A 288,358-nucleotide genomic window follows, 5' to 3' on the forward strand; every position below is an offset into this window, starting at 1 on the left:
GGGTAGAGAAAAAAGCCCACCAAGTAGCAGCGAGTTCAAAGCATTTATTCAATAGCTACTGCAGTAGGGCAAAACACATACATTTCACAGCAAAGGGTGAAACATGGGTCGCGCCCCCCCTTTCTGCTTTCCCCTTTTATATGGTTTTCTTTGCAGATCACAAAGGCTTACACAGAGAAAAGACTTATCTTGGCCAGGCAGGAATGTACACTATCAGCAGACATAGTGACATATGCGGGCAGTGGGTATAGCTTTCTAACGCAGGCGTTTGCAAGTTGTCCAGGGGTACGACCTTGATCTACATTTCTGTTTTTACTACAGTCTATAAATAATTCCCTTAATTCAATCAAGTAATTATTTCTCCAAGGGTTCTGTAGTACTCTTTATCTGTGGGGCAGCCTTTGGATTTCTGCTTGTGGTCTATGGACCTGGTAGGTGGATGGCCCTGTCCCATCTCCATAATTTTATTTATTTGTTTATTTATTATTTGATTTATATCCCGCCCTTCCTCCCAGCAGGTTCTGTTCTGGCCAATCCTCATGTGAAGAGCCGATATACACATATTTGAATGGGAGTAAGTCCCATGTAACTCGGTGGCACTTTGAGTCAACATGGATTGGATTGCATCTCCACGTCTGCTTGTATTAAGGAAAAGTCAATGCACTTCATTCTCATTTTTTTAAAAAAATGTATTGATTTGTAAACGCAAGGGGTTTGGGTTGTGCAACAGAACTTCCTGTCCCCCTTCCTCTTCTCTCCCTGAGTGCCCCCTAAATCCCAACCCTCCGGAGCAGATTTGGGGAGGGGGGGGAGAGTTCCATTGGGAAAATAGAAATCTGTGCGCTAACGGAACGAGTGCGTTGGATGCCACCCAAATTCTCCTTATTTTACAGCTTTCAGGGATGATGATTAACAGGCTTTTTACAAAGGCGATTTACAAGCAGTATAAAACATGCAAAAAATGTAAAACACGCTAGTAACAAAGAAGCATTCAAAAGAACAATACTAAATAAAACCAGACCCTCCGAAATTTAATAATAATCCAGATCCTTAAAACGAGCAAGCTGGAAAGAACCCTGCATTCAAAGACTACAAACCCCAGCGGGCAACGTGCTCATGACAGATGCAAGTCCCAAAATGCCCTGCAGGAACAAAAAGAGCGAGTTTACCGACTACAAATCCCAGCATGCAAAAGGAAAAGGAAGTTGATGGATCTGCCCCTCTGTCTCGCAACTTGCAAGGCGCTCTGGATAAACCAGAAGCCACGACCCCCTTGAATAGGGGGTGGGAGCCGAGCCCAGGAGTAATGGGGGTCCCCTCACCTAGGCCCTTCTTGAGGAGGTAAGAGTGGACTCGATCCTGACATTAGGATTCTCCTCCTGTCTCTCATCCTTGGGGAGGAAAGCAGCATATGAATGGAAACTCACTAGTGTCTGTCGCTTTGGCTTGGTTTGCTCTTGTGGGTACAGTTCTGAAGTTGTAGAATAGATATACCACTACTAAGGTGGGAGATATAACTTTGGAATGCTCCCTTATTTATTTTTTAAAGCTCCCTGCAAATAGAAAACTAGTACAGCAGGGGACAGGCTGAGTGTAACCATTGCTCCCTGATGTGCTACTTTTCTACTTTGTAGGGAACTCCTTTTTTATTTTGTTTTAATGTAGGATTGCATTCTGGAGGGGACCTCTCACTCTGCGGCATCTGTAGATCACACTTCACATTTGGAGGTTTAGTGGATGCATGAATGTAAAGGATGGAGATGTTTTAAAGCCCTGATCTGCAGATTATCCTGGGATGAATCTTTAACTAATATTCGCTGACTCTTTCAAAGGCTGTAATCTGGTTCATATTTAAACATAGTTTATTTGTAGTATTTTCCATTCCTTCATTGAGCTAGCATATGTTAACCACCTAGAGGGTTTGATGGTTAAGCAGTATATAAATCCTGTTAAATAAATAAAAAAGGTATTCAAGCAGGTATCACTGGTGCCCATTCCCCACCCCATTTTTTGCACACAACATCATCATCAAAATGCCAGCCTCTGCTTTTCTTTTTTACATTTAATCTAGATTTCCTACAGCAGAAAATCTGCTATGTGAAAAATAACCATAATCTAGATCTGCAGCAGCTGTTGGTGTGGAAGCTTCTTAGTGCAATAGTTTTGGTAGACGGTTTGTCACTTGTCTGGCAGTGTTTTGGTGGGTGGCCTGTATCACTTCCATTTGCTCCTCATGTGAGCACAACACCGCCGTTTTTGTTTCTGGCAGCCTGAAGGATATACACATCCCTATTTCCACTGATTGCCACATGGTGAAGGCATGCTCAGATTTCAGCAACCCAGTTCAGAGGAGCTGTTTTCTCAAGATCTCCATACATGAGGGGGATTATCTCAAGAGACTGTAATCACAGTACATGCATAGAGCATTTAAAAAAAATATCCAAGTATTTTTAAATACTTCAATATTTTAAAAAATGGAAATGAATATTAAGACTATAAGAAAATCTTGCTGGATCAGGCCAATGATCCATGTAGTCCAGCATCGTGTGCTCAGAGTGGCCAACCGGGAAGCCCACAAGCGGGTCATGAGCCAAGAGCGCCCTCCCCTCCTCCGGTTTCTGGGAATTGGTATTCAGAAACATACTGCCTCTTTCTGTGGAGGCAGAGCATAGCCATCATGGCTAGTAGCCATTTGATAGCCTTATCCTCTATATATTTGTTTGTTCCTCTTTTAAAGGCATCCAAGATGGTGGGCATCACTGCCTCCTGTGGGTGTGAATTTAAAGTTTAACTCTGCTCTGCATGAAGAGGTCCTTTCTTTTGTCGGTCCTGAATCCTCCAGCATTCAATATTGTGTGTTTTCCCCCCACCCTCGCCACCCAAGTACAAGCCTCCATTTTGTCCGTTGTAAAACATGATAACTAAGGCTGGTGACTTTTGCTTTTGTGTAAGTTTTTTCTTTACAAAGTGTGGGCACGCAGGTACAGAAATAGCTGTGCAGATGCCCAGAATGGAACAAGCTAGTGGAGGGTTAAGAAGAAGTGTTTGAGGGGAGGGGCAAAATAACACACCCACACATCGCCAAGCTCCGCCCACTGGCGTGAAAGGCAAGTGGAGAAATGACTGTTAAAACAGGGATGTGTGGAAGTTAACATGCCAAAAGTGCTTACACAAAGAAATCAGATCTGAATGACCCATTTGCAATATAAGGAACCACCTTTTGCCCCCAGATCTTTATAAAGTAATTCAGTCGTTTTTAATGTGCTGGGGAGACTTAGATTTCCAGCCTTTCAAAAGTAGGTGCAATTAGGTGGCCAGGGCTATAAAGGAATATTATATCCTACAGAAAAAGGACACCTTTTTGTAGATATATTCCTCTCTTGAGGTATGAGCCAGAAACAGTGCAGGAGATTTGCGATCAGATCTCCTGACACTAACAAAAAAAATGTTTTACATGTGTGTCGTTAATTAAGATTATGTTAACCTCCCCACTTATATGCATTGCCATTTTCTGGGTTTAAATTCCCATCCCCTTACTGCTGTTAGCCCCTCAGGAAAAATATACGGGTGCCTACATCATTTGGGCTTGTTTGTCATTGCTCTTTTGCTGCAGGGTTCATAGCAGCTGGGAGGTGAAGCACCCAGAAAAAGTGTATCAGAAAAGAGTTAAGCTCCCCCCCCCCCCCGGTGTGGCTGCTCTGATTAAAATCTGACCTCCCCCTGGCGGCTTTGAACTATTTATACAACAAAAATGTTGTTGAGATCTGATCACATTGCCAGCATTGCGCCTGCTGCAGCTCTGAGTTACACATTAGATAGTCCTTCCAATATTCACCAATTGATCAACAACCTGAAAAGTGGCTTGTTTGTGCTGACTGGTCTTGTGGCTTGAGAAATTTTTAAATTATTATGTATTTTCTTCCTTTAAAACTCAGGACACCTGTTGGGACCCAGAGAAACTGCAATGCAAGTTTCAAATCTCCAGTAAGTGTCTGACCATGCAGAAGCCTCTTTCCTGCCATTTCTTCTACAGAACAATACTCCTTCAGCCTAAGCATCAGCAGATAGCAGGTATAAGGAACCTTTGGCCCTCCTGCTGGACTACAGTTCCCATCCCCCCTGGCCATTGGCCATGCCTACTGGGACTGATGGGAGTTGTAGTTCAGCAACATCTGGAGGGCCAAAGGTTCTCCACTCCTGGCATATAGCAACTTGACACCTGGCCTTTAACACTGGAGAGATTTATATTTTAGGACCCTCTGTAGCTGTGGCTCTAATTTGTTTTAAACTGTTTTTAATGTTGCATTTTATATTCTTGTGGTGTGCCCTGGGACCTTTTGGGTTGAAGGCCAGGCAATACATTTAATAATAACAACAAAAACAGTAGGGGGAGGTTCTTCTGGGTGACCTACAGTCCGACTTTGGATGGAGTCCAAACATCACTTTGAGCTGCAGAGGTATCCAAAACCCAATGCTTATTCCGGCTGCAATCCTATGCACCCTTACCTGGGAGTAAGTCCCATTGAACTCTGTGAGTTTTCTTCCAAGTATGCATGAAACAATATAGGAGATGGCTTGAGTGCAGATGGAGGCGGACTCCTGACGAATGCAACTCTGCACTGGTGAGTGCCTATAATAAGACGTATTTTGGGGCAGTGCAGGCAGCAAAGAAACAACACATCACTGCCTCTATTCAATCTTCTATCTCTCGTCCAGCGGAGCTTTTTCAAACTGTCAAGGGGCTTTTACACTCTGCCCCTAAGGACGTGATTGAACCTTCTAAAGCATGCTGCGACAAATTTTCCAAGCACTTCCAGAATAAAATCTCTTGCATCCGTCAGGACTTAGACTCTAATGTTACAGCAATTGAACCAAATGAGGTCTCCAGAGCACAGTCTGGTCATGTTTTGTTGGATGAGTTTCAATCGGTGCAGCTTGAGGATGTGGACAAGGTGCTTGGACAGGTGCGTGCAACCACCTCTGTATTAGATCCTTGCCCCTCTTGGCTAATAAAAGCTAGCAGGGATGGCACTGCCGGCTGGGTCAGGGAAGTGATTAATGCCTCTCTATGTGAGGGGGTGGTCCCGAACTGTCTTAAGGCGGCGGTGGTGAGACCACTTTTTGAAGAAATCTTCCCTGGACCCTGAAAATTTGAATAACTACAGGCCGGTAGCAAATGTGCCATTCCTGGGCAAGGTTCTGGAAAGGGTGGTTGCATCCCAGCTCCAGGCTCTCTTGGATGAGACCGATTATCTGGATCCATTTCAATCGGGTTTCCAGCCCGGTTTTGGCATGGAGACAGCCTTGGTCGCCCTGTATGATGACCTTTGTCGGGAGAAAGACAGAGGGAGTGTAACCCCGTTGATTCTCCTTGATCTCTCAGCGGCTTTTGATACCATCGACCATGGTATCCTTCTGGAGAGGCTTGTGGATTTGGGAGTTGGAGGTACTGCTTGGCAGTGGTTCCGCTTCTATCTAGCAGGTCGCCTCCAGAAAGTAGTGCTTGGGGAGCACTACTTGACGCCCTGAGCGCTCCAATATGGAGTTCCGCAGGGATCATGCTCTTTAACATCTATATGAAGCCGCTGGGTGCTGTCATCAGGAGTTTTGGAGTGCGTTCGCATCAGTACGCTGATGATACGCAGCTCTACTTCTCCTTTTCATCTTCTTCAGGTGAGGCCGTCAAGGTGCTAAACCGATGCTTGGCTGCGATAATGGACTGCATGAGAGCGAACAAATTGAAGCTCAATCCAGACAAGACTGAGATGCTGTTAGTGAATGGATCCCCTGACCAGATGATGGATGTTCGACCTGTTCTGGATGAGGTTACACTCCCCCTGAAGGAGCAGGTGCGCAGCTTGGGAGTCCTTTTGGACCCGTCCTTGTCACTTGAGGCGCAGGTGGCCTCGGTGGCACGGAGTGCTTTTTACCAACTTAGGCTGGTGGCCCAGCTACGCCCATATCTGGACAGGGAACGTCTTACTTCAGTTGTTCATGCTCTGGTAACCTCGAAATTGGACTATTGCAATGCACTATACGTGGGGCTGCCCTTGAAGACGGTTCGAAAACTGCAGCTCATGCAGAATGCAGCGGCCAGATTAATAACTGGGACCAAGTGGTCAGAGCATATAACACTGATTCTGGCCCACTTGCGCTGACTGCCTATATGTTTCTGGGCCCGATTCAAAGTGCTGGTTTTAACCTATAAAGCCTTACACGGCACGGGCCCGCAATACATGATGAAACGTCTCTCCCGATATGAACCTACCCGTACACTGCGCTCAACAGCGAAGGCCCTCCTCCGAGTGCCTACTTATAGAGACACCCAGAAGGCGATTACAAGAAAGAGGGCCTTCTCGGTGGTGGCCCCCGAACTTTGGAACACCCTTCCTGACAAGGTTCGCCTGGCACCTACAATACTATCCTTTCGGCGCCAGGTGAAAACCTTCCTCTTTGCCCAGGCATTTTAACATGTTAACATTTTTTTTAACATTTTTAATATTTTAGTATTTTGTACTTAATGTTCTAACAGACAGTTAAATTGTAATCTGATGACCAGGTTGTTTTAAATTGTATTTGCTGTGTTTTTACTTGATGTGCACCGCCCAGAGCTTGCTATGGGCGGTATAGAAATTGAATTAAATAAATAAATAAATAAATGTTCAGGGTCAGCCTGCCAGGCTGTATCGCCACCTCTAAATTGAATATGAAACTTTGAATCTATTTCAGTCTTATTTTCAGCTGGAAAATTGACTTGGGGCCTTGTGGTGGTAGGCTTTTGTTTCTGGGATAAATGAACCCAAGTAAGCACTTCCAGAGTCATCATTCTTTGTTTTCATATGCCCAGTGATTCCTCTTCTTGCTTCCATTTTCTGTACCATCACTTATGTCAGTAGTGGGACCACCTGTGGATGGGGAATCTGGGATCCTCTAGATACTTATTTTTATTCTATTTATTTAAATGTATATATCATTTAATTACTAATGTACAAGGAATGCAACACAATGAAAATAACAATCAGTTAAAACTATAACATTAGAAATTAAAATGCCTGCTGGTATTCAGAAAGTCTTCAGTAGGCGCCGGACGTTCAACAGGGGGAGGGCCTGTCTGACCTCAATTGGAAAGGAGCTCCATAAAATTGGGCCCACAATACTGAACACATGGCTCCTGGTGGATACGAGCCGTGCATCCGAGCTACGGAGGACCACCAACATGATCAGGGATGATGGGTGTTGTAGTCCAATAACATCTGGAGGGCCATAGGTTCCCCAGATTACATCATTACACTGTGTTATATGACCATAATTTGTGAAATAGCAGTGTGCCTTTTCTTTTGAACCAGGGACTCTGTCGGGAGTTTGTGATGTGTGTGTCAGACTTGAGGAAGGAGACACCGGGAGTTGATGATCTGGGAAGTCTGAAAGTGTAGAACCCTCTCTAAAAGTTAATGACCAGAATATGATAAGAGGAGCCGTGCAGCTGAATCAGGCTAAAGGCCTGATCAGTGGCCAATCGGTTGCTTATAGGAAGCCCACAAGCAAGACAAGAGCGCAAAAGCTCTCTCATTCATGATCCTCAACAACTGGTATCCAGAGGGATACTGCCTCTGATTCTGGAGGTAATACAGCCATCATGACCAGCAGCCACTGATGGCCTTATCCTCCATGAATTTGTCTAACTGTAGTTTTAACTCATGTGAGTGCTATATAACACATTGCTTAATACAATGTATCTGTATTACTTTTTATCCTTAAAATTAGACCGTTACTGGTTTTATACTATATATAGTTGCTTTATATATGCTTTTATTGTACTGTAAATCACTTCAGGATGCCTCGTAGGAAGTGGTTCATCAATCAGAGGAACAATAATAAACTTGTTTAAGTTGAATTTAAACCAGCATTTCTGAAACTCTTAAACTAGCTCTCCTAGAAAATGCCAAACTTGTAAATATACTCAGAGCATTAGTGGTCAGATGAGATTTGCAGGGTGGTGTTGACATCCAAAGTGGCCTATTCCACAGTTTATGACATTTTAAAGACATCTCTGTGTGAGGACTTGGGAGATCAAAACTCATCGCTTTTTACAGAATAAAAGCTAGGATTGCTAGGATTCTGATATAGTCAAGAAAACTGGAGAGACTGAACTCCTGCAGCTCCTGGATTAGACTTCCTTGGCAGAAGTTATATGCCACACAGGGCTGGCCGATTTGGTTATATGCCACTTTTGTGGTGTGATCTTCTCCCCATCACAGAAATTGACAGGTTACATTCATGAAGTCCTTTTTACTGAAGGCTCTCGGCATCTTGACCAGTGCTAGGAGAGTGAAAGGTTAATCGCTCTCTTTGCTCAACAGGTTCCGTCTCCGACAGCCTGCCAGCCAGCCAATAAGGACACTCTGCAGCGTGAAATTGAGGTGCTGAAACGCAAAGACCTTGCTCTGGATCAGGAAATAGCGCAGTTATCAGCTGAGTATGTGTTTGGCCAGTTCTGATGGGGCAGCGTAACATCTGCATTTAAAAGTGCTCCAGCATCTGGAGAAGCGGAACTTGCCCTCTGACGTGGGTGGCTGCTGTTTTTACCAAAACTTCTTTTAGGAGGGGACAAAATTAACTTAGGTTGCAGTCCAATACACACTCACCTGGGAGTAAGTCCCAGTGAACCCAATGGAGCTTACTTCTGAGTAGCCAGTATTGGAGTTACGAGGGCAGAAGGATCATTAAAGGCTAGGGAGTGGAGCGGAAGGTGTGTGTGTTTTATTACTGATCCTGCTCAGGTAGCCTGTTTGTATAAAATAATAACAGTGATGATGATGATGATGCCCTGTGCCACTTTGACCTTTCTGAATTTGCTCTTACAGGGGATACAGCTTGGAAGAATTAGAAGACCACATTTCTCTGCTCCATGAATACAATGAGATAAAAGACAGTGGACAAATGCTTTTAGGCAGGCTGGGTAAGATCAGGCTGAGGAATCTTGCATGCTGGGCAGATGCACACCTCTCTCTTCAAACGCCCCTCTTTCGAGGGAGTCCTGACACAACTTTGCCATTTAGAGAGGCTTCCTTGTTAGATTTTGTTGCTCTTGTCCAGGGATGGGGAATCTGTTGCTAGACTGCAGCTCCCGTCCTCCCTGACCATTGGGCATATTGGCTGGGGCTGATGGGATAATATCTGGAGGAGGGCCACAGGTGCTCCATCTCTGCTTTAGCCCCACTCTGCTAACATGGCTGAATGCAGTGTTGTGATTCAGCAGGAATCCTGTCTGTAGTCTCCATGCACCTTTGCATTTTGGCTGGGGTAGAGTGTTGGACTGGGACCTGGAGGCTAGGGTTCACTCCGTACTCAGCCAGGAAGCTCATTGGATAGGGTTGCCAGGTCCATGGCCTGAGACTGATCCTGTATCTTTAGGAGAAGAGAAAGTCAACCATGTAATGGGAAAAACCACAAGGTGGAATTCTCCCTTCCCCCTGCACAACTTTTAAGGATACAGAAGACCTCTTGGTTGCCAGGCTCAGCTTCCAAGAGGTCTTCCGTATCTTTAAAAGTTGTGCAGGGGGAAGGGAGAATTCTACCTTGTGGTTTTTCCCATTACAGTGTTGCAAGAACACCTGCACTTGGCTGACTTTTTCTTCTCCTAAAGATACAGAATCAGTCTCAGGCCATGAACCTGGCAACCCTATCATTGGATGACTTTGGAATGGTCGCCACCTCTCAGCCTATCCCAGGGGTCGCCAAGCTTTTTGGACCAGAGGACATGTCTCAAATTGCTGTGGGTGTCGTGGCATAACACAACATGGCTGCCATGAGGGGCATGGCATAATTCAAATTTAGAGAGAGTACAGTCATTGCTGCTTGTCCTCCCCCCCCCCCCCGCCCAACCTTGTGTTTACCATGGGAAGTCAGCTATGTCCTGCTGGTTCTGATCGCGGACATTCAGTTTTCCCCAATGCCAATCCTAAACTAAAACCTAGGCTGCCATCCTGTACCCACTTTCCTGGAAGTAAATCTCACTAAACACAAGAGACTTACTTCTGAAGTAGACACATGTACCGTTGTACTACAAGTTGAATACAGTAAATTCTTAAGGAGTGCCTGGACATCAGCTCCTGACCACCCAGGACACATGCCTAACTGAGCCACGTTCCAAAGATTTCACATTTTGCATTTGCCATTGGGGGGGGGTGTGATTCTTTAACCCACAAAAGCAGGAAAAGAGCACTAAAGGGGAGGGGAAAACAAGCTGTTTAGGACCCCAAGGATTCCTACTGCCTGGTGTTCAGACAACTCACTTATCAATCACAGCTCTAACTTCACTCATTAGCTGACACATTGACAGGTGGGAGCAGCTAGGCTGGCTCATTTAATAGAAATACTGTAGGTTAGATGGGTACTTGCACAGTTTGCTTCAACTGTCTTTCTAGGAGGGCTAGAGACTTTTTAAACTGAAGCCCAGAGTCAGGCCCTGCCTGGGGATGCCATTTTATCCTCCCAGGGTTGTTGTGAGGATAAAATGGGGAGGGGGGGGCATGTATGCTGTTTTGAGTTTCTTGGAGGCATTGCTGTGCTCAAGAGAAGCTCCTTTTGCAGCACATTTTGAAACGGAAGCCCATCCCTTTCTCCTTCTGGATCTGCAGCCGGGTCTACACAAGGCAACAGGGCCTTGCATGCAAAGGGTCCTAGGCTCAGTCCCTGGCAGCATCTCCAGGCAGAGCTGGGAAGTGTCCCCTCTCTGAAACCCGGGAGAAACAACAACGGGGACTGGAAAGTTAAAGTTGACCTTAACAAAAAACACACAATGCTCAAAGAGGAGTTAAGGTGCATGTATGAAACATAAAATAAGATATAAACATATAATGGACATATATTATAAAAACACATATACATACATATAGTACACATAAAAAGAATTCTGCATGTGGTATTGAATCAATGCCCACATAAGGTGAAATACAAAAAAACAACAGAGCCATAAAATTCTGCAGATGGTAATAAATCAATGCCTATGCAAGATGAAGTACAATATAGGTGTATTAAATGCCACTCCCGACTTCTTGAAAGATTCCACCAATGCTTCCTCCGGAAAATTCTGCAAATTACTTGGGATGACAGACGGATTAATGTTAGCGTTTTGGAAGAAGCAAAGACTACCAGTGTTGAAACAATGATCCTTCAACATCAACTTCGCTGGACCGGCCATGTTCAAATGCCTAATCACCGTCTTCCAAAGCAGCTTCTTTACTCCCAACTTAAGGATGGAAAACGGAATATCGGTGGACAGCAAAAGAGGTTTAAAGATGTTCTCAAAGCAAATCTAAAAACAGGTAACATGAACCTCGACAACTGGGAAGTCTTGGCCCATGAACGTTCCAAATGGAGGTCGGCTATTATCAAAGGTGCTATGGAGTTTGAAGAAGCACGAGTACAGGGCGAAAGGGACAAACGAGCTAAGCGGAAGGCACGTCAAGCAAATCCTCATCGCGACCATCTTCCATCTGGAAACCTGTGTCCTCACTGTGGGAGGCTGTGTGGGTCCAGAATTGGCCTCCACAGTCACTTACGGACCCACCGTTAAAGACGTTCTCTTGGAAGACAATCTTACTCGGCCACAAGTGGCCGCCAATGAAAATGAAATGTTTATATTTTATTTTGTGTTTTATACATGCACCTTAACTCCTCTTGGAGCATTGTGAAATCCTGGAGAGCCCTTGCCAGTCAGTGTAGACAGTACTGAGCTAGATGGACCAGGAGTCTGTCTCAGCATAAGGTGGCCTCCAATGTTCCTAGGTGGTAGAATTCACTCTTCCACTGCAGACAGCAGATGCGTGATCGCATGTTGAAAATGCCCTAGTAATGGAATACTAGCGCAGCAGGCACAAGGCAGGGATAGAACCTCTCTCTGGTGGTGCTTTGTTTTGTATTTTTGGGGAGTTTTTCGTGGGGGGGAGCTTTCAACCCTGCATTCTGCAGTTTGTAAGTCAAGAATGAGAAGGAGATCATCTGAGATGATCTCACTGGGATGGAGAACTATTCCTCTTCTGACAGCGATACAAACAGTAACCAGAGCCAGTGCAATGATTTATGGGAGACAGTTATGGGAGCAACAGGAGTTGTAATGTTGGACATATCCTCAGCCATTGCCTTATCTGTGGTTCCCCCCCCCTCCCCAAATCTTCTAGCGGTGATCAGAGGAGTCACCACAAGGGAGCTGTATCCTGAATTCGACTTGGATGTGAACGACTAGAAGAGAAGTGGGACACTGCAGCCTCTAGACTATCGAAGTCCCAAATGGTGAGAACACAAGTACTGCAAGTTTGGGATTTTCCAGGAAGCACTTGATGGAGCAATGGTTTAACCCTTTTCTTATATAATGGATGGAGAAGCTGTTGAGCTCAATTATTTACTGCGTGTTGGGAAAAGGCTGTTCCCTGCATTAACTATTCAAGTTGTGACTCTCTTGCAGGAGTCTGCACTGGATTCCCTGGCTCTCTGTTACAGTCTGGTGGTTCATGGAAGCAGGCTCGGGTATTTGAGTCCCAGTGCAGTATCCAATCTGTTTCTGTGTGCCAAGTGTGCACCTGAATGGGCTAAACAGAAGCTTCTGCAGTTCAAAAGTTGAGTAAAGAGAGTATGTTTGAGGGTGGTGCTCTCTGTTCGTACATTTTAGCAATCCCTTTCCTGTTGCTGCCTCTGTCACAGTATGTTGAAATTAGAGCTTTTTGCAGTAATGGGGTGGGGGAGATAGCATGGGTTGTGTCCAGTGCTACTCCTAGTCAGAGTAGATCCCTTGAAAATAATGGACATGACTAACTTTGTTCCATTAATTTCAGTGGGTCTACTTAGTTGGGTGCAACCGCATGTGCACAGAGGAAGTAGATGCGACTGAGAAACTGAACTTGAACATGTTACCAGTAAATGGGGGGCTAGAGGAAGGAAGCTGACTAGGGATTGTAGCCAATGCTAATCATACTCATAGCAGACCCATTGAAATTAATGGGCATGACTAACAGGCACATTAATTTCAGTGGGTCTACTCTGTTTAGAACTGAAGTTGGATACAATCCTAGAAGACCAACTTGTCTGTGAAAGCTTTATATATCTAGTATGTTGGTGAGTAGATTGTTGTAACAAAGCTAGATATAGCCTCAGTTGTTTGGAAATAAATGTTAAAAGCACTGGTCTGTACTAATTTGTGCCTTCCGCCATTATTGAGATGAAGTCAGTATGTAACAGTATTCTGTTAAAATGATCACACTCTTGCAAGACTGAAACCTTTGCATATTGATCTCTAGGGCAGTCTTCCCTAACCTAGTGGGCTCCAGATGTTGCTAGATTCCAATTCCTGTAAGCCTCAGCCAGTGTGCCGAATGGTTAGGGATGATGGGAGCTATAGGCCAAGCCATTTGAGGGAAGAATAGCAGTGGGCTTGTAAACTGAAGGAGTTGCTCTTTCCTACAAGGGGGTAGAGTCCCAGTACAGTCCTTGTTGACAACTGTGGTTTTAAATTGCACTGGTTGCCACTTCTATCAAACAATGCAAGCAATTTAGGGCTTTCAGCACAAATGTCCAGGAACAAAGAATGCATAGGGTATAATGATTAGATTGCAGATTTCCATTTTTAATCCCAGGGGTTCTCAGGCTGAATGGGATTATAGTATTTTTTTCTATTTTTCTACGTAACCAGAGTTACTCTTAAAATGACTTCCACACGCCAGTTTTGGCACTTATTTATTATTACTTGAATTTTCACTGTGCTTCCTTCAAATATCCAACCCATCAATCGCTTCAAGCAGCAACTGCCCAGGCTGCAACCCGGAAGGATAAAAAAAAAGTGACTAAGGAGAGAAATGATGCAGCGGAAACTTCCAGACGTACAAAATCTCAGTTTGTACCAACTAAGTTTTAGAACCTGTAGCTTAGAACTGCTTGTCTGCTTTCACTTTGCCCTTGCAGTTTTTATGGGCGCGGCAGCCTCCAAAGGTAGAGCCATGGCAGTAACTTTGCTTTGCCAATTCAGGCATCACACCAAACCACAGTTAGCAGAAATCATGGTTTGGAAACCAAGCTATGATTTCTGATCCTAGATTGCAGGCTTATTGCAAACCATGGTTTTGTAAATTCAGCCATCATTACCAAGGCATTCCCTTAACTGTGAGTGATGTCAGAATTTTGTGACTTTTTCTTGCTCTCACTTATGCACACACACACACAGAGCACAAATCAAGCATTCAGGCTTGCATTTAATAATAAACGTATAATAAAATGAGTTTCAGAAATGTTATCATGGTGATAGGAATAATAAAGCATCGTATCTCAGTGGGAATTCACAGATGGGTGTTTTGTTTTTTGAGATGCATCTAAGTAACAACCAGGCTGTTGCTTTATGCCGCGAACTAACTGGCTCCACATATCCTCTTGCTGAAACATTCAAGCTTCAACAGAAAACCTTGAACTGCACCTGAAGCTGGGCATGTTTTGTCAGTCTTCCTTAAAGCAGTTTTATCGAATAGCACATGACAGGGCAGCAAGCTTCAAGTGCAAAGCAGTTAAGGTGGAGAGTTCCAGGGCGCTTTCCTTGCCTGCACTTCACCACTTTCCAAGTGCTACAAGATACTCACCATTTTACCACTGAGCTTGCAGGCAAGGCATCTTCCCTCTCCCTCACCTGCGTGCTGTCTACAACTGAGCCTGCTCTAGTCTCTTTCTCTCTCTCATAATCAGTGCTGGCTTCCTCATGAACCAGGTTATTTTGGATCTCAGTTTCTACTTTATGCCTGGACTTCAGGATTGCATTCCGGATGTTCTGTAGGTTCCATTGTGTTCTTAAGAGGACATCGTCCACCGTGAAAACACCATCTCGTATCCGTCTCACTTGTGTGCAGACAGCAACTGACTTCATCTCCAAACCAATCTCGTGAACTATCTTCCGGAGGTATTGTTGAGTCTCATGCAAACAGTGGATTTCTAAGGAGACAGAAACAATTGTCAGTTGGTGGAGGCAGTGATGGGGGTTTCCTGGAAAATTTTCTGGAGAATTGTCCATGTAATTTCCATAGGGTAATTTGCACTAGAAAATTTTCTGATGCCCTAGATGCTAGAGAGTAATCTAACATAGCATACTAATTTTACTTGCATTTTGTAAACAAAAATAAATACTTGGAGTTATAGCCAACTCATTTCTGCTCAGAGTAGAACCACTGAAATGAACACATGACTAACATAGGTCCTTTCATTTCAGTGAGTAGAACTGAGTTGGATGCAACCCTTTGAAATTGCCAAGCTTGCCTTACGTATTTGCAGTTGGCATCCATTAATTGTTACTTATGTCCTTATGAGATAAAACCTTTCCCACAGACAAAGCCCTGGAAAACTTTCTGCCCCACATCACTGGGTGGGGGCTGTGTGCTGAATCAAAGCCAAAACATAACTTAGAAGTTGAAATTACTGCTCTCTGAAATGATATGTTACATTTTTATCTCACTTTTCCCCTAAGGATCTCAGAGCAGCACACCTGAATACATACACACACACATGTACCACTCCCCGGTATATCAGCTTCACAATAACCCTGGGGTGATAGCTTGGGCTAGGCTAGGCTGAGAGTGAATGACCAGCCCAAGGGAGTTTAACCACTAAATGGAGATTTGAACCTGTGTCTCTTCACCCAACCTGACACTACCCATTGCACTTACTCTCAAAATAGAGGTGACTGAAGACCTTGAGTTTACCGGGGAGACAGCAAATGCTTCCACTGCAATTGCCACTAGAAATCCCGATTAAAATCCATTCTGGTCTCCAGCTGCTAGGAATTGGACTGGGGGCAAGGATTGAAATTCTATCTTGTAAATGTAACATATCGTGTCCTTGGCCCAGTTGTCCGACACTGGACTTCCATCTGTGGTAGAACCTCATCAGCTGACTCCCTACCTGAAAAGAACTTAAGTCAGAAGTTCTTTTGTTGCTTTCCTCATCTTGAGGTTGAGGCATTGGCAAATTGGGTGTTTGAATTTTGTTGTCCTCTAGATTGAAATCTTAGGGATTTCCAAGGTGGTCTGTAGGGACAGAAGTTGTGTGCTCCGCTCCTGAAGCGTGAAGGATGAAAGGTACGCTACAGTTGAGAATGCCCAAAGGGACACATCCTTTTTTTTCTGGGTTGTAGTCGGCATTGCATTTTTCTTGTCCTTGGCCTCCGCTAGTATGTCCTTCAATGCTTCTTCCCCTTCTTCCCATCAAAGGGTTTGGTTGCTAAAACTAGTTGTGAATTGGGATCAGTGTCCCAGATGGCATAGCCATACAATCCTCCTTGCTACTATCTCCACTGCTAGGACTGGAGAAGAAAACTGGGTTGCATCCACTGATGCACCTGCCACAAAAGCTACTACTCTTGAAATCTTGAGAGCTGTCTTTTGGAGACGATCCGGGTCTTAGTTAAGTTCCATGAGTATGCCATCTGTCCACAGCATAGATGCTCTGGAGAAAATGGAAGCTGTACAGGACGCCCTGAGTGCAAGTGCCACCGCTTCATGCACTCATTTAAGCATGAAGTCCAACTTGTGTTCCATAATGTCACAGAGTTGACTTTCCCATTCTTTGAAAGGAAACGTTTAGACACCAACACTGAAATAGGTGCATCAACGACTGGGAACTTCAGGGTTCCATCGTTTCTGAATAGAACATGTAATATTATTTATTGCATTTGTATACCATCCCATAGCCAAAGCTCTCTGGGCTGTTTACAACAAATACTTGTTGGTACATGATAATGATTTGTTAGATTGCAAGAGAGCCTGCCATTCCGTCTTGACCAGCTTCTTTATTAGGTTGGGCACCCAAGCTACTTTCTTCATTAGTGTGGGAGCAAGTAGGGCCATTTCCACGCTGGATGACATAGTAAGTGTAGGTTCAGAAGAGGGCTCTTTTCATTCTAGCACCGTTATAGCCTTCATAAGTAATGGCATAAAATGACTGTTGTGGAATAGTAATGCGGAAACCTAGAATCAGAGTTGGAAGGGGACTATAAGGCCATCGAGTTCAACCCCCTGCACAATGCAGGAATCCAACTTAAAGCATACCTGACAGGTGGCTGTCCAGTTGCCTCTTGAAGGCCACCAGTGTTGGAGAGCCCACCACCTCCCTAGGTCATTGGTTCCATTGCTGTACCACTCTAACAGTCAGGACATTTTTCCTGATGTTCAGCCGAAATCTGGCTTCCTGTAACTTGAGCCCATTATTCTGTGTCCTGCACTCTGGGATGATTGAGAAGAGATCCCGGCCCTTCTCTGTGTGGCAACATTTCATGTACTTGAACTAGTGCTATCATATCTCCCCTCAGTCTTCTCTTCTCAAGGCTAAACATGCAGAGTTCTTTCAGTCTCTCCTCATAGGGCTTTGTTTCCAGTCCCCTGATCATCCTCGTTGCCCTCCTCTGAACCTGTTCCAGTTTGTCTGCATCCTTTTGAAAGTGTGGTGTCCAGTGTGGTGTACGCAGCACTCAAGATGAGGCCTAACTAGTGTTGAATAGAGGGAAACCAATGTTTCACGCAATTTGGAAACTATACTTCTGTTAATGCAGCCTAAAATAGCATTTGCCTTTTTTGCAGCCACATTACACTCATATTCAGTTTGTGATCAACAACAATCCCAAGATCCTTCTTGCATGTAGTATTGCTGAGCCAAGTATCCCTCGTCTTATAACTGTGCATTTGGGGTTTTTTTCCTAGGTGCAGAACTTTGCACTTATCCCTGTTAAATTTCATTCTGTTGTGTTCAGCCCAATGCTCCAGCCTATCAAGATCCCTTGAATTTTGTTTCTGTCATATTAGCTGCTCCTCCCAATTTTGTATCATCTGCAAATTTGATAAGCATTCCCTGCACTTCCTCGTCCAAGTCATTAATAAAAATGTTGAAGAGCACTGGGCCCAGGATCGAGCCCTGCAGTATCCCGCTCATTACCTCCCCCCAGTTTGAGAAGGAATCATTGATAAGCACTCGTTGAGTACGATTCTGAAGCCAACTTGCTCCTCCACATCAGAATCCTCGCTCCATTCCACTTCTTCAGTAACTGGAATACTACCACAATACTTCAATAATCTATCTTCCAGTAGTGGATGAACAGATCTAGATACTGTTGAGTTTGACCTCACCTGATCCCTAAGGATATTGTGGGTATCTGAGGAGAAATGTGGTTGTACCAGTACAAAGCCATTGTAAAAGATTGCACATTATTGGATACATTCTGCAGATCAATAGGCATATTTGGCACTGGCATGTTATTGGATAACAATTCAGCTGACAACTCAGCCATTAAAGCCTCTTTTAGGTGTCTGATCAATGTAGATGTGAAAAAAAACCCTCATTGTTGTACTATGTTTTGACCAGAGGTGGCAGCAGAGGAAACAGTCATCAGTGGTAAATCAGGAAGCATAGGGTTATGCTTAGGGTTATTGGTGGTGGTGTAGTACCCCCTGTTGATGAGAGGTGGCAGCTGTTGTTGCAATATCTGGCCAGAAGGGGCAGCAACCTCCACACCATTTAACCCAGTTTTAACTGAATGGCTAGGGGGAGCAGACTGAATATCCAGTGTCTTCCTCAGGGGAAAAATTAAATTGTCATGTGGGTCTGGGACTGGCCTCCCCTTGTGATCTAGACAGCTTCTCTAGTGGAGTCTGTTCCTTGTCTGCTGCCATTTTTTGTTTAGCACTCATCCCCGCTACTGTGGGATAACTTTGGATCCATTCCGCTTTCTCGCGCACTGCCACTACCACAGACCTGTTCTGGCCTTGCACAAACACTTGCCTCCGCTACCGTGGGATCATTCAACACATGTTGCGCTGCTATCGCCAGGTAACTCCAAAATGGTGGGCACTACTGACTTTGGCGTGCTTTATGATTTCCTTCTCCCCATCCCCTCCGGGCACCTGCCTGGTCATGGATGAGGACCCTGGCTGCCATTTTCTTTGCATTCTTAGGCATATTGGGGCTTTAAATTTGAAGGTCTGCTTTCAAATGATTTTGGTGTTGCTTAAAGCCAAGGGCTCCAATTAATTAGTAATCAAATGGGGAACTTAATTCTTGAAGTGAGATCAGATAGGTAATTAATTAGAACTTGATTGATTAGTGGGGTAGACAATCGGTGTGGGAAATTGATTCTTAGGCTCAAATAAAATCAATTAAATAGTATTTGATTAAGGGAAACAATTCAAAAAGTTTCTTAACAGTAGTAGTGGGAAAGTAACAGTTAAACTAGCAGTTGAAATAGTTTCCTATGTAGCCAGACACACACTCCTCCAAGAAAAAACTCTCAGCTCACACACACACACTTTTCCAGACCAGGTTCAGAAGATTCAAAGGCCAGAAGAGCATCTGCAAAAAACAGGTCCTGTTCAAGCAAGACAGGAAAAATGAACTGAGGCTCCAAGGGAGGGGGTACCCAGAAGCATCTTGGAGCAATTATGTTTTTCCTGCCCTCAAGCGACTGCAGGGTAACAACCCACTTGGTGGTTTCCTAGTGCCCGCTCAAGAAAATGCTTTATACTCTGGTGTAGTGAAGCAGGAATGCGGAACAGCAATTTTTCTCCATGGCAGGAGCAATGCAATCATCTGCAGGAGTGGTATTTGGCTGTGTTGTAAGCTTTGACGGGGGGCAGGTACAGGACATGTTGTGCTCATTCATTAATTTACCCTCTGAAAACCAGTTGCTGACAACCACAGGAGGCGAAAGTGCTCTTGAGCTCAGGTCTGTCTTGCGGGGTTCCCACAGAAGAAATCCTGGGAATTGTAGGCTCCCCTCACAAAGCTACAAATTCTCAGCACCCTTAATAAACTACCGTTCCCATGATTCTTTGGGGGAAGTCGCGTGTTAAATGTGCATTAGATGTGCTTTAAATGTATGGTGTGGACCTCTAGCTTAGTATTCTCTGCTGTGAATAGGGAGGCACTCTCTGGACTCTTGGGCAAAGGTCTCTCTTAGCTACCTGACCCGTTAAAAACCAAAACAAAACTGGAAATGTCAGGAATTGAGGGGCAAACCCAGCTAACTCACGGCATGAACAGAACAACTTCTATTTGAGCAGAACCTCGCCCCCCTCCCCTCCCCATGCATATCTTCTGCACTGCCCGTAAATCTCCTCTTGAGAATTGGGGGAACCCCACCATCGCCACCAATAGCAAATTTGGGTGGGTTCATGGGAGGGGAAAGTGTGTTGAGTGAGTGAAGGGGTTCCATTCGCACAGAGACTTTGCTGGATAAAACCGGGCAGCTGGCAAGGCATGTGCAAACCTCATGTTCCACCACTGAGCTGTGGTTCCTCTTCCATCCCATTATTTTAAGACAATGTCATATTGGGACTGGGGAGATCCAGGCTGTTAATAATAATAGGAGCTAGAAACTTGATTTAAAAAAACCACACCTGGAAATCTGCTTTGATATTTGAAACATGGCCCTAGCCATACCTAGCTGGAATTCAGGAGGTGCAAACTGGATACATCGCACTGCTGTGATCAAAGGGGGGGTTTTCTCCATGGGACGAATTAACCCTCTCACAGCCAGCTCGTAGGCCTCTTGAGTTTTCAAGTCAATGTTAGCATACCTGGAAGGAGGCAAAGGGAGACAATGGATCAGAGAAGTGGAACGTCCCTGCTACTGGATTTGCAGGGCTAATTTTTCACTCATTCACACAATACATTTTGCCAACCCAAGCAGATCCTGCTATCTCACAGATGGCTCTCCTATAGGCAAAACGCAGCATTTGTGAACTACAATCAACAGCCATTCACCAAAATTGTAGAAGTCAGGAGGAATGTCACAGAGCTCATGAGCACTGCTGGTGACTGCATTTATGACTGCCCAGTACGCAAAATGTTTTTACACCCTGGGGTGATCAGAAATGCTTGCAAAAAATTGTGTGAGCTGACCCTTAGTATCATGACCCAGAGATGAAATTGCCAGGTTCTGACATAAATAATGGTTTTAGTCATTCAGTTTTTAAGGCCTCGTGATCACTTGGGTGGTCTGAGCCCTTGTGCCTCTGGAACTGGGGGCTCACATGACTGAATGCTGTTTCATACAAAACAAAAATCCCTGCAGATAGAAAACTAGCTTGTCAAAGGAAATAGTCTAGGCTTTGTCTGCTAGTTTTCTATGTACAAAATTTTTAGGGTTTTTTGCATGAAGGAACATTCAGTCACATCAGCCCTCAGCTACAGTGTGGTACATTCAGAGGGTGACAACCTTAATAACTTAGACCAAGACTCACATGATTTTTGTAAATGAGCTATCAAAATAGCTACTTTCCTGCTGCATCTCTTTTTTTGATCGGGTCACTAGCTTAGTAGATGGTGGAAATGCTGTAGATGTCATCTATCTAGATTTCAGCAAAGTGTTTGACAAAGTCCCCCACGACCTTTTGATTAGCAAACTAGTCAAATGCGGACTACATGGAAATACTGTCAGGTGGATTCACAACTGGTTGGAAAACTGTACTCAAAGAGTGGTCGTCGGTGGCTCTGCTTTGGACTGGAAGGAGGTTTCGAGTGGAGTGCCACAGGGTTCTGTCCTGGGGCCGATACTCTTCAACATTTTTATCAATGACTTAGATGATGGGGTGGAGGGAAGCCTTATGAAGTTTGCGGATGATACGAAACTGGGAGGGATAGCTAACACAATGGAAGACAGGAATAAAATCCAAAGGGACCTAGATAGACTAGAAAATTGGGCTGAAATTAATAAAATGACATTCAATAAAGACAAATGCAGGATTCTGCATTTAGGCCACAAAAACAAAATGCACAGGTACAGGATGGGAAATACTCGGCTTAGCAGTAGTGCGTGTGAGAAGGACCTTGGAATTGTAGTGGATCGCAAGTTGAACATGACCCAGCAGTGTGATGCTGCGGCAAAAAAGGCAAACACGGTTTTGGGCTGCATAAACAGAGCTATAGTTTCCAGGTCGAGGGAAGTAATAGTCCCACTATATTCTGCATTAGTCAGGCCTCATCTGGAATACTGCGTTCAGTTCTGGGCGCCTCATTTTAAGAAAGATATAGACAAGTTAGAGCGGGTTCAGAAGAGGGTGACGAGGATGATAGCCGGTATGGAGAACAAGTCTTATGAGGAAAGGTTGAAGGAACTTGGCATGTTCAGTCTGGTGAAGAGAAGGCTGAGGGGTGACATGATTGCACTCTTTAAGTACCTGAAGGGCTGTCACATAGAGGAGGGTACAGATTTGTTCTTTGCTGCCCCAGAGGGTAGGACTAGGTCTAATGGTTTTAAGTTGCAGGAGCGTAGATTCAGATTGGACATTAGAAGGAACTTCTTGACAGTACGGGCACTTCGGCAATGGAACCGACTGCCTAGGGAGGTGGTGGGATCCCCTTCGCTGGATGTCTTCAAGCAGAGGCTTGACATCTATCTGCGGGAGATGCTCTAGCTGTGGATTTCCTGCTGTGAGCAGGGGGTTGGACTTGATGGCCTACAAGGCCCCTTCCAACTCTATGATTCTATGATTCTCTGTACCCTCTTGCAGCAGCCTGCTGTATATGTACTCTGGGTTCAACCCACTAGTTTCTATAGTGGATGCTAAGGACGGATGGAGCATTCTGTCTCTCCTCCATCAGCCAGCTCACTTGCCTGCATGGAATTCCTGGTCACCTATGCCTACCAGGCCAGTGCTTTAACACAAGGCTCAGTTTTCTATACCACACACTCTTCCATGGAAAGTTGAAGCGCAGACGTTTGCCCTTGAAGTTTCCAGCTGGACATAGCTACTGCCTCCCAAATGTTTTCCATGGAGAAATCAGAACTTGATTAGGTTGTTACAGATGTCTCCAACTAGCCTGACATTAATATCCTCCCTGCCCCCACCCACCCCAAATATCTACAGGACCTCTTCCATAGAAAGGATATCCTCACCCAAGCTGATCCTTCACACAAACCACCAAATGATTATTTATCCTTCAAATCCAAAATGTACAGTACAGGTATGTGCCTAAAGGCTGTCTACCTCCCTTGTTTCAACCCATGTTTACACAGTTTCCATTTTAATAAAACCTTAATATATAAAATTAGAGAGAGCAAGGGCAGAGCTCCCAACTTTTTACCAGTTTTCTTCATAATCACTTTGCTAAAGCAATATTAGTTTTTCTCAGAGCAATATTCTGTCATATTCTAAAGCTACAAGCAAGTAAGTCTAGCTGCAGAAGCATCAGGCTAGTTCTCAATGAGGTGGCAAGCCTCCATTTGGACTATACCATTTCAGGCTATAGGTGGGGACTTACATGATGGAGTAAGCAAAAACAATATTCAAGCAAGCCTAGCCTTCTCCATGACATACTAATTTTCTATATGCAGGGATCAGAGCTTGGAAGTAACTAGTTACAAGTAACAAATTACTTGTAATTACTCAAAAAGGTGATGAATCACCTTTTTGAGTAACGAGTGGGTAATTCCTTTACATTTTGATTGTAATAGAACTAGGAGTAATTTACTACTTTTGTGGAGCAATTGTAACGTTTCCAAAATTACTTTTGGGCATTACTTGGGGGGGGCAGGGGTAAGTGTTCTGCTTCTCTGATTTGTGGATGAAAATCATATGCCTCAAACTGGGCTTCTGTACAGCGTCGCTCTTCCCTCATGCTCTGTGGGTGGATAGGAGGCGATGAGGCAGGAGGCAGAGAGTGAGATGGGGTGGAGTGGAAAAAACAATTATTTTTAAAAAAAACGGATAGTGGTGGTGAAGAATGGAGTGGAGGGAAAAAGGGTCCGGAGGTCAAGAACATGGATAAAGGAGGAGAAGGAGGCAACAGCAGAATGGAGATAAAGAACTGTGGAGGTGAAAGATGACAACATGTTTTGCCACACAAAGTGGCCTCCACCACCCTCTCTGGCTACTGTGCTGCATTTGCAGTATTTTAACTATTTTGCATCTAGGGAAAATGTTTGCTTGAGTGAGTGTCCCTTAGTTGGTGGCAGGGCAGGGTCCAGGAGGTGGTTATGTGAGAGACATTATGCTTGCTGGCTGAGGGGGGGGGTTGCACTTGGTTTGACATGCAGAGATCTGAGTAGTGGCCTCAGCCTCCCTCCCCACCACCCTTACCAGTGAAGAGACCACCATTGCTATCTTATGAATAAAAATAATTATTCTACTGCCTCTGTATGTGTTTGTTTATTTTTAATGTTGTTTTAGGCTACTTAGATGTGCAGCAGCCAAAGCCAGCACCTTGTAGGCGTTTTTTTAAAGTAACTGAAATGTAACTGTAGTGATTACTTTGGAGGAAAAGTAAAGTAATCAGTTACTTTCAAAGCAATTGTAACTGTAATGGTAATTACTACTTTTTTGGGCCATGTAACTGTAATTTATTACTTTTTAAAAGTAATCTTCCAAGCTCTGCCAGGGATTCATTCATTCATATTCATTTATGCAGCAAGGAGCATTCAATTATGTGAGCCCCCACCTTCAGTCTGAAGTGGTGCAACCCAAATCAAAAGTTACCACCTTAGTGAGTAGTAGTCCCAGGTACACATTTTAACATTGATGGATAGTCCAAAGAGCCCGGGTGCTGCAAAGCCATCATTTATTTCAGTGGAGATTGTACAATGGCCAATGTAACCACTGAGTAATTTTTAAAAAACTTATTTGTGTGGTGTTCTTGTGTGAATTTGCACAAGTAAATACTTAGCTAAAATACTAAAGATATACATTTGGAAGTGTACACAAGACATTTTGGAACACGCAAGTCTCTTCTCAGTCAATTCGCAGCATCCCATTGTCCAGATCCTGATTGAAACTTGTAGCGTGCTAAATATGAATTGAATAATTTATTTTCTGCTAAAGCTGAATTTGCACTAAAATGTGTGCCAGAAGAATTTAGAAAGTGGGGAGAGAACAGGTAAGATCTTGGATTTTCATTTTTTTAAAAAGTCAGAATTATATTCCACTTATTAAAGGAGAATACAATACGGTATATACAACACCAAAAAAAAAAAAACAATCAGAATTTCAGATGTATTCTAAAATATATAGGAAGAATGACCCTATGGACTGCAGATCTGAATCTTTTTTTCTCGCAGTTGATTCTCTCACAGCTAGATATGCAGCAAAAGGAAATTCTTTCAAAATAATTACAGATGGAAGAAATTAACAGTGTTATTCATAAAATAAAGACCAGGAAAGCACTGGAGCCAGACAGTTTTCCTATACAATGGCTCACGATATATTTAGATTTTTTGGCCCCCATGCTTTGCACTCTTTTTTTAAAAGGCCTTTGAACTGGGTACCCTGTCGACTTCAATGTATGATGCATACATTTCTATGATACCTAAGCCCAGCAAAAATCATACTAATTGTGCAAATTATAAGCCAGTTTCTTTAATTAACATAGATATTAAAATACTAACAGTTATTTTGGCTAATAGAGTTCAGGCAACTGTAGTTGGAAGCTGATCGTTTAAAAATGTGGCCTTAAATGTCATAGAATGGATCCGGCTGCACTTATTTCCTTGGATGCTGAAAAGGCTGTATATTGGCACTTTATGTTTGTTACTTCTGTGAAGCTTGGATTTCCTCAAGAATTTACAAAATGGATTAAAATTTTATACCACTCTCCCAAATTGCAAGTAAGGAAAAATGGAATTATTTCAAATTCATTTGGTTTAGAGAGAGATACAAGACAGAGCTGCCCTCTATTGAATTGATATTTGATCTATGCTTGGAACCATTGGCACGTACAATCAAGACACGGATTTGTTCACAAACAAGTAGAATTTAAATTAGCTTTATACGTGGATGAATTATTACCATTTATTACTAGACCTGAAACATTTATACCAGAATTAATTTAAAAAATCAATAGTTTTGGTAGAATTTCAGGGTACACAATTCATTAGTCAAAATCTGAATTAATACTGGTGGGCAACTGTAGATCATCTACCTTGTATACTAAATGGTGATTTTGTTGGTGCCCAGAGGTCTTAACATACTGAGGTATTTTGCTTCTGACAGATACTTCTCAAATTATTAAACTGAATTTGAATAAGTTGATAAAGGAGGAATCCAGTGATTTGGATAGATGGGTATCATTTAAATGTAGTATTGGGGGTAAGGTTAATGCATTTTAAAAAATATTCTGTCACATTTTCAAATGATTAATGGGATACTCTGGAAGTTTATTTGGGATAATTCTCCACCTGACTTTTCATTTAAGAGAATGAAGCTGCTAGTATCGGAAGGTGGTTTTAGTTTTCCGGAAATTAGCAGGCATATTTGCGAGCATGTACAAATGATTGGCAAGTTTCTCCTTCTATGAGTATCCCAGCTTGGGTAATTTTAGAGATAGCTTATTTAACACCCCTTTTTGGATGTTGGGGTCTGTGTACAATAAAAAGGACCAATGCTACCTTTAGGGTTAGCAGCTAGGGAGACATGGTGTACAGTGACTCATCAGTTATGATTTGACCCATATGTCCACCCTAAATTAACTTTATGCAGTATTCCAGCTTTTTGTGTGTGGAAGAAATGGGCTAAACGTGAGATATATAGATTAGATCTAGATAGGCTTAAATGGAGATTTTTTTTAAAAATTCCTATTTTACAGCTTAAATAGCAATTACCGATGGCTGTGGAAGGGAAATATTTTCAATTACAACATTCACTAGTATCTTTTTATGGCCCATGTACTCTGAGGGCTTCGGCATCTCTTAAACTGTTGGAGGGCATTATCGAATCCTTGCAGAAAGCTAAACCCATAACAGTTATTTATAAATTTTACTGTATCTTTGTATCTATGACCCTCTGTGGCGCAGAGTGGTAAGCGGCGGTAATGCAGCCGAAGCTCTGCTCACGGCCGGAATTTGATTCCAATGGAAGGAGGAAGTTGAATCTCTGGTAAAAGGGGTCGAGGTCCACTCAGCCTTCCATCCATCCGTGGTCGGTAAAATGAGTACCCGGCATACGCTGGGGGGTAAAGAAAGGCCAGGGAAGGAACTGGCAATCCCACCCCATTTATACGGTCCGCCTAGTAAACGTCACGTCACCCTAAGAGTCGGAAACGACTCGCACTATAAGTGCGGGGACACCTTTACCTTTACCGTATCTTTGTAAGGTAGAAGTTCAGGATCTTGAGGTATGGAATAGTGAGTCAGAATGTATTATACTGCCTAAACAATGGGAAATGGCTTAGGAATCCATATGGAATGTTTCCTTAGACCTGAAATTGAGATTGATTCAGTAAAAATTAATATTTTGATTGTATTGGACTCCACTATGTTTATATAGGAAGGCACTGTCCTACACAGAGAGATGCTAGAGGCACTGGTAAAGCGGTAGAGGCAACAGCGACGGGCGATGGAGCCCCACCGCCGATGGCTTTTATAGGGTAATAATCTTCCCTTGGTTGATGGTTACAAAGCATGGGAATGCACAGAAAACAGGGGAACCCCCCTCCCTTTTATTATGCTGCCTCCCTTGTTATTTGACTGGGACTTGGATGCCAGTTATTGATGTGACCCAGGGACCTACATACATCAGGCCGCCGCCGCCGCCGCCGCCACTGCCTCTTGTGGTGGAAAGCGCCGAGCCCGCTGGAGCCGGAGCTGGGGAGGAACTGCGGCCTCTCGGCGGGCCGTTGTTGTGGCCTATCCTGGAGGACGTCGGTTCCTGTGATGATCTTTTGGCATTTTCAGAGGCGGTTTGGAGGCCCGGGAAGCGCCCCTGCAGCGGCTGCCACCCTTCCATACAACCTTCATCCACTTGCCTGATATCGGTGGCGTTTACTCTCTGGCCCCTCTGCTGAGGCTTCTCTAAGAACTGCTGTTAGTTTCATTTTTGAGAGGCTGGTTGTTCCGCTCCTCTCCTCGCTGGAACTGCTGGATGCTGGGGTTGGGGGAGATGCCTGGTTTTGATCTTGTAAATGGACTATCTCCCACACTGGTTTTATGCCAGGGTGGGAAGACTTACACCAGGAACTCCTATCTCTAGCTACACCTCGGACCATACAGGCGAGAAGCCTATTATTGAAACTGAGAGTTGCCTCTACCTTGTTGTTTAGTTATCATGTATTGTTACAGTTTTTATTGTTTACTTTCTGATATTCTGTTGTTTTATATGTTTTGTTATGTACATCGCTCAGAGTGACTGGTAAATCCAGGCAAATGGGCAATTAATAAATCGAATAAAATAATATAAAATAAATAAAATGATGTGGGCTTGTCCAATGATATAATCTTTCTGGTCTGAAGTTATCCATCTTAATTTTGTACTGGTGAAATCCTTGATATTTACAGATGTTCATGCACTTTTAAATTATATTCCTTTAGTATGGGGGTTAATAACAGGACAACACAAGTGGACTTTGTAAGCCCTTTTTATACTTCAAGCCTGTAAAGATAAATATCCATTGCATAATAATGGACTGAGGACCTCACTGCCCTGGCTACACTGAAACATATTTCGTATAGATGACAATTTCGAGTGGATACCTATTCAGACATCTGGAGGGCTTTATTAACTTACATGCTTGACTCAAGATGCATGTACTGATGGCTATTGTACCCGTAATATAAATTGATGGTGGTTTATTGCTGTTACTATTTGTATTCATATATTAATTTTTTAATTTTTGTACTTTCAATATTTTTATTTATTTGATTTCATTCTTTTTCTTTTCTTTCATTGTTAGATTTGCAAATAAAAAAATTAATAAAACACACAGGTGGGACTTGTATCCTTATATACCTAAGTGTGGATTTTAATAGGCCATTCACTTCTATCCATTGTTCCTATTCTTCCAAAACCATCAATGCTCCAACACAGGACTTATCCCAAAAGCACACTAAGTTTACAAAGAAATGTTTGTCCAATGCGCCTTCCATTCTTGTTATAAGCAGAGAGTGTCAGCCTCTGCATGCCTGCCTGATCTGCTCACTTGGCTTCCCAAGTATTCCTGAGAAAGTCAGGCTTTGTTTGAAAAAGAAGGTTTCTAACCCTCATGATTCTGGAGGAGAAACTGCAAACAAAATGGAAGTTTATGCTCAAGAGATTTATCAATGACAAAACTGGGAAGGCTTCCTGGAACAATGGGTTGTTATGCTCAGGACATAATTTGATTCTCTGGTCCCAAATGTATTTTGCTCCCCAGCTAATGTTCTAGGAATCCTAAAATTTTACTCCAAAAATAATTTCAAGAGAAACCAAAAGCACACTCAAATTCCTTGAAGTCTGTTTTACCAGTCTGGGGAGGGCCTTGTATGAAGAGAGTCCCAGGTTTGATCACCAGCATCGCCAAGCAGGGCTGGGAAAGACCCCGTCCGAGGCTTTGCCAGTCAGCATTGACAATACTGAGCTAGATGGACCATTGGTTGGACTTGGCATAAGGTGGCTTCTCAGAAGGTCTCAACAGCCGAAGCACCAGAATTCAAGATATAATCATTGCAACCCCCGAAGACATGTATTCAGAAACCTTCAAAACAACGAATCCATGAAAATGCAGCAAACACAATGATATAATCAAATGGAGGGGGAGGTAACCAGTGGGGTACCACAGGGCTTGGTCCTGGGCCAGGGCTCTTCAACATTTTTATTGATGACTTGGTGCAGGGAATGTTTTATCAAATTTGCAGATGATATTGGAAGGGATAGCTAGTACGTTGGAAGACAGAAACAAAATTCAAAGGGATCTTGATAGGCTGGAGCACTGGGCTAAAGACAACAGAATGAAATTTAACAGGGATAAGTGCAAGGTTCTATACCTAGGAAAAAGAAACCAAAGGCACAGTTATAAGACGGGGAATACTTGGCTCAGCAATATTACATGCGAGAAGGACCTTGGGATTGTTGTTGATCACAAGCTGAATATGAGCCAACAATGCGATGTGGCTGCAAAAAAGGCAAATGGTATTTTAGGCTGCATTAACAGAAGTATAGTTTCCAAATCATGTGAAGTACTAGTTCCCTCTATTTGGAAATGGTTAGGCCTCATTTTTAGTAGTGTTTCCAGTTCTGGACACCGAACTTTAAGAAGGAGGCAGACGAATTGGATCCAGTTCAGAGGAGGGCAACAAGGATGATCAGGGGACTGGAAACAAAGCCCTGTGAGGAGAGACTGAAAGAAGTGGGCATGTTTCACTTTGAGAAGACCGAGGGGAGACATGATAGTACTCTTCAAGTACTTGGAAGATTGTCACACAGAGGAGGCCCGGGATCTCTTCTCAATCATCCCAGTGTGCAGGAATAAGGGGCTCAACTTACAAGAAGCCAGATTTTGACTGGACATCAGGAAAAACTTCCTAACTGTTAGAGCCATGCAACAATGGAACCAATGACCTAGGGAGGCGGTGGGCTCTCTAACACTGGAGGCCTTCAAGACGCAGCTGGACAGCCACTTGTCGGGGATGCTTCAACTTGGGATTCCTGCATTGAGCAGGGGGTTGGACTCAGTGGCTTTACAGGCTCCTTCCAACTCTGCTATTCCATGCCTTATGAAGGAGTGAGTAAAAGACACGTGACAGGAATTTGCTGCTCTTCAGAATTCCAGCCAGTTATGACAATTCTTCACCAAAATTTTCAAAGGCCACATTTTGTCTTTGTCCACATACAAAGCAGGGCATGCTCCGTCCAGGGACGGAGAACCTGTAGTCCTCCAGATGTTATTGAGCCTCCTGGTTCTCATCTGCCCATGCCAGTATTCAAGGATGGTGGGAGCTGGAGTTCAACAACATTGCCCATCCTTGCTGTAATATCTCTCTCTGTTGGTCTAAGTTCACTTCTGATATCCAAGCAAAGCTGAGTTGGGAAAAAACGCTTTAGGCCTTTTTCAGTGGCAACACTGAATCAGGCTGTTTGAGTTTCAGGAGACCGAAGCTTCCACTTTAAACTCAAGACTTCCCTATGATGTCTGAACTCAGGAAACCGTGGTTAGTTCAAACAAGCTGGGGTAAAACTATAGTTTACGATCCCGGCTTGTTTGCTAACTAAAGCAAGGGTGGTATAGCTCTTCAAGGTATTTGCTGGACTCCACTTCCCATCGTCCCTGAACACAGGCCATAGTGGCTGGGGCTGATGGGAGTTGGAGTCCAGCAACACAGGCTCCTCACCTGTGAACTAACTGACCTGAGTTTCCCACGTCTGGATACAAATGAGGGAACAGTTAATTTAAAACAAAGTGGATGCCTCCATTAGCACAGCTCTGCCAGAGGAGGAGAGGGTGAGACAGCATGCGAGCCTAAGTCTCAAGCAGGGTCAGTGATGCATTATTAAGCCATGGTCGCATACAAACTAGACCATTTATGTGACAAATCTTTGGGAAGTATGAGGAGGAAGAGTTCAGGATCTCCTCTGATGTTAACAGAACCACTAGCCAATTTCACACATGAAGAACAAATTCTGCCCTTGCAGTTTGGCCCTCGTATGGTGGCCAGAATCTGTTGCACCTCGGCATGTGAGGCTGTTGTTAACCCAAGTTATAAACAGCAAACCTAGAAGGAGAGTAATTTGGGTAGCTGGAAAGAGGTGTTTTTAAAAACAGAAGCACGAGATAGAGTGCTCTTCAGCGTTGAATGTACACTAATTATTTTATTTCCCCCCCCACACTGATGCACCTACAAGCAGAGCTACCCTGCAGCAAATGACTTCAACTCCAGCTCAACCACCCTCTAAAAATCAATGTACAAGGATCGGATTGCTGAACTGCAAATTCGTTGAGCTCTGTTTTTGCAAACGGGACAAATTTCCTTTCCGCCCCCCCAAAAGGGAGTGTGCTCGCAAGACAGAATGAAGTCCATGTGAAGAACTGATCTCCATCTCAGACTTGAGGACAGTTCGCCTTGCGTTGAGAAAAAACTTTTCTGCATTGCTCCCAGCCGCAAAGAGAACCCTGTTAGGACAAGTTGTGTTTGTCCAGGCATCCAGTCCTGGGGAAATCCAGAGTCTTGCCTAGTCAGAGTGGCACAAGGACCCTACCCTCCATGCCTGAGTCAAGGCTTCTCCTGGTCAGATGGTGGGGTTTGGGACTTCTGCTCTGGCAAGCCCTCTTGCAGTGAAGCCTCTATTAACCGGTCAATGTCAGTCTCAGGACGCAGGGCACACCACAACAGAAAAAGCATCGCCGTCAGGCTGATCAGCGCTACCCGCCACACCGGCTGCTGATAGTCGCTACCCATGGACTGCCTTACGCTCCACTTCTGGGGATTGGCGGGACTGTTGCGGAAGCTCAGCGGCCGGGAGCTCTCTGGCTCCTCCCGCTCTTTGGGCAGGCAGTAATGACGCAGTGGAAGGAAGGAAAGGGATGGAGGCAGCCTGAGGGAGAGAAGGAAAGAGGTGGGGTGAGGAGGACAGCAGGGCTCCAGACTGACTGCCCTCCCATCCCACCCCCACTAACCCTCCAGGGCGGGCCCTTGGGTTCCCAATGGCCCAAGAAGTTCTGAAAGCAGCAGTGGGCCGCAAGGTACAAATTTCACACGCACCAGATTGTGTTCACCTCTCAACTCTAGAATTGTTCATCTAAAAAGCATGTGCCCCTGAGCATGTGCAAAATTCTCTTCCCTTGCTAGTTACTGACTTGCAAGGGTGGCAGTGTTGGTTGTAGGCAAGCTTCAGTCCAGGAAAAGCACACACAAACACACCCTCTCTCTATATGATTAACCACAGGCTAAAATTAACCAACATGGTATATTTCCATCCTCCTCCTCTAGAATCACAGCCTCCGTTTTGGGAAACCCCAGAAAGCTTCAGCTGTTGGACAGGACAGACACCAACCAGTGCCATAAACCAACCAAACTGCCCTGGCGCGAACCATATATTGTGCACACACCCCCTGCCCCATGTTATTTGTATAAACAAACAAAAAACTATACAGTATAGGACCAGGATACCTGAAAGACCGTCTTACCCCTTAAATACCCAGTTGAGCACTGCGCTCTGCAGGTGAGGGCCTCCTGCATATACCGTCTTATCAGGAGGTGCATTCTGCACAACATAGGAAACAGACCTTTCGTGTAGTGTTTGTTCTCCCCTCAACCACCCTCAACAGTCTGCCAGCTCCTGAGCAAGCTCAGTCCTCATTGGGTGGTTTTGGGGCTCCCAGCATCCACCTGCAGGGGGTTTTCCTCCCTAAAAAATATTTGTATTTCTGCAAGCCTCGACGGTCCTGCCAACCCTGCTGAGAACCTCACTCTCACACACAGGTGGTGCCGTTTTGTCTACATAAGCGACGGCACTCACGGCCTGAACTTCAGAAACTGAAGGAAAGGTAAGGAGAAGAGGTAGAACAGCGGACAGAGCACTTCCTTATTTGCCTTCCAAGTTCCTGACATGTAGAACAGCCTTTCCCACCCTTTGGGTTCCCAGGTGTTGCTGGACTACAATTCCCATCATTTCTGACCCTTGGCCATGCTGGCTGGGGCTGATGGGAATTGTAGGTCCAACAACCTCCGGGGACCAAAGGTTGGAAAACGCTGTTGTAGGAAGATGCCTCATTTGCTGCAAAAGCGACAAACATCTCTCACTGGTCCTCAAGCAGCAGCAGAAGCATAGCCTGAAACCTTGAGATTTAGGAATACAGGGAGCTGCCTTATTATACTAGGGCAGGCTATCCCCCCCCAGCCATCTACTGGCAGCTCTGACTGGCAGCAGCTCTGCAGAGAACAGCCCTTCCTGTCCCTTGCTACCTGAACATCCATATAATTGCAGATGCCCAAGACCGAGCCTGGGACCTTCGGCACGCAAAGCAGGTGCTCAGCCACTGCACCGTGGTCCCTGCGCTTGGATACGTACTGCAGCAAAGCCTTGTGATTGGACCCCTGGATGACAGAAACGATCCGTTCCAGCTGCTCCCTGGTGATGTGGTCTGCAGACAAAGAAAGGAAAAAACAATGGTGAGAAGGACAGAGTAGGAGATCCAGCAGTCTTGGGATTACGCCTGCTCCTGAAGAGACACCTGGTTTGGCAGCCATTCCCCTGCACTGGAAAGTCTGGCTTTATTAGCTGGCTCGTTTGTGACTGTTTTAACCGTCATGTTTCAAACTGGTTTGTTTCGATGTATATTTCAATGAAGGATGTTTTGATGTTCTGACCGAATTGTAATCGAGTATTTGAATTATGTATGCATTTTATAATTGCTTTTACGCCATAAACTGCTTAGAAGCCATTTTGGCATATAAAAGGTATATCAATCAATCAAGCCAGCAGCCTGGAGGTACAAAAATAGAATCAGAGAAACAGAGGCAACTACGTTGCCAGCTCACAATCAAACTCACCAGTAAAAATGGTCTGAAAAGAGACATTGGAGCGGCAGGGGAGGAGGTGTGTCAGTGCACAGTAACATACAAAACAAACCCAACATACCCATGTGATGTTTTAAAACTCCACAGTTTCTTCTCTGAGGGCTGGTTCACATTTTACCCTCTGAGTATGGGAAATGTAGAATCCAACTTAATCTGCTAAACAGGTTCAAAGGAGGGCAACAAGGACAATCAGGGGACTGGAAACAAAGCCCTATGAGGAGGGACTGAAAGAACTGGGCATGTTTAGCCCGGAGAAGAGAAGACTGCGGGGAGATATGGTAGCACTCTTCAAGTACATGAAAGGTTGTCACACAGAGGAGGGCCGGGATCTCTTCTCGATCATCCCAGAGTGCAGGACACGGAATAATGGGCTCAAGTTACAGGAAGTCAGATTTTGGCTGACCATTAGGAAAAACATCCTTGCTGTTACAGCAGTACGACAATGGAACCAATGACCTAGGGAGGTGTTGGGCTCTCTAACATCGGAGGCATTCAAGAGGCACTGGACAGCCACCTGTTGGGGGTGCTTTAATGTGGATTCCTGCACTGAGCAGGGGGTTGGACTCGATGGCCTTACAGGCCCCTTCCAACTCTACTGTTCTACAATTCTGTGTTTATGAACGCTGGAGAAGGAAGCAAATTCTCTTCTGCAGCAGGCAGAGCTGGAGGGTCTTGCAGGACTGCCTTGCCCTGTGCTGCGCTTCAGAGAGGCAGAGGAGAAGGGCCACCGTGCTCTCAGAAACAGCAGGACTCATCGCTCATTCAGTGCACCTGGTTCACAGCACCTCCTAGCACACAGAATGATTTTAAAATGATCTGTAGCAGGAGCGAGGAACATCATGCTCAGGGCCAAATGTGGCCCTTCAGACCTCCCTAGGTGCATGAGTGTGCGTAGGAACTAGCCTACTGTAAACTTGACACGAATTGCTCCACCCATTTTTTATCTCTGGCCCCTCCCCCCCAGCACGTGGACCTCAGAAGGCTGCCCAGAAAGCAATGCGGCCCTCAGGCTCAAAAAGGTTCCCCGCCTCCAATTTATAGCATTTTTTTTTCTCCAACCAGGAATGGCTGGGAGACCCACAAGAGATGTAGTCCAATGCAAGAGAGTGCTAGCAAGGTCTAGTGCAGGACTGGAGAACCTGGGGTGCTCCGGATGTTCTGTGACTTCAGTTTCCATCAGCCCCAGCCAGCACAGCCAATGGTCAGGGATGATGGTAGTCCACCAACAGCTGGAGTGCCACAGGTGCCCCGCACCCAGCCTAGTGGATAGTCTCACCAAATGTCGCCTTCTCAATCAGTTTGCCTGTATCCGAGAAGTCGTCAGTGGCTTTGCCAAACAAGCCGCGAACCGTGTAGGTCTTTGAAAGGGAGAAAGAAAGACATGGCATGATGAATTTGGAAACATTTTACAAGAAAACCAGACAGCAACACTCCCCCCCCAACTGTGTAGTTATTGTCTGATACAACAGAAAGACACAGTAGTCACTGTATATTTAACCAACTTCTTAAATCCTATGGAACTTCCCACCGTGAGATTTAGTGACAGCCCATCGACTTGGGAGGGCTTTAAAAGAGGACTGGACCTATTTATGGAGGAGGGTAAGGCTATCAGTGGCTACCAGTCCTGATGGCTATACGCTATCTCAAGGATCGGAGGCCTCTGAATACCAATTGAACAGCAGCGGTGTGATACTCTGCTGATGCCCTGCTTGGGGTCTTCCCTGAGACATCTGGCTGTCCAAAGTGAGAACAGGGAGATGGGCTAGATGGGCCTCTGGACTGATCAAGCAGAGCTCACTCTGATGTTCTGGCAAGTATTCTCTTTTGGCACAAACAATCAACACTTCTGGCAAGCTGCTGAGTTGTAGAATGAAACAAATGCAGCCTGAAAGGCAAACTACAGGCCACCTAGTTTAGGGGCAAGTAGCAGGTAGATTGGGATTCACTGGTACATCTCAGGAGTGATTTGCAGTAGATCACATTCTGATTCCCAACTGTTTAACAGCAGCAACAAAAAGGCTTCACCTCCACCCCGAAATTACGTTTTTGAGGAGGAGGAGGAGGAGGAGGAGAAGGGGGAGAAGAAGAAGAAGGGGGAGACCAGGCATGAAGTTTTTGAGTGCTAGGATGGTGAACTCTGTCATGTTTCATGAGTTCTGTATTGTTATATGCTGCAAATAAGGTAATGTATATGTGCAAAGACTGTATTAGAGGTAATACAGTAAGCAGAGTGTGAGGCGGAGTCAGTGAGTAGAATGTTGAGGTGTGGTGGATGCTGATTGGCTGAATGAATGGGGGTGGTGTGCTTACGGAGGTATGCATGCAGGTTTTGACAGCTGAACAGTGTTAGCGTAGGAAGAAGAGTTGATATAGTGTTGGGGTGATAGATAAGATTAGGGAAGAGAGGAGGCAGGTTCGAGAGTGAGCGGGTTGGTACAGCAGGCAGGTTGGAAGTATAATTCCCCGAGGATAATTTGCTGAGTAACATATAACGTTTAAAAACTGTATTGAAACCATAAGCGTATGGGAAAAACAATGCATCTAGTAAACTTGTTTATATAGTTTAATGTCATCTTTGAATAAATTCCATTGATTTGTACACGCGCCTGGTTCATAGCTATTCTATAAAGAAGGTACAAAGCGGATACCCAGTAGTGAGAAACAGCACAGGTTATAAGAGTTCAGCCCATAGATGGGTTCTTTAAAGTATCCACGGGTCCACGGTGTGTGGAGGGTGAGGCTTTCCTGTTGCCTGGGCACTGGCTGTGGGGGAATAGATCAAAATCCCTATAAACAGCATTGCTATATTGTGGTGTGAAAAAGAAATACACAGAGCGCGTGAGGGGAGACACAACAAACTCCAACTAAAAACAAATTCCTGGGCTGAGCACATGCTCACAGGCAAACTGGCCCTAAGCTTGCGTGTGTGACACTGCACCACTATTTTGCACCTGGCTCCAGTGGGTGCACTCAGGGTTCTAGTAAACAAAGCAGATCCCATCATCCTGAAGTCCTCCTGCTCCTGTCCTAGTTGAACACAAACACACATCTATAATCCTAAATTAGGAAAGGGGTTCCATGAATACTTCTATTTTAAGATAAATTATTTTTACATTTTCAAAGCAGCAAAAATAACTGTTGCTGAAGGAGTAAAACTGCAACCCTATACACACTTACCTGTAAGTTCAAAACTCAAATAGCTTACTTCTACGTAGACATACATAAGGTTGCATACTTGAAATGCAATCCTACGCATATTTATCTGGGAGTAAGTCCATTTAGCCCAGTGAGACTTACTTCCAAGTGAAAGAATTGAACTACACAAGAGTAACCTATGGATCAGGAAGTCCCCATTAGAATCTTGACCCTGCTGTGAACTTACAGGGTGTCCTTGGGTGAAACTACTTTCTCTCGGCTTAGTGCAAATGTGCAAGCATGTGGGCTCCTAGAGAGGAGACTGTGGCCACTTTGCTTTTCCTCCAGTCCCGGTGCTGCTTCAATGTAAGCCATGGTTTGGCTTAGCACATCATCCAAATCTGGGGTAATGCTTTGTCTTGCTCCAGACGAATTATGAGCTGTAATCAAGTTTTGTTCTTGGGTTTACAGCTTGTGATTTGTCTGTAGGAAACAAACCATGAGCTTGCGTTTGGACAAAACATTAAGCTAAGCAGCACAGCAGCAGGAGGATCCAGAGAGAAAGGCGGTGGCCACAATATTCTCTCTGGGAATCTGCACGTTCACTGTAAGTCATGGATTAGCTTAGCATTATGTGCAAACCAGCACAGTCTCATCTCTCCATCTGCTATATGTGGGCTGACATACCTTGCAGGGCTGTTGTAAGGATTATGCCATGTTATGCATTTTGAAACACTATATAGGATGCACACCTTGACGTGGTGAGGGGGGTTTCAGAGTGTCAAAGAAGCTGAGAGCAATGCCATCAGGAGTCTAGTCCAAGAGGCTAGACTCCTAGCAGGGGCACCCAAGGCAGAATGGTCAAAGCTGAGACACCAGACAAAGGTGCATCCAAACTCAGAGGAAGGCAATGGTAAACCACCTCTGAATATTTCTTACCATGAAAACCCTATGAACAGAGTATACAAAATGCAACACGAGAAAGTGCTGGAAGATAAGACCCCCAGGTCAGATGGCGCTCAGTGAGCTACTGGGGAAGAACAACGGACGAGTAGTGCTGTGACTAATGACTCAACTGGAACAAAGCCGAATGGAAATAAAGCCAATAATTTGTTTCTTGCAAATGCATTTTTTGAGCAACCGAAAAGACATGTGGACATCACCAAATGGTGAATGTAGGAATCAAACTGATTATATAATTGATAGCAGAAGACAGAGAAGTTCCATACTTTCTGCGAAAACAAGACCACTAAGGACAGAATATGAAGAAACCAACTGATTTCCCATTGGAAAGGGTGTGCCACAGGGGTGTATTTTATCACCCTATTTGTTTAATCTATATGCAGAACATATACCGAAAGCAGGATTGGACCAAGATGAAGGAGGTGTGAAAATTGGAGGGAGAAATATCAATAATTTAAGATATGCAGACGATACCGTACTACTAGCAGAAACCAGTAATGATTTGAAATGAATGCTGATGAAAGTTAAAGAGGAAAACACAAAAGCAGGACTACAAATGAACATCAAGAACACTAAAGTAATAACAGAAGATTTATGTAACTTTAAAGTTGACAATGAGTACATTAAACTTGTCAAGGATTATCAATACTTTGGCACAGTCATTAACCAAAATGGAGACCACAGTTAAGAAACAGAAGAAGGCTAGGACTAGGGAGGGGAGCTACGAAAGAACACTCCGGTGTTGATAGATCTACACTGGCTACCAGTTGTTTACTGGGCCCAATTCAAGGTGTTGGTATTGACCTTTAAAGCCCTATACGGTTTCGGCCCAGTTTATCTGAAGGAGCGCCTCCAGCATCACCAATTATGCCGCCTGACGAGATCAGCAGCGCAAGACCTCTCGGTCCCACCAGTTAGGACAGTGAGGCTGGTGCGGACCAGAGAGAGGGCATTTTCGACTGTGGCCCCCACCCTCTGGAATTTCCTTCCTTTCGATCTTCGCCATGCCCCTTCCCTGATAGGTTTCTGCCGGGCCTTGAAAACCTGGCTGTTCAGGCAGGCCTACGGGACCTCTGGGGTGGTTTAGTTTTAATACTGATATTATTAATTATTATTATGATTCTTGTGGTTTTATTGTATTTACTGATGAAATTGTACGTCGCCTAGAGTGGCCGTTGATTCGGCCAGATAGGCGATTCAGAAATAAAATTTATTATTTATTATTATTATTATTAGAAAAGGTCCTCAAATGCAAAGATGTATCACTGAACACTAAAGTCAGGATCATTCAGACCATGGTATTCCCGATCTCTAAGTATGGATGTGAAAGTTGGACAGTGAAAAAGCGGGTAAGAGAAAAATCAACGCATTTAAAATGTGGTGCTGGAGGAGAGCTTTGCGCATACAACGGACTGCGAAAAAGACAAATAATTGGGTGTTAGAACAAATTAAACCAGAACTGTCACTAGAAGCTAAAATGATGAAACTGAGGTTATCTTACTTTGGACACATCATGAGAAGACCTGATTCACTAGAAAAGACAATAATGCTGGGAAAAACAGAAGGGAGTAAAAAAAAGAGGAAGGCCAAAGAAGAGATGGATTGATTCCATAAAGGAAGCCACAGACCTGAACTTACAAGATCTGAACAGGGCGGTTCACGACAGATGCTCTTGGAGGTCGCTGATTCATCGGGTGGCCATAAGTTGTAATCGACTTGAAGGCACATAACACAACACATATATAGATGCTAAGTATTGCTAACATATCAAATCAATATGTCATATTTTCTATTCTCAGGTAGCGTTTAAACACTGAAGTCTTCTTTCTTGTTTTTCCTAGATCAGGGAGGGAAACGTGTGGCCCTCCAGATGTTACTGGATCGCAACTCCCGCCATCCCTGATCCCTGGGGAAGGCTGGCTGGGGCTGATGGGAGTTGGAAACCAATACTGACACTTCTTTGCCAAGGATTCCAGAAATGTAGTTGGTACCACAATCGCGATAATAAAATTCTGTTCTTCCCAACTCACAAGCTACAATGGTCCTTTGCCTAACCCCACTGTTTCAAATTATTCTACATCACTAGGATGCTGCAGAGTCTGGCAACCAAGTACTATGTTTAGACTAGAGAAATGCAAAGGAAACTCATGATGGCTGTCTTCAGGTATCTGAAGGGCTGTTCATCACACAGAAGATGGAGAAGACTTGCTCTCTTTTACCCCAGAGGGCAGGACTGGAATAGACTGATAGAAATGGCAGGGAAGCAGATTTCAGCTAAACGTTACAGGAAACTTTCCAATAGTTAGAGCTGTTTGGCTGTGGGGAAAAAGACAGGCTTGGAAGGTGGCTGTCCATCACTGAAGGTATTTAAGCAGAGGCTGGATGGCCATCCCCAGAGGATGCTATAGTTACATCCTGAACTGCGCAGAGGGATTAACTAGATGCCCTCCAAGGTACGTTCTAACTCTTCTGATTCTATGCATCATTTCCCCTTGATTGGTGTCTGAAATGCAATGCCCCGGAATGTCCATCTCTCAAATGACCCACTTTGGATCAGCACAGCAAAGTTTGCCCAGGACAGATGATACTTCCCTCCATGTGCATATTTTAAAATAAATACTTACCCTGGTGAGATGAGCATTGTACAGGTCTGTAAGCAGCTTGTTGCCGTGACCCACCCCAAGCACTGAAAAATGAAAAGGGTAGAAGTTAGCTAGTCAAGGTCACCTTTTCCCCCCGACTGCAAATCCAGAGATACAGCAGTAGATAAATTTGGGTCACGGCAAGCCTTACATCTGTCTGGGAAGAAAGAATTGCTGTATGTGGCTTTGGATTATTATGGTAGGGGAAAATGGGGCACAAGGGGGGTCATTTATACCTTCCACCCCACTCCGCAGAGCTATTTATGATTAGCAACTACTTTCAGATGGAAAGGGCTCAAAAACAAACACTAACAAAGAAGCAGCATTTATAATATTATTAATATCATCAACAAGAAGGACATTTATTACTAGTCCTTCATCCAAAGGTCCCAGAGGGGTTACAACCATTTTAAAACACAGCATTAAAAACAACCTAAACTTCACAAAATAAGGTGGATCCTAAAAATATAAATCTCACATGCCAAAGGCCAAGGTAAAGAGGTGCAGAGCATTTTAGACCAGGAAAAGTGCTTATAGATAGATCCACAGAGAGAGAGAGAGAGAGAGAGAGAGAGAGAGAGAGAGAGAGAGAGAGAGAGAGAGAGGAGAGAGGGAGAGAGGGAGAGAGGGAGAGAGGGAGAGAGGGAGAGAGGGAGAGAGGGAGAGAGGGAGAGAGAGAGAGAGAGAGAGAGAATTTCAGTAATCCATGGAGAAGTAATCTGTAGAGTATTATACTGCAGCTGATGTAGGTGTGGAAACCATTCCAATCCAAGTTATCGGACAGATGTACATCAGCTGCGGTATAATAATGCTATTGGGAGACCTATACAATAGTAATAAATGCCAAAGGCTTCTTTTACTTACCCAAGACCCCAGAGGACCTTGTATCCAGACGGTGGCCTGCTCCAACTTTCAAATGGGTGACTGCTGGTCCAGAAACTGTAAAGGAAAATCAGGATAGGTTTTTGACGCACACACAGAACTTGATCTCACCAAAAGAGTAACTTTAAATTCATACCAAGTAAAACATCTACCTAATTAGTTTTTAGCAAATTTAGCAAACATTTAGCAAATCACCATCATTCACTGTGGACCAGAACATATAGACGGCATCATGTTGGCTACTCCTTGATTTATGGAGAGGTTAGCTAAAAACATTCTATAAAAAAATAAAATCCATTGTATGGAATGTAACAATTCACATTAAGATAAACACAATAAAACACAGAGCAGAGCACAACAGGAAAGTGGTAACTAATTAGATGTAGCAACCAAGAAAAAGCATTCAAGAGATTCCCAAAGGCTCTCTGACTGCCCCAACTTTGCCTAAAATCCGAAGATCAGCAAGAGAGGAAGCAGAGCAAACCTCTCCCATCAGGAGTCTCTTAAACTTGGTATCACTCCTGAGAAGGCCCTGCCCTGGAGAGCTTGTCACCATAATCCCAGTGATGGTGAGACTCAAAAGCAGGGCCTCCGAGGAAGATATAAATCAGGTATAGCCAAAGCGATGCCCTCCAAATATTGTTGAACTACAACTCCCATCATCCCTGACCATTGGCCATGCTGGCTGGGGCTGATAGGGGTTTATTATTTCATTTATTAAATTTATATCCTGCCCTTCCTGCCCAAGGAGTCCTGGGCAAGCAACAAATGAAAACATCTTAAAAACCAATTCCAGGCATCGTTTTAGACCCAGAGTCCAAAACCTTATTCAAAAAGACCTTATTGCTCACCCCATGACTGCAGCAAGATATAACTATAACTACATTTTGGATATCACAAAACACAAATGTAATGCAAACTTAGTTTCAACAATTATGGGAATTGATCCTCCTGGAAAAATACGTGAACGGAGAAATAAGAAGTCTGGTAAGTTTTATGCCGTTTGGTTCGGTTTTATTAGATATGCCACAGCGAAAGGACACTGATACAGAGCACCAGGATCTCATGGTGATTTATGGAAAGACACCTTCATTTGATGGACATTTTGAATGAAATAGCTCTCATTTAGACATGATCTACTGTACACGTCTGTTCGGGTTTGTGCATGTGTGTTTACCTTATTTACACTTGAAATTCCATTAAAAAAATTAAAAAGCAATTCCAAAACAAATGCAACTTCAGAGCTAGAATACCTGGAGGGAACTATGTTGGCTACCGCTGAAAAGTATACACTGCTTCTGCTCTCACCCGGCCAAGAACGCCAGCCTCTCCATCCCACCCCTCTCAAATCCTACCTAGGGGATGGTCAGCCAGTGTGGGGACTTGTGTAACAGTCATAGTCAATTGCTTTCCATCCTCCCCTTCCACCATGCCAGGCAGAAAGCGTACAAGCTGTCGTGGTGCTGGTCGCTCTAACGAGTTCAAGTCTAAAGACAAAAAATGAAGAAAAAAACTGGTCACTTTTAAATATATATATATATAACTTTGATCAATATTGTTAAGGCACCTCTTATTTTGTTGGGCATCACTCACAAGACACCTTCCTCTGCTCAGTTCCTGTTCAGAAGAAATGGTGTTCACATCAGCATGGCGAAGGAGGAGGCAGCTGGTGCATCTTTTCCTAGGAAGTCCAAGTTCAGTTTCTCCTTTTCAGACCCCCACCCTTTGCCAAGCATGGCAGCTAAGAAATTGCATTATGAATCAGGAAGTTCCCAGCTTGAATATCACCTAGCGGGAGACCACACACACTTTGCAAGCAGAAGGTCCATGCAGGGCTGTGGAGTCAGAAGCAATTTTGGGTGCTACGAGCTAGAGGAAGCCCCAGCTGACGAAGCGTCAAGGCCCCAGCTGACAAAGCGTCAAGGCCCCAGCTGACAAAGCGTCAAGGCCCCAGCTGACAAAGCGTCAAGGCCCCAGCTGACAAAGCGTCAAGGCCCCAGCTGACAAAGCGTCAAGGCCCCAGCTGACAAAGCGTCAAGGCCCCAGCTGACAAAGCGTCAAGGCCCCAGCTGACAAAGCGTCAAGGCCCCAGCTGACAAAGCGTCAAGGCCCCAGCTGACAAAGCGTCAAGGCCCCAGCTGACAAAGCGTCAAGGCCCCAGCTGACAAAGCGTCAAGGCCCCAGCTGACAAAGCGTCAAGGCCCCAGCTGACAAAGCGTCAAGGCCCCAGCTGACAAAGCGTCAAGGCCCCAGCTGACAAAGCGTCAAGGCCCCAGCTGACAAAGCGTCAAGGCCCCAGCTGACAAAGCGTCAAGGCCCCAGCTGACAAAGCGTCAAGGCCCCAGCTGACAAAGCGTCAAGGCCCCAGCTGACAAAGCGTCAAGGCCCCAGCTGACAAAGCGTCAAGGCCCCAGCTGACAAAGCGTCAAGGCCCCAGCTGACAAAGCGTCAAGGCCCCAGCTGACAAAGCGTCAAGGCCCCAGCTGACAAAGCGTCAAGGCCCCAGCTGACGAAGCGTCAAGGCCCCAGCTGACGAAGCGTCAAGGCCCCAGCTGACAAAGCGTCAAGGCCCCAGCTGACAAAGCGTCAAGGCCCCAGCTGACAAAGCGTCAAGGCCCCAGCTGACAAAGCGTCAAGGCCCCAGCTGACAAAGCGTCAAGGCCCCAGCTGACAAAGCGTCAAGGCCCCAGCTGACAAAGCGTCAAGGCCCCAGCTGACAAAGCGTCAAGGCCCCAGCTGACAAAGCGTCAAGGCCCCAGCTGACAAAGCGTCAAGGCCCCAGCTGACAAAGCGTCAAGGCCCCAGCTGACAAAGCGTCAAGGCCCCAGCTGACAAAGCGTCAAGGCCCCAGCTGACAAAGCGTCAAGGCCCCAGCTGACAAAGCGTCAAGGCCCCAGCTGACAAAGCGTCAAGGCCCCAGCTGACAAAGCGTCAAGGCCCCAGCTGACAAAGCGTCAAGGCCCCAGCTGACAAAGCGTCAAGGCCCCAGCTGACAAAGCGTCAAGGCCCCAGCTGACAAAGCGTCAAGGCGAGTTAAGCAGCAGAGCGAAAAGAGGGTAAGTAGCTCCCATTTATTCCATTATTTAATTGAAGTAAAACAGCTCAGAGCAATAAGTAATAAGGGCAGCCTAAGGTCACCCTGAGCTAGGAGCCAAATCCTGAAAAAACCTATATCTTAGGAGACAGATACTAGGAGAAGGAAGCCCATAGAAACCTAGTTTTCAACACCACCCTAGCAGGAAAGCTTCAGGGGACACTGTAAACAAGGCTAAATTCCAGTCGGAGAGAAGGGGGAAAAGGAAACTCCACCGACACATACAGGGAGAGAGTCAGCTCAGTCCTTGCTAAAAAGGGCAGCTTCAGCCTTCCTGAAACACAACCACAAGCTCTGTTTCCCTAGGTTAAAGAAAGGTCAGGCTGTTCTAGGTGGGAAAACAACAAACACAAAAGACTTGCCTGGAAGGCGCAGCCCCTTGATTAGATTAAAAGCAGCCAAAAGCTTAAACAGCCCCGCCCCTCGCTCAGGAAGGAAGCCTGTCTTCCTGCCTTCAAAGGAAGGAAGCCTGAGATAATCCTCAAGAGTTAAGCCCCAGCTGATAGTTGAGCCATCAGCCTCAAGTAACACATCATTGGCTGGCAGCAGTAGCTGGGAGGAACCAGCCACACATATAAAGTCAGAGCACCCTAGCGACGGAGCCTGCTCCATGAGCTAGAGGGAGCCCCAGATAACAAAGCATCAAGGCAAGTTAAGCAGCAGAGCGAGTTCGGCAGCAGGGCGAGGAGGCCAGGGCCCCCCACTCTGCCCGTCTGTTCCCTGACCTCAACTAAACCGCAGTCTCCACCCCATTGACGTAATAAACCTTAAACAAAACTATGCAGGTAAGAAGCCAGCAGGGGTGTGAGGGCTTCCAGTGTTTTGCACCACCTGCAGCATGTACGACTATCTGCCTGTTGGACAGAAGTCGTGGGTGTGCTCTCGGTGCAATGAGCTCCTGGCTCTCCGGGAACGACTTCATTTCCTTGAGGCCAAGGTGGCGGACCTGGAAAAGCTGAGAGAGGCAGAGAGGTGTGTGGAGGAGGCCTTCAGAGACGTTATAGCTGTGTCCCACTCCAACAATGATAGCTCTCTTGCTATCATGGACAACGATGGTCTCGGGGAAGGAGAGCATCCAGCTGAGGAAGAGGGAAACGATCCCTTAGAAGGGACCCATTCCTTGGGGGATGAGCAGCTATCCTCTCGTGCCGAGGATATATCTCCAGGGGCTGGAGGGATCCTTGTAGTGGGTGATTCGATCATTAGGAACATAGACAGTGGGGTGTGTGATGGGCGTGTAGACCGCAAGGTGTTTTGCCTGCCTGGGGCGAAGGTTGCGGATATCGCCCGTCGTTTAGATAGTTTGGTAGACAGTGCTGGGAAGGAGTCAGTGGTCGTGGTGCACGTTGGCACCAACGACATGGGGAAATGCAGCCGTGAGGTCCTGGAAGCAAAATTTAGGTTGCTAGGTAGGATGCTGAAAGCCAGGACCTCCAAGGTGGCTTTCTCTGAAATGCTACCGGTTCCACGCGCAGGACCAGCCAGACAGGCCCAGCTTCGCAGTCTCAATGCGTGGATGAGACGATGGTGTTGGGTGGAAGGGTTTGGATTTGTTAGGCACTGGGGAACTTTTTGGGACAAGCCGGGCCTGTACAAAAGGGACGGGCTCCTCTTGAACCAGAATGGAACCAGACTGCTGGCACTTAAAATTAAAAAGGTGGCAGAGCAGCTTTTAAACTGACTGAGGGGGGAAACCCGACAGGAGCTGAGAAAGGTCCGGTTCGGAATAAACCTCCCCCCTGGGATAAAAACCAAAGAAATGATGAAATTTTAAAAGGGGTAGGCCTAGAAGTAGGCATTGTGAGAGCAGGGGCACAGGATATAAATTCAGAAGAGCAAAATTACCACAGGCCTAACCACAAGTGCCAAAGACACTTGAAGAGAGACACTGCTTACAAGTGCCTGTACGCTAATGCTAGGAGCCTGCGAACCAAGATGGGAGAACTGGAGTGCTTGGTCTTAGAGGAGAGCATTGATATAGTGAGCATAACGGAGACCTGGTGGAATGGAGAAAACCAGTGGGATTCTAATAGGTTACTGAGACAGGACTTTCCCTTGCAGAAGCCATGCTGGCTCTGCTTCAGCAAGGCTTGTTCTTCTATGTGCTTAGTTAATCTAGCTTTAATAATACTTTCTACCAGTTTTCCAGGGACAGAAGTTAAGCTAACTGGCCTGTAATTTCCGGGATCCCCTCTGGATCCCTTTTTGAAGATTGGCGTTACATTTGCCACTTTCCAGTCCTCAGGCACGGAGGAGGACCCGAGGGACAAGTTACATATTTTAGTCAGCAGATCAGCAATTTCACCTTTGATTTTTTCCCTGGATATAAACTATATCGGAAGGACAGGGAAGGACGTACTGGTGGCGGAGTCGCTCTATACGTGAAAGAAGGCATTGAATCCAGCAAGCTCGAAACCCCAAAAGAGGCAGACTCCTCCACAGAATCGTTGTGGGTGGTGATACCATGCCCCAGGAGGGACTTAATACTGGGAACGATCTATCGTCCCCCTGATCAAAATGCTCAGGGAGACCTGGAGATGAGATATGAAATTGAGGAAGCATCCAAACTAGGAAATGTGGTAGTAATGGGTGACTTCAACTACCCGGACACAGACTGGCTGCATATGTGTTCCAGTCATGACAAAGAAGCAAAGTTTCTAGATATTCTAAATGACTATTCCCTAGACCAGTTGGTCATGGAACCGACCAGAGGGACGGCAACCCTGGACTTAATCCTCAGTGGGGACCGGGACCTGGTGCGAGATGTAAGTGTTGTTGAACCGATTGGGAGCAGTGACCACAGTGCTATTAAATTAAACATACATGTAACTGGCCAATTGCCAAGAAAATCCAACACGGTCACATTTGACTTCAAAAGAGGAAACTTCTCAAAAATGAGGGGACTGGTAAAAAGAAAGCTGAAAAACAAAGTCCGGAGGGTCACATCACTCGAAAATGCTTGGAAGTTGTTTAAAAACACTATATTAGAAGCTCAACTGGAGTGCATACCGCAGACCAAAAAAGGTACCGCCAGGGCCAAGAAGATGCCAGCATGGTTAACGAGCAAAGTCAAGGAAGCTCTTAGAGGCAAAAAGTCTTCCTTCAAAAAATGGAAGTCTTGTCCAAATGAAGAAAATAAAAAAGAACACAAACTCTGGCAAAAGAAATGCAAGAAGACAATAAGGGATGCTAAAAAAGAATTTGAGGAGCACATTGCTAAGAACATAAAAACCAACAACAAAAAATTCTATAAATACATTCAAAGCAGGAGACCATCTAGGGAGACAATTGGACCCTTGGATGATAAGGGAGTCAAAGGTGTACTAAAGAAAGATAAGGAGATTGCAGAGAAGCTAAATGAATTCTTTGCATCTGTCTTCACAGTGGAAGATATAGGGCAGATCCCTGAACCTGAACTAACATTTGCAGGAAGGGATTCTGAGGAACTGAGACAAATAGGGGTAACGAGAGAAGAAGTTCTAAGCTTAATGGACAATATAAAAACTGACAAATCACCGGGCCCGGATGGCATCCACCCGAGAGTTCTGAAAGAACTCAAAGGTGAAATTGCTGATCTGCTGACTAAAATATGTAACTTGTCCCTCGGGTCCTCCTCCGTGCCTGAGGACTGGAAAGTGGCAAATGTAACGCCAATCTTCAAAAAGGGATCCAGAGGGGATCCCGGAAATTACAGGCCAGTTAGCTTAACTTCTGTCTCTGGAAAACTGGTAGAAAGTATTATTAAAGCTAGATTAACTAAGCACATAGAAGAACAAGCCTTGCTGAAGCAGAGCCAGCATGGCTTCTGCAAGGGAAAGTCCTGTCTCAGTAACCTATTAGAATTCTTTGAGAGTGTCAACAAGCATATAGATAGAGGTGATCCAGTGGACATAGTGTACTTAGACTTTCAAAAAGCGTTTGACAAGGTACCTCACCAAAGGCTTCTGAGGAAGCTTAGCAGTCATGGAATAAGAGGAGAGGTCCTCTTGTGGATAAGGAATTGGTTAAGAAGCAGAAAGCAGAGAGTAGGAATAAACGGACAGTTCTCCCAATGGAGGGCTGTAGAAAGTGGAGTCCCTCAAGGATCGGTATTGGGACCTGTACTTTTCAACTTGTTCATTAATGACCTAGAATTAGGAGTGAGCAGTGAAGTGGCCAAGTTTGCTGATGACACTAAATTGTTCAGGGTTGTTAAAACAAAAAGGGATTGCGAAGAGCTCCAAAAAGACCTCTCCAAACTGAGTGAATGGGCAGAAAAATGGCAAATGCAATTCAATATAAACAAGTGTAAAATTATGCATATTGGAGCAAAAAATCTTAATTTCACATATACGCTCATGGGGTCTGAACTGGCGGTGACCGACCAGGAGAGAGACCTCGGGGTTGTAGTGGACAGCACGATGAAAATGTCGACCCAGTGTGCGGCAGCTGTGAAAAAGGCAAATTCCATGCTAGCAATAATTAGGAAAGGTATTGAAAATAAAACAGCCGATATTATAATGCCATTGTATAAATCTATGGTGCGGCCGCATTTGGAATACTGTGTACAGTTCTGGTCACCTCATCTCAAAAAGGATATTATAGAGTTGGAAAAGGTTCAGAAGAGGGCAACCAGAATGATCAAGGGGATGGAGCGACTCCCTTACGAGGAAAGGTTGCAGCATTTGGGGCTTTTTAGTTTACAGAAAAGGTGGGTCAGAGGAGACATGATAGAAGTGTATAAAATTATGCATGGCATTGAGAAAGTGGATAGAGAAAAGTTCTTCTCCCTCTCTCATAATACTGGAACTCGTGGACATTCAAAGAAGCTGAATGTTGGAAGATTCAGGACAGACAAAAGGAAGTACTTCTTTACTCAGCGCATAGTTAAACTATGGAATTTGCTCCCACAAGATGCAGTAATGGCCACCAGCTTGGACGGCTTTAAAAGAAGATTAGACAAATTCATGGAGGACAGGGCTATCAATGGCTACTAGCCATGATGGCTGTGCTCTGCCACCCTAGTCAGAGGCAGCATGCTTCTGAAAACCAGTTGCCGGAAGCCTCAGGAGGGGAGAGTGTTCTTGCACTCGGGTCCTGCTTGCGGGCTTCCCCCAGGCACCTGGTTGGCCACTGTGAGAACAGGATGCTGGACTAGATGGGCCACTGGCCTGATCCAGCAGGCTCTTCTTATGTTCTTATGTTCTTATGGGTGGAGTTGGAGTCAAGAGTTGGTAGAAATGTACCGACTCCAGCTTCAAAATAAATTTTGATTGACATTTTTTTAAAAAATGTAAGTTCAAAATGTCAAAGAAGCTTCCCATGAAGTCAGCTGTATTTGATCATTTCACCATAACTCAGGATGGAAAACATTTTGTGTGTCAGTGTATGACACAGGACCCAGATGAAGACAAATGCTGAGATGCCAAGATCAGCGCATATTCAGGCAGTGATAAAAATGCTCCAACAAGAGCTTCCAATTTAAAAAGACATTTACAGTGCTTTCCAGGGCTGTGGAAGCAATTTTGGGTGGAGTCGGAGTCGAAGGTTTGGCATACCGACTCCACAGCCCTGGGTCCATGCCTGCCATCTCCAGCTGAAAGGATTGGTTAGCACAAGATGAGAAAGTCCTCTGCCCAGGCCTCTGGAGAGATAATGCCAGTCAGAGTACCAGGCTAGAAGGGCAATTCATTCATTCACTCAACGTATTTACAGTGCCGTGAAAAAGTATCAAACTTTTGTATTATTTGTTCACTCAGGTTCTCTTTTCCCTAATATTAGGTTTGGTTCAGGATCTGATAACGTTTGGTGCCAAAAATATGCAACCACGCAGAAAATCAGCCAGGGGGCAAATACTTTTTCACGGCACTGTACATGCCACTTCTCAGAGCGATTCACAAAAGACTCTGTTTTAAAACAATGTTACCGTGAAAGGGAAAGACAACTGTTGGTTTAGAATAAGCTAGAACTGCTGCTTTTCCACTCCCCTCAGGGCACGATGGTCCTTCAGGAGCCCCTGTGGTGGCCGCTGGGAGAGGTGGGTCTCCACTGGGAGCTTAATGGTGGCAGCTCACCAGGCTGCTTCTCTTTCTTTTCTGCTCTCCTCAGGGCAAATGTAGTTTTAACATTTGTTGCATAACTATAGTAGCGATCACTCACGCCTTCCAACTTTCACTGCTGAAAACAGGGGCACACTTGAGTCCTTGGTAATAGCCCTATTCTCTTACAGCAAGGACCTGGATGGATGGATGGACTGCCTTCAAGTCGATCCCGACTTATGGCGACCCTATGAATAGGGTGTTCACGGTAAGCAGTATTCAGAGGGGGTTGACCATTGCCTCCCTCTGCGGCTAGTCCTCCTCAGCTGGCTAGGGCCTGCTCAGCTGGCCACAGCTGCACATGCCAGCCCCTTACTTGTCCGCAACTGCCAGCTGGGGGGCAACTGGGCTCCTTGGGACTCTGCAGCTTGCCCACGGCTGCACAGGTGGCAGGGCACATAACCCCTGAGCCACTCACTGACCCTAGCTGGCCCTTGACACCCAGGAGACACGAGCGGGGATTTGAACTCACACTCTGGACTCCCAGCCAGGCTCTCCTCCCTACTGTGCTATACCATCTGCTTTACAGTAAGGACTTAAGAACATAAATGCAGCCCTGCTGGATCAGACCAAAGGCCTATTTAGCCCAGCAATCTGTTCCCACAGTAGCCAACCACAATATCAGCAACTGAGATTCAAAGGCATACTACCCCTCTGATCCTGAAGGTATCACATAATTAGTAACCACATGAGGGTGTAGAAGCCACAGACAGCTGCCTGAGGCCTCCCCAACATGCACAGCTAAATGTCCTTCTCTACCTATTTAATGTTAAATAAGATGCACTACTGTAATTGCTGTTGTTTTAAAGTAAGAGTTCTTAACTGAAAGTTTAATCTAAATCTGCTTGTGCTTATTTATTCCAGGAAAGTTACAGCTCAACAATATACGCTTGAAAGAAATATCCTGCAGTGAATAATGTCATGCCAGGAATACACAGATAACTATTTCCACTCAGCTATAAAGCTCACTGAGTGAGCTTGGGCCAGTTGTTCTCTCTCAGGCTGATGGATAAACGTGTGGAAGAGAACCCTGTCTATCATCCTGAGCTCCTTGGAGGAAAAGTAGGACAAAAATAGGTAAAGACATTCAGGAATATTTGTAGCTAGCGGTGTGGAGGAGTCAGTGGTCACGGTGCACATTGGCACCATCGAAATGGGGAAATGATATTGTGAGGTCCTGGAAGGAAAATTTCGGTTGCTAGGTAAGATGCTGAAAGCCAGGACCTCCAAGGTAGTTTTCTTTGAAATGTTACCAGTTCCACGGGCAGGGCCAGCTAGACAGCTTTGTAGTCTCAATGAGCTTGGAAAAGTTACTTTTTTTAAACTACAACTCCCATCAGCCCCAGCCAGCATAGCCACTGGATTGGGCTGATGGGAGTTGTAGTTCAAAAAAGTAACTTTTCCAAGCTCCGGATGAGACTATGGTGTCAGGAGGAGGAGGGTTTTGGATTTGTTAGACACTGGGGAACATTTTGGGACAAGCTGGGCCTCTGGTTGGCCACTGTGAGAACAGCGTGCCAGATTAGATGGGCCACTGGCCTGATCCAGCAGGCTTTTCTGATATTCTTATGCTAAGATGTACTATCTGAATAAGCAGCTGTGAATCAGGCCACATTGGAAAAGAATTATCCAGTGCCATTGTACACATGCATATGAAGGAGCCGCTAAGAGGCTGAGCTCCCAATCAGAAAGTCTCTGGTCTGAATCTTGCTTGTGCCATGAAGTTACCTTAGGTAAGCCACACACTCAGCCCTAGTTCCACACATTTTCTTTTTCTCTTCTTTTATAGAGTTTTATTTATATTCCAAAGTAACACAGCACTAGAAACACATAGATAACACAAAAATGGAAGGGAAAAAAAGGTCTCGGGTACATTGCCCTAGTACAGTAGCAACAGGATTATGTTCCTCATAGAGCTTCACTCATTTTTCAATATGATGATGATTGGGATAATAATACTAACATACCGTACAAGGTTGTTGTATGGATTGCAACTAGATAGGATACACAAAGCACTTTGAACAATGGAAAGTACTATACAAATGTTAATAATAATATTAATAAAATATTGTATACAACCAGAGGCACAGAGTTATATACACAAATCTCTCCCAACAAAAGGAACAACATTATATATGTTTGAGTCTGCGAGTCACAGAATTATTTATAGAAATCTTACCTGGACCAAGATTTAAGGCTGTTATTCTACAAACACTGCTTACTTGGGAGTGTGAACTCTAGGGGCTCACTTCTGAGAAGACACACAGCGGATTACACTGTGAGGCTGCAATCCTAGGGTCCCTTGAGTCCAGATGTCTGTTTTATTGTGCATTGAGGATTATTTGAGGATGATATCAAGGGGGTTAGCCATGATCCCACTTTCAGAACCGAACTGCAGCTGCAAAGTTTCAGGGCAGACGTACTGCTTCATTTACAATCAGTGCACCTCCCATAACTTTCTGCTGAAATCCTGTAACATTTTATACCACAAATATTCCGGTTTATTTTTGTGCAAGAGTGCCCCTCCAGGTGGCAATAATGCAATAACATTGGGGAAATGAAATGGACTGCCTTCAAGTCGATTCCGACTTATGGCGACCCTACGAATAGGATTTCCATGGTAAGCGGTATTCGGGGGGGGGAGGGGTTACCATTGCCTTCCTCTGAGGCTGAGAGGCAGCGACAGGTCCAAGGTCACCCAGTGAGCTTCATGGCTGTGTGGGGGTTAGAACCCAGGTCTCCCAGGTCGTAGTCCAACACCTTAACCACTACACCACACTGGCTCTCTAACATTGGGGAAGCATGACAGAAAAACTAAAAAAGCAAAATGATGTGTGGATGTTCCAGTATAAATCCACCACCCACGCATTATTATTGCATTAATGACATGTTGCAAAAGACACTCCCAAAACAAAAACATAAACACCCCACTAATCTGGAGGGGCCCTACACTCTCTCATTTACCTGGGAGGAAGTCCCATTAGACTCAGCGGGGCTTACTTCTGAGTAGACACATTTTATTACTGCACTATATAAAAAGTTAGCACATGAAAGCGGAGGGAAGACAGTCTGCATCAGCGCGCAGGGTAAGGGAGCAAGATCGAGATCTTTGGGGCGAGAAACAGCAAGGAGACGACCCTCCTCCAATCGGCCAAAAGCTCACCTTTCAGCAGGTGGGTCTCTACCGCGTCCCGCACCAACTTCCAGGACACGCTGGGGGGCTTGTAGACGGCAAAGAGCCCCTGCAAGTCAGCCTTCGCCGCCCTCATGGTGGCCTCTCCGGCTGTTGCTTATGGGTGCAACTTCCTTAGTGCTCCTCCAGGCGGACCCGCCATCTTGAGCCCCGCTTAAAATACAGTCCTTCCGGGAACAAGCGCTACGAAGCTTCGAAACAAGAGGAATAGAGAGCAAGGTGTAACCGCCGATACTGCGCCCCCTCTTGGGCGTCGCCATCTTGGGCCCCGCAGAAAAAGTCCTCCTCCCGGCGGGAAGGGACAGAAAGTTCGGAGGAAGCAAAGGAAAGGAGGGAGGCGCCGCGCAGCAACCAGGAAATATATACACCCAGGGCGAGATTGCATGGTGTGCTTGGCTTAATAGCCCGATTGCGCTTGCAAGCATTTAGGACGGGCTTGTATGCTTTTAAATGCACGTTTTGAATTTTATCTTGGCTTCTCTTTTGGAAAGGAAGTGAAGGTATGGCGTGGAGCTTGTTGCTGCCCAGGAGGGCTCCGAGTCTCTTGCCTCGTGTGGCGGATCTGAGAAGAGTGATTGATCCCTGCGTGATCAGAGGCGAGCGCCTTTTCTATTCTCCCTCTCTTCTCTGCCCACACCCCCGCTTCACCTTTTTCATATCTAAACAGTCCCTGTCTTCTGGTCCCTGTTAAAACAATGCCCCTGTAGTTTATGTATTTATTTATGTACTTATTATATTTATATCCCACCTTTCCTCAAAGGAGCTCAAGGTGGTACACGTTAGGGTTGCCAGGTTCAGGGCCTGAGACTGATTCTGTATCTTTAGGAGAAGAGAGAGTCAGCCACGTGCAGGTGTTCTTGCAACCTTGTAATGGGAAAAACCACAAGGTGGAATTCTCCCTTCCCCCCTGCACAACTTTTAAAAATACAGAAGACCTCTTAGAGGCTGGGCCTGGCAACCAGGAGGTTTTCTGTATCTTTAAAAGTTGTGCAGGGGGAAGGGAGAATGTCTCCTTATGGTTTTTCCCACTACAGTGTTACAAGAAAACCTGCACTTGGCTGAATTTTCTCTTCTCTTAAAGATACAGGATCAGTCTCAGGCCCTGAACCTGGCAACCCTATTATATGTGGCTTGCCTTCCTCCCCAATTTTAACCTCACAGCAGCCCTGTGAGGTGGGTTAGGTTGAGATGCTGCAACTGCAATCCTATGCGTGCTTACTGACGAGCAGGGATGGGCAAGAAATTTGATTCAGTTCACGTTTCAAGCTGAAACTGTCAAATTTGCACTTTCTGAAAGAAGATGAGAACCAAAAACACAGGCAGCCTTTGAAATTAGCGCCTGATCGAATTTTGCAAGGCAGCTCGCCCACCAAACAATATTTTCAAAAATGCATATGTTAGAGGAAAGTGCAAAAAAGGAATATATGAGTGAAATACAAAAAATGCATTATATGATTGCAAAAAATGTGTTAGTCAAAACTGCCTACAAAAATGTGTTTATTCAGAGAAATTCACCCTAAAATGCTGGAGAATTTTCATGAGGATTTTTTGTAAAATAAATAAAAAAATAATTTGCAAATTGCAGAAATGTGGAGAATTGAATTGGAAAAATGAGAAATTGAAGGAACAGAAATGGACAGATCTTCCCATCCTTCCTGGACAGAAACAGTGCAATAGGATTCAGGTCATTAGGCTACACAGTCATGCTGTCTGGGTAAGACTTCAGGGCAGAATAAGCTGCAGGGGTGGCTTGCCACATTTTGAGGTTAGTGAAGCAATACACGTTACAGTAGGGCCCTGCTTATATGGCGGGTTAGGGACCAGGCCCCCGCTGTAAAGCAGAAATCGCCATAAAGCGGAACCCATTGACTATAATGGGCTGCGTTGTGCGAAAATGTTGCAAAATGCCGTAAAATCGCAAAATCAGCTTTAAAACAGGGAATTTCCCCTAATTGAGAGCCGCCGCATCAGCAGAACGCCACAAAACGGAACGCTGGTAAGCAGGGCCCTACTGTGCCCTTTAAAGCAGGGTGGGGAATCTCTTGCCCTGCCAGACCTCCCCATTTGGCCCTGCCCACTTGTCAAAGTTGGCCTGCAAGGTGGGTGGGGGAGATCTCCTAGGCCAAAAAGCACCCCGCCCCTATCTAAAGGAGGAAACCTTTTAACTCCAGAGTCTAAGAGAACTTCCAGATTGTCCCTATATTCTGATGAGGTTCAGTCACATGCTGGCAAATTCAGGGTGCACAATTATAATTGATTGGGAAGGCATATGCAAGAAACCTGATTCCCCAAGAGAGCAGACTTTTTGTGGTAAGGAAGGTGATGGGAAAGTGTGGGGAAAAGACTTGCTTTGACACAGGCCCCATCCGTATTAGACATGTAAAAAGGTACCACACCACTTTGAACAGTCATGTCTTTCCCCCAAAGAATCCTGGGAACTGTAGTTTGTTAAGAGTGCTGAGAGTTGTGAGGAGACCCCCATTCTCCTCACAGAGCTACAATTCCGCAAGTCACCTGGAAAGAGGGACTGACGGTTAAGCTAGTGTAAGCATGTGTCATAAGAAATGTGTTAGTCTTTAAGGTGTTGCAATTTTCTTTGTTTTTGATGCAAGAGACTTCTGGAAAGTTCTAAACAAACGTCACAGAGCAATCACATGAGAGTTTAGTCAGAAGTACAGGAATACCTCGCATTAACGTACTCAATGGGACCAGAGCGAGTACGTAAACCGAAAATGGCCTTAAAGTAAAGCACTACCTTTTAAAACTTTTTTTTACCTCTCCTTCATGCGGAGTCTCAAAGCCGACGCTGAAGCCTCTGCTGCTGCGCTGCCGCGCCTCTCAGCTGATCGCGATCGCACCTCCCAGCTGATTTGCGGTGGTGTGATTGCGTCTTATTTCCACCCCCATGTGCTAAAGCCTCTGCTGCTGTGCTGCGTTTCTGGAGAAATACAGGCATATGGAGCGTGTATGTTATAGCGAGGCGATGTTAAGTGGGGTATGCCTGTATTATATTCCCCTGGGAGTTGAGGGGCACTCTTGGTGCAGTGCCGGTAGTTAGGGTGAGCATGTGGCCACTTTACAGAGGGCAGTCCTCTGGCTGGAGGGCTGTCTAGTCCAAGGCTGGTTTAAAGATAAAGAACCCTCAGGAGGAGGAGCGGGGCCTTGAAGGTGCTCATCCACAGTTAGCAGCTGAGCAGACACACAAGTCGCCTGGTCACAGTCTTCCCCACAAGGATGAGATGCGTTGTGTTTTGATTTCAGCTGTAGTCATTATTTCTGAATTTGCATCTGTGTGTATAAATTAGCATAGGCAAATATTATGCAAATCTGACCTCTCTTAACCTTTGCCTTTTGGTGATGGTTGAGTGGTCACCCTGTTGGCAAGTACTGAGCAAACCTTATCCTTTGCCACTGATGCCCAACGGCAGCAAAGGAACCTCAGCTATTCACCTGTTTCTTATTCCCTGTCCTTTGATGGGCCTGTTTTTTTCTTCTCAGGTACGGGATGCCAGCTCTGCCATAGTGGCCAACCGTCAGCTGCTGACAGCCCCATGGGAAAAGAAAAATGTCATCCGTTGTATCCAGGGCACCTCCCCACCAGCCCCCTGCAGAAAGGCCTGCTGGCAGCTGGCTCGGCGTTCATGGCTCTCTACGATCCCTACCGGCATGGTGAGCTGGGGCCTGCCACTTTGTGGAAACTGAGCTTGGCTCTGGTGTAACTGGTCAGCTGCACACATCTCGTGTGCTTCTGGGGAAAGCAGGAAGTGCCGTCATCAGCTGATGGGTATGCATGGATGGAGAGAGTGGGGAAATGGTGACAATGAAGTGCAAAAGTGTAGCCCGTGATGATTTTACATGAGTGTTTGCACACACAAGGAGGACCAGTAACAAAACAGGGTGGAGTGCTCCTATTCTGGATGCCAGCCAGCCGTACCCTTTTTTAAGACACTCCATTCCGTTCCCCCTCCAGCAGTTTTCTCTCTTTTTCCCCCTTCTTCTGGCAGTCAGCCCATATTCCTTGCTGGCTGAGCGTACTCAGTCATCACTGAGCTATTTCGGGGTTGTGTTTTTATGTGTGTCTACTTCTGCATATGCTGGGGGGGTAAAGAAAGGCCGGGGATGGAACTGGCAATCCCACCCCATATATACGGTCTGCCTTGTAAATGTCGGAAGACGTCACCCAAAGAGTCGGAAACGACTCGCACTACAAGTGCGGGGACACCTTTACCTTTTTTTACTTCTGCAAACCTTGGAGTTCCATCCAGCAAGCCTACTGATTCCTCTCTGGGTGGTGCTGTTTCAGCTAGGCTGCCTGGGGCTAATGGGAGTTGCAGTCCAAAACATCTGGAGAGTACCAGGTTAGCAAAATCTTATTTAGGAGATGTATATATATTACCTGCCATCTGAGGATAACACCAATGAAGCTTCTGCTTCTAGTCGAGAAAAGCATCTGCTGCCTATAAAGAATGAATTTTATTCTTGCGGTCAGAGACCAGTACAAAACATCAAACATCATATAAAACTAATTAAAACATCATATATTAGCTAACTAGGATCAAGACTGTGTAGGCGGTTGAGCTAACAATGTTCTATGGAGGGTAATTGCCATGGCACAGAATCTTGCAACGCTGTATGTAGTTTGAGGATGCTGGTCCGATAAAAGATAGCTGGTATAAAATGAAGATTCCCAGCCCGGAATCAATTGGATAATTGGAGTTATGTTAGAAAGGCGAAGATTGTGATAAAAAGGACAGGTTAAAAGTACATGGGTTACCGTTTCAACTTTTCCCATCCCACAAGGGCATAGTCGCTCCACATGAGGAATTCCACGATATCTGCCATCGAGGAGAGCAGACGGAAGCACATCAAGCTTCGCCAGTGTAAATGCTTTTCTGAATCTGGCATTGGAGAGATAGCTGAAGTAGTGCGCAGGAACAAAACCCCTAGTAAGGGAGGTAGAATCAGACTTGAATGTTGCCAACGATAGATGGTTTTGGAGTTCTACATCCAAGATTCGTTGTGAAATAGCCAGCCATGCTTTAGAGAAGCCCAGCATAGAGATAGCGGGAAGAGAAAAGACGAGGTTTGCAAATTTCCTGATCAGAGAGTTATGCCAGTTGGATTGATATGAATCGGAAAGTACTAGGGGGGCCAGACCCATGGGGAAGAACCGCAATTTTAACCAAAACCTCGCTTTAAGTTTCCAATGCGAGCCTGGATTGTGGGAAGACCTGCTTCCAGTCTTAAGGTGTTATTGGAGACACATGTCGGTGTCCCGAAAATAGACCTCAAAAATTTGGTTTGGACAGGTTCAAAAGAAATGGATTTGGAATAGACCAGTGCCTGAGAGCCATAAAGCATTTGAGAGATGACTTTCACCACAAAGACTTGTATGGTGGAGGGGACATGTTGCCCTGCCTTGGTGTAGAAGAATGACAGAAGAGCCTTCGAGTTCCTCCGGGCGTTAGTGGTGGCATTCTTTGCATGGAGATGCCATGCTCCAGAGGAGTGGAAAGTCACTCCCAGGTACCGGTATGAGGAAACCTGTTCAATTGGGAGACCATTAAGTTGCCAGCTGTGTCTCACCTTTTTCCTGGCCAACACTAGTACTTTCATCTTTGCGTGGTTAATAACTAGCCGTTCCTTGGAGCAGTAGCCTGCCAGTGCCCGGAGTCGTTGACGCAGGCCGATGCTTGTCAACGATAGCAACACTGCGTCATCAGCATAGAGTAATATAGATAAGGGTTTGTTGGCAAGAGTAGGAGGGTGTGATGGAATCTGCGCCAAAGAGCTAACCAAGGAATTTACGTAGAAATTAAATAGAGTTGGAGCTGCTGCCTATAAAGAAATGTGTTTGTGCCACAAGACTCTTTGATATTTTTGAATACAAAAAGCATCTGGGTCATCTCCTAGCTTTTGCACCCAAAGATGGGCACAGATGCAGCCTCCTTCGTGTCTGTCCATCCCTGTCCTGGCTCCCACCAGCAGATTCAGACTCGGGCATCTCGGCTTGGCTGTTGCCAGTGGCTTTAATCCACAGTCTAGCCCTCGATTGGAACATAGATCAGACTACAGCTCATGCAAGGTTAAGATCATGGCACAATTCGGCATGGCTACACAGGCAAAGAGATTATCGCAACACTTGACATGCCCCCCCCCCCCAGTCTCCCTAATAGTAATGGACAATACAGGCATAACTACTTGCACAGGACTTGTCTCCCAGCTCGGGACTGGGCAACCAAATGGCCACTCGTATGAGTAGGCTAATCCATGGCAACAGAGGCGGAGATGGCTCAGCCAAATCATCCCCTGGCTCCATCTCCAGCATCCTCTCCTGCCCTGGAGATGGGTCATCAACAGGAGGCTGGCAGGGAATCACCACTGGAGTCGGGGTAAGGGGACGGATTGACAACGCAACCCCTTCATCTGCATCAGCTGACATTTCAGGGGAGGAGCTTGTCGACAAGCAGATCACTTGGCCCCTCCCTGGCATCTTCATCCATTGCTCCTAGATCACTAGGCCCCTACATTGGATCCCAGGCCTCCTCCAACTCCTCAGACCAGTCTTGCCAAGAGTTCTGTCCGGGTCTTATGACTGTGAACATTTATTATTTCAGACTAACGGTACAAACTCAGCATCGTGGAAAGAGCAGAATATAGTCTGGTTACTCTACAAGGCAAAGAAATAGCAACAGTGTGTCCGATTCAGGTTCAAGGCCAATGTTCAGGTGTCCAAGATAGCGGCAAGGGTTCCAAGACTGCTTCCAGCGAGTTTCCCCGCCTACCCGCCAAGCTTTTAAGCACAGATGGAGAATGCCCAGCTATTCACTAGAATCCCCATGCCTGCGGGAACTCCTGGCCTGAAGGCCGGCCCTCTGCCTAGGGAGATGAGTCTCCTGTTTGCTCTTGCTGCACTACCTCTCCCTAGGAGACGTTGCCAGACCCACTTCCCTCTCTGCATCCTCCCACTATGTCATGGCAGAGTGCACATCTGTGTCCTCCTCGTCCTATGGTGAGGAAACAGTCTGTATAGTCTCTAACGCCCTTCTGTAGGCAGGGAAGAGGCAGCTTATGAGACTTCTGCCTCATTGGTAGGTCTGGGTGGGGGAGGTGGTGTCAAAAGGGCTCTGCTTTGTTGTCACATACCCCCTCTTGTCTACTACACCTGGTCTGAATCAGAGGGGATCATGACACTCAATCTGAATAGCTAGGAGAGGCTTTGCGGGCCCAGTTTTTGCACATACATGCACACTCTTGGTCCTCTCTTTTTTTTAAAAAAAGCGTTGGCTCTTTGGAGGCTGTTGTGTTGTTGAACAATGTAGCTGTACTAGGCCGCTGAGATCGGAAGCAAACTGATTCATCTTGGATGCTCTGCCCGGTTTTCATTCTGGTAAGTTTTGTGGCTTGTCATTGTGCATTCTGTCCCCACTAACTCGCTGTCCTTCTCTCTTGTTTGGTTCCTTTTTCAGATATGGTGGCCGTCCTTGCGGAGACGACGGGTTACCTAGCTCTGAAAAAACTCAGAGACAGGATGAGAAATGACCACGAGGGATATCGGATCCTACAGTGTGTGAACCTCTGGTATTGCGTCTTAGCCTGGAGCTGGGAAGAGGTTCTGTTGGCAGCAAGGGGTGGTGGACCTGCGACCTTCCAGATGTTGCTGAATTCCAACTCGCATCAGCTCCAGCCAGCATGACCAATGGTCAGGGATGATTGGAGTTGGAGTCCAGAGACATGTGGAGGGTCACAGGTTCCCCACCCCTATGTTGCAAGGATCGGTACTCTTTGGGGGAATATATTTGTGATTAAGTTCACATATGTGGATTAGTTGCCTGCCTTTAATGCACTGTAAGTACACATTTATACTTAGGGAGTTTAAAGCAGCAATCCTAAAATGCATTACATGCTCAGTCTCCATTGGGCTGTTTTTGCTTCCCACCCCCGCACCCCCCTAAATTGCCCAGTGAGGACTGTGCTTGGTGTCCACAGAATGATATATGACTGCTGCCAGGGGGATGGAATGAGTATCCTGAACACGAGCACTCCATGCTGCAACATTTTGTTGCAGATCCCATTAGTTCTTGCTCTTATGCAGGGATGGGGACCCTGTGGGCCTCTAGATGTTGGTGGACTTCAACTCCCATGAGCTCCAGCCAGCAAGGCCAATATAAAGGGATGCTGGTAGCTGAGTCTAGCAATATCTGTAAAGTCCCCAGCTCCACATCCCTGGTCTAATGTGATTTTGATTACTGACCAGTGCTTGTTTGGCTTCTTAGATTCATGTATCCATACCTGGATACAAAATACCAGGTATGCCCCTTCAAAGTATGAAAAAGAAAGAGTTCAGTAATGGGTGTGAAAATATATTGCAGCAAGAGTTTATCAAATAAATATCACTGCAGGGGAATGGATACAATTTAATTAGAACAATAGTCTGTGTCTGTGTTGGAAATGCTTTTTAAGATGTTTTTAAAACTTTTTTTAAAAAGATATTTTAATATGTTTTCAAATACATTTTAATATATTTTAAAGTCCTTTTAAAGATGTTAAGGGGCATTTTTAGTGTGTGGTTTGCTTCCCGGGGCTCCTTCTGGGAGGAAGGGCGGGATATAAATAAAATGAATAAATAAATAACATTTAATGTTCCAAAATCTGTTTTAGGGCAATACCTCTTATTAGGCCAACCACAAAATAGCGTGCAGAACTATGAAAAGCTGCATTGCCCTGAAATGGAATTTTGGCTGTCTCTAATGGGCCAACGCAGCTACCTTTACTTTCTGTTTAACATTGCAGACGTGTGTATGCACTAACTTGGGAGTAAGTCTCGTGGGGCTTAATTCTGGCTGGATCCTGTAAGTTCCATGAATTTCATTGGGAGGGACTGAAGCATGTCAACACCGCCGGTGGGATTCCAATGTGGTATCTCTAAACTACTTAAAACAGGAATGGGGGAAACTGTGACCCTCTAAATGTTGCTGGACTCCAGCGCCCATCATCCCTGACCATTGGGCTTGCTGGTTGGGGCTGTTGGCTGTTGGAGTCCAACAACACCTGAAGGGCTACAGGTTCCCTGTTCCTGACAGAAAGGTATAATGATTACTCTCTTACAACATGCTTCAATGGCTTCATCCCCTGGATTTCACAGGCTGAGATCAATTTGATTTCCTTTGCAGAGAACGCCCTCGGATACGCCTCTCCACATTGGATGTCGCTGGACTCCAGGCGCTTCCAGATGGGACTCTCGGCCGGGAATATGTTCGGTTTTTGGATGATAATGTGAGTATAGCCCTTAAGGCTCCTGCGCGCCCTCTCCTGTGTAGAGCTCATACAGCTCCTTGGTATACTCCAGAGCTGAGAGCGATGAAACAAGATAGGAGGCGGCTTGAGCGGAGATGGAGGCGAAGTCCCGACGGATGCAATTATGCGCTGGTTAGTGCTTCTACCAAGCTGTATGTAGGAGCGGTGAGGGCGGCGAAAAAACAACATTTTGCTGCCAGTATTAAGTCATCTCTTTGCCGTCCAGCGGAGCTTTTTAGAGTTGTCCGAGGGCTACTCCATTCAGGCCTCCAGGACACGGTGGAATCAACTCGAGGACGTGGACAAGGTCTTGGACAGGTACGTGCAACCACTTCGGTACTGGATCCTTGCCCCTCCTGGCTGATAAAAACTAGCAGGAATGGAACAGGTAGCTGGGCCAAGGAAGTGATAAATGCCTCTTTACGAGAAGGAGTGGTCCCGGGCTGTCTGAAAGAGGCAGTGGTGAGACCACTCCTGAAAAAGCCTTCCTTGGACCCAGACAATTTTAACAGCTACAGGCCAGTGGCGAATGTTCCATTCCTGGGCAAGGTCTTGGAACGGGTGGTTGCTGGCCAGCTCCAGGCGCTATTGGATGAAACTGATTATCTAGATCCATTTCAATCAGGTTTTAGGCCCGGTTTTGGCACCGAGACAGCCTTGGTCGCCCTGTACGATGACCTATGTCGGGAAAGAGACAGAGGGAGTGTAACTCTGTTGATTCTCCTTGATCTCTCAGCGGCTTTTGATACCATCGACCATGGTATCCTTCTGGAGAGGCTCGCGGAGTTGGGAGTTGGAGGTACTGCTTGGCAGTGGTTCCGCTCCTACTTGCCGGGTCGTCTTCAGAAGGTAGTGCTTGGGGAACATTGCTCGACACCGCGGGCTCTCCAATATGGGGTCCCGCAGGGGTCAGTTTTGTCCCCCCTGCTTTTTAATATCTACATGAAGCCGTTGGGAGAGGTCATCAGGAGTTTTGGAGTGCGTTGTCATCAGTATGCTGATGACACGCAGCTCTACTTCTCCTTTTCATCTTCTTCAGGTGAGGCTGTCGATTTGCTGAACCGTTGCCTGGCCGCGACAATGGACTGGATGAGAGTTAACAAACTGAAGCTCAATCCAGACAAGACTGAGATGCTGTTGGTGGACGGGTTCTCTGATCGGATGGTGGATATATACCCTGTCCTGGACGGGGTTACACTCCCCCTAAAGGAGCGGGTTCGTAGTCTGGGAGTCTTTTTAGACTCTTCCCTCTCACTTGAGGCTCAAGTAGCCTCGGTGGTTAGGAATGCATTTTACCAACTTCGGTTGGTAGCCCAGCTACGTCCCTATTTGAGTAAAGAGGACCTTACATCAGTGGTACATGCTCTGGTAACCTCACGTTTGGATTACTGTAATGCACTTTACGTAGGGCTACCTTTGAAGACAGTTCGGAAGCTACAACTAGTGCAAAATGCGGCGGCCAGTTTGCTGACAAGGACCAAGCGGTCCGAGCATATAACACCTGTTCTGGCCAGCTTGCACTGGTTGCCAATATGTTTCCGGGCTAGATTCAAAGTGTTGGTATTAACCTATAAAACCTTATACGGTGCGGGACCACGATACCTTGCGGAACGCCTCTTCCGATATGAACCGGCCCGTGCACTACGTTCTGCTACGAAGGCCCTCCTCCGGGTTCCAACTCACAGGGAGGCCCGGAGGGTGATGACAAGACCTAGGGCCTTCTCAGTGGTGGCCCCCGAACTATGGAAGAGTCTCCCCGAGGAAGTACGCCTGGCGCCGACTCTGCTCTCCTTCTGGCGCCAGGTCAAAACCTTCCTATTCTCTGAAGCATTTTAAGTTACACTGATTTACTTTTAAAAATATTTATTGTATTGGATTGTTGATTGTATTTTAGTATTATTTTGTTATTCATTGTATTTTTATGCTATTTTATGTTCACCGCCCAGAGAGCTATTGCTAGTCGGGCGGTATATAAATTTAATAAATAATAATAATAAATAATAATAATCATCGGTGGCCCGCTGTAACGAGTTTGCTGATCACTTCCAGAATAAGATCTCATGCATCCGCCGGGACTTAGACTCCCAATTTATAGCAGTTGATCCTAATGAGGTGTCCGGAGCACAGTCTTGTCATGTTTTATTGGATGAGTTCCAGTTGGTTCAGCTCGAGGACGTGGACAAGGTGCTTGGACAGGTAGGTGCAACCACTTCGGTACTAGATCCTTGCCCTTCTTGGCTAATAAAAATCAGCAGGGATGGAAGAGTTGGTTGGGCCAAGGAAGTGATAAATGCCTCTTTACGAGAGGGAGTGGTCCCTGGCTGTCTGAAAGAGGCAGTGGTGAGACCACTTCTGAAAAAACCTTCCTTGGACCCAGAAAATTTCAACAGCTACAGACCAGTAGCGAATGTTCCATTCCTGGGCAAGATCTTGGAACGAGTGGTTGCTGGCCAGCTCCAGGCGCTATTGGATGAAACCGATTATCTAGATCCATTTCAATCGGGTTTTAGGCCTGGTTTTGGCACTGAGACAGCCTTGGTCACCCTGAATGATGACCTATGTCGGGAGAGAGACAGAGGGAGTGTAACTCTGTTGATCCTCCTTGATCTCTCAGCGGCTTTTGATACCATCGACCATGGTATCCTTCTGGGGAGGCTCGCTGAGTTGGGAGTTGGAGGTACTGCTTGGCAGTGGTTCCGCTCCTACTTGGCGGGCCGTCTCCAGAAGGTAGTGCTTGGGGAACATTGCTCGACACCGTGGGCACTCCAATGTGGGGTTCCGCAGGGTTCGGTTTTGTCTCCCATGCTTTTTAACATCTATATGAAGCCGTTGGGTGCGGTCATCAGGAGTTTTGGAGTGAGTTGTCATCAGTATGCTGATGACACGCAGCTCTACTTCTCCTTTTCATCTTCATGTGAGGCTGTCGATGTGCTGAAGCATTGCCTGGCCGCGACAATGGACTGGATGAGAGCTAACAAACTGAGGCTCAATCCTGACAAGACTGAGATGCTGTTGGTGCATGGTTTGTCTGATCGGATGGTGGGTATATACCCTGTCCTGGATGGGGTTACACTCCCCCTAAAGGAGTGGGTTCGTAGTCTGGGAGTCTTTTTAGACTCTTCCCTCTCACTTGAGGCTCAAGTAGCCTCGGTGGCACGGAATGCGTTCTATCAACTTCAGTTGGTAGCTCAGCTACGTCCCTATTTGAGCAAGGAGGACCTTACATCAGTCGTACATGCTCTGGTAACGTCGCGTTTGGATTACTGCAATGCGCTTTACGTAGGGCTGCCTTTGAAGACAGTTCGGAAGCTACAGCTAGTGCAAAATGCGGCGGCCAGATTGTTAACAAGGACCAAGCGGTCCGAACACATAACACCTGTTCTGGCTTGCTTGCACTGGCTGCCAATATGCTTCCGGGCTAGATTCAAAGTGTTGGTATTAACCTATAAAGCCTTATGCGGCGCGGGACCACGATACCTGTTGGAACGCCTCTCCCGATACGAACCGGCCCGTACACTACGCTCTACTACGAAGGCCCTCCTCCGGGTTCCGACTCATAGAGAAGCCCGGAGGGTGGTGACAAGATCTAGGGCCTTCTCAGTGGTGGCCCCCGAACTGTGGAACAGTCTTCCCGAGGAGGTGCGCTTGGCGCCGACGTTGCTTTCCTTTCTGTGCCAGGTTAAAACCTTCCTCTTTTCCGAGGCATTTTAATTTAAGTTAACTTAATTTTCAAATTTTGCTGTATTGATTTTAGATTGTTCTCATCTTTTACATGTTTTTGCTGTATTATATTGCGTGATTCTATTGTATTTTTGTGTTCACTGCCCAGAGAGCTATTGCTAGTCGGGCGGTATAAAAGTCTAATAAATAAAATAAAATAAATAAATAAGGCAGGCTTTCCAGTAGTGCAAAAATGAGGGACCTTTTTGGCTCCATGGGCCAGATCCTTATCAGGATCAGCCTTGCAGGCAAAAATTTCACAGGTGGGCAAAGCCACCCACCTGCCAGTCACCTAAAGTCACAATATTGTTCGGTGACCTCGCAGGCAGCTTTGCACTGCAAAAACAAAAGGGGAAACCCTTGTTTTAGCAGGGATTTCAATGCTGCAAATGGGAAAAACCTTTGTTTTAGCAGTGGTTTCAGTTCAAACCCCCTCCTGATTCAGGAAGGGGCTTGCATTGAATCCTGCCTAACTGAACAGGATTTAACCCTCACTCAACAGCTGATGTGCGGGGGAGGGTTAAATCTTGCTGCCTCAGCTGCAGGCACCAGCTCCCACATGAAACTGGCTCGCACAGCGAAGCTGAAGAGGATTTTAACCCCCTGCCTGCTAAGTGGTGAGTGGGAGATTAAATCCTGCTGCCTTGGCTGCGTACCCCTGTTCTCTGCTGGGAACAGGAGCATGTAGCCAAAGCAGGATTTAACCCCGCCCATCAGATGATGTCATGAGTGATGTCAGCTAGTAGACAGTTGTGGGTGGTTTTGAGAAAATGGACTTGCAGGCCAAGCTGGATCCCCTGGTGGACCAAGACCAGCCTCTGGGCCAGAGGTTCCTCATCCCTGTGGTAGAGTTTCTCCTGCGTAACACTGAGAATCTGTTTTCAATTTAAAAATAAAGAGCATGCTTTGTGAGTGTGTGAGTGAGAGAGAGAGATCCTAAAAATGCTGCAAGCTTGAAAACGGGGAAGATTTTGGTGTGCTTTTTCATGTTCAACAGGATAAATGTTTTGCATCTAAAGCAGCACCCACTGACCTTCCTATGACTTCCAAACCCTGGGGAAAATGGATACAAATTACTTTTTGCACAAGAAGGCAAATGCATTGGAGACATGATGATGGTCAAACTGATAGGTGGCCTTTGAAAGGTTAGCAACTAAACAGAACCTCCATGTTCAGAGACCTTCTCAATGTCAGTTGCTTAGTGGCAGTAATGGGGGTGAAGGAAGGCTGTTGACCTTCCTTGCTTGTAAGCTATTGCATTCTCTTTCTGTGAAAAGGTGGGCACTGTGAAATCAGGATGCTGCACTGGGTAGTCCAATCCATCAAGTTTTTTTAAAAGTGTTCATTGAACTGCAGATTAGGGATTTAGAAAGCTGCCTTGCAGCAGGTCAGGCTGTTCGTCCATCCAGCCCAGTGCTGTCTACTCTGACCGGCAGCAGGTCCAAGGCTCTGGCAAGGGAGAGTTCTTCCCCGTCCCCTGCTACCTGATCCTTTTTAACTGGATGCCAGGGATCAAACGTGGGACCTTCTGCATGCAAAACAGGTGTGCTGCCCCTGAGCTACAGCCTCTCCCTGCTTCCTTAGAGTAGGTGGTTCCCAAATGTTTATCCCCACGGACCACTGGAAAATTGCTGGAGGTCTTGGCGGACCATTTTAGGATTTTTCTGCCTGCTGTAGCAATTCTAATCTGCTGTGCTAGATGCTGTATTTTAAAATGGTTGTTCTTTTACTTTGTATATAGAAGTAAATTGTATAGAATTCAAATTGTAATACTCAAAGAAGCCCTCTCCCATCTTCAACCACAAATCCACAGACGTGGTGCAGATCAACTGAAGGAAGCTCTTAAATTACAGTTTGGTAACCCCTGCCTTATAGGAAATGGATGTTCATGAGTCTACTTTTTCTGTTTTTTCCCCCTGATTGGCAGAGGGTTTCTCCAGACTCAAGGATGCCTGCCAAGTTTGTAGACGACGAAGAATTGGCCTATGTGGTCCAAAGGTACAGAGAAGTCCATGACCTGATGCACACCCTTCTTGGCATGCCCACCAACATGCTCGGTGAGCCAAGGCTTCTTATGGTTGGGTTGATCCCAGTCATACAGCCTGTTAAATCACGTTTGCGTTATTTTATTTTACAAATTTATAAACTGTTTCAGAGCCTAGGGCCATGAAAGCTGTGTATGGCAAAATAAAAACGAGGTAAAATACAGGTTCCGAAAGCAATTGAAACCGTTCCTACAATGTCTAAAAACGATAAAGCCATTCCTATAGAGGTGCAAGTCATATTTCATAAATGACTAGGTCACACTTCAGGGAAAGGCTTCTTAAACGAAAAGACTTTCAGAAGGTGCCTATAACATCTTGAAGCTGAACACCTGTTGAACTCAGGTTAATGATTTCAGCAGGCTGCAACATGAAAATCCCGGTTTCTGGTACAATCTAAGTGCACCTCTGGGGCATGTGGTACTCTCAACGTTACATTACAATATTTATTTAACAGCATTTTAAAAGAGCTTGCTGCTCAGGACACCTTTTTAGTGAATTAAATATTTTTTTAATTGATGGGAAAGCTACAACCCAACCCCACTTACATGGGAGAAAGCCCCATTCAATTCAATAAGACTTACTTCTGAGTACACATGAGGTTGAGAGTAGGCCCACTGAAATTAATGGACCTAAGTTAATGTGGCTGTTTATATCAATGGGCCTACTCTGAGTAGGACTGTCATTGGAGACAAGCCATGGTTAAGATTGTGCTGTTAATTTTGCAGATCTATTAAAAATGCCTCTCTTTTCTCTTTTTCCCCCCCTTTTGAGGTACTAGTTTCAACTGCTTTGTTTCTTTTCCTGTTTCTGTTCTTGCCTTATCAAACTTTTCCTTCTTTATTTAGAAGATTTCACCACAAGAGCCTGGGGCGGTTTACAACAATATAACATAGTGTTATAAAAGCAGATAAAACCATTACAATTGAAGAGCAAGTAAAACCATTGCAATGGAGCAGAACACTATAAATTCAATAAAACAAGTGGGTCCCACCCCAAAAAAACTTTAACTGTCAAAGGCCAGGGTAAAGGGATCTCTTCTCAATCATCCCAGAGTGCAGGACACGTAATAATGGGCTCAAGTTTCAGGAAGCCAGATTTCGGCTGAACATCAGGAAAGACTTTTAGGGCGGAACAACAATGGAACCAGTGACCTAGGGAGGTGGTGGGCTCTCCAACCCTGGAGGCCTTCAAGAGGCAGCTGGACAGCCACCTGTTGGGTATGCTTTAAATTGGATTTGTGCATTGAGCAGCGGGTTGGACTCAGGGGCCTCGTAAGGCCCTTCCAACTATGATTCTGGGATAGGTGTGTTTTCATCATACTGCAGAAGCTGTGCAATGAAGGTGCTTGATGCCTCTCTGTGGGGAGGGAGTTCTACAATGGAGGGGCTGCCAAAGACAAATCCCTCTTCTGGGCTGCCGTTCCTTGCCCCTCTGAGGGTGGCAGAACTACCAAGGGAACCCCCTTTGCCAGTTGTAATGCCTGAGAAGTTTGGTGAGGATGGAGATGGTCTTTCAGATCTTTTCTCCCTCCTTGTGTAGACTTGCCCATTTCCCTCTGACTGTTGGACTACGACCTGGGAGACCAGGGTTCGAATCCCCACATAGCCATGAAGCTCAGTCACTGCCTCTCAGCCTCAGAGGGAGGCAATGGTAAACCCCCTCTGAAAACCGCTTACCATGAAAACCCTATTTGTAGGGTCACCATAATTTGCAATCGACTTGAAGGCAGTCCATTACCATTTTCCCCCCTCTCCTTTTAAAAATAAAAAATTGGGAGCCTGTGGACAGATGCTTGCATGTTTAATCTCTGTACTTCCACAGTGGCTCCCAAACCTGTTCCCCCATGGACTGCTTGAAAATCGCTGAGGGTCTTGGTGGACTCCTTCATGATTTTTCTGCCCATTGTCCCAATTGTCATGCACTTTGCTTAGAGGCCAAAGGGTTTTTAATTGCATTTTTATTGTTTCTTTCCTTTCTTACATTCAGTATTTTTATTGTATTCCGTAGAACTCAAATTGTCATACAGTAAAATGCAATCTAAGAAATAAAAGAAAGTACTAAAATAACATTAAAAATCAATACAAATGTTTAATGCGATGGATGTGTCGTCTCCCCTCTTCAACCATAAATCCGCAAACATGGTGAGGCCCACTAGAGTGAAGCTTGCAGACCAGTCTGGGAACCCCTGACCTAGCACATATTAGGCACTTTATAAGTCCTCGTGGAGGGGTGGGGGAGAAGAGATTGCATTCATTTGTTAACACATTTGCACCCCACCCTTCTAGTATTAAAAACACCCCTCAAGCTGGCTTACATCATGTCTGACACTGCAACATATATTTAACATTAAAATTCCATAAACCAAAATTAAAAAGAGACAGAGAGAGCATGTCCGCAGTTAACAAAGGCATCAGAAATGTTCTTTGCCTCATAACATTTTACGATGGTGAAAACCAGTCCATTGCCTGTCCACGTTTCCAGTGGAATCATGTTCACGTCGCATGTTCTTTTAGGTCTGGGGTAGGGAACCCTTTTCAGCCCAAGGTTGCATTTCCTTATGGAAACCTTCTGGGGCTGCATCCCATTGATAGGTGGGGTCATCTGCTATTATAATTATTATTATTACCGGCCCTTCGCCAGCAGGTCTCAGCTAGAGGCAAAAAAAAGCCGGCTAGGCAGCAGATGGAGCTCTTGCCTTGGCACCACGGGCCACATTCCAACCACGCAAAAGTCAAAAACTTCTGCCCACAAGTCTCTCCATCCTCCTTCCAAGCCAGCAAGAGGCATCATTACAGTTCAAGGACACATTCTAGTTGAGCAACAGCACTTGAGGAGGGTGTGGAAAAGGCCAGTGAGCGGTGCAGCCTGGGAAGAGTCCTGGGGGGCCAGTGAGCAGTGCTGCCTAGGGCAAGTCCAGCGGGTCAGAGAGAGAGGCCGCATTTGGCCCCAGGGGTGAGGTTCCCCACCCCTGTTTTAAGCAGTGGGGTGGGGGTGTTTTTAACTGTTTAACTGGGCTCCTGTGGGGAGGAAGGGCAGGATATAAATCCAATAATAAACAAACAGTTTTTAATTATATATTTTTTAATTGTTGTAACCCACCCTGGGACCTTTGTGTGAAGAGTGGGTAATAAATTATAATATTAATAATAATAATTCCTCTTGCCTGCCCTTTCCCACCCCTACGTCCCAGTTTAGACACTTCCTGAACCTGTGGTCATATTTATGTGCCAGAACACCAGCTTGGTAAGCAACTAAACCAAGCCTTAGGGGCGTCGTAGACAGGAATTAGGGAGACTGTCCTAGGGCAGTCCACCTCCAACCCGCATGACACATCTCAGCTGCCCCTGAATACCATTGTGCGGAACAGACTTCCCAAACCTGAGGCACTCTGTTTGGTTTGGACTGCAAGTCCCATCACCCCTAACCATCGGCCATGCTGGTTGGGGCTGATTGGGAGTTGTAGTTCAAAACATCTGGAGCGCACCAATTTAGGGAAAGCTGGCATGGAAGATGATTTTACTAGGCATTGCCTACACATTTTTAAGCCTATTTTCATGGTCATGTTGGCTAGAACCTTTTTAAAAAGAAAAAAGCACCTTTCAAATCTCAGTAGTAAATTGAACAGTGAAAGCATGATCCTGTCCATGTAAATTCAAAAGTAACTCCAATCAGGCTTGCCCTCAGGTTAAGTGGTTATCAGATTGCAGCCTAAATTTCATGTCTGTGAAGCTGTATTCTCCACACCATTCTGACACTTTTCAGAAATCAAGGTTATTTCACACCATTCATTAACACATTGAGGGTGGATGGCAGTCCCCTTTCACCTACTTTCAAGATCAAGCCATTCCGTGAGTCATTGGGACAGATGAGCTGGAGGCAAAGGAGGTGCCTGTGTTGCTGGGAAATGTGGGGTTTGGAGAACGCAGGGGGGGGTGCTGTTGTGCAATCAGCCCTGAGTCTGTTCTGGGTTCATGGCAGGGGGACCATGAGTCACTCATAGTTTTGCCCTTTATCTGTTTTTCTGTATCTGCAGAAGCCTGATTAAAATTGCAAGAAGGGCTCAGAATGCCTGCTCTCGCTCTAGTGATTATTTTTAGATCTCTAGATGCTGAGACACCTGATCGTCCACGTTTGCTTCCCATTTACACACATTCCAAACTGACCTTAAGATGGAGGTTAAGATCAGCAGTCCAATAGATCCTGTTACAGGAGGCATCCTAAAGCCATGGTGCAGCCTCTTTGCTTGTCTCCAGTCCCCAGCCTTTTCTCTGACTTAACTCAAAACACAAGCCTCTTTTGATCCTGGAGGGGGCGGGTTCTCTTGAAGAGTTTCAGTAACAATAGGATCTCCCTGGCCCATTCACCAGTTAATGGACACTTGATAAACCCATTAGCTCACGTGGCCACTCTATTAGATTAACAAGAGAGACTCACCTGGCTAGCAGAGTAGGTTTCTCACCTTCAGGTGCAGGGTTCCAAATCAGAGGCTAGAAGGGGACTCATAGAAATTATCCATCTCAACCCCCAAACCCATATGGACTGCCTTCAAGTCGATTCCGACTTATGGGCAACCCTATGAATACGGTTTTCATGGTATTCAGAGGTGGTTGACCATTGCCTTCCTCTGAGGCTGAGAGGCAGTGACTGACCCAAGGTCACCCAGTGAGCTTCATGGCTGGGTGGGGATTCGAACCCTGGTCTCCCAGGTTGTAATCCAACACCTTAACCACACTGAAAGCCCCCAAACCCATAACACTATCCATTTAACAGTAGAAAACCTGGGGATGTTCAGAATGCCTTCCCTGAAACAGGCTGAACACCTACAAATGAACCACAGGTGGGGGAAAAGCAAGCAGCACCTCCCTAAAGAACAGGCCAGCCCCCCCCCCAAAAAAAGCTCCCAAAATTTTTTGTTTTTGTTTTTTTAAATTGATAAGTTCTGGGTGGACACCAAGGGAGGTGTTTCAGAGTGCTGCCACCAGTCTGTTTAAACAAAACAGAGCTAGATGAACCAAGAGTCTGATTCAGCGTAAGGCACCTTCCTATGTTCCTAAAATATAAAATGGCTTTGTAAAATTCCTGAAATCTACCTTGAATTAACACCTGACCCTTATGGATACAAAGAAGTGCTTGAAAATGTCATAACAATTTCTGGAATGCTGAAGCCTTGCAATCCAGGTGATGTCCCAGGCTATGGTCTGAAGGCACATGAGGCCATCACCTTGCTGAAGCTAAGCGGGGTCAGGTCTGGTGAATGCCTGGATGTGAGACCGCCTGGGAACCACGTGTATGCCACCTTGGGTTTCTGTGATGAAAGAAAGGCAGGGTATAAATGTAATAAATAAATAAGGAAGTGGACAAGGTACTTGGATTGGTGCGGGCGACCACGTCTGCTCTGGATCCTTGTCCATCTTGGCTAGTGAAGGCTAGCAGGACTACTACCACCGGCTGGGCCAAGGAAGTGATAAATGCCTCCTTGAGTGAGGGAGTAGTCCCTAGTAGCCTCAAGGAGGCAGTAGTAAGACCTCTCTTAAAGAAACCTTCCTTAGACCCAGATGACCTGAACAACTATAGACCGGTGGCGAATGTCCCCTTTTTGGGCAAGGTTCTGGAGCGGGTGGTTGCCGGCCAGCTCCAGGCGCTCTTGGATGAGACCGATTATCTAGATCCGTTTCAATCCGGTTTTAGGCCTGGTTTTGGCACTGAAACAGCCTTGGTCGCCCTGTATGATGACCTTTGTCGGGAGAGGGACAGAGGGAGTGTGACTCTGTTGATTCTCCTTGATCTCTCAGCGGCGTTTGATACCATCGACCATGGTATCCTTCTGGGGAGACTCGCGGAGTTGGGAGTTGGAGGCACTGCTTGGCAGTGGTTCCGCTCCTACTTGGCGGATCGTCACCAGAAGGTAGTACTTGGGGAACATTGCTCGACACCTTGGACTCTCCATTGTGGAGTCCCCCAAGGGTCGGTTTTGTCCCCCATGCTTTTTAACATCTACATGCAGCCTCTGGGTGCCGTCATCAGGAGTTTTGGAGTGCGTTGCCACCAGTACGGTGATGACACGCAGCTCTATTTCTCCTTTTCATCTTCTACAGGTGAGTCTGTGGATGTGCTGAATCATTGCCTGACCGCAATAATGGACTGGATGAGAGCTAATAAACTGAGACTCAATCCAGACAAGACTGAGACACTGTTGGTGAATGCCTTCCCTGCCCAGATGGTGGATGCTTACCCTGTTCTAGATGGGGTTACACTCCCCTTGAAGGAACAGGTTCGTAGTCTTGGGGTTCTTTTCGATCCTTCCTTGTCTCTGGAGGCGCAAGTGGCCACGGTGGCAAGGAATGCATTCTACCACCTTCGGTTGGTAGCCCAGCTACACCCCTATCTGGACAGGGATGACCTCGCCTCAGTTGTTCATGCTCTGGTAACTTCTAGGTTGGATTACTGTAATGCGCTCTACGTAGGGCTGCCCTTGAAGACAGTTCGGAAGCTTCAGCTAGTGCAAAACGCAGCAGCCAGACTGCTGACGAGGACCAGCCGGTCAGCGCATATAACACCTGTTCTGGCCCGTTTGCACTGGCTACCTATTTGCTTCCGAGCCAGATTCAAGGTGCTGGTTTTGTCCTATAAAGCCTTACACGGCGTGGGACCGCAGTATCTTGTGGAACGCCTCTCCCGCTATGAACTGACCCGGTCACTTCGCTCAGCGTCTAAGGCCCTCCTCCGGGTACCAACCCATCGGGAAGCCCGGAGGACAGTTACTCGATCTAGGGCCTTTTCTGTAGTGGCCCCCGAATTGTGGAACAGCCTCCCCGAAGAAGTACGCCTGGCGCCGACGCTTCTATCTTTTCGGCGCCAGGTTAAGACCTGGCTATGCTCCCAGGCATTTTAATGTGTTTCATGTTACAATTTTAAATCTCTTTGTTTCAGTTTCTTTATTGTGATATTTTGTATTTCTGTATTTTTAATCTTTTGTACACCGCCCAGAGAGCTATTCGCTATGGGCGGTTTGAAAATGAAATAAAATAAATAAATAAATAAATAAAATAATGTCTGGGAATACCTTGCAGCAGCCCAGCAGCTCTACTGTAACGCACTCTACGTGGGGCTGCCTTTGAAGACTGTTCGGAAACTTAAATTGGTACAAAGAGCTGCAGCCAGAGTGCTAACCGGGGCTGGTTACAGGGACCATACAACTCCCCTGTTAAACAGCTCCACTGGCTGCCAATTTGTTTCCGGTCACAATTCAAAGTGCTGGTTTTGACCTACAAAGCCCTATACGGCTCAGGTCCAGGCTATTTGACAGATCGTATCTCCCTACATGAACCTGTCCGGGATTTGAGATCTTCAGGTGAGGCCCTTCTTGTGCTCCCCACACCTTCGCAAGTACATATGACGCGGACGTGAGATAGGGCCTTTTCGGTGGCCGCCCCTAGGCTATGGAACTCCCTTCCGAGTGAGGTGCGATTAGCTCCCTCCTTGCCGTCTTTCCGGCAACAAGTAAAGACTGTTTTATTTCAGCGGGCATTTGGGATAGAGAACGACCAGGATTAAATGTCATAGGATTGGTGACTACAGTATATGATTTTATTATTTTAAATTGTCCGCTGTTTTTAACGTATGTTTTATGGTTTTTAATTTTTCTCATAGTTTAATTCTATTTTAATAGTATATTTCTGTATGTTTTAATGGTGTTGTTTTTAGTTGTAAGCCGCTCTGAGTCCTATTGGAAAAAGGGCGGGGTAGAAATAAAGTTTATTATTATTATTATTATTATTGTGTGTCTGTTCACCCTGCACCCCAGTGATATTCTGGCCACACCACTGACGTAGAAGCTACGTGGTTAAGTTAAGACAGAGGTTGATTTTCTTGTATTTCCTCTTGCATCTTCTCAGGAGAAGTCGTGGTGAAGTGGTTTGAGGCAGTCCAGACTGGCCTGCCCATGTGCATTCTGGGAGCAGCATTTGGCCCAGTCCGTCTTAACGCCCGGTATGTTGAGAAGCCTTTAAACATAACTTGCACATTAACATTTTACCTGAGCACAGAGCCACTGTAACACAGGAAAATCGATATTGTGGCACTTAGGCTAGAGAGTTGGACTGTGCTTCCTGCAAACATTTACATCAGATAGGGATGGGGGAGAAATTCGATTCAGTTCGCATTTAAAGCAAAAATTATCAAATTTGTACTTTCCAAAACAACATGAGAACCGAACACAGCTATCCTTTGAAATTTGCACTTATCCAGATTTTGTAATGCAGTTCTCCCACTAAGCAATGTTTGCAAGAATACATATATTAAGGAAAGCATGCATAAAACTGAATATATTAGTGAAAATAACATATCAAAATGCATTACGTTAGGAGAAATTGTTTCCAAAAATGCATACAAAATGTATTTAGTAACAGAAATTCTCACTGAAATGTTGGAAAAATTTAATGACCTTTTTTAAAAAAAAATGCAAATTGCTGCAGAAATGTGGGAGATCCAATTAAAGACTGAAAAAAATGAGAAAAAGAGAAGCAAAATGGACAGATCCTTCCCTCCCTAATGTCAGATAAATGAACTCTTTTTATGTTTGGATATGCAGAAAAGGTCAACCAAAATGATGGAGGGCTTGGAATGCCCAAAACGTTTGGAGCTTTTTAGCTCAGGGGAAAAGATAATGAAAGGGGGAACTTGAGTCTTGCTTTGGTGAGTTGATGTAAAAAAAGTTCTCAAGCAGTTTTTAAGGTAAGAAGAACCTGGCTGCTGGATCAGTGCACAGGGGGCTCATCTAGCCCAACATCCTGTCTCCAAAAGTGGCCAACCAGATGCCCTACAGGAAGCCCACAAGCAGGACACGAGGTATTGTGGTCTCTCGCTGTTGTTCCTCAACAACTGGTATTGAGAGGCATGCTGCCTCTCCCCCCGGAGGTGGCATGTGGCCACCATGAGTAGTAGCCGCTGATGCCTTCATCCTTCTCCATGGATTTGTCTACTTTTTTCACTGTCCAGCTTTCACATCCATACATAGAGATCGGGAATACCATGGTCTGAATGATCCTGACTTTGGTGTTCAGTGATACATCTTTGCATTTGAGGACCTTTTCTAGTTCTCTCACAGCTGCCCTTCCCAGTCCTAGCCTTCTTCTGATTTCTTGACTATTGTCTCCATTTTGGTTAATGACTGTGCCGAGGTATTGATAATCTTTGACAAGTTCAATCTCCTCATTGTCAGCTTTAAAGTTACATAAACCTTCTGCTGTCATTACTTTAGTCTTCTTGACGTTCAGCTGTAGTCCTGCTTTTGTGCTTTCCTCTTGAATTTTCATCAGCATTAGTTTCAAATCAGTACTGGTTTCTGCTAGTAGTATGGTATTGTCTGCATATCTTAAATTATTGATATTTCTCCCTCCAATTTTCACACCTCCAATCCCACTTTCCGTATATGTTCTGCATATAGATTAAACAAATAGAGTAATAAAATACACCTCTGTCTCACACCCTTTCCGATTGGGAACCAATTGGTTTCTCCTTATTCTGTCCTTGCAGTGGCCTCTTGTCCAGAGTATAGGTTGCGCATCAGGACAATCGGATGCTCTGACACCCCCATTTCTTTTAAAGCATTCCATAGTTTTTCATGATCTACACAATCAAAGGCTTTGCTGTAATCTATAAAGCACAAGGTGATTTTCTTCTGAAATTCCTTGGTCCGTTCCATTATCCAACATATGTTTGCAATATGATATCTGGTACCTCTTTCCTTTCTAAATCCAGCTTGGACATTGGCATTTCTTGCTCCATATATGGTAAGAGCCTTTGTTGTAGAATCTTGAGCATTACTTTACTTGTATGGGATATTAAGACAATCATTTGATAATTACTGCATTTCCTGGGATCCCCTTTCTTTGGAATTGGGATATATATTGAACTCTTCCAGTCTGTGGGCCATTGTTTAATTTTCCATATTTGTTGACAACTTTTTGTCAAATTTTGGACAGATTCAGTCTCAGTAGCTTGTAGCAACTTTATTGGTATGCCATCTGTTTCTGGTGGTTTGTTTTTCCAAGTATTTTAAGAGCAGCTTTCACCTCACATTCTAAAATTTCTAGTCCTTCATCATATGGTTCCTCCATGAATGAATCTATCATCCTTGCATCTCTTTTATAGAGTTCTTCAGTGTAGTGCTTCCATCTTTCCTTTATTTCATCTTGGTCAGTCAGTGTGTTGCCCTGTTTATTATTCAGCATACCTACTCTTGGTTTAAATTTCCCTTTCATTTCTCTAATCTTTTGGAATAGGGCTCTTGTTCTATCTTTTTTGTTGTCCTCTTCTATTTCTATACAGTAACTATTGTAGTAGTTCTCTTTGTCCTTATGTACTAGTCATTGTATTATTGCATTTACGGTTGTGATTGTAAAAGCACTCAGGCACCAATTCTTAAGCAGCTGTTCTTTTAATGACCAGCTAGCACAGAAACAGCTCGGGATGGAGCTGGTCTTTTAGCAGAGGTGATGGAATGATGGCTCGCTGAGTGCCTTCTGACCTTGGGGTCTCATCTTCCAGCACCATCTCGTGTTGCATTTTGGATACTCTGTTCATAGGGTTTTCGTGGTAAGAGGTATTCAGAGGTGGTTTGCCATTGCCTTCCTCTGAATTTGGATGCATCTTAGTCTGGTGTCTCAGCTTTGACCATTCCACCTTGGGTGCCGCTGCTAGGAGGCTAGCCTCTTGGTCTAGACTCCTGACAGCATTGCTCTCAGCTTCTTTGACACTCTCAAACCCCCTCACCATGTTAAGGTGCACATCCTAGAGAAGGTCAGAGTGGCTCACATGCAGTCAATTAAAATAAGACAGTCTCTGTCTGCTGGCATGACACCTAAGGGAAGAGGAACAGGGAGGGAAGAGGAAAAAAGCAAACTCAGGCACAAATTCTTAAGCAGCTGTTCTTTTAATGACCAGGTGGCACAGAAACAGCTCAGGGGATGGAGCTGGTCTTTCAGCATAGGGGATGGAATGAGTCCTGTTTCTCATCTCTCCTGCTGAGGTGGCCTGATGGAATGGCTGCTGCCAGGTCAGTTGAAGGAAAGAAGGCCTGATACAAATCATTTTTATATATGAAATTGTTTGTTTGTATACCTGAAATTGTTTGTAATTGTTTTATTGTTGTTTTTATTGTGAAATCTCTTCAAGATATTTTATGAGGAGTGATTCGTAAACGGAAGTGAATAAATAAATAACCTTTTGATTTCCTTGTCTTTCTCTCTGTGTGCATCCTTCCAGGAGGCTGTATGTCCTGTCCACCGAGCTTATTCCGTGGGCTGTTCAGAGTGGAAGCAATGCCAACTGCATCCTGAATTTCTATTACGAGGCACGCTGGGAGCAAACTGTAGAGTCCCTTCGCCAGGAAATTGGCATCTTGCCACCCCCGGCAGTTCAAGTGTGAATTCGTATTGGCAGGGGGGAAGAGAAGCAGGCCTCACCCCTGGCAGATCATGCGGCTGATGAGGAAGCAGTTGATTAAATAGATTTAAACTCTTGGAAGTTAAACACAGCTTTTCTTTGGGCAGCTGGGCAGCTGTGGTTTGGCCAGGCAGAAAGTGATTTCCCTACCCCTCCAAAAAGAGACTGTGAAATACATCAAAACCAGGTAAAACAGTGTTTAAAACACAAAACCCATTCAGCCACATGAACAGAAGTAAAAAGACTGGGAAGATGAGAACACCAGCAGAGAGGAGATTTCAAACTCTAAAAGGCGGATTGTACATTAGATTGCTTCATTATTTATTGATGCTATTGAACTCAGTGGTGTGATGGTCCTTATCTCATTCATCTTCACAACGGTCCTGTGAGGTAGGTTCTTCACATATTCCCATTTTATAAGCCTTCTGTGGACACTCTCAAAGTGCTATCTTGCCCTGTGCTTGGAAGAGGGCTTCTGTTAGATCCGCTCGATCAGCTGATTCTGAACTTCAGAAGCCCCATTCAAGCGCTGAAGAAAACAGTGCTTTGAAAGAGGTGCCTGAAGACCTCTGCAGGCAAAAAGGGTGACTGACATCTTTGTCATGTCAAACTTGACCCGAGAAGGGCAGGAGAGAGAACAATTTGGCCTGCTGGCCTAGAAAGGTTCCCCACGTATGTTAAAGACAGAAATGAGGCTGAGGGCAGTTAAACCAAGGGCTGCATTCCCTCAACGGTAACCTTCCAGTGGTGGGTGGAGTCAGAGGCCAAAAGTGGGTGAAGCAATGGGTGCACCTCTTACCTTTGTACCATAGCCTACACTCCAGCCACACAAAAGGCAGAGTACACCCCTCACTCGCATCTCTCCATCCAGACTAGTATAGCTGCTTTCACACTTATTGCATCAGCTTTTAAATAATAGCGCTTCTTCCCAATTTCTAAAAATCCTTTCGCATTGCAGTTGCATTAAGGAACTGTGGCTTTTTTGGCTGATATACAGGCATTTCACGCAAATTTCTTTCACGCCGCTGCAACGAACAGCGCCTTTTTTTCATCCCATGCATGTGCATGCAGTAGTTTCCCACTATGTAGGAGCCCTAAGATCTGGTCCCATTGCCACGTGACCCCTCTCCCTTTAGCATCTGAAATTATTTTTGTGGAGTGTCTGGATATGGGGGTGGGTGGAAAAGAGGAAGGGGAAGCTGCTGCCTACACTGGAATACTGGTACAATTTTCATAAGGCAAAAAAAAAAAATGGACACATGCCTAAATGAAGGGAACACATTTCATGCCGGGATACCTGTCACATGAGTGGCTGCAACTAGCGTAAAACTCACACGATTTTCCAAGCTTGCAAATGGATTATTTCTCGAATCGTTTATCATGGAAATTAGTACTAAACTTCCACTAAATTCTGAATTTATTTAATTCAGTCCAAGACCAGCAATAAACTTCCACTAGATTTCTAGAACTAGCATTTGCATTGTGTGAAAGATCAAATAAAATGTGCAAATTACCAGGTAAGAAATCGTGCAGTGTGAAAGCAGCTTGAGAGTCATTAATGATTACACTTCAAGGGCACAGTCCAGTCAGGCAAAAGCATTGAAGGAGGGTGTAGAGCAAGCCCCGTCATCAGGAAGACTTGTAACCTCATGCAAATTCTAGGTGGTTTTCTAAACATTGTTCCATATTCCATGACAAAATGCTGAAAGACTCAGCTTTTAGTTGCTTCTCAACATTCATGGCTGCCTGGGAAATTTTGGATCACCCCATGTATTGTTTTTTCAATAAATCATAAGAGGAGTGTATTTATTAGAAGTTTTTTCACCTTTCTCTTCAGCCAAAAAAGGTTCCCAAAGTGGTTTACAAAAAGCAATAAAAGCAGTCCCTTCCCTCGTGCTTACTATCTGAAAGGCATGACACAAAAGGAAAAGGGATTGTAAGGGAGGAGGGAAAAAACAGATTCGGGCATTAGTTCTGCATTGCAAAGTTCTTATAATTCCTCCTACTGGGTGGAAGGGCGGAATATAAATAAAATAGTGACTAGATTGACAAAAGTTACTGATCTCTCAGCCGAGCCAATAGAGTGGCTCTGCTTCCCTCCACTCCCTTGGATGTAGTCTGACATAATTGCTGCTGCCAGGTGACAGCTGTGCCTGATGGATATGGGTGCATCTGTGAGACAGCTGGGCCATTTTGAGGCTGTTTCCATTGCCTCTTTTCCTAAACATTTGTTACTCGTCTAGGATTATCTTGTGGTCTCTGTCACCCCAGCTTCTTGAATTCTGAAAAAGTGAATCAATGTAGATAAATCTTGTGAATGGCTAGAGTTTATTTTGGATGCTGAATTTGAAAGGGTAGTGGGAGTTTGTCCCAGTTTCTAAATACCTCGTCTTCCCTCGCCCAGACATGGAGGAAGGGCTGTAGATTAGCCTAGAGCATCTGCTGTGCATGCTGGAAGTCTCAGGTTCAGTCCCCTGCATCTCTGGGTAGGATTGGGAAAGACCCCTGTATGAAATCCTGGCGAGCCACTGCCAGTCAGAATAGGCAGTGCTGAGGTAGATGGACCAATGGTCTGACTCTGTCTAAGGCAGCTTCCTAAGTTTCTATCTACACAGCCTGCTGGTTACTGCTTTTAGCTATAGAAGAAACCTAAGAAGGAGTAGTGAAATGGTAACTCATAATTTGATGCTCATCACTCAGAATCTGAATTCTGAATTTCATCTGGCTGTGATAGATTGGATTACCCAATGGAATGCATGCATTATTTATTTATTTAACAGGATTTGTAAACGTACTGCCTTCAAGTCGATTCCGACTTATGGCGACCCTATGAATAGGGTTTTCATGAGGCTGAGTGGCAGTGGCTGGCCCAAGGTCACCCAGTAAGCTTCATGGCTATGTGGGGATTCGGATTTATATACTGCTGAATTATCAAAAACCCTAAGCGGCTTACACAGAATATAAAATATACATTACACTTGCTAATAAAATCAGATGTCAGAAACAAGCTAGCCTAATTTTTTTTTTCAAAACAAAATCAGGACTTTCAATATATATGTTATAAAATAAAATTACATATTTAAAATACGTGGCAGATTTATATGTCTGGGTAGGATTAAAAAAAAAAAAAAGATCCTCCGTGGCGCAGAGTGGTAAGTGGCGGTAACGCAGCCGAAGCTCTGCTCACGGCCGTAGTTCAATTCCAAAGAAAGGAGGAAGTCGAATCTCCGGTAAAAGGGGTCGAGGTCCACTCAGCCTTCCATCCATCCGTGGTCGGTAAAATGAGTACCAGGCATATGCTGGGGGGTAAAGAAAGGCCGGGGACGGAACTGGCAATCCCACCCCATATATAAGGTCTGCCTAGTAAATGTCACAAGACGTTGCCCTGAGAGTCAGAAACGACTCACACTACAAGTATGGGGACACCTTTACCTAGGCTTAACAAAAACATTTTTAGCAGGCGCCAAAAATAGGACAGTGCGTGCTTAATATCAATGGGCAGGGAGTTCCGAAACAGGTGCTTCCACACTGAATAATTCCTTGCAAGTGTGGAACAAACATTATGTGGCACTTATAAACCTGCATGAATATCAGAAGAGCCCTGCGGGATCAGGTCAAAGGCCAATCTAATTCAGCATCCTGTTCTCTCATGAGCAACCGGATGCCGCAATGGGAAGCCTGCAAGTTGGGCATAAGCGCAACAGCAGTCACCCCACTTGCAATTCCCAAGCTATGCAGAGGTATACTGTCCCATTACATGGCTATCATGGCTAATTTGAATTTGTCTAGTCCTCCTTTAAAGACATCCAAGTTGGTGGCCATCACCACATGAAAATGCAAAGCAAATAGTGACTGAGGTGGGAATGCTGATGTGCTGTGTTTCTTCTTACAAGTGGGTGGGGGTGTTTACAGATGTGTGCCTCCCAGTCCAGAGATTAGTGAAAGATAAAACTCTGCCCCAGATCGTCACCTTTTATACTAGTCTGGTTGGTTTCCCTGTACCACTACAACTGCTAATTAAGATTGCAAAACTGGGGTGATTATATTATCTCCAATTACTGCTGTCGCCATTATGCTGATCTGAAGTTTCACCTGGGCTTCTTAGACAGTTTTCTTGCTGTTTCATTGCCATTTGTCCTACCACCTCCTTTTTCTACATCCATACATCCTTACCTGTTCATTTAGGGTAAGTTGGCATCTTGCAGCTGATGAAGTGAACTCTAAGGCCAGAATACATCTGTGAAGCCTTTTAAGGTACAAGTTTCTCTTTGCTTGTTTGTCATAACAGCTGGAGCACAGGGTGGTTCCAGGTGGAGGGTTAATCTGCAAATAGATCACTGAGACATCACAGATTTGTTTGTATGCCTATTTGTTTTTACTTGTTTGATTTCCCCTGGAGTCAATCCATATTGAATGGATATTAAACAGCCAGTGTGATGTAAGGGTTAGAATGTTGGACTAGGACCTGAGAGATCCGGGTTCAAATCCCTGCTCAACCATGAAGCTCATTGGGTGAGAGTTGTTGTGAGGACAAAATGGAGGGGGAGATTGGAGGAAGGAGAACCATGTATACCATCTTGAACTCCTTGGAGTAAAGGTGGGATATAAATGTAGTAATAAAATAAAAAATAAATTGGGGAGAGGATTCAGGCTGGTGTTTTGATGCCAACCTCGTCATCTGGACAACCCTGCATGCATGAAGAGCACTGATCCCATAGCTAAGCGCCTGCATCTGCCTGTCTGGAATTGTTACTATTTTGCAACTACGCTTTGTGGTGCCTTCAAGATTTAAAATCTTATGGGTCAGATGCCTGAAGTGTAATTGTTGGCAAATACTGCGGCCCCAGTCAATCGGCTTAATTTGTGGTAGTGTGATTTAGTTGTCCAGGAAAAAAAGCTTAGTCTTTCTTGGGGAGGGGACCTGTGGCCTGCCAGATGTTGCTGAATCCCCACCAGCCCCAGCCAGTATAGCCAATAGTCAGAGAACGATGGGAGTTGTAGTCCAGCAACATCTGAGGCCTACTGGTCACAATACGGTGGTGGAGGAGGCAGAGCCGGTCCCAGAATGGCAGTAGATGGAGGCACAGTTCGGCCTAATCCGCTGGCAATTACTGACATCATTTTCTACAGGTATCTAATCCATCTTTGGAAATGTCTAAATTATTTGCCACATGGTTTTCCTTCTGGCAAGGAGTTCCATAGCTCAACTTTCCTCAAGCTAAGTACAGACATTTGCTCTGGAGGTATTGTGACTCGACCTCCCTGTTGTAGGCCGAATTTGCTAATCCACAGGCTCTAGAAGCGAAATAGGGCTTTTTTCTTTCTTTCGTATTTTTCCCCTTCCCACCCTGAATGCCTTTCAGAGTATTTTTACTATAATTTCTTCTCCCATTCTCCTTTCACAGTCAACTTTTACCTCATACCGCTCCTCTGCTCCTGGCCAAACTGCCAGTTTCTTTCCCTCCTCCCTGGTCCTTTTACGTTCACTTTTTCCTCATACAACGACTCTCTTCTAAACGTGAAACTTTTATCTCACTTTCTAATTCCCTTCGACCGTTGCCAGCCTCGAGGTAACCAAAAGGCTGTGCGGCCCTCCAGAATCTTACTGGACTACAGCTCCCATCATCCCCTAGCATTGCCCATGCTTGCTAGAGCTGATGGGAATTGTAGCTCAACAACATCTGGAGGGCCAAACGTTCCTCGGCCCTGGGCTGTAGCATGGCTAGGGGCAGGACAGGCAAATGAGGAGGTTCTGGGCAGGCTGTGGCACTGAGGTCCACCTGAAAGTGGCTCAAGGTCCACTGGTGGAGAAACACGGGTCTGCCACGACTGGCAGCATCTCTCTAGGATTTCTAAGACCCTGGGGCCTTCTGTATGCAAAGCAGATGCTCTGCCACTGAGCTGCAACCAGGGGTGTAGTCATCCGGGGTTGTAGGGGTTCATAGAACCCTTATTTTGGGGGGAGCAGGGTCTCAGGCAGATCCCTATGTATGAGCCAATGAGCATGAAAAGGGAGCGTGTTAGCCACCGAGGAAAGTGTTTGTCCTTTCATACCGATTGGAGCCAATCAGAGTGAAAGGAAGTGAGCCAACTACTGAGAAGACTCTTCTCAGTAGCTAATACACAGGCACTGCTTTCGTGCTGACTGGCTTCTATGGTGTAGTGAAGAGCGGACTCGGAGACAACATGGAGAGCAAGGGAGATGAAGGAAAGTGAGAAATGGGCATGGTGTAACACAAGAGGGTGTGGCGTAACTATCCTGAAGGGACTATCCTGCACTTCTGCACTGTCGGCTGTGACCCTTCCCTTTTTACCTCCGGGCAGGAATGTCACAACCCCCCTACTGTCAGTGCAGCTAGATGGTGGTCGCCCATACGCTCCACTACCAACCGCTGCTTCAACCTAGTGTTGTCCTCCCACCCCTTTTCTTTTCCAGGCACATGGAAGCCTGAGGGAGAAGGCCTGACAGGTTATAAGCACTGCCTTTCTCACCTGGCCTGGCAACTTTTCCCAGGCTGAGCCCTCCGTCTGTTCTACATCCACCTCACCCAGCTGGGTTAAAAGTCACACTGTAGTAACAAAGGTAGATGTTAATTCCCCTAGCTGCCTTTGCAAGACTGGGGGTGGGTACACAAAGAGGAGACAGGAGTGCAGGTGCATGTCCTTGTTAAAATCATTTTAATTTTTTTAGAAGTACAGCTTGAGCAGGTATGAGGAGGACACAGAAGCAACTGCACAAGTCAGCCGTATTACACATCCACAGTAGAATGATCCAGTTGCCCCAAACGCCATCTCCAAACTACCCCTTTTCTGGCTGTTATTACAACCAACATGGACAAAGAAGGTTTGGGTGGGTGTCAAGGGGGGTGTCTGAGGGACCCATGGCACCCATGAGCAGCATATTGGGGTGCAACATGGCCTCAGTGGTGGTTCCTCATTTGTGGAATGCCCTCCCTAGTGAGATGTCAGTCACCCTCATTATTCACTTTTAGGGGAAATTTTAAAACATTCCTGTTTTCCCAGTCATTTGATGCCCACCCTGACCACCGTGAAATTATTAGTATTGAGAGCAGGCTATTGTTTTTAGCAGTTTCTGACTGTTTTTAGGAGGTTGTTTCTAAATGTTTTTATAAGTTTTAATTGTATTGTTTTGAAATGGAAATGGACTGTCCTCAAGTCGATCCCGACTTGCGGCGACCCTATGAATAGGGTTTTTGACTGGCCCAAGGTCACCCAGTGAGCTTCATGGCTGTGTGGGGATTTGAACCCTGGTGTCCCAGGTCATAGTCCAACACTCTAACCCATCACCACACTGGCTCTCTTTGTAGTGTTTATATGTTTGCTACCCTGGGCTTCTTTGGAGGAAGAGTGGGGTATAAATTTAATAAATAAATAAATACCTACTGCTTCTTGTTCTCCCCAGGCCAAGAATGGTCTGGACAGTTAGAGGAGGGAAGATTCACCAGGGTGGTCTTCCTTCTCCACTCCCCCCAGGGCACGGCAAGGCATTTTAAAAAGTACTAGTTGTGTGTCCAAATGGCCACCCATACCTAGCTTTTGGACACCCAGTGGACACATAAAATTTAACCAATAAATCAAGAACACAAATTGAGGGTAGAAACACACTCCCTGTTCTGCCGGTTCCTGTGTGTCTCCACCTCTCTCTTCTGAAAACCAGGGCACACAACGAAAGTCTAACCCCGCCCCTCTTTACTGCAAAACCTGGTGGACACAGCTTGAGTGCGTTTTTTTTTAAAAAAAAAATCAGCTTCAAAGAGATTTCACAACTGATCGGCAGATCAACCATTCCCCCTCCAGGTCTCGCCAAGGGAAATGATTTGCTCTGGCAACTAGTGGGTTCACAGCCTAAGACTGGAAGCCACTGAAACACTGGCTAGAGGTATTGAATTTTAGTGAAATTGAAAAGAAACAGTAGAACGGGGGCACATTACATAATTAATTATTAGGGTTATGACAAACCACAGCTTTTTGAAAAACTTATTAACAAAATCTCTCTCTCTCTCTGTACACTGTGATGTCTGAGTTCTTTTCTCTGTAAGAATTCTGCTGCAGCAGGGTGTGGATCATAAGCAGCAGTTTTTAATTTCAATTTGCTTTTTCATTCATGTATTTACTGGTGGGTGGGCAAGCTAGTAAGAATCTTGTTAGGGTACTAACTAATGCAAATACATTTGCAAGACTGTATTCACTCACCCTTTTTTTGTTTTGAGTGTGAACCACTTTCACCTCAATCCAAATGTCAGGGCTTGTCAGGGCTAGAGAGGCTTCTATAAGCAAGCCATTTGAATTTTTAAAAATGGACACCGATTAACAATTTCTTTAAAAATGTCCTGGGACAAGGTGGTTGTGCAGGAGCGCTTGTGGTTTCAAAATCTGGACAGATTGTAGGCTTGTTCACATGTTGCACTGAACACAGGGACAAGCCGTCTCTACACATGCTCAGTTTGTGTGATAGAATGTACACTTGTTGATTTGTAAAGCTCAACTAAAGCTCAGCTGTGGCCGTTTCTGGACTGGGATAGCCTGACCACTGTTGTCCATGCACTGGTAACCTCTAGGCTCGATTACTGTAATGCGCTCTATGTGGGGCTACCCTTGAGGGTGGTCCGGAAGCTGCACCTGGTGCAAAATGCGGTGGCGAGACTGCTCACTCGGGCAGGGTATCGCCAACATGTCACCTGCTGCTGAAAGAACTGCACTGGCTGCCCATTTGCTACCGGGCCAAGTTCAAGGTTCTAGTTTTGGTGTGTATAGCCCTATACAGCTTGGGACCAGGATACCTGAAAGATTGTCTCATCCCTTATATACCCAGTCGATCACTGCGCTCTGCAGGTGAGGGCCTCACAGATACCATCTTATCAGGAGGTCTGTTCCAGACAACATACGAAACAGACCTTTAGTGTGGCAGCACCTATCCTGTGGAATTCCCTCCCCTTAAATATTAGACAGACACCATCTCTGTTATCTTCTCAGCGCCTGTTGAAGATCTTCCTCTTTCAACAAGCCTTTTAAGTTGAGACCTTATCCCACTCTGCGTCTATGTCGGAATTGCTTTTTAATATGTTTTTAAACCTTTTTTTTTTAAACCAATATGTTTTTTAACCTTTTAAAAAAGATGTTTTTAAAGTTGTTTTGCTTTAATGTATTTTAAAGTCTGTCTTTATGATGTTTTAAAGTGTTTTTAGTGCTTTTGTTTGCTGCCCTGGGCTACTGTTGGGAGGAAGGGTGGGATGTAAATCAAATAATAAATAAATAAAAACTATTGTGTACAGAGGTACACAGACTGCACATTTGTGAATATTACTTGCGGATAACTGTATGAGAGTACACCTAAAGTATGTGTGCACATGGGTACACAGACTGTAATGTACAGTCATTGAATGTACCGTGCGAACATCTTTATTTATATATCATAAAGAACCTAAGAAGAGCCTGCTGGATTAGACCAAAGGAGGCCCACTTAGTCCAGCAGCCTGTTCTCACAGTGGCCAACCAGTGGAGAGCCCACAAGAGGACCTGAGCACAACAGCACTCTCCCCACTTGTGATCCCCAGCAACTGGCATTCAGGAGCATCCTTTCTTTGACAGCAGTAGTAGAACATAGCTGTTGTGGCTAGTAGCCTTTGATAGCTTTATTGTCTGTGAATTTGTGTAATCTCCTTTAAAGTCGCATCTAAGTTGGTGGCCATCACTGCATCTTAAGGTAGCAAATTCCATACTGTAACTATGGGCTGTATGAAGATGTCCTTCTTTTGTACTGTCCTGAATCTCCCACCATTCAGTTTTATCAAATGAACCAAGTTTTATGACAGAAAGACGAAAACTTCCTCCACACCATGCATAACGTTACACTTCTCTCTCATATCATCGGCCAAATTGCCGTCTGGTGAGATAAGCTAAGCTTTTCAAATAAGGGAAGCCTAACTGGGCCTGAGATGCCTGCAATTGCAAGCATGCACTCTTTAACAAATTATCCTTCTTCTGATAGCCTCCATCTCTTCAAAGATTGCCCTTCTTTGGTTTGCGGAAAACTACTTTACCACACAAGTCAATTCTTTAGTGATTAGATTTTGATGTCACAAGCTGGGCTATCTGCTCTTCATCTTTGCAGTGCTTCACAGCAGGGGTGTTGCTGTTCCTAGGTACCTAAAGGACTTCGGACACAGGTCCATCACACAAATTTGCATATGCCAATTCATATCTATCAATGCCTTTGGGAAATTAAGATTGTGAGTGGTGTCTCACCAGTGCTGCATCCAGCTGCCCTGTAAGCAAATGTTTGTTAAGTTTTTTGAAGGAGTTGGACGCAGGAGATCTGGTGCCTGCCTCAAAAAGGCTAAAGACCACTTGGCCACCCACCAGCTAACCATAGCCTTTCTTCATAGTGTTAGGCCTTTCCATATTTATGTATTCATCATTGCAACAGGAATTGACTATAGCTCAGTGGTAAAATGTCTGCCTTGTATGCAGAAGGTCCCAGGTTCAATCGCTAGCATCTTAGGGTAGGCTGCCTGGGAAAAATTCCCTGCCTGAAACCCTGAAGAGCTGCTGCTTGTCAGTGTAGACAGTACTAAGCTAGATGGACCAATGGTCTGACTCAGTATAAAGCAGCTCCTGTCTAGTTCATCCCCTTTATTCAGAACCATGAGGACTGGAATCTTAGTTTGCTTTTAGAGGAATGGATGTAGTTTTAGTGGTAGAGCATCTGCTTTGCATGCAGAAGGTCCCAGGTTCACTTCCTGGCATCTCCAGGTATGGCTGAGAATGTCACCCTGCCTGAAGCCCTGGAGAGCCACTACTAGTCAGTGAAGACCAGAGGCTCCCAAACCTGTGGGCCATGAGCTTCATTCAGGTGGCCCCACACGCCTACAGCGAATATTCATATTGATTTTTAATTCTATTCTTACATTTCTTTTATTTTTTATATTGCATATAGAATGCAAAATGTAATGCAATAAAATACAAAATAAGGAATAAAAGAAGCGACAAAAGTACAGTTTAAAAAATCACACATCACCTAGCACAGCACATTGAAAATGGAAATGGACTGCCTTCAAGTCGATCGCGACTTATGGTGACCCTGTGAATAGGGTTTTCATGGTAAGCGGTATTCAGAGGGGGTTTACCATTGCCTCCCTCTGAGGCTAGTCCTCCCCAGCTGGCTGGGGCCTGCTCAGCTTGCCACAGCTGCACAAGCCAGCCCCTTCCTTGTCCAAACTGCCAGCTGGGGGGCAACTGGGCTCCTTGGGACTATGCAGCTTGCCCACGGCTGCACAAGTGGCAGGGCACATAACCCCTGAGCCACTCCCTGTGGGGGTGATCTTTAGCTGGCCCTTGACACCCAGGAGACATGAGCAGGGAGTTGAACTCACAGACTCTCGACTCCCAGCCAGGCTCTCCTCCCCACTGTGCTATTACAACAGGTTAGAAAAACAATTGGAGTGCATACCGCAGATCAGAAAAGGTACCTCCAGGGCCAAGAAGATGCCAGCATGGTTAACGAGCAAAGTCAAGGAAGCTCTTAGAGGCAAAAAGTCTTCCTTCAGAAAATGGAAGTCTTGCCCGAATGAAGAAAATAAAAAAGAACACAAACTGGCAAAAGAAATGCAAGAAGACAATAAGGGATGCTAAAAAAGAATTTGAGGAGCACATTGCTAAGTACATAAAAACCAACAACAAAAAATTCTATAAATACATTCAAAGCAAGAGACCATCTAGGGAGGCAATTGGACCCTTGGATGATAAGGGAGTCAAAGGTGTACTAAAGAACGATAAGGAGATTGCAGAGAAGCTAAATGAATTCTTTGCATCTGTCTTCACAGTGGAAGATATAGGGCAGATCCCTGAACCTGAACTAACATTTGCAGGAAGGGATTCTGAGGAACTGAGACAAATAGTGGTAACGAGAGAGGAAGTTCTAGGCTTAATGGACAATATAAAAACTGACAAATCACCGGGCCCGGATGGCATCCACCCGAGAGTTCTCAAAGAACTCAAATGTGAAATTGCTGATCTGCTAACTAAAATATGTAACTTGTCCCTCGGGTCCTCCTCCATGCCTGAGGACTGGAATGTGGCAAATGTAACGCCAATATTCAAAAAGGGATCCAGGGGGGATCCCGGAAATTACAGGCCAGTTAGCTTAACCTCTGTCCCTGGAAAACTGGTAGAAAGTATTATTAAAGCTAGATTAACTAAGCACATAGAAGAACAAGCCTTGCTGCAGCAGAGCCAGCATGGCTTCTGCAAGGGAAAGTCCTGTCTCAGTAACCTATTAGAATTCTTTGAGAGTGTCAACAAGCATATAGATAGAGGTGATCCAGTGGACATAGTGTACTTAGACTTTCAAAAAGCGTTTGACAAGGTACCTCACCAAAGGCTTCTGAGGAAGCTTAGCAGTCATGGAATAAGAGGAGAGGTCCTCTTGTGGATAAGGAATTGGTTAAGAAGCAGAAAGCAGAGAGTAGGAATCAACGGACAGTTCTCCCAATGGAGGGCTGTAGAAAGTGGAGTCCCTCAAGGATCGGTATTGGGACCTGTACTTTTCAACTTGTTCATTAATGACCTAGAATTAGGAGCGAGCAGTGAAGTGGCCAAGTTTGCTGACGACACTAAATTGTTCAGGGTTGTTAAAACAAAAAGGGATTGCGAAGAGCTCCAAAAAGACCTCTCCAAACTGAGTGAATGGGCGGGAAAATGGCAAGTGCAATTCAATATAAACAAGTGTAAAATTATGCATATTGGAGCAAAAAATCTTAATTTCACAAATACGCTCATGGGGCCTGAACTGGTGGTGACCGACCAGGAGAGAGACCTCGGGGTTGTAGTGGACAGCACGATGAAAATGTTGACCCAGTGTGCGGCAGCTGTGAAAAAGGCAAATTCCATGCTAGGGATAATTAGGAAAGGTATTGAAAATAAAACAGCCGATATCATAATGCCGTTGTATAAATCTATGGTGCGGCCGCATTTGGAATACTGTGTACAGTTCTGGTCGCCTCATCTCAAAAAGGATATTATAGAGTTGGAAAAGGTTCAGAAGAAGGCAACCAGAATGATCAAGGGGATGGAGCGACTCCCTTACGAGGAAAGGTTGCAGCATTTGGGGCTTTTTAGTTTAGAGAAAAGGCGGGTCAGAGGAGACATGATAGAAGTGTATAAAATTATGCATGGCATTGAGAAAGTGGATAGAGAAAAGTTCTTCTCCCTCTCTCATAATACTAGAACTCGTGGACATTCAAAGAAGCTGAATGTTGGAAGATTCAGGACAGGCAAAAGGAAGTACTTCTTTACTCAGCGCATAGTTAAACTATGGAATTTGCTCCCACAAGACGCTGTAATGGCCACCAGCTTGGATGGCTTTAAAAGAAGATTAGACAAATTCATGGAGGACAGGGCTATCAATGGCTACCAGCCATGATGGCTGTGCTCTGCCACCCTAGTCAGAGGCAGCATGCTTCTGAAAACCAGTTGCCGGAAGCCTTAGGAGGGGAGAGTGTTCTTGCACTCGGGTCCTGCTTGCGGGCTTCCCCCAGGCACCTGGTTGGCCACTGTGAGAACAGGATGCTGGACTAGATGGGCCACTGGCCTGATCCAGCAGGCTCTTCTTATCTTATGTTCGTCTGCCAAGACCATCAGCAATTTTCAAGTGGTCCGTGGGACGAAAAGTTCAGGAACCTCAGACAATACCAGTGGTCTGACTCAGAGTGAGGCAACTTCCTGGGATCCTAACAGATTTTTTATTTTTGCTTACACATACACACGCACAGACTTTTGTCCAGTTTTCTTTAAAAGGGGGGCATTCAACTTTCCTTCTTCATTTTTTTTGGGGGGGAGGGGAGAGACATATCTAAAAGAGAAAAACATGACTATTCCCCAGACTTCCGGTGATAACCATGGGTTCAAGGACACCTGCAATCACTTTCCTATGCAACATGAACAACAGAACACACTTTGACAGCACAGGCATAATAGCTTTTTTTAACATATTTTTACTTTGCTTTTTATTATCTGTATGAATTAATAATACTTGGGAATAATGATCTGCTATTTATTGCATACACAAACACATCTCCTAGAGTAGAGACACACTTGCTGTTCTGCCAGTTCCAGTGTGTCTCCACACCATTGTCTTCCTCTGAGGCTGAGAGGCAGTGACTGGCCCATACATGAGATCCATACGTGTCCTGTTTGTGGTCAGATTATTGAGAAAACCCGATTATCAAGCATCCATTTCTCAAACCTCTCTTTGTAGTGAAGGGTCAAGTCTGTAAAGAAGTTTGGAGCAGCCATATTAAAAGGCAGGCAGAGAATTCCAGGCAGGGGGCTGCCAACCCTGCCTTGATATGGATATTGTGGCAGAGAATCCCTAGTCAATCAAGCCTTACCAACAGCACAGTCCTAACTATCTATTCAGAAGTAAATCCTGCTGAGTTCTATGAGGCTTAGTCCCATAGTGTGTTTAGAATTGCAGCCTTCAGGGGCATCCATCTTTACTCCATTAGGCTCCCTTCTTCCTACAGTGGCTTTCTGGTGATTGGTCTGGCCTGAGGGCCCTTAAACCTTCTTAACAAAAGCAAGTAGGCTAGATTAAATGTTCCTTAACCAAGCTCTCTAAGCAGGTGAGAAGGAATGATCATGTCACCTCAGCTGGACCTAGAAACACCCTAATTAGCTAAGATTTTGTGCTCTTGTTGGGTCCATATCAGGTGTTTAGGGGGAGTCTTAGTAAGGAGGAACATGGGTGATGTCACCCCAATTTCAGTGATCATGGGTAGAAGGAAGTATAGCCATGGGGAGGTGGTGAATTACCATAGAAGACAAGGGCAAGGCCTTGTTCCTTGCTGCCACTCCTCTCATGGATTGGGTTCCTCATTGCTCATCTGCTGTGCCCACTGGCCTGTGTGTGTTCTTGTTTAACGCCAGATCAGTACACAATAAGACCACTCTCATCCATGATTTAATAATGGATGAAGGTGCCAATTTGGTGTTCATTATTGAGACCTGGGTGGGTGAGCTGGGAGGAGGTGATCTGATGCAGCTTTGCCCACCTGGATACTTGGTGCAACACCAGCATAGGCTAGAGGGATGGGTGGGAGGAGTTGCTGTGGTCTACAGAACTTCCATCTCTGTCACCAGGAAACCACTCTGTCATACAGCTGGCTGTGAGAGCCTGCACCTATTTATTTATTTATTGCACTTGTATACCGCCCCATAGCCGAAGCTCTCTGGGCAGTTTACAGCAATCAAAAACATTAAAACAAATATACAATTTAAAACACATTTTTAAAAAGCAATTTAAAAACACATGCTAAAATGCCTGGGAGAAAAGGAAAGTCTTGACCTGGCACCGAAAAGATAACAGTGTAGGCGCCAGGCACACCTCATATTGTCAGGGGGTCTGTTGACATTAACTCCAGGAAATGGAGTTTTAGACCCTTCGGAGGCCCACTGTAAATTGTTTGCAAGGCACTTTGAGGGTAAAGTTGCTCGCCTCCATAGTAGTCTTGATGCCCCATCTACATCTACTGTAGTCCCCAATGAGGTGTCCAGTGCAACGTCTGCTGCAATTTCTTGGGAACGGTTTCAGTTGATGCGGCCTGATGACACAGCCAGCAACGTGTCCTCTTGACCCTTGCCCTTCTTGGCTTATTAAAGCTTGCCGAGGAGGTTTGACCAAGTAAATCCAGGGAGTGGTCAACTCATCATTGTGGGAGGGAGTGGTTCCAGCCTCCCTGAAAGAGGTGGTGATCCAACCTCTCCTGAAAAAGCCCACCCTGGACCCATTGGTTTGCGACAATTACCGATAGGTCACAAATGCCCCCTTCTTAGGGAAGGTGATTGAGAGGGTTGTGGCACAGCAATTGCAAGTACTCTTGGCTGAAACATATTATCTTGACCCGTTCCAGTCTGGGTTCAGGCCTGGTTATGGGACTGAATCAACCTTGTTTGACCTTTATTGGGAGGGCAGGGCGAGTGCGACCCTGTTATTCTTACTTGATCTCTCAGCGGCTTTTGATACCGTTGACCATGGTGTCCTTCTGGGCCGACTTGGTGAGATGGGTATTGGAGGAACTATTTTGCAGTGGTTCCAATCCTATCTCCAGGGTCATTTTCAGAGAATAGCATTGGGTGATTGTCTTTTGGCCCCCTTGCAGTTGTGCTGTGGGGTATTGCAGGGTACCATCTTCTTCACCATGCTGTTTAACATCTATATGAAGCTCTTGGGAGTGGTCATCAGGAGGTTTGGGGCAAGGTGTCAGCAGTAGGCTGACGATACCCAGCTCTATTTCTCTGTAACATCTGAATCGGGAGAGGCCGTGCAAGCCCTGGACTTGGCCTTGGGTGGTGGGCTGGATGAGGGCCAATAAACTGAGTCTGAATCCTAGCAAGATGCAGGGGCTGTGGGTTGGTGGTTCCCGAGTTGGGATAATTGGTCAGCTGCCTGCTTTGGATGGAGTCGTACTCCCTCTGAAAGAGCAGGTCTGTAGTCTGGGGGTGCTCCTGGATCTATCTTTGTCGCTACAGGCCCAGGTGACCTCAGTTGCTAGGAGTGCCTTTTACCAGCTTTGGCTGGTAAGACAGCTGTGGCTGTTTCTGGGCCTCTGTTGTCCATGTACTGGTAACCTCCAGGCTGGATTACTATCATGTGCTCTATGTGGGGCTGCCCTTGAGCTTGGTCCAGAAGCTGCAGCTGGTGCAAAATGAGGTGGCGAGACTGCTCACTGGGGCAGTGTATCACCAACATGTCACCCTACTGCTGCAAGAATTGCACTGGCTGTCCATTTGCTACTGGGAAAAGTTCAAGGTTCTAGTTTTGGTGTACAAAGCCCTATACAGCTTGAGACTAGGATACCTGAAAGACTGTCTTACCCCATATATAGAGGACCTCCTGCAGATACCACCTTATCAGGAGGTCCATTCCGCACAACATAGGAAACGGACCTTTGGTGTGGCGGCACCTACCCTGTGAAATTCCCTCCCCTTAAATATTAGACAGGCACCATCTCTGTTATCTTTTTGGCACCTGTTGAAGACCGTCCTCTTTGAACAAGCCTTTTAAGTTCAAACCTTATCCTAGTCTGCGTCCATGTTGGAATTGCTTTTTAATATGTTTTTAAACCTTTTTAAAAAAAATGTTTTTAACCTTTTCTTGAAAGCTTTTTAAAAATGTTTTTAAAGATGTTTTAATGTATTTTAAAGTCTGTTTTTATGATGTTTTACTGTGGTTTTTAGTGCTTTTGTTGGCTGCCCTGGGCTCCTGCTGGGACGAAGGGCGGGATATAAATCAAATAATAAATAAATAAATAAGACTTCTATCTTAATTTCCAATCAGAGAATTTTTTTGAGCAGTATGCACCAAGCAACTGTGGTTGATACTTAATGTATCATGCTTAATGATATCACTAGGGGTCACCCTCAGTGACATAACTTAGGCCTGCCCCTGAAATCTCAGGGTTTGGGGTGCTTCCCCATGGAATTCAGCTGGGCTCACTTCTGAGTTACTTATAGTTATTGTGGCATGAGCTCACACTAGAAATTGTGACAGCAAGGTAAGACACAGGCGTTAAATATTTAAAAAACTGCAGTGTTGAAGTGTCCACTATTTCTTTGCAAAGGGAGAGAAGTAGGATGGCAGGGGGGCACACACCCTTTTCCCCAGCAGCGAAGCAACTGTGACAGCAGGAACCCCTTCTAAAGATGTTTCAGTTTACTTAGTAAGACACTTTTCCGTTTTCTTGGGTGCTCAGTATTTGTACAACCACAGTCCTTAAGTGTCCAGGAAATCTTTGCAAGTGAAGAAGATGGAGAGAAAACTAGGATGCCTATGACCCTGCGGCCTCATTGCCCTCACCTCTGTGACTTCCTAGCAGCAGCACCAGGTCCAATGACTATCAGCTGCTACCGGGGAGGGGGTGCAAGGAGAGGTGAGGGATGGGAGAGGCATCTTATAATTTATCAAGATATGAGGTCCAGCACCTCATTTTTTTACAAAAAAAAAGCACTCTCTGGAACTATTCACATTAGACAGGCTCTCTCACAATACTGTTTCAGACACTTGATAAAAAAATTTTTTTTTTATTTCAGCAAACCTATCCAAACACATAGCTTAATTATGTTTTTTTTTAAGCTTGATTTTTTAATCAGTGTATTATCGATAATTGTTTTATGGATCACGGAATAGGAGCAATAACCTCCCAACGTAAAGAAGGACCCCTCAGAGGCCCCTCTGGGCTGCAGGGCCCTTGGCCTGGGCCCAGCCTGGCCACTCTCTGCCACCGGCCCTGCATAAGACCTTCAAATCAAGTATAATTCTGTAGCCTGAACTTGCTGGTATGTGACTGAACCCCATCAGAAAAAAGCAACTGCCTGGTAACCCCCATGTCTACTCAGAAGTTCAGTAGAGTTCAATTGGGCTTACTCCCAGCAGGGACTGCAGTCTTAATCTATCAATTAATTCAGACACACATCCTAATTTTCAGGGTTCAACCCGTTTATTGAGCATTCATCCTGAGTTGTTTGTAGAGAAGTTGTACAACTCCATCACCTAAGCAATTGTTACCCTTTACTATACAGCACATTTACTGCAAAAAGTCTGCATTGTCCTTGTTTTTGTGGGTATGTTGTTTTTTGAAAGTGGGTTTGTTGTGCAAGAGCGCCAAATCCACTTAATTTGTGCAATTTACATTTGCATACTTCCCACTGAATCTGTCCCATGAAATAGTGGCAGTCTGGAAGTGACCTTATATGTGTCTACTCAGAAGTAAGTCTCATGAAGATCCCAGCTAAAGCATGCAACCTTAGCCTTCAGTTACAAATGCCAGTCTTTTGCAAGGGTTGTCAAAAAATAAAAAGGAATGAACAAAGGAAACGTTAACTTTCATTTTAACAAAAAAATTCTTTCACCAACAGCACTGTTGCTGCACTATTTGTTTTCTTTTTTTTTTGTATTTTGTTTTCTTCTGAAGTTTTGCGTTGGAACGAGCCAACAACAAAACGCGACTCTGGTGGGACTCGAACCCACAACCTTTGAATGACTTCTCCCGTCATTTGTCTAGAAGTCCAATGCGCTATCCATTGCGCCACAGAGCCTGACAGATAAAGAGCGCTGATCCTTCCCGTCCTCTTCTTGGCCCTCCCTCCACCAGTTGCCGCTTAGGTTTAGTTGAGCTCCTTAAGCTGTTGATCCGATGACAAAGTCGTCCTCTTTTGGCAGTCATCAGCGACTCCTACTAAACGCTTCGCGGAGTTACTTCGGAAAGCGTCACGCTTTGCAAAAAGACACACCTGGCTTCATTGTCCTCTGCAACTTTTCTTTGCAGACACCTAACTCTTGCTTTGTTGGGGCCGCTTGCTTTGGGGCTTCTCTTTTAACAAATGGAACGGTTGAGCCGCCAGGAGATGGGAAACCGCCTAGATCGTAACGTCTGGACGGGCCATTGCAAGGGGACCGGGGCTGGTATGTGAAGAAACCGAACTCCGAAAGCGGAGAGAGGAGGGGGGGACCTACAAGAGAACAGAAAGAAGGGAAGTCAAACACCAGCGCCTTCCCCAACCACGTGTAAGGCGGCCGAGCACGGCGAAGAGACTACAAGTCCCACAGTGCATTGCGGCAGAGGGATGCTCCCGCGCCCCCTGCAGGATCCCTATGGCTTTGCAAGGCTCCTGCAGCAATCAGTTCAGCCGTCGCTGCTGCTGCTGTGCTGTGCGGGACTCTCCCTTTTTTCCCTCTCATGCTTGCAAATCTCATGCAGAAGGGAGGGCAGTGCAGGTGGAAAAACGGAGAGGAAGGAAGTGGCAGAGCCAGGAGGAGCCGCCGCTGGGCTGATCAGGAGATCTCTCAGCCTTTGCAGGAGGAGGCGGAGGAGGCAGCTGCTGAGCCGGCTGGTTGTCGCCGAATCCGATTGCCCACCTCTCCGGCGCACTGGGATGCGGCATTGTGACAGTCCGTAGCCACTGAGCCTCGTGGGAGGGGAGGAGGAGAAAGAGGTGGGTTCGCTCTCGCTCTCTGTGCTGCATAAGAGCGCGACGTCGGGGGGGGGGCTGGGAGACGGGATCCTTCTCTCAAAGGCGGAAGAATCCCCGGTGGGTGGAGAAATGCTGTGGATCAGAGCTGGGTGGATCCCAGGGATGGGTGGCCCGGACACCCCCATCTCGTCTGTCGAGGAACGAGAGGCATTGGGCAAGATTTGGGGAGGGGGGGCGACCTGTCAAGGAAGCAGCATCCCCCCTCCCACTCCTTTTGGGAAGTGGATGTGATAGGAAGGATCGGGGGCGGCGGGGGAGATAGTGACCTTCTTTTCCCCTTTGTGTGCGTGCAAGATATAATCGCCCTCCTTCTCTAGCTATCAAGGCTCTGCTGCAGTTTCGCTTTAAAGCTGCACACAAGCTCATTTAGGCTGCAGTCCTGCCTCCCCTGACCTGGGAGCAAGCCCCATGAAATTCAATGGGACTTCCTTCCTTCTGAGTAGACTCGGTTAGGATTGCAGTCTTAACAGCCTAGTCCTCCTGTGCCTGTTTGTTGTTACATTGCTACATGCAAGCCTCGTTACACATAAAGAGATTTCCTTTAGATGATGATGATATTGTCGTTGTTGTTGTTATCTTCCTTATATTTTTCTTGGTAGTATCAGTAAGTTACCGTAAGCAAGGAGGACCTTCAGCTTAGCTCCTGCTGGGGGAAGTTGCTGCTCTGTCATTCTTTTGCAGAGGATGAGGATGGAATAAAATGGAGTGGAGAGAGACAAATGACCACTTGGGGAGTTGAATTGTGTCTCTTGGTTTTTCGTCTCAGAATTAAAGGCTCACTTTTAGGGAAGGGTGTGGTGGTTTGGTATGGTTTTGAAGGGCCGTTCTAAGGAGCTGGTGTTTTATTTAGGGGTTGGGGGGGAGGTGAGGTGGAAGGAAAGGCCAAATCTAAATGTAAGATAAGTAAACAATGGAAAGGACCTTTTTTTAATCTGTGAGAAGCCTCCATCCCATCCCAATATGTCCTGTTGTTAAGTGTCTGTTTTCTCAGGCAACGAGCTTCACGGACTCCCAAGGTGGAGTACGTTTGGTAGCTCTTATCGAAAAGGGCGAGGGGAAGATGGCAGTTTTTGCTTTGCCAACCCCACAGAGAGTGTCCTCCAGGATAAGATTCAGGATTCACCCTCTGCAGTGTGGCCAAGAAAACCTACCAAAATTTGAAAGCCCAACGACTTACTGAGTGTATATATTTTTCCTGTGAAACAGAAATTGCGTGACAGAGTGATGACACAGTGAGCTTCTAGGAAAGATCAGACAATCGTCCAATTTGGGTCTGGGGGAGAGGTTGGAACAAAAGGTCCCTCAACATTCCTGGTGGGAGCTGTCTGGTCACCACCTTTCCTCCACCTGCCCTCTAGGGATTTTGGGGGGCTAGCAGAAGTGTGAAATCTTTTAACTTGGATGCCATTTAAGGTTCATCGCATCTTTGCAACCACCAGGCATCCTGTTTGAGTGAGTGGCTTTGATTCACTGAAAAAACAAATAAACAGCTGTACCTGGTAAAGGAACCGAGGGCTGGTGGTGGGGTGGAACAGACAAGTGAATCTGTTGTTGTGGTTGATGATGATGATGATTTTAAAGCTGTGCAAACTGGAATAAGAAAGAAGAGAAAACCAGACTACTTTTGTCAGGGACGGGCTGTGGTTTAGGGACAGAGCACATGCTTTGCATGCAGAAGGTCCCATGTTCAATCCCTGACATTCTCCAGTTAAAAACAATTCAGTAGCAGGTGATGGGAAAGTTCTTGGGGAATTGCTGCCAGTCAGAGTGGGCTAACCTTTCCCAACCTGGTGCCCTCCGGGTTATTTTGGACTAGGACTCCCATCAGTCACAGCCAGTGCTGGCACCAGCATGGGGAAGGCTGTAGACCACTCTGGGAGCAAGCTGGGCTTTCTGTTGTTGCAGGTAGCAGAGTGCCTTGCTTCTCCAGGTCATGCTTCTGAGCTTGGGCGTATTCCATCTAAGGATGCAAAGGTTTCGAAACTCCGGGTAAAGGGCAAAGGGTGGAGGAAAACGGTGGCCAAGTGGGAGGTGGGGAATGTACCAGTATCTGTTCTTAAAATGATATGCAGGTGTTGAAAGAGAGATTGGGGGGAATAAAAGGCACAGTTGAAAGGCTAAAGGAGGGCTACACTCAGGGTGGCTGCCAAGCAGAGCACAGTGGCTGTGTTTTTTTAAGGTACTGTCTGCAGTGAACTAGGGTGGCAAAAAAGCAGGCGTCCAGCCTTTTTTTTCTGGGTTGTACAGGTTGTTTAGGTAATAATTACAAAAATGATCTTCCTTCAATTAGCTTTAAAATATTTTTTCCTCAATTTCCCCTTTGATGTCGTTTGCAGTAGTAAAATTAGGCAACCTTACCAAGCAGTTAGCGCTTGAAATACTATGAATGCTATAAGCACTATATAAATAATAATAAAATAAAGCTGTAAGCTGAAAAAGGTCAGAGGATACCTTTTTTATTTATAACTTTTTCTTTATTATTTGTAAAAGTAAAAATAATGAATATTCTAAAATAAAGAATGCTTACCAAAAGATAGGAATTGTTACAAAACAAAACAAAAATTGAAAGTAAAACCTGAAACAGTTCTTCCGTGTTGCACAGTGAACTGCCACTGCTCACAATGTGGCTTTTTGAGTTTTGGCTTGTGCAAACTGTAGCACAGGGGCTGAGAGGTCAATGTGTTGAGCAGGGCCGGCCCCAGGCATGCCAGGGCCCTTGGACATCAGCCTGCCCTGGGCCCCTCCGCTCCCCTTCCGCGATGCGCGGAAGCAGCTGCAGCTCGCCGGACAGGAGCTTCCGAGCCGCCCACCATCCCCCCGCTTCACCTACCTTTCTCTCTGTTGTTTTTTGCAGCTGTGTGCACTGTGTGCACAGGTTTGCCGTCAATCAAGATGGCGGCCAAGGTTTCCCTAAGGGTCTGAAGCCTCTGCCGCCATCTTGATTGATGGTAGCAATGTGCACGTGTAGCACGCATGCATGCCATCAACCAAGATGGCGGCAGAGGCTTCAGCCCCTTAGGGAAACCTCGGCCGCCATCTTGATTGATGGCAAACCACAAATAACAGCAGAGAGAAAGGTAGGTGAACCGGGGGGATGGCGGGCGGCTTGGAAGCTCCTGTCCGGTGAGTGGAGGGGCCCCTGTAGCTCCAGGGGCCCTCAGGCCAGTGCCCCACCTGGCTGCCCTTTAGAAACAGCCCTGGTTTTGAGCCCTTTCGTTCTCAATGGGTAGAATAGCAAGTGATGTGAGCCTCTCATCTTCCATGGTATATCACAAATACGTTTGGATGAGTTTCAGTTCTGAGAAGCTACATTCACCACTAGGAACTGTAACTGGAAGTGCTATGTTTTGCAATCTTGCTAATTTGAGGCTTAAGATGGCTATAAAATGTATTCTTGGAAGGCTGGAAAGGAGGGCCTGCTTATTAACTAGGCCTGCAGCCCAACTGTAAAGGAGTCTTAACCAATCATGGTCAGGTAAAATCTTTCTTTATGTCTGGGCAGCAATAGAGATAAGTTTGGTCAGGCAGACTTATGACTGGCCCAGGCCAAGTAGCCCTGGTTAGTTGTAAGAAGAGAAGGAACAGGAAAGGCTTTAAGGAGGGATTTTGTGGCAGCGCAAGCAGCCTGTTCTTCTCACAGAAAGAACCACAGGCCCACCTCAGAATGGGTTCAAATGATGAGTGACCACCACCTAAAATTTCTAAGCAAGTTGCCACTGGAGAGTAATTTTCTGTGGCAGTTACCACAGGGAAAGGCATAAGAATGGTGTGATGCTAGGCCTTAAGGTAGGTCCTTCCTGAGCGAGTAGTGGAGAAATCCAGCAGCAGGCCACAACCCAAATACTGGTGAGACTGAGCCCCCCAAAGCAGAAAGAAGCTCTGCCAGAAGGGGTTTGGAATTTGGAGAAGGTCCTCAGGAGGAGCACAACCTGATCCCTATTCCCTTATTCCCATGTAAGAAAAAATGGTGCACATTTGTCATTCTGCTTGATCCCAGAGCAAAGAGGAGCTACAGGCAAGAATTCTCACATGTAGCCCGTGCTTGCAATAATTCTCACATGTAGCCCGTGCATGCAATAATTCTCACATATGGTCCCCAGCTTTGTACACACAATATTCTCACATATGGTCCCCAGCTTTGTCCTTGTAGGGGGCAGCAGCAGGGCCTGCAAGATCACACCTGCTCCTGACCCCATAAACCCTCTGGGTAGCCCTGCAAAGCTGGCCATGGTGGGGTGTGTGTGCCAAAGGTACTCCTTCCTTGTGTACAATTTATCCTAAGGCTGACCCTAGCTCTACTTGTTATTGACTGACATGCAAACGTATTAGAAACAGATGATGCTGATGAATACTGAGTTAAACCACTGGTCCATCTTGCTGAACATTGTCTACACTGACTGGCAGCTGCTCTCCAGGATTTCCATCAGGGATCTGCCCCAGCCCTACCTGGGGATGCCACCAGAGATTGAACCTGAGATTTTCAGCATGCAAACTATGCAGCTACAGGCCTTCCCCAAAGATTGTTGTAAGATTGGGGGTTGGACGGGCGAAGGCCAGTGGACTGAGGAAGGCTGCTGACAATTGCCTACACAGTTGCCAAGGCACCTTCCTTTTATTAGGGAAATTGGCCACTTGCTCTCAAGAACTATAGCTCAGTGGTAGAGTATTTGCACTGCATGCAGAAGGCCCCAGGTTCAATTCCCAGCATCACCAGGTAGGTCTGGGAGAGAACCTTGTCTGAAATCCTGGAGAGCCGTTGCCAGTTAGTGTAGACAATACTGAGCTAGATGGACCAATGGTCTGATTCAGCGTAAAGCAGCTTTCTAGGGTCCTAATAGCTGGCCTGCTGAATGGCTAGGACAAGCATGGGGAAGCTGTGCCCTCCAGATATTACTGAACTTCAGTTCCCGTCACTGCTGACCATTGGTCATTCTGGCTGGGGCTGATGGGTATTGGAGTCCAACAGCTGGTAGGCCGCCGGTTCCTTAACCCTACTGTAAGCTAATAGCATTTTGTGGTGCAGGCTGTCTCTTTGGGGACTCAATGTTGGAGCATTCTGTTGCAATGTCTAAGCTGTGTGCCTGAATCTAGGTTCAGCCAGTCTATTTGTAAATAAAAGCCAATATTACAAAATGCCAAAAAGCCTCCAGTGACCTCCTTCCAAAGGGAGCCAATCCCGAAAGGTGCTCTGACATGAAACCTCTCGCCACTTGGAGATGTGCAGCAAGCATATTGGTGCTGTTGTCCAGTGTCCCAAGCAATAAGATGACTAGGGCTAGCACCAGCACAGGCATGGGGAATCTGTGACTCTGCAGATTTTGCTGGAGCGCAACCCCCATGACCCCTGGCCATGCTGGCTGGAGCTGATGCAAATTGGAGTCCAGCAATATCTGGAGGGCCACAGCTTCCCATCGCTGTCCTAGAGTGTTTAGCTTCCTTTGGATGGGAGAACACTGGGGAGTCACATTGTCTTTGTAATATTTCTTTCATTTACAAATGCACAAGTGGAGTACAGTGCAAGCATAGCTCTATAGCAAGCAGCAAAACCACCAGTCCTGCCTCAGTTGCTGAAAGCAACAGGGTGGGCCCTTGCAGCATCCACTCCCCCCAGGTGTCTTCCGTCCAGCTTGACACCTGATTAACAACTCCCACCAATCCATCTGTCTCCTGAATGAAACTTGCTACTCTTTCTTTGCCCCTCCCCTCTAGCTAGTTGGAGAGTGTCCAGATTGATCCCAGGCTTTTAAGAAAAATATCCCCAGTCATAAAGACACATGAGCATTCTTTTGTGCTAAGTCCCTGCCTGCTCATTGGTTGCTTGGTGACAGGTCCATTCACAGGAATCAAGACTGGCAGATTCGTAACTGTGAGTAGGAAGGAACAGCATCCCACCATGATAATAAACCTTGGTGAGCTCAAATGCTGAGGAATAGAAGGTCTGCTTTGCAGTTCCTCGATTCCCATCTATTTCTCTTTATCGATTGGCTTTCCCCCCATATATATATATCACCATAAAGCTGTAAATAACAGTTTCAGTGTAGCTCGGTGGTAGAGCATCCGCTTTGCATGCAGAAGGTCTCAGGTGCAATCCTTGGCATCTCTAGCTAGGGCTGGAAGATACCCCTCTCAGAAATCCTGGAGAGGAGCTGCCAGTCAGTATCAGCAATACTGAGCTAGATGGAAATGTGGTTTGCAAATGGGCCCAAAAGGCTTGGCGACTCCTGATGCAGCAGATGCATGCGTCCATTTCCACGTGATGTTAGTGATCTGTATAGTAAAGGCATTCTTTGTGTTGCTGCTAACAGGTAAGGATAACGCTTGAGAAACAGCCACGGGGATGCCATTTTTGGCTAACCCAGGGATGGGGAAACTGGTGCCTTCCAAATGTTGGTGGACTACAGTTCCCATCAGCCCCGAGCAGCATGGGCAATGGTCAGAGATTATGGGAGCTATAGTCGACCAGCATCTGGAGGGCCATAGGTTTCCCGCTCCATGAGCTAAACGCTGCCCCTTGCAATTATCCATTTGTTTCAGTGTAGGTTTTACAATTGCTTAACCTTCCACATCTTTCCCTACTTTCACAGCAGCTGCAAGAGCAACCCCAAAGGGCATTTCTAAACCACAGAGTTAACCTGGTTTAACTTTGGGAAGTTCCTCAGTGGCTTCCACACTGCAGCTGCTTTGTCAGCCTACAAACGCTGTTCTCTTTCATTGGGCTTCAGTTCTGGAGTCGTTTGGTTGCCCAAGCATTTTATGGTCCTGTTTCTCTCTGCTAATTACTGGGTGTTTTTATCTCTTAACTTCTTTATGGAGGCTATTTTATGAAGCTTCTTTATTTAGGTTTTAATTGTTTTGGAGGCCTTTGGGTTGAAAAGTGGCCTATAGGTATTAATATGCAGACACGTGTGCATACTTTTTCATATTAAAAAACTGGGGTACTTCCCAAATTAATTAAGTTTAGGATGAAAAGTTCGTAATCTATAAACTGCTGCCCTTACATTGTACATCTTGCAGGTCTTCTATTCATTCCCATGTGCATCCAAGGAGCATGCCGCTTTGTGCCATAGATGGATGGTTGTGCATGGTGAGTGGCAGTTACCAGATTCGGCTGCAGGGACCCTTTAAATGGCTCCAGCTGGCGCTGTCCACACCAGCAGCTTCCTAAGTTCTTGGTTTAGTACTGCAGGGCTCATCTGGAAACATGGGAAGCACTCCTTGTTAAAACAGGACCTTTTTTTCCCCTGTAGCCTCTCTGTGCTTGTAACAGTGTAGGCAATTGTAAGGACTGATCTCACGTTTGCACGTGAGCGCAGTACAAGCTGGACCCATAAAGGCACCGCCTGAAGTTGCATATGTATATGTAGCCCAGTTCAGCTGCCACATTTGCACCCCCACCCCTTTGGAATCACCAGTGAGGCTGTGTCCTGAAAGCATGGAGGGAGGGACTCAGGCTGTCTGCAGCTGCAGTCGTGTTCACATGGCAAAGGCAAAGTTGCTGTGCCTGTTTGGGGAGAGTTGATTGAAGCCACGATAGCTGCTGGGTGTAGGTGGAGATGGCTGTGCCCTCTGGGAGAGATGGAAGGATAGGTAAAGGCGATAGTGTAGTGGCAAATTCAGAAGCACAGGGTCCCTTCATAGTACTCACAGCCACGCCCCCTTCCAAGGTTATACAGCCTTGTAAGATCAGGGCCGCATTATCACTTTTGTAGGCCCTAGGCACTTTTGCCTTCGTGGGCCCCTCCCACCATAATAATATCAATATTAAAAATTATTTTTGATATAACTTTAAATACTTCAACATTTTATTTTATTTTCTGTTTTAGGCAAAATTTAATAGATTTTTGTGGGCCCTAAAAGTTTTATTTTTTTTCTGATGTGAGAAAAAAATTAAAACATTTTCTTCGACCCTAAAAGTTCATTGTTTTGCTTCTGATTTTAAAATAAATTAAAACATTTTCGTGGGCCCCTAAAAGTATCATGGGCCCTAGGCACTGTGCCTACTGTGCCTAATGGGTAAGTCGGTAGGGTTACCAACCGTACTCTTTTAGAGATGGTGCAACAGCATGCTCTTACTTTTCACTTATCGAAGCCAAATGTTCTCTTTTTGAACTGACAAAATGATGGTAACCCTATAAGTCGGCCCTGTGTATGATTATAGTATAACCTGGCCAGGCTTGAGTACTGCTTTCTGTTTCTCTGTCACTGTCACCATTTGATTGTCTTTTCTCACTGACAGAGATATTGCTTGGGTTACTGGACACAGTGTCTCCTGCTGCTACCAAATAGCTTGATGATGTAAATGGCATGCTATGATCAGGATTCACTCTCTCCTTTTGCAATTTTCAGAATTCTCGCTCTCCACAGCTTCCTTTTTTAAAACAGAAACTTCTTTCACTCTGATTGGCTCCAGTCAGCAGGAAACAACAAGGAAGCTTGTTAGAATACTAGAACACCTCAGTGGCCAACACACTCCCCTTTCATGCTGATTGGCTCATAGGACACTGGAGACATAGGGACCCCCTGGGACCTGGCTCCCAAAAATGCAAGGGGTCTAAGACATCACACACACACACACCGAGACCCTGGATCAGAGCTTGGAAAAGTTACTTTTTTTGAACTACAACTCCCATCAGCCCCAGCCATCATGGCCACTGGACTGGGCTGATGGGAGTTGTAGTTCAAAAAAGTAACTTTTCCTAACTGCCCTGGATGACTACATTCCTGGATAAGGGAAAAGAGTGGGGGCATGGAAAGGTGAGGAAATGGGGAGAGGCAGGCTGGAGAAGGAACAGAAGGCAAAGGCAGCTTGAGTGCCGCTTGCAGTGACCTGGGATGGAAGTGATTCCTCTGTTACTTATTTTCGGAAGATGTTTGTTCTCTATGCATTTGGACACTTGTTAAGATATCGTAACCAAATTTTGCATGATGTTTCCTGAAATCAAGGAGCAGCTTTTTGCCTGTTTGGATATAATTGGACACCACTTTGAATCAAGATGGTGGACCCAACCTTTCCAAACGGCACTCATTTTAACCACTGATTTCAAACCTGCACTGATTTTTTGGTTTCTTAGAATTCCTGAACAATGCCAGGTATTAGGCTGCTGTTACTGTATAAAGGATATTCTCATTTTGTGGAATTGGCGGTGGGATGGCAAAAAGGATAACATTTTGTCAGCCCGTGGATTTACCTGGTTCCAGAGGCATTGCCAGGGCAGCGGGTGGGGGGGAGAGTCCCGGGCCTTTTGCAGCAAGCCCTAAATCTCCCCCTTAAAAAAAACAAAACTTTTTTAAAAACACTTTCATTACAAGGCATCCTTCTTTCTGAAAGTCAGCCTAAATTTGCATCTATACATGTCAATTACCATATGCAGATTCTACACAAATTTGCATGTGGAAATGAAATGGGGAGGGGGAGATCCACCTATGCCACCTTGAGCTCCTTGGAGGAAAGGTGGGACATAAATATCATCATCATCATCATAGGTCTGTGCCTCGAGTCTTTTAAGAATCTAGCAATGCCCCTGCCTTGACAGTATAGCCTAGGTTCTCACATTGTGAGGCGCAATCCAGGTATTGGCTGAGAATTATTCCCACCCACCCTGACACTGCCTCTCCTACCACGCCTGCCTGCAATGGAGTGAACGGTAGCTGCCGCCGCCAATATAGGACTCTTCTGAAATGCTGTTGCTGTGATGTGTGTGGAGCTTTGCAAATTTATGGTTCCAATTAAAAAAATATTTGATATGCCTTTATCTGGATCCACAGATATCTTCTTGCACAATGGTGGGTTATGAGCTAGGATCTCTGGCTGTCCATTCATTGGATAGAATCTATTCAATCCTGCTTGGTTTGGGTGTGCAAGAGAGTTCCCCATGCACCCCAACCCTGCGTAAAGCAGGAGCACCCTGTGCATCAGCTGATAGGTGGGGGGGGTTCAATCCTGCTTGGTGGCTGTCTTTCCCCACCCCCACCCATGCGGCTTTAATCCTTTGCTTCCTGTTGTGGTCCCAACCCATACTCTACAAAGCCATTCACACAATATGCATGGATATGATCTCTCATAAGTTTAGCACTGAGTGTGCTCAGTTTCCAAAGGAAATCAAATTGGGTGCCTCTCCAAATGTTATAATCATGAACAAATTCTATGGCACTGTTAATGTGCAAATTATGGGGACATCTTTTAAAACACAGGGAGACTCTTTTCCGGGGCTTTTCCCCTCCTTTTCTCTGAGCAAAAAAAGGGCTTGTTGATGTTCCTGTTGTGTTACGGTCAAGACACTACTTAGTATAGTCCAGCCTATGGAATTCCCTCACTTTGCTCAGATTTGGAGAAACCCTGCTGCAGGCCCGCATTAAGAACCAAGCCAGGGAGTGGTATAGAACCTTGTGCTCAAGCCTCAGCAATGACCAGACTCCAGTCAAGTTCTGGGACCTGGTGGGCATTAGCTTGCCATCCAAGCAGTCCAGCAGCCAGTGGTCCAAGCATGCTCAGGGGCTGAGTTGCCAGAGAAGCAATCAAGGATCACAGGGGGCTCGAGGCAGGTGTGCTCTCGGAGTTAGGCAGGGATCAGGGAAAGGAAGCAGGTGTTTAGGCAGTGTCCACACACCAGAGATAAGTTGCTCAGACAAGAACAAATTCTGAAGTTGGGGTTTTATAGGGCCTGGAGTGGGCAAGGAGTGGCCATTTGAGTTTGGCTGATGCAGGCCTGGTGCCAGCAGGCAGCCAGGCTGGCCACCAGCAGAGAGCCCCTGCAGCTGGAGCTGGGAGGGCAGAGCTCCCACTCTGCAGTCCACACCAGCATCAGGTCTCGGAGTGTGATCACAAATCGTGACCAGACAGTGTCAAGGATTGTGGACCAGGAGCTCCACTCTCCCAGGCAACACCAGCCCCTCATGCGTGTGTGCAGCCAGTGCGCTGTGCCTTTATGCCCACCATCACCCACGATGGCTGCATGCGTGCTGATGCAGCAATGCGAGAGGTGGCATGACTTCGGTGTATCTAAGTGTGGGAGCCCCACTGTGGTCTGGTGCCCACCGGTCCACTGTGATCTGGTGCCAGCCCTGAGTTGATGGAATGCCCAGGTACCTTCAGAACACAGAGCTTAGTCTGCCAGTCTTCCCGAAGAAACAAAGGCTGAATGAAAGTGGAAAATTGAGCTTTTAAGGGCAGGCTCCATTTGACAGCTGTGAAAGTGGCGCTTTCAGCTAATTTTTTAGGGATAGGATGGGTGATTTCAGGGAGACTTACTGAAGTGCAGCTCTGTTGGGATGCTGTACACCATCTTCCCCCAAACCCCTGGCTACCCATTTGCTATCAGGCCAAGTTCAAGGTTGTAGTTTTGGTGTACAAAGCCTTATACAGCTTGGGACCAGGATACCTGAAAGACCCTCTTACCACTTATATATCCAGTCAGTCACTGTGCTTTGCAGGTGAGGGCCTCCTGCAGATACCATCTTATCAGGAGGTCCATTCCGCACAGCATAGGAAGCTGTGTGGCAGCACCTACCCTGTGGAACTCCCTCCCCTTAAATATTAGACAGGCGCCATCTCTGTTATCTTTTCAGTGCCTATTGAAGACCTTCCTCTTTCAACAAGCCTTTTAAGTAGAGACCTGATCCCCGTCTGCGTCTGTGTTGGAATTGGTTTTTCATTTCTTTAGATATTAAGCAGTATGTTTTTAACCTTTTTTTAAAATAAGATGTCTTGAAAGCTTTTAAAAAATGTTTTTAAATATGTTTTGTTTAAATGTATTTTAAAGTCTGTTTTTTATGATTTTTAAAGTGTTTTTAGTGCTTTTGTTCGCCGCCCTGGGCTCCTGCTGGGAGGAAAGACGGAATATAAATCAATTAATAAATAAATAAATAGCCCCAAAGCATCCTGTTCGGAGGGACATTGCAGGAGGCGAACAATGGTGGCTGCCATTCCCCACCCCCAGATTGCCTCTCAGAACAGGGCATTTTGTGGAAAACAGTATGATGTCCACCTGTTCACCCTGTAAGTTTTAGCACTCATTTGAAACTGACAGCTCTCTCTCCCCCCCATCCCTGAAATGTGAAAGAGAAGAGGTGAGTTTGCCCCTGAACCTTACCAAATTCAGACCAAACAGTTCCCCACCCCCCACCCCCATTGTAGAAATAGAACACTGGTGGTACAAGAGATAAGGTGCCCACAGCTGGTTTGACACACACAGACTCTGGCACCTGTTAATAAAGCTGTTTAATAATTAGTGTGCAAACTAAATTAAGTGGACAAGGCTCAATAGGCTAACCAGACCCTGCAATTGCCCTCAAAGGGCCTTCTCTGTGTGCCTCCTCTGAGGGAGGTGCAGAGGGTGGCCACATGAGAATGGGCCTTTTCAGTGGTGGATTTCTGATTGTGGAATGCTCTCTCTAGGAAAACTTGCCAGGCACCAACATTGTTAGCTTTTCAGTGCCAGGCATTCCTGATTGCCCAGGCTTTTGGTTGCTAATGTGGATTATACTTGTGGCATCACAGGGTAGCTAAGCCTGGGTTAGGTTTTGCATTTGATACCGGCAAGGCAATTAAAGACATCAGCTTGATAAGGTCTACCAAAATAATTATTAAAGACAGAGTTAAGAAATAGCAGGTATTTACAGCCCTTGGTCACCGTTAGGACATCTGTTAACAGTGGTGCCAGTTTCCTATGGGTCAAGTTGATCGTGCTCTCTCGGCCCTCCTAAACACAGTCTGAGGTCTGAAAAGCCAGGGCTTTATACTAAAAGGATGACTGATTTTCTCCAAGTCATCCCTAGTCTGGTGCCTTAAGTAGCCAAAAGATGCCACTGCTACATCAAGCAAACACTTGTTTACTAACTCCTTCCCCATGGCTTGAGCATGATCTCAGTAACCAACCACGGTAGCCAAAACATTCTGATAAAACACCAGGTGTCGTTTGCCATTTCCTCTCCTGATATTCTCATGCTGTGAAATAAGCCTGAATTTCACAACCCAGCAACATCAAAGAGCTGCAGAGAAGCTTAATATGCTAACTCTACTTTAATAATAGAAGCCTCAATATGGTGGCTTACAACAAGCGTAGATTCAGAGCCTTGAATGCACATGAATAAAGGTGTGCTATGAAGACCTTGCATTTGTCACTTAACTCATGCTGAAAACCCTTTAGGTGATGTTACAGTACTGTGGTATGACTTCTAACCTGTTTTGTTGTTTTCCTCTTTTAGTGGTGTGGGGAGTAGGATTTGTCCTTTTTATGGTTATTTTTTGGATGAGCCATTTTAGGAAGATTGGTCTGTTGTATTTTTTATATGTATTTGGTTTCCAAGCTGTTTTCTGTTTGATGGATTTGTAAATCACTTGGAGACATCTTGGGAAAAGGGATGAATGAGTGTAAACAATAATAATAGTGGTGTCAGTATTGGAATAGCAGTTTCCATGCAAATCAGTGGAAGAAATATGCCTCCTATCGGGTTAAATAGTTGTTAACCACAGAGGGCAATTACAGTCTCCTTTAAGAGCCAATCTCCTACATTTGCTGATATGCTCACTGGTGAAATGGTATCTCCCTGCAGACCTTGTTTGCCCCTGTAAAGTGGCCCCTGTGTAATTTACCTTGGTGCCTTAGGACAATGGAAGCATGTTGCTGAAATCTGCATTTCCTTGCTCCAAAGTCATGCAGGCATAACAAGACCTGAATTCCTAACCATGCTGACTCCAAGATTGGGGGAGGGCGGGGTTCTGTCATTGGGCACACCCTCAATAAGCCGCCAGACTGAGGATTCTCTATGTCTGCATCTGATTCTCCTAGATCAGCCTTTCCCAGCTAGTGGGCCACCAGATGTTGTTGGACCACAGTTCCTGTCTTTCCTGACCATTGGCAATGCTGGCTGGGGCTGATGGGAGTTGTGGTCCAACAACATCTGGTGGCCCACTAGTTGGGAAAGGCTGTCCTAGATACACTGTGGAAATGGTAGGACTGTTAGGGCAATGGGCCCCTTGCTAGTCTTGAGACCCTGGCAAATGCCCAGTTTTGCTATCTTCTGGATCCAGTCCTGACTGATGATAAAATCAGTCATACCATTGTAGAGTTGGAAGGGACCAGAGAGGTCATGTAATCTAATCCTCTGCTTAGACCAGCATCTTCAGTTCAGCTTGTCAGCACCTCCTGGTTGACTGCAGGTTATCTGTTGCTCCTGAAGGAGGACTAGAACTAACAGCTAGAAATTACAAATTCCGGCTAAATATGAGGGGGGTTCTTCTGGTTGACATTAGAACAGTCAGTCTTGAGAGGTAGGAGGCTGTGCTTCGCTGCAGGCATTTAAGTTGGGGCTGGATGGTGGTAGTTGCATCCTGCACTGGGTATCCAGCACTGAGCACTGGAGACCTGCATGGCTGTGCTTAGCCCCGCACTCACAATAGTCATAAATATGCATTGCTGTCTTGGAAACATTTATTTATTTATTTGTTCATTTATATCAGTCGTATTCAACTTTTTGAGACCCAGGACCCACTTTTAACCCCATCATGTGTTTGGGGACCCATTTATTAATGATTTCCTACATATTTATACAGTGGTGGTATTGCTGTTGCAACCCACCTTACATCACACCATGACCCGGTGGTGGGTCCTGACTCACCAACTGAAGACCAATGATTTATATGCCAGTGCCAAAATGAAGATCCTCCGTGGTGCAGAGTGGTAAGTGGTGGTAACGCAGCCGAAGCTCTGCTCACAGCCAGAGTTCGATTCCAACAGAAGGAGGAAGTCGAATCTCCAGTAAAAGGGGTCGAGGTCCACTCAGCCTTCCATCCATCCGTGGTGGGTAAAATGAGTACCCGGCATATGCTGGGGGGTAAAGAAAGGCTGGGGAAGGTTACTGGCAACCCCACCCCATATATACAGTCTGCCTAGTAAACATCGCAAGACGTCACCCTAAGAGTCGGAAACGACTCGCACTATAAGTGCGGGGACACTTTTACCTTTACAGTGCCAAAATAGGCTTCTAAGAGGTGTGCAAGTATAAAAACCAATGACAAAACATTAAAATATAAACATCCATAATGAATATATGCAATAAAACAATCCCGTTAAAACAACCCAGCAATTCATACAAGAGACTCGCGTTGAGAGATCAGGGGTATACCCACATAAAGAGGTGCCTCTTCAAAAGCAATACAGATAGGGGCCTCATGATCCTCAGCCTGCCACTGTGAGCTTGCATTTGATGCTGCCGCTGCCCTCCTACTCCTGGGGCATGCAGCATGCACCCATGGGCGCCTTTGTGTGACAACAGCTCCATCTTGGGGTGGCTGCATGGCAACGGGTGATTCTGGGGGCTGTTTATTGTTAGTCTATTCCATCCTGAGGTTCTAATCCACAAAAACCAAGGAGAGCTCGTATTTAAAGTCAAAAGGAAAGATCTGCTTTTGTCAGGGCTCTGCAATGGGAAATGCTGGTGGCATCATAAGAAGAAGAGTGCATGATTAAGCCGTCTCACCATGGCTTCCCCACAGCCCAAGGGGTCTATTTTCTCCAAGCCAAGTTGGTTCTGTAACTTGGCCTGTTTGTGACTGGGTTTCCCTCCTGCTCCTCTAGGGGTAGGAGAGAAATCTGATTCAGTTTGTATTTCAAGGCAAATCTACCTAATTCGCCCTTTCCGAAACAATAAGCAAATCAAAACACACCCATTCTTTGAAATTTGCCCGTCTCCAGTGCAGTTCTCCGGCCAAGTAATGTGTGCACAATTATGCATATTGGTGGGGCAAAATGTACATAAAATGCATATATTAGTAAAAGTAACATACAAAATACATTATATTTGGGGATAAATATAAAATAAATATTTGGGGAAATTGCGTTACAAAAATATGTACAGTGTATTAGGCAACATGGCATGCAAACACGTATATATTAGGGGAAAATCACACTAAAAATACTGAATTTTTAGCAGGATTTTTTAAAAAATTGCAGACTGATATAGAAAACTGAACTGAAGACTGGAAAAATAAGAAACGGAAAGCAACTGAAACAGACATATTCTCTTATTCCTATCCTGCTGATAGACTAGCTTTTTAGCAGGATAACCCTTGGCTTGAGGAGAGCCTGCGAACTGCAGTGTCATCTGACGGCTTACAAACCTTGTTGACACAGTTGCTGCCTTTCCTGTAGTGTTTCCTGTTGGCTGTCATATGTCCTGTTTCTTCCAGTCACATCAAAGGTGAGTGCAATGCTCAGAAATAGGTTGGAGGCCGAGGAGGGTTTGCCTGGAGTTCAGGGCTGGAGTTTGTGCTCCAGAAAAGAACCAAGCTCTTCAGGAGCTTACATGCTTTTGGAACATCTGAGATCTTTGTCTGATGCTGCTGCAGGCGTGACTTTATAGATGCACCCATGCAGAGTGCATAGCAAGCTGTGTGTGCAGACATTTCACAGCAGACAATAAGAAGGTGTTTTGTAACCAGGGCTGTGGAGTCGGAGCCGGAAGCAATTTTGGGTGGAGTCGGAGTCGGTAGAAATGTACCGACTCCGGCTTCAAAATAAAATCAATATTTTAATATTAATATTAATTGATTAATATTAATATTTATTTATTTATTTAATCTGTATCCCGCCCTTCCTCCCAGCAGGAGCCCAGGGCGGCAAACAAAGCACTAAAACACTCTAAAACATCATACAAACAGATCTTAAAATACATTAAAACAAAACAGCTTTAAAAACATTGAAAAAAAACGTTAAAAAGGGTTAAAAACATTATTAAAAAACATATTAAACAATTCTGACACAGATGCAGATACATTTGCCATTTATGAAGGAGTCAGACAGTAGAAAAACAGAGGGAGTCGAAGGTTTGACATACCAACTCCACAGTCCTGTAGACCTGTTCTGAAAGCACCACTAGCCGAGGCTTGTCTCCACATCATGATGCATTGCTGAAGGCTCTATGGCAGGAGTGGGAAACCTTTTTCTTTTCAGGCACAGCAGGGCCATAATCCCTTGTGGGCAGCCTTTTAGGGGCCACATGCCAGTTGTGGGTCTGGCCAGAGCAATGGGTGAAATCCTTACCTTTGTACAGGAAGCTACAGTCCAGCCACGCAAACTTCAGGGGTTTCTACGCACATGTGCCTTCATCCAGGCAAGCAAGAAGCATTATCGCCCTGGAAGGTGTAGCCTGGGCCAGACAGGGAGGCCTGGAACAGTGCAATCAGCCTTAGCCTTGAAATCCACCCCCAGGTGTAATTTTCCAGGGTTGCGTGGGGTCTGGAGGGCATCAAGGGTGCTTCCAGATTACCTGTTTACTGAATGTTCATCCAGATTTGTTTGCAGGTATTTCAGACAATGATGGCTGTTTTGATTAGCATTTATTGTGATTTGTTTGTGGGGAAGTTAGATGATGTTGCATCAAATCAAATGCTATCCCACATTTTTCCTATGCATTGTCCCATCACTTTACTTATCACAAAAAAGTCTGATCTTTTGGGGAAGTGGGTGTGTTGCACAACGCCTCCTGCTTAAAGGAGGCAGGGGTAAAACTCTTCCTGCATGCAGAACATCCAAGTAATGACTGACTGGCTGCCAATCTCCCCTTTGGGGGCAAGGTTCCTGCGTGTGTGGTTGTGGGCCATATCCAGGCTCTCTTGGGTGAAACCAATTTTCTAGATCCATTTCAGTTGGTGTTTAGGCCCGGTTTTGGCATGGAAACTGACTTGGTTGCCCTGTATGATGACCTCTGTCAGGGAAGAGATGGGGGAGAGCATCCCTGCTAATTCTCTTGATCTCTCAGTGGCTTTCAATACCATTGACCATGGTATTTTTCTAGAGAGGCTACCTGAGTTGTGGGTACCTACTTGGATGGTTGTTGGATGGCCTTAATCCAGACAAGAATGAGGCACTGTTGGTGGGCCTACACTGGATGGATGGGATGTAGCCTGCTGTGGATGGGATTTCACTCCCTCTGAAGGAGCAGGTATGTAGCTTGGGGGTACTTCTGAATCCATTACTGGATGGCCTCAAGTAGCCTTGGTAGCACAGAGTGCCTCCTGTTAGCTTCGACTGCTGGCCCAGCTACACCCGTATCTGGACAGGGATGGCCTGACTTATGTTCTCTACGCTCTGGTAAACTCTACATTAGATTACTGCAATGTATTATATGTGGGGTTGCCCTTGAAGACAGTTCAGAAACTGCAGCTGGTGCAGAATTCAGCAGCCAGATTGTTGACCAGGCAGGACAATTCTGGTATGACTGCACTGGCTACTAATTAGTTTCTGGCCTCAATTCAAAGTGCTGTTTTTGACCTATAATGCCTTACGTGGCTCAGGACCTCAATACCTCAAGGACTGCCTCTCCTCACATGAACCAACCCAGTCCCTGTATTCTTCATCTGAGGCCCTTCTCCATGTGCCCCATTTGAAGGAGGTGCAGAGGGTGACAACATGAGAATGGGTCTTCGCAGTGGTGGCTCCCTGCTTGTGGAATGCCCTCTCTAGGGAGGCATGCCTGCTGCTGTCATCATCTATTTTTAGGTGCCAAACAAAAACCTTCCCTTTTACCCGGGCTGTTGGCCGTTAATTTGAAGGCCTCTTTCCGTGTGGCAGGTTTTGTAAGACATATAGATCTATCTTTATCTGTATTAATTTGGTGGTGGTGTTTTTTTAAAAAAATTTTTATTGGTTTGTTGCAATTGATTTTAGTGTTTTATTATCGTGGTAAGTTGCTTTGGGTCACATTTGTGACAAAAGCAACACCATCATCATAATCATAATTACACAACCTGAATTTGCTGAAGTGCAATTGAATTCCACCCGGAAGTAGTAGACAGTTATGTAGGGAACGCTCATAAAAGAACTACGGCAGGGGTTAGGAATCTTTTTCAGCCTGAGGGCCACATTCCTTCTGGGCAAACCTCTGGGGGCCATATGACCGTGGTGGGTGAGGCCAGAGGCAAAAGTTGGCAGAGCAGCAAATGTACATGTTACCTGTGTACAGCACAGATCCTCCATCCAGGCAAGCGAAGAGGCATTATCTCAGTTCACGGACACGCTCCAGCCAGGCAAAGACACTCAAAGAGGGTATGAGCAAAGCCAGTGAGAGGTCTGGCTGGGGAGGGCTTGGAAGGAAGGTCCCATTTGTCACCCCGGCCCAAGGTCCTCCACCCCTGAACTCTGCACTGTGTGAAGAAGTGCTTCCCTTTGTCTGTCCTGCATTTCTTACCATTCAGCGTCACTGGATGACCCCCCAGGCTCTGGTATTATAGAAATTGAAGCAGGGTGTGGGGATTGAGATGGTATTCAAATTTGAGTGGTAGACCTTTGTCCGGAGCATGCATGCATATCAAATAGCCCTGTCGCTCAGCCTTCCCCAATGTGGTGCCCTCCAGAGTTGTTTTGGATTTACGGCAGCCAGCATGGCCAATAGTCATGGAGGACGGGAGTTGTAGTCCAAAACAAAACATCTGGAGGACACCAGGTTGGGATTTTTCAGAGAGAGAGAGATCCTGTTATGGATAAAGAGAGAATGCCAAGCAGGCGAGTCAAACCAAAGGCCTTGTTGTGTTTGCTAATAAATAATCCATGTTATATGGCTTGAATATAAACTTCAGAGCCATAGCGAAGTCTCACCCGAACTGGGATCAAAGCTAGTGGTGGTGTTAGCATAGTCTGGGATAATCTACATGATAATCTTGGGGTGGGGGACAAATTATTCTTCAGAACTTTGAGCAGAGTCAGCAGACTTGAGGGAAACCTGACTTATATAACATCCCCCTCCCATTGCCCATGTCACATAGATGCAGATAAACCACCAAGGCACGATAGGCTAGGACAGTAATCAATAAACAAGGATTGCCTTTGGACTTCTCTTTATTTGTATTTTCTTATCTTGTTGCTCTTCAGGTTATGGTTCCAATAGCCTTCTCTCTACTGGGAGAAAGTGAAGCAGAGAGGTGGAGAGATACTCCTATAGCCCAAGGCTGCTCTTTGTGGGAGAAGAATTAGCTGGGATCGCAACCCTGCATTTCTCGTTGTAAGTTGGGCCTCTGTTTTTTAAAGAAATGTTAACATTTTAAGTCTTTGTTTAGTTTTGCAAAGATGGAGAGATGTATCTATCCCAAACGGCCTTTCCAAGATGGCATTTCTGAAAGGAAGGCCTTCTCTAGACTGGTTTTATTTTATTTTATTGGCAAGTGCTTTCTACAACATGCCATTGATGCAATAATAGAATCATAGATTTGGAAACGGCCTATAAGACCATAAGTCCAGCCCCCTGCTCAATGCAGGAATCCAATTTTAGCATGTGTTTTTAAATTTGTATATATTTTTTTAATGTTTTTAATTGTTGTAAACTGCCCAGAGAGCTTTGGCTATGGGGCGGTATACAAATGTTAATAATAATAATAATAATAATAATAATAATAATAATAATAATAATAATAATAATAATAATAATAATAATAATAATAAAGCATTTATATTGGACCGTCCACATTTCATTCCGTTTTATTACCTTTGTTACCTTTTATTCTGCTTTATTCTGTTGCTGCATTATTGCTGCCTGCAGGGGCACTCTTGCACTCTAGCACAACATAAGTGGGACAAAAACAAACACCCTGAAACATTTGTGTTATAAAAAGTTACAGGATTTCAGCAGGAAGTTGTGGGACGTGCACTGACTGGAAATGAGTCAGTATGTCCGCCCCAAAACTTTTGCATGTGCAAACAGTATTGAAATCAGCATATCACCACCCCAATACCATCCTGAGCACAAATAATCACAAATGCACAATAAAAAGGTGGCTTGAAGGGGCCCTTAATTGTCTCACTGAAGTGACCTTTTCTCTCTCTCCTCACAGGCCAGCATGTTGCGTTTGGCTGCTGCTTTTCTGCTCTTTGTGATCTTCTGGCTGTTCCTGGAACTGCCATGGATCCAGGTGGTCCCAGCCCTCTTAATATTCTACCTGGGGTCTGGTGGATGGGCTTTCCTTCGCATCTTCATCAAGACGGTCAGACGGGATGTTGCGTAAGTCGCCCAAACTGAGAAATCTCCCCCTCCTCATCTTCTTCTAATGGCTTCCCCAGAAGCCTTTGATTCCTATGTTTCTTTTTGCTAGTATTCCTTTTACAGCAATCTTTTTAATATATCCAGATATCCAGGCTTATATGGATTTCTCATGAGCACAGTAGAAATGCAGATGCTGACACTGGCGACAGCTTTCAGAGTTCTGCAGCTAAGAGTATATGCTATTTATGGGGAGGGGTCACCACTCAATGGTAGTATTCAGCAGATCCCAAGTTCAATCCCAGATTCAACCTCAGTCTGAATAGATCAGGGGGAACCAGTAGTGTGTCCTCCCATCAGCCCCATCCAGCTTGGCTAATGGCCTGGGATGATGGGAGCTGGAGTCCAACAACATCTGGAGGGCATCACGTCTATTCCTGGAATAGATAATACTGAGCTAGATAGACAAATATCCTTGTGACAGCTTCCTAATTTAAATGATGATGTTGGACTCCAACTCTCATCATCTCTGACTGTCAGCTATGTTGGCTGGGATTGATGAGAGTTGTAGTCCAAAACAACTGGAGGGCACCAGGTTGGTGTACATCTACTCTGGTAGGCAAACATGCCTTTTTGAAGAAAAAAGTAAACATCACATTCCCTGTTTGAAACAGCAACAACAAAGGTAGGAGGGAAAAGGAGTGAGTGGATGAGGTTTTGCCAGCTTTGATGAAACTGATAAGGCCTTCCATAATATTGTTAAATTCACTCAAAAACAGATAGGGAGACTGCGAGGGAAATTGACAGCAGTGAAACTGCCAGTACTTCTTCAATCATGTCAGTTTCACCAGTGCACTTAGAAAGGGGATAGTGAAAGTTTTTTGTACTATTGGTGAAACTGAGAAGGCTTTCACCAACCCCTACAGATATGTTCTGTGACTTTTTAATTTTGTTGTTATCCTAAGTAAAAATTATGAGAATCTGTGCCTTGGATCAATAATTTCTCGGTGCTGGGAAGCACCAGATCATTGATTATTTTTCTGTGTAGTCTACTAATGTAAGCTTTAATTTGATGGTAGTTTGAGGGGGGGGCATGTAAAAACATGTATATTCAAGAGAATCTATTGTTCTAATTCTACTGGTTCTGACTTTTATGCCATCCCTATGAAATATGTACATGGGTGTATGTATGTTTGTGTGTACGTCTGTCTGTCTGTCTTTGATTGTGTGTGTGTGAGAGAGAGGGAGGGGGAATGAAGTAACCAGAGGGGAGGAAGCATCCATGGCAAAATTCTAAATGTGGCCATGGGCCCCAAAAGATTGGCAGCCTGTGTGTAATGTGTGGAATGGTGCTAAGACAGACTCTGCTCTCTTTCTGCTAGGAATAAAATGTTGCCTGCTGTTCATTCCTAATCAAATTACTGAATATCCTTTGGGGCATGGTTCAATGCCAGACTGCACTTTGGACTTCAGATGTGCTCACGAAATCACCAGCAGCCAGATTTCCCAGAGAGCAATCAGATCTCCAATGATGACTTTGCCTGACCTGATGCCAAGAAGTTGTCTCTTGCTCAGGCAAAACTGGTTCTTGAGGGGAGCACACACACGCACATACAGAGAGAGAGAGAGAGAGAGAGAGAGAGAGAAGAGGATAACTCATGGCTTCTTTCAGGATGTGGCCAACAATTAATGGGGATGGTCCTGCCAGCCTCTCTTAGAGTGACTTGGGTAATGTTTCAATCACCTCTCCCAGATCCTGGTTTGAGAAAGGATGGATGAACCCTTCAAAAGAGGAGCACAGTTCCTTGAAACATGATAAGATACATCTTCATTTTTGTTAGGTGGGGCTGGGGGGAGTGCCTGGGAAGCAATATTTGACAGAGATCCGTGCATCGGAAGTTACCATTTTTGGAAGAGCTTGCATTTCTTTGGAGATAGGTACTGTCCTCATTGTTTCTTCCACATAGCTTGATGGAACAAAATGTTTTATTTAGGCATTTATAGCGCAATCCTAAACATTCATTCACACTAATCGGCATGGTGCGATACAACAACAAACGTCATCAGACAGGTTGCCATTCCTCCACCCTTTCTGAACATGTAAAGTTCTGTTCTCCCGTGATTCACTGCATGGTATGTCAAAACTCTGTCCAAAATTTTGATATGTGAGTGGTGGGGATGTGATCCATGAAAATTGGGGGAACATAACAATGCAAAATTCCTGCAATATTCCAGGTTGCCAGGGTTGCAAACAGATTTTTTTTCTGGAAACAATTAAAACGGAAATCGTAGAATTGTAGAGTTGGAAGGGGTCTATAAGGCCATCGAGTCCAACCCCCTGCTCAATGCAGTATTTATTTATTTACTTATTACACTTATACCCTGCGTTTCTTTTCATGACAGAAACCCAAGGTGGCTTACCTATGGTTCCCAGGCGGTCTCCCATCCAGGCACTGATGAGGGTGCTGGCCTCATGTGCCTTCAGACTATAGCCTGGGACCAACTTAACCCAATTTAAAGCATACCCGACAGATGCCTGTCCAGTTGCCTCTTGAATGTCTCCAGTGCTGGAGAGCCCACCACCTCCCTAGGTCATTGGTTCCATTGTCATACTGATCCAACAGGAAGCTTTTCCTGATGTTCAGTTGAAATATTGCTTCCTGTAACTTGAGCCTATTATTCCGTCTCCTGCCCTCTGAGATGATCAAGAAGAGATCCTGACCCTCCTCTGTGTGGCAACCTTTCAAGTACTTGCAGAATGCTATTATATCTTCCCTCAGGCTTCTCAAGGCTAAATATGCCCAGTTCTTTCAGTCTCTCCTCATTGGGCTTTGTTTCCAGTCCCCTGATCATTATTTATTTATTTATATTTATTGCATTTATATACCGCCCCATAGCCGAAGCTCTCTGGGCGGTTTACAACAATTAAAAATATTAAAAACAAATACACAGATTTAAAAACATGCTAAAATGCCTGGGAGAAGAGAAAAGTCTTGACCTGGCACCGAAAAGATAAGTGTTGGTGCCAGGCGCACCTTGTCAAAAAGATCATTCCATAATTTGGGGACCACTACTGAGAAGGCCCTCTCCCTTGCTGCCAGCCTCCCAGCTTCCCTTGGAGTAGGCACCCGGAGGAGGACCTTTGATGTTGAGCGTAGTGTACGGTGGGTTCATGTCAGAAGAGGCGTTCCATCAGGTATTGTGGTCCCAAGCCATGTGAGGCTTTATAGGTTAAAACCAGCACCTTGAATCTAGCTTGGAAACATACAGGCAGCCAATGCAAGTGGGCCAGAATTGGTTTTATATGTTCGAACCATCTGGTCCCTGTTACCAATCTGGCCGCTGCATTTTGCACAAGCTGCAGTCTCCGAACCATCCTCAAAGGCAGCCCCACGTAGAGTGCACTGCAGTAATCCAGCCTGGAGGCCACCAGAGCATGAACAACTGAAGCCAGGCTATCCCTGTCCAGATAGGACCGCAGCTGGGCCACCAACCAAAGTTGGCAGAAGGCACTCTGTGCCACCAAGGCTACCTGAGCCTCAAATGACAGAGATGGTTCTAGGAGAACCCGCAATCTATGAACCTGCTCCTTCAGGGGGAGTGCAACTCCATCCAGGACAGGTTGGACATTCACCATCCAGTCAGAAGAACCACCCACTAGCAGCATCTCAGTCTTGTCTGGATTGAGCCTCAGTTGATTAGCCTTCATCCAGTCCATTGTCGCAGCCAGGCACCAGTTCAGCACATTGACAGCCTCACCTGAAGAAGATGAAAAGGAGAAATAGAGCTGCGTGTCATCAGCATACTGATGGCAATGCACTCCAAAACTCCGGATGACCACACCCAACGGTTTCATGTGGATGTTGAACAGCTTGGGGGACAGAACTGACCCTTGCGGAACCCCGTACTGGAGAGTCCAGGGTGCCAAGCAATGCTCCCCAAGCACCGCCTTCTGGAGCTGACCCCTGCTCTGAACATGTTCCAGTTTGTCTGTATAAGGTGTGGTGTCCAGAACTGGGCGCAGTACTCAAGATGAGGCCTAACCACTGCTGAACAGAGGGAAACAAATACTTGGAAACTATACTTCTGTTAATGCAGGCTACATTAGCATTTGCCTTTTGTAAAGCCACATTGCACTGCTGGCTCATATTCAGCTTGTGATCAACTACAATCCCAAGATCCTTCTCATATGTAGTATTGCTGAGCCAAGTATCCCACATCTTATAGCTGTGCATGTGGTTTCTTTTTCCTCTGTGTAGAACTTTCCACTTATCCCTGTTAACTTTCATTCTGTTGTTTTCAGCCCAATGCTCCAGCCTATCAAGGTCCCTTTGAATTTGTTTCTGTCCTCCAAGGTATTAGCGATCCCTCCCAATTTTGTATCATCTGCAGATTTGATAAGCATTCCTTGTACCTCCTCATCCAAGTCATTAATAAAAATGTTGAAGAGCACTGGGCCCAGGACAGAGCACTGCGGTACCCCGCTTGTAACCTCCCTCCAGTTTGAGAAGGAACCATTGATAAGCACTCTTTGAGTATGATTCTGTAGCCAGCTGTGCATCCACCTGTTAGTTGTTCCATCCAGCCCACATTTAGCTATCTTGCTAATCAGAATATCATGGGGCACTTTGTCAAAAGCTTTGCTGAAGTCAAGATATACTATGTCCACAGCATTCCTGCAGTCTACCAGGGAGGTTACCCGGTCAAAAAATGAGATAAGATTAGTCTGGCAGGATTTGTTCTTGATAAATCTATGTTGGCTTCTAGTAACAGCTGCATTGTTTTCAAGGTGCTTACAGACTGACAGCTTTATAATCTACTCCAGAATTTTCCCAGGGACTGATGTCAGGCTGACTGGTCTGTAGTTCCCAGATTCCTCCTTTTTGCCCTTTTTGAAGATAGAGACAGCATTAGCCCTCCTCCAGTCATCGGGCACTTCACCCATCCTTAACCATTTCGCAAAGATAATAGACAGTGGTTCAGAGAGTTCTTCAGCCAGTTCTTTCAATACTCCAGGGTGCAGTTCATGAGGCCCTGGAGATTTGAACTCGTTCAGAGTGATTAGTTATTCCTTGACCATTTGTCTATAAATCTCAAGCTACAGTCCTGCCCCTTCAACTTCACATTTCCCAGGAGTTCACGTTTCCCAGGAGGGTCATGGGAGAAGACTGAGCCAAAGTAGGAATTGAGCACTTCTGCCTTTTCTTTTCATCTATTATCATTTTACCATCCTCATTGAGTAGCTGTACCACCATTTCTTTTCTCTGTCTTTTACTAAGGATGTACCTGAAGAAAGCTTTTTTGGTTGCTTTTAGCATCTCTCGTTGGCCTCATTCTCAGTTTTAGCCTTGCTGACACCATCCCTGCTATTCTGTACTGTTTGTATTCTTTCTTTGTGGCCTGGCCTTCCTTCCGCTTCCTGTACGTGTCCTCCTTTGTTGTCAGGTCATCTCTAAGCATTTTGTGAAGCCACATTGGGTTCTTCTGCTGTATTCCTCCTTTTTTCCATGATGGAATTGTTTTCCATTGTGCCTTGAGAATTTTCTTTTTTAGAAACTCCTAGGGACGGGTGAGACTTTCGATTCAGTTCACATTTCATTATCAAATTCGCATTTTCCGAAACAATATGAGAACCGAAACACAGCCATCCAGTGAAATGTGCATTTATTAGAATTTGGGGATGCAGTTCGCCAATTTAAACAACATTTACAAAAATGCACATATTAGGGGAACATGTGCATAAAAATGGATACATGAGTGAAAATAACACACAAAAGGCATGAAATGGTGAGAAATGGCTTGCAAAAATGAGTACCTTTTTGAAAACTGCCTACAAAAATGTATTTATTTGGAGAAATTCACACTAAAATGGTGGCAAATTTTCATGAGGATTTTTAAAAATTGCAGATCACTGTAGAAATGTAGAGAACTGAATTTAACATTGGAAAAATGAGAAACTGAGAGAACCGAAAGAGACAGATCTTCCCATCCCTAGAAACTCCCACCCATCTTGGATTCCTTTTCTCATTAGGGTCCCTTGCCATGGGACCTTACTTACCATTGTTCTGAGTTTATTAAAATGGGCTTTCCTGAAGTCCAGGGTCCGTGTATGGCTACTCTCAGCTTTTGCTTCCTTTACAATCAAGAACTCAAGTGCAATGTGGTCACTTTCCTAGAGACTTCCCATAACTGCCACTTCATCCACCAAGTCATCTCTATTGGTTAGAATCAAGTCAAGGATAGATGATCCTCTAGTCGCTTCCTCCACTTTGTGTCAGAGAAAGTTATCTCCAACACAAGTCAGGAATTTCTTGGAGGGGCCTCTTTGGCAGAATTTGTCTCCCAACAGATATTGGGGTAATTTAAGCCCCCCATTACTACTATATCATACCTCTTTGAAACACTGGCAATTTGCTTTTCAAAAGTTTCATCCTCATCTTCTCCTTGAATGGGTGGTTCATAGTAGACTCCAACCACCATGTTCCTTTTATTCCTTGCCCCATTAATTTTAATCCAGATATTCTCAGTGGAGCTACCAAGCTCATCCTCCTGTATTTCTGTACAGAGATATATATTTTTAACATATAGTGCGACTCCACATCCCTTTCTATTCCTTCTGGGTTTTTTGAACAAGTTGTATCTTTCAATTGCTGTATTCCAATCATGGGAGTCATCCCATCAAGTTTCAGTTATATCTGTCAAGTCATAGTTATTCTCCTGTATTAAGAGTTCAAGTTCGTCATGTTTGTTTCCCATACTCTGGGCATTATTATACAGACATTGAAGACCATGTGATTTATGGCCTGGCTTTCTTCCTATATTTTTATGAAGATTATTACTGGGCCCCATTAGAGCTGTTCCCTCAGTTCCTCTTACTGTGCACAAGCCTTTGATAGTTGTTACCACCAAGTTTACGTCTCCCTCCCCCTTAGGATTCAGTTTAAAGCTCTCCTGATGAATTTCTCCATGCTGTTGCATGTCCTCACAGTCCTTGTGAGGTGTAACCCATCACTTGCCAGCAGTCCATCTTCCAGGAAGCGTACTCTGTGGTCCCACAATCCAAATCTCTCACATCAGCACCACTTTCGTAGCCAGTCATTCACCTGGAGTATTTTTCTTTCCCTTTCTACTCCTCTTTGAAATACCAGACTTCTGCTAGATACCCCTGGATTTCCACAAGTGGATTTTATGTCATGTGAATGATCACACAAAACATGAAAACTAACAGGTAAGGAAACATCAGGAAAACAGAATAAGGTGCTGTCTAAATGCAGCCCTAATGTTTATCCAGAAATCTGCTTCCCTGCCATTTCTACCCATGGGTTCTAGTCCTGCCCTCTCTGGAGGAAGAGAGAACAAGACTCCGCATGACATCCCTATGAAGACAGCTGCCATATCTCCCCGCAATCTTCTCTTTTCCAGGCTAAACATACCCAGCTCTTTCAACTGTTTCTCACAGGAGTTGAATTCCAGATGCCTCTCCGTCTTGGTTGCCCTCCTGTGGACACATGTTTGCTAATGTCTCCTCCTTAAAACGTGATGCCCAGAAGTGGACACAGAAGTCCAGATGTGGTCTTCAAGTGCCAGAGTTATATTAGAGGTCCCGCTCCACAGATCCTTGCTTATAAGTAGCAGCTAGCATCCTTGCCTGTCAAGGGGAGTGCACAATGGTGTGAGGAGCCATAGCTCAGGGACAGAGCACCTGCTCTGGATGCAGAAGGCCTCAGGTTCAGTCCCCAGCAACTGAAACCCTGGAGAGTGGATGCCAGTCACTGCAGACAATACTTGCCATACCTCAGCTGGTGGAGCCTTCCTTAGAGGGTGGCCAGGAGGCTCTGGCCTTACACCCAGCCCTGGGTCAGGCTTAATCAGGGGGCCAGGAGCCAGGCTCTTGCAATGAGGCCAAGGCTGTCTGCACCTAGGGTGAGTTTGGCCTCTGACATATCCCAAACCCAAGGGACAGGCATCGTCTCAAGCGCCAGATGGAAGCCCAGCCAGGAAAGTGCTGGACTACAAGCAAGGACCCCTCAGGCGTAAAGGTCTCCTTGGGAGTAAGGCCCTCCTCTCGACAAGACCTCTGAGGGGACTTAATAGCTGAAGTTTGGATGAGGTTCCAACACCTCCAGCTCACTCATGTTCAGTATTGGCAGCCGGCGGGGGGTGGCTGGAAAGAGCAGGGCGAAGGAGCCCAGAGTCCAGCTGGGAGCACACAGTCCCTGGCGCACGACGGAGAGGAGAGGCACAGGACGCGGTCCATTACAAAGCCTGCCGCCCAGCTAGAAGACTCCCCTGGACCAGCAGCAACAGAGCCCCCCCCCAAAGTGCAGTCAGCCGCCTCCGCCTTGCCCACAGTGCAGGTCTCCCTTGTGCACCAGGCTCTCCCATGTGCAAAAAAGCGGAGCTCTCCAAGTGCACTCCGCTGGCAGCCACCAGCCTCTCCAAACATTCTACCCTCCACCTCCCGCTCAGAAACCCCACTGCTAGGCTGGGAGAACTGCTGGAATACCATCTCTGTTCCACCATTGGGCTCTGCCTGTTATCTCCTGTTGGTCCCAGCCCGGCCCTTAGTGTGGACTCTGCTTGCTTGGACTCTGACTTGGACCGGCCCTGGATGCTGCATTGACTGTTACCTATGCTGCTGTTGCTGCTGGCAAATCCCCTGTTTACTCGGGAGCCCAGTGAAAACAGGGCGATGCTGAGCTTGATGAACCAGTAGTCTGACTCAGCTTATTCTTGTATTGTTTATTTATTAGATTCATACCCCGCCCTTCCTCCCAGTAGGAGCCCAGGGCTGCAAACAAAAAAACATCATAAAAACAGACTTTAAAATATATTAAAACAAAACATCTTTAAAAACATGTTAAAACAAAACATATTTGAAAACAGCTTTTTAAAAAAGCTTTAAAAACATCTTAAAAAGCAATTCCAACACAGACACAGACTGGGATATGGTCTCTATTTAAAAGGCTTGTTGAAAGATGAAGGTCTTCAGTAGGCACCAAAAAGAGGGCAGTGATGGTGCCTGTCTAATACTTAAGTGAGGGGGATTCCAAAGTGTTGGTGCCACAACACTAAAGGTCCTCTTCCTATGTTGTGCAGAACGGGGCTCCTGATAGGATGGTATCTGCAGGAGGCCCTCACCTGCAGAGCGCAGTGATCGACTGGGCATATAAGGGATAAGATGGTATTTCAGGTATCCTGGTCCCAAGCTGTATAAGGCTTTGTACACCAGAACCAGAACTTTGAACTTAGTATGTTAGCTTCCTATGTTCCTATTATGGAAGGGGCAGTAGAGCACCTGCTTTGCATGTCGAAGGTCCCAGGTCCAATCCTCTGCCTCTCCAGGTAGCTGTTTATGGGAAAGACCTCTGCCTGCAGAATGCAGAGCTAGATGGGCAAATGGCCTGGCCTGGTAGAAGGCCCTTTCCCCCATTCAGACATTAGAAATGAGTGCAAGTGTAGAAGAGGGACAAGTCTGGAATGTTTGTGAAGCTCTCTTCCATGAAACGTACATTGGCCCTTGTTCAGATGGACACGCCTAAATGCTTGATGGAGACATAATGGCCTGAGATCATAATGCTGTTGTTGAGAGTGTTGCAATGACGGCATCCTCTGTGTGTGCCTTTCCCCTTTGGAATGAGTTTGCTGGCTGTAATCATTGCATCTCCTGGTAGATGCCTTACCTGTGCCTTCTTTTCCTTGCCAGGACTGGATACATTGTCCTCTTGACCCGGCTGAAGGTTTGGTGGTACGTGAAGCACAACTACACAATCCCGAAACTCTTTCAGCAGACAGTGCGCAGACATCCGGAAAAAACAGCCCTAATTTCCCAGGGGACAGATGAGAGCTGGACCTTCCAGGACCTGGATGACTACTCCAACCAGGTGGCCAACCTCCTGTACGAAAGGGGCTTCCGCTCTGGGGATGTGATTGCCTTGTTCATGGAAAGCCGCAACCAGTATGTCGGTCTCTGGCTCGGCATGGCCAAGATTGGTGTGGAAGCTGCACTCCTGAACTCCCACGTGCGACAGGAGTCACTGCTGCACTGTGTCAACATCTCTAATTCGAAGGCTGTCGTGTTTGGAAGCGAGTTGGCTGATGGTGAGAGAAGGTGGCAAAAAGCAGGCGGGGGAGCTATGTGGATGGGAGGGGGAGGAGGGGCAAAAGAGCAAGGGTCTAGAAGCCACTGCCTTATTTTGGGGAGGCCCCAAGAGTGTCCACAGAAATATTTCGGGGGGAGGGGAGGTCTGTGGATTGTTACTATAAGTCACAACCCACTCCGCCCACCATTACATTTAGAATTCTGGGGGGAGGGATTCACCCCTGGGAGGCCTTCTTTCATTTCCAGATTGATCGGCACTCAGCCACCTGAATTAGCTATCAGAGGGAAATGCTGCTGCTGGTTGACAAAAATCACCACTCCTTTGAGAGGCAGATTGCATTTTAATAGCCCAGCATGGTTGGTTGATGCTTTTTCAATGCCTAAAGAAATTGCTGGGACCTTCTCTGTTGTTTTGAATGGAAGGACCTTGGGGGATCACCTTCCCCCAAGTGTGTGTGTGTACGTATGCATGCATATACGTGTGAGAATGAAACAGAGACAGCGGCAAGTATTACAAATAAGGGTAAGCCTTGAGCATGCTGTCAGCCAAAGGAGATTAAACCCAGCAATTCTGCTCCTGGAATTTCTCAGAGAAGTGGGGTAACGTATAACAAAACGAAACGAGTTCCTTCAGTGCAGAATACGTGGACGCATACGCGTACACACTGGCATGCGCGCAGAGTGTTTTGGTGCATGGGGAAGGGAAGGACCATAGCTCAGTGGCAGAGCATCTGCTCTGCACGCAGAAGGTCTTAGGTCCAGTCCCTGGCATCTCTCAGAGGTGCTGGGAGAAACTCCCTGCTTGAAACCCTGGACAGCCGCTGCCAGTTACTGTAGAAACCATACTGAGCTTGGTGGACCAACGGTCTGTTACAGGGTAAGGCAGCTTCCCATGTTCCTAGTCCTCTGGATTCCCATCATCCCTGACCATTAGCCATGCTGGCTGGGGCTGATGGGCGTTGGAGTCCACCAACGACTGGAGAGCCACAGGTTCCCCGACCCTGGTGTAGAATACGAACCACGTGAACACCTTTGACTGTATGTGTGTGTGCTGCTGTGGCAGAGGTGAACTGAGACAAAATAGTCTAATTATCTGTTCTCCTTTTCTAGCCTTGCGGGAGGTCCAGCCTTCCCTTGGGAAGTCCATTCGCCTCTTCTGTACTGGTGACTGGAAAGCTGAAGGTATCCTGCCAGGCTCAGAGCATCTGGATCCTTTGATTGAAAAAGCGTCTTGCCACCCACCCACTCCGCCAGACAAGGGTTTCCTAGGTACGTGCAGACAGTGCGTAGGGAGCATCTCTCTCTGCATCAAAGGGACCTTGTGGCAGGCCTCCAAACGAATCTGGTGTACATATCTGTATGTAGCCACACAGATGCAGGCTGTAGAGACAGCCATGCATACAAGTCCACAAAACTTACTGAAGCACCTGCAATTCTTACTAGTACACAGACAGTGGTGGCTTAAAGCAGCTTGCTCTCACCTGCTGCCCTCCAGATGTTTTGGATTACAACTCCCATCATCCCTGACTACTAGCCATCCTAGCTGGGGCTGATAAGCATTGGAGACCAACAACATCTAGAGGGCACCACACTGGGAAAAGTTACCTAAAGAGACTGGAAAGAAAAAACTAGTTTTGGAGAATCCTGCCTGCCAGGTTGCTGAAGATAATTTTTACTACTGGCAACTAAGCCAGTGGCTATTTACAAGCCTTTTCTGAGTAGTGTTAGAACCTGCTGGATATCCGAGTTAGAACCAAATGAGACCTCCTCATCAAAGGAAAACCCCTCCATGAGTGCTGGCATGAATTGTGGGAGACAGCGCCCCCAGAGAGAACCTGTGAGATCATCCACCAAGGAAGCCTGGAGAATAAGAGGACCGATTATACCTTGGCACAGTCATTAACCAAAAAGAAGACAATAGTCAAGAAATCAGAAGAAGGCTAGGACTGGGGAGGGCAGCTATGAAAAGGTCCTCAAATGCAAAGATGTATCACTGAACACTAAAGTCAGGATCATTCAGACCTTGGTATTCCCGATCTCTATGTATGGATGTGAAAGTTGGACAGTGAAAAAAGCAGGTAAGAGAAAAATCCACTCATTTGAAATGTGGTGTTGGAGGAGAGCTTTGCGCATACCATGGACCGCAAAAAAGACAAATAATTGGGTGTTAGAACAAATTAAACCAGAACTATCATTAGAAGCTAAAATGATGAAACGGAGGTTATCATACTTTGGACACATCATGCGAAGACATGATTCACTAGAAAAGACCATAATGCTGGGAAAAACAGAAGGGAGTAGAAAAAGAGGAAGGCCAAACAAGGGATGGATTGATTCCATAAAGGAAGCCACAGACCTGAACGTACAAGATCTGAACAGGTTTGTAATAGGTGCTCTTGGAGGTCGCTGATTCATAGGGTCACCATAAGTCGTGATCGACTTGAAGGCACAACACAACAACAAATTGTGGAGCCTCCTGCCCACAATCATCACTCAACAACAGTGACAGCAGTGAGTTTGGAGCCCAGTCCTATTGGTACAGAGCTCACTTGGCAGCGCAAGTCATCCTCTGTTGGAGTTCTACTTGAGAGGAAGAGCCATGGCCAGATACAGTCAGGATCGGGGGCCCACTGCAACCGCAGGAAGGCCTACGCAGTTAGTGAAAGGTGCTGATGCAACAGTCTCTCTTGTTCTGCTCCTAACCTAGCAGCCTCCTGGTCAGAGGATTCCCTGATTGCTGATAACGCTGGACAGCTCTGGCTTGCGGGTCCGGAATGGTCAGGCAGCAGTTAAAAAGGGCAAGCTCCTTTTTTGGCTGTTCCCATTTGGTTATGGGATGTGGCTTGATTGGGCCAACAAGGGAGGGTTTGGGCCCATTTCCCCACTACCACCAATTTTGGAAAAAATACTCCCTCTCCCCAAGTAGATCCTGGGGAAGAATAGGTATATTTGGACTGAAAGCAGTAAGGGCACTTCCAAAGTGACTTTAATGCCCTTAAAAACACAAAACAATGGAAGAAGGAAGGACGCAAAAAAGGGGGTACTTCTCTTAACCCCCACAGTGTCACGGTCCAGCTTCCATTTCCCTTGCCTGTTGTGGATGGGGAAACGATGGCCCTCCAGATATTGTTGGAGTTCCAACTCCCTTCAGCCCCAGTCGATGGTCAAGGGCTGTAGCTCAATGGTTGAGCATCTGCTTTGCATACAGGAGGTCTCGGGTCCAATTCCCAGCATCTCCAGGTAGGGCTGGAAAAGACCCCTGCCTGGAACCACAGCAAACCGCTGCCTGCCAGCGTAGACATCAGTGAGCTGGACAGATCCACAGTATAAAGACAGCTCCCTACATTTTTCCTGTTTTATTTATTTGACAAATTTATAAACCGCTGTACAGCCTGAAGCCATCAAAATGGTGTACAAGATAAAAACAAGGTAAAATACAAATTCGAAAAACGATTAAAACTGTTTCTGCAGCTGTCAGAACAATAAAGCCATTCCTTCAGGTGTACAGTTGATATTTCATCAATGATTGGGTCACCCCACAGGGAAAGCCTTCTTAAACAAAAACATCTTCGTTAGACACCTAAGCATCAGGCCGTTGAGCACCTGTCTAATTTCGGCTGGTAATTAGGTTCCTATAAACCGGTGGGGAACCTGTTTGTTGTGATTTTGTATGTTTTATTGTAACTTTGTATTTTAACTCTGCTGTTCACCGCCCAGAGAGCTATTCGCTATGGGCGGTCTATAAATAAATAAATAAAATAAATAAATAAATAAACCTGCTAATATCATGTGGATGGTAAGGAGGGGAAAATGGAGGAAAGGGGGTGGCCGAAAGAGAAGGGGGTGCTTCACCTGCTTTTTGGCTCTGATCCACCCACTTTATGGCTGACCTTGCCCACTGCTGGCGTGTGGTCCATGGCAGATTAACCTTGGGGGAATGTGGCCCTTGACAGGAAACGTTTCCCCAGGACACTATAAAGCTTGACATCCAGATGTTTCTTTGTCACAGACCACAAACACCACTAGGTTGTAAAAGTAGCTACAAACGTGACCCTGAATCTCCTGTCCTTTTGCCTCCCAGATAAATTGTTCTACATCTACACTTCAGGCACAACCGGGTTGCCCAAAGCTGCGATTGTAGTCCATTGCAGGTCAGTGAATCGTGAGGGGTCAGTATGTATTGTGGGGACGAGGAGATGCAAATGTGTATGGCCTATGGTGGAGTCCCAATCAGTCCTGTTTTATTTTGCACAGCTTCTCTAAGGATTAGATTAAATTAGACTAGACTAATTATAAATCCAAGAGAGCATGTTAAAAGCTAAGCACAGCGTAATAGTACAGTACTATTCATGTTTACTTAGAAGTTGGCTTAGGTTGCTTCCAGATGACCTGTTTATTGAGCATTCATCCAGATTTGCTTGCAGGGAGATCAGACGATGTTGGGTATTGAATGAGCATTCATTCTGATTTGTTTGTGGGGAGGTTAGATGACGCTGTGTCAAAACAACTGTTATCCCACGCTTTCCAGTGCATTTTCTTTATCACAAAAAACCCAGTCTTTTGGGGAAGTGTGCTTGTTGTGCAAGACCTCCCAATCACCTATGATGGCACAACTTGATTTTATGATATGTGATCCAGTCCCATGCAAAAATAGCGAGAGTCTGAAAACGTCCTTGCTCTTATCTCTAGTAGGTTCATTCAGGATTGTGGTCTGAAAGGAGACTGAAGAAAGGGACACACTGAGTTAATCTGAATTTACTAACCCAAATATGAATTTTCAGGACATGATGCAAACTTGGAAAAACTTGGCAAACAGCCAAAATTGAGATAAAATCCTGGCCAAGGAAGGGAAAATGGAGGTCCTCTTGAACATTTTCTTGATTTCCATGTATTTATTTTTGAAGCATTGAAAATTAATATGGAAGTATTGGACACTGTGAGGAGCTCCTAGATTTTCATTGGTTTGCAGAGCAAGCTATGTTATAGATGGGTTGTATGTGTGTGTGTTTGTATACCTCCACACTTCAGCTGAAAAAGGCTTTGAGAATAGTTTACAAAGATCAGCAATAAGTCCCTGTCCTCATGAAACTTTTGATTACAATTTTTTTTCAAAACAACTCTCAAATTTCAGATTGTCTGTACAGGCACTGAATCCATGGGGAAAAGTTACTGGAAATATTTTTAAACAAAGAGTCTTGCAGGGGGAGCACAACTGGCAAACCTGCCCTCACATCCGTAAGAATAGCAAAATTGTTAGCAAGCACAAAATGTTGGCATCTGTGTGAAAAATATTTGTTGTTCCGCACGACAGTGGAATTCCAGAAAGCTTTTGTTCAATTACATTTTGAGCAAATGAAATCAATGATGCAGTTAGGGAGATTTTATGGAATAGTCAAAGATAGATTGTGCATTTTTGGGGAACAAGTACTGGAGGATTTGGCTCACTGTATTATTAAATGTCAGTTATATACTGATTTTAGAAAACACTATTTAGAACCCCTAAAGAGAAAGAGAATGAAGTACTAGGAACTGATAGAGAAATTGGGCTTTCTGCTGCAAGCAACAAACCATTATGTGACTTGGGGGAATTGCATTCTTTGTAGGAAAGGCCGTCAGATGCAGGGAAAAGTTCTTGGAATCCATTTATGTACATTGTCATGGAGAATTGGATGACATGAGAGTATAAAATGTATCCTGACATATGTATGCATTTTATATACTATATTAATTTGAATTGTGACTTCTGCACTTCTATGACAGTTTATTATGGGTTGTAGTCAGCTAAGTCCGACTCAGAATAGATTTACTGAAATTAATGAACCTAAATTAATCCTATATTAAACATCAGTGGGTATACTCTGAGTAGGACTAGCACTGACTACTACCCTGTATGTTTGGTATTTGGTTGTATTCTGCTGTGGTTCATGAATTAAGGCCACATCCGTACCAGACATTTATTCCACTTTAAACAGTCCTGGCTTCCCCCAAAGAATCCTGGGAGGTACAGTTTGTGAAGAGGGCTGAGTGTTATTAGGAGACTCCTATTCTCCTGACAGAGCTCCAATGGCCAGAGGGGTTTAACAGTCAATCCCATCTGCCCAGAGAATGTGGCCTAAGGCATGGACTGCCAACCTTTTTGGACCAGAGGGCACATTTCAAATTTTGAGAGAGTACTGGGGGCACCAGTCACAAAATGGGGGGGGGGGAATAGGGCATGGCATAACATAAAATTAGAGGAGCTTTCCCCATACTTGTATTTCCATACTAGAAAAGGTTTGGCCTGCTGAATTTCTGCTTGCCATGCAGTGTTAAAGGCAGAAGAATCCTGTTTTTCCCCAATGCCAACCCTAAGCCATATTCAAGGCTGCCATCTTGTACCCATTTACCTTGACTTAAGCCTTTTTAAGCACAAAGAGACTTCTACCATTGTACTGTAAGTTAACTATTCAATGAATTCTTCATGAGTCCCTGGTCTTTATCTCCTGCAAAGCAAGAGACATGCCTAAGTCTCTTTGCAGAGTTTCCACATTTGCCTTTTGAGGAAAGGGGGATTCTTTAACGTTCACCCACGTTTATTGTGTAGTAGTATTTACAGAAAATAATTTCTAGGCAGTACCTGATCTCAGATGAACTTAGCACAGGAAAGCCCAGAATCCTAGTTCCCAGGGGAAAAGGAAGGGCAAACTATGGAGATTCCAAGGATTATGAAAAAAACACAGAAGGAGAAAAACTGCAGTAAAAAGGAGCTGGAAACAGAAGCTCTTTAGGACCCCAGGGATTTCTATTGTTTGGTGTCCAAACAATGCACTTACCAGTCACAGCTTTGACTTCACTCATTGGCTAATACGGCTGACAGGCAGGAGCAGCCAGGCTGGCTCACTTTACATAGATCACTTAGAAGGGTACTTTCACATTTTGCTCCATAATGTTTTTTCTAGGAGGACTAGAAACTTACATTTTAAAAAAAATGAAAGCTCAGACTTTGGGCTACCTGCTGGGGGTCCCACTGAAGGCCTTTGTGGGCACCATGGTGGCAACCCCCAGACTAAGGCAATAAACTGTATTCATTCACCCCTTTCCTCAGGTTTACATTCTAAAAATCATGACACAAAAGGAAAAGAGAAGGGTAAAAATGCAAACATGGGCAGTGATTTTGTAGTTTAATTGACCAGCTGGGATGGAAGATAGTTCAAGGACAGGGGGAGCCAAACATTGCTGGTCTCAGCTGTTGTATGTTTGTAAGACGTATGCCCACACAATCTGTTTATGTTAGGGAAATTACTGGGCAACTCTCCATGCCACTGAAGAGCAAAACTTAATTAAGAAAAATTAACCCAACCGCATTTACAACCATTGCATAATTTCTTGAAAGGTTATGAAGAGCAGGACTCAAGTTCTCTGCTTTGAAGCTGTTCCACCAGACCTCTTAATCTTAGACCAGGGGTGGGGAACCTCAGGCCCAGGGGCCAAATGCAGCCCTTCAATGCTCTCTATCTGGCCCTCAAAATCTTCCCCAGGCCATGCCCATCCTCAGGCCTCCCCCTCTGTCCCCTGATGAGATCCTTCACCACCCTTGCTGCACACCTTCCTCAGGTGCGTGGCTGGGTGGGTCCCGGAACTGCGAGAAGGCCTCTTGCTTGCTTGGATAGAGGATGGAGAGTGGTGTGAGTGTGTGTGTGTGTCCGAAAAGTCTGACCAAAGTTAGAAACCTTTGACTTTTGCACGAGCTGAATATAGCCTCTTATACAAAAGTAAGACTCGGACTCAGGGCCAAATGTGGCCCTTCAGGTCTCCCTAAGTGTGTGTGTGTCGAAACTAGCCTACCATACAGAGGTAAACTTAACATGAATGGCTCCACCCATTTTTGTCTCTGGTGCTGCCCACTGCTGGCATGTGGCTCCCAGAAGGTTGCCCATGAGGGAATGTGGCCCTCAGGCTGAAAAAAAGAATCTCCGCCCCTGCTCTACTCTGCCCGAGGGCAGCAGGCTAGCTTAGGGGGGCAGGGCAGGCTGGTGGGTACAGCCCCCCACTGCTCCCGCAAACCTGCTACCTGCTACTACTGCTTCACTCTCCCAGTGGTAGAGTTGGCCTGGCGCTTTCTCCAGGGAATCAATGAAAATCTGTGAAAGACAAAATCCTTCAGGCCTTTTTCCTGTATGTGTGCAGGAGGGGACTATTGCTGTCTCCTGGCCTTGAGAACACTGACATCTGCCTTTGGCCTCCCCACTCAGGTATTTTCGGATGGCGACCCTGGTGTTTAACGGTTTCCGCATGAGGCACGACGATGTGGTGTATGACTGCCTCCCCTTATACCACGCGGCAGGTAACTCCAGGGATCTTCCAGTGGCTTATTTTTAATCGGTGCGCTCCACGAGTCTCTGGACCTTTTCGCATGGTTGCTTTGCTACTAAAATGTGCATGAAACATCCAGCTAAAAACAAGGAAATGGGTAAAAAACATAGAAAGCTGCCTTATGCCAATTATTGCATAAACAGGAAGGAGGGCTTAGGATAGGTAAAAGTGAACATGGGGGAGGAGGAGAAGTGGGTAGGGGAGAGGAGAGGGAAGGAGGAAGGAGGGGGATGAAGGAAGAGGGAGGGAAGGGTTAAGAGGGAGGGGATAGGAGGGAGGAGGGCAATTTTGATCATTTGCATGCTTTTTGAGTTCAGTGGGATTTATTCCTGTACAATCACGCTTAGGATAAGTGAAACTGACCTGGGGGAGGGGCAGAGAGGGGGGAGAAGAGGGAGGAGGGGGAAAGGATGGGTAGGCACTGGGCAGAGGGGAAGCCCCTTTCCTTTCCAAAAGGAAAACATTGTGAACAGTATCATTGCTTTTCAGTGTTTGCCCCAACTTTTTATTCTACAGCAGGTACATGTAGCCTCCCACCCAAATCTAAACCAAAGCTGTCCCTGGCCACATCCACACCAGACCTTTATTTCACTTTCGACAGTCATGGCTTCTCCCAAAGAATCCTGGGAAGTGTAGTTAGTGAAGGGTGCTGGGAGTTGCTAGGAGAGGCCCCGTTCCCTTCACAGACCTTCAGTCAGAGTGGCTGACTGTTAAACGAGTCTGGCCACTGGAGCTCTGTCAGGGTAATAGGAGTCTCCTCTCAGCACACTTCACAAACTTCCCAGGATTCTTTGGGGGAAGCCATGACAGTCTAAATTGAAATAAAGGGCTGGTATGGATGTGGCCCCCTGATTAGGCAAGCCCAGCAGCTGTGAGTCTGGCTTTTAGAACAGTGACAGTTGGTTCTTACTGAGCATACCCGGCCTTATCGTTGAGTTCAATACTAAATTTCTTAAATTAATTAAGAATCAGCCAGGCATTTTTTTAACTTTTAAACTGCAGAAGATGAAGGTCAGAGTATGGGACAAGGTCAGCAATAGGATTATAGGTACTCTGTGAATCTGTCTGATTTTTAATTAATTTCAACAGATTATGAGACCACTGACAGAAAAAAATCCAACAGGGGTATGAATTTTTTTCTCTTGTTTTACACTTTGAACTCTCAATTCTCTCTGAGTGTTTTGTGTATTGCCATGAAAACTTAGAGGGTTGTTAAGCAAGCATTCTGAGTTCAGGACTATAAGTTTTGTAAGGTTTTGTTTCGGAATGAGTTTATGGGAAGCAGCAGAATGGGATGGGGGGTATTTTCAATTTAATATTGCGGAATGCGAAAAATCCATGCTGGCTGTAGTATACAGCCACTCTTGTGGCTGTATAATCATTATTTTACTATTTATTTAAAGCATTTATGCCTTCAAGCTTACAACATGCACAGCATGCAAGGAAAAGGGAATAGGAAATGAGGAGGGAAAACACAATCTCAGGCACCAGTTCTTAAAGTTACAGTTGCCATAATGTAGTGATCTTCATTTAACAGGATTTATACCGCTTAATCGTCAAAACCTCTAAGCGGTTTCCATAAGCTATAAAATATATCTTAAAAATACTGATACAATCAAATGTTTAAAATGACTGTTTACAATCTGTTTGTATCAGTATTTTTAATATATATTTTATGTAAAGGACTTAGATAAACCTGTCTGTGCGGTTATAGGCATCTTGCAGAACAATTTTCTCCACGGAAAAACTCCCCTCCTCCCCCATCAGATCTGGAAGCAGAGGTGAGTCTGTCCAGGCCAAAAAGGCAGGGCTACTCCCACCCCAAATTCCTCCCTCAAACACTTGACTTCATGGCAGTCAGTATCCTCAGAGGAGGGGATTTGATGGGATTGCATTCCTCCCTAGCCAAAGTCAGTGGTAGTTCTGGCTCTTGACCTTGGCAAAGAGCAGGCCCTCCCCAGAGGCCCTCTCAGATCAGATCTGGAGCAGACCAAGTGACTGTGTCTGGGCCAGAATCTGCGTAGACAAAAGTATATAACTCTTGTTATAAGAACTGTAAGTTTAAGAACTGGTGCCTGAGCTTGCATTTTTCTCTCCTCCCTTCCCATCCCCTTTTCCTTGTGTGCTGTGTCTTTTCTAAGCTTGAAGGGCAGAGGCTGGCTTACTACCACTTTTTTGTAAGCTGCTCTGGGGACCTGTTTGACTAAAGGGTGGGATACAAACATTAACACGCCCACCCCTGTACAGGTACTAGCTTTAAACTCTGTCACCAAATGACACTTCTGAAAGCCAATGGGGCTGGGTCAAGTTTCCAGTGGAAGGCTGGGGAATAACCATCAACAGCGGCTCCCTACTTGCACTTCCCAGGGAATTTCTGCCATCCAGGCACTCACCAGACCTGCTGGATCCTTCACCTTGGGCCTTCAAGGCCATGCCCTGGGGCCTTGCACGGACTGGACCCGAGCCAGATCAAAAGTTGCAAAGTTCGACCTCTCATAAGCTGGCCTGTCACCATGTAGATCCCACATTTCCTGCTGGATATATAATGGTTCTCCCTCTCGGTCTTCCCTTCTAGGTAACATTGTTGGGATTGGCCAATGCCTCCTGCATGGGATGACGGTGGTGATCCGGAAGAAGTTCTCAGCTTCTCTCTTCTGGGAAGACTGCATGAAGTACAAGTGTACGGTGAGGCAGGGGGGGAGTGCGGGGAGGGGTGAGGAAATCAAAGCCAGTCTCACTACAGATCAAGGGTGGGCAGACTTTGGCCTTGTGGGGCCTGCTCTGTTTTTTTACAAGAGCCCTGAGGTTCACCAGCCGGAGGCAGGTGCAAAATGGCATTTCAGGGGGCAGAGCTAACTACTTACCTACCTACCTACAGCAGCACCCCACAAACCATCGGCTGGGTGAACTTACCTGTCAGTCCCTCCAATAGTGACTTTGGGCAGTGAGTGTCAGCAGTTACAGTATGCAGCCAAAGTGAAGCCACTGAGAAATCTCCATCTGAATGGCTACAGACTAGGGATTCTAACGCTGTTTTCAGAACCAGAATTGTACTCATGGTCCTTTCACATAAAAAAGGCACTCCTGGTTTATCCCCAAGCTTTCCTGGTTTCTTGGGCAAGGGGAAGAGAGACCTTTTTGTCCTTGCTGTTGTGAAAGGATCAGGTGCCAGAAATGCAGTGCTGATTATTTGGTTCTAGACTGTTTCTGTTTTGGGCTGTGATTCAGTTGGATATTTTCAAATTCAGGTTACACATTTATAGTTGATTAGGAGGTCTTATGCAACAAACCTGCTTTTTGTGACAAGGAAAGTGATGGGGAAATGGATAGCCCTTGCTTTGACCCAATGCCATCTAACTTCCCTGTAAACAAATTGGAGAGAATGATCACTTATTTATTTAAGACATTTACATACTGCTTAATTGTTTGCATTTCTAAGTAGCGTATATAAAAATGAGGCATACATAAAATGAAACAATAAAATAATCATAAATCCAATCCCTATCTAAAAATGCCTGCTGTAACAAAAAACGTCTTAGTCATGTTCCAGGAGTTTATCCAGGAAGGTGTTTGTCTAATATCATTTGGGAGGAAGTTCCACAAGCTTGAGCCCACTTCACTAAATGCATGACTTCTAGTTGTTAGGAGCTGAGCCATGCATCTGAGCTATGGGGGTCCACCAACAGAGACTCCCTAGAGATCTCTGTGATCAGTGATTTAATAGCCAACATCATCTAATATCTCTGCAAACAAATCCAGATGAATGCTCAATGAACAAATTGCCTGGCAGCACCCTTGCAGATCGGCCAATTACTCTTGGTCTGCTCCTGTTTTCGGCTGTTGCATGCTATGCTTCTGCAGATGGGAATCTTGACTTTTTCATATGAGGTGCTAATTGCCTGCAATCAAGCAATGATTGCAATTTATTCAAATATTCAAAGTGCTGCTCCATAGATCAGGTGTGGGGGAACCTGTCACCCTCCAGATGTTGCTAACTACAACTCGCATCATCCCTGATTATTGGCCATGCTTGCTGGGGCTGATGGGAGTTGCAATCCAGCAACTCATCTGGAGGGGCCAAAGGTTCCCCACACCCCTGCCATACAGTAGTTGATGAAGCAAATTTGTTCTCTGGTGCTCCAAAACAGGGCTAGGGAATCTGTGGCCCTTTGGATGTTGTTGGACTACAATTCTCATAATCCCTGACAACTGGCTGTGCTGGCTGGGGCTGATGGGACTAAAGCCAACAATGTGATGTGGCTGCTAAAAAGGCAAATGCTATTTTTGGCTGCATTAACAGAAGTATTGCTTCCAAATCATGTGAAGTACTAATTTCCCTCTATTCCACGCTGGTTAGGGCTCATCTTGAGTACTGCGTCCAGTTCTGGACACCGCACTTTAAGAAGAATGCAGACAAACTGGAACAGGTTCAGAGGAGGGCAACAAGGATGATTAGGGGACTGGAATCAAAGCCCTGTGCGGAGAGACTGAAAGAACTGGGCATGTTTAGTCTTGAGAAGAGAAGAATGAGGGGAGATATGATAGCATTCTTCAAGTACTTGAAAGGTTGTCACACAGAGGAGAGCCGGGATCTCTTCTCGATTGTTCCAGAGTGCAAGACACAGAATAATGGGCTCAAGTTAACAGGAAGCCAGATTTCAGCTGAACATTACGAAAACCTGACTGACTGAACCACTGACCTAAGGAAGTAATGGGCTCTCCAACACTGGAGGCCTTCAAGAGGCAGCTGGACAGCCACCTATCGGGTATGCTTTAAGCTGGATTCCTGCACTGAGCAGAGGGTTGGACTCAGTGGCCTTATAGGCTCCTTCCAACTCTATGATTCTATGGGTGTAGGACTGGAACTAACTAGTTCAAGTGACCAGAAAGTGGGTTTTGACTAAAAGTTAAGTCCTGACAGTACGAGGTGTTCAACAATGGAACAGACAGACATGGAAACTTTTGTCAGAAGTTTTTAAGCTGAGGCTAGATCAGGAAGGGGTTGGGCTAAATGACCCTTGAGAGCCCTTCCAACTCTGTGATGAGATCCCACCATGACCTCTCTTTTCTTCGTTGCCCTCTTCCAGCCTTGCAGGCAGGGCCAAACATATTTGGTTCAAAGGAGTGTCCCTGCACCTAAAGAGGAGATGCATAAATTAAAACTCTTCTTTGGGAGAAGAGACAGGGCATAGATTTATCAAAGACACAAGTGAGACATTAAAGCGGGTGATTGTTGCAAAGGTGGAGGACTCCTACAGTTGCCAAATGCAAATGCCTTGCGCTGTGTCACACCTTTTCTCCCTCACTTCTTGTCCTCTCCTGTCACTGTCAGATTGTACAATACATTGGGGAGATATGTCGGTATCTTTTGAACCAGCCATTCCAGGAGGTGGAAAGGAAACATCAGGTCCGGATGGCTTTGGGCAACGGCCTGCGGGCATCCATTTGGACGGAGTTCACTGAACGCTTCGGCATCCCCCAGATAGCTGAATTTTATGGTGCCACCGAGTGCAACTGCAGCGTGGGCAACTTTGACAACAAGGTAGGTGCCACCTTCTTGCCAGAGACATGGAATCGTAGACTAGTAGAGTTGGAAGAGTCCTCTAAAGCAGCCGTTCCCAACCGGTGTGCCTCCAGATGTCGTTGGACCACAACTCCCACCTTTCCTGGCCATTGCCAATGCTGGCTGAGGCTGATGGGAGTTGTGGTCCAACAACATCTGGAGGCACACTGGTTGGGAAAGGCTGCCCTATGAGGGTTTTGCAGACTTTTTTCATTCCCTTCTGCTGCATTGACTCACATTTTGGTTTTAGCTTGGGGAAAGGAGTGTGCCTCCAGGGCTGCAGTCTGAAATGGGTATATGGGTATATGCTCTCACAGTGGCATTACAATAGGGCTCCATTCATACGGCTGTAAAGCAAAAACCGCTGTAAAGCGGAACTCATTGAATAGAATGGCACATGATGCCCAAAAACTGCCGTAAAAGCTGGACAAGCACTGTATGAGTGGGGCTTTAGTCTAATTGCGTCTAATTGAGACCGCTGCATTAGCGAAGTGCCATAAAGCGAAGCGCCGTAAAGCGGGGCCCTACTGTATAGTACAGCCTTTCCCAACCAGTGTGCCTCCAGATGTTGTTGGACCACAACTCCCATCTTTCCTGACCATTGGCAATGCTGGCTGAGGCTGATGGGAGTTGTGGTCCAATAACATCTGGAGGCACACTGGTTGGGAAAGGCTGCTCTAAAGGTAATCGAGTCCAACCCTCTGCCCAGTGCAGGAATCCCAACTTAAAGCATTCCCAACAGGTGTCTGTCCAGCTGCTTCTTCAATGCCTCCAGGTTTGGAGAGCCCACCGCTTCCCTAGGTCATGAGTTCCATTGTCGTACCGCTCCAACATCTAACATCTAATCAGATGTTAGGTGGTGGTCTGGGCCCCCCTGAGCCTTGAGTCTTTTGTTCCAGGCCCCAGATCTCCTCGCCCTTCATCCTTTTCAACGTACAAGGTGCCTTTCTGCATATAAATTTGCATCTACGCATATAAATTAGCATATAAGGCATATCAACTACACATATAATGAAGCCATTTTGACAAGTAAGCGGAACAGAAGTTATTGATCATAACAACAACAGCGTCAGCATGTGTAAATTTGTGTTATGGGCCTGCGGGCTCAAGTCTTTTAAGGTAACCTTAAAAACCTTAAAAACTGTTCGGAAACTTCAACTAGTCCAGAATGCAGCGGCCAGATTGCTGACGCGGACCAGAAGGTCCGCTCATATAACACCTGTTCTGGCCCGTCTGCACTGGCTTCCTGTTTGTTTCCGGGCTAGATTCAAAGTGCTGGTTTTGACCTATAAAGCCCTACACGGCATGGGACCGCAATACCTGGTGGACCGCCTCTCCCAATATGAACCTACCCGGACACTGCGCTCAACATCTAAGGCCCTCCTCCGAGTGCCATCCCATCGAGAAGCTCGGGGGGTGGTGACTAGAACCAGGGCCTTTTCTGTGGTGGCCCCCGAACTGTGGAACAGCCTCTCCGCGCCTGGCGCTGACGCTACTATCTTTTCGGCGCCAGGTGAAAACCTTTTTATACTCCCAGGCATTTTAAAGTGTGTTTTAATAGCATTTTCATCATTATTTGTATTTTGGATGTTGTTTGGTTCTTTTATTGTTTGTTTGTTTTGTTTTCTTGATTTATTGTATTTATTGTATTTATACATTGCTTGTTTTTTTATCTTTTTGTACACCGCCCAGAGAGCCTTTGGGCTTAGGGCGGTATATAAATTAAATAAAATAAAATAAATAAACCTTGTCTTTCCTTCAGAGAGGACTAGGTGAATCCCAGGCTCCAGTACAGGAGGGCTGAGACTCTTGGCATCGCTGTGCTGTTCCTGGGATTACTTAGCAAATGTCTATCTCACTGCCATCCTCCCTCAATACCTGTTCCTGTAAGGAATTTACGTTCCTGGCTCACCCTGGGCTGTAACGTAGGAAGAGTTCCCTGTCAATTTCTGCTGCATCTCCCACGCCAAGGCAATGCTTTTCATTCTCAGTCTCTCTTCCTTGCAGATCTGTTTTTATTTATTTTATTTATTTAGCAAAAATGTATATACCGCTTGAATGTAAAGACCTCCAAGCGGTTTATAAAAAGCATTAGAATTATCCGTAAACCAGTTAAAAAACAAGAAATTAAAAACATATTTTCAACAATTAAAACAGCTACTAACAAGACAAAATTAAAACGGAACAACATCTATGCCACTCCCCTGGCTGCTTTCTCTTCCCTTTTTACACCACGCCGAGGAGGGGAAGCACACCCCATACCGCTGCGAGGGTCCATGGGGACAAGATCAAGCTGCAGCCAGCCCTTGGCAAGTGGTTTAGACGCGTTTGTGGAGGAGAAGGCTCTCGGCGGCTGCTTAGCCACACTGATAGTTCTGCATCCGCTGTCAGAGACTGTACGCCTCTGAGTACCAGTTAATGGTACAGGCAGGGAGAGCGCTGTTGCACTCAGGCATTTATTTATTTATTTATTGTCATTGTTTTTACCCCGCCCTTTTCCCAAAACTGGAACTCACGGCGGCTTCCAGATAAAAGCACACATATAATTAAAAACATACAAAAGTCTAGATTAAAATCGAATTAAACTATTTACAGCATTAAAACCATTCATACATACAGTTAAAATAGTTCAAACTCAGTTTAAAATAATACAGTTAGACAATAGCAATGCAGCACCCTTCAAGTTCTGTCCTTAACAGCTTTCAGTTCCAAAGGCTTGTTGGAATAAAAAAGTCTTTGCTTGCTGACGGAAGGACTGCAAGGAGGGGGCCATTCTTGCCTTCCTATGAAGGGAATTCCAAAGCCTCGGGGCAGCCACCGAAAAGGCCCTACTCCTTACTGGCTTCCCATAGGCATCTGGCTGGCCCTTGTGAGAACAGAGTGCTGGATGAGATGAGCCTTAGGCCTGATCCAGCAGGGCTCCTCTCATTTTCTGAAGGACCTAACACGGCCCTGCTTCCAGCTGGAGTTTTCAAAGGGGTATCATTATGATGTACCTTGTAGACACCAGCAATCTTTCTCATTTCCTTTGTTCATGAGTGGAGGCTTCCCCCACTTTGCTTAAAGGTCTCCTTTGCATGGGAAAGGTCACTCACACGCTTGAAAGTATTCAGCACTGTGCAGTAACGTTGGACAGAGAGCCAATAATGCACTTCAGCTGGAGGGCACCTGTCCACAAGGAAAAATCAAAAGTACATCAGTGTTGAAATGCAGCTGGAAAGCTGCCTCCCTGTATGGCCCTCAACCAAATTAAAAACTAAGCTCCTGTACCCTCAGAACCATATTAAAATCAAGTCCACAAATAGCACTGGGCTGGCTCGAGGGCGGCTTTTTCAGGGCCAGGCTGACTCATGGCTAGATCGCAAGTGTGTGTTCTCCAGCTCAGGGACCCCCAGGAAGCTAGAGCTGCAAGCTGGAGAATCATAATCAGAAGGGACCTAAAAGGTCATCTAGTCTGGTACAGAAAGTCTGCTGCCCAAGACCCTGGATGGGTGCCAATCCAGCCTCAGCTTAAAATAAAACTCCACTAGCAATTACATTTTTTATGTAGCAACTTTTGCTTATGAAGAACAGCCTGTCCTGCAGTGCGGTGAGGCAAGGCCCAACCGGAGTGTGAGACAAGGTGAGGTTCAGGCTGGACATGGGACGGGGTTCAGGCAGTGCTCTGGAGAACACTGAAGTTGCTCCAGCAAGGAACAAACTGAAATGGTGCCCTGATATAGTAGCAGCAGGAGGTGCAACCTGATGGTTAGCCCCACCTGTATTCCAAGGTGCTGCTTGACTTAAAAAGGGCCAGCCTTCTCCATTAACTTCCCACTGTGACAGAGCAGGGGAATCTCAGGTCTCCCTGGGTCGTCCGCAGTGTTCCGAGTCTGAAGATGGCAGTGCCGCATCATTGGGCCAGGGGGCAGGGGAGAGTGTCACTGGCCCCACAGGTTCGCCTGATAGCCGCACTTTTGGGTCCCTGCGTGGTTCTGAGTCCTTACCTCCATCACTAATGAAGAGGAATCAGATTCCTGGTCTTTGACGCAGTCCGGATTTATTTTGAACACAATCACCAAGGAGAGACATAAGTTTTATTGCCTGGGAAAACTTACAATTTCTTTCCAAAGATAGCACAGCAAAAGAGGAGGCAAGGCCCCAGACGGTGATGGAAACCTCGGTTCAAGGTACCCCCCTCTCCCACCCTACAACCTTAGAAGCAAGGACACTCTCTTTCTTTACATGTTCACGGTCCAAAGATGGCCACTCTTCTCAAAGCAAGATGAGCCGCTAACTCCATTAGAGATGTGCCATTGATACCATTGGAGCTCACAGTGAGGCCTACCATTGGGGGTCAGGGATATGGGCAGGAAGAAAGGGAAGGCCTGTGGCTCAGTGGTGGAGCATCTGCTTTGTGTGTCTCAGGTTAAATCTTTGGCATCTTCAGATAGGGTTGGGAGAGACCCCCATCTGGAGCCCTGGACTGTGGCTGCCAGTCAGTGTATTATTTGTTTATTAGATTTAAATCCTGCCCTTCCTCCCAGTAGGAGCCCAGGGTGGCAAACAAAAGCACAAAAAACACTGTAAAACATATTTACAAGATATCTTTAAAAACATATTAACACAAAACATCTTTAAAAACTTTTTTTAAAAAAAAAAAACCGTTTAAAACATCTTAAAAGCAATTCCAACACAGACACAGACTGGGATAAGGTCTCAACTTAAAAGGCTTGTTGAAAGAGGAAGGTCTTCAGTAGGCATCGAAAAGATAACAGAGATGGCGCCTGTCTAATATTTAAGGGGAGAGAATTCCAAAGGGTGGGTGCTGCCACACTAAAGGTCCACTTCCTATGTTGTGCAGAACGGACCTCCTGATAAGATGGTATCTGCAGGAGGCCCTCGCCTGCAGAGCATAGTGATCGACCGGGTATATAAGGTGTGAGATGGTCTTTCAAGTATCCTGGTCCCAAGCTGTATAGCACTTTGTACACAAAAAGCAGAACCTGGAACTTGGCCTGGTAGCTAATAAGCAGCCAGTGCAATTATTTCAGTAGTGGGGTGACATGTTGGCAATACCCTGCCCCAGTGAGCACTCGCGCCACCACATTTTGCACCAGCTGCAGCTTGTAGACCAAGCTCAAGGGCAGCCCCACTCAGAGTGTATTACAGTAATCCATCCTGGAGGTTATGGACAACAGAGGTCAGGCTATCCCAGTCCAGAAATGGCCGCAGCTGTCTTACCAGCCAAAGCTGGTAAAAGGCACTCCTAGCCACTGCAGTCACCTGGGCCTCAAGCAACAAAGATAGATCCAGGAGCACCCTCAGACTATGAACCTGCTCTTTCAGAGGGAGTACGACCCCGTCCAAAGCAGGCAGCTGACCAATTATCCGAACTCTGGAACCACCAACTCACAGTGCCTCCGTCTTGCTAGGATTCAGACTCAGTTTATTGGCCCTCATCCAGCCCACCACCAAGTCCAGGCAGTGGTCCAGGGCTTGCATGGCCTCTCCCAATTCAGATGTTAGAGAAATAGAGCTGGGTGTCTTTAGAATACTGCTGACACCTCACCCCAGATCTCCTGATGACCGCCCCCAAGGGCTTCATATAGATGTTAAACAGCATCAGGGACAAGATGGTACCCTGAGGCACCCCATAACACAACTGCCAGGGGGCCGGAAGACAATCACCCAATGCTATTCTCTGAAAACGACCCTGGAGATAGGATTGGAACCATTGTAAAGTAGTGCCTCTGATACCCATCTAACTAAGTCGTCTCACTAAGTGTAGATGGGGGTTGGGGAATGTGTGGCCCTGCAGATGTTGTTGGGCTCCAATTGCCATCAGACCCAGCACGGGAATTGTAGTCCAACAATGTCTGGAGGGCCACAGGTTCCACAACAACCCTGGTGTAGACCAACCTGATGTCCTCCAGATGTTGTTGGACTGCAACTCCCATCACCTCCAGCCACCAAGTCTGCACTGGCTGGGGCTGATGGGAGTTGCAGTCCAATATACCTGGAGGACACCAGATGGGCAAAGGCTGATGTAGTCAGTACTAAACCAGATGGACCAAATGGTCTGAGTCAATTATAAGGCAGCTGCCTCTGTCGGATATCGTCTACCCAGTTCACCGACAAGTTTATTTCTCCGAAATTATCTCCTCTGCAGTTGGGGGCTTGTGGCTTCAACAGCAGGATCCTTCCCAACGTTTACCCCATCAATCTAGTTCGAGTGAATGAGGATACTATGGAGTTGATCCGGGGACCTGATGGGCTCTGCATACGGTGTAAACCAGGTGAGGCTCGCTAGCAGCACAGTGGGGTGGAGAGCAGTTGGGTGCTCCTTGAATAATGAGAGTGTGGCAGAAGGTCCATGGCTGGCATCTGGTGTTGGGGCCGGAGAAGGAGCTGAACCGGAGAGTTTTGGCACAAGAGCTGGAGAGGAATGATGTTGAAAAGGAGCTGTTGATCCAGCAATGGTCCAGCAGAGACTGGGGAGACTTGTATAGTCGTTTCCAGGTCCTCCTCTCTCTGAACCCCTGCTGGGGTCACTGCTTGCAGCTGGATCTTCTCCCTTGTGAAAGACCCTTCCAAGTAGACCCCTGGCAACAGAGGCGCCTGGCAGTCAAATGGGTGCTTTTCCAGCGACTTCCCATTGGGTCTGCTTTAACCATCAATCTTTGGAGTATTTTAATATGTTTATATAACTTGAATTATTGTTTTTAATCTGCTCCTAGTTCTCTTTATTTTGATGTATATGCAAAAAGTCTGGCTGACTATCACGCCACACACTGAAACCGAAACCAAATCCACACTTTCCAAAACAAGGTGTGAACCGAAACACAACCCGTCCTTTGAAATTTGCACTTCTCCAAATTTTGCAGTGCAAGTTCTCCAGCTGAGCAAAAATGCACACACCAGGGTAAAGTCTGCATAAAAATGCATTCATTAGAAAAAATAGAATACAAAAATGTGTTAGGCAAAATTGTTTTGTAAAAATGTGTATATTAGGCAGAATTGCATACAGAGATGCATGTATTAGGTGCAAGGTGCACTAAAATGCTGGTGAATTTTCATGGGGATTTTAAAAAAACCCTACAAAATGATGCAGAGATGTGGAGAATGGAACTTAAGACTGGAAAAATGAGAAACTGGGAGAAACTGAAATTGTTAGATTCACTCATCCCTAGGTCGGAGGGGTTTGTGGGGGGGCAGGTGAGACATCCCTGAAATGTGGCTCATCGGGCAACTTTTGGACTACTGTGGGTTCTTCTGGCTGTTCAGATGGAGCAAGGTTCTCTCTCCATGGGGCCCCAAGCTGCTTCTTTCAAAGAAGTCTCTCCATGGTCAGGGCTGGCGCCAAAGGGTGGCCAGATCAGGCCCTGGCCAAGGGCCTCTGAAGGGCCCCTCCTTAGGGTAGGAGGGTAGCACTCCCGTTCTGCGATCCGTGGCAGCGTTGGCTCTTGACCCTGCCGCGGATCACAGAGAGGGAGCTCCCAGGCACACACACCCCAAATCAGTCAGCGTGGGCTTAAATAAACCTGCATGCACTCCCACCTGCCTCTCCTGTACCTGTGAATGACATGTGCACGGCGCACATATGCGTGCCATCAACCAAGGTGGTGATGGAGTCTTCCCTAAGGAGCTGACACCCCCGCTGTCATCTTGGTTGATGACACACACGTCCGACCTATGGTGACCCTATGAATAGGGTTTTCATGGTAAATGGTATTCAGAGGCGGGTTTACCATTGCCTCCCTCTGGGGCTGAGAGGCTGTGACTGGCCCAAGGTCACCCAGTGAGCTTCATGGCTATGTGGGGATTCGAACCCTGGTCCCCCAGGTCGTAGTCCAGTACCTTAACCACTACATCACACTGGCTCTCTTGAAAGTCTTAAGAGTCCATAAATCTATTTTCTGAAGATTTGAGCATCCATATTTAGTTTACTACAAGATTTTTATATTAATTATAATGCTTAAGGCAGGCCTGTAGTGTGATGTTCTACAGACAATGGTCACACTTGGTTTAAGGAAAAAAGAGTGGGAGGGAAGAGATGTAACTGCAGTACTGAACTCAGGAAAAAAAAGTTGGCTGTGCAACCTGAAACACTTTGTGGCTAGCATTGCATTTGTATTTTCATTAACTTTTTCCCAATGTGAGTCCCACTAAGTTCCATGAGACTTACTCCCTAGTAAGTGGGAGCCTAATTGTAGCCTAATTATGCAGTGAATCTAAAAATTGGAGCTCTTCAAGCATCTTCAGAGCTTCACATGAAGCAAGCTTATCAGATATTTGTCTTCTGTGCACATGCACACATGCTGACTTACTTCATTGTTCCTAATGCATGACCCAGTGAGTATCATGAGCCAGCTTTACTTGACAATTCTGAGAAGCAATTTTACTTGGTTGGAACTCATATTGTAGAAGGAACCCCATTAACAATCATGATCACTTCCATTTGTTTGCAACATGAATGAATGAACGAATGAAACTTTATTTTTACCCCACCCTTTTTCCAAACTGGAACTCAGGGTGGCTTACAAATAAAAGTACATGTAGTTAAAAACATAGAAAAACATACAATTAAACTATGCATAACCTTAAAACCGTAAAAGGCACTTAAAAATCTAAAAACAATTTAAAATAATACAGATAATAATGTAAAACAATAAAACAAGCCTTGTAAAGTCCAATTCTAAACACCTTCTATCCCAAAGGCCTGTTGGAATAAAAAAGTCTTTACTTGCCGACGGAAGGATGGCAAGGAGGGGGCCATTCGTGCCTCCCTAGGAAGGGAGTTCCAGAACCTAGGAGCAGCCACCGAAAAGGCACTATCTCGCATCCCCACCAATCGCACTTGTGAGGGTGTTGGGACTGAGAGAAGGGCCTCTCCTGAAGATCTCAGGGCCTGGGCAGGCTCGTATAGGGAGATACGGTCTGACAAAGGCAAAAAGTCTTCCTTCAGAAAATGGAAGTCTTGTCCGAATGAAGAAAATAAAAAAGAACACAAACTCTGGCAAAAGAAATGCAAGAAGACAATAAGGGATGCTAAAAAAGAATTTGAGGAGCACATTGCTAAGAACATAAAAACCAATAACAAAAAATTCTATAAATACATTCAAAGCAGGAGACCATCTAGGGAGACAATTGGACCCTTGGATGATAAGGGAGTCAAAGGTTTACTAAAGAACGATAAGGAGATTGCAGAGAAGCTAAATGAATTCTTTGCATCTGTCTTCACAGTGGAAGATATAGGGCAGATCCCTGAACCTGAACTAACATTTGCAGGAAGGGATTCTGAGGAACTAAGACAAATAGTGGTAATGAGAGAGGAAGTTCTAAACTTAATGGACAATCTAAAAACTGACAAATCACCGGGCCCGGATGGCATCCACCCGAGAGTTCTCAAAGAACTCAAAGGTGAAATTGCTGATCTGCTAACTAAAATATGTAACTTGTCCCTCGGGTCCTCCTCCGTGCCTGAGGACTGGAAAGTGGCAAATGTAACGCCAATCTTCAAAAAGGGATCCAGAGGGGATCCCGGAAATTACAGGCCAGTTAGCTTAACTTCTGTCCCTGGAAAACTGGTAGAAAGTATTATTAAAGCTAGATTAACTAAGCACATAGAAGAACAAGCCTTGCTGAAGCAGAGCCAGCATGGCTTCTGCAAGGGAAAGTCCTGTCTCAGTAACCTATTAGAATTCTTTGAGAGTGTCAACAAGCATATAGATAGAGGTGATCCAGTGGACATAGTGTACTTAGACTTTCAAAAAACGTTTGACAAGGTACCTCACCAAAGGCTTCTGAGGAAGCTTAGCAGTCATGGAATAAGAGGAGAGGTCCTCTTGTGGATAAGGAATTGGTTAAGAAGCAGAAAGCAGAGAGTAGGAATCAACGGACAGTTCTCCCAATGGAGGGCTGTAGAAAGTGGAGTCCCTCAGGGATCGGTATTGGGACCTGTACTTTTCAACTTGTTCATTAATGACCTAGAATTAGGAGTGAGCAGTGAAGTGGCCAAGTTTGCTGACGACACTAAATTGTTCAGGGTTGTTAAAACAAAAAGGGATTGCGAAGAGCTCCAAAAAGACCTCTCCAAACTGAGTGAATGGGCGGAAAAATGGCAAATGCAATTCAATATAAACAAGTGTAAAATTATGCATATTGGAGCAAAAAATCTTAATTTCACATATACGCTCATGGGGTCTGAACTGGCGGTGACCGACCAGGAGAGAGACCTCGGGGTTGTAGTGGACAGCACGATGAAAATGTCAACCCAGTGTGCGGCAGCTGTGAAAAAAGCAAATTCCATGCTAGCAATAATTAGGAAAGGTATTGAAAATAAAACAGCCGATATCATAATGCTGTTGTATACATCTATGGTGCGGCCGCATTTGGAATACTGTGTACAGTTCTGGTCGCCTCATCTCAAAAAGGATATTATAGAGTTGGAAAAGGTTCAGAAGAGGGCAACCAGAATGATCAAGGGGATGGAGCGACTCCCTTACGAGGAAAGGTTACAGCATTTGGGGCTTTTTAGTTTAGAGAAAAGGCGGGTCAGAGGAGACATGATAGAAGTGTATAAAATTATGCATGGCATTGAGAAAGTGGATAGAGAAAAGTTCTTCTCCCTCTCTCATAATACTAGAACTCGTGGACATTCAAAGAAGCTGAATGTTGGAAGATTCAGGACAGACAAAAGGAAGTACTTCTTTACTCAGCGCATAGTTAAACTATGGAATTTGCTCCCACAAGATGCAGTAATGGCCACCAGTTTGGACGGCTTTAAAAGAAGATTAGACAAATTCATGGAGGACAGGGCTATCAATGGCTACTAGCCGTGATGGCTGTGCTGTGCCACCCTAGTCAGAGGCAGCATGCTTCTGAAAACCAGTTGCCGGAAGCCTCAGGAGGGGAGAGTGTTCTTGCACTCGGGTCCTGCTTGCAGGCTTCCCCCAGGCACCTGGTTGGCCACTGTGAGAACAGGATGCTGGACTAGATGGGCCACTGGCCTGATCCAGCAGGCTCTTCTTATGTTCTTATGAGAGAGGTAGGTGGGATGCGTGGGCAGGTGGGCTTATTAGCCCCATGCTGCCTGTAGGTGGGTTTGGGCTAAGGCGCTGTTCAAGGGCCCAGTCATGCCTGGCGCCAGCCCTGTCTGAGTTGGATGAGATCCTGTCACAGAGACAGATAGCCTAACCTGCACCGCCTTCCTTTGTGGACAATGACAATGCTTCCTGGGGTGCAAACCTAGGAGGGAAAGCACCATAGATTTTGGCTGAGACCATACCTAAAAGTAACAACATCTCAACCCCATCCTCAGAGACTCAGAGGCCTGGTTTGCATATTGGTTTAATGTTATGAGGAAGAGCCACAGCATGGCCACAAAGAGGAGATTGGAAGCTTCTGTTTCTATTTTAGATGAACCACAGTTTAGTGTTACATCCAAACCCTAAACTGTGGTTAACTTTAACTGTGGGTACTGAAAACAAGCCAGCTTCATAACCTTCAATAGACATATAATTGAGGGCTTGTTCACATGGGAGCTGAAAGACATAGTAAAGATGCAGCTTTTGCCATCGTGACAGATTTGCAAGGTTCACACTTCTACCTTCAAATCCCCTGTTTTCCATTCACACTAAACGTTCCTCTGGGAAGGATTGGTGTCGCTGTTTCATGCCCCCACCCCAAATTTACATGTTTACTCCCTCCAGTGTATCCCTGGAGGGAAAGGGGTTTTTTTGTCAGTGTTTCTTGTCAATTGCACACCTCTCCCTGCTGAAGCCTGACAGCTTTGGGTGCAATTGACAGGATACTGATGGGGGGGGGAGATGGTTTTCTTTGTCAGTTTCATTGTTTCTTCTTGTCAATTGCATGCCTCTCTCTCTCTCTCTCTCTCTCTCTCTCTCTCCCTCTCCCTCTCCCTCTCCCTCTCTCTGAAGCCCAGAGTGTTCTGCAATTGACACTCAACTGATTGGGGGGGGGGAAGGAAGGCTATAGTTTACTCCAATGTAGGAGAGGGAGGCAGAAGTGGCTGGTTAAGCCCCTGGAAATAAAATGGAATTCATTGAGAGTTCAGTGGGTGGAGAAAGGGGAATATCTGAATGCAAGGATCCACCCACCCAGCAAAAAACATCAAAGCAGAGCTCCTACATGGAATAATGCTGCGAAGCACAGACGGTTTTTCCTTCACTTTTTGCATTATCCCCGGATTGGTTTAATGTATATTTAAAGGGGAAAACTGCACCCTAGCTTGTTTTTGCCTGCAACGTGATGTGAACCATGTGAATTAAACAGGGATGCAAGTAGCATCAATCTCACAGTAAGTCACCATGTGAACGGGCACTTAGTCTGAAGTCAGTTCAAGCACCACAGTCAGAGGGAAACCTATTTTTCCCTTCCCGAGGTACGTCCTGAGAGTCATATGGCTGCAGGCACTGGTAAACTTTATAAATGAACACTAGATTCTTTCTGGGGAACAAGAAAGGACATCAGCAATGTACTTTTCGTTTAGCCTTAAGCAGCAGAAGCTTTTCCAGCTTTAGGCATTGGGTGAATCAGTACCTTGCTTTCAACTGTCCTGAATTTATGACTTAATTCCAAGTAAACAAGAGGTTTGCTCTGTTAGTTGAGTCATCTTACAACAACGCCAATTTAAGCTTGGAAACACTATTTAAAAAGGTTTCTAGCCCTTATGAACAGTGTGTGCGCATGCTTGACCTGTACAGCTTTTTGCCTCTCTAATCAAGACCAGAGATTTCTTTTCTGCTACAGCGTTAAAATAAGTACAGTGACGCTTCTAAAGTTATCATTAGTTGCTGCTCTTGGGTGACTGGTCACTATCCCTATTAAATATATACATTTGAGCACAGAATAGAATTTTCAGAAAATAGACCTCTTGGATTTCATGGTCTTCATCCCCCCGGGTGCTTCCAGATGTGGACTATTTAGCATAGCTGTTACTCTTTAAGCTGCAAATGGAATAGCAACTCCAAAAGACTTTCTATAGCCACATGCGCAGTCCCCTTTTCTCCAGCCCCAAATGTGGGGAGCGGGAAACTTTTAATTTGGACCATAGTATGAGAAAGGGTTAAATACTCGCTCCCTTTGTCCTACAGTCCCAGTTTTGATTGCTCCCAGATACAAATAGGGGTGGGGAGAATGAGAAAAGACTGAATATAAAGGCAATACTGTTTGGAAAGGGAAAGGTTAAATTGATAGAATTGATTCCTAGGGAGGAGAGACAGGACATAAAGAAAGAAATGACTAGAGCAATCTATACAAGCCATAGCTAGCCCCAAAACCTACTGAACAGCTGCGCAAGGAGTCATCTACACCTGGCGAAACTCCACTGCTATTCCAATGAGGTAAAAAGTAAAAATTGGATTTTTCGAGCTATATTAAAACAGAACCTGTTCAGGGAAAATATGGGAGGAGGATGCTTTGCTCTGAGAATTTTGTCAAGTGATGATCACACTTCATGCACCTGGTCCACCAAAGCTTCTGGCACACGAAATCTGTTGGTCTTTAAGGAGGCGCAAGACTCTAACTTGTCCTTACGGAGAATTGTGATGGTGAATCTCCTGAAGGATAATCTATTCTCATCTGAGGGCCCGTGAGGCTGCTGCTGGCCTGGGTGTGGTCAGTGCCTGCATGGAAGACTATCTGGGATCCATGGGACCCACTATATTGGGTTCCATGATGGAAGAAAGTGGGATATAAACGTCAGAAAACTAAGCAAATAAAATGTTTGTTTTACATACATTTGCAGCTTAATTGTTTACATCATAATTGAGGTCTGCTCACGTGTTCCCATCATCTCAATCCAGTGCAACTGGGAGAAAAGTAAGACCAAATGTGTCTGTTAAGCACTTCCTTACCTGTCTGCTCAGGTGGATAATTATCTTTTTTCTCAGCGATGGGGAGCAGATTTGCCTGCTCGACTTATCAGCCCATTCCCACGACATTTTTCGTCTGCCAAATGTCTTCTCTGCCTCCTCTTGCATTTCTGATAGAAACTCAACCTTTTCAGCAGCGTCTCAATGTCATGTGATCCCCTCTGCCCACAGGGGAGCCAGGTCAGTTGGTTGGGCGCATTGTCCAAAGTGACCCTTTGCAGCGCTTTGATGGCTACTTGAACAACGAGGCCAACACCAAGAAGGTGGCCCACGATGTCTTCACAAAAGGCGACCATGCCTATCTCACAGGTGAGGCCCTTCTTATTTTGCAACATGACTTAGATGACGCTGCCTTCTACCAAGTCAGACCATTGGTCCCTCTCTCATTGGTCCAGCTACCTGCACTGACTGGCAGAGGCTCTCTAGGAGTCTCTCCCGGCCCTACCTAGAGACGTCAGAGACTGAACCTGGGTCCTTCTGCATGCAAAGCAGAGGCTCTGTCGCTGCGCTCTGGGCAGCCCCGCCTGCTCCGCCACTGCCTCCCAGTCCCCTTTTCTTCTGTGCCTTGGCTTTTGAGTTTGTATGATGGCAGCTCGGGCCCCCTACAAGGGCCCATGCATGTGTGTACACAGCAGGGGGGCACATGTGAGGATCAAGCAGAATGACAGATGTGCACCATTTTTTCTTACATGGGGATAAGAGAATAGGGATCAGGTTGTGTTTCTCCTGCGCACCTTCTTCAGATTCCAAACCCCTTATGCTTCCCGGCTCAGTCTCACAGGTCTTCTGGCTGTGGCCTGTTGCTGGCCTTCTCCATGACTCACTCACCTAAGTTAAGGCCTATCTTCACACTGCCTTTTCTGTGGTAACTGCCACAGAAAATTACTCTCCAGTGGCACCTTGCCTGGAAATCTGAGGCGGCATTCACTCACTCACTCGCTCCACTGATTTTTACCTAGCGTAAATAACATCAAAGTGGAAATGGAAAAACAAGCATACTTTAAAGCTAATTGAAGGAAGATCAGTTTTGTAGTTAGCACCCAAACAAGCTGTAGAACCTTGGGGGAAAAGGTTACAGACACTTGCTTTTTGCCACCTTAACTCACTCCAGACCAGTGGTGGGTGGTAACATTTTGACTTCGTAAGGGTGCAAGTTTTAACCTTGCTGTTTCCATCACAGGAGGACTTGTATAGCACTTATTTAGGGAAGTGTGCTGTTACACATGTCCGGAGTAACACTGCTCATTAAAAGTATATCAGTTCTTTGCACATCTGTGGACAGCGGAAGAGCTGCCATGTAATAGGGCCAAGTATGACTTTCAGACAAGATTGACTCCATAGCTCTTACTCAGAAATTAAGTCATACCACATGACATAAGTTTTGGAATTCATGTCTTGATCATACTTGCACATTCATTGCCAAAAAACTAAACACACACACACCTTTTAACATGTGAGGAACACTTGCTTCCAGTTGCATGCAGTTTTCCTCTCCCAAATTATCAATTTAACTTTTCATTGTCCAAAATGCTTTTGCCTCTAAATTAAAGAACAAACTGTTACAACTAATACGCAAAAAAAAATATGTTTCATTTGAGCCAGGGCATATCAGAGTACAGCAGAACATATTTGCAATGCATGGCTGAATCCTGAAAATGTGATGCAATAATCTCTGCTCATGTGCAGAGTACATCACATCAGACTAATTATAATCAATCTGTCCTGCTCCACCCAGCTTTTAATGAGTAAATGCAGGGAAATGGTTAATACTGAGTTTGTGACAGCATATACATATAAAAATACTAAACTAAACTAACAAAATAATAAACTAACTAACGAAACGAAACAAAAAGCCCCTCAAAGTAGGAAACACTCCCTGTTGCTTCTCTGGTTATCAGTGAAGAGATCTGGCCTTCAGGGAAACAGCTTCGAGCATGCTCAGGACCAGGCTAAGGCTACCACATAGGGCTGTTCTTGAAGCAGGCCCGACTTCTTAATCTGCTGCACTGGCTGTGCTGGATAAGCCTCATAACAACAGATGGAGTAGGAGTCTACCAGGTAGGGTTGACAAGCAGGCAATCTAGGACCTCTTTGCCGTAGCTACACTTTTGGATTAGGATTGGCTGAGTGGTGCAGAATGCTGATTGGCCAGAGAACAGGCAGCTGATTGGTCAGAGAACAGGAGATTGACAGAAATGCCTTCACAAGCCTCTGTAAATTCAAGAAATGACAAAATTGTGCATGGGACAGGAAAGAGTGTGCAGCATTGAGATATTTGTGGGGGGTAAAAATTGTTTCACGTACTCATTGGGAGGACTGTGTACCAGTAGCCTAAGTGGACCAGCCTCTACTGCTGCAGACAGTACATGAAAAAGAAGCATAGCTATTGAGCTCAGCCTGTCGTCCCCCCTCAGATCAGCTCGCCCACCCCTATCGCCAGTCCCCTTTCTGCTTATTAATGTGAGCTGCTTTGGGAGACGATATTATTTAGGGTGTGATTCAAATTCAGATGTATTCTTACAGAAAACATGGAACTGTCTTACAGAGTCAGAACATTGGTTTACATGTGGATGGGGCTGACTTGTAAAAAAAAGATTTCTGCCTCTGCCATTTAATCAGGCCACATCATTTACGTAGGGGACACTCTAAAATGAATTAATGGCAACACCACATTCATACCCCACTTTTCCTCCAAGAAGCTCAAGGTGGCATACATGGTTCTCCCCCTACCAATTTTATCCTTACAACAAGCCTTTAAGGTAGGCAAGGCTGAGAGACGGTGACTGGCCCAAGATCACGCAGTGAGCCTTGTGGCAGAGTGGGGATTTGAACCTTGGCCTCCCAGCTCTTAGTCCAAGTCTCTAACCGCTACACCACACTGGCTTTCCAAAGGTGACAGACTGCTTGTGCAGTGACTTAAACAGCCCCTTAGTCAGGGATGGAATGCCTACTCCCCAATTCAGCCTTCCCTACCTGGTGGCTTCCAGATGATGATGATGACATATTTTTGGTATCTGCCACTCATCCCAAAGTGGATTACATAGATTTAAAAATACAAAGCATTGATAAACAAATCCATAACATCCTTAAAAACATTAGTATAATGGCATAAATGGAAGAAATTTAACCAAATGCTTGCATAAAAAGAAGGGTCTTCAGCAGCCATCTAAAAACAGGAAGAGAGGAGGCTGATCTTACCTCATAGGGGTGGGCAGTCTAGGCCTAGGGGCCACAACAGATTAATTGATTGAAACATTTTATACTGCCTTTCACATTGCGTCTAAAGGCAGTGCACAATGTTTAAGCACTTTTCTAAAAAAAATCTATGCATCAAACATTAAAAGTACAACACAGATAAAATGGAGGTAATAACCCAGGGCAGTTAAAAGTTTTGGACTGCAACTCCTATCAACAGCAGCCAGCCTGGCTGATAGTCAGGAATGGTGGGAGTTGTCCAACAATATAGGGCGAGCACCAGGTTGGGGAGGGTTGCCCCAATCTGTCTGTCACAGATATTTATTTATTTATTTATTGCTGAAGCTCTCTGGGCGGTTTACAGCAATTAAAAACAAATATACAAATTTTAAAACACAAAAACAATTTAAAACAATTTTAAAACAATTTAAAAACACATGCTAAAATGCCTGGGAGAAGAGAAAAGTCTTGACCTGGAGCTGAAAATATAACAGTGTTGGTGCCAGGCACACCTCATCAAAGAGATCATTCCATAATTTGGGGGCCACCACTGAGAAGGCTCTCTCCCTTGTTTCCATCCTCCGAGCTTCCCGCAGAGTAGGCACCCAGAGGAGGGCCTTAGCTGTTGAGCATAGTGTACGGGTGGGTTCATGTCGGGAGAGGCGTTCCATCAGGTATTGTGGTCCCAAGCCGTGTAAGGCTTTATAGGTTAAAACCAGCACCTTGAATCGAGCTCAGAAACATAAAGGCAGCCAATGCAAGCGGGCCAGAATTGGTTTTATATGTTTGAACCGTCTGGTCCCTGTTACCAATCTGGCTGCTGCATTTTGCACAAGCTGCAGTTTCTGAACCGTCTTCAAAGGCAGCCCCATGTAGAGTGCATTGCAGTAATCTAACTTGGAGGTTACCAGAGCATGGACCACTGAAGCCAGGTTATCTCTGACCAGATAGGGACGTAGTTGGGCCACCAACCGAAGTTGGTAGAAGGCGCTCCGTGCCACCAAGGCTACCTGAGCCTCAAGTGACAGAGATGGTTCTAGGAGAACCCTCAAGTTACAAACTGCTCCTTCAGGGGGAGTGCAACCCCATCCAGGACAGGTTGGACATCCACCATCCGGTGAGAAGAACCACCCACTAGCAGCATCTCAGTCTTGTCTGGATTGAACCTCAGTTTATTAGCCCTCATCCAGTCCATTGTCACAGCCAGAACCATAATTATTCTTTCTGCCTTCCTTGGATGAGAATGGAGGATTGGAATGCTCTTTTTAATTTTACAAGTGGGCCCTGCAACAAAATGTTGCAGTGTGGAATGCTCCTGCTCAGAATACTCCATTCCTGTCTCCCTCTCTCCTGGTTTTATGTTTCCACTTCCACACCACTACCAGTCCACCAGCATTCCTTGTCTATTGAGCATGCTCAGTTCCCTTTGGGTATTTGACTGCTTTTGGGGGGGAAATGGATGTTCTTCTATTCCTAAAATCTTTTTTTGTACTTCTGCAAACATTGATGCTTCCAAGAGCCTGCTGGTACCTCCCTCCCTCTTGTGCATGGATGGTGTTTTGGCTAAATAAGCAATGGGACTCACTTCTGATATTACAAACAGAGGGAGTGTTTTTCAAAAGCACTTGGCATCATTGGCTGCTGGGTGCTAGAGGAATGAAGCTTTTGGTTGCCAAGAACTAAACTTCCATCTTACTGTGATCTCTTTCTCCCTTCCCCCAACGTGCCCCCACCTTCCTCTAGGTGATGTACTAATCATGGACGAGTTGGGCTACATGTACTTCCGAGACCGCACAGGAGACACTTTCCGTTGGAAGGGCGAGAATGTTTCCACGACGGAAGTGGAGGGGATGCTCAGCCGTATCCTCAACATGACTGACGTTGTGGTATACGGGGTGGAGGTGCCAGGTAACTGGTGATAAGCAATTCTGGATTCGCTTCCTATTTTGCCCTTCTTTTTTTTTTCTTTATGGATGGAGGTAGATCAAGAACTACTTTTAGATCACTGAGTGATTTGCAGTAGATCAGCAAGAATTTCTGACCCACAGTGGTTTAAAATAGCAACAAGAAAAAAGACTCCACCTCCCTTCCTCACCTACATGTTAGAATTCCAAACATGTAGTAACTCTGATACAGACTTCTCTCTCTCTCTCTCTCTCTCTCTCTCTCTCTCTCTCTCTCTCTCTCTCTCTCTCTCTCTCTCAGTATTTGCACTGATCTGTCGTCACACTGTGACGATAGTCTGAGCCACAAGAGGCACAAAAGCAAGTCTTGGTGGATAGGTGAGAGAGAGGTGGCGGAGGTACCGCCATAACCAAAGTGAGGCCAGAGAAAAGGAGAATCATTGCCGATCCTTGAGGCCATCCACTTGCCCCTGCCTGCAGCTGAGGTAAAGCCAGACCGCAGGGCAAGCATGCGGCATACGGGTGGGAAGCTTCCGTCGCATAGAATGTGGAGATGATGCCTTGCCACAACGAGAGGCTGGGCTTGGCAGCCGCATCCCAGCAGCAACAACGGCAGGCAGCAGAGGTGGGAGAGCAGGATCAGGACTGCCCTCAGCCATTGGTAATGGAGTGGCGGAGGCCACGGTGATGTTTTCTGGCAGCCCCACTGAGGCAGAGAGAGAGGGAGGTTGGTGTGCGGAGTGAACGGGGAGCACCTCCTAGCACTTCTATTTGAAGGTCATTTGATTAAATGACTCATACGGCGCTGAAGGTAATCCGTGTCATCCCTTGCGCCGCCATTTTGATTTCTGTTTTTCATTGGCTCTATTTTGGTTATGTAACTATTGGCACTCACCACCTGACTTTGCTATTAAGGGGAGTGATGTGCCGTCATCTCAGTGTGTGGCTTGTGGGGTGCATCCATTGAGTCCATCCTGAGTCAACATGGTGCATCTGGCTTCACCCCCTCAAGCAACTGGCTCTGATCATTGGACCTTGGGACTCTGCATACACCAGCCACAGGCTATGGGGACAATTCCCAGCCCTGTTCATTTCCAGGCCCAATTGTTCAGGGGGCTGTTTTGTTTTTAATCTTTAATGCCCCAAAACAGGGATGAGGAACATGTAGCCTTCTCAGATGCCGTTGGACTCCAACTCCCATCAGCCCCAGCCAGCACGGCCAGTAGTCGGGGATGATGAGAGTTGTACTCCAACAACATCTAGGTGTGTTTGAGATGTGTTTATTGTTTTAGCATTTGTTGTTTTCTTCCCTGGGATCCTTTTACATTTTTATTTCTTTATTTAACGTACTGAACTCAATTAATTAATTAATTAATTAAATTTATATCCTGCTCTTCCTCCCAGAAGGAGCCCAGGGCAGCAAACAAAAACCACTAAGAGCACTTTGAAACATTGCAAAAACAAAAAACTTTAAAACGTATTAAAAACAAAAAATCTTGTAAAGCATATTAAAGCAACTTTAAAAACATGTTTTGGGAGGATGGGTAAGTTATAACTCTTAATAATAACAAGACCCCCAAGTGATAAGAGAACTGCACATGAATCAAACTTCTGCAGTTTCTTGTCAGCTAGAACACGTCATGCTACACTTAAGAAATGATGTTTCGGCATGACAGAGCAGTGTGGCTTACGAAAGGGAAAGTTGCAATGTGGCCCCAGGTCGGGCAGAGACCTCTGAGCCCAGGCCCTGTCCGTTAAATAATTCAAAGTGCTGGTGTAAATCTTCAAAGCCATTAATTGCCCAGGACCTGGCTACCCCAAGAACCACCACTTCTCTGCCTGCCCCAACATAAAGCTTGGCTTGTGAGCCTTCTGTTCTAGCTCCCATCACCATAAGCGATACAATGGGTCGTTATGACAGGCAGAGCCTTTTTGCTGGTCTTGCCCAACTTGCCAAATGCCCTCCCTCCATTGTGTTCATAGAATAGTAGAGCTGGAAGGGTCCTCTAAGGCAGCCTTTCCCAACCAGTGTGCCTCCAGATGTTGTTGGACCACAACTCCCATCAGCCTCAGCCAGCATTGCCAATGGTCAGGAAAGATGGGGATTGTGGTCCAACAACATCTGGAGGCACACTGGTTGGGAAAGGCTGCTCTAAGGCTATCAAGTCCAACCCCCTGCTCAATGCAGGGATCCAACTTAAAGCATCCCTGACAGGTGGCAGTCTACCTGCCTCTTGAAGGTCTCCAGTGTTGGAGAGCCCACCACCTCCCTATGTCATTGGTTCTGTTGTCATACTGCTCTGACAGGAACAGTCTTTGGCATGACAAGCTTCTGGGAGGAAGGGCAGGATATAAATTTAATAAATAATAAATATATAAAAGATATGCCTAATTCAAGGTGGGTATTATATATATATCATGTAAATTTATGGTGGTTTATTAGTAGTAGTATTCATATATATATATATGTTCTTGTCTCTTCAGCATGTTTGTTTTATTTATTTTTCTTTCCTTTCATTGTTCAATTTGCAAATAAAAAGTTAATGAAAAAATATAGTGATAGTCACTAGGTTGATCAGAGTGTTTTTCTAACAGTTGGGGAAAGAGAGGCCTAATGGGCCTCTCCCATTTTGAAAGAAACACTGCTACCTACTGCCCGGTCCTGGCAGCTCAGGAACGATTTTTTCCCCCATTCAGGACAGGATGGTGTAGCAGGATGTGCAAGGAGAATTAAGGCAGGGATGTGGTCTGTGTCTGCCTTGATTCTGTTCCGAAGAATTAAAATAAGGGTGGAAGCACTTCTACTGGAATGCTCAGAAAACCTTACATTTGATTTGATTATCTTTATATGTGTGGGTTTTAGAATGTGCATTTTCTTATTTTAACCAATGTATTGCTTTTTTTAAAAAAGTAAGCTGTGAATTTCATAAGACTGAGGAAGAACAAAGGACAGGTACGAGTAGGGGTAAAAAGTGATTAGATAACTCTTACCTTAAAACAAAGGTGGGGAGCCCCTGGCCAGATTTCATCTACCCTCTGGGGTCCTTCCTGGGGAGCATTGGGGAGAGGAAAAGGCTTGGACGTTGTCCAAAGTGTGCAGCTGCAGTTCTGCAAGAAGATCAGGGGGGGGGATGTAACAGCAGACTTGTTTTTTTTGAAAATATGCAAAATTTTGCAGTTGCATGCATGCAATGTTCAGGATGCAATTGCATTTGGGAGTTAGAGGCTGTAAGGCTGGGCTTGCAGTTCAGCTGTGTGTAGACTTTATTTGTATTCTTCTGCTGGGATTGCTGGGTTTGTTTTGCCTTTTGCAGAGTCAGGGCAGATAAAGGGTGTTGGGGAACTTTTTAAAAATCAAGTTTGTTACAAGAAAGGATATAGAGAAAATGGAAATGAAATTTGAGTGGAGTTCCTAAGAATTAAATATATGCCTCTGTTTCCATGGGAAATAGTTTTGTATGTGTGTGTATTAAAGGTTTGTGACTGTTTTGCCAAAGGGCAAAAGTTCTTTTAGGATCTGGAGGCAATAAGCACACAAATGGGGTGAAAGTCAGTTTATTCAATAATATCTGAAATAAGCCCTCCAGTCAACCAAATTAATGCTCATGTCTCTTTAGTTGCTGGAGAACCCTGGTGACAGCAGTGGACGAACCCTTGTAGCTGGAGCTGGTTGAAGCTTATTGCCATGCCAGCTGGCCTAGGCTGAGTTCTGAGGAAGTCTCCTGTCCCTTATTTATACTGGGAAGCTACAAGCTGATTGGTGCATTAATCACACCCACTCATATGTCATTGGCCCCAACAATGCCTGTGTGATCTTGCCAAGTAGACTGAGTATTTACTCGGCAGGCAGCCGAAAGAGTATTGCCTGCACACCCTTTCCCATAGATCAGAGGGTTGGAAGGCCACCACCACAGGAACTCTGCCAAAGCTTTGTTCCCGGGACCTTAAGACCTATTGCCCCAGCACCTCCCATTCCATTCTTATTGGACTGCCTTTAGCCACTACCTCTTATAACATTGTGCGACATTATTCATTCTTACACAGAATTTAACTTTTTACAGGATACAGCTACATATATGAGGGCCTCCTGCAGATAGCATCTTACCAGGAGATCCATTCCACACAACATAGGAAGCAGACCTTTAGTTTTGTAGCCCTGACACTTCGGAATTCCCTCCCCTTAAATATTAGACAGGCACCATCTCTGCTATCTTTTCGGCTCCTACTGAAAACCTTCCTCTTTTAACAAATATTTTAAGTAGAGACCTTATCCCAGTCTGTACTGGAATTGCTTTTTAAGATGTTTTTAAAGCTGTTTTTTAAAGAAGCTTTTGTTTTAATGTGTTTTAAAGATGTTTTGTTTTTAATATGTTTTAGAGTGCTTTTAGTGTTCTTGTTTGCCACACTGGGCTCCTTCTGGGAGGAAGGGTATGAATATAATAATAAATAAATAAACACATTATTAAGTAGATTCAGGCCCCTGCATGGGCTGCAGATAGGGCATCAAAAGGGCAAGTGCTGGACTCCACATATCTCCTCACAATACAATATTATTGTGCATATTTTTCAACACAGTGACTGTGTGCGGCTGTGGCCCCAGCCACTTTTGGCTGTGGCCCTGCCCACCTGCTTTCCATCAGGATAACATGGACCTCAACTGAAAAAATATTCCCCATAGCTGCTGATACACCCTATCTAGAACAGAAAGATAAATACAGAAACTCAGGTAGTATTTTTGTCATTCAGGAACCGAAGGGAAGGCTGGGATGGCAGCTGTTGCGGATCCAGACAACTCCTGCGACCTGGAGAGCTTTGCTGAGGAAATGAGGAAGGCGCTGCCTGCCTATGCACGGCCAGTTTTCCTGCGGCTGCTTTCAGAAGTACACAAGACGAGTGAGTCCCTTTGACAGAGACGTATAAAAAGCCTTCATCTGATTGTTGAACTTTCTTGTACCATTGTTCAGAGGACAGAACGTTATAAAGTCAGTATATAAATAAAATACCCCATACAGAAAAGAAGGTGCTTCCATGCCTAGCCATGTGCTTATGTGGCTGGTATGTGTGCCATTAATGTTTTTCTGGAATGTAGTTAATATCTCATGAAATTTTTCCACCCTTCATCCCAAATACAGTCGACACCAGTGAAGAGACTTAAAAACATAAATGGATTTGTTTGATAAAGTTTTTAAACTGCCTTTCATCTTGACAAATACCTGGGTTGTAGATATCAATATTATTTGTTAGTCACTTGATAAAAAAAGTCTCAAAGTTACTTAAGATAAAATATTTGTTTGCTTATTGCATTTTCCTCCAAGGAGCTCAAGGTGGCATACATCATTCTTCCCCTCTCCATGTTATCCTCACAATAACCCTGTGAGGTAGGTTAGGCTGAGCAGCAGTGACTGGCCCAAGGCAACCCAGCAAGCTTCATGGCTGGGTGAGGATTTGAGCCCAGGTCTCCCAGGTGCTACTCAAACCACTTCCACACAGAAACAGATAATACGGAAACAGATGAAAACAATTAAAACCAGAAAATTTAAAGCAATATACAATACAAAACACCTGAAATGCTCATCCTGTAACATAAGTCATAATAGAATATATTTAATTATTTTATTTATTTATATTTATTTATTTATTCCAATAACATTTTATTTCCTTTTTCATATATTCAAATATCAGTACAGTATAAAATAGTACATAACATAGGACAAACAAACAAAAAGGAGCATAGATCATGTTAAAAATATGGAATGCTTCACAAATTTGCATTTGGCAGATATGATACCAACAACCATATCCTTCACATAACACTAAAACTGAGAGGCAACAAATTATAATGTTATACGTTATTACATTTATAAAACAAAGAGAGGCTGAAAAGAGAGTTGTGCTGGCACCAGTTGGACTAATGGGGAGGGTATTCTGAAGTCAAGATGCCACCACGGAAAAGGCCCTGTCTTCTGTACATACGTAGCTTGCTTTGCCTAGCGATGGTACTCTGAGAAGGGCCTTCTGTGATGGCAGTTACAATAGCAGATAGCTATCCTACATTTTTGGCGTGGAGAACTTCTGCTCATTCGCATCCGTTGATGCACGGCTGACTCCAGGCTTGAAAGGGGCTCTCCTGTCTCAGTGCCGTCGGAACATAGGAAGGTGCCACCAAAGGGGCTGGCTTTAGTAGAAGGCCGCTCCCTCCCTCTACTCCTAAGGAGACAGTAAATTAGTTTTTGCCCTCCCTGGACTATGACCTCAGAGACCAGGGTTCGAATCCCCACACAGCCATGAAGCTCACAGGGTGACCTCAGGCCAGTCACTGCCTCTCAGCCTCAGAGGGAGGCAATGGTAAACCCCCTCTGAACGCCGCTTACCATGAAAACCCTATTCATAGGGTTGCCATAAGTCGGGATCGACTTGAAGGCAGGCCATTTCCATTTTTTCCCTTTACAATGAAGAGAAAATGGAAAGACAAAATCCCTTAACTGCTTCCTCTTTTTCTTCTTTCTACAAACCCTTCATAACTGCCCGCCCCCCAACACAGGTACCTTCAAGTTCCAGAAAATGGACCTGCGCAAGGAGGGATACGATCCCAACGTGGTGACGGACAGGCTTTATTTCCTGGAGGCAAGGCAATGCCGATACCTTCCCTTGAATGAGGAGGTTTTCAAGAGGATCCAGGCAGGACAAATGAAGCTGTAAAACAGCCCCTGCTCATCTCGTGTGACTTCGGTCCCTCCTTCCAGGATGGGGGTTGCGGGGGGCACTGGGGTTAGGACAGGAAAGGAGATTTGACAACAGCAACAAAAAGGCACAGCACATTCGTTTTTGTTTTTTGTTGGGATTGAATCAGGTTTTACAGAGGATGATGGCCAATGGTAGCTTTCCCCAACCTGGTGCCCTCCAGATGTTTTGGACTACTACTCTCATTCGCCCCCCCCAACTAGCACGGCTGTTGTGGGAAAGGACGCCATATGGTTAGGGAGATGTTTGCATACCAAAGCATAGAAATGTTCCGTCTTTATTTTCCACTTCGGTGAAATGGTGACCGCCCTTGCACAGTAAGCCTGGTGTTTCCTATCCCTGTAGGATGAGCATGCTCGGTCAGTTTGCCAAAATTCAAAGGCTCTGCCCTCGGGCTTCCCTTCCCCCCCCCTTCCTTGCCAATCAAGACCACACAAGGGCTGCACGGCTACGTCACGCCTCCAGGTGGCGCTGTGGCACTTCCTTTCCTTGCCAATCAGGCAGCTATGACTGAACTGGATACTTTGAGTTAAACTTGGCAAATTGTTTTTCAGGGTTCAACTTTGCCCCCCTCCTCTAACCTTGCCAAGATTGTGATTGTTGTTATTTTCATGGGGAGGGATTAGCCCTATCACTAATTTGTGGAGTTGGGTGGGAAGGGACAGTGGTGGTGATGGGGGGGGGATGGGGGGGTGTCTGCGAAGACTCAACTTATTCCAGGGAAGTTTTACTTTCACAAGTGGACATTTGTGTGTGTGTGTGTTTTGTTATAATTTATTGCAGTTTGAAACAGAAAAGAATTAACTGCAAGCTTGCAGTTTTGCCTTTGGTGCAAGCCAGCTGGATTTTTTTAAAAATCTGTACAGTTGTCCTGCCATTTCTGTTTCTCGTACATGAACACAGCTGACTTTGTTCCAGGTCTTCTACTGGGGGTTGGGGAGCTTTTAAAACAGTCAGAGGCAAAGTATACCCTTGGTCGATTTCTTGATCTGCGTGCTCAGCAATTGTATCCTGATGGGGATTACATCCCTTTCTAGGTTTGCCTAGCTGGTCCTTACGCTTCTTGGTTTTTCAGAAAGGTGAAGACCTGCACATGTGTTGTGTTTGTGTGTGTTTAAAATTGCTCTTAAGCAATTTTCATGAGAAAATATATCTGGGTATGTCCAGTGCTAGGCTACCTACCCTGTAAATTGCCTCAAGCCCAGCACCAATAATGACACAGGGTACTCTTACGAGGGTTCTAAGATGCATGTGCAAACAAGAGCCCATTAATGCATTCCTCCTCACAGAGGAGCTGGCACATGTGCGTGGCACACGTAGGCTGGCAATTTTATATGCATGGGGAAGGAGGGGGCATGGTGACAACTGGATTCTGCCCTAGGTGTCCAGGAGGCCTCGTGCGCTGCTGAACTTCTCATATCATTGGGTAGAGCTTCACCTCAAATTAAGATGTGGGGTTTTCAAGGAAAGATGAGAAGGTATCTGTTCGGGTGTGAGCTAGATCCATTTGTTGGGACCGTGGCGGGGTGGGGGGAACATTGTAAGCCTCATTAATGTTTTGGTTCTGTGTCTTTACTTATCCATGGAACCAAACTGCAGGGTAAAGGCAGTGGGAAACAGCAAACCCGGCCCTTCTCGTTTGTACATCTCAGAAGTGTCATTCCATATTATGGGTTGATGACTGTTTGAATTCTTCTGGTATGCGCAGTGGTTGCACACACACGTTGACTTTTTGCACACACATTTGAGAGAGGCTGCAGTTCAGTTGTGAAGCATGTGCTTTGCAAGTAAAGAAAGAATTGCTGCTTCAGCCTCTGTCAGGACCTTGGAAGGGTTTGCTAGCAGTACTGGACTGGATGCAGCAAGGCTCTGACTTCTAATAAGACAGCTCCTTATCTCTTAATCGAGTGTGCATGCGCATGCGTGCGCATAGGGCAGGACTTTGGGGTAGAAGCCCAGGGACCCACTCAGCAAAATGAGCAGGAGCCCCAGAAAAATGCGGCATGGCTGGCTTACCATATTTTGAAATGAGCTCCTGTAAGATCATTAAGTCCAGAGTCTAAAATTACCTAGCAGTGTTGGTAGGGGAGCAAATCCTAGGATAATTTTGTAGGAACCCAATAGTTCTCAAATCTAGTGCCATCTTACAAGGCCTAAAGACATTACCATGAATGAACAAATGAATGAATGGGAAAAATTGCTTTGTATGGTAGCGGAGAGTATTTAGCAGGTCTTTGAGGCTGAGGTTGGACCAATTTATCTTTAAATGCATGGTTTCCCCTCCTCCAATCACAAGGGCAGGAATGGACCATTTCTCTTCAGACAGGGATCGCTCCCAGGCAGGCAACCTGTTTACTGAGCAATCATCCAGATTTGTTTGCACAAAGTTTTGTGGGGAAGTTAGACAACACCAGCTATTTATTGAGGATTCCATCTGATCTGAATCAGATTGAACATCATACCACCATTGTGTCAAGCAAATGTTTTCCCGGCAAATGCACATTTTCCTGTGCATTTTCCTGTCACTTTGCGTATTTCAAAAAGTCTGATATTTTGCAGAAATGAGTTTGTTGTGCAGGACCTCCCAAATCAAATTAACTGCACAGCCTGAATTTGCTGGTATGTGATTGAATCCCACTTGAAAATGGCGACAACCTGGAGCAGCCCAGAGTTTTCCTGGCAGGAGGATTATTGGATTAACAAGCACTGAATTATTATTATTATTATTATTATCTTTATCTTTATCTTTATTTATACCTGCCCTTTTTCCAAACTAGAACTCAAGGCGGCTTCCAGATAAAAAGTACACATAATTAAGAACATGCAAAAATCTGCATTAAAATATAATTAAACTATTGAAATATTAAAACCATTTAACAACATTTAATATACTGCAAACTCAGTTTAAATAGCCAAAACAATGACAGTACAGCACCCACTTCAAGCCCTGTCCTTAAGACCTTCAGGTCCCAAAGCCTGTAGGAAGAGAAAAGTCTTTACCTGCCGACAGAAGGACTGCACAGAGGAGGCCATTCTTACCTCCCTAGGAAGGGAGTTCCACAACCTAGGGGCTGCCACCGAAAAGGCCCTATCTCACATCCCCACCAGTCTGGCTTGTGAAGGTGTTGGGACTGAGAGAAGGGCCTCTCCTGAAGATCTCAGGGCCCTGGCAGGTTCGTATAGGGAGATACGGTCTGAAAGATAGCCTGGACCTAAGCCGTATAGAGCTTTATAGGTCATAACCAGCACTTTGAATTTTGTCCGGAAACAGACTGGCAGTCAGTGGAGCTGTTGTAACAAGGGAGCTGAATGTCAAAAGAAGAACTTTATGTGACTCAAAAGCTTCCAGCAGCTTAAGATATTTGTTCGTTCCACTGAAGATACGGCCTTCCTTGCTTTGTGGTCCTGAAAGGTAAACTGCAAGAGCTCTTCCTTGCCTCTAGCTCAGTGGTTTCCCACAGACAACTTGAACATTGCTGTGGGTCCCGGAAGGGGGGGGCACCGAATGGTTTTTCTGCCTGCTGTAGCTGTTGCAATGCGCTGGCCTAAGTGCTGCATAGTTTTTAATTTTCTTTGATTTCTTATATATTGTATTGAATTCAAATGGTAATGCAATTAAAATACAATATAAGAAATCAACGAAGCAATAGAAATGCCACTAAAATCAACATGAATTGACTGTACACATCCATATTGAATCTCTCATCTTCAGCCACGAATCCACAGACTTGCCTGGGACCACCCCTGTTCTGGAATCCATTGTGTGTGTGTGTACACGTGTGTCTTGATTTGGATTAGGAAGCAAACTACAGACCAGAGCTTGAGAAAGTTACTTGTTTGAACTACAACTCCCATCAGCCCCAGCCGATGGGAGTTGTAGTTCAAAAAAGTAACTTTTCCAAGCTCTGCTACAGACCTGCCTTCTGGTTCTCCCCAGCTAGAATTGCTGCCAGGTGTCAGGGCTTGCGGTTTCAGGCATTTATTTAGCCTCCGTTACAGGGTCTTTACAAGATGAAGGGGCTGGAATCGAGGGGGGTCAGCTATTTCTTACATGGCATGACAGCTTGGGCTCTGCTCCTCCCACCCTACCTGTCAGGCACCTCCTCTGCCTCTAGCCCCACCCCCTTGATCTTCCAGGCTCCACCCCTTCCGTTTCTGAGCCTCGGGAGATCTGGCAACTCCACCCCCATTGGCCACAGGCACCTGAGTGCTGGTTGGTGCTGGTCCCAGAGAGAGAGCGCCAATCTACTGGACCCATGCTTTTTTGTGTTTACTTTGGGCATGGTGCCCGCAGCGGGCCTTCCACCTCTCCAAGGCTCCACTCACTGCTCAGTCGCCCTCTTTCTCTGGGCCCAGTGGTAGAGCATCTCCTTTGCACATCGAAGATTCCAGGTTCAGTCTCTGCCACCTCCAGGGAGAGATCCCCGTTTGAAATCCTGGGAAGCTGCTGCCAGTCAGTGTGCAGACCAGTGGCACCCCAACTTTATCCCCCTCCCCATGGACCACTTGAAAATTGCCGAGGGACTTGGTGGACCACTTAAAGCATTTTTTTGCCCCGTTGTAGCGACGCACTGCGCTGTATGACTTTCATTGCATTTTCATTGCTGCTTTTATTGTGTTACAATTTGAATTCCGCAGAAGTCTATAGAATTCAGCTTGTAAGCGTTTTTTCACAGAGACACCACAGGCCACCTGAACGAAATCTACGGACCACGGTTTGGGAACCCCTGGGGTAGACAGTACTGAGTTAGGTTCGACTTAATATAAGGCAGCTTTCTGTGTTGCTAAGAGAGAAGGGGCTCCCACCATTTTGAGTCTGGGGGGCTTGCTTTGAGAACCACTCCTCTGGATGATCTGTTGTCTCCCCAGTGGGCCATGTATTTAATGTGCTCAGCGGATGGATTAATCAGACGGCAAAGAAAAACCTTTTCCTAACTGACCTTAAGTCTTAACTGTAGCCTGAGAACCAGATGATGCGGCCTGAGAGGTGTGTTTGCATGTGTGCGTACCTCTCTTAGCACAGCCTTCCTCAACCTGGTGTCTTCTAGACACTTTGGACTCCTGTTTCCATCAGCCCCAGCCAGCATACAAGTGGCCAGGGGATGATGGGAGCTGTAGTCCTACAGCATCTGGAGGGGGTCAGGTGGGGGGAGGCTGCTGCAGAGCATATGACTCTGGTGCAGGTAGGAAGACTGAAGAGTTTGAGGTGGGGTGGTGGTGGTGGAACCCAGGCTGTGTTCATGAAGGCAGTGTTAGTTCTGAGTATGCCTGACTTGCACATATGGTTCATACACGTTTTTAAGACTGGGGATGATGCACATGTGTGGCCCTCCCAATGTTGTTGGCCTCTCCAACTCCCATCAGCCCCAACCAGCATGGACAATAGCAAGGGTGATGGGAGTTGTACAGAAACATCTGGAGGGCTACAGATGTTCCTTATTCCTGTTTTTTGAATAGGACTACATAAGTACATTCTGCCCATCTAGAGCGCTGGATAGCTGAAGCCTCCTTGGTACCCTATAGTGCAATTAGCCATAAGCTCCATAATGAATGGAAGCATCCACTAAAGAACAGCAAATGCCCAGGTGAATGAATGGGCGTTGGCCCAAGACATTTTGGTGGCCAAAGTAGACAATTTCAAATTAATTTTCACTAGTTATCATGGGGCTCCGGGTTCACTGTGCTCTTTTGCGAACCTCACTCAGTTGGTCCCACTGGGAGCTTCTCTGTCCAGATGAAGGCCCCATCAGCGCTATACATTTACAGCCGTATCATACCAGTTTAAACAGTCACGGCTTCCCCAAAGAATCCTGGGAACTGTAGTTTGTTACGTGTGCTGAGAGTTGGTAGGAGACCGCTATTCATCCTCACAGAGCCACACTCCCCAGAATTCCCTGGGAAGAGGGATGGAATGCTCAACCACTCTGGGAACTGTAGCCCTGTGAGGGGAAATCTTGAACAAACTACAGTTCCCAGGAAGCTTTGGGGGAAACCATGACTATTTAAAATGATAAGATGCTGCTTGAAAGGTATAGTGCAAATGAGGGCTTAATGGCAAGTGGGAATGCAGGGGGGAGGGAGGATTCTTGTTTGTACTGGGGAATGGGAATTAACTCTCTCCCTTCATGCTGCAATCCAGTTAACATTAGGCCCATGCCTGTGCCAGCTGCTAACCTTTTTTAAAGACAAAACACAAAGTTTTGTATCTTGCAGGACCGGCCCTGTCATTAGGGAGAGTGAGGCAGTCACCTCAAACATCAGATTTTAACCATTGTCATGAAAGGGCAGCAAATGGATAGCTTTTTAAATTTATTATTGTAGTTTTACACCTAGGAAGAGGCACTTCTGGGATTTTCTCCCCCCACATCAAAGTAACTTGCCCAGCCTTGGACACCCTGCCTTGTGAGGGGCACCATTTGCTGCATTGGGCAGCAAAATCTCTTGGGTCATCCCTGGTATGTCATCTAGTGCAGCCCTTAAATGAGATTTCTCCAGGGTGGCACTGTGGTGAATTGTGCCCCAGGAGTCAAGGCTGTCTCCTGTCCACTCTGCTGGCCTTAATGGGTGCCCAGCATCAGATAAGGATGTCCCTCTTTCTCATTTGGGAAACGTGCGCAGATACCTACCCGAGGTTCCACTGGTCAATAAGCTCCAAGTATTGGGGAAGGGGCCATAGCTTAGTGGTAGATAAGGTGGGGGGAGAAATTTGATTCAGTTCACATTTGAAGCTAAATTTATCAAATTTGCGCTTTCCAAAACAATATGAGAACCGAAACACAGCCTTCCTTTGAAATGTGCACTTCTCTGAATTTTGTGACGCAGTTCTCCAATGTTTTTAAAAATGGACGTATTAGGAGAAAGGGTGCATGAAAATGAACATGTTAGTGAAAATAACATGCAAAAATACGTTATATTAGGAGAAATTGCTTGCAAAAAAGTGTCCATTAGTCAAAACTGCATACCAAAATGTGTTTATCAGGAGAAATTCACCCTAAAATGCAGAAGAATTTTCGTGAGATTTTTTTAAAATTGCAAATTGTTGCAGAAATGTAGAGAAATTAATTTAAGGTTGGAAAACTGAGAGAATTGAGAGAATCAAAACTGACAAATCCTTCCATCCCTAGTGGCCAGCCCCTGAAGCTGCCCAAAAAACACAGTTGATAGGACAGGATCAAAACGTCTACATAAATAAACAAGTACATTACCTCCTAGTACAGCCAGTTCTGGATCAAATGGTGCAGGATTTATGGCAGGGAATGGGGAGCCTGTGGCCCTCCAGATGTTGTTGGACTCCAGTGCCCATCAGGCCCAGCCAGCATGGCTAATGGCTAAGGATAATGGGAGTCATAGTCCATCAACATCTGGCGGACCACAGACTCCCCATCCCTGAGTCAAGCTATTGGTTAAAGTCCCAGCTGCACTATACATTTTAAAGCAGTATTATGCCACTTTAAACAGTCATGGCTTCCCCCAAAGAATCCTGGGAACTGTAGTTTGTTAAGGTTGCTGAGAATTGTTAGGAGGCCCCTATTTCCCTCGTTGAGCTACAATTCTCAAGAGCTCCCTGGAAAGAGGGATTGATGGTTAAAATACTCTGGGAACTGTAGCTCTGTGAGGCGAATAGGGGTCTCCTTACAACTCTCAGCTCCCTTAACAAACTACATTTCCCAGGATTCTTGAGGGGGGGAGCCATGACTGTTTAAAGTGGTATGATATGTAGATGGAACCTAAGCTGCTCCCTAAGGGCTGATCCACACAAACAAGCAATGTTTCTTTTCTTGGTGCAGTTGTCTTCATGACCATGTGGAGAAACCAGTGCGCAACCTGCTGTTTACCGAGGGGAGGCTGCAACCCTTTCTGTGGCAACTGTCACTTTGACAAGGGCAGCTCCTGTCACAGAAACAGTGGCGGGTTTCCCTGTGTGGGTGGATGTTAAAGTTCATTCATGCAGCCCAATATATATTCAAAGTCGGGGTAGGGCCATTGCTTAGTTTTCCATGCAGAAAGTCCAAGGTTCAATTCCGGACACTTCCAGTTAAAAGGATCCAGTATGCTGTGATGTGGAAGGGTTCTCCCCTGGACTCGCCGCTGCCAGTCAGAGTAGATCATTCTGGGCGACAAAAGCATAGTCTGACCTTATGTGAAGCAGCTTCCTGTGATCTCTGCTTGTGTGGATGTGTGTAAATCAGTTGTGGGGAAGCTTTGGCCCTCCTGATGTTGCCAAACTGCAACTCGCATCAAGCATGGCCAATGGTCAGGGATGTTGGGAATTCATAGAATCACAGAATAGTAGAGTTGGAAGGGGCCTATAAGTCCATCGAGTCCAACCCCCTGCTCAATGCAGGAATCCAAATCAAAGTATGCAGGAATCCAAATCAAAGCATTTCCGACAGATGGCTGTCCAGCTGCCTCTTGAAGGCCTCCAGTGAGCCCACTACCTCTCTAGGTAATTGGTTCATTGTCGTATGGCTCTAACAGTTAGGAAGTTTTTCCTGATGTCCAGTCGAAATCTGGCTTCCTGCAACTTGAGCCCATTATTCCGTGTCCTGCACTCTGGGACGATCGAGAAGAGATCCCGGCCCTCGATGTGACAGCAACATCTGGAGGCCCAAAGCTTCCCCACACCTGGTGTAAACAATAGGGGCATGCAACAACTCTGTGCTTTGGCCAATAACGAGGTGGATCGGGGCGATTTTATTCCTCCGTGTTGGAGCCGGCTTCCTTGCCCCCAAACTGAGTATGGCCACCTTTCCTTTCCCTGTCTGCTTTCTATCACAGTTCACGTAGCTGCTCTGAAAATGTGCCTCTTTTCCTAAGATGTCTCCATGGCCAGCACCGGTACCTAGATTCTTGGGCACCTGTCAGGGCCCACTACTGATGCCTGCTGCGGGAACGCCTTTAATTTGTTTTCTGGCTGGCCGCTCTGAGCAGTCCCTGGTGGCTAGGTCTAGCTACCCCTCTTTTTATTTCCCACAGTGGTCCTAGGTTCCCAGCATCACTCGGGCAGCCTTCGCCAACCTGGTACCCTCCAGATGTTTTGGGGCTACATCACCCACCATGACTGGTTGCGGCTGACGGGAACTGTAATGCAAACCATCTAGAGGGACCCAGGTTGGCAAAGGCTGCTCTAGGGCATTATGGGAAATTTAATGGGTAGCTGAACTTAGCTGCCCTGTGCTTCTCAGAGCACAACCAATGCAGCCAGGTAAGCCGTCCCTCGGGCCCACACCCTCCTACAAAATCCCTGTCTTTGAGGCATCTCATCTGTGACTGCAGGAACAGCTCCTGGTAATGCCAGTTTCCATCTTTTAAAATAAACCCCTTGTTTTCTTTGTGGAACTAGGTATATGTTCTAATATTATTTGGTCTTTTTTTTAATCGATGCTGTTTCAACACCTACTCAGGGAACATGGTGCAGCAAGAGGTGTTAAGCGTCTAGCGTGCCTGTTTTGGGAGGGAGGGAGGGAGGGAGGGGAGAAGAGAGAGGGTACTTGAACTACCATCTGTTGGGGTTTTTTTTCCTGAATGGAAGAGGAGTGAGAATTGTGTTTTGCCTCTGATGCTTGCTCATGGTCATCACACGACATTTTCTCCTATCTCAAGACACAATGGCTTGTGATTCCTGCTGTGGAACTAGGGAAAAAATGGAATCTTCGTGTGGAATAAAAGAGGATTTCAAATTTAGTTGCCATGGTGGTTTTTTGGTTTTGCTTTTTGTGGGGGTTGGGGGAGGGTTTGGTCTTGAAGTGGCTTCTTACGTTGCAGCTGGTATTTTATTTATTTAAAATATTTTTGACCCTGCCTTCCATTCTGTGCCCTGCCCAAGCCAGTGTACAAAACCATTCATAAGTGCACATGGAATAAAACAGTTTACAATGTTATGTATTTATTTAGAAAGATTTGTAAGCTACGGGTAATCCAAGAGCTGTCTAAGCAGTATACATAATAAAATTGTAGATAAAACTCTGCTAAAATCCACAAAACTATTTTAAGAACATTAGATAGATAGATAGATAGATAGATAGATAGATAGATAGATAGATAGATAGATAGATAGATAGATAGATAGATAGATAGATAGATAGATAGATAGATAGATAGATAGAATTTCTTGTCTGCTTTCTCAAAAATGACCCAAGGTAACTTAGAGAAATATAAAATATACAGTAGGGCCCTGCTTTGCAGCTCTCCGCTTTACAGTGGTTGTCAACTGCAGAAAGGCCCCGCTCCTATTGCGCTTGTTCCACTTTTACGACATCAGGCACCATTTTAGACAATGTTAGTCAATGCGTTCCACTTTATGGTGGATTTCGCTTTGCGGCGGGGGTCTGGAACGGAACCTGCCGTATGAGCGGGGGCCTACTGTACAGAGTTTAAAACTAAACACTAAAACAATAATGAAACTATAGAATGCTAAACATACACACCCCATAAAATTAACAGAATTAAGACTCGAAGCATATACAATTAACCAAAAACAAATTTTAAAAAATGATCAGTGACAGCAGCCCATTGCATGCCTGGGAGGAGAGGACATTTTTTACCTGTCACCAAAAAGATAGCAATGTCAGCTATCTTTTCACCGGGCAGAGTGTTCCATTGACCAGGATTGGTGTAGGGGTGTAGTCATCTGGGTTTGGGGGGGGGGCTGTAGACCCCTTACTTTTTTGGGAGCAGGGGTCCCAACCAGGTCCCTATGTAGAAGCCAATCATCATGAAAGGGAAGCATGTTAACCGCTTGACTGAAGCCAATCAGAGTGAAAGGAGGTTAATCAGCTACTGAGAAGACGCTTCTCAGTAGCTAACAAACAGCCTCGCCTTACATGTTGATTAGCTTCCAAGGACATCTGTTCTAGTGGTGTGTGGACTTGGAGACAACATGGAGAGCAAGGGACAAGAGGGAAAGCGGAAAAGAAGCCGTGGCTATGAGGAGGCATGGTTTGTCTATCACAGAGGGACCCTGCACTTCTGAATTTGCCACTATGCTACTGTGTGGCTCTGGAACCAAAAAGCCTGCTCCCTTGTCACTGCCCTCTGAACTAAAAAAGCCCGCTCACTAATTAATGAGCAGCAACTTGGGAAGCAGCACATTCACCAAATGTGGGTTGTAAAATAATAAGGAAAATCTCAGCATGATCTGTTAAAAAAGCCAATACTGATGAGAGCTGTGTGCATTTCCCTGGAGAGGGGATTCCAAAGGTTTAGGGCCAAAAGCAAAAAGGCCCTGCCTCTTACCAAAAAAATCCTGACAACTGGTGCCTTGAAAGATTCGTCCTGCCATGGAGTACAGTAGGGCCCCACTCATACAGCAGGTTACGTTCAGGACCCCCATTGTAAAGCAAAAACCGCTGTAAAGCGGAACGCATTGACTAACATTGACCAAAATGGCGCCTGACGGCCAAAAAACTCCATAAAAGCGGAACAAGCGCCGTAGGAGCAGGGCCTTTCTGCAATTGACAATCGCTGCATTAGCGGAACGCTGTAAAGCGAAGCGCTGTAAAGCGGGGCCCTACTGTATGGCAAAAATCAAGGCTGGCCTTAGCTCTCCAGGCAGCATTGGGTAGTGGGCAGAACCTGTAGAGTATTCTTCACTCTAGCCCAGTGGTTCTCAAACTTTTTTTCCCCCCATGGACCACTTGAAAATTGCTGAGGGTCTTGGTGGACCACTTAAAATATTTTTCTGCCTGTGACAGCAATCATAATGCACTGTGCTAGATGCTGTATGATTTTTAATTGTATTTTCATTGCTTCTTTTGTTTCTCCGATTGGATTTTATGGTATTACAATTTGAATTCTATGAAATGCAATATGAGAAACAAGAGAAGCAATAAAAACAATTAAAAATCAATATCAATATTTAATGTGGACATGCAGCGGACCACCTGAATGAAGCTTGCGGACCACTGGTGGGCCACGGGCCACGGTTTGGGAACCTCTGCTCTAACCAATGCTGTGCAATTCTTCTCTTTATCCTCATAACAACCCTGTGAAGCAGAATAGGTTTCCAGAGTACTTTATAGATACATGAACTTTCTGCAGTACCCAGTGACTGTTTCATCCATTGCTTCCACAGATGACTTTTCCGTTATATATGTAATAGGAGAGCGTGTGGTGTAGTGGTTAAGGTGTTGGACTATGACCTGGGAGACCAGGGTTTGAATCCCCACACAGCCATGAAGCTCGCTGGGTGACCTTGGGCCAGTCACTGCCTCTCAGCCTCAGAGGAAGGCAATGGTAAACCCCCTCTGAATACTGCTTACCATGAAAACCCTATTCACAGGGTTGCCATATGTCAGGATCGACTGGAAGGTAATCCATTTCCATTTTCATATGTAATATTACAGTTTATTAGGGCTAAAATATTTACAATGCAGTCCTGCACATGTCCATTCACAAGGATGCCCCATTGAGTTCAATGGGACTTACTCCCAGATAAACAAGTATAGGATTCCATCCTTAATAGACTCATTGGTTAGTTTGATCAGTATTTTTAAACACATTGGAAACATGCCTTCAGTTAGGTATATACGTCTTCAGTACAAGCACTTATAAAACCTTCATGAGGGAGGGCTGCAGCTCAGTGGCAGAGCACCTGCTTTGTATGCAGAATGTCTCAGGTTCAATCCCTGGCATCTCCAGATAGAACTGGGAAAGATCCCTGTCTTTAACCCTGGAGGACTGCTTCCAGACCCTTTAGTCCAACCTGATGCCCTCCAGATGTGCTGGCTGGAGCTGATGAGAGTTGGAGCCCAAAACACCAAAATGATCTTGAGCAAGATAGACCAATGGTCTAACTCAGTCAGTGTAAGGTTGCTTCCCATATTCCGATGTCCTTAAAACAAAATAAAGTCTGCTTCTTTCATCAGAAAAACACCACGTAACCGTTCCATTAATAACTGGTCCATCAGCTAAAACACACAGGATCCATTTGTTAAAAAGCCCTCAGTTGGATTCCAACCCTCTTATTTATATACCCCTGTCAAAATTTGATGGCTGCAATTCTGGGCAGTGTCGGGCGTATGTAAACGCAGCAATGGGGAACCTGTGACCCTCCAGATGTTGCTCGACTACAGCTCTCATCGCCCATGACTATGCGGGCTGATGGAACCTGGCACCCAACATCTGGAAGGTCACAGGTTCCCTATCCTTGTCTAAACCCATGCATATTATACCCATATCTGTGGGGTGGGGGAGAGGCCATGCTGCTACTTCCTGAACTGTTTTTTTTCCATATATACTCCTGCAGGGGCATGAAGCACTAGGCTTGTGTTCTGTGTTCATGCACACAAATTTACATGCTTGTCCGCCAGCCTCAAGATGCATATTCGAGAGATTTAGGGAGCGGCTAAAACTGGAAGGACTCTTATATGTGGACACTAACCTGTTTGGTTAAAAGGCAGCTCAGCATCTCTGTAAAAAGCAATAATGAAGGACAGATCAAGGATGGTGTTTTACCCAAGACAGGTTATCAGGAAACTGCCCCCGTCCCTGGCAAAGTATGCATTGCATTTATTCCCCCACTTTTTCAGTTTCTGAAAACATCCCATGGTCTCCACCTCCCAGCCCTCCATCTGCGTGCGACTGCCTCCTCTCCACAAAGTTAGTCCTGCTGTTGGCCTTTCCCTGGACAGCAACGGGGTGCTGAAGGGAGTTCGGGGCCCTCTCAATTTCAGACAAAGTCTTTAACAGGCCACATTTTTTTTGCCCAGAGTTCCTGTTCTTTGCATGGGACCCTTTGTGAGCCGGAAAGACCCTGTGCACCCCGGGCCGGCCCTGTCGAAGGAACCATTTATTAGCAAGATCAGCAGAAGGGATGCAAGCCAAGGCGAGGGCGGTGGCCTGTTCCCCTGGCAGAGAGGAGCCATCCAAGTGGCCTCTGGTTCAGCTATAATCAGGGGGCCAGCCGCTTTTGAGTATCACTTTCAGCTATTTTGAAGGTTAAACGCCTGTTTAGAGCCCCCTATTGAAGGCCGAGACGGGGGTCTGGCATTGTTGAAATGCCCTCCAGCTTTGTTTAGCTGCTTTCAAGGAGCCTGTGAATTGGGGGGTGGGGGAGAGTGGAGCGTCCACTCCCCACACTGCTCCCCCCCCCCGTTCCCCACAGGAGAAGCTGGCAGTTTCCTGTGAGCCGTAATGACATAGAGGCCTCTGTTGGTTGGGTTCCCTGCTTTCTTTTCCCGGCAGTTTAACCCAAGCACAGAGGCTGGCCTCCACCTTACTGATCTCTGCTTGACACCCAATTACCACATGAATGGGACAGAAAGGCTTTAACTCCCCCTGACCTTCCTTCCCCCTCCCCTCCCCTCATCATTTCTCCCTCCCTTCCCCCACCCCACATCCCACCCCACCCCCAGACCCCTTTTTCTCTGATGCAGGAGAGAGTTCAACACTGAGACTGGGAGAAATCAAACAAAGCCTCTGAACCAGAGAGCCCCATTGTCATGACTGCTGCAATGGCTCCAGCGTTCCCCGTCTATTATTCAGCCCTTGAAGTTTGACTTGCTATGGCGAGGCGGGCAAAACAGCTGTTTGCGGATTCCTCAGAATGCTTTATTGAAAAATAATTGGCTCCTTCACACAAGGCATGTAGGCAGAAAATGTGTCCTCGCCGGGGCCTAGTCTTATATATGTGAAATGGCACCGTCCTCCCTCTCTCTTCATTAAAAATGAAATACACGCCACGGTTTGTTGCTAGTGTGGGTCCTCTGCTAGAAGAACAGAGTGGGATTAATCGCTAGCGTAAGGACCCTGCAGTGTGGCATACCCAGCCAGGATCAGACCCTAGCTGTGGCGGCGCTAGGAAGAGAAAACCAGAGGGTGTGTGCAAAGAATACATGTCCTCTGGTTGTTCACAGACAAAAATAGGGACATTCATATAATCCTGACCTTCCATGTTCTGTTACACAGTGCAAAGGGCTTTCTTCACCCGTCACGGTCCCAACAAAAATGCCTCCCCATCTGCTACTGCCTCAGGAAGGAGGCTCATAGCAGGCTGCAGATAGATTGCCATTGGTACTGCATCGGGGAGGGAAGAGTTAAAGAACCCTCCCACCATGCATTTGGTGCCCCTCTTCATTCTGTTGTGTGGGTCCCAGGCTTCTGCCCCAAATTCCTGCCCTGACAGGACCACTGCCTGAAGATACCATTTATCCTGGGAGAGGATCTGTCATTGACACCACTGACAGTTTCCCTCCTGGGGTGAATAGCGGATTTCGTGTGGGCAGGAGTGATTTTCACTGGAACAGCAGTGTCAGGAGAGGGAAGAGCTTATCCCCTTCCCCACATGCTGGAATCCAGATCCTCATCAGAGCTCCCTTGTGATGCTTTTTAAATAAATAGATGGCTTGGGTCCAGGCTATTTGTCAGATCGCATCGCCCTCTATGTGCCTGCCCGGACCCTGAGATCTTCAGGAGAGGCCCTTCTTTCAATACCTACATCCGCACAAGTACAACTAGTGGGAATATGAGATAGGGCCTTCTCGGTGGTGGCCCCTAGGCTTTGGAATTCCCTCCCTAGGGAGATAAGAATGACCCCTTCCCTGCAGTCCTTTCGCCGACAGTTAAAAACTTTCTTATTTCAGCAAGCCTTTGATTCCGAAGGCGGCCAAGGATAGGCCCAAAAGGATGTTGTATTGTTCTTGCCAGTTTATTTTTTAATTATTCTGATTTTATGATTATGGTTTTAATGGGGTTACACTCCCCTTGAAGGAACAGGTTCATAGTTTGGGGGTCCTTTTTGACCCTTCCTTGTCGCTTGAGGCTCAAGTGGCCTCGGTGGCACGGAATGCGTTTTACCATCTTCGCTTAGTAGCCCAACTACGCCCCTATCTGGACAGTGACGATCTTGCCTCAGTTGTTCACGCTCTGGTAACTTCTAGACTGGACTACTGTAATGCGCTCTACGTAGGGCTGCCCTTGAAGACCGTTCGGAAACTTCAGCTAGTGCAAAACGCGGCAGCCAGGTTGTTGACGAGGACCCGTTGGTCCGCGCATATAACACCTGTCCTGGCCCGTTTGCACTGGCTGCCTATCTGTTTCCGAGCCAGATTCAAGGTGCTGGTTTTGACCTATAAAGCCTTACATGGTGTGGGACCGCAATACCTTGTGGAACGCCTCTCCCACTATGAACCTACCCGCTCACTTCGTTCAGTATCCAAGGCCCTTCTCCGGGTACCAACTCACCAGGATGTCCGGAGGATTGTTATTAGATCCAGGGCCTTTTCTGTGGTGGCCCCCGAACTGTGGAACAGCTTACCTGAGGAGATACGCCTGGCACCTACGGTACTTTCTTTTAGGCGCCAGGTTAAGACCTGGCTATACTCCCAGGCATTTTAATGTACAATGTTTTATATTTAATGTTTTTCGTTTAATTTGCTGCTGTTTGTTATTGATTTTATTGTATCTACTGTATTTTAATCTTGTTTTGTTCACCACCCAGAGAGCTACTCGCTATGGGCGGTTTATAAATGAAATGAAATAAAATAAATAAATAAAATAAATAATAATTATTAGAAACAGTTTAATGCTATTTTAAACTAGAGTTCATTTTTTAATTATATCTGTTTATACTTATTCATTTATGTATGATATGCTTTTATTTTTCATAGGTTGTATGTGTCTTTTATCTGGAAGCCGCCGTGAGTTCCAATTTGGAAAAACGGCAGGGTATAAATAAAGTTAATAATAATTAATAATAATAAATGTGTTCATGTATTTAATGCACAGCCTGCTGGCCCTAGGAAATAATATCCTGGTCAGTGCTTCATAATTTCATATGCTGCTGTTATGCTTCTATATCTGGTAAAATCCTGTAGTTTTCCCCAGTCTGTAACCCTCTGGATAATATTGTACTCTAACTCCCATCATCCCTGACCTTTGGCTATGCTGGCAGGGGCTGATGGGAGTTGGAGTCCAACAACACCTGGAGGGCCAAAGGTTACCCATCCAACCTACATTTGTTAAAAAATTTAGTATATAACGAAGGTTCAAAGAAGGGCTACCAAAATGATCAAGGGGATGGAGCGACTCCCTTGTGAGGAAAGGTTGCAGCATTTGGGGCTTTTTAGTTTAGAGAAAAGGTGAGTAAGAGGCAACATGACAGAAGTGTATAAAATTATGCATGGCATGGAGCAAGTGTACAGAGAAAAGTTTTTCTCCCTCTCTCATAATACTGGAATTCATGAACAACCAGTGAAGCTGAATGTGGGAAGATTCAGGATGGACAAAAGAAAGTGCGTCTTCATCCAGCGCGTAGTTATTTATTATTTATTTTATTTTATTTATTAAATTTATATCCCACCCTTCCTCCCAGTAGGAGTTCAGGGTGGCAGTTAAACTGTGGAATTCGCTCCCACAAGAGGCAGTGCTAGCCACCAACTTGGATGGCTTTAAAAGGATTTAGACAAATCCATGGCTATCAATGGCTACTAGCCATGATGGCTATGCTCCGCCTCATACAGTCAGAGAGACACTATGCTTCTGAATACCAGTTGCTAGAAATCGCCGGGAGAGTGCTCTTGCAGTCAGGTCCTGCTTGCGGGCTTCCCATAACGGGCATCTGGTTGGCCACTGTGAGGACAGGGTGCTGTTGGACCATCTGGGCTACTGGCCGGATCCAGCAGAGCTTTTCTTACGTTCTTAAAGGGTGGGGGGAAAAGAAGGGGAAAGGATAAGAATCTTTGTTTTTTGCAACCCCAATATGCAAGGGGGTGGTGGTGAGGCAAATAGAAATTGCTGAGCGTAGAATTTATCAGCAAGTTTGATACCTCTCATTACGATCTGAGAAACCATTTCTTTGGGAATTTACTCCCCCCATCCCCTCAAAAAACAACCCAGGAAATTATTTATTTATTTATTTATTATTTGATTTATGCCCCGCCCTTCCTCTCAGAAGGAGCCCAGAGCGGCAAACAGAAACGCTAAAAACACTTTAAAACATCATAAAAAGCCCTTAAAATACATTACAACAAAACGACGTTAAAATATTTTTTAAAAAGCTTTAAAAACAAAAAAGGGTTAAAAACATTATTAAAGAAAACATATTAAAAGCAATTCCAACACAGACGCAGACTGGGATAGGTCTCGAAAGGCTTGTTGGAAGAGGAAAGTCTTCAAAAGGCGCCGAAAAAATAGCAGAGTTGGCGCCTGCCTAATATTTAAGGGGAGGAAATTCCACAGTGTAGGTGCCACCACACTAAAGGTCTCTTCCCTTTATTGTGTGGAATGGACCTTCTGATGAGATGGTATCTGCAGGAGGCCCTCACCTGCAGAGCACAGTGTTCGACTGGGCATATAAGGGGTAAGACAGTCTTTCAGGTATCCTGGTCCTGAGCTGTACAGGGCTTTGTACACCAAGACTAGAACCTTTAACTTGAATTAGGGCCACAAGCACAGAAACAGGTTGAGCTTCGGCCTTGCATGCGGAGGGTCCCAGGCTCAGTCCCCAACAGCATCTCCAGGCAGGGCTGCGAGAGACTCCCTGCCTGAAACCCTGGAGAGCCGCTGCCAGGCAGTGACAATACTCTGAGCTAGACGGACCAATGGCCTGACTCGGCCTAAGGCCGATGTTAATGTTCTCCTAAAGCAGCCTTTCCCAACCAGTGTGCCTCCAGATGTTGTTGGGCCACAACTCCCATCAGCCTCAGCCAGCATTGCCAATGGTCAGCAAAGATGGGAATTGTGGTCCAACAACATCTGGAGGCACACTGGTTGGGAAAGGCTGCCCTAAAGCCTTTCAGCAGTCGAGCTAGGCCTCTGGGAAGGCATCGCGGCCCCGTTGCTAGGCAACCTCGCCTAACCCGGATGTAGGGGAAGGAATGCCTCCGGTGTGGGCAGCGCTCTTCCCTTACGCAAGATGGCGGCGCCCTTGTCTGTTCGTTTGGAGTTCGGGTAAGGGGCAAGAAGGAGAAGGGGGTGTGGTGGTGTGTAGAGCGGGTTGGCACGGAGAGGTCCCTTGCTCGGCTTCTGTTCGAGACGCAGACGGGATGGTTCCGTCGGGCCGGAGGATGCTTAGCACTGTGGAAAGAAGTTGGGATGCTGTGCTTGGGGGGAGATCCTATGGTTTCCAGCGCATTTTTTAAAGCTTTCCCAGACTTTGCGTCCCGTATCACAGGCTACTCTCCTCCACATAAGCAGCCTCCCCCCCCAACTCCACCCTCCACTCCTGGGATTTCGAGCAGTCGCTTGGGAGGACCCCGAGGGGTTGGGGGCTGTGTAGCTTCCAATAAGTGCTATAATAATTGCATACTCTTCCCCTGTTCATTCCTGCCTCTATTTCTCTCTTCCTTTGGTTGTCTCTTTCTAGATAGGCTTTACCTTAAAGGGCTTTAGAATCTTCTCATTCTTTGTAAAAGTGCCATAGACAACAGATGGTGATATATACAGGAGGTACAGAAACTGAGGTTATCATACTTTGGACACATCATGAAAAGACATGATTCACTAGAGAAAAACAAAAGGGAGTAGAAAAAGAGGAAGGCCAAACAAAAGATGGATTGATTCCATCAAGGAAGCCACAGACCTGAACTTACAATATCTGAACAGGGTGGGTTCATGACAGATGGTTTTGGAGGTCGCTGATTCATAGCGTCACCATAAGTCGTAATCGACTTGGGCACATAACAACAACACAGATGAAGCAGCTTTCTTCCATAACAAAGGCTTGGAAGTAGGGAGCTGGGAGGTTGCTCCTGTGCCATTCTTGATATCCCTGTAACCTCCTGATTTCTGATCTCCTGAGCCTTTAAATCAGGGATGCGGAACTTGTGGCCTTCCCAGATGTTGCCGGACTGCAATTCCCATCAGCCCCAGCCAGCGTGGTCAATTGTCAGGGATGGTGTGAGTTCTAGTCCAGCACAATCTCTGAGGCCACTAGTTGCCTACCCCAGCTTTAAATGTACTGGGTAAAACCTATCCAGTAGGTGTCTCTGATTATTGCAGGCTAACACTCCAAAAAAGTCCTCTGAAGTCTTATTTTCAGCTCACTACCTCTCTATCATTTTCCCCATTTCTTAAGTCCCAGTAATATTTTGTGGAGACCCTTGTGGGGGCAAGCCTCTGGTAATGGGAAGGGGGGCTATGACTGGGGTGTAGAGACATTAGCGGGTAAGGTAGATTTCCTCCGATCCACTTTAAAATATTGATGGTCCTTGAAAGAAAAGGCTTGAGAGGTGGTGAACTGAAAATAAGACGGTTGTCTTTAATGCTTAAAGCTATGGCAAGGTGTCAGATTAACAGGATACATGAAGGGGAAAAGTTACATGAAGATAGCCCAATGTAGCTTTAGCCCACCAGTGAGTCTTCCTGTTCTAGAATCTGAATAGGAGGGAATACTAGAAATAATCTGTGTAAGAGTAAAGAAACCTGGTGAATAGGGCATAATATACAATTCGTCTCTCATCTAACAGTCCTCTGAATGCTCAAAAAGTTTGTCCTTAGGTCCTAAATCCATTTTCTTTTAAAGTCAATGCTGGAATGTTTGAAGTAACAATAAAGAATGAATTTGAGCACGTGGGAAGTGGCGTTTTCTCAATACTCGTAAACAAAATCAGTTCCTACATGTTTTAGGGTAGAGCAGGGGTGGGAAACCTCCCGTCTCAGGAATCTAATTAGGCCTGCCATACCTCCCCATTTGGCGAGGTCATTTCAGCCAGCATCAGGTGTGGAGCAGGTAAAAACCTGGCACAGCTGAAATAAGGGTTTTCATGTGCCATTGTTCAGCTGTCTGCTGGGTTTTGAGAAGCCCCTTTCAAAGTCCTGTCTTGTGGTGAAGGGTGCGAGTTCCAGTGCCTTTGATTTTAGGAATGTCTTTGTAGAAATTTAGCACTAAAAGGAATATAGTTCATTTGCCTTTATCAGGGATAGCTAACCTGTGGCCCTCTATCTCCCATCAGCCCCTGGCAGCATAGCCAGTGACCAGGAATGATAGAAGTTGTAGTCTAATAATGTCTGGAGGTGTGCTGCTGCTCCTCCTTTAAATGGTTTATCTGCAGCATACAGCATTAGAAATTTTAATAGGCCATGAAAGAATTGCATCAAGAAGTAGGAAATGATACCATGTAGTTGGCTCAGTCTTGAGTGTGTTCCCTTTCTCAGTGACGCTGAAAGGGAGATAAAATCCAGCTAGGCGTCATACATCAAGGTGCTTCATATTTAGTTTTCAAAGGCTGCTTTCTGCATTTAATAGACTGAAGTTGTCTTACCATTAACTGTTCATTATAAGGGCAGAGAAAATATGCCTAAAAAGAAGATAATGCCTGAATCTGTCAAGCAGCCTTTCTTAACCTAGTGCCCTCCAGATGTTGTTAGACTTCAACTCCCATCATCCCTTACCATAGCCCATGCTGTCTAGACTGAGGAGAATTGTAGTCCAAAACATCTGGAGAGCACCAGCTTGAGGAAGCCTGCTGTGAAAGTAGAGAGAGAGGCACTTTGTTAAACGGAGGGGTTTGGACATCTCTTAGGAAAGCATAGATGTGAATACAGTGCTGTTTCAGAATGGGAGTAGAGTGCATTGCAACTTTTGACTGTACACAAAATCAAGAAAGGAAGGGAATCCAGCACACATCACTGGTATCAAACAAAAGGGAAGCAACACAACTATGAAGAAGAGAAAGAGAACGTCCATAAAAGCTTATGCCATAGTAAAGCTGTGAGGTACCATTGTCTCTTTCTAGTGGTGGTGCATGAACTAGAATGGTGAGTTTGGTGACAAAAAGCCTAGGGAGATCACTTTCTCAGTGCGCTATGGTATGAATTCTTCAAACCAAGCTTACTATGATAAAATGTGATAGATACTGTATAAATGTGTTAATTTCCAGAGGAGTAGCTGTATTTTGTAGCAAAAGCAAGAGTCCTGTGGCCCCTTAAAAGTCTAACACAGTTATTGTGATATAAGCTCTCTTGGACGACACCCCTAGGATGTAAGACCTGTGACCCTCCCAGGTGTTGTTGGACTCCCAACTCCTATCAGCCCCAGCCAGCATGGCCAATAGTCAGGAATGATGGGTGCTGTAGTCCTGCATCTTGAAGGCCACAAGGTCCCTATCCCTGATTTACATCCTAGCTCCTATTGCTTCCTTCAAGAGGCCTGAGAGCCAGGAACTGCTGATATCATCTGCTTAGTGAACATAAGAACATAAGAACATAAGAAGAGCCTGCTGGATCAGGCCAGTGGCCCATCTAGTCCAGCATCCTGTTCTCACAGTGGCCAACCAGGTGCCTGGGGGAAGCCCGCAAGCAGGACCCGAGTGCAAGAACACTCTCCCCTCCTGAGGCTTCCAGCAACTGGTTTTCAGAAGCATGCTGCCTCTGACTAGGGTGGCAGAGCACAGCCATCACGGCTAGTAGTGATGTCTATAAGACACAAAGGAGGGTGCCTGCAAAACTCTATTAAACTTTAGATCAGTCTTTGACAAACCGGTGTCTTCTAAAACTCATGTCGTGCTCCCTGGGGCCAATGAGAGTGGTAGTTCAAAGCATCTGGAGGAAAGTTAGGGAAGGCTGCTTTAGATGATGTTTTAATGTTTAGAGGATGATTTAGATTATGGGACTTGCAGTCCAAAGCGTGTGAAAAACATAGGATTGGTGAAAGCTCCTTGCGAGGATGTTTTAAGATGTGCCCAGTTTTGCTCTGAAAATGTGTTGAGAATGGTTGAAAGGCGGCATAGAAATATTCCAAATGATCTTCCAATCTGTTCTGCTGGATACTTTTCTCCAAAACCTTGAAGGGTTTCCTCGGTTTAAATAGATCATGCCTTTCCTCCATGCTCGCATTGCCTAGCGCAACCTTTTGAGATAACTGCCCCACCCATGGTAGCCACTATAGAGCTGCCTTTCCAGTAAAGTTGTGTGCATTCGGTTCTTCCCACCCCCCACTGCCTCTTTTCTTGGAAATGCCTAAATGAGTGCTCTGTGTGTGTTCACACTGAAGCTGAATTTCCCCCCCAGCTAGCGTGTTACAGAAGGACCTTATCTCCCGTCCCGAGATCTGTAGTGAACACAAAGTATGAGCTTGTTTTCCTAGCAAGCAGAAAGATGCCTCTATCCTATTGTTGGTAGGGCTTGTTCTCCTGCATGAATCTCCAGATTTGTCTAACATTAATAATTGCTACTTCAGTTTTCAGATAACAGTTTTTTTGTTGAGCCTCGATAGCGCTACGAGAGCCATCTTTCGGGAGAGTGGCTCTGTATAAGTAATAGCATCGCAGTAAGGGTTACAAAGGCGCTGTTGTGCACAGCCATAGTACAGCCAAAAATCTTCCTACACGTACCTAGATTTAAAGGGACTGGGTCTCATGTTAATATTTCACCATAAGTATTTTGATAATTCCTTTTCCATGTGTCTCTCTTGATGTGACAGTGACCAAGCAAATATTGATGCTAAACGGCCAGGTACTAATTAACTCCTGGAGTTGATTCCACTCATGACTCATGCCCTCATGCCTCCATAGTTAGATGTTCCCCTCTCTCCATCAATCTCAGCTGTGTGTCTTAGGCTTCATTCCTGTGCACCAGCCTTCCCCAACCTGGCGCCCTCCAGATGTTGCTTGACTACAGCTCCCCATCCATTCCAGCCAGCATGGCCAAAGTCAGGTAGGATGGGAGCTGTAGTCCAGCAACATCTGGGCGGTGCCAGGTTGGTATGTCCTTATCTGGGAGTATGTCCCATTGAACTTGGTGTGGCTTTTGCCTTGAGTAGACATGTATAGAATTGTACTGTAAGCTGCTCATGGTTCAGGCCTGTGACAGACCCGGTGGTGGCAGTCCATGAAGCTGATTTTTCTGCTAAGAGGGCACACTGTTGAGAAGTAGGGCCATAGCTCAGTGCTCAGAGCTGCTGCCAGTCAGTGTAGACAATATTGAGCTAGATGGACCGATGGCCTGCCTCAGTACAAAGCCGCTTCCTTTGTTCCTAAGCAAGATTCAGGTGCCAGTCAGCTCGTCTTCTGTGAATGCAATGAGAGGGAGGGGGCCAAGAAAGTTCTTGGGCCAGCCCTGTGTGTTAATTGATTACCTTTGCACATGAAGGAAAAAATTGTTCTGAAGGGGGGGGGAAGAAAAGGGGGGTTGCATGTGTTGTAGATGTCCACTCTGCCCGCTGCCCCCCATCTCTTCTCTCACATCCACCCGCAAGAAGGCGTGATGTACTCCATGTGCCACATGATACTCTGTGATTTAGGGACAGTTTAAGAACGTAAGAACACAGCTTGGGACCACAATACCTGATGGAACGCCTCTCCCAGTATGAACCCACCCGTACACTACGCTCAACATCCAAGTCCCTCCTCCGGGGGCCTCCTCTGAGGGAAGCTGGGAGGCTGGCAACAAGGGAGAGGGCCTTCTCAGAGGTGGCCCCCAAATTACGGAATGATCTCCCTGACGAGGTGCGCCTGGTGCCCACACTGTTATCTTTTCAGCACCAGGTCAAGACTTTCCTCTTCTCCCAGGCATTTTAGCATGTGTTTTAAATTGTTTTTAAAAGATGTGTTTTTAAATTTGTATATTTGTTTTTAATGTTTTTAGTTATTGTAAACTGCCCAGAGAGCTTTGGCTATGGGGCAGTATATAAATACAAACAGGGAGACCTTGAGATGAGATATGAAATTGAGGAAGCATCCAAACTAGGAAATGTGGTAGTAATGGGTGACTTCAACTACCCGGACATAGACTGGCTGCATATGTGTTCCAGTCATGACAAAGAAGCAAAGTTTCTAGATATTCTAAATGACTATTCCCTAGATCAGGTGGTCATGGAACCGACCAGAGGGACGGCAACCCTGGACTTAATCCTCAGTGGGGACCGGAACCTGGTGCGAGATGTAAGTGTTGTTGAACCGATTGGGAGCAGTGACCACAGTGCTATTAAATTAAACATACATGTAACTGGCCAATTGCCACGAAAATCCAACACGGTCACATTTGACTTCAAAAGAGGAAACTTCACAAAAATGAGGGGATTGGTAAAAAGAAAGCTGAAAAACAAAGTCCAGAGGGTCACATCACTTGAAAATGCTTGGAAGTTGTTTAAAAACACTATATTAGAAGCTCAACTGGAGTGCATACCGCAGATCAGAAAAGGTACCGCCAGGGCCAAGAAGATGCCAGCATGGTTAACGAGCAAAGTCAAGGAAGCTCTTAGAGGCAAAAAGTCTTCCTTCAGAAAATGGAAGTCTTGTCCAAATGAAGAAAATAAAAAAGAACACAAACTCTGGCAAAAGAAATGCAAGAAGACAATAAGGGATGCTAAAAAAGGATTTGAGGAGCACATTGCTAAGAACATAAAAACCAACAACAAAAAATTCTATAAATACATTCAAAGCAGGAGACCATCTAGGGAGACAATTGGACCCTTGGATGATAAGGGAGTCAAAGGTGTACTAAAGAACGATAAGGAGATTGCAAAGAAGCTAAATGAATTCTTTGCATCTGTCTTCACAGTGGAAGATATAGGGCAGATCCCTGAACCTGAACTAACATTTGCAGGAAGGGATTCTGAGGAACTAAGACAAATAGTGGTAACGAGAGAGGAAGTTCTAAGCTTAATGGACAATATAAAAACTGACAAATCACCGGGCCCGGATGGCATCCACCCAAGAGTTCTCAAAGAACTCAAAGGTGAAATTGCTGATCTGCTAACTAAAATATGTAACTTGTCCCTCGGGTCCTCCTCCGTGCCTGAGGACTGGAAAGTGGCAAATGTAACGCCAATCTTCAAAAAGGGATCCAGAGGGGATCCCGGAAATTACAGGCCAGTTAGCTTAACTTCTGTCCCTGGAAAACTGGTAGAAAGTATTATTAAAGCTAGATTAACTAAGCACATAGAAGAACAAGCCTTGCTGAAGCAGAGCCAGCATGGCTTCTGCAAGGGAAAGTCCTGTCTCAGTAACCTATTAGAATTCTTTGAGAGTGTCAACAAGCATATAGATAGAGGTGATCCAGTGGACATAGTATACTTAGACTTTCAAAAAGCGTTTGACAAGGTACCTCACCAAAGGCTTCTGAGGAAGCTTAGCAGTCATGGAATAAGAGGAGAGGTCCTCTTGTGGATAAGGAATTGGTTAAGAAGCAGAAAGCAGAGAGTAGGAATCAACGGACAGTTCTCCCAATGGAGGGCTGTAGAAAGTGGAGTCCCTCAAGGATCGGTATTGGGACCTGTACTTTTCAACTTGTTCATTAATGACCTAGAATTAGGAGTGAGCAGTGAAGTGGCCAAGTTTGCTGACGACACTAAATTGTTCAGGGTTGTTAAAACAAAAAGGGATTGCGAAGAGCACCAAAAAGATCTCTCCAAACTGAGTGAATGGGCGGAAAAATGGCAAATGCAATTCAATATAAACAAGTGTAAAATTATGCATATTGGAGCAAAAAATCTTAATTTCACATATACGCTCATGGGGTCTGAACTGGCGGTGACCGACCAGGAGAGAGACCTCGGGGTTGTAGTGGACAGCACGATGAAAATGTCAACCCAGTGTGCGGCAGCTGTGAAAAAGGCAAATTCCATGCTAGCAATAATTAGGAAAGGTATTGAAAATAAAACAGCCGATATCATAATGCCGTTGTATACATCTATGGTGCGGCCGCATTTGGAATACTGTGTACAGTTCTGGTCGCCTCATCTCAGAAAGGATATTATAGAGTTGGAAAAGGTTCAGAAGAGGGCAACCAGAATGATCAAGGGGATGGAGCGACTCCCTTACGAGGAAAGGTTGCAGCATTTGGGGCTTTTTAGTTTACAGAAAAGGCGGGTCAGAGGAGACATGATAGAAGTGTATAAAATTATGCATGGCATTGAGAAAGTGGATAGAGAAAAGTTCTTCTCCCTCTCTCATAATACTAGAACTCGTGGACATTCAAAGAAGCTGAATGTTGGAAGATTCAGGACAGACAAAAGGAAGTACTTCTTTACTCAGCGCATAGTTAAACTATGGAATTTGCTCCCACAAGATGCAGTAATGGCCAGCAGCTTGGACGGCTTTAAAAGAAGATTAGACAAATTCATGGAGGACAGGGCTATCAATGGCTACTAGCCATGATGGCTGTGCTCTGCCACCCTAGTCAGAGGCAGCATGCTTCTGAAAACCAGTTGCCGGAAGCCTCAGGAGGGGAGAGTGTTCTTGCACTCGGGTCCTGCTTGCAGGCTTCCCCCAGGCACCTGGTTGGCCACTGTGAGAACAGGATGCTGGACTAGATGGGCCACTGGCCTGATCCAGCAGGCTCTTCTTATGTTCTTATGTTCTTAAATAAATAAATAAATAAATAAGAGGAGCCCTCAAGCCGCTCCAGTCCAGCATCCTCTTCTCACAGTGGCCAACCAGATGCCCCAACTGGAAACCTGAGCGCAAGAGCACTCTCCCTGCTTGCCTTCCCCAGCAGCTGGCAGTCAGAGACATGATGCTTCCAACACTGGAGGGAGAACACCGCCATTGTGGCTCGTAGCCATTGATTGCCATGCCCTCCTCCACAAATGTGTCTCATCCCTTTGAAAGCCACCCAAGTTGCCAGCCAAACCCCCACATCTTGTCGGAGCAAATTCCCTACTTCAGCTTGGCTCTGTATGAAGCAGCCTTTTCCTCTTGCCTGTCCTGAATCTCCCATCATTCACCTCCACCGGATGTTCCCGTTGGGCTCTAGTATTATGAGAGAGAGAGAAAAAAAACTCTCTTCCATTCTTTTGCCCTGAGGTGAGAGGTGAGAGAAAGAAGAATGTGGGTCTGCTCTGAGAGGAGAAAAGCAAAAGGGAAGTCTGCTTTATTCAAGAAGTCTTATCTTCTGCCTTTCAACCTACGAGGATCCTCAAGTGGCTGAGAATATAAAGCAAACAATGTGAAACAAAATCAAGAGAATAGAAAAGTTCTCTCTTTTTTCTTCCTTTAAATCCATTTTTGTGGTAGCTCTGCTGGGTATAAGCCACCACAAAGCAGCAAGAAAATAGCCAAAGTATCCGACACAACAACGAAATTTTAATTTGTCCTGCGCGGTCTCCAAAATGGCAGCATCTTCCTTTGCTGTCTGGAGCCCAAACTGGCCTCCCTTGAGGAGGGAGTTCTGGACTCTTGGCACCACTACCAAGAAGGCCCCATCTTGTGTAGCCGTCTACGGCACATCAGGGGTCTAGGGGTGTGCGTGTGTGTGGCATGAAACAGGGCTTCCCACAATGACCTGAATGGTCATAAGTCCGCTCCTATGGGAAGAAGCTATTTGATAAGTGATTAGCAAAAATGGTACAGATTGGGGCTGGCCTCTGGCAGGAGATGTAAAAAAGTTTAAACTGTTTGTGTGTGGGTTTTTAAAAAAAATGCATGCCCTACTGCAGAGATGGGGAACCTACGGCCCTCCACCTGCGTGTTGGACTCCAATTGCCATCAGCTCCAGCCAGCATGGTCAGTGGTCAGGGATGATGGGAGCTCCCCATCCCTTCTGTAACAAAATCCTGTGCGTGCCTAATCAGAAGAAAGTCCTACTGAAGACAGTGGGATTTCCTCTCAGGGAAGTGTGCACAGAATCCCAGCTTAAGCCTGTAACCAAGCCTAGCTATGTGTAATGGGAAGAATCGCCCAGTCTTTCCCCTCTTTACACCTCCAGCTACTCATTCATTCACGCATTCTTCTCTGTTTCCCATTTCAAAGTTTAGATTGTCAGCTCTTTCAGGCTGTCCTCTAGAACTGGGGTGGGGACCCTGTGGCCCTCCAGACCTTGCTAGACTCCCAACCCTCATCAGCCTCTGCTTGTCAGAGATGAAGGAAGCTGTAGTCCAGCAATATCTGGAGGGGCACAGGGCCCTCACCCTTGCTCTAGACCTCTGCAAAGCGGCATGCGCTCTGGCACTGTGTCAGCAGTGGAGAACTACTCGCCCGTGGGCCAGATCTGGCCTTCCTGCCCTCTTCTCCTCTTTTCAGTCATTGCTATTCACTCTCTCTCTCAAACAAATGCCCCTTGCCTGTAACAATGGTCCTGCTCTCTGCCACCTGCCATTCTTTATTTCCCCCATCTCTGTGCTGTGTGTCAGAGGGAGGATAACAAGCAGCCGTCGTGCTGCTAGATGAATGAATAACTGCATGAATGAATGAATGAGACTGTGGCACAGAGGGGTGTGTGTGCTACATGTAAAAGATGGCATGATCATGGCAGGGAATTGATAACTAGCTGAGCTTTTCTGTATTTTTAGCTTTAAAATGTTGGTGCTTCTATGACTTTTGTCTTGCAGAGTGATGATGATGTGTTTTTTGGTTTACGTTTTCAGAGGTGGAGCAGAACTCTTGTTTAATGGGATAAGAAAACATCAGGTGACTCTGCCCAGCCAGCAAGAACCTTGTGAGTATTTTGAGGATGGCTGTTCTCATCTTTTCTCCCACCCCCAAACTTGGCCCCTATTGATTGTCTGAGATGAAAAATGAAAACCTTTACTCTCTGTCAAGGTTTTACTGTCGACTTCCACTGGGACATCAGAAGGTGCCTTATACTAGGTCAGATTATTTGTCCACTTCTTAGGCTGACAGCAGTTCTCCCTGGTGCTGGCAGAGAAAGGCCTCTCCGATTGCCTGCAGCCTGGTTCCTTTAACTCAGGAGTAGGGAACCTTTTCTGACCAGCAGGTCAGATCACCATCCCTGCCATTCCAAATTTGACAGGTGGGCAGCACTGCCCTCCTGACATCACTATTGTGTCAGGTGATGCTGCACTTTGAATCCCTGAATGTTGGGACTTCAAAGCACAGTGTGGGCTGTTTGAAAGCCCTTTTGCAAACAGCCCCTTGCTGCTCTTTGAACCTCAGAAAATCAAAGGTTCAAGGAGCAGCACCAGGAGGGAGAAGCCATTTCCATTAAGTGGAAGTGGCTTCCCCCTGCTAAAGCAAGACACGCTCCCACTGTCCTTCAGTCTTCCTTCAGCAGAGGAACAATCAGGAGCTTGCTCTAAGCTCTGGATTGTTCATTTGAAGCCCTGCCACTGTCTGCCCCAGATTATTGATTGATTGATTGATTGATTGATATCCTGCCCTTCCTCCCAGCAGGAGCCCAGGGCAACAAACAAAAGCGCTAAAAACACATCAAAACATCATAAAAACAGACCTTAAAATACATTAAAACAAAACAGCTTTAAAAACATCTTTAAAAAAAGCTTTAAAAACATCTTTAAAAAAGGGTTAAAACATATTGTTTAAAAAAAAAAACATTTTAAAAGCAATTCCAACACAGACACAGACTGGGATAAGGTCTCAACTTAAAAGGCTTGTTGAAAGAGGAAAGTCTTCAAAAGGCGCCGAGAAGATAGCAGAGATGGCTCCTGCCTAATATTTAAGGGGAGGGAATTCCACAGGGTAGGTGCTGCCCCACTAAAGGTCCGTTTCCTATGTTGTGCGGAATGGACCTCTTGATAAGGTGGTATCTTCAGGAGGCCCTCACCTGCAGAGTTCAGTGAATGGCTGGGTATATAAGGGGCAAGATGATCTTTCAGGTATCCTGGTCCCAAGCTGTATAGGGCTATTTACACCAATACTAGAACCTTGAACTTGGCCCGGTAGCAAATGGGCAGCCAGTGCAGTTCTTTCAGCAGCGGGGTGACATGTTGGCGATACCCTGTCCCAGTGAGCAGTCTTGCCACCGCATTTTGCACCAACTGCAGCTTCCGGACCAACCTCAAGGGCAGCCCCATATAGAGCACATTACAGTAATTCAGTCTGGAGGTTACCGGTGCATGGACAACAGTGGTCAGGCTATCCTGGTCCAGAAATGGCCACAGCTCTCTTACGAGCTGAAGCTGGTAAAAGCCACTGAGGTCACCTGGGCCTCTAGTGACAAAGATGAATGTAGGAGCACCCCCAGGCTACGGACCTGCTCTTTCAGAGGGAGTACGACCCCATCCAAAGCAGGCAGCTGACAAATTATCTGAACTCGGGGAACCACCAACCCACAGCGCCTCTGTCTTGCTAGGATTCAGACTCAGTTTATTGGCCCTCTCCAGCCCACCACCGAGTCCAGGCAGAGGTCCAGGGCTTGCATGGCCTCTCCCGATTCAGATGTTACAGAGAAATAGAGCTGGGTGTCATTAGAATACTGCTGACACCTCACCCCAAATCTCCTGATGACCGCTCCCAAGGGCTTCATATAGATGTTAAACAGCATGGGGGACAAGATGGTACCCTGCGGCACCCCACAGCACAGCTGCCAGGGGGCCGAAAGACAGTCATCCCAATGCTATTCTCTGAGAGCGACCCTGGGGATAGGATCGGAACCACGGTAAAACAGTGCCTCCATGTACAACATCAGGTGTAGGGCGGGTGGGCATGGCTTGCCCCAAATGGCCTTGTTGGCCTAATGGGGAGGCCTGGAGGGCCAGACTTCCCACGGACCAGAGGCTCCCCACCCCTCCTTTAACTGGAGGAACTAGGGACCTTTGAGATGTAAAACATGTGCTCAACTTTTGCTCTGTAGATCCAGATGTTCATGCATGTTTCTGGGGAAGCATGCAGCGAGGCGATTTCTGTCTTGCTCTGCTTCAGGGTAAAACTGCAAACTGAAGGCTGCCAAAAAGAACAAGGAGTGGCTTCTCGCCTGTCCCTGGCATTAGGCAGTTTCCTGGAAGCTAGTCCTGCTGACGGCTATTAGCTCTGATAAGTAAATAGGGCTTCCAAATACAGCAGCAGAATGCCTCCAAACAGCCAGCTGCTGTGCACTGACAACAGAGGATGCCATATTATTACTATTATTATTATTATCATCATCATCATCATCATCTCCACAACTTAGTCATCCCACATAATATAAACAAGGAGGTACATCTCCAGTTAGAGACTTACTGGTTATAAATACCACCCAATAAATACCACTGTAATATATTAAGACAATACTTAGTAATGTTCTAAACTTTGTGCTTCTATTGAAAACATTTTAAATTGATCATTTCGTCCTGGCACCACCCTTAATTTTTTTAGTCAATGAATTTTTTCCACCTTATCACAAAGCTGTCATGCCTCTGTCCCCATCTCCTCCCTTTAAATCCAACATAGTGAGTCAATTTAGCCATTGCAGCAAATTTGCTGAGTTTTTCCAACCATTCTTTCACAGACTCCACATTTTTGATGCTATTTCCTTGATGCCCTGTTTGTGAGTCGCTAGTGAGGTATCTAGCTGGCTGCTGTTGGAAACAGGCAGAGCTTCGTCTGAGCCAGCTGGCCAGGTCTGGCATTCTTTCTGCAGTCCTAGGTGGTAGGGTGGGTGGGTGTCCCTATACTGGTCCCAGAGAACAGGCTGAAGACATGAGATATAAGCAGCCTTGCTGCACCTGAGCAGTTCTGGCTGTGGTCAGCACTTGGATGGGAGGAAGCCGGGGAACCCCCACATATATCACCCTGACTTCCATGATGGAAGGAGTGTAGAAACATAATTGCATGTGGGAGAAATGAGATGACGCTGTTTCCCCATCCCTTTGCAATGGCTTAAAAACAATCACCCGTTAATGAGAAATCCTTGATAATGGAGCATAACATTTCTATTCCTCACGACAGCCCTGTAAGGCAGGTCGGGCTGAGAGGCGGTGGCTGGCCCAAGATCCCCTTTTCAGCTTCTGCTTGTTCCTGAGCACTGGGAATCCTGAATCCTGGAACCAGCAGCAGTGGCGTCACTAGGGTTGGTGTCACCCGGTGCGGCCTGCAGCGCCTTCTCTCTCAGACTGTGAGTGATTGCGCATGCGGCAGAGCGCCCGCACAGCCTCTAGGAGCACACGGCCGAACGACAGGGCCCGGGAGTGCACCGCCGCCTCGTTGTCTGCCGCCGCTTCCACCTTCTAACAGCCGAGGAAGGCAGCCGGCGCGACATGCAAAGACACTCGTTAGTGCCTAGGCGGTGCCTAGGGGGGGCAGCTCTGGGTGTCACCCCCATCTGGTGGTGTCACCCGGTGCGGCCCGCACCTGCTGCACCGCCCTAGTGACGCCCCTGACCAGCGGAGAGCAGAAGCAATCTGCCTCTGTGTTTACCATTTGCGGCCAGGCGCGTTCTTTGCCTTTCCCAGGTTATGTGCTTTTGAGTACGAGTGAGAACGTAGCTGGTCACTCACCTCTGTCTTGGAAGTAAAACATTTAGATGTTAAAAGCCTGAGGTTGAGCAATGGAGCTGACTGGTGGGAGCCTGAAGACCAAAGGAAGTGCTTCATTGCACAGCACATGGTTAGGGTGTGCCACCGTAAGATGTGGGGGTGGCTGCCAACTTGGGACTACTTTAAAAGGGATTCCTACAAATTCGTGGAGGATCAGGCAGCTAGTCATGATCGCTACGTATTGCCTCCAGGCTCAGAGCGGATATATTTCTCAGTTCCAGTTGCTGGAGATCAGCCGTGGGAAATGGCTATGGCGTTCATGTTCTTGTGGGCTTTCTCTGGCTGGCCAACAGAAAGCAGAATATTGGACAAGACAGGCTTTTGGACTGATCCAGTGGGATTCTTCGTATGCTCTTAAAGCAAACATAAAATTCCTTGTTTTCGTTTTAGAATTTTATCAAAATTAGGTTAAAATCTAAAGTAAGAAAATGTGTCTCTGACCCAGATAACTCCCAATCCCCAAAGGCAGCTTTGATAGAAAGCTCTTACGGATATGCCTCAAGTTGCAGGAAGCCAGATTTCGACTGGACATCAGGAGAAACTTCCTAACTGTTAGAGTCATACAACAATGGAACCAATTACCTAGAGAGGTAGTGGGCTCTCTGACGCTGGAGACATTCAAGAGGCAGCTGGACAGGCATCTGTCGGGAATGCTTTGATTTGGATTCCTGCATTGAGCAGGGGGGTTGGACTTGATGGCCTTATAGGCCCCTTCCAACTCTACTATTCTATGATTCTATGCGTAGCTGCCTCATCCTGAGTCAGGCTACTGGTCCATCCAGCTCAGAATTGCTGATTCCAACTGGCACCAGTTTTACAAGGTCTTGGACAGAGGTCCTGCCAAGTCCCGCCCTGTGAAAAGCTTTCTTAATTAGGGGAGTCACCTGGTGTACCAACTAAGGGAGAGGTAGGGAACCATGTCTTTACCTGCCCCTGCTGTCAGATATGATGTTAGGGCAGGTGGGCGTGGCTTGGGGAAAGCAGCCTGGCAGGCCAAATTAGGACCTCTGCTGGGCCTAGTTAGGGTCACAGACCAGAGGTCCCCCCCCCGCCTAACAAACAGTGATATTCAACTAACAGTTAGCCTAGTGCAAGGCTTAGTGCTAGTGCAGTGGGATTTACCCCCTCCTTTGCTGGTGCACACTGCACACCATCCCCAAATCTGCTCTGGAGAGTTGGTGGAAACCCCAGAACAGATTTAGGGGGCATGCGGTGGGAGGAGAGGGGGAGAACATACCACTGTGCAAGGAGAAGACCTTGCACGTAATGCTGCATTGAATAGAACCTTCAGTTGACTACGGCCGCAGCCCTACACACACTTAATCTGGGAGCCCTACCTAAATGTCGTGGGGCTTATTTCTGAGTAAACTTCCATAGGATGTTTCCCGGTGCCCATCCGCCTGCCTTTTCTCTTGAGACCAAATCCGCACATTCTGCCCAGAGGCAGAAAGCACGAGGCAAGTGGAGGCTCCTGCTCTGTCTCCTCAGTCTTGTCCCTCCTTATGTGCTTGGAAGGGGCAGGTGACGTGGCGGTGACAGCGGAGCAAGGAGGAGCAGCAGAGGCAAGAGACTGGAAGGGGGGAGTGACAGTGGCCCCCCTGCAAGGGTGTTGGTTTTCACAGGGGCCCAACAGCCTACCTCTGATGCCGGCCCTGCAGACAGTGGTGCATATATTGGAAGCCTTCGCTCAGGAAAGATGAGAGTTTTATTTATTGGCGTCCTTCTGGATGCAAGCACCAAGAACGTGCCTCCGTAGTGAAGCGGGGCATTGTATAACCACAGCTACCAGAGATGTTGGAGCGACTGCCTCCTTCTCCTGTAGCCATACAGTGTAGCATTTGTCTGCACTCAAGAGAAGCATCATTTTCTCCTCTCTCTCTCTCTCTCTCTCTCTCTCTCTCTCTCTCTCTCTGTGTGTAAACAATCCAGGAATAATTTTAACCCCTTCAGTGGTGAGCTCTTGATGGAGAGCAGCTTCTAAGACTGGCTTTGCTCTCCTAGTGACATCTGTTTTGACCTGTGCCTGGCCTTGCTTTGCTGCTGCAACTGTAACATCTATGCAATTAGATGAGTGGATTATGGTCACAGACCAATAAACGTTGATAAGCCCCTGGGGAACATCAGTGTAGTGCCCACGGCTTTCCTTTCTGACTGGAGAGCATATAGGGGCCAAAGGGAACAGATGTCAAAGTTGCAAGAGAGCAGGGATGTCCTATTCCAAGTGCAGGTAACTCTGGGTGGGAAAAGGACACTCTGTATCCAACTGTATTCATGCTTTGGAGGACAGATCTCATCACTGGCTTTGTAATAATTTCACAGGCTTCCTGTGTGCTTCTGGGCTCAGATCAAAAACACAGATTTTAACATCTGTCCTGTATCATGCATGCAGCTTGCTTTGGTGTCTGAAGAACTGCCTGCCTCCTTGCTTACTTGGGGATCATTGGTGAGGGCCTCACTAGAGGCTAAAGTGATGAAATTGAGGTTATCATACTTCGGGCACATCATGAGAAGACATGATTCACTAGAAAAGACAATAATGCTGGGAAAAACAGAAGGGAGTAGAAAAAGAGGAAGGCCAAACAAGAGATGGATTGATTCCATAAAGGAAACCACAGAGCTGAACTTACAAGATCTGAACAGGGTGGTTTATAACAGATGCTACTGGAGGTCACTGATTCATAGGGTCGCCATAAGTCGAAATCGACTTGAAGGCACGTAACAACAACCACCACCACCTGCTGAAGTTAGGCAGGTGATAACCAGGGACTGATAAACTGAGCCATCTCAGTAGCTACTCCCCAGAGCTCTGTGCCTGGTTCCATGTAGCGATGCCTTCTGGGAACAGCAGGTGTTGTAGTTTTACTCTGATGATGATGATGATGATGATGCACTGCCTTCAAGTCGATCCCGACTTACAGCAACCCCATGAATAGGATTTTCATGGTAAGCGGTATTCAGAGGCGGTTTACCATTGCTTTCCTCTGAGGCTGAGAGGCAGGACTGGCCCAACGTCACCCAGTGAGCTTCATGGCTGTGTGGGGATTCGAACCCTGGTCTCCCAGGTCGTAGTCCAGCACCTTAACCACTACACCACACTGGCTCTCTGAAGGCTCTTCTAATTGCTTTGTTGTTCTTCTGTTCAATGTTTTGGAATGATTATTTTATTGTTATTGATATGTTTGAAAGGAGCGGATAGGAAGCTGCTTTATACAGAGTAGTATAAATGTACTTTACACAGAGTAGTATACATGGTAGCCGGGGTCAATGGGAGACGGGAGTCCAAAACGTCTCAGGGGCACCAGGCTAGTAGAGTGTCCGTTGATTCGGACAGATATGCGACTAACAAATAAAATTTATTATTATTATTATTATTATTATTATTATTATTATTATTATTATTAAGTGGCCTACAGTAACTGGCAGCAGTTGTCCACAGTTTCTGGTAGTAGCCATTCCCAGCTCTGCCTGAAGATTTCAGGGATCATGCAAAGCACATGCTTCACCCCTGTACTGTGTAAGCTGCCTTGAAAATGCCCTCCTAAAAGGCATGGGGTAAAAGCATTTTTCAAAATAAACCAACGTTTTCCCTTCTGCACTAGTTGCCCTGTGAAGGGTGGGATTGCCCCGGGTTTGCTAGATGGAACACTGGACTGCACCTGTCGATATGCGGGTGCTACTCTGTGAGGGCGGCGCAACCATTCCAGCTACAAGCCAGGAGTGAAGGACCATTTGCCAGGTGTGCCCTTGGGGTCTGAAATGGGCTCATCTTTCCCCTCTTCCTCCGTCTCTTCCCTCACGCCCGTCAAGGAATAAGAGTTTTGTAAAGTGAAGCGTTATGTGCAGAAAGTGGTTAGAGAGATATTGTTTTCTCCCCCGCTCATGATGCTCGGACAAGGGTGGGAAAACCTGTGGCCCTCCAGAGATTGCTGGACTCCAGTGCCCATAACCTTTGACCTGCTGGCTGGGGCTGATGGGAACTGGAGTTCAGCAACATCCGGAGGGCCACAGGTGCTGGAGCTTGGGATTGGTCACCCCGTGAGATTTACCGGCAGGAGACCCGGGACTGACAAAAGGAAGCACTTAACCCAGAATTAACTTTTGGGATTCGCTGCTGCAATATGAGTTGGTGTAGCCATTGGCTTAGACAGCTTTGAAAAGGAACCGTGGAAATTCATGGCAGACGGGCCCCAGCAGCGGTTGTTAGCTAAGTGGAGCTGCAAGGCAAGGGAGGGGTGGAATTCAGGAGAGTCCTGTGGAGTGGGGGGGCTGCTCTAGCTTTAGATTTTAAAGGGGTGGGTCCAGCCTCCCTAGCTATGATTTATTTGTGTTAACAAGAAACAGTAGGAATATTTAGAAAATCAACTTTCAGTTTATTTTGTGTGGCTCTGTGATATATGTGTGGGTGCATGGGTAGGCGGGCACGCACACATTTGTATGTTGTTTCCCCCAGCATCGGCTGCCTGAGGTGGTTGCCTCACTGTGCCTAATAGTAGGGCTGGCAAGGTCCTGGGCTTCTCTTTGGAGCATTTTGCTGGCCACTGTGGAAAAGAGGATGGTGGGACTTCATGCTGATGACCTCGCCGGGATGATCTTATGGGAACCCACAAGTGGAATGGGCTACCTTGGCTTAGCAAAGCATTTTCCTGTTGCCAGATTCTTCTCCCCCCCCCAAACACACACACACGCACCCCTTTTGCTCTGGTAGTAACCAAACTGACTCGCTTGGCCTTTCCTTGCAAGGCTATTTGGAGGGCAATAGTTAAACTCAGGGGCCCATTTGAGGTGCGTCAACTACTCAAATCGAGCTTCTCTCTGCCTCCCTCCAGCACAAGTAAGACGATGGCCAGAGACAGATTGTCTGGGCCGCTCCCCCTCCCAGCCGCATGCTGGAGTAGAAAGGGGGGGGAGAGGAAAGCAGGGTGGCAGTGGCGGCGGCGGCATGATTTCCGAGGCGCTCCGTCGCGGATCCCTGGGGGTCCTTGGCCAAGCTGTGGGAAGGGGATGAGGAAGGGTCAGGGAGGGGACACCCAGGGCCGGCTCCAGGTTTTTGGCGGGCTTTTGGACAAGATGTCCCCAGAGCTTGGAAAAGTTACTTTTTTAAACTACATCTCCCATCAGCCCCAGCCAGCACCATGCTGGCTGGGGCTGATGGGAGTTGTAGTTCAAAAAAGTAACTTTTCCAAGCTCTGTCCCCCACGGACCCTCCCTTCTTCCATGTCTTCCCCTCCTCTCCGTTGCTGCCATTGTTGCCAGCTGCTGCCGCTCCTCTGCCCCATCATTGCTAACACCTGCCAGGGAATAAGCAGGGAGCGGTGGCAGCTTCTCCCCCCCCCACAAGGGCCAGTGGGCAAGCAGGTTGCATTGGGGAAGAGGAGGGGCCTCTGCTGGGGGGGGTTGAACCCTCGGCAGGTGCCCAACCATGCCGACCTTTGGTGCCATCCCTGGAGGGTGCTGTGTGTGTGTTGCTAGCTGGTGATGTGGAAAGTGACTCCTGGAGGGCAAAGGCTCTGTCTTGGCCCCTTTTTTGAGCCTGAAACCCAATATTTCGGGATAACCTCTCCATCCCCAGCTTCCTACTGTTTGCACCCGTGACACCGCTGTCCTAAAGGTAGTCGCAGGGTGTATTGGTGGTGTGGATGGACGGAGGGAGGAGAAGATGGCATTTGTGTAGGGGGGGGCGGGTGTTGCAGGCGGTCTGCAAACCCTTTAAACTGTTCAGTGTTCCTTTGGTTCACATGGTTCATGGTGCCAGCTGTTCCTTTCTCTCCTCCCCTGCCCTCCCTCGCAGGTCCTGTTTGCTGAGCTGGGAGCTCCTGTGCAAAATTGCTTTTCAAAAGAGCCACTTTCTGCTTAATTAAACAATGAGCCGCCCCCAGCCCCCCTACACATCTGTAAAGCTCCTTCTGCAGGCTCTTTATCCCACAAACTGCTCCATTCTGAACTCCTTTCACTTGTAAATCTCCCTTGCCAATCCTCTCACTGGCCGCATCCCACCCCACTCCGTTCCCTTTTCAAGTGAAGCTGAGAGGTTTGTTGACACTGTGGTGGGGAGTAGCAGCTTCAGGCTAGAGCAGTTTGGGGTAATGGTATCTTGTGTTTCTTGCTGTGGTGGGGAGGACCTGAAGCGATGGCCACATGTGGGCTGTCGCAGAGCTGGGGCCGGACAGAACAGCCAACTGGAGGAGAGCATCCGAAAACCGCTCCAGAAAACGTTTCTCTCCCCGCCTCCCCCCAATTTGCCCAGACCTGTTGGGATCTTAGATTTGATCTGAGTTCAAAGTGGGCTCACGGCCATAAACGAAGCGGTAGGAAGTAACCCATAAATAAATTTTGCACGAATCGTTAAAACAGGGGATCGCAAACTGTGGTCCACGGACCACCAGTGGTCTGCAAGCTTCATTCAGGTGGTCCACGGCATGTCTGTGGATTTGTGGTTGAAGACGGGAGACGGCACGTCCATCGCATTAAATGTCCATATTGATTTTCGTTGTATTTTATTGTTTCTTTTATTTCCTATATTGTATTTGACTGTATTATAATTTGAATTTTATGGAATGCAAATTGTAATATTATATAAGAAATCAAAAAAGCAATCCAAATACAATTGGAAGTCATACAGCATCTAGCATAGCTCATTACAATTGCTATAACAGGCAGATAAGTCATGAAGTGATCCACCAAGACCCTCTCTAATTTTCAAGTGGTCCATGAGGAGAAAAATGTTTGAGAACCACTGATATAAAAAAACAACACAGTGACTTATTAGTAAACTAAAGACCAAACTGTTCAATAAAGCAATGAATGTAGTTCAATATAAGCACGTCATAATTCAAAAATAGAAATCCTTTTAAAATGGGGGCTCTAATATGTAGCTAATTTAGATTAATCAACCAAAATATTAGATTAATCAACTAAAATATTTTGATCAGTTTAAAAAAGGGCCTTCCAACTAGACAGCATTTTTTTAAAGAGATTTTTTTAGACTTAAGTAAGTACTTACAAATCTGCACAGCAGTTTCTGTCTGAGAAGAGGCATTCCTCCTCCTCTCTCATGTATCCAGAAAGCAATGCCTCTTCTGACATGGTGTCTGCTGTGACTAAAACCAAAGAGAGATTATTTTTTCCACTTTGAAACCCATTGTTCTGTTTTTCTTTATGCAGATTTAATGATAGATTGTATGCAGGCTTAATTACATGATTTATTTTTAAAACTCATATGATTGATCCATTAAGATTTCTTTAATCGAGTGACAGTCCTATTTAAAATATTCTAGAGCCTGCATCCACCACCAGATCAGATAGAGAGAAAGGTGCTCCGCGTGCTTTTTAGAGATCCTGTCTAAAGAGCTGACAGGATACATTGGCTGTGCTCACTCCTGCCATCTGGCCCTTGGAGGAGTGGCTAACCGTTTTGCTGTCCAAGGCTGATGGGAATCGTAGTCCAAAACATCTGGAGGGCCCAGGTTGGGGGAAGCTGGTTTAGAGTATTTTTTTATTTATTTAACAGGATTCCTATATCACTTAATCATCCACAACCTTTAAGAGGTTTACACTGAGTGTTGGACTAGGACTGGGACAAATCGGGTTCAAATTCCCACTTGGCCATGAAGCTCACTGGGTCACTATCTCTCAGTCTAACCTACCTCACAAGGCTGTAAGGGGGGCGGGAAATCTCATGGGAAGTAAAGCTGAATTCTGTGACCTGTTTGGGCAAAACATGGAACCAATTACCTAGAGAGGTAGTGGGCTCTCCGACACTGGAGGCATTCAAGAGGCAGCTGGACAGCCATCTGTCGGGAATGCTTTGATTTGGATTTCTGCATTGAGCAGGGGGTTGGACTTGATGGCCTTATAGGCCCCTTCCAACCCTACTATTCTATGATTCCATGAAAATTCCTGCATAATGATGCTTCTGCTAGTCATATGCAAAAAGCAAAGGACTGATCCCCACTCCTGTCTCCCAGATGTTCTGCTCCTACCCACCTCCTGAGAACTATCTGTTCTTCCTCCCTAACCAGGCCTTTCCTACATACCTATATACTTTCACAAATATTTTAGCCTTAAGGACTAGAAACTTGGGGATGGGGTGGGAACAAAACCTGGACCTTTCAGGATATCAAAATCTGCAGCTGGTGTCAGTTTCTTAGAAATCCACATCCTTGTTGATGTTATTGCACACTCAGTGGGCATGGTACCTTGCAGTCTACAAGGGAGTTGTCCCAAGGGATTGACATCTTAAAGTGCAAAGGGTATTAGCCTTGGGTTATTAAAAATTCTTTTGACTGGCATCATGTGTTGCTGTTTATCCTTGCCCTTTGAAGTAGGCCCTGTTCCCATTTTAAAGAACAGGGAATGGAGTCTGGGAGAGCCGCCCCTGACCAAGGCGAGTTTATGATTTGGGTTCCAATCCTCCACTTAAAATCAAACAGGCCAACCGCCGAAGCACACCACTGAATTTATTATCTGGATCTGGTGGTATTGGGTGGGGGCTGAAGAAGGTGGCTGTGCTGGATGGCCGCAAAACCTTTGCCTTTGAGCGAGTCCTTTGGGTGACCTTTGCACCTGCGCTTGAGGGCTTTGGTGGGGTTGGGAAAAGAAAGAGAGGCAGATATGGAGCGCATCATGTCTCGGAGGACTGGTCTAATTACCATAACTTACATATATTGTTTCTATGAGTGTGACAGATGCCAAACGCCAGTTGCGGGTGGTGGCAGAAGCCATGGTGAATACAGGCAGCATACAGTGTGCTCAGAGTCTCTGGATTCTACCTTCTTCCTGCTCTTGAATTCCCATTCATTTCAGGGAGGATCGAATGGGAGATCCCGGCTGGGGGCTACCCTCTGCCTCTTAGTTCCCCCCCACCTCAATTCTCCAGATTCCCAGGTTGAATCTCAGGCATCTCCAGCTGTAAAAGGATCAGACAGCAGATGATGGGAAGCGCCCCTCTGCCTGAGACTCTGGAGGGCTGCTGCCGGTCAGAGCAGACAGTGTTGGGCTCGGCATACAAATTGGTTGGCCCAGTGGTGCCACTAGAGGAAAGGGCTGTAACTCAGCAGTAGAGCATCTTCTTTGCATGATCCCAGGTTCAATCCTCACAATATTGAATTAGGTGGACCAATAGGTCTGGTTCATTGTAAGCCAGTGTCCTCGGTTCCTCTGACTCTGGGGCAGAAATCCAGAGCCCCCCTCAGCAGAAACCCCAAATGCAGCAGACGCTGCTTCCCACATTTTAAATACACATTGCCTTCTAAAAAGGTGGCTCCCTGTGAGACCATTTTAAGTCCAGAATCTAAAATTACCGAACTGCACCACTGGTCTGACCAGCTTCCTATGTCTTTCTGCCCCCCTCAGCAGCTGTCTACCAACCATCTGTGGGTTTTGGAGGGTGGGTGAGGGTGGAGTCAAAATGTGAAGGAGACCTGGATTATCCTGAGAGTGACCCTTTTGGTGATGCTCCTGGCTAAACCTGTCTTCTCTCACCGCTCTGCATTCAGCTGTGTGGGCAAGTTGCTTGGCTTGCAGAGTGGTGGGTTGGGGGGAGGCCTCCTTGGCTTCCTCTCCTCCCTGCCCCCCCCTGGCATTTGAAGAATAAGTCATCTATCAGTCAAAGGAGGGGTTACAAATGCTCTTCCCATCGATGCAAAGGGGAATAAAGGAAGAGGCTTCGCGAAGCAGGCTGGGGGGGGGAGCGCTTTGTCATGACTATGGGCCAGTGGCTGAGAATGTAGGCGGGGTGGCGCTTGGCCAGAGTTAGTGACCTCAGCAAATTGGCGCTTGGCCGTGGTCAGTATGATAAATGATCTCATTCTTGGGGGTGGGGGGGAAGGGAGGGTAGTGTCAAAGAGACAACAGTACCCCACAGGGAGGGGGGTCCGAGTGGTGGCTGAAGCGTAGACGCAGCCAGCTCCTTAGTGACCAGCTTGGTGTACATCTTCCTTCGAGTGTCTTTTTCCCCTTCCATTTTGAGGTGCCACATCTTCTGTGTTTTTATGCCTGAAGTGTCTCACCTGCCGTCACCACCCTCTCAAGTTCTACCTCCAAAACGAGATGGATCCATCAAGTACCAAAACAGTGCCTGAAAGTTTGGTTGCGTGTCGGTGTCTCCCCAGTGGGCAGCCAAAGTCGGAGCCAGGCTGGCCATGAGCACAGCTGCAAGGGTCTTGATGTCCTTGGAGCTGGCGGTTGTGGTTGAGCGTTATTATTTGCTCAAAGGCAAAGGGGAACTTGACCCGTCAGCCCTCTCCCTCTGCCCCATCATTTTGGGGAAGCCACGCCCAGGTGGGGTTTCAAAAGAACAATTAGGAATTTAATGGAAACCGTTTCTCCCTTCCAGTGCTGCTCTTTGAGCCTCTGGAAACCAAAGGTTTAAGGAGCAGTGCAGGACTGCTTGCGCAGTGCTTTCAACCAGCCCTGCGTTGCGCTTTGAAGTCCCAACTGTCGGGGCTTCAAAGAGCAGCATTGCCTGATGTCACTATGAGAACAGGATGCTGGGCAAGATGTGCTCAGAGAGGGTCACAGTCTGCCTGACTTCTGGTTTCTTTATATTCCCTCACCTCCCTCTGCTAAACAGCCAACAGCATTCTGCGAGCTCACATGTTCACCTAAGGGGTGTGTGTGTGTTTTCAAATTTCATTTTACTTTAATTTTCCTACTTCTGCATTTCTTAGGGTGCCCCCTGAGTACATTGAAGACATCTCCTTCATGATGGATGGCCCTGTTTTGCTTTCAGACTGATACCACCTGAATTTGCTGTTGGAAAGAATGAGCCTGCATACTAGTGGCAAACTCATTCTCTGAGTGTGAATCGTTATTTAGCCAAAATGGCACCACCTCCACCCAAGAGGGTTTGTATTAGCAGGCTTGGGAGAGCCCCAAGGTTTGCAAAAGTGCAACAGATATATAGGGGGACAACCCTGCCCTGCTTTTCCCCAAACAAGAACTGAGTATGCTGAGTGAGGCTGCGTACACACCATCCATTTAAAGCACATATCCACCCACCCCCAAGAATCCTGGGATCTTTTGTTTCTCAAGGGTGCTGGAAATTGTAGCTCTGTGAGAGGTAAACTACAATTCCCAGGTTTCTTTTGTGGTGTGTGCTTTCAATGGATGGTGTGTAGTCTGAATTTTTTGGGGGGGGGCGTGGGGACAGAAAATCGGGGTGGATGGAATGAAGCATCTGGGGTCCTGAACAGAGAGCACCCTATGCTGCAACATCTTGTTGCAGATCCCATTTGTTTTAAACATAGCAATTATAAAAATACCGTTATAGAATCTGGCTGCATGACTTTAAAAACAAAGGTTGTGTAAATACGAAGGCCCCAAGACATTCCATTTTGGCAGCTTGTCACCTTCTTAAAATCCTTTTAACAAATTATTTTTCTCTCTTCTTCTGTTAACGTCTTACCTTTTTCAGTAGGAAATGAACTGATGTTATCGCCATCTAAAAGAAATTGTTTTGGGCTGCTCTGTTGAATTGATCTATGAAAAGAAAAACAACCTGCCACCCATTTCTTCTCTCTTTCTCTCCCCCCCACAATTCCCTCAACACACAATGCACATCTTTCCCGTCACTCTCCCAAAGAGAAAGATAAAAGGACAGCTTTTGATAAGGCATACGGTAAAGACAAAGGGATGTTGCTGGCTTTTCCAAAGATGAAAGACAAGATAGGCAAAGTAGTTTGAGCAACTGAAGTACTGTAGGCTTAGAAGGGTTTGCTTGCTTGAGATCCGTGGTCGATTGGGATCCACTGGTAGATCCTTGGGTGATTTGCAGCAGATCAGCAAAGGTCTCTGACTCCCAGTTGTCTCACAATACTTACTACTGTTAGGGGGCTGTGATGGGCAGAGTGAGGACTGTCAAGACAAAAGTCTCATTCAACGCTTGTTACATGCAGTACAAATGCTTATAGCCAGAAACTGGAACTATCTGGAGGAAATTAGCAAAGAGTCCTGGTGCAGACAGGTGTGGTTTTTCCTAATTATGGGGGGAAATCACATGCCAAATGTGGCTGAGCAGGGGACAAACTGAAAAAGAAATTTTCTGAAGTGTCTGGCAAAGCTTTATTTTGAATATAAATAGTGTTAATAATATCCAAACTCTTCCAGCCAGGTATGCCAGGATTTGGAAACCTTGATATTCCTTAAATAAGATTGGAAACTGTAGATGGAGTCTTGGACTATATACATAAGAGCATAAGAGCCTGCTGGATCAGGCCAAAGGGGGCCCATCTAGTCCAGCATCCTGTTCTCACAGTAGCCAGGCAGATGCCTCAATGGGAAACCCAAAAGCAGGACCCGAGCGCAAGAGCACTGCGGTTTCCAGCAACTGGTATTCAGAAGCACACTGCCTCTAACCATGGAGGGCCAGTAGTGCCATGGTGGCTAGTAGCCATTGATTAGCCTTATCCTCCATGACTTTGTCTAATCCGCTTTTAAAGCCATCCAAGTTGGTAGTCATACCCCTTGTAAGAACCTGTACAGTAACAAAAAGAAAGAATTGCGTTAATTGTGGCAACATTCTGTCGCTCATCCCCTCGGTACATCAATTGCAAATAATTGTTGTGTTTTCTTTCCTTATCCCTTTTCTCTGTTTTCCATGCTAGTGCGTTTTTCCAGCCCCTTTTTTGATTTGTGTATGCATTTATCTCTTTTTTGCCTTTTTTTCTTGGATATAAGTCTGTAGCTATGTTTATATTGACATTGAATAAAGCAAGATTACAAACAATAACAATATCAACAAACCAAGAGCTCCCACCAGTTAGAATGCTGCTGAAAAAGAATGCTTGGGGGAGCGGGGCCAGGAGGCGGACTTTTGTGTGGAAGGACTTATGATCTTGGTTCTGATACTGGTCACAAATTCCTGGGCTGAACATGTACTTGGAGGCACCCCATTCCTTAATGCTGAGTGTATGCTCAACTGCCTAAGCCATTGTTTTGTGCTTCAGGGTGGACCTCGGGGTTCTAATTAAAACAAACAAAGTAGATCCCACAAGCCTGAATCAAAAGCCACCCACCTGTTAGATCCCACATTATTCATCATGCGCAGGATGGAAGGTGAATGGACATCATCCCTATACAGGCATACCCGGCTTTAACATACGCAATGGGACCGGAGCGTGTATGTAAAGTGAAAATGTACTTAAAGTGAAGCAATTATCTATGCATGTACTGCACCGCAATCGCCACTAGAAGGCAGCGGCGTCATGCTATTAAGTGTCCATAATTGCGAAGCACGCGTACGTTAAGCGGGGTATGGCGGAGTATGAAGCATGTACGTTATAGCGAGGTGGCGTTAAGTGAAGCGACGTTAAGCGGGGTATGCCTGTATGCAGTCCAAAACCATAGGGCCAGAACAGTGTGTCCCAGTGACAGCTCATGTTTGGAAATCCCAGTCACTGTTTTTTCCTCCTTTTAGAGGAGAAATAGCGGTTGGGACAATAGATGCTTTACCCTTTCCACACCCGCCTCTTCCCTCCCCACTGCTGCAATTTCTACTCCCACCCAGGCTAGGGATGTGTATGTGGGGATGTTGTAAGGTGAGATCCAAGATGGTGGAGGTGCCAGTGCCAACAGTTAAGAAGACGAGCAACGAGATAGTAACAACCTGCTCATTTGGGGCAATTTTGCATGGAGTGGCTTCTGTTCACCGGTAGAATGACAATATACCTACACTCACGCTCCATGGTTGAAGCCTTTATCTGGGTAGGCCAGAGTATCAGTGGTGCTGTCTCCTGTGAGCAGGAAATGTTATTTGGGCGCTGCTGCTAAAACACAATCCCACTGAAGCCTCTCCTTTCCCTTGCCTCCCCCCCCCACTTTTTTGCAGGGGACATTCGAAACTTGCTGGTGTGGATTAAAGAGAACCTGTTGAAAGAGAGGCCAGAACTGTTTGTGCAAGGCGACTCTGTGTGAGTAACCGTGATTGCCCCAATATTGTTCTGTTTTGGATATCTCTGTTAAAGCGACAGCCAAACACAAGAAGAGCCTGTGGAATTGGGCCAGTGGCCCACCAAGTCCAGCATCCTGTTCTCACAGTGGCCAACCAGATGCCCTAGTGGGACGCTCACAAACAGGACCCGAGCAAAAGTGCACTCGCCCCACCCCCATGGCTTCCAGCAACTGGTATTCAGAAGCATACTGCCTCCGACAGTGGCTAGCAGCCATTGATAGCCTTCTCCTCCATGAACTTGTCTAATCCTTTTAAAGCCATTCCAGTTGGTGCCACCACTGCCTCTTGTGGCCTTGAGATGTAGCATTGCAGCCTTAACTCCCTTCATAAAGCCATCTAAACCAATGGCCATTGCTACCAAATCCTGTGGCAATGAGTTCTAGAAGTCCCTTCTGCATCGTGTGTACATTGTCTGCCCTAAATGTGTTGCCATGGAATTTCTCTGGGTAGCCCTCCTGCCCCCCACAAGTTCGAGTATGATCTCTCTTTCTCTCTCTCCACCTTTTATATAATTTTATGAACCTCCGTCAGCCACCCTCACCCCCCGCTTTGGTGGAATGTGGCTCTCTTATGTCTTCAGCGTTTGCCTTGCTAACGCACACACTGCTTGCCTGCCTGTGACGAAAGTGGCTTCTCCTCTGAGAAGTGCTGACTCGCAGAGCCTTCTTGGAAATTCTCCTTCCCTTTTCACCCTCCAGGAGTACAGAGCCCTCCTCTGCGGCGAGGTGGGGGTTGGTGCATGTTTAACATTCGTCACTGTTCTGTGATGAGCTGAAGCATGCGCCAGGTCCCCTGGCAGCAGCAGCGGCAACCGCAGGTCTCCGACAGCAATCAAAAGAGGGGGAATCCCTCTGCCTCTCATCCAAGGCTTGGGAGTTGATCCTGGCGGTTTGCAGCCATTAGCAGAGTGGCTGCAATTGCTTGCTTTAGCCTCGTCGACCTGTCCTCATGCTCAATTTGCAGGGCACAGATTTCAATTACGGGATTGAGCTATATTGTACTGAGAAGCTGATGGTGGCCCACAGCCACCTTGGGAGAGATATGCCTCTCTGCTTCTGAGATCTGCATTCTCTCTTCCTCCTAAGCTTTCAGTGCCTTAACTTCCAAAAGGGCACTGCTCATCCGTTTTGCACTTTCTTCCATTTATTTTTAAAATCCAAAACACATTTTGTAGATCTTGGCTTACTTTGTTTGCCAAGTATTTTGCCAAAATAGTATGTGAGAATAGGAGGGATTATATTGCAGGGGAATGGAAAGTGCTGTTCTGGTCACCCCATCTCAAAAAGGCTGCTGTAGAGCTAGCAGAAGACCACCAAAATGATCAATGGGCTGGAGCACCTTTTCTGTGAGGAAATTTGTAAAGCACTTAGGAAAAAAAAGATTAAGGTTGTGGGTGTTAGATTCTGTCTTTTGTGCTGGAATTTAGTGGTTGTAAGCTGCTTTGGGAGCCAATCTTGTCAGAAAAAGGGGGTATAAATAAGTCATTTGTTGAGTCATTTGTTGAATTTGGAAAATTATATATATTTAGCACAGAGTATAGCAGGTACAGCACAGTGGGGAGGAGAGCCTGTCTGGGAGTCCAGAGTCTGTGAGTTCAAATCCCCGCTCGTGTCTCCTGGGTATAAAGGGCCAGCTAAAGATCACCCCCACAGTGAGTGGCTTAGGACCTGAGATCCGGAAACTTTAAAAATTAAGGAGTTCCCAATTTTTCCGTTGCCATTTTCTGCATCAAGTTTCAAATTCTGCTCAAAACTGCTTGCATTTTGGCAGAAGCCAGAGACATTCAGTCAGCAGTCATTCTTCCTTGCCTCTGCCCCCAAGAATTGGCAGGCGTCCCTCTGAAATTTGGAGTTCCTCATCGAGCAAAATTATTTCCATTATATCTGGGAAGAGGAGGAATGCATGAAGCCAAGGAGCAACTGCCACAATGAGAGCAAAATCAGGGTTAAATGATGGGAGACGCTTGGCAGGGATACATGTGAAAAGGATCTTGAATTACTTGCTATTATTTTAATTGACGGCTGTTAGCCATCTTGAAGTCATTCTGCAGAAACACAGGACAAACATTTGTTTTTAAATAATAAGTAATTGCAATCAGTCAAAAGGCGAGCATGTATCTGCAACATGATGCAGCTGCTAAAAAGGTGAGTGTGATCTTAGGCTGCACTGATAGAGCCGTCGCCCCCAAGCCCCAAGCAGTTATAGATCCACCTTAGCCCTCACTGGGTCACGCCACATCTGGCTGTGTCCCATTCTGGACTGCACACTTTCAGAAGGATGTAGACACTCATCCTTTCAGGTGTTCAGAAGACTGCAGCAAGGATAGGGTTGTATTCAACTTAAGTCCTACTCAGAGTAGGCCCAGTGAAATGAATAAACCTAAGTTAATCATGGTCATTAATTTCAGTGGGTCCTCTCTGAGTAGGACCAGCATACCCAAGCAGTATAGAAAACAAGTCCTACAAGGAAAGGAGAAGACTTAGGAGGGACATGATGGCATTCTTCCAGCACCAGAGGTGGTGTTGTACAGAAGAGGGTAAAGACTAGATCTAATGGGCTTAAGTTAGTGGTTTCCAAACTTTTCCCCCCACCAACCACTTGAAATTTGCTGAGGGTATTTGAGGACCACTTAATGATTTTCTGCCTGTTATAGCAATTGTCATGCACTGTGCTAGATGCTGTGTATTTTGAAGCAAGATTAAACTTCTTAATTCTAGCCTCCCATTAGCTCCACTCCTTTCAAGTGCCCTCCATCACTTCTAGTCTGTCCTACTCACCTTCCGATGGAGCAGTTGCAGTGCCTGCTGTTCACAGCTGCTTGGGCCCACTGCTTTTGATAGACCTGCTGTGGACCACCCGAAATGAAGCTTGCATACCACTGGGGATCCATAGACCACAATTTGGGAACTCCTGGTTTAAGTTACAGGAGGATAGATCTGGTTGGACATTAGGAGAAGCTTCTTAGTAGTACATGCCCTGGTCTCCTCTCGCCTAGACTACTGTAATGCGCTCTACGTGGGGCTACCCTTGAAAACAGTCCGGAAGTTGCAACTGGTACAGAATGCGGCGGCGCACCTGATTAAAAGCAACCGCCGGCGAGATCACATCACTCCAGTGCTGAAGGAGTTGCACTGGTTACCAGTTGCTTCCCAGGCCCAATTCAAGGTGTTGGTTTTGACCTTTAAATCCCTACACGGTTTCGGCCCAGTCTATCTGAAGGAGTGCCTCCAGCATCATCAGCAATGCCGCCCAACAAGATCAGCCTCAAAAGACCTTCTCCCCATCCCACCAGTTAAAACAGCCAAACTGGTGAGGACTAGGGAGAGGGTTTTTTCAATTGTGGCCACCCTGTGTAACTCCCTACCAGATGACCTCCGTCATGCCCCCTCTATGATGGGCTTCCGCCGGGCCTTAAAAACCTGGCTCTTCAGGCAGGCTTTTGGGGTGGGTTAGGTTTTATTATTCTGGTTTGGGATTTTAAATGTTTTAATGTATTTGGATGTTTTATTTTGTACGTCGCCCAGAGTGGCGTGATAACCAGCCAGATGGGCGACTAATAAATTCAATAAATAAGCAAACAAATAAATAAATAAATAAAGTAGTTCAACAACATAACTAATGTCCTAGAGAGTTGGTTGGGTTCTCCCTTACTAGTCGTTCTCAAGAAGAGGGTGGATCGTTGTCTGGGATGGCCTGGCTCTGGCTCTCCTGCGTGAAGCAGGGGTTGGTCTTAGCCTATAAGGCCCCCTCTGTCGTTACGATTCTGTGCACTCGGAACCTTCTTCCCTGTTCTGTTAGCAACTTGTTCGTTTTGTTGCAGGCGACCAGGAATCTTGGTGCTGATCAATGATGCAGACTGGGAGTTGATGGTTTGTACAGCTTATGCCATTTTGTGTCTTGTTATTTGAAATTCTCTTGCTGATCATAGTTTGAGGGACTGTCTCCCTCTGAGCATCAGGGAGGGAAGAAATGGTACAAAGCCAGCTGGATGCTGGGTGGTGGTTGTTATTATTATTATTAATATTATTATTACATTTATATCCAGCCTTTCTTCCCAGTAGGAGCCCAGGGCAGCAAACAAAAACACTAAAAGCACTATAAAACACCTTAAAAACAGACATTAAAATATATTAAAACAAAACATCTTTAAAAACATCATTTTTTTTAAAAAAAAGCTTTAAAAACAACTTTAAAAGCAATTCCAACACAGACGCGGATAGTGGAGAAAGATGGAAAATTTTGCTAATTTTTATCTGTGTACTATCGAACATTTATGTTGTTTAATGTATACCACTTAGAGATTTGTTTTGATTTACGTGCTCTGAAGTAATATTATAAACAAATACCCACCTTCTTCAGCCTGGTACCCTCATGTCCTGGCTGGGGCTGTTGGGAGTTTATTTATTTATTTATTTATTACATTTGTATACTGCCCCACAGCCAAAGCTCTCTGTGCGGTTTACAACAATTAAAACATTAAAGACAGATGTAGTCCAAAATGACTAGAGGGCACCAGGTTGGAGAAGAATGGTAAATGCTAAAGTCTGGATTCTGGGGGGGGGCTTTGGGTAAGAAAGTGGGTTCCACTATCTATCTGAATGGGTCCACCTGCTCTTTGCCATGGTCTCTGTACTGACAAGCTTTTAGTTGAGATGTTGGGGCTGGGTATTTGTTTAACTAGGGACAGGTCACCTATGGTCCTCTAGATCAGCCTTTCTCAATCTTTGGGTCCCCAGATCTTGCTGGACTACAGTTCCCATAACTCCTGACCATTGACCATGCAGGATGGGACTGATAGGAGTTGCAGTCCAGCAACATTTGAGGACCCAAAGGTTAGGAAAGGCTGCTCTAGGTGTTGCTAGTCTCCAATCAACATAGCCAACGAACAGAGATGATGAGAGCTAGAGACCACTAACATCTGGAGGACCACAGATTCCCCACCCCTGGTTTAAACAAATACCCAGCCCAGTATCTCAACAACAACTCCTGACCATTGACCATGCAGGATGGGACTGATAGGAGTTGCAGTCCAGCAACATTTGAGGACCCAAAGGTTAGGAAAGGCTGCTCTAGGTGTTGCTAGTCTCCAATCAACATAGCCAACGAACAGAGATGATGAGAGCTAGAGACCACTAACATCTGGAGGACCACAGATTCCCCACCCCTGGTTTAAACAAATACCCAGCCCAGTATCTCAACAACAAGCAGGTAAAACCTGTTTTGCCTGAATTTCTGCCTCTTGCTGGCTGCTGTTGAAGTTTTGGAGTCATAGTGAGATGTTTCTTTTTTAGTGTTTTGTTTTGCATAGAGATCAGATATAAATAAAATATTTTGTGGGCTTCCTGGAGGAAGCATCTGCCTGGGCAACCGTGCAAAGCAGGATGTTGGGCTTGATAGTCTGATTTGGCTACATAAGGAGCGGCAGCTGAAGAACTGAGATTGGGGCCTGTAGCCCTCCAGATGTTGCCAGATTCCAGCTCCCACCAGGTAGGCTGCCGGGGCTGGAGTCCAACCACATCTGAAAGGCCACAGGTCCCCACCTGTAATACAGAGCAAATGATACTGAAATGATGTTTATTTTGCTTTCTTTTTCTGCCTTCAGGGGGAGCTGGACTATCAACTCCAAGAGCAAGATAATGTGGTTTTCATCTCCACCTTACATGGTGGTTAGACTGCTGGGGAAACAAAAAAGAATGTTGATGGGGGGGGGAGATGGGGTGTGAATTCTTGGCCCAGAAATGACATTCCTCTCTGCCATCACCCATGATGTGTCAAATCAGATCTGGTTTCTTATTAGCTCCTTTTCTTAACGAAGGCTGCCCTTTGGATGCTCTGCTCCTCCCACCCTCTGGTTTGGCTTTCGCCTCTTTTGTCCAGGACGGGGATTGAAATAATTTCTGCATTTGGTAGTTCTCTTCTTTACTCTGGGAGGCGCATGCCGTTGAACAAATGGCTGAAAATGAGCTGCTTTGCACGTGGAATGACTGCAGCTGAGCTCAAGAGGAGGGCTGGGCTGATCTGGCTGCGACTGTCGCACTCGTTTGTTGCCTTCCCCCTGGCAGCGGGGAAAGGACTGCGATCTAAGAGGGGATATACCTCTCCCCCTGATCCAAGCTTTGGACCAGGTTGCAGCTGTTTACAGTCACTGGGCTGGTGGGGGCGAGGGGGGGAGAGACCGCGGTTGTCTGCCTCGGTGGCATCAGCCGATCTGCACTTGATTTATCAGGCATGGATTTCGATTATCAGGCTGAATTGAACTCTTTGGGGGGAAAGTTGCGACTTTGAATTTTGTGAGAACCCTCTTGCCTGCTTTAAAAAACCAATAAAAAACTTCTAGAGGCGCTGCTTGATTCTGTACTTCTGCTGTGTGCGTGAGAGAGAGATGAATTTTCCTTTTTCAGTTGTCTGATCTGAGCTGTTCTGTTGCAAAGTATTTTGCAGAACCAGTTACAGTGGATTGGGGGGAATTGCATCCAGGGAACAGAATGCTTCATTTGAAGCTGGGAGTTCTGGATTCAGGTTCTGCCTCAGCCATGGACTTCTCTGGGTGGCCTTGAGCAAGTTGCTCCCTATGTTAATTTCTGTTCCACATGTCTAAAATAGGATTTGTACTGATCCGCTCTGCTGGATGGTTGTGATAATAAACAATAAAAATGGTAAAAAAATGGTTCTGACAGTGACCAAGAGCTATAGGAGGAACTGGTAACAGAGCCTGTAACATGTTGTGATTTGCATTGTGCAGGTCAATATGGCTATTTTAATTCTCGGCTGGGGATCCCCTCTGATCTACAGTGTGCTCTCAGATGGTCCTTCCTATCATGCTGAAAACAGAAGGGAAGACACTTGAGAGAGCCAGAGGTTTCTTCTGAACTTTCTGTCACTGCTAAAGAGGCAAGCCACTTTTCCATTCCAAACAGAAAAGCTGCTTGCTTTTTCAGCAATTCAAACAACATGGATAGAACTTTGAAGAAGGTCCAAGCTGTGCCATGACTCTGGTTGGCCATGACCTGAGAAAATGTGACCTCTGAAGAACTAACAGTCTTCATCTCCAGTAAAATAACATGAAAATGGCTGGTGTAGGTTTCAACATACTGTTGGTGTGGATGGTTTATTTGGGAAAGAGTTGTGGTACAGGTCCCACCTTCCTTGTCTTGTTCATCTTACATGGATTGAGGCAGACTTTCCAATGTGGTACCCTCCAAATCTTAGGACTACAGCTCCTATCAGCTGTGGTTAGTGGCAGGGATGGGATCCATTGGCCGGTGTCAGTTTGAAAGTGTTCTGTTGATCCAACAGGTTGGCATCAATTTGAGTTCACTCTTTAATCTACTAGCTATGGATTTGTTTCACTCGGAAAAATGTCTACATCCCTTTTAAAAGGAAATATCAATAAACTAACATGCTAAAATAGATATTTTAGAGGCAGATTTTTTAAAAAAAAAACTTTTCAAAAATAGCTGCCGAAAATTGCTACATAAAAATCTGATCTGCAACCATTGGGAACAAGCGAATTAATGGAAAATTTGGTACCAAATCCAAATTGGGTGGAATTCTGGCACATTGCTAGTCAGTAGTTGGGGATGATAAGAGTTGTAGTCAAAAACACCCGAAGAGCGCTGGATTGAGCTATTTGGGCATTTTTACTGTCAAAACATCACCTAGCATGCTGGCAATAAATGAAATACAGGAATACCTCGCATTAACGTACTCAATGGGACCAGAGCGAGTACGTAAACCGAAAATGTCCTTAAAGTGAAGCACTACCTTTTAAAACTTTTTTTTACCTCTCCTTCACGCGGAGCCTCAAAGCCCACGCTAAAGCCTCTGCTGCTGCGCTGCCGGGCCTCCCAGCTGATCGCGATCACGCCTCCCAGCTGATTTGCGGTGGCGCGATTGCATCTTATTTCCACCCCCATGTGCTGAAGCCTCTGCTGCTGCGCTGCGTTTCTGGAGAAATACAGGCATATGGAGCATGTATGTTATAGCGAGGCGACGTTAAGTGAAGCGACGTTAAGCGGGGTATGCCTGTAGGAATGTGCCACAGTTAATGGTTTGCCATGACTGTGTTTTTCCACTCACGTTATTCCTCCGCATTAGCGAATGGGCAGCAGAAACCACAATTTAATGTTATGTCTGAACTGGGGGTCGTTATTAGTTACGTTCAAACAAACCTTGAACAGCAACTCAAGAACAAACCTTGGCTACAGATCGTGTTTTGTTTTTGGAGTGAAACAAAGCACAATTCCCAGTGCGGATGTAACGCTAAGCCAGGGGTCATGGCTTATTTCCCCTCCCCGCCTACCAGTGCTAGCAGAGAGGAGCAAAGCAAACTGTTTTGCTATGTCATGATTTTCCATAAGGTATGAATTGGGCCATCTCCCTGACCAGCCCAGTGCCCTGATGGGGATGCAAGCCAGCCCCTCCCCAGCTTCAAGCTGATCATTTTATGAGCAGGGAGGAGCAATATTTATTATTATTATTTATTAAATTTTTTATACTGCCCCATAGCCGAAGCTCTCTGGGCGGTTCACAACATCAAAATATCAACATACAATTTAAAACCACACATTAAGCAATTTAAACATAGTTCATTGAATTTCCAAAAGACCTATACTAAACTAAAATACTGAAATGTTAAAATGCTACAGTGCTAAAATACTAGAATGCTAAAATGCCTGGGAGAAGAGGTAGGTCTTAACCTGGCGCCGAAAAGACAACACTGTTGGCACCAGGCGTATCTCATCAGGGAGATTGTTCCATAATTCGGGGGCCACCACTGAGAAGGCCCTTTTTCTTGTTACCATCCTCCGGGCTTCCCTCTGAGTAGGCACCCGGAGAAGGGCCTTTGATGTTAAGCGCAGTGTACAGGTAGGTTCATATCGGAAGAGGCGTTCCATCAAGTATCGTGGTCCCAAGCCGTGTAAGGCTTTATAGGTTAAAACCAGCACCTTGAATCGAGCCCGGAAACATATAGGCAGCCAATGCAAGCGGACCAGAACCGGTGTTATATGTTCGGACCGCCTGGTCCGTGTTAACAATCTGGCCGCTGCGTTTTGCACGAGCTGCAGTTTCCGAACCGTCTTCAAAGGCAGCCCCACGTAGAGCATTGCAGTAATCCAGTCTAGAGGTTACCAGAGCGTGGACAACTGAAGCAAGGTTGTCCCTGTCCAGATAGGGGCGTAGCTGGGCCACCAACCGAAGTTGGTAGAAAGCATTCCGTGCCACCGAGGCTACTTGAGCCTCAAGTGACAGGGATGATTCTAAAAGTACTCCCAAGCTACGAACCTGTTCCTTCAGGGGGAGTGCAACCCCATCCAGGACAGGTTGAGCATCCACCATCTGGTCAGAAGAATCACCCACTAACAGCATCTCAGTCTTGTCTGGATTGAGCCTCAGTTTGTTAGCTCTCATCCAGTCCATTGTCGCAGCCAGGCACTGGTTCAGCACATTGACAGCCTCACCTGAAAAAGATGAAAAGGAGAAGTAGAGCTGCGTGTCATCAGCATACCGATGGCAACGCACTCCAAAACTCCTGATGACCGCACCCAGCGGCTTCATGTAGATGTTAAAGAGCATGGGGGACAGAACTGACCCCTGCGGAACTCCATACCGCAGAGTCCAGGGTGTCGAGCAATGCTCCCCAAGCACTACCTTCTGGAGACGATCCGCCAAGTAGGAGCAAAACCACTGCCAAGCAGTACCTCCAACTCCCAACTCAGTGAGCCTCCCCAGAAGGATACCATGGTCGATGGTATCAAAAGCCGCTGAGAGATCAAGGAGAATCAACAGAGTTACACTCCCCCTGTCTCTCTCCCGACAAAGATCATCATACAGGGCGACCAAGGCTGTCTCCGTGCCAAAACCAGGCCTGAAACCCGATTGAAATGGATCCAGATAATCAGTTTCATCCAAGAGTGTCTGGAGCTGGTCCGCAACCACTCGTTCTAGGACCTTGCCCAGAAATGGAACATTTGCTACCGGCCTGTAATTGTTGACAATTTCTGGGTCCAGGGAAGATTTCTTCAGAAGTGGTCTCACTACCGCCTCTTTCAGGCAGTTAGGGACCACTCCCTCTCGCAATGAGGCGTTAACCACTTCCCTGGCCCAACCGGCAGTTCCATCCCTGCTAGCTTTTATTAGCCAAGAGGGGCAAGGATCCAACACAGAAGTGGTTGCACGCACCTGTCCAAGCACCTTGTCAACATCCTCGAGCTGCACCAACTGAAACTCATCCAAAAAATCAGGACAAGGCTGTGTTCTGGAGACCTCATATGATTCAACTGCTGTAACATTGGAGTCCAAGTACTGGCGGATGCAAAAGATTTTATCCTGGAAGTTCCTAGCAAACTCATCACAGCGAGCCTTAGTTGGTTCTACCATGTCCGTAGGGCCAATAACCCCCTCCTCAGTTGCTCTGCATAGACCAACTGAGTGTACCTCTGTGCGCATGTGCACATGCATGTGAGTGAATGAGCATGTGTATGAGAGCATGGTGTGTCCATCCACTGCTGGCCTGCGGCCCCTGGAGGGCTGCAAGAACTCTCTCCACCCTCTTCTAGACTAACAGGGAGGGAGTATCCTGCAAAGAAAACGACAGCCCAAATTCAATCCCAGAACCAGTTTTAACGCCTGGTCTTGGCCCAGGGCAATGTCTTAACAGTGCCTTTCTCTAGCCACTGAGTAATCTTACCTTAAATAACTGGAATTTGGGGGTATGAGCTTCCAGACCAAGCAGTGTGGTTTTGATGCTGGCCTCTCTCCTCCCTCGTGCCATGAACTGCCTCGTGTGTAGCTTCCTGATGCCGCCTCAAAGACCCCCTCAAAGCATATTTTTCCTCATGAAGCTTTTGCCACAGCCCCATGCTCCACGTCGCCTGCTGAAACTAAGGCCGCATGCACACCAGATGTTTATTCCACTTTAAACAGTTGTTTAGAATCCTGGGAAGTGTAGTTTGTGATGGGTGCTGAGAGTTGTTTGGAGACTGGTATTCCCCTCACAGAGCTCCAATTCCCAGAATTCCCTGGGAAGAGGGGCTGACTGTTAAACCCCTTTGGCCACTGGAGCTCTGTGAGGGGAATAACAGTCTCCTCACAAATGACACTTCCCAAGATTCTTTGGGGGAAGCCATGACTGTTTAAAGTGAAATAATGTCTTCGTAAAGTGCTGTGCACATGGGTGGTACTAAGTAAATAAATAGCCCCCCTCCCAAGTAAGCCCCTCACAGAGACTTCAGCCTTTTGTCATGCTCATAACTCTGGGACAAATTTACAAATGATGGACTGCAGGGTTGTTACAGTTATTAAGTCTGACTTTATTATGTTTTTATAAAGCACTGTATAGATGCATCCAATATAGAAACAAGCAACCATTGTATTGCCTAACAGGAAGGTGGGGTAGAGTTAATGGCACAGAATTTGCAGCCTGCATATTTTCTACAAGAAAAAAAAAATCAAGAAACCAGTGTCTGTGCTGTGCAATGGCAATTTTAAATTGATAGAGTGGAATTCAGTGGCTTTGTTTTGAACTGTCTTGGCTTCTGATTAGATTGGTTTTTTTTCGGTTGTAATTTTTGCGCAGAAAGGATGTGATTCGGTTTTTACAAATCGCTCAAAGCACAAAAGAGAGCCGTACCTCAGTGACAGGACACCTGCCTGGCGTACAGAAGGCCCCAGGTTCACTCTCCAGCACCTCCAAGTAGGACTGGGGATATCTCTCGTCCGATGCCCTGGAGAGTTGCTGCCAGTCAGTGTAGAGAATACTAGGCTATCTTGACCAATAGTCCGACTTGGTATGCGGCAGCTTCCTGTAGTCACAAGGAAGTTGGAGGATGGGGTCTGCTTACAGTTGACAAAGGGGCTGAAATATTTATGCTGTGTCTAACCTCAGACTCTTGTGTTTTGCCTAAAAAGAGGCTATTTATTGTTTCTGACCTGTGGCCCTCCAAATGTTGCTAGACTACAGCTCTCATCCTTTCTGGTTCTTGGTTGTGCTGGCTGGGGCTGATGGGAGTTCTGGTCCAACAGCATCTGGAGTGCAGCAGGTGCCCGAGACGTGTATCTAACCCAAGCTGCATTTACTAACAGATCAGAGGAGTTCATTTTGTGTGTGCTTAGAGTTGCCCTGTGCACGTTCCAGTCAAAACGGGACTCAAGAATTGAGCTTGGGTGCACCTTTAAACACCACCTTCTGCTGCAAGGTTTGATGGGTTGGTGGTGTTGAAGAAATCTAAATTCTGAAAGGGGTGAAAGTGGTTTAATTGGCTAAGAGTGTCAGACTAGGACTGGCTAGTACCCAGCTTCAAATTGTGCATTATTTTATTGTTGCAATTGTATACACCAATGTTAGTCCTATTCAGAGTAGACCCACTGAAGTTAATAGAAGTAACACATTTAGATTTATTAAGTTCAGTGGGTCTACTCTGAGTAGGACTTAGTTGCATACAACCCTGTATCTGTGAACCAAACCTACCTCGTAAGGTTTTTGTGAAGATACAATAGCATGGAGAGGAGACCATGGACTCTGAGCTCCTTGGAGGACAAGCAGGGTGTATATGTGTGTGAATGTAATAAAATAATTGGTGCAGAAGGAGATGCAGCCAGTTTAATTTTGTGGGCTTCTAGGAAAACAAATATTAGTGCTTTAATATTTTTCTGGTCTGGGGATTTGAATATTTTTGGGGTAGAATTTTAGGCCCTTACTGTAAAGCATTGTCCTTCAACCATGGGTCTCCAGATGTTGTTAGACCACAACTCCCAGCAGCTCCAGCCAGCTTAGCCAATGGCCAAGGATGATGGGAGTTGTAGTCCAGCAACATCTGGGGACTCAAGGTTGAAGGACAGTGCTTTAAAGCATGGATGGGGAACCTGTGGCCCTCCAGATGTTAACTCCAATTCCCATCATCCCTGACCATTGGCCCTGCTGGCTAGAAGTTGGAGCCCCATATCTGTAGGGCCACAGTTTTCCCACCCCCACTTTAAAACAACTGCCAAAAACTTGCTTGGTGGGGATGGAAGGTTTTTTGTTTTTCTTTTTAAGAATGCTCCTGACACAACTAACAAGTTGTGCTCTACGTGGGGTTACCCTTGAAAACGGTCCGGAAACTACAACTGGTGCAGAATGCGGCGGCTCGGTTGCTTACAAACAGCCGCTGCCGTGATCACATCACGCCAGTATTATTTCACCTACATTGACTTCCAGTTGTTTTCCGGGCCCAATTCAAGGTGTTGGTATTAACCTTTAAATCCCTATACGGTCTCGGCCCAGTTTACCTGAAGGAGCGCCTCCAGTACCACAAATTAAGCCGCCCAACTAGATCAGCCACACAGGGCCTTCTCTCAGTCCCACCAACGAAAACAGCTAGGTTGGTAGGGACTAGAGAGAGGGCATTTTCAGTGGTGGCCCCCACTCTCTGGAACTCCCTCCCATTCGATCTTCGCCATGCCCCTTCCCTGGATACATTCCGCCGGGCCTTAAAAACTTGGCTCTTTGGACAGGCCTTTAGGATTTCTGGGGAGGGCTAACTTTTTTGGGATACTTATTATCTATTGATTGCCCTAACTGATCTCATGCTGCTGTGATTAATGACTTCATTGTATTTTATCTGCATTGTATTGTATTTTACTGAATTTTAGTTTGTACGTCGCCTAGAGTGGCTTCGGCCAGATAGGCGACACAAAAATTAAATTTTATTATTATTATTATTAAGTTAGCAAGGCCGTTGTTTTAAAAAGTAAAAAACAATCCTAACTTGGAAAGTAAGAATAAAACGGTCAGCTTGCTGCCTGTGAGTGTCTTCACGATGAATGCAGAAGGTCCCTGGCTGGGAAAGATTCCCTGTCTAAAGTTCTGGAGAGCTGCTGCAATACTGAGCTTGATGGACCAATGATCTGATTCAATGTAAGGCAGCTTCCCATGTTCTTTTCAGCAATGCCTACTAAGACATCCCAGCCTTCCCTGTCCTAGAGAGATTTTTAAGTGGCCTAAAGAGAAATGAGAAACAGGGAGGCTGGGGTGAGGAGGGAAGGTTTTTATGTGCCAGGAAACAAGGACTCGGATGATCAGGTTGCCCTGAATTTAACTGGTTTGGGGCAATTTACTAGTAATCGAAAGTGCCACAGCCAGACATCCCTGATGCCATTAAATGTGTGTGTATACATAAGTCTTCAAAATTATTGGAAGAGATGCCAAGACAAACAGCAGAGTAAGTTCTTGTGTTCCCGTTGGCTCCATATCCGAGGCAGCCAGAAGTTGGATGCGAACAATAGGAAGTGGATTGCATCACAACACCCTGTTTGCAATGTTGCTGTTGGTGTCGCTCCAGACAGGGAGATACAAAACTGGAGAAAGTGTGTCTGTGTGTATTAAATCTGACTGAACTGCTGAACATGCAGGAGAGGGACTTATCAGTGGCGACCCCACATCTGTGGAATTTGTTTCCAAATGACATCAGGCCAGCCCCATCCCTACAGAGTTTCAAGCAGTTTCAAGCAAATTTTCAAGAAGATACAACGGCTGCTTTTAGGGAGTGATTTTTAGGTGGGCTGCTGACGCAGTGGTATTAATGGTAATGGTAATTATTATTAGTTGTAGTATTTGTTTTTGTGACTCTACTAGGTTGGTTGTTGTTTTTATACTGGTGTGTTATAAAGATATTTGTGTTTTTAAAGTTTTAAACTCTGTTTTGTATTTTCATCTGTTACGTATTTCCATACTGGTCTGTGAGATTTTCCCCAAAAGTGAGATAAAAGTTTATTAACTAAATTAATGGGGGAAGGGAGAATTACACACGTCATAACAAATATTTTTTTTAAAACTTGTCTAATTCACAGTAACAGTACATGATAATATTTCTAATTAGCTTGAGGTAATCCAAATCACAAACTTTATGTACACACTTAAATAAATACATATATATGCATACGAATATACAGAGATAAATTACTAACAGTTTTAACTTGGCGAATGTGCTTTGCTCAGGGATTCCTCTTCAGCTTCACAGCCCCACAGAAATTTGAACCTGTGCTTATCCTTTCAACACTGTATACATTTAGGCACTACACGCTGCTTATTTTAAGAGACTGTTATTTAACCGAGCATTCCAGTTAGTCCTATCCTGCTTACCTGTGACAGGCCCTGCTGAATTCAGTAGGATTTACCTCTCAGTGTTAGTTCACCAGTGAAACAGGTTGCAAGTGGCTTCTTTGGAATCTGTGCCCCTAGAATTGCAGCGCTGACCAGTTTCCCTTTCCAATTTTGAATTCAAAGTGACTGGATTTCAAAATAAAAAATATTCTTTTTAAAAAAAATAATTCTTCTTAATTTTCATTGAATAAAATAAGATAAAAATATTCTGCCATTCCTCTTAACAACAAGAGCCCAGAAGGAACTGAAACTGGTGGTGCTTAGTCGAAACAAATGCCACTGCCACAGTACTGATGAGACTTGTACTTGTTTGGCATTATCATTAAAACTACACGAGCAAAAAACAAGACAGTCCTTAAACCACTCCAGATCGAAGGAAATATCAAGTGCTGTCAGAAAAGCAATGAGTTAGCTTTTTATTTTGTATTATACATGTTATTCCAAAAAGTATTTAAAAGAGTCCAACTGAATTCAAAGGAACTGCTTCCCCCTCCGCACACCCCTGTGTCCTGTTATACATTGGTGTTAGAATCCCCCAAACATTATTTAAACCATTTTCTACCAGAACCTTCCTTCCCAAATATCCAAGATTTATTAGCAGTCAATTTTCCTGTGCATATTACATTGTATTTACTTGATCTCTCTGTCTCTCTCGCACTACATAGATTTGTGTGGTTCCCTAATGCTGCACGTCCTAACCTTCTGAAGCCTTCTTTCCAGCAGCATCTTGTAGACGCCTGAACGTTTCTTTCAGTTCAACAACCTGCTCTCTGCTATGCAGAGAGAAGTAAATAATTCCGTGCTTTGGTTTCGTTTTTTGCTCTCCAAGGTGTACCGTCCGATGAGTCATTTAGCTTGAGAGAAAACTACTCTGTGGTTATGTAGGAAAAAAAGGGTGGGTTGATATGCCAAACCTATAATGCAACTGTCAAGGTCTCTATTCCATTCAAGCTTTAGACTTTATGTATGGCAGAACAAGGCATGGTAGAATCCTGAGTGTGGACTGTACGACTGTAGATGGCACTTGTGAAGCACTTTTATGTAAACATTTGTGGGGTTTTTTATCTCACTGCAAGTAGAAAACTAGTATTTCAGGGAGCTGGATGGATTTTAACCATATCTTGTGGCAGTGAGTTCTACAAGGTGGGGATACAAATAGGATTAAGAAGTAACTAAATTATTGCTGTGTTTGGACATAAGAGCAACTAAGAGAGGTCCCATACTTTGCTTTTGTTTTTTAAAAGGGCAGGTACAAAAATGACACACAAAGAAATGTGATCCTGATGAGAGTGGATGTGACTGCATGTGTGTTTTTTACATGGGTTTCCCTGCAAAAAAAAAAATATGGTGAGGCTTTCTGGGGGAATACCAGCCATTCAAACTCATCTCTGCCATCAGCAGCATATGTAAATGTTGCCGTGTTAAAACGGGTCCAATACTGGGGTATGGACTGTATTCCGCCACACTTGTATAGATACAACAGGGATCTTTGCCTAGAGGCACCCCATCTACTTACAGGCGTAGGAGTGTGGCTGTGCTGTACACGATTCCAGGATGTGATAAATACAAAAAAAAAGGGGGGGGAGAAGAGATCACTTAATCTGCTCTCGTGGGGGGGGCAGAGATACAGTGGCTTCAACTGTGGATGAGGGATGGTGGCTGTGACTCAAATAATTACAATTACACACACACACACACACACACGTGTGTGTGTGTGTGTGTGTGTGTGTGTGTGTGTGTGCGTGCGTGCCCCAGGATTAGGCTCTCTCCCCCACCCTGCACTGTGAGGCCTCAGTCAGCCCTGAGCAAGAATAGATGCCTGCTTTGGCATTTCAGTTACTGATTCTGATTTACACTCCTGAGCTGATCTGGTGCAAGAGACCTCTCTGTGTGTAATAGATAGAGAAAAAGGGAATTCTAGGGTTTGTGAGGCTTGTTATAGTAGAGCTCAGGGGAGAAAAACTGCACTGGCTGGAAATTCCTGCTTCTGTGCCGTATCAAAGAAACAAGGAGGAGTCTCTCTCCCCCCTTTGCAACACAAGCTGATCACCCTAATCTTATTATTTGCTTCTTCCTCCTGTGTGCCACCCTGGCTAGAATGCAATGTTCAACACCCACACACATTCAAGTGCAACAAAAGGATTGGGAAGGGAGCTGGCAGCATTGTCTGTTCCGGGGGCTAGGACTGCGCCCCCTCCTCCTGTGGGGATATCTGGGGCTGTGCGGGGAGCTGTCTTTTCACAAGGAGTGCCATGGGGCATGGATACAGGACAAATGGTTATACTGGGGTGGCCTGTTCTGTACTGGGATGGGAATAAGTTGCATGGGGGTATGGTGCATTTGTGTGTGTATATCAGAAGAGTTACGACAAGACCTCTTTCCCATTCCTCTGCAGGCCTGATTTTGACAGCAGCATTGGAGGGGGTGGGGACAGCAGGGGGAAAAAAGATAAAAATCTCAGGATGGTACAATTTGAAATTTATTTGTTAAAAAGCCCAACGCTTTTCAATCTGAACAGTTCAGGCCTTCATCAGGGGTCAAATAAAATGTAGAGATCTCCGTTTTTAAAAAGTCACTTTTTCACCTTCACCAGTGACTATTCATTGGGAGAAACCTGTCAGGCTTTTTAACAAACAAAATGTCATTTGTGGCATCTTGAGATTTCTCTCTCTCTTATTTTGGGGGATGCAACAGACATTTCTCAGGTTGCTAAAGTACCCTGCGTTGGATGTTTCTTGCTTGTTACCATTCTTCGCTCGGAGCCTTTGGCCTGGTAGAGGAGAATGGCTAAACCTTAAAGCAAGAGAGTGCTAAACACTGGGACCCTGATATATGGGGACTAAGGGGCTAGAATGGCTAGAGGAATCTTTCTGATGGGGCAATTGGAGGAGAGAATGGGGACTTTGTCCTACAGATTAAAGAATCCCATAGAAGGCTGCAGTCCTATACCTACTTACCTGGGAGTAAGCCCCAATGACGTCTGAATTATTGCAGGCATGTATTTCGCTGCACAAAGGGGTGACCCAGGTTTCCCTTCTCAGCAAGAGAGAGGCCTTTCCCTCCCCTTTCTCGCTGACTCAGCATCACCAGCCCCATTTCTGTTCACTTGGGGAGGGGGGGTCTGACTTCTACAAAACCCGTACAGTTAAAATAAAAACAATTCAGCGAGCGAGCGAGAGCCAGGACTCTCTGGTGAGGCCCTGGGGGAGATCCAGCAGAGCTGCTTTGGAACAGGGCAAGCGGCCTCGCCTAGGGCGGAGGCAGGCGGCATCCCCCTGGCGTCCCTTTCCGCTTCCCAGCCACGTGGGGAGCCCTCCTTCTCCTCCCAGGCCCCGCCAGGTACGGCCAGCCGGCGACGCGCCCCTCTTGTCCACCGCCCCCATCACCAACATGCCCTCCCTAAGGGAAGAGGGTGGGCAGCCCATTCTCAGCCCCCCAATATGGGCCCGGCCCGGGTAAATAGGTGCTCCGGAGGCGGCGGGGGAAGCGCAGTGCCAAAAGGGCCTCCTGGCCTTCATCCTTGGCGAGGGCAGGAAGAGACCCCCGCGCGATTGCCGACGGAAGACCGTCTTGCGTGCCAGTAATATACAGAAGATCAGGCTATTCTGTGTGCATTTGAGTGCATGCAAGTAATATACAGAAGATCAGAATACCCTGTGGGTGGGTGTGCGCGCGCTCATGCAAGCAACACACAGAATATCCGAATAGTCCGCGTGTGTGTCCCTCTAGCAACAAACCACACTGGGGAAGGAACTGGGGGGAACACGCGGGAGGAGGTTTTGCGCCTTCTGATGTACAAGTGCCATGTCAACCAGGTTCATGTTCGTATCTCATTTTACAAGCGGCTCAAGCTCATCCTTTAAAAAAAAAAATCAAATCCACGCGCAACGCCCAACCTCAATTTGCATGATTTTACACACTTAATCCGAGAGTTATTCAAATCCATCCCAGGAGGGAAATTTCAACGGGCACTCTGCCTTCCTAGGTCGCCAAGAAATTCCTATCTGAATGTTGTGCCCATGACACTCTGTTCGTTTCTTGCTTTGCTCCCCCCCTTTAAAAAATTTCCCATTGAATTTAATATAAATGGCTTCATTTTAAAAAAAACGGCTTTCAAAAATCTCAGAAAAGCTTATTTCTTTTAAGAGAGAAAGAGAGAGAAAAATACCAATGGGAAAATGAATCTAAATTCTTTATTCAGGTTCAGAACAATTAGATGAGAATTAAACAGAGATATATAAAAATGCAAACGTTATGTAAAATCTGCTTTAACGTCTTTTTCTTCTGGATATTGGCAGATATTTTAACCACTCACACTGTAACTGGTATTCAGTGGCAGATGAAAGAAAGGGTATTGTGAAATCATAGGTCCCAGCTCTTGAAAAATCCCAGTGCAACAGAAGAGGAGGGGGAAAGAATGTATCGATTACCTTGCTGTTCGGATAGGCACGAAGTCCTGTGGATTCTGCCTCAGCTCAGTCTTCTTGAAAGGCCGACCCGACGGAGTTGAAGGCTCTGCCACAGATGTCCAGACACAATTCTTGGTTTGCATGTTTCCTGGACAAGAATTGCGTTTGGACAATCAGAAGCAAAGGTTCCAGGATCTCTCCGCGTTTTGTCTTTCTTGCAAGGGGAAAAAGAAAAGTAATCTGTAGCAGCGACGGCAAAGAAAAATAGATATTGGAAAAACGCAGCATGCACAGAAAACCCGCAGCCTTCGGGCGCAGTTGCCCTCCTTCATCTCTGCCCCACTTCTCTTCCCCTGTTTTCTGCCAATCTCTCCTTTTTTCTTCCTCCCTCTGCGTTTAATTCGAAACATCAGATCGCTTTGCAGTGGAGTGAGGAGAGATGTAAGCGCTGAAGATGCAGTAGCCATCCCTTGGAAGAGCCTGGGCTTCTGTCTATATCGCGGTGAAACTGACTAGGCTTTCAAAATAAGAACTGCCCGGTTTTAAATGATAAAGTAAAATGGATTATGTGTGTGTTGTGCCAAACACGCGGGGTGGGGAGCTCTCTCTCACACACACACACTCACACACCAGAGAAGATTTGAAGAAATCCTTCTGGATCTCTTCCTCGTGGGTGCTGCCTGTGGGCTGTGAGAAATATCAGCCAGAGATAAGACTCTTTTTGATGGGAACTGACTGGGAGCAGGTCGGTAACGCGCGATACCCCGCACATTATTTTCATCGTCCATCACCACCTCGCCGCAAAAATCCAGAAGGGTTGATTAAAAGGAAACCCTTATATTTACTTTCTTCTGCGCCCCTGTGACATGGTCGCGGTTCTGCATCTGTGAACCTTTTCATCCCCAACTTGGTCTAACAGGGCCAGCAAGAAGGAAACGCATGCAGGGATCATCCAAGCCCCTTTTTCCAAATTCAGCCCCCCCCATAAGATGAGATGCATTTTTCCTGCTTTTAAGCAAGCAGAGACCAGACATCCAATGAAAAATCCCCCCTCCTCCAGCAGAGCACAACAAATCAACAAACTCTCCTACACAATCGAATTCTACCTATCTAAATTTTATTTCCCTACTTCATTTGCTATAAAATACATGATCAAAAATGGGGTTCGAAATATCAGCATCAAATGGTCCATTACTGCAGCGGTTCAGTGTTTTCTAAACACTTTAGAAGCGGCTTGAATGTACGAGTATCTGGATTAGAAAGCCTTCAACTTTAAAAAAAAGAAACGTGATTAAACGCTGATTTACCTTTTTTAAAAAAATAGTTGGCTTCTGCCATCTGATACACAGCTTTCTCTTTGAAAAACCGAGGAAAGGGTCCAAGTGGAGATTTAAATTTAGTCTCAGCAGATTCAAAAGAACTGGGCCGCTCAGAACTGTTATAACCCTAAAGTGGAGTGACTAGCCGGGAGAAAAATATTGCCATTCCAATACACAGGCAGGCACACACACGTGAAATTTAAAGTCTCACTAGTTAGACGATCTAATAGGCAATCCAAGTAACAAAAGTGTGTGCGTGAGAGAAATGTAGCATTCATATTTTTTGAAACCCACACCATGGATGATGATGATAACTTAGCTAAAAAATAAAATAAAACACAGCCACGGCCATTTGCAGTAGGAGCGACTAGATCCCAACGGACACGGCTGTTGATCCATCAGTTAGATGTGTACACTTAATTTCCCGTTTCTGTCAAGAAAAAAAAAATTGCAGAGACATTCTCTCTCCTCCCCCTCTCTGGAATTCCTTAGCTTTTTCTATCCAGATATTGGTGAGATTATTAATGGCCAGTTAGACGGTTGGAAAGAAAAGCGTCCAGAAATTAAAAAACAACAACAATAAAGCCAAGAGAAAGATAATAGCAATAATAATCATAATACTACATATTTCTTAGCATTGATCTACAAAAGTCACTCCAAAGCGGTCTCGAAGCATGATTCCCCGCTCGCCGCCCACCCGCACCCCAATTGCCAGCGGAGTTCCTTCCCTTGTTGCACCTGTTACTCCCTTCCTTCTAGGCCAGGCAGCGAGGACACGCATCTGGGCCAATACCTGCCTGCAGCACCTCGCAGGCATCCCCAAGTAGCTTCTTTTTTTAAGGGGGGAGAAAGCGAGTCGGAGTATGAAGAGACTGGATGTTTTCCTTCAAAAAAAATCTCTCTCTCTCCTCCCCCAGATCTCCTTCACCAGTTGTCTGCCCCTGGATCGCTTTAACACGGATTTATCCTCTTTCTCTCCCTCTCGTTCCCCCCCCCCCGCGCCGGTGCTTCCCCCTTCTGCCTTGTATCCTTTGATGCCTCCCGCAAATCCGTCCGAGCGAGGAGCATCCTCTGCCGGCTTCCCATTCGCTGCCGGGGATGCAGGAGAGGAGCGCGCGCCGGCGAGGAAGAGCATCCTCTCGTTGGGTCCAAAAAAGGCTCCGGCGCTGCGATGCGCGAAGCCAGGCAGGAGGCAGCCAACTGAAGGCAGGGGATGGCCTGGCCAGGGTTTTTACTGGAGGCCCGCAACAATAAGTGTGTTGCAGAGGAGGGCTAGCAAAGAATGGGGATGGCCTGCAATTGGTACTGGATTTGAATAACACCACAGGGTGATAAATGTCCATTGTGTTTTAGGGGGTAATGAATCTCCCGCTCTCTTCAGAGCTCAGAAACAGCAGCTGCAACCTGGAGACGGCCATCTCTTAAAGACACAGACGCCCCAAAGCCTGGGCCTGAAGTTGAGGAGGCCGGCCAGTGCTCTTTAAACAGCTAAGGATGTTGTGCCTGTGCTTTAATTTTTATTCATTATCTAAAACAAAAACAAAAAACCCAACTTTGTTGACAAGGATATTATCCTAAACAATCAGGCATCCATTCTCTATTCTTTTTTTTAAAAAATGCAGCAGTCTTCATAACGATCACTTTTAGGGTTTGCGCCACCGTTGTTATCATTACTGTTCTTTATTATTTTTCTTTAGAGTTGTGGAATGTATTTTGCAAAGCATTTTTCATCCTAATGGCTTTTCGTATGGAGTGATTTTTTTTCAGAGTGAATGGAGAAGGCACACATGTTTCTGCAGCTCTTTCTCATATATATAATATTTTGCAGCTCAGTTGTTTCCTTTTTAATTATGTCTTTGTATATAAAAGAGCAATTGATCTTTGACATGCAGGAAACGTGGTCCCATGTAAACTCATCTAGAATCCAAGTGCATCTATGGTGGAGGTTGATTAAAACACTGCCCCCCATGCTTTTAAGTCAGGTCATATTGCCTAACATACAACACAATCCTAAGCATGTCTACCCAGTAGTAAACCCCATAGAGCGTAATAGATTTACTCCCAGGTGTGTGTGTATAAGATTGCAGCCTTAGCTTTTTAATGCAAACACCCTCGGCAGGCCTTCAAACTGGAGATATATGTTACATGTTTGAAACAATTTTGCAGCTTTTTTAGGGATGCAAATCCAGCCGTTCCAGATTGGAGGGGGGGAGAGGTAACAGCTGTGGAATTGGGGGTTTGGATAATGTTGCAGGAACTTTCCTTTTAAAAATCGCTTTAAATAGTAGAACCACATACACATACAAACAAACGCTCAGTCCATGCTCACCTATGTATACACACACATACACGTTGCTTTTCTGTAGTGGAAGGCTTGGCTTCTTAAAGCGCTCGAGGTCTTTCTAAAGAGTTAAACCCCACATTCCACTTAGGCCTTTGCCTTCCACTGTAAACAGAAATGGGACCCACAAAATAATAATTGTTTTCTGCTCATGAATACTATAGTATTTGACACCCATTGGATTACAGCTGCAATAAAGGGAGCCTGGAGCAGCCTGCGTGCTCAGATGCTTGCTGTTGGGAGGCAGACCCTAGCCAAGGAGGGAGGAGGGAAAGTGTGTGTGCCGGTAGGGGAAAGAGTGGGCAGAGACTGAGAGCGCAGCCTGTAAATATATAAATAAACGAAACTGGCAAATAACAACAACAAAAAACGGGCAGTTGAGCAACGGGTTCAGCTTAACCCCCTGAAATGTACTCTCCGACTTGAAAGCAAGGAGGCCAATGGCCAAGGGTGGGACGTTTCTGACTATTTACAATTATGCATGGCCCATGCAGTGAACTTTCCTACAGTGCCAGCAAACTGATGCCGAGCTGTTGAGGGGGTTTTTTGGTTGGTTGGTTGGTTTGTGTCAAGAAGGGTCTGGTTATAACATCACCCCCAAGGAAGCATAATAAGAGCTCTCTCCTTCCCCCACCCCAACACACAATGCTTTTTAGGGGAACCAGCAGTTTAGGCAAGCCAGTGGTGACTTTTCTAAAGAAGAGGCACCCAGGACTTGAAAATGCCTGACTGCCGTGATCTGGAGCTCTGCTCATCATTCCAAGTTGTGGTGTGTGGGCTGTGTTCCTCCTTGTTGAAGGAGAGGCCCTCTGTGTGTGCTCCAAGGCACTCTTGACATAAAAATGACCTTAAACAGGCTGAGGCCTCACATGCAAAAGAGGACAAAGGGCCCTGTTCTGCCTCACATTTAAGTTCTGGATGTGCAAAATTAAGAAGTATGGATAAAATGGGGACCTGGGCCCACCCAGAGCAAATGTGGAGCCCTCTGGTATTGTGCCCATATGTGATGCGGTTACTGCCATTTTTGACGCCTCCCCACCTTTTGTTAGCTTTCAAATGATCTACCTCCATCTTGCCCCCATGTTGGGCTTTGAAGGAAGCTAGTGACTCCGTTTACAAACAGCATAAAATGCCACAGCAAAGAAGCCAGAAAGAAGCATAGTCTGACACCCTAAGCATAGCAAATGGCTTTGATATTGTTGTTGTTATGTGCCTTCTGGTCGATTACGACTTATGGCGACCCTATGAATCAGCAACCTCCAAGAGCATCTGTCATGAACCACCCTGTTCAGATCTTGTAAGTTCAGGTCTGTGGCTTCTTTTATGGAATCAATCCATCTCTTGTTTGGCCTTCCTCTTTTTCTGCTCCCTGCTGTTTTTCCCAGCATTATTGTCTTTTCTAGTGAATCGTGTCTTCTCATTATGTGTCCAAAGTATGATAACCTCAGTTTCAACATTTTAGCTTCAAGTGATAGTTCTGGTTTAATTTGTTCTAACACCCAATAATTTGTCTTTTTCGCAGTCCGTGGTATGCGCAAAGCACCACATTTCAAATGAGTGGATTTTTCTCTTATCCGCCTTTTTCGCTGTCCAACTTTCACATCCATACATAGAGATCGGGAATACCATGGTCTGAATGATCCTGACTTTGGTGTTCAGTGATACATCTTTGCATTTGATGGCTTTGATAAGCAACCATTAAAATTAAAAAACTGGTCAATATTTACGTTGATCTTCAGGGAGGCTTGGTGCAGAGTCAGTGGCAGGCAAATGTCTCTGGGGAGGGAGTTCTGACAGCAGTTGAGATTGGCCCATTAGGGCAAAAGGGGCACTGCCCAACTAGACTCAGTCTGCCTACTGCCAGCCCTCACCTGCTTCCTGCTGTTTTACTTACAACCATCCTAGAGGCTGGCACTGGCTGTCAGTTTCCTCCTCCTCCATCTTAGTGTTGTCTTTGTAGAACTCAAAAGGAAGAAGGATGGGGCAAAAGTGGAATTAGTTGGCTCCACCTTGCCTTGGCTAGAGCTCTGCTAGCCGTTTGCTCTGGCTCCACCTACTGTTGGCCTCCCTGTCTTCTGCCCAACCAGACCTAAGGAGCGCCAGCTTCCACCGCAAGACAGAGCTCAAGACAACAACATGTTAATTATTATTTAGTCATCTACTTTGAAATTTGCCAGAGTGGTTTTTAATGGCAGTGAATATAATCCAATAAGCCATCAAATAAAACAAAAGCAAAAGTAAGTACTGATCAGCAGAAAAGGGGCATTCATGGAATAGCATCGGAAATTAAAACAGCACATCGGTGACATAAAAAAGGCCTGGGAAAAGTGAAAGGCCTTTTTCTGGCACCCGAAAGAAATAAAACATGTGGCCTGGTGAGCCTTCCTGGACAGGGCATTCAAGAGCTGGGATGCTACAACAGAAAAGAAGTGTCTGCGGTTACTGCCTTGCCTCAAACTGTCCAACTAATGGATGGACAATTTGCACTTTTACAAGTGCCACCAGTGATGGCTTGTGCCCATTGGGTTTGGTGGGGCGGAAGGCTGGGAGGCCAACAGTAGGTGGCGCCAGAGCCAATGACAGGCAGAGCCAACAACTTCTAATTTTGTCCCCATCGTCTTCCTCCTCCTCCCTGCTGAGTTCTAGGAGGGCAACTCTGAGATCAAGGAAATGGAAGAGGAACCTGACAGCCAAGGCCACCCCCTGGACCAGTTGTAAATAAGAAGGTGGGCAGGTATGGGATGGTTAAGAGCAGACTGCGGTTGGTGGGCTTGTGTCCCATTTTAGCATTTCAGTATTGTAGCATTTAGTATTTTAGTATTTTTAGTATTTTAGTATTTTAGTTTAGTATAGGTTTATTTGGAAATTTAATGAGTTATGTTTTAAATTGATTAATGTGTGGTTTTAAATTGTATGTTGATATTTTGATGTTGTGAACTGCCCAGAGAGCTTCGGCTATGGGGCGGTATAAAAATTTAGTAAATAAATAAAATAAATAAATTTGCCCTAATGGACCAGCCTCTACTGAGTGTCACACGTGTTTGTTCCACAGTTGTGAGGAGTCATCTCTTTACTGCAGGGCTGGGAACCTATGGCCTCCAAACCCATCACGGCCCCCCAGGGGGTCCAATTTAGACCCTGAGGCCATTTTTCCCAAGCCACGCCCACCCAACCAACAGGCAATGTCGCTAGTGACGTCAGCTGATGGGCGGGAAGACAGGGTGTAATCCTGCATTGGCTACGGGATCCTGTTCCCATAAGGGAACAAGATCACCCAGCCAAGGCTGCAGGATTTAATCCCCACTCACAAGATGAGTGGAGATTAAAGCCCTGTGAAAAAGTGCCCTTTGAAGCAGCTTGCGTGCCTGCGCACACACTACTTCAAAGAGGCTTTTGCAAAGGCTTTAAGACAACTCCTGGACTCCCATTTGCTCAAGCAGGAGCACAGGGCTGCCTTAAAGTCTCCATGATTGGGGAGTTTTTTTGGGGGGGAAGATTTGCAAAAGCATTTCCCGAGTCTCTGTGCATTTCCTTTTAATTCTCCACGATTGGGGAATTAAAGGGGGAGAAGGGAAGACTTGGAAGAGGTTTTTCGAATTGTGGAGACTTAAGGGAAGCACAAGGAAATGTGACAAGTGGGCACCCCTGCCTGCCTGCCAGTCATGTGACATCACAATGACTTGGCCCAAGAGGCAGATCCTGATGAGGATCTGGCCCCTGATGCCCACAAGTTTCCCCACACTTGATTCAGTATGACACTACCTGTGCCCTGTAACTCCTTGACTATCCAGACACATCATTTAGTTACATCTGTTTTAATTGTTTTATTGATTTTATATTTGTTTTTAATAATGGTTTCATGTATATTTGCTTTAATTGGCTTGTGTATTATAGTTATTTTACATAAAACTGGACTTGTACAGAGCTTAGAGATTATATTTTATTTTATTTTGAGCAAGCAGCGTATACATTTTCTTAATAATAATGTCCTTTAGGTACGCTGTTCCCAGGCTGCTTAGGATGGTATAAGTTAAAAGCACTATCCCCACTGCATGAAATACAGTCAGTTCGGGGGGGGGCCCTCCAGACTTATTTTGGAGGGGTATTCATGTTATGTTAAACAGTCTTGGGTTCCCGCAAATAATTCTGGGAACTGAAGTTTGTGAAGGGTGCTGAGAGTGGTTAGAAGACCCTGTTCTCATAGAGCTACAGTTGCCAGAGTTCCCCAGAAAGAGGGATTGACTGTTAAAACTCTTTGGGGAAAAGAACATTCCATAAGTGAGGAGGGGTTAATGTCTGTTCATAGGTCTCAGGTCACATCCGCACCATACATTTAAAGCACCACATTAAGAGCCAGGGTTTCCTCCAGCCAAAGAATATTGAGGGAGCTGTAGTTTGTTGAGGGTGCAGGGAGAAGTACAATTCATGACCAAACAGCCATGACTTGTTAAAGTGGAATATGAGTGGTTGAAATGTATGGGGTGGATGCGCCAAGGAGATTCTGTGATAGGGTCTCCCCTCCTTCCAAGACTCACTGCCAGAATTGATGGGCTTAGACCTGGAAGCTGCTTTTGATGGCAGGTTTCAGTCAGCATTGGGCATTGCAGGGCTCTAACCAGGAGCCCTGCAGTGCGGCCCTGTTGCTGCTGATTTCCTGCTCCACTGGGGCTACTGGTTGGAGGAAGGAACTGCAGGCAGGCAATGGAACAGTAACCCACAATCCTCCTATTCCTGGGGATAAAGTTGTACAGGGGTGGGGAACCTCCAGCCGGTGGGCCAAATGTGGCTCCCGTAATGGCCCCTTTTCTGTGCTCTCCTCAAGTGCTTTTGCCCAGCTGAAGGGTGTTGTTGAACTGTAATAACACCTGCTGGTTGATTAGATAGAGAGGAGTCTGTGTGTGTGTAACTTGCTGGCTTTTGCAATAAAAATAATTAAAAATCATATAGCAACTAGCCCCGTGCATGACAATTACTATAACAGACAGAAAAACCATTAAGTGGTCTGCCAAGACCCTCAGCAATTTTCAAGTTATCAGCAGGGGAATAAGATTGGGAACCACCTTTGGCTTCACTTCACATTCTGCCCAAAATACACCTGTGAGTCTTTAAGGTACCAGAAGACCCTCTTTGTCAGGCCTACGGATGGGCAAATCTGTCCATTTCGGTTGTTCTCCGTTTGTCACTTTCCAATCTAAAGTTCAGTGCTCCACATTTCCATGGAAGTTTGTGATTTTTTTTAAGTCCTCATGAAAATTAATCTGCGTTTTAGCGCACATTTCTGCTAATACACACATTTTTGCAAAGCTATTTCCCCTAATGCATTTTTCTATATCATTTCCATGAATATATGCATTTGAATGCATGCTTTAACACCCATATATGCATTTCTGTACACATTTATTTTGTACATGTGTGCATTTCTGTCCATGATGGAGAACAACAAAAGAAGTGCAAGTTTCAAAGGCTGGCTATGTTTTGGTTCACATCTTGTTTTGGAAGTGTGAATTAGATGTTTGCCTTTAAATGCAGTCTGAATTAAATTCCTCCCCTATACCTATTTAAGCCAACTGCTTCATTGCCCAGAGGCAAACTGGGGGGTGCTGCTGGTGTCCCATCCACCCTTTTGCCCAGCAATCTCCCTAGCCAAGGTGGTCCAAGGTATAGTGTTGGAGAACCTCAACATTCACGCCAAGGCTGCCTTTGGAAGGCCAGCTCAGAACTTAATGGCCTCCACGATGACCAGGGGGCTGTCTCAGTTTCAGCCTGATACAGAGTGGGGCATACCCTTGATTTAGTCTTCGCCTCAGGGTGTGGGTGGCATGGTCTGGACATATGGGTGAGAGTTGAGCTAACCACACTGTCATGGTCAGACCATTTCCTATTGAGACTTGGTCTTTCAGTGTCGGTCGCCCCCAGAGTCTTATGGAATCCAATGGATTCCTGAATGTCCTGGTGGATTTTCCAGTGGTTAGAACAAGTGATCATGGCGAGGTCCTGGTCTCACTATGGAATGGCAAGATGCAGCAGTCACGAGTCCTGAGTACCCTCTCCGGTGCTAAGGAAACTTGTTTGCTCTTTGGCAGTTTGGGGAGCTCTGAGCAATGGAGCAGGCCGGACAGCAGCTAAAGCACAGGTGGCATAAGAGTAATTGTGAGGATGATCAAACATGTGCTACACCAGAACAAACAACGGTGCCTTTTGGATGGAGGAAAGCTTCATTTCCTGCCTCCATAGCATTCTCAAGTAGCCATCCAGCGGAGCTCTTCGGAGTGGTGAGAGCTTTATTGACATCTGTTCCAGCACATGCAGTCCTGAAACCCTTGGACGCCTTCTGTGAGAAGTTCCAGGGCACTTTTATTTATTTATTTAACAACGTTTATGTACTGCCTGAATGTAAAGACCTCTAAGAGGTTTACAAAAAAAACCCACCTTTAAATTTACCAATAAAACTGTTAAGAGCAATTAAAAACATATTTAAAACAAAACAGCTATGAAATCAAACGACTGAAACAAATCAACATCTATGCGCCTGGAGGATAGGCTTGCCTAAACAAAAAAGGTTTTAAGCAAGCTTCGAAAGGAATACAGCAAAGGCTCTGGCCGGATGTCAATAGGCAGGGAGTTCCAAAGAGTAGGTGCTGCCACACTAAAAGAATGGTTTCTTGCAAGTGTGGAACAAGTACAGTATTATGTGGCACCTCTAAAAGTGCCTGTTCTGCAGAGCAAAGTGCTCAAGTGGACACATATGGGATGAGGCGGTCTCACAAGGAAGCTGGTCCTGAGCTATGAAGGGCTTTATATACCTTCAACCTAGCCCAGTAACAAACTGGCAACCAGTGCAGATCTCTGAGCAGAGATGTTAGACGCTGACACGGTCTCACTCCCGTCAGCTATCTAGCTACAGCATTCTGCAGTTTCTGGGTCAAGTGCAGGCGAGCCCCACACAGAGTGCATTTCAGTAATCCAGTCTTGAAGTCACCGATGCCTGGGCTACTTTGAGGGTAAAATCACTTGTGACTTGAATGCCATGTTTGTGACAGACCTGGGTGGGGTTTCCAATGTGCCACGCGGTCCATTTTTGTGGGATCAGTTCCAGGTTGTGCAGCTTGAGTACATGGACAAGATTCTTGCACTTGTTTGCCTAACTAGCTGCCCTCTTGCTTCTTGCCCATATCGGCTCACTAAAGCTAGCTGAGAGGGATTGATTGGGTGGATCCAGGGTGTGAAGGGTGCAAAGGGTGCAAGAGGGAGCGGTGCCTGCCACCTTGAAGGAGGCACTGGTGTGTCCACTCCCACAAAACCCACCCTGAACACCAGCTACCACTCACTAAGGGCCCTTCTGGACTGGTGGGTTTTTTTGCCGGTGTATTTGGGAACATGTCATTGACACAATAATAGTGTGTTAGTGGTGGATTTATACCAGACTGTCATCCAGGGAACAGTCTGCTTTATTAGTTGTTCTGTGATGCTTCCGGAAAGATACTGCATTATGGCCATCTGGTTTGGCACTGTGCAACTAGAGCACAACAAAAGCGGGACAAAAACAGTAACAACCCTGGAACATCTGTGTTGTGAAAAGTTACCCAAAACTTTTGCCGGCGCAAAGAGGATTGACAGGTTCAGAGGAGGGCAACAAGGATGATCAGGGGACTGGAAACCAAGCCCTATGAGGAGAGACTGAAAGAGCTGGGTGTGTTTAGCCTGGAGAAGAGAAGACTGAGGGGAGATAGGATAGTACAAGTACTTGGAAAGTTGTTACACGGAGGAGGAGCAGAATCTCTTCTTGATCATCTGAGTACAGGACATGGAAGAATGGGTTCAAGTTACAGGTAGCCAGATTTTCAATGTCCTCATTGTCAACCGTAAAGTTGCATAAATCTTCTGTTGTCATTACTTTAGTCTTTTTGACAATCAGCTGTAGTCCCCTCTATTCCACGCTGGTTAGGCCTCATCTTGAGTACTGCGTCCAGTCCTGGTCTCCGCACTTCAAGAAGGATGCAGACAAACTGGAACAGGTTCAGAGGAGGGCAACAAGGATGATCAGGGGACTGGAAACAAAGCCCTATGAGGAGAGACTGAAAGAACTGGGCATGATTAGCCTGGAGAAGAGAAGACTGAGGGGAGATAGGATAGCACTCTTCAAGTACATGAAAGGTTGTCACATAGAGGAGGGCCGGGATCTCTTCTCGATCGTCCCAGAGTGCAGGACATGGTATACTGTAATGCGGTTTCTATAATATGTTATGTTATATTTATAGTGTGGAAATAGTTTTTGTGTTGTAATATTTGCTATTTGTTATTTTTCTATTATGGTTGTATTATTTTGTTTGAAATTGATTGTAATTGTTTGCTTTTGTTGCAAGCTATTTTAATTGTTGTGTTCTTGCTTCCTTTTTGTAAGTTGCTTTTTCTGTTGTTGAAAAAAAGCAACTAATAAATGCTAGTAATAAATAATAAATAAATAAATAAATAATGGGCTTAAGTTACAGGAGGAGTTAAGTTCGAAGCAAAGTGGTTAGAGTGTTGGACTATGACCTGGGAGACCAGAGTTCGATTCCACCCAAAGCCATGGAGCTCACTGGGTGACCTTGGGCCAGTCACTGCCTCTCAGCCTCAGAGGGAGGCAATGGTAAACCCCCTCTGAATACTGCTTACCATGAAAACCCTATTCATAGGGTTGCCATAAGTCGAGATCGACTTGGAGGGCAAGCAGTCCATTTCCATTTTCCAGGTAGCAGTGGGCAAGCTGTCTTTTGAAGACACTTCTCTTCCATTACTGATCTCCTCATTGCAGGAGGTACAGAGCATGCTTATCAAATTTGCAGATGATACAAAATTGGAGAGCATAGTTAATACCGTGGAAGACAGAAAGAAAATTCAAAGGGACCTTGATAGGCTGGAGCATTGGGCTGAAAACAACAGAATGAAATTCAACAGGGATAAATGCAAAGTTCTACACTTAGGAAAAAGAAACCAAATGCACAGTTATAAGATGGGGGATACTTGGCTCGGCAGTATGACATGTGAGAAGGATCTTGGAATTGTCGTTGATCACAAGCTGAATATGAGCCAACAGTGTGGTGTGGCTGCAAAAAAGGCAAATGCTATATTAGTCTGCATTAACAGAAGTATAGTTTCCAAATCGCGTGAAGTATTAGTTCCCCTCTATTCAGCACTGGTTAGACCTCATCTTGAATACTGTGTCCAGTTCTGGTCTCCGCACTTCAAGAAGGATGCAGACAAACTGGAACAGGTTCAGAGGAGGGCAACAAGAATGATCAGGGGACTGGAAACAAAGCCTTATGAGGAGAGACTGAAAGAGCTGGACATGATTAGCCTGGAGAAGAGAAGACTGAGGGGAGATATGATAGCACTCTTCAAGTACATGAAAGGCTGTCACACAGAGGAGGGTTGGGATCTCTTCTCGATCATCCCAGAGTGCAGGACACAGAATAATGGGCTCAAGTTGCAGGAAGCCAGATTTCGACTGGACATCAGGAAAAACTTCCTAACTGTTAGAGCCATACGACAATGGAACCAATTACCTAGAGAGGTAGTGGGCTTTCTGACACTGGAGGCATTCAAGAGGCAGCTGGACAGCCATCTGTCGGGAATGCTTTGATTTGAATTCCTACATTGAACAGGGGGTTGGACTTGATGGCCTTATAGGCCCCTTCCAACTCTGCTGTTCTATGATTCTATGATTCTATGAAAGCAGGATTGTGTATACCTTGATAACATCATGAGCAGAAATCATCATGAATACACAATAAAGCCACTTTGTCCCAGGAAAACGGCTCTTTTAACATGAGGAACAGGAGGAAGCTGAGTCGGACCATCCTGAATGCCCAGTAAAAAGGATGTCTAGAGGGCCCTAAGATTTTCAGGGGAGTCTCACCTGGTAGAAATCAGTCTGTAGTCGCTCCTGCATTGTGTAGAAGTCTGCCGTTTGGCATTGTTTTCGCCAGCAGTTTAAAAACATTTTTGTTTATGCCATTAATGTTGGCTTGCTTCTCCTCTACTCCTTGTCTTAGCGTGCGTTTCTGCAGTTTGATGGAATGTGATTATATTGCTGTTTTATCACTGTATGCTGCTTTAGTATTTTTAAAGTGAGAAACAGTACATGCATCTTTTAATAAAAACAAGCAACTTAATTATTTGCCATTTCTTTCAAATCAAAGCGGCTCACAGAAACAGCAAGCATATCGCTACACACAAATATATAAATATATCAAACATGCTTCATAATAATGTGTATATACACACACACACACACACACACACACACACACACACATATATATCAGGTGCCCCTTACCTGTACAGGTCTCTGTCTTAGGTGTTCATTTTTTGTTGGCTTTAAACCTGCACTTGTCTGTTTTAAAAATTATTTTAGCTGTTTTTAAGGCTATATCTATAAATCGCCTTGGGATGGTGATTCACAAATGATGATGGTGAGAATGATAATAATAATATCCACATTTAGCTAACAAACCCTTTACCGATTAATGCAAATCGCTAAGATCCCAATAGCAGAAAATACGTCAATTTCAAAATCTTACAGTTTTTAAACCAATGACATTCAAAGTCTAGCTACACAGCAGCATTATAGAAAGGCAGCTGGAAACAGCAATGCATTAATCTCAGTCAACACCACCACCAATTCTACCCATAGCATGCACCCAGGGGCGGTGTCAAGGGGCAGCATGGTTGGGCATATGCTGAGGGGCCCACCTCCCATTAGGGGCCTCACTGACAAAACACCCCCTGGACCTTCTCCTCTTCTTCAGCATTGCAACCTGCTTGCTTGTTTATTTGCCTCTCACTCCGGCTCAGGTAACGTGACAGAGAGAGGAAGGACCAGTAGATGCCCCTGCCTGCTTGCTCACTGGCTCTCTTCCTGGCAGGCAAGCAGGTGGTGGCAATGATGAAGAAGAGGAGGAGGTGAAGGAGCTGGTGCAAAGGCAGTGAGGAAGAACACTTACTCATGGAGGGCGTCTTGTCCGAGAGCAATCCAAAACTTGGAGCCGGCCCCACAGGCGCCAAATGAAAGGGGTACTCTCCAGACACCTTCGACAGCATCCTCGATGGAGATGGACGAGAGAGAAAAGTATGGACCAGACCTTGCAGGGCTCACAGCTGGCTCTGTTGGAGGCACAAGCCAACATGGCAACCCCTTTGGAAGTAGGTCCTTGAGTGGAATCATGACACCTAACCAGGAACAGCGGACATTCCCCAGGAAAAGGCATTTGGGTTTCGTCTCTCTTCTTGCTTAGGGGAAGGATGTCATTGGACATCTCTTATCATGGGCCAATAGTATTGACTGGGGCCGATGGGCGATAGAGTCCAATGGCATCTGAAGGGTTACAGGTTTGCCCATCCTCTGCCTTTGAAGGAGCCAGTGTAGTGTAGTGTATAGTGAGTGGGTTCTTGAGTGGGGACCCCCAGGTGTGAATCCCTCCTCAGCCGCAAAGCTGAGGAATGGTCCCTATCTCTCAGCCAAGCCTGCCTTACAGGGCTGTGGTGAGGATAAAAGGGGTGGAGCCAAATATGTCGCTCCAAGTTCCCTGGTTAAAGGACAGGATAAAAATGTGATTAATAATGTCTTCTCCTCTTCCAGCTCAACCACTTGATGGTCTCTGGCTTCCTTGAATAGCTCCACCCATTTTCCTTTGCTGCCCATCATGCCCACAACATCAAAGTGGTGCCACTTTCGCACCTTCAGGATCCAACCTTTCTGTGAAACCCCTAAGGCAGGGGTTGCCAACGTGGTGCCCTCCAGATATTTTGGACTACTCTTCCCATCCGCCCTAGGCAGCATTGCCAATGGTCAGGGATGACAGGAACTGGAGTCCAAAAATATCTGGAGGGCACCCCATTAGCTACCCTTAACTTAGGGGCAAAATCAATGTTATATAGGAGATCAGTGATCCAAGCTCTGTAGCAGAGATGGGGGACCTGTGGCCTTCCAGATGTTGTTGGGCTCCAACGTCTAACAACCCCAGCCAGTGTGGCCAATGGTCAGGGATGATGGGAGATGACCAATGTCTGGAGGGTCACAGGTCCCCCATATTGCTGTGGGAGGTTGCACCCATTTCTCTGTGCTGTTTTGATGTTCAGACCCCATTTCCAAGCTGCCCTTCATAGAATCATAGAATAGCAGAGTTGGAAGGGGCCTATAAGGCCATCAAGTCCAACCCCCTGCAGAATGCAGGAATCCAAATCAAGGCATTCCCGACAGATGGCTGTCCAGCTGCCTCTTGAATGCCTCCAGTGTCGGAGAGCCCACGACCTCCCTAGGTAATTGGTTCCATTGTCGTATGGCTCTAACAGTTAGGAAGTTTTTCCTGATGTCCAGTCGAAATCTGACTTCCTGCAACTTGAGCCCATTATTCCGTGTCCTGCACTCTGAGACGATCGAGAAGAGATCCCAGCCCTCCTCTATATGACAACCTTTCATGTACTTGAAGAGTGCTATCATATCTCCCCTCAGTCTTCTCTTCTCCAGGCTAATCATGCCCAGTTCTTTCCGTCTCTCCTCATAGGGCTTTGTTTCCAGTCCCCTGATCATCCTTGTTGCCCTCCTCTGAACCTGTTCCAGTTTGTCTGCATCCTTCTTGAAGTGTGGAGACCAGAACTGGACGCAGTACTCAAGATGAGGCCTAACCAGTGCCTTGGTTCTGTGCTGGGGGAGAAAGGGCTAAGCTTTGCTATGACGAAATTACAAGCCACTTCCACCCCCTACAGATCATCCACATAACCTGTAGTTTGACCTTAAGTCCCCAACTGTCATGTGTGTTTAACAGGACAGGCTGTAGCTCAGGGGCAGAGTGCGCCACTTTGCAGGCAGAATGTCCACAGTTCATGCCCTGGCATCTCCAGGTGGGGTTGGGAACGGCCCCTGCATTAAACGCTGGAGAGCCGCTACTGGTCAGTGTAGACAAGGGATAGGAAGCTTGTTGGACTCCAAGTCCTATCAACCCCAGCCAGCAAGGCCAAAGATCAGGGATGATGGGAACTGTAGTCAAACAACATCTGGAGGTTCCCTGTCCCTGTTGTCAGACAACATTGACCCAGGATCGATGGCCCAATGGTCTGACTTGCTATTAGGGATGGAGGAAGAAAATTGATTCCATTCGCATTTAATGCCAAATCTATCGAATCTGCACTTTCCGAAACAATATCAGATCTGAATCACAGCCGACTTCCAGGAAGGGTGACTTCACTTGTGCCTGCTTTTGAGACGGGCCCCCGCCTCAAAAGAAGCTTATTCAGATATAAATCAGTCAGAACATTTTTTTTTTTTGACTGATGAAATTTCTCCCGGGCAGGGAGAAACGTAGAGATCAACCTCAAAAGCCTGTTTTTGTTGGGAGGACTGGATTTCATTAATTTATGAGAAAAGGTCCAGCCAGCAATGCCGGACGGACTTCCGAACAAGCTCTATCTGATTAATGCGATACGTTTATCTTTTCTTCAAAGAGAAAACGGACTAACAGGCAAGCACCCTTCTTTCTATTATTTTTTTTACTTGGTTTAAATTGTTGCAGCAAAAAGAGATTTGTCAAATGAATCAGCTTTAAAGAACTTCTGGGTGAGCTATAACTCTTCTCTGTTATTCACGAAATTAACAGCTTATCTCTGTTTCTATTGCAAAAAGCTGTCCTGGAAGTGCATTCTAAAGATATAAACAGAAGAGGGATTTCTATTCCGAGGAACATTATATTGTCTGGGACTATTCTCTTTTTGGTCTATTTTATTTTGACGAATCTGCTTCTTCACGACGCCACTAACTGTTTTGATGCTGGGAACTAAATTTGTTTTGTATTCTTGAACATAGAGAGATAAGGCAGGCTGCTCTGTTTATACTGTGATGTCATCAAGCCTGGAATATTAACCCAATTGTTGCTGAAATAAGAAGTGGTTCTTCTTTATTTTTGTTTTGTTTTGTTTTCGTGGTTTTAAAAATGGCAATCAAGAAAGTGGCTGAGAATCTGGAAGTAATTATGTTTCAGAAAATAATGGATGAGATTGAGATAACGAAACAAACCCTGCGACAGGGCAGTAAGGAGCTGAAAATTGAACTGAGCAAAATGACGCAGGAGCTTAAAGAAATAGAGGATCCTGTGAGAGAGGAGAATGAGATCAGAGATGAGAAAAGAAAAAATAAAGGGAAGATACAAGCCCTGGAGATTGGAACAAATGTGGAATTGGAAAAAGATCTGGAGTTTATGGATATTAGAAATAAAATCTACTGTTTGGAATTTAACGTTATCTCTGAAGAAATTAATGAAGATATTAGAGATAAAGTTATCAATGGCTTGGATAATCTTCTGGACTGGAATGACGTGATAGAGCTTGATATAGAGAAAATCTATGGAATTAACTGCAGCCATGTGACAATGGAAAAACTCTCAAGAGATGAGCCAGTGCATTTTGTAAAAAAGAAGAACACAGATATGACTTTACAACAATATTTCAGCAACTTATTCAGAATTGATGGCAAGAAAATATTTGGGATAGAGGAAATTCCCATCAGACTCTTATTATATGACTATGGCTATGACAGAAAGATTATTATGGAATACTGATAATGGAAGATTGGACACTGAAATTACTGGACTTAACAGGACTATTGAAGATGGAAGATGGAATTAATATGGATAATGGAATAATGGCTATTGAAATTATTGGACCTAACAGATTTTGATGAGATGGATTAATCGATATGTTTATTTGGACTATGGTTATGACAATAAGATTATTATTATTATTAACGAGATGGATTAATTGACATGTTTATTAGGAGAAAAATTGATAGATATATTTCTTAAAGAATTGAAACCTCTCTTTGACTTTTTGTGGAAAGAATAAAGTAATGTTTATGAGATTTGATGATTAATTAAGATAACTACTGGAGGAAAGTGATTTTATAATATAATTTAAGAGACAGGATTGTTATATATTGTAGACCTATAACTGATTTGATCTGTGACAAATGGGAAGTCAACATTTTATTTTTTTGTTTAATCATTTTTGTTTTGTTTTGTTTTTTGTCTTTGAATGTTTTATGATTTTGTTTTGTATGTTTTATGAAAATTTGAATAAAAATTATTGTAAAAAAAAAAAAGAGATCTGAATCACAGCCTTCCTTTGAAATTTGCGCTTACCCGAATTTTGCAATGTAGTTCTCCAGCCAAACGATATTTACAAAAAATGCATTTATTAGGGAGAAATAACATAAAATGCATAATATGATCTCTGCCATGCCCCCTCTATGATGAGCTTCCGCCAGGCCTTGAAGACCTGGCTCTTCAGGCAGGCTTTTGGGGTGGGTTAGGCTTTATTATTATTGTTGAGATGTTTAATGTTTTAATGTATTTGTATGCTTTTATTTTGTACGTCGCCCAGAGTGCCTGGACATCCAGCCAGATGGGCGACTAATAAATTTAATAAATATATAAATAAATAAATAAATATTAGGAAAAATTGCTTGCAGAAATGTGTACATTAGTCAAAATTGCATACAAAAATGTGTTTAGTAGGAGACATTCGCACTAAAATGTTGGAGTTTTCATGAGGCTTTAAAAATAAATTGCTGCTGAAATGTGGGAAAAGTTTGGAAAAATTAGAAATTGAGAGGACCAAAGTGGACAGATCCTTCCATCCCTACTTGCTATAAGACAGCCTCCGGTGTTTATTTTTAATTCAGCCCTTTATTCAGAAACATGAGGACTAGAATCTTGCTTTATTTTTAGGCAAAGGTCAACAGCAGAGTGGCAGAACACCTGCTTTGCATGCCGACAGTCCCAGATTCAACCCCCAGCATCTCTAGATAGGACTGGAAAGACCCCTATCTGAAATCCAGGAGAGCTGCTGCCAGTTAGTGTAGACAATACTAAGTGAGATGATTCAGTATAAGGCAGCTTATTTACTTACTTTATTTGGTACATTTGTGTCTCATCTTTCCACCAAATGGTCAAACAGCAGCAAAAGACACAACAATGATCAAAAACATTTTTTTAAAAGTCAGACAGGGGAAAAAACACACATAAATTAAGACCTATAATGCCAACAGCCAGTTGAACAGATTGCAAAATATTTACAAAAAGGCCATCCATTGATGAGGCCAAAGGCCTATCTAAATAAAGATGTATTTGCCTGCTGGCAGAAGATCATCAGAGAAGGGAGCTAGGCCGGCCTCTCTTGGCAAGGTCTCTAGACTAAGACAAGAAGCAGCCACTGAGAAGGGCCTCTCTCAAGTTCCCACCAAAAGTGCATCAGATTTTGGTAGGATGGAAGGAAGTGCCTCCCTCAAAGGTCTTAAAATCCAAGTAGGTTCATATGGGAAATGTGGAAAAGCACCAGCAGCCAGGGAAGCTGTTGTAACTAGTTATTCACATGCTCTCAATCACTGATCCCGTCAACAGCCTGGCTGTGGCATTCTGAAGTTCCTGAACGTCTTCAGAGGCAACCCCACACAGGACATGTTAGGAGTAGTCTAAACATGATGAATCTAAGGGATGTGTCAGTATGGACAAATCCAACATTTCCATGAATGGGTCCACTTGGCACACTAGCATTAGCTGTGCAGAAGTGTTCCTGCCCACTGCTTTATATGGAAAACTGGGCATCCAAGTTCTGGACTGAATCCAATAATACACTCAGACAGTGAACCTGAGTTGTCATCAGCAGTGCAACCCATCCAAGCAGGGTTGCCAGGTTGAGGGCCTGACTGATCCTGTATCTTTAAGAGAGCAGAAAGTCAGCCAAGTGCAGGTGTTCTTGCAACCCCATAATGGGAAAAACCACAAGGTAGAATTCTCCTTTCCCCCTGCACAACTTTTAAAGATACAGAAGACCTCTTAGTTGCCAGGCCTGGCCTCCTGCTTTTCTGTTTTTCCCAGCATTATTGTCTTTTCTAGTGAATAATGTCTTCTCATTATGTGTCCAAAGTATGATAACCTCAGTTTCATCATTTTAGTTTCTAGTACTGCCCTACAAATTTGCAAAACTGCAAACACAAGTTGGGTTGGTCTTTCACAGTCCAGTTCTTCTGCTGGTCTACGACCGAAATAAACAATTCATTCATTCACAGTCCAATCCACTTCCTGTGTAGCTTGGAAGAATTTGGCAACATGTGCCTCTGAGCATATGGTGCATTCACTATAGCTGCCCAATTTCCTTGCTTTTTAAACTTTGATAGAAATACCTGTTGGATGTAGGTACATTCTTAAACTGCAAGGTTTTTTGCCTATTAGTGAATTTCTCCGCTTTTTAATCTGGGCAGTAAGAAATGGGATCCTGTGCAAGTTTGCTGAGAATGGATTGATCATTTGCATACTTATTGAGTTCAGTGGGATTTACTCCCCTGCAATCATGCTTAGGAGAGGTGAAACTGACCACAGGGGATGGGGATGGGAGGAAGAGGAAGGACAGAGGGCAGAGGGCAGGTTTGATCATTTTCATGTTTACTGAATTCAGTGGGATTTACTCCTGTCCAATCATACTTAAGATAGGTAAAACTGGCCATCAGGAAAGAGGCCTGTAGTGGGAAGAGGAGGAGGAAGAAGGAAGAGGGGACAAGAGGAAGAAGGGAGAGGAGAGGAGAAGTAGGGGAAAGGCAGGTCTGATCATTTGCATGCTTATTGAGTTCAGTGGGATTTACTCCCATGCAGTCATGGCTAGGATAGGTAAAACTGTCCATGGGGAAGGAGGAAGGGGAGGGGAGAATAGAAGGAAGGGGAGAGAGGGGAGCAGAAGGAGGGGGAGGGGAGGGGGAGGGGGAAGGAGGGAATTGGAAGGGAAGGGGGAGGGGAGGGATGAAAGAAGGGGGAGGGAAGGGGCAAAAGGGAGGTGATGGGAGGGGGAGGAGGGGAGAGCAGGTTTGATCATTTGAATGTTTATTGAGTTCACTGGGATTTACTCCCGTGCAATCATGTTGAAAATGGAAATGGACTGCCTTCAAGTTGATCCCGACTTATGGCAACCCTATGAATAGGGGTTTCATGGTAAACGGTATTCAGAGGTGGTTTTACCATTGCCTTCCTCTGAGACTGAGAGGCAGTGACTGGCCCAAGGTCACCCAGTGAGCTTCATGGCTGTGTGGGGATTCGAACTCTGGTCTCCCAGGTCGTACAACACTGACCCGTGGGAGGGGCAGGAAGGATAGGAGTAGGGGGAGGGGAGGGGATTGGGTGGGTGGGCACTGGGCAGAGAGGAAGCCCCTTTCCTTTCCAAGAGGAAATCATTGTGAACAGTATCATTGCTTTTCAGTGCTTTCCCCACACAAGGTCAGCAATAGGTTTACAGGTACTCTGTGAACATGGCTGATTTTTAATTAATTTCAACAGATTCTGAGAACTCTGTCAGAAAAAAGTCCAAAGGGGTCTGATTTTTCTCTCTCTCTTTTTACACTTCGAACTCTCAATTCTCTCTGACTGTTTTGTGTATTGCCATGAAAATTTAGACAGTTGTTAAGCAAGCGTTTCTGAGTTCAGGACTATAATTTTAGTAAGGTTTTGTTGTGAAATGAGCGTATGGGAAACATCAGAATGGCATGGGGGGTATTTTCAATTTAATGTTGCGGAATGCAAAAACTCCATGCTGACTATAGCATACAGCCACTCTCTTCTGTATAATCTGAAGAACTGGGACTAAACTTCCATACGTAGAACCAAGCTGTAAATTAACCAGTATAGCGCTAAACAGAAATGAGTGCTCTCCGCCTCTTCTTTAAATGCTGCTTATGTAATATCTGGGGGAAACCTTTGTTTCTGATTTTTCCTTATTGTCCTTGTTGTTAAGATAAGAAAAATGAGGAATGGAGAGAAATCAAAATGGACAGATTTGGTCACCCCTAGACTCAAGTTTCTAAAGCCAAAGTACGAAGAAAAATATATTGGCCATGCTAATTAATAGCAACTCTTGAAGGATTCAAATGGTTTTCTGGGGAAATAACATTTCTAGGTCTCCTCTGAACTTTATTTCTCAACAGTCCTCCTTTGCCTAATTTTCTGCATCCCCAAAACCACTGCTGGTATTAATGGAGTTATGTGATCGTATATATATTAATTGTCTCTTCCTGTAAAAAGAAGAAGCCACAGCTTTCCTTTCCTTGATGTTTTCTGCTTCACTTGTAATAAAGAAAATATCTTAGCTAGTCTTTCCTAGTTGCTTGGCAACCCCGATTGAAACACACACACACACACGCACAGAGGGAACAAAATGTAACCAATTCAAAGACAAAGCTAAAGATTTTGGTGACATGTGACCCTTGTATGAAAAGGGCAGTCTTAAAAATGTCCCTGATGTCTTTTGCTCCTGACCGGTGTGGGGCTCCAGGCTCCTGCTTCACCCTCTTACACCAATAAATATGGATTAGTGAAATACTTTTTTCCCACAGTGCTGAAAAGATTGGATTGATCTTTGCACCCTGTTTATGTACCATCCTGACAAGCTGCTAAGCAAAACTAACAGGGAAGAGTCTAAAAAGAGTGCACCTGAAGTTTCTAGAGCCCCTTTCAAGGGTGGGAGAGACAAATTTCGCTTTACTAAATTTGAACCTTGTGTACGTTTGGGGTGGTAAATAAGGGAGAGGGAGAAGGGGGACGTGTCTCTCCTGAGGAGAAACATTATTTGGATGTCACATTATTTCATCCAGATCAACAGAGTTCTACTCAGAGCAGACCCACTGAAATAAATATACCTAGGTTAGCCATCTCCATCGATTTCAGTGGGTCTACTCTGAGAAGGATGAGCATTGGATACAACACACAGCCATTATGCCCATCTGCACTATACATTTAAAGCAGTATTATACCACTTTAAACACTCATGGCTTCTTCCGGAGAATCCTGGGAACTATAGCTAAGGTGCTGAGAGTTGTTAGGAGACCCCTATACCCCTCACAGAGCTCCAACTGCCAGAGTTCCCTGGGATGAGCGATCGATTGTTAAACCACTCTAGAAACTAGCTCTGTGAGGGGGAAAGGGTGCAGAGAGTTGTTAAGGAGACCCCTGAAGAAAACTATAGTTCCCAGGATTCTTTGGGGGAAGCCATAACCATCTAAAATTGTATAACACTTCTTTAAATGGCAGATGGAGCCATAGTGACGGTGTTGTGAATATGAGATGCCAAATCCCTGTAGTAGAAGGGAGAGCCATTTAAAGTCAGTATGGCACGTGGGAGGGGGCTCATCCTGGTCACACTTCTGCCCTAAATTGTCTCCCCTGCAGGGCCAGCCCAAGATATTTTGTTGGTGTAGCTCAGTGGTAGAGCAGCTCCTTCGCATGGCAGAAGGTCCCCGGTTCAATCCCTGGCCTCTCCAGGTCAGGTGGGGAAAAACTTCTGCCTGAAATCCTAGAAAGCTGCTGCCAGTCAGAGTAAATACTGCTTTCTCCGCCGCCCCCAACTATTCTTCTCCTGCTGCCAGCACAAAAATGGTGGTGGGGGGGAGTCAGAGGTTTCTTTTGCGTGTGTGTGAAGCTTAAGCATGTGAAGTGTTTTTTTTGGGGGGGGGGCTTTTCATGCTACTGCTTCCACCACCACCCTATAGGAATTTGATACGATCTGTGTCCTAGCTACAGATGGAAGAGAAATTTGGATAATTTAGGATTTTAATGTGAACCCTTTCATTTGCCCTTTCCCAAACAATTTGCAAACCACACAGCCACCCTTTGAAATTCGCACTGCATCCAAACTTCGTGACACAGTTCTCCAACCAAATGAAGGTTACAAAACTGTGTATATCAGGGAAAAGTGTGCATCAAAATTCACAATTTGTGAAAATAACATATAAAATTATAGTAAAAATATTAGGGGCATTGCTGGTACAAATTGCTGCGCATCTCAGGCAAAATTGCATACAAATATTTAAAATGCTGGGTTTTTTTTTTAAGATGGAGAACTGAACTTTAGACCTGAAAAACAAGAAACAGAGAGGAAACAGAAATTGACAAATTTGTCTATCCCCTAGCGAATATCTAGGTTCGAGTGCCAGTCCTTCAGGTGACAGAGGAGTCTCTCCGACGGTTCTTATGGGGCATCAAAACGTAGCAACAACAAATGCTTGAAAAACAACCTTGAATGCATCCATCCAGTCACTGAAACATTTGGTGGCTATTGCCCCTCAACCCAAACTGGGATGTTCTCCTATAGAGGCCTTTGGGGTGTTCCTGTCTGGTTGTTTCCAGGCTGTCGGTATTTTCCAGGAGGGATTCAAGCACCTACCAGAAATTTAGGTTTCTACATTTAAAGTGGATTGAAATGCTCTTTTGCAACAAATCCACCTACACAGTGATGGGGAAATTATTATTATTATTATTATTATTTATACCCCGCCATTTTTCCAAAACTGGAACTCATGCAGTGAAAAGTGTGGGATGGAGGAATGATTAACTGGAAGAGGGATGAACACCGTGCAAACAAATCAGGGTGAATGTTCATTGTCCTATAACAAGTGTGGGAAACCTCTGGCCTTCTAAATATGCCTGAACTACAACTCCCAACAGCCCCAGGAATCATAGCCAATGGCCAGGGACGATGAGAGTTGTAGTCCAGCAGCATCTGGAGGGCCAAAGGTTCCTCGCCCCAGTCATATAACCTCCACACAGAATGAATGCATTATATAATCTCCACGCAAGCTTCATGCAGGCAACCCAGGATGAGCGCTCATGCTCTGTCTCAGAGCCACTTCCATGGTTTGTGGAGGGACTGAGCAAACTGACTTCTTCTGCTGGTCCTCTTCCTCTGTCAGTGGGGCCTGGTGGCAGACCTCCAAGCAGGGCTGGAGGCCTGGGTCTAGACATCTGGTGCCCATTGGGGCTAGTGTGGCGAAAGGCAGGGTGGCAAATGGTAGGCGGACCCAGGGGTCACAAATGGTAAGCTTAGCCATAACTCCCCATTTTATTTTAGTCCCACTTCTGTCCCCTTAACAGCAGCCTGGCATGCAGAAATTAACAAGGTGAAGCTATTCATGTCATGGTGGGGAAAACTTCCAGCCTGAGCATCGGCAAGCATCCTTAAAAACAAGTCCCAATGTGTGATCAAGAGGACTTATACATCAGAGCAGAAGACTGCATCATTCCCCTTAGATATAAGGCAGGCGCCGCCACTGTTATCTTTTCAGCTCCTACTGAAGACCTTCCTCTTTCAACAAGCCTTTTAAGTAGAGACCTTATCCCAGGCTGCGTCTGTGTTGGAGCTAGGGCTGCCAGGCTCAGGGCCTGGGACTGATCCTGTATCTTTAGGAGAAGAGAAAGTCAGCCAAGTGCAGGTGTTCTTGCAACCCTGTAATGGGAAAAACCACAAGGTGGAATTCTCCCTTCTCCCTGCACAACTTTAAAGATACAGAAGACCTCTTGGAGGCTGGGCCTGGCAAGCAAGAGGTCTTCTGTATCTTTAAAAGTTGTGCAGGGGGGAGGGAGAATTCCACCTTGTGGTTTTTCCCATTACAGGGTTGCAAGAACACCCGCACTTGGCTGACTCTCTCTTCTCCTAAAGATACAGGATCAGTCTCAGGCCCTGAGCCTGGCAACCCTAGTTGGAACTGCTTTTTTTATATGTTTTTAAAGGTTGTTTTAACAAGTTGTTGTTTTAAAGATGCTTTGAAGATGTTTTGTTCTATCACGTGTTAAAGTATGTTGTTTTTCAGATGTTTTAAAGTGTTTGTAATGTTTTTGTTTGCCACCCTTGGCTCCTGGGAGGATATAAATTTAATAAATAAATAAATATTCATCAGCTGAGCTTGTCAACTGCCGTTGTTAAAAAAAAAGGGGGCTGAGAATTACACAAGGCCAGGAGAATTATGGGAAATTTACAAAGTGGCTTGATCCAGCTGCTCAGTGAACTAGGCTGGAGGGATGTTGGTGGCGGGGGCAGGGCAGACATCAGCAGTGGATCATGTCAGTGGTAGCTACTGCCCCAAGAAGCCATGCACTGATGCCGATTCTGCTCTGACTGTTGCATCTACTCCCAAACTGTGGTCCTATGGAACATGCAGCCCGTGAACTTCCTTAGACTGCCCTGTTCTTCCATCTCCTCAGAGTTCCTTCCTCCTGCTAAGAGTTTCCTGGCAGGTGTCTATTGCAATGTGGTACAGAAATAACTGGTCTGTTAAGACCGGTACTTGAAAGAACAAAGAATCTTAAGGTTTATTGCTACAAAGAGGTAAAGTCATACATGGTCAAGCAGCCATGCAGCTTCCACTCAGGGAGCCATGAGTAACTGGGAACAAAGGCAGGAAGGGAAGGGAGGGAGGGAAGGAGCAAAGCCTCCAAACACAACAAACACTTTAGAGCAGGAATGAACAGGGGGAATAATAGACTGCCTTTCTGTCTATTCCCCCCCCCCCCGCTGGTTCAGATCACTTGTAACATGTGTTGGTGCTTTACTCCCAACACCTTCCGGTTAATATTTTCCCTCTTTTGATGTAGTTTCAGAATAATTGGAAGGGGCAGCATTTTTTTTAATAAAAATAAATCTATTCATATATATACAAAATAATGGTTGTATGGCTTTGGAAAAGTACTATTATGAGTATTGTTATTAATTACGTGTCTACTCAGAAGTAAGCTCCATTGGGTTCAATGGGACTTACTCCCAGGTCAGTGTGTATTGGATTGCAGCCTTCGTCACTTATCTCTCAAAAGAGGCCCAAAGTGACTTACAATGACATTAACACTTTTGTCTCTGGCTCCGGCTCTGCCCATCAACTACTCTGGCTCCATCCACTGCTGGCAATCTTACAACCCGGAAGAAATGCAGGCCTTGACATAAAAAAGTTTGCCTGACCCTGATATAAAATGACATCCACAATATATTTGATCAACAAATTTATCTTCTTGCACCCAAAAAGCAACCTTCTTTTTAATTTAGGGGGGAAAAAAAGGTGAGTAAGACAGGACATGAATCTGGGGCCATCAGTTCTGGATTAACTGATATAGATTAAAATTAATTGATTGAAATATAATTTATTTGCAGTCCACCAACCACAAGTAGTTACAGAATGCATAAGATGGTTGCAAGAGAAGATAACTCAGAAAGCAATCATAGATTGTCTAAAGAAAATTGCAACATTTAGGAATTTTGTAAGTTGCTTACTAACTATAAATTAGAGCACTCTAATAAAAATGATCGATAGTGAGTTTCTGTATCCTCCTGATTAAAACTGCATTTAAAAAGTGATGCTGCCTCTGCCTCTTGTTATTATAAGGGCAGTATATGTTATTTATAGGAACTTGATTGTATCTGCCCTCTGAAAGTTGAAAAGTAAGTATATGGATGGGTTTTTTTAGTACAATAGGCCAATACACCTACCATTTTGGAAAGCAAGTGGAAGTAATTCCTTACTGACTTTAGTGTACTGTCCACACACAAAAATATATACACTCAAATGCAGAGCTTGGAAAAGTTACTTTTTTGAACTACAAGTCCCATCAGCCCAATCCAGTGGCCATGCTGGCTGAGGCTGATGGGAGTTGTAGTTCAAAAAAGTAACTTTTCCAAGCTCTGCTCAAATGGCAGAAGCCTGCTAATTTCTTTTCCAACAGCTGGGTGTTGGCAAGACTACTGGATGGGCCATTAGCCTGATCCAGCAGTCAAGCTCTTCTTATGTTTTTATGCTCCTTTTGCAGCCTGGAGCTTGAAGGCATCCTTTCTGTAGATGAAATCATCTGCAAATGAAATTTCAACCTGGAAAAAACCACATATGACTTTGGGAGTTGAGTAAATAAGCACCGCAGCCCACCCATCCACCTGCCTCTCAGGTTCTAATTTCCAAGTTGGAGAGAGGAAACAAAAATATTGCTGTCCTGGGGAGTGGCCAAAACACCCGGCTCCTTTCTTTAGACAGTCCCTGTTTTTATAATTTTTGTTCTGGCACAAATCTCATTTTGGAGGTCTGCTAAAAATATCAGATCCTTCCAAAATCCCGAAGCAATGAAGGCAGATTCTTTTGGCAAAGTAAATACGATAAAACCCACAGTTGCCAATGTTTTTTCTCCATTTCCCCCAGAGGATGCCAGGAAAGAAAACAGGGCAAGAGGAAGGTGACCCATGGAAGGGGGGGGGGATATACATCTCAGAGAAGTTATTTCCAATATTTCCCCCTCACTACTGATCCTTCCCAAAAAACAAGACAAATATTTCTCCTCAAAAAGCTAAGAACTATTTTAGCGGAATCCCAAATGCCTTCGGCGCCGGAGTGCTGGTGATAGCAGCGGGGAAGACCAGCTCTGCAAAAACCCTGTAAGTTGGAGTTTTTCTCAAACTATTTCGTTCTATATTTGTATACATGCTAATAGTTCAGATTTCCCCCACTTATTATCTGGGGTCTCAGGAGGGCATAGCCTAAGATCTGGTGCATATCTACCTATTATGATGGAGGGCAGAAGGATTGGAAGGGAAGATGGGTGGGGGGACATGATAATAGCATTATGCTTCAAGGTGAGTCTGTGGTGCTGAGCAGTGTTCAATCCCACAATAAGCACAGAGGCAATCTCTTTATTACCTAGACATACTAACAGTGCAGTCCTAATCTTCATCTCCAAAGCAAGAGATTATGGGTTTACCTTTTCCTGGAAGCCCAGTTGTCTGACCTGGAAGTCCTGTTTGCTGCCCCAGAAGCCTGTTGTAGTCTAGCTGTGGCGTGACTCAGCTAGAAGGCACTTTACACGTACGCAGATATGTTTTCTTCACATGTCATTCTGTGGGTAAATCCTGGCCGTGAAAAGATTTTCTGGGGCTTAGCCTGGTACATTTGCGCTCAAATTGAGTCCTTATAACTACAATTAAGGTACAATTTCTGCTTCTCAAGTTTTAAGGTGAACTATAAGAGCCTCCAGAGGAAATGCAGAACAGCCATGGAGAGCCAGTTTTGTGAGGATGTGTGGATGTAGTGGCAGAGTGAGCCCTAAGTTCAAACCTCTGCTAGTCTGTGGGCCTTGAACCCATCACCCTCTTTCTCAACCTGACCTACCTCTCAGGGTGGTTGTTAGGATGCAATATAGTAAACTCTAATGTATCCTACCTTGAGCTCTAATGAGGAAGGGAGCAATAAACAGAATGAACAAACAATATTCTGTGGGGCTCATTCACATGTCAGAATTCTGTCTATGCTGTGGATTGAGGCAGTGTCAAATTGTTTTATCTGGTTATTGGCATAGCTTTGCTTGATACGGCTTGGTGGAGTCAACACATCCATCCTGCTGCCTCTCTCAGCCTCTACTCTGTCCTATGGGGGAGAGAGACCCATCGCATCCAGGAACACTGCTGTGTGTCTGGTGGTGCAGGGTGCGAACATCTCCAAGACTCGTCAAAGGGTTAAGGGCCTTCACAAAGGGCTTTTGAATGTGGCTTATGATGAATGGCTCATTCTCTTCCCTGATGGGTGGACTCCCTGGTCCGGGGCGGGGGCAGGGAAGGTCATTTCTCTCACCACCACTACCACGAACCCCAAATAAAAAACCTCATGAGAAAGAGGACTCTTGGGTCTTTCATCTCCTCGAGTGTCCTATGAGAGAGACTGCAGGACGAAGAAAGTGATGGGCTCTGGGTCAGAAGTGGGTTACCATTTCCCCCCAAAAAGGACTGATTTTTGACCTACTGGAAGCTATCTTAATGCAACTGGTCTGGGTAGCTGCTTTTTACTCTCCACTTTTAAAAATGCTGCTGTTGTTTTCAGTGTTTGTTTTTACACATTATTTTAATTTGATTGTTGCTAACTGCCCTGTGCTCCACAAACATAGGAAGCTGCCCGATTCTGAGTCAGGTCTTTGGTCTGTCTAGGTCAATATTGTCTATACTGGCAAGCAGCAACTCTCCGGGATTTCAATCTGGGCTCTCTCCCAGCCCCTACCTGGAGATTCCAAGGATTCTGCATGCAGAGCTGGTGCTGTACCACTGAGCTAGTGTCTTTCTCCTAAAAATAAAGCAAGATTCCAGTCCTCATGGTTCTCAATAAAGGGCTACGTTGAAAAGCACAAGAAGCTCTGTATATACCGCCCTAGGCTCCTACTGGGAGTATGGGTGGGATGTAAATCAAATAATAAATAAATATACCAGAGCCAGACTATTGGTCTACCTAGCTCAGTATTGTTTACACTGACTGGCAGCAGCTCTCCAGGACTTGAGGCAAGGAGTCTTCCCAGTCCTATCTGAAGATGCCAGGGACTGAACCTGGAATCTGCTACATCATATGTGAAGCAGATGCTCTACCACTGATCTGCAGCCCTTCCCCACAGCTCTGCTGAGGAATGGCAGGCAATATATAAATGCTTTAAATAAATAAATGTGTTTTTTTTTAAGTTGTAAGGTTTTGAGAGGGTTAAGTTGTGCAGATGTTGTATACTTGTTGTCCCCTCTAATGAAGGCCCCAGAACTCTTGCAAAACTCTCTCCCTCTTCATTTTCAGAGAAAACAGAAAATTTTGGGGACAGTCTTTGAGCAAAATAGCCAGGCTTTTTTATTTTTTTACTATAAAGTCTCCACTTCCCCAAGCAAGCTGAAATTCAGGGGTAATGCTTCCAGAATGAACTATGAAGTTTCATTTCTTCATGTGAAAATTCTGTGGACTTAATGTTTTTCTTTTTCTTCTTTGGTGATATCTGTTTAATAAGGACATTTCTATACCACCTTCCACAACACATCCCAAGGTGATGCAGAGCAAATTTAAAAGTACACATAAAGCTAGTAAAAATAGGAACACAGGATAAAATGCAGTGAATTATCTAAGGCATAAAGATTTAGGAAGGTGCCCTGGACCAGGTCAGACTATTTGCCCATCTAGTCTAACATTGTCTACTCTGACTGGCAGCAGCCCTACAGGATCTCTGGCACAGAAGGGTCTTTCCTATTACCTGCTACTTGATCCTTTTAACTGCAGATACCAAGGATTGAACCTGGGACCTTCTGCATGAAGAACTGGTGGTCAAGAACTGAGTTAAGACCCCACTGCTGATGCAAAAATTTGGATTTATATTAGGGTTGCCAGGTTCATGGCCTGAAACTGGTCCTGTATCTTTAGGAGAAGAGAAAGTCAGCCAAGTGCAGCTGTTCTTGCAACCCTGTAATGGGAAAAACCACAAGGTGGAATTCTCCCGTCCCCCTGCACAATTTTTAAAGATACAGAAGACCTCTTAGTTGCCAGGCCCAGCCTCCAAGAGGTCTTTTGTTTCTTTAAAGTTGTGCAGAGGGAAGGGAGAATTCCACCTTGTGGTTTTTCCCATTACAGGGTTACAAGTACACCTGCACTTGCCTGACTTTCTCTTCTCCTAAAGATACAGGATCAGTCTCAGGCCCTGAGCCTGGCAACCCTAATTTATATAGTGATTTTAGAGCGTTCACAGTACTTTACATATGTTATGTTAAACCTTACTATAAGCCTCTTAGGTTAGGCAATGTTGCATTGTTGTTGCTCTTATTGTTAAATTTGTATCCTGCCCTGCCTCTGTAGCAAACACATTAACAACAGAAAGGCCCATATTAGAGAGCCTGAGGCTGCATACACTCACCATACACTCAAAACATGAAACTATCCATTTAAATTTATTAAATTTAAGACTGGAAAAATGAGAAACCTGGAAAACTGAAATAGACAGATTCAACCATCCCTAGTGAGAAGCAGGTTTGTGTTTTTTTAAAGGAACAGTGAGATTATCAGGAGCTTCAGCTGAAGCCCTTTGTTTCTGGGAAATGCTTCCAGCTATCTATAGGTATTTCACATCTGGTGGCTAGCCACCTCCAGGTTTTCTTGGATAAACTGATTATTTAGATCCTTTGCATGGTTTTATGGGGTTTCAACATCTGTTGCTAATGTTCTTTTTTTAAAAAAAGTTTATTGTTATATGAATTCATTGCTTTAATTGTTCATTGCTTTCAGAAACTTCTTGTGGTTGCATATAAAAATAGCTAACTAACTAATCTGGTTTTCTGGCCTGATTTTGAATCCAACACCGCTTCAGCGGCACTGGCAAATGAGTGGATGAGATCGCGTACATCAGCCTTTTTATAAAGGAGGTGGAGGAAGTGGAAGAAGCTTCCTCTGTTCTCCAGTTTTGATTGGCTCCCAAGCTCAGGCTTCTGATTGGCTAGGAACCCTATATAAATTGTTGTGTGGCTGCTTCCTTTCACTTCTGTTCTCTCTGGGAAGTTGTGTGAGGCAGTGGCCCAGGGGGTTCCCTAGCCTTTTGCGGTGGGTGCCAGATCTCCAGCTTCCTCCCCGCTTTTTAAAATGTATTAAAAAAAAAAGCCTTTGCTTACTGTGTAGTTGGGCATGCTACAAATCATAGGGCTACTGAGACTCCAGCCATCCTCCGTCTTAATTTGTTCAGAGGCCTACATTTCTGTCTATACGTGTAAAGTAGTATGCATTAATTTTATGCACCTTTGTCCTGGGCCTGTGGTCTGAGTCTTTTAAGTACTCGGTGACACCCCCCTGACCCAGGCCGCCTCCTCTTGCTGGGCTATATAACTGTTGTGACAATTGTCTCTTGAGCTGCTGCCCAGGTGAGTTATGTTCACCTGAACCAGCTTTGTGGCTGCATTGAGGTGGGTAGTTCACTAGCAGTTCCCAAAGCCAGGGATTGTCAACCTTAGGCCTGGGGGCCAAAAGTCGATCTCTGGGCCTCTTTGTTTGGCCCTAAGGATTCTTCCCAGGCCATTCCCCTCACTGGTCATGCTTCACACACCGAGTGTTTTTGCCTAGCTGGATGGCTGACATGTATCCCTGAATTCTGAGATTGTGTATTCCTTGACTGGGGAGAGAAGTGTGTGTATGTATGTGGAAAGTAGCCTACTGTACAATGGTGAAATCTGCATTTGTTGCTCTGCCCCCTTCTATCTCTGGCCCTTGCTGCCACTGGCAAGTGGCCCTCAGAAGGTTGCCCAGAAGAGAATGTGGCCCTCAAGCTGAAAAAGGTTCCTCACCCCTGGACCAAGCCATTAGACCAGCCTTTCCCAACCAGTGTGCCTCCAGATGTTGTTGGACCACAACTCCCATCAGCCTCAGCCAGCATTGCCAATGGCCAGGAAAGATGGGAATTGTGGTCCAACGACATCTGGAGGCACACTGGTTGGGAAAGGCTGCATTAGACGCTAACATTAGTATATGGCTCCAGGAAGCATCTGTGCCCTCTGCTTGTAACGCAGGGTTGAGGAACCTTCAGCCCTCCAGATGTTGCTGAACTACAACTCCCTTCAGCCTCAGCAAGCATCGGCCAGGGATGATAGGAGTTGTAGTTCAGAGACATCTAGATGGCCACAGGTTCTCCATACGAGTTATAACACTTTGTAGGCAACCCAGTTTGTTGCTATGAGCCAAGGAAGCTGCCTTATATTGTTATATGCCTTCAAGTCATTTACGACTTATGGCGATCCTATGAATCAGAAATCTCCAGTAGCATCTGTTACAAACCGCCCTGTTCAGATCTTGCAAGTTCAAGTCTGTGGCTTCCTTTATGGAATCAATCCATCTCTTGTTTGGTCTTCCTCTTTTTCTACTCCCTTCTGTATTTCCCAACATTATTGTCTTTTCTAGTGAATCATGTCTTCTCATGATGTGCTGCCTTATATGGGCCAGATTATTTCTCTCTCCATCTAGTTTGAACTTTTCTCCTCTGTCTGTCAGGCAACGAAGAACCTTTCCCATCACCTGCTGCTGGTATCAGATCTTTTTGCTGGAGGTGCCAAGGGCTGCACTTGAGCCAACGTTCTGCCGCTGAGCTATGGTTTCCACTTGGGCCTTGAGTGACTGCCACTCAGAAAGACTCATTGAGTGGTTGTAGGTCATTAGATGGAGGGCAACTGGTGCTGTTAGAACTGCCTGCTGACTGTCTGAGGTTATATAGACCCTGAAAGCTCAGGAATGGTATACTAATATACTTTTGTATATTTCAGCATTACCCTTCAGCTCTTGCTTTGAAAAGCTGTGAGTAGGTGCCTGTCCTGAAAAGCAGCGTATAATCCACAATAATAATAATAACTGTTCACTTAAATGCTGCGTGTGTAATGTTATGTCAAATCATGTTACAAAAGGGATTCTGTTGTTAAAACACTCTGAAACTTGTAGTTTTTTGAGGGGAATATGGGTCTCCTAACAACTCTCAGAGAGCCAGTGTGGCATAGTGGTTAAGGTGTTGGACTACGACCTGGGAGACCTGGGTTCGAACCCCCACACAGCCACAAAGCTCACTGGGTGACCTTGGGCCAGTCACTGCCTCGCAGCCTCAGAGGGAGGCAATGGTAAACCCCCTCTGAATACCGTTTACCATGAAAACCCTATTCGTAGGGTCGCCATAAGTCGGGATCGACTTGAAGGCAGTCCATTTCCATTTTTTTCTCAACAACTCTCAACACTCTTAACAAACTACAGTTCCCAGGAGTCCTTGGGGGAAAGCCATGATACTTTAAAAGTATAGTTTCCTATCAGTATCTCTTCAATGGAAAGCGAGAAAAATATAGGGCCTTTCCACGCATCCTTTTTATTGCACATTAATGATTGATTGATAGATTTCAGGTGTTTCTATACTGTTTAATGTTCACAATTCCTGAGTGGTGTATATAAAATGTTTTTAAAAACGAAGACTAAAAGCAGTTAAAATTCACCATAGAAACAGAAAGCTACCTTAAAATTCCTGCTGAAACAGGAAAGTCGAAGTCAATTTGTGCTTATCGGGAGCGGTTACGTGCGCTCTGCTTCCAATCCCATTTGCACCTGCAAAAGTTTCAGGGCAGACGTATTGCTTTGTTTACAATCCATGCACGTTCTGTCGCTCCCCGCTGAAAACCTGTAACTCCTCATACCGCAAGTGTTCCGGGATTACTATATTTTTGTCCTGCTTTTGTTGCACCACAACACAGGAATGCCCCTCCAGATGGCAATAATGCAGCAACTTTCGGGAACCAGCACAGAACAGCTAATAAAGTAGAATGATGTGTGGATAGCCCAGTATAGGTCCACCACCAAGGCACTGTTATTGCATCAATGACTTGTTGCAGCGTGCACGCCCCGAAACAAAAGTACCAGTCTGGAGGGGCCCGTAGGAATTATTCCCTCTGCTTGTCCTCTTGACTCTCTCTTCTTCTTCTTCAGGCTGGGGGTAGATGGGGAGAATTGGAATGTAATGATTTTAATCCATTTTCATTAACTAGTACATATGAAAACAAAAATAGCAAACTATAAAAAAAATACATTACAGGGGGGGAAATGAAAATAAACGGAACAGAGTGACTTATGAATAATATGCTTTGACAAATAAAGTCCAAGAGTAAGTATGTAATAATAATGAATAAAAATGCAAAATATACAATTGGGGGGGGGGGAGAATTGGATTCCTTTGGGAGTTAGAGATGGCTATTCAGAGCATGGAGATTTGATCCTGGACTAGACCAGATTAAAATGTAGTAACAACTTGGAGGTGCTCCAGAAGTCTGGGTGAATTCCAGGTGGGTGGGGCAGACTGGAAGAGTAACAGGTGAAATCTAATCCCCCCCCCCACGCACACACATCAGTCCCTCAGAAGATGGTTGCTCTAATCTACATTCGGTTTCCTTCCAGAGATCTGTGAGAGGGGAGATTGCTTTTCCCCCCACCTCTCGGTCCTTTTGTCTGCCCTTTGTAATGGAAAGAGTCCCCTCCTAAATCAATTCCATGACACTGTTATTGTTACTCCACTAAGAGTTTTTAAACTTTTCCCCCTCCCGAGGTCAGGAATGTGGACAGTTGCTATTGGGATGGTGGGACATGGGTGGTTGGGGGGTGGGGGTGAAGGGTCAGCCTGTCTCTGTGGGTCATCTGACAACAGATCCTTTTGAGAATATCTACTCTTCATCACTGCCAATATTGTCTTTTGCCAGCAGGGTCCTGGCACGGACCTTGAATGGCTCGAGCTCCGGCCTCTGTCCACCCCATCGGTCAGCATCTGGGAATGGACAGAAGGGTATTGTGTGTGAAAATAGCTTTGTTTTCGGTCACAGCTGCCCGCGTTTGGACTAGAACTGACCGAAGTCCTGGTGGGTGGGAGAGAAAGGAGGGTGAAGGGGGATTGGGAAAGTATGGGTCATTGATTCCTAGAGGGTTTTCCCACCCCTCTGGGCCAAAGACTTCTGTGTCCAGACTTTAGAGAGCCACGCTGAAGAATTTGGAGAGGGTCCCCCCTTTTTTTTAAAGTGAGGGAATTTATTAGGGGCGGGGAAAAGATAAAAAGAAGAGAAAACTCCTCCCATTAAAAAAAAACAGGCAAAGAATCAGGACAAATGTATAGAGGATTTTGTGAAATTTAGGAACTTATGCTATGGGTTAAATGAGGTATAAAACACCTTGGGCTGGAAAGTACAATGAAGATATCGAACTGTTTTTTTTTATTTTTAATGAAGAAATATTTTACAGAGAGAAATGGGGGTTTGGGTCACTCAGATGATGCGAGTTGGTATTGGAGTTTTCTGTGGGCCTGTAAGAAGCCAGAAGTGTCTATCTCAAAGAAATGGAATATGTCTGAAAAAGGATGAACCCTATTTTCTGGTATCTGTCACTATCCTCATTTTGCCTTTTGCTTAAAAAAAAAGTTAGGCGTGGGCAGAAAAATGGTAGATGTCTGGGTGAATTGCAATAGATCAGCAAGGCTCTCTGCACCCAACAGTTTAACAATTAGAGTGGCTATTTATGCATTGCCAAAAAAGAGAACAAAAAAAGATGAAGATTGCATGTAAATTTGCACATGCAAATTAAGAAATAATTACTATAATTTTAAAAGAACTACAATGCCTCCAGAGTGGGGAAGACTGTGATTGAGTGATCTATGTGCCTGTTTAGTCTGCTGCCCAGTTGCTGACTGTTCATGGACAACTTCAAGGCCCCTCTGGCTTTCCCTTCTTAGGATTCCTTATTTAATATTGGACAAACTGAACAGTGCTTCACATATAGTTCTCTGTAAAGTACGTCACATTTCCACCCTATTAACAATAGCAAGTGGAACTGAAAGTACCAAAACAACACTCTGTCCTTGTGCCAACCACCTCCCTCTCAGCCTCAGTATTCATCAGTAAAATGGGAGTAGAATCATAGAATCATACAACAGTAGAGTTGGAAGGGGCCTCCCCCAGGCACCTGGTTGGCCACTGTGAGAACAGGATGCTGGACTAGATGGGCCACTGGCCTGATCCAGCAGGCTCTTCTTATGTTCTTATGTTCTTATAAGGCCATCAAGTCCAACCTCCTGCTCAATGCAGCAATCCAAATCAAAGCATTCCCAACAGATGACAGAGTATGAATTAATAGTCTTTGACTAGGCTCTTGTGCATGTTCAAATCACTATTCTTAGTGATTTATATGGAGATTTTTATTTGTACATGCACACTATCCCAGTGAAAGGGTCATGGGGCTCAAGTAGGAATTTGGCTCTGCCATCTGGGCCACCATTTTGCTGCACCCCCTTCAAGCCACTATTTTGCGTTTGCCTCTGACTGGGTTCCAGGTTGCAGTAGAAAAATAAAACAAATCCTTCAAGCCTGAAGTCTGTGCTGACATTCTGAGGGTTCAGCCCTTCGCCCAGGCTCTCCAGATTCTAGAGCAACCTTTGGCTCTCTGGATGTTGCTGAACTACAACTCCCATCAGCATGGCCAATGGCCAAGGATAATGAGCACTGTAGGTTCAGCAACATCTGGAGGGCCAAGCTGTTCTATCCGTTTCTGTCCCTGTGGTTTACGTTGGACACTTTCTGAATTTTGTGCTTGCAGTTATAATTTCCTGGTTATCTCCAGATGTTCAGGTGTGAGAGTGTTGTGTATTTTCCTGCTTGCCCCCTTCCATAAGCATTTATCCTGATTGTTAAGGTTGCTGAATGTATTGAGTTGCACAGTCAGATCCATTGTGAGAAATTGGAATATACATTCAAAGTTGGAGACACTATAGGAGTGAGGAGGGAGAGAGGGAGATTAAAATCAGGCATGAGAAGTGATTGAATTTCTCCTCCATCCCTTCTGCCCACATCAAAAGCATGCCTCTTCAAGCGGAAGAGGAACACTAACAGTTAATGGAAATTGTGCTGCTGGTCCGTCCTCTCCAGAAAACGTCTTGCAAGCCCCTCAAAGAAATGGAAGAAGCGTGGGGGACATTTCGCCAACCAAACAAGATTTACAAAAATGCATAATGTGCATAACAGTGAATGTATTAGTCAAGGTAATATACAAAAATGCATGATAATTATTATTATTAGGAGAAATTGCTTGCAAAAAATGTGTACCTTAGTCAAAACTGCATATAAAAATATGTTTATTAGAAGAAATTCGCAGTAAAAGGCTGAATAACTGTCATGCGGATTTTTTTTAAATTGCAGAATTGTGAAGGACTGAATTTAAGATTGGAAGAATGAAAAGCTGAGAAGCCAAAATGGACAGATCCTTCCCTCTCCAGCAGTGATGTACCAGGTGGGAGGGAGACTCTGAATACTACCTACACACCGCTTCAGCACTTCCTTCCCTGTCTCCCTTCTGCTCACCGACATTCGAGCAATGTAATTATTTTTTAATCGATTTGTAAATGTGCACTACAATGCGCACGGAACAGAGTGGAAAGGGACCTTGACTAGCCAGAGTGGGCTTTAACTTAATTCCATCTCCAGCCAACCACCCACACCCTCTGTGGTTCTTGCGATACTCTGTGACATAGATTCTGAAGATCTGAATTTAAGATTGGGGGGGGGGGAAGCGGAGAGAACAAAATTGACGGATCTTTCCATCCCTAATAGGAAGACAACTAAACACCCTGCAGACAAATCAGAATGAATGCTCAGTAAAGGCTGGACATAGTCTAAACTCCACATAACCTTTGTGCAAGCAAATCAGGATGCATGCTCAATAAACAGGTCATCTGGAGGAGCCCTTAAATGACTTTAAAAGGGGATTAGACAAATTCATGGATGAGGAGAGTGGCCTCTCAGCAGATATTAACCATGAAAGCTAAATAGAACCTCCAGGCTCAGAGACACTCTACCTCTGAATGTTAATTTTTTTAGTATTGCTACTGAATATTAGTAGGGACAAACATATGGTAGGGAGGCTGACTTATCATGCCCTCCTTATGGGTTTGCCAAAGGCACTTGGCTAGTTGCTGTTGGCAAGAGGTTTGTCCGCTTAGATGAGCTTTGAACATGATCCAACAGGACTCTTTATGTGTTAAAGACTTTGAACACTTGAAAAATGTTATATAAATTGATGGTGTACTATAAAGCATGGTGTCCAGATCACGAGACGTAATAGTTACAATATTTTGTGCTGGTCAGGCTGCATCGGAAGTAGCGATGGGGGAATCTGCCAGTTTTGGTTTCTCTCTGTTTGTCATTTTGCGATTCTTGAGTTCAGTTCTCGGCATTTCCACATCAGTTTGCAATTAAATTTTTTTTAAAGTCCTCATGAAAATTCCTCAGCATTTTACTGCAAATTTCTCCTAATGTTTTTGTATGCAAGGAGCAGGGGGGGGGGCTCTCCTTCACTGCAGGTATTTAAGCAGAGGTCGGAGGGGGGGCATGGAACAAAGGCTTGGATGGGACACCTTGCACTGAGCAAGGGACTTGCCTAGACCAGATCTCTTCCATAATTCTACGACATAATCATCATGAGCTCCTCTGCATCAGTGATGGGAAACCTCATCCCCGGGAGATTAATGCGGCCCTCCAGGTCTCTACTGCTGGCCCTCAGGATCTCCCCAGACCACACCTTTCACAGGCTCTGCTTTGCACCCTCTCAGGGTGTCCTTGGCTGGATGCAATGTGTCCTTCGACTCTTAATAAGGCCTCTTGCTTGTCTGAAAGGAGGGAGGGCAGAGAGGGTGTGTGTGTAGAAACTAGCCTACTGTCAAAAGGTTAAAATATACATGAATTGCTCCACCCACTTTCTCTCTGCCCCTGCCTGACATTGGCATGTGGACCCTGGAAGGCTACCCAGAAAGGAAACTGGCCCTTGGGCTGAAAGTTTCCCCACCCCTGTTTTTTTTTTAATTATTATTAGTAGTAGTAGCAGTAGCAGTAGTAGTTATCAACAGAAACGTGCGTTGTGAGCTGTAGGGTCTTGTTCGTTTTTAAAAGGAGTGTTTCAAGCATTTAATGATTTGGGGGGGGGGAACACCGGAAGACCTCAGAGGAAGTTACTTGCTACACTATGAGACTCTTTTCTGCATTAATAAGTGCATGGTTGTTTTAACCCCTCTGCACTTGTCAGGGAATCTATGTAAGATTCAGCCCTGTAGCCAGCCTTCCATGTTTGGTGGGGCAGCCACATTTCTAGGTGGGGCATTTGGGAGGGGAGGTGCAGAGCATCAACCAATCTCCCCCCGCCCCTGGTGGAAAGCATGTGAGAGCCAGGCCTGGGGAAGGGAAAGGCAGTGACTTTCCTCCTCACTCCTTCTCCATGCAGAGTCCATTATGTAAGTGTTAACTTACACATTATGTAAATGTTAGCTTACACAATGGGCTATGTAAAGGTCAAGTTAACAGGACATTTAGTAGAAACACAAGGAATTAAATGACTGGCATAATTTTTGTTTCATGCGAAACAAGGATGTTAAGGATAAACAAGGATGTCAGTGACCAAAGGGATACTAAAAGGTGTTAACTCCTCCTTGGGGATGCATTCCTAACCTTTAGCTTTTCCTTCCTATTGGACAATCAAGGGGAAACTTTTTAACTGGTTGCTATATAAAAGCCTAACCAAATAATCGGAAACCCTGAAAAGACCTCATGCTGAGCTGCACACATTGGGAAAATTAGAAATTAGGCCTGAGTTACAGCCTAGGTGCCAAGCCAGCTAGCTCACTGTGGTGTGCACAGCAGTGTTTCAGTTCCTCTAGGGCTGTTTTCATCCTTTGCCATCGAGTACTCAAGAAAAAGAAGAAAAAATACCCACTATGATTGTGAGGATTGTGAGTGCTTTACAAGAGTAAAAGGTAACTTAGGATAGATAATTTTTCAAATCACTTTATCTCTTTATTTCACCCTTCAGCAATAAGGACCCAGTCCTGCTCTACCCATCATAATACCTGCAGAATAAAACAAACTCTTACTTCTTATTGTAAGCAAACATGCTTTTTTATTGCTGGCTGGGTAGAGAACTCAACTGAAACTGAAAAGGAGAGCAAAGGAAAGTCCAAGAGTCAAACTCTAGCCCATAATACAAAGTTCTACAATAGCCCATAAGACAATGTTTTTTTCACAGGCTTTTTTCCCCAGGATCATTTAAGTAATTATAGGGTGATTGTGACTGTGGTCTCGTCACACCAAAAAATATATTGTAGAGCTGGAAAAAGGTTCAGAAAATGGCATTGCGCAGGGGGTTGGACTTGATGGCCTTATAGGCCCCTTCCAACTCTACTATTCTATGATAACCAAAACAATCAAGGGGACAAAGCACCTCCACTGTGAAGAAAGGTTGCAACATTTAGTTGCAACGTGACCTATAGTGCGTATAAAATTATGCATGGCAGGGAGAAAGTGGATAGCGAAAAAATTTTCTCCCTCTCATAACAGTGGAACTTGTGGACATCCCAATGAAGGTGAATGTTGGAAAATTCAGGACAGACAAAAGAAAGTACTTCTGCACACAGCACATAGTTACTGGGGAATTTGCAACCACAGGACAGAGGCACCCACACTATCCCACAAGTGGCAGCGATAGCCACCAAGTTGGATGGCTTTAAAGAAGGGTTAGACAAATGCATGGAGGAGAAGGCTATCAAAGGCTATTAGCCATGAGGGCTATGCTTGCCTCCATGGCTGAAGACAGAGTGCTTCTGAATACCAGTTGCTGGAAACCTCAGGAGGGAAGAGTGCTGTTGTACTCAGGTCTTGCTTGCAGGCTTCCCACAGGGCACCTGGCTGGCCACTGTGAGAACAGGATGCTGGGCTAGATGGGGCATCCAGCCAAATGGTATGAAAAATCCACCCTCAATCAGGGAATGTCTTGAGTGAGCAGACTTTGGGGGCTCTTCCAGGTGAGGCTTTTGTTGTGCACTCCCCCTGCCTTATTCACGGAACTTTTCAGAGGGTCCTATTCTTAAATTGCTCCCATTCTTGAACATGTTTCTCAGGTTCAATTTGTGGGAATAGGTGACATCCAATCCAGTCCAGCAACATCTGCAGGGGTATAAGTTGTAATTGCTGTTTTTTAAATGATGTAATTGCTGTTTTTTAAATGATGTAATTGCTGTTTTTTAAATGATGTAATTGCTGTTTTTTTAATAATGATATTTGTTATTTAATTTTTGTAAATTGTATTGCCTTCATTGATATATTTTTATGCTTGTGCCTATTTTTTTGTAAGCCGCCTTGAGGGCCTTTGGCCAAAAACGTGGGGTAGAAATAAATTTAATAATAATAATAATAATAATAATAATAATAATAATAATAATAATAATAATGAGAAGAAGAAGAAGAAGAAGAAGAAGAAGATGACGACAATGAGCCTGTCATTCTTTAAATGGAGGTTGTCTTCGTCTGTCATGTCACAAAATAAAAAGACAAATTTTTAATAAAAAAAAATCTAGGGATGAAGTACAGCTCTGGGGCAGGGCAATGCACTCTGCCTCACCGTGGCTGACAAGGTGATTATATATGGAAATAGTTTGGGATCCAAAAGGAAAAGAAAAAAAAACGTGTGCATACAATAAAACACACCTACAAACAACCTGATTATGACATGGCACCATGAGTTTGACATCTCCACAAGAATATCTTTTGCCCAAGCCAGAGACAGGGAGTGGGTGAGGCATTGCAGCTAAAACCGAATGGATTTTCCAGAAATCTGGAGCCAGTTACAGTTTTTTTTATGATTGCAACTGGCTCCTGATCTTTGGAACAGCTGGATTAGGAGAAAGAACAGCTGGAATGGACATCATGTGAGGATAACTAGGTGAATCCTTAGCAAATTGGAGGGATGCCTGCTCCCCTGCCCGAGGAATAGCTTTGTTTAAACATTTGGTAGAACTTTTCAAATGTCAGATCAGCAGAGATAGAAAAAGCTGATAAGGGTGCTTCCAAATTAGGGGTGCTGTCAGACAGGGGCTTAATATTGCAAATGGGTCATTGAAATACTGCAGACTGGTCATTGTTTTAACTTACTCAGTTTCTCTCAAAAAGGCAAATCTGAATTAAATTGGGTGGGGGAGAATACAGGCTAGCATTTTGATGCCAACAACATCGTAAGGATACTGCAAAGAAACTTGCAGCATGAGAAGACTGAATTCAATTAAATTCACATGTAAAGCCGAATCTATCAAATTCACACTTTCCGACACAATATGAGAACTGAACATAGCAATCCCACGCTTATCTGAATTTTGCAAGGCAGTTTTTCAGCCAACCAACTAATGTACAAAAATGCATTATGTTAGGATGTGGGTTCCCAAACTGTGGTTCATGGACCACTGCTGGTCCGCAAGTTTCATTCGGGTGGTCCACAACATGTCTGTATTAAATATTCATATTTATTTTAATTGTATTATTATTGCTTTTTTATCCCTTATATTGTATTTTATTGCATTACAGTTTGAAATCTTTGGAATGCAAACTGTAATACAATAAAATACAATTTTGGAAATAAAAGAAGCAAAAGGAATACCTTTAAAAACCATACAGCATCTGGCAGAGGGTGTTACAATGGCTGCAACAGGCAGAAAAACCATCAAGTGGTCTGTCAAGGCCATCAGCAAGTTTCAAGTGATCCATGGGGGGGGAGAAGTTTGGGGACTACTATTTCACGAGAAATTGCTTGCAGAAATGTGGAGATCTGAATTTAAGATTGCAAAAATGAGAAACCAAGGGAGCTGAAATGCACAGATCCTTTCATCCCTACACTTAGAAAAGCGTTTACGCTGGCTAAGTTTAACGTTTTACCATCGGCACTTTTAGACGGCAGATATCAAAGAATTCCATTTGCTGAGCATGCATGCCCCTGTGATGCAGGTGTAGTAGAGTCCATGGGCCATGTTTTACTCTATTGTGTCTTTTATCGTGACCTACGACTACCACTTATTACCCCGATTTTACCAACAATCCCGGGCAGGGACGATGCATTTTATGTTAATTACCTTTTATCAGATCAAATTCCCCAAGTCTCAATTAAGGTTGCCGAAGGGTACTGTTAACTCAACAGCTCACACAGACATGAGAATTGGCTTTTAAACAGAGCTTGTTTTAGCATGAAATTGTTTGTACTACACTAATATTTTTATGATGTTTTGATTTTCTGTATTTGTACGCTGGTCCCCGACCGTAATAAATTATATTCATTCATTCATTTCATCCCTAATGGTAGGGATTACAGCTGCACAAGCTACCCTCCAAGTCACTCTCGGCAGTCTTGCCCCACTGCATCAGAAGGGCTCCCCCATCTCTCACCTCTTAACCCAGGGAACCTGGGAGCCCCCAGGTGTTGCTGAGCTATAGATCTGTCTTCCCAGGCTATTGGCCCTACTGGCTGGGGCCTGCAGGAAATGCACTGGAGAAGCAGACCCCTGCGGCCAGCAGGACTGAAGTCCCCATTCATCAGCTGATGAGCCCAGAGTTTGCTCTTGCTAGGTGCTGCTTTGCAGGGAATGTGCAAAGCAGACCCCTCCCCCAACCCCTGCAGGTCAATTTGGACAGGTGGGCGGGACTGCCCACCTATCATCATCATCATCATCATCATCTTCATCATCATCATCATCATCATCATCATCATCATCATCATCATTATTATTATTATTATTATTATTATTATTATTATTATTATTATTATTATTATTATTATTATATTGTATTTATTAGTCGCCCATCTGGCTGGTTACCCAGCCACTCTGGGCGACGTACAAGATAAAATACATAGATAAAATACATTTGCCATTACAATTTAAAATATAAAAACCCAACAATAAAACCTAATCAATCTCAAAAGCCTGCCTGAAGAACCAGGTCTTCAAAGTCCGGCGGAAGCTCATCATAGAACACACCCTTGCCCTCCCTGATGTCAGATGATTGATGGGTGGGTGGCCCTGCGCACCTGTTAAAATTGGCCTGGAGAGGGGAGGGGAGGAGAGAGAAAGATGTAGCCTGCCAGGTCAAGAAGGTTCCCCATTAAGGGTGTCTGCAGGGAGGGCAAGGGTGTGTTCCCCCCCACTCCAGAATTCTAAATGTAATGGTCGGTGGTGGGTTGCCAGTAACCTCTAGTAACAATGCATAGACCTTATCCCTGCAAGAAATATTTCTGTGGACGTTTTGTTCCCCCTGCACTGAAAGACCAAGGAAAAATGTGGGTGCATGGAGGGTTAGAATAGTAGAGTTGGAAGGGGCCTATAAGGCCATCAAGTCCAACCCCCTGCTCAATGCAGGAACCCAAATCAAAGCATTCTCGACAGATGGCTGTCCAGCTGCCTCTTGAATGCCTCCAGTGTCGGAGAGCCCACTACCTCCCTAGGCAATTGGTTCCATTGTCATATGGCTCTAACAGTTAGGAAGTTTTTCATGATGTGCAGTCGAAACCTGGCTTCCTGCAACTTGAGCCCATTATTTTGTGTCCTGCACTCCGGGACGATCAAGAGGAGTTAGTTGTATGGAAGTTGTATGGAAGCTCAGTTTGTGACACTGCCCAGCATCGTCACTGGTCACAGGGCACATCAGCTTTAGCTTGCATTGCCTCGCTTTGCAGAGCTTGAGCCATTATCATTATTACTATTAACTGAATAACTGATGCTGCTTACATGCTGTAATGCCTTAAATCAGGTGGGCGTGATAATCGAGTTTCCCTATTTTTTGACTTGGAAATGTATTAAAATATTAGGTTCTGTTAAATGCGTATGTGGTGTGTGGTTGCTGTGGGATGTGTGTCTGTGCTTGGGATGTGGGGGGTTGCAGTATGTGTGTGTTGAGGGCACGACAGTTTCTCAGATGTACGAATGTGTTTATGGGCCCCAAAGCACTGGCGACCTCCAAATAATCTTTGCACCACTAAAGGAATAGGCATTCCGCATAGCATCCACTACTTCGCTCCCTCTGCAAACACTGGCATACTGGCAGAATTATCACTTCAGAATCTAACTTTGTGCGTGCACCATATTATTTTGCTAATCGATGCTGACATAGGCATTTTGAGCAGGAAAATCTTAATAACTTTTGAACTGCTTCTCAGAACTTCACCAGACTAATGAAAACGTGCCTTCCTCGACAAGCCTGAATATATCAGTAATTTTCACCTAAATAGAAAAGCAATATATGCCTGTAGCAAATTTGACTGAAATTGGTAAAATGTCAGTTTTCAGCACTTTTTAGCTTGCTGTACCTGTGGCAATTTTTATCAGATTGGTTTGAAATTCAGCGTATTTGTAGACTTCGTCAGCTATGTCACGTTTGCCAAGTTTCAAGTTATTAGCTCAAAGGCTGCCATTTTTTAAAATAAGAAATGGAATTTGGGGGCTTCTAATAACAGAACCTTTCCCTCCCCACTACTTGAGAATTATAACTGTTCATGTTGATATTTTGTCCATACGCACAGCTTTTGTTGATTTTTTTTGCTTTTGAAATAAATAGATGCATATTGTTTGCTTTTTATAGCTGTTCGATTCAATATAAAGTTTGTAGAGGGTATCTTTTTTTTTAAATCATGTCTCCAGTTTATTGGGATTTTTATTTCCTTTTTCTATCCAGCCTCAAAGGCTGATGCCTCTATATATGTTGCTGGGGATCCTGAAAGGGCTATTACACTCATGCCACACTTGTGGGCTTTCCAGAGGCATCTGGTTGGACATTGTGAGGGCAGACTGCTAAACAAGATAGGCTTGGGTCTGATTCAGCAGGGCTGCTCTTATGTTCCAAGTGAAACATTAGCATCCACACCTGACTAGATGATGCAGTGATGTACAGGCAAGTTTTGCTCACGTGATGATGGAATTCTGACACTTCTTGCCTGATTGGTTCCCCGTGGAACTAATGCCTCTTCATGCAGCATGTGAGCTTGTGTCTCTCACAGGCTGGCCTGCTAGGCCTGGGACATTAGCACCATCTACAGGTCCTGGCTAGACACACATCAGTTTCAAACGTCAAGAAAAAGAGAGGTAGCCTAACTCTTGCCTGCGAAAGCAGCTACTTTACTCCCAACCTAAGGATGGAAAACGGAATATTGGTGGACAGCAAAAGAGGAAGATGTTCTCAAAGCTAATCTAAAAAAATTTAACATGAGCATCGAGAACTGGGAAGCCTTGGCCCATGAGCATCCCAATTAGAGGTCAGCCATTATCTTTTTTTTTTTTTTCAATAATTTTTATTCAGATTTTCATAAAACATACAAGACAAAATCATAAAACATTCAAAGACAAAAAACAAAATCAAAAATAGTTAAACAAAAAGAAAAAAAGAAAAGAAGAAAAAAAAAAAAAAAAAAAATAAAAAATAAAGAGTAAAATATTGACTTCCCATTTGTCAAAGATCAAATCAGTTATAAGTCTATAATATATAGCAATCCTGTCTCTTAAGTCATATTATAAAATCACTTTCCTCCAGTAGTTATCTTACTTAATCATCAAATCTCATAAACATTACTTTATTCTTTCCACAAAAAGTCAAAGAGAGGTTTCAATTCTTTAAGAAATATATCTATCAATTTTTTTTTTCCAGATAAGCATATCGATTAATCCATCTCATTACTAATTATGATAATCTTATTGTCATAACCATAGTCAAAATAAACATTTCAATTAATCCATCACATCAGAATCTGTTAGGTTCAGTAATTTCAGTAGCCATTGTTCTATTATCTCTATTAGTTCCATTTTCCATCTTCCATCTTCAGTAGTCTTGTTAAGTCCAGTAATTTCAATATCCAATCTTCCATTATCAGTATTCCATAATAATCTTGCTGTCAAAGCCATAGTCATATAATAAGAGTCTGATGGGAATTACCTCTATCCCAAATATTTTCTTGCCATCCATTCTGAATAAGTTGCTGAAATACTGCTGTAAAATCATATCTCTGTTCTTTTTTTCAAAATACACTGGGTCATCTCTTAAAAGTTTTTCCATTGTCACATGGCTGCAGTTAATTCCATAGATTTTCTCTATATTGGGCTCCATCACATCATTCCAGTCCAGAAGATAATCCATGCCATTGATAACTTTATCTCTAGAATCTTCATTAATTTCTTCAGAGATAACATTGAGTTCCAAACAATAGATTTTATTTCTAAAGTCCATAGACTCCAAATCTTGTTCCTGTTCCACGTTTGTTCCAATCTCCGGGATCTCCTCTCTCACAGGGACCCCTATTCCAGTCTCCAGGGTCTCCTCTCTCACAGGGACCCCTATTCCAATCTCCGGGGTCTCCTCTCTCACAGGGACCCCTTCCAGGGTCACCTCTCTCACAGGGACCCTTATATCTTTAATCTCCTGCTTCATTTTACTCAATTCAATTTTCGTTATCTCAATCTCATTCATTATTCTCTGAAACATAGTTATTTCCAGATTCTCAGCCACTTTCTTAATTGCCATTTTAAAAGAAAAATATAGGAAAACCACTTCTTATTTCAGCAACAATTGGGTTAATACTCCAAACTTGGTGACATCACAGTATAAACAGAGCAGACAGCCTTATCTCTCCAATAGTTAAGTAAACAAAATGCAGTTCCCAGGATCGAAACAATTAATGGCAATCGTCAAGAAACAGATTCGTCAAAATAAAATAGACCAAAAAGAGAGTAGTCTCAAAACAGTATAATATTTTTCAAAATAAAAATCTGGAATAGAAATCCCTCTTCTGTGTGTATCTTTAGAATGCAAATCCAGGACAGCTTTTTGCAACAAAAACAGAGATAAGCTATTAATTAGTGCGTAGCAGAGAGAAGTTACGGCTCCCCAGTGAGATGTCAAAAACCGATCAATCTGGCAAATCTCTTTTAAACAGCAACAATTTAAGTCAAGTAAAAGAAAAATATAGAAAGAAGGGTGCTTGCCTGTTAGTGCGTTCTCTCTTAGAAGATAAGATGAACGTTCGCTTTAACAGATAGAGCTTGCTGTTGAAAATCCGTCCCACCTTCGTCGGCTGGACCTCGTCCCATAAATTAATGAGATCTGGTCGTCCCAACAAAAATAGGCTTTGAGGTTAATCTCTTCGTTTCTCCCTACCCGGGAGAAGTTTAATCAGTCAAAAAAAAAAGAAAAAACTGACTGATATATCTGAATAAGCTTCTTTTGAGGCAGGAGCCCGTCTCAAAAGCAGGCACAGGCTAAGTCACCCTTCCCGGAAGTCAGAGGTCAGCCATTATCAAAGGTGCTATGGAGTTTGAAGAAGCACGAGTACAGGGCGAAAGGGACAAACGAGCTAAGCGGAAGGCACGTCAAGCAAATCCTCATCGTGACCATCTTCCATCTGGAAACCTATGTCCTCACTGTGGGAGGCTGTGTGGATCCAGAACTGGCCTCCACAGTCACTTATGGACCCACCGTTAAAGACCTTATCTTGGAAGACAATCTTACTCGGCCACGAGTGATCGCCAATGATGAATGAGTGAATTACCTACTTTGTGGTGGACCATCTGGCTTTTTAATCTCTGAAAATCGGGTGTGCGGAACCTTTGGTACTCCAGATG

The 288,358-nt window shown here is 45.4% G+C and overlaps 5 protein-coding genes and 1 non-coding gene across 9 annotated transcripts; 4 read left to right on the forward strand and 2 right to left on the reverse strand.

Moving 5' to 3' along the window:
- The first annotated feature begins 1,307 nt into the window (after positions 1 to 1,307).
- On the forward strand, positions 1,308 to 14,957 carry SWI5 (SWI5 homologous recombination repair protein). The gene is made up of 6 exons (XM_061604282.1): positions 1,308 to 1,341; positions 3,936 to 3,984; positions 5,674 to 5,849; positions 8,361 to 8,476; positions 8,865 to 8,959; positions 12,183 to 14,957. The coding sequence occupies exons 3-6, from the start codon at positions 5,715 to 5,717 to the stop codon at positions 12,245 to 12,247; spliced, it is 411 nt and encodes a 136-aa protein (XP_061460266.1). The 5' UTR covers positions 1,308 to 1,341; positions 3,936 to 3,984; positions 5,674 to 5,714; the 3' UTR covers positions 12,248 to 14,957.
- On the reverse strand, positions 13,719 to 54,441 carry TRUB2 (TruB pseudouridine synthase family member 2). 2 transcript variants are annotated; one of them, XM_061604279.1, is made up of 8 exons: positions 54,230 to 54,441; positions 43,251 to 43,382; positions 41,878 to 41,952; positions 40,996 to 41,057; positions 35,550 to 35,631; positions 33,765 to 33,837; positions 20,455 to 20,591; positions 13,719 to 14,967 (listed from the first exon to the last, which is right to left on the reverse strand). In XM_061604279.1, exons 1-8 carry the CDS (start codon positions 54,333 to 54,335, stop codon positions 14,618 to 14,620), a joined length of 1,017 nt encoding a protein of 338 aa, XP_061460263.1. In that variant the 5' UTR covers positions 54,336 to 54,441; the 3' UTR covers positions 13,719 to 14,617. The 2 variants fall into 2 exon arrangements, with proteins under 2 accessions (XP_061460263.1, XP_061460264.1); XM_061604280.1 differs by lacking the exons at positions 13,719 to 14,967; positions 20,455 to 20,591 and adding an exon at positions 31,539 to 32,288 and having other exon boundaries at positions 54,230 to 54,438.
- Positions 54,442 to 54,483: 42 nt separating this feature from the next.
- On the forward strand, positions 54,484 to 83,783 carry COQ4 (coenzyme Q4). Its single transcript, XM_061604281.1, has 8 exons — positions 54,484 to 54,645; positions 54,751 to 54,855; positions 57,758 to 57,928; positions 61,729 to 61,825; positions 63,433 to 63,535; positions 69,204 to 69,333; positions 77,217 to 77,310; positions 80,587 to 83,783. The coding sequence occupies exons 2-8, from the start codon at positions 54,762 to 54,764 to the stop codon at positions 80,747 to 80,749; spliced, it is 852 nt and encodes a 283-aa protein (XP_061460265.1). The 5' UTR covers positions 54,484 to 54,645; positions 54,751 to 54,761; the 3' UTR covers positions 80,750 to 83,783.
- A 231-nt stretch (positions 83,784 to 84,014) lies between these two features.
- On the forward strand, positions 84,015 to 172,173 carry SLC27A4 (solute carrier family 27 member 4). Of its 2 annotated transcripts, none has more exons than XM_061604278.1 (14): positions 84,015 to 85,020; positions 120,681 to 120,810; positions 121,637 to 121,803; positions 131,489 to 131,883; positions 132,995 to 133,153; positions 135,966 to 136,035; positions 140,116 to 140,207; positions 142,812 to 142,921; positions 145,569 to 145,778; positions 151,951 to 152,077; positions 159,848 to 159,985; positions 164,615 to 164,779; positions 169,522 to 169,668; positions 171,317 to 172,173. In XM_061604278.1, exons 3-14 carry the CDS (start codon positions 121,643 to 121,645, stop codon positions 171,472 to 171,474), a joined length of 1,932 nt encoding a protein of 643 aa, XP_061460262.1. In that variant the 5' UTR covers positions 84,015 to 85,020; positions 120,681 to 120,810; positions 121,637 to 121,642; the 3' UTR covers positions 171,475 to 172,173. The 2 variants fall into 2 exon arrangements, with proteins under 2 accessions (XP_061460262.1, XP_061460260.1); XM_061604276.1 differs by lacking the exon at positions 84,015 to 85,020 and adding an exon at positions 100,449 to 100,776.
- Positions 99,787 to 99,879, reverse strand: TRNAR-UCU (transfer RNA arginine (anticodon UCU)). The gene is made up of 2 exons: positions 99,843 to 99,879; positions 99,787 to 99,822 (listed from the first exon to the last, which is right to left on the reverse strand). It is a non-coding gene; the product is annotated as a tRNA-Arg (tRNA).
- An 18,130-nt stretch (positions 172,174 to 190,303) lies between the features above and the next one.
- Positions 190,304 to 225,236, forward strand: URM1 (ubiquitin related modifier 1). 2 transcript variants are annotated; one of them, XM_061603779.1, is made up of 5 exons: positions 190,304 to 190,404; positions 200,759 to 200,829; positions 218,430 to 218,511; positions 222,373 to 222,421; positions 224,155 to 225,225. In XM_061603779.1, exons 1-5 carry the CDS (start codon positions 190,370 to 190,372, stop codon positions 224,221 to 224,223), a joined length of 306 nt encoding a protein of 101 aa, XP_061459763.1. In that variant the 5' UTR covers positions 190,304 to 190,369; the 3' UTR covers positions 224,224 to 225,225. The 2 variants fall into 2 exon arrangements, with proteins under 2 accessions (XP_061459763.1, XP_061459762.1); XM_061603778.1 differs by lacking the exon at positions 222,373 to 222,421 and having other exon boundaries at positions 224,155 to 225,236.
- The last annotated feature ends 63,122 nt before the right edge of the window (positions 225,237 to 288,358 follow it).

Source organism: Rhineura floridana, chromosome 20, assembly GCF_030035675.1.
Source record: "Rhineura floridana isolate rRhiFlo1 chromosome 20, rRhiFlo1.hap2, whole genome shotgun sequence".
Taxonomy (NCBI): Eukaryota; Metazoa; Chordata; class Lepidosauria; order Squamata; family Rhineuridae; genus Rhineura; species Rhineura floridana.

Coding starts and splice junctions, on each gene's coding strand:
- TRUB2 (XM_061604279.1), bottom strand. CDS start 54,335: ATGAGGGCGGCGAAGGCTGACTTGCAGGGGCTCTTTGCCGTCTACAAG. Junction 43,383..54,229: donor AGAGACCCACCTGCTGAAAG/GTGAGCTTTTGG, acceptor TTTTGTCTTTAG/ACTTGAACTCGTTAGAGCGA. Junction 41,953..43,250: donor ACTGGCTGACCATCCCCTAG/GTAGGATTTGAG, acceptor TTTCCTTTACAG/TTTCTGGACCAGCAGTCACC.
- COQ4 (XM_061604281.1), top strand. CDS start 54,762: ATGGCGTGGAGCTTGTTGCTGCCCAGGAGGGCTCCGAGTCTCTTGCCT. Junction 54,856..57,757: donor TGATCCCTGCGTGATCAGAG/GCGAGCGCCTTT, acceptor TTTTCTTCTCAG/GTACGGGATGCCAGCTCTGC. Junction 69,334..77,216: donor CATGCCCACCAACATGCTCG/GTGAGCCAAGGC, acceptor GCATCTTCTCAG/GAGAAGTCGTGGTGAAGTGG.
- SLC27A4 (XM_061604278.1), top strand. CDS start 121,643: ATGTTGCGTTTGGCTGCTGCTTTTCTGCTCTTTGTGATCTTCTGGCTG. Junction 131,884..132,994: donor TGGAAGCGAGTTGGCTGATG/GTGAGAGAAGGT, acceptor CTCCTTTTCTAG/CCTTGCGGGAGGTCCAGCCT. Junction 142,922..145,568: donor GCATGAAGTACAAGTGTACG/GTGAGGCAGGGG, acceptor TGTCACTGTCAG/ATTGTACAATACATTGGGGA.
- SWI5 (XM_061604282.1), top strand. CDS start 5,715: ATGGACTGCATGAGAGCGAACAAATTGAAGCTCAATCCAGACAAGACT. Junction 5,850..8,360: donor CACTCCCCCTGAAGGAGCAG/GTGCGCAGCTTG, acceptor TTTGCTCAACAG/GTTCCGTCTCCGACAGCCTG. Junction 8,477..8,864: donor ATAGCGCAGTTATCAGCTGA/GTATGTGTTTGG, acceptor TTGCTCTTACAG/GGGATACAGCTTGGAAGAAT.
- URM1 (XM_061603778.1), top strand. CDS start 190,370: ATGGCGGCGCCCTTGTCTGTTCGTTTGGAGTTCGG. Junction 190,405..200,758: donor TCTGTTCGTTTGGAGTTCGG/GTAAGGGGCAAG, acceptor TTACGTTTTCAG/AGGTGGAGCAGAACTCTTGT. Junction 218,512..224,154: donor TTTGTGCAAGGCGACTCTGT/GTGAGTAACCGT, acceptor TTCTGCCTTCAG/GGGGAGCTGGACTATCAACT.